This window comes from Gobio gobio (assembly GCF_949357685.1).
Source record: "Gobio gobio genome assembly, chromosome: 8".
In the NCBI taxonomy this organism is placed as follows: Eukaryota; Metazoa; Chordata; class Actinopteri; order Cypriniformes; family Gobionidae; genus Gobio; species Gobio gobio.
This window is the reverse complement of record NC_137114.1, coordinates 26,437,296-26,725,653: the sequence shown is the minus strand read 5'-3', so window position 1 is coordinate 26,725,653 and position 288,358 is coordinate 26,437,296. Positions and strand designations below refer to the sequence as shown.

General features: G+C 39.6%; 8 protein-coding genes across 10 annotated transcripts; 6 read left to right on the top strand and 2 right to left on the bottom strand.

Moving 5' to 3' along the window:
• Window positions 1-471: 471 nt before the first annotated feature.
• or30bw1 (odorant receptor, family 30, subfamily BW, member 1) lies at window positions 472-1,470 on the top strand (the record flags this gene model as incomplete). The annotated part of the gene is made up of 1 exon (XM_079823316.1): window positions 472-1,470. The coding sequence occupies one exon, from the start codon at window positions 472-474 to the stop codon at window positions 1,468-1,470; it is 999 nt and encodes a 332-aa protein (XP_079679442.1).
• A 21,245-nt stretch (window positions 1,471-22,715) lies between these two features.
• On the top strand, window positions 22,716-23,705 carry LOC307130350 (olfactory receptor 1500-like; the record flags this gene model as incomplete). Its single annotated transcript, XM_079823315.1, has 1 exon — window positions 22,716-23,705. The coding sequence occupies one exon, from the start codon at window positions 22,716-22,718 to the stop codon at window positions 23,703-23,705; it is 990 nt and encodes a 329-aa protein (XP_079679441.1).
• A 37,773-nt stretch (window positions 23,706-61,478) lies between these two features.
• hmgb1b (high mobility group box 1b) lies at window positions 61,479-65,431 on the bottom strand. Its single transcript, XM_079822933.1, has 5 exons — window positions 65,287-65,431; window positions 62,940-63,095; window positions 62,652-62,797; window positions 62,392-62,566; window positions 61,479-62,295 (listed from the first exon to the last, which is right to left on the bottom strand). The coding sequence occupies exons 2-5, from the start codon at window positions 63,084-63,086 to the stop codon at window positions 62,170-62,172; spliced, it is 594 nt and encodes a 197-aa protein (XP_079679059.1). The 5' UTR covers window positions 63,087-63,095; window positions 65,287-65,431; the 3' UTR covers window positions 61,479-62,169.
• Window positions 65,432-67,167: 1,736 nt separating this feature from the next.
• tex26 (testis expressed 26) lies at window positions 67,168-71,762 on the top strand. 2 transcript variants are annotated; one of them, XM_079822932.1, is made up of 7 exons: window positions 67,168-67,417; window positions 67,499-67,586; window positions 67,670-67,835; window positions 68,181-68,334; window positions 69,448-69,624; window positions 71,039-71,200; window positions 71,463-71,762. In XM_079822932.1, the coding sequence occupies exons 1-7, from the start codon at window positions 67,405-67,407 to the stop codon at window positions 71,585-71,587; spliced, it is 885 nt and encodes a 294-aa protein (XP_079679058.1). In that variant the 5' UTR covers window positions 67,168-67,404; the 3' UTR covers window positions 71,588-71,762. The 2 variants fall into 2 exon arrangements, with proteins under 2 accessions (XP_079679058.1, XP_079679057.1); XM_079822931.1 differs by having other exon boundaries at window positions 67,412-67,586.
• Window positions 71,763-73,301: 1,539 nt separating this feature from the next.
• wdr95 (WD40 repeat domain 95) lies at window positions 73,302-93,903 on the top strand (the record flags this gene model as incomplete). The annotated part of the gene is made up of 28 exons (XM_079823312.1): window positions 73,302-73,577; window positions 77,183-77,236; window positions 77,331-77,414; window positions 78,122-78,352; window positions 78,470-78,555; window positions 78,888-78,980; window positions 79,285-79,330; window positions 79,415-79,461; window positions 79,772-79,889; window positions 80,107-80,176; window positions 80,838-81,048; window positions 81,249-81,354; window positions 82,265-82,416; window positions 83,715-83,817; window positions 85,155-85,261; window positions 85,340-85,419; window positions 85,529-85,583; window positions 85,675-85,720; window positions 87,201-87,260; window positions 87,364-87,532; window positions 87,667-87,750; window positions 87,832-87,890; window positions 88,008-88,146; window positions 88,215-88,254; window positions 88,389-88,477; window positions 93,250-93,428; window positions 93,563-93,660; window positions 93,753-93,903. Coding segments are annotated over 28 exons (3,033 nt in total), but the record flags the coding sequence as incomplete, so codon positions are not given.
• hsph1 (heat shock 105/110 protein 1) lies at window positions 93,749-121,380 on the bottom strand. Of its 2 annotated transcripts, XM_079823193.1 has the most exons (19): window positions 121,355-121,380; window positions 121,058-121,114; window positions 115,070-115,127; window positions 114,843-114,983; window positions 114,619-114,741; window positions 114,206-114,305; window positions 113,987-114,120; window positions 113,657-113,901; window positions 111,878-112,106; window positions 108,267-108,373; window positions 107,975-108,108; window positions 107,656-107,855; window positions 106,036-106,143; window positions 105,711-105,848; window positions 101,937-102,062; window positions 101,541-101,648; window positions 101,074-101,193; window positions 96,143-96,304; window positions 93,749-95,846 (listed from the first exon to the last, which is right to left on the bottom strand). In XM_079823193.1, exons 4-19 carry the CDS (start codon window positions 114,981-114,983, stop codon window positions 95,670-95,672), a joined length of 2,352 nt encoding a protein of 783 aa, XP_079679319.1. In that variant the 5' UTR covers window positions 115,070-115,127; window positions 121,058-121,114; window positions 121,355-121,380; the 3' UTR covers window positions 93,749-95,669. The 2 variants fall into 2 exon arrangements, with proteins under 2 accessions (XP_079679319.1, XP_079679318.1); XM_079823192.1 differs by lacking the exons at window positions 121,058-121,114; window positions 121,355-121,380 and adding an exon at window positions 117,231-117,580.
• b3glcta (beta 3-glucosyltransferase a) lies at window positions 117,531-244,672 on the top strand. The gene is made up of 15 exons (XM_079823194.1): window positions 117,531-118,458; window positions 147,541-147,587; window positions 168,889-168,928; window positions 193,657-193,766; window positions 200,311-200,387; window positions 209,315-209,426; window positions 210,672-210,808; window positions 211,797-211,860; window positions 213,833-213,964; window positions 228,695-228,764; window positions 229,345-229,458; window positions 234,579-234,678; window positions 234,793-234,912; window positions 237,109-237,253; window positions 243,480-244,672. The coding sequence occupies exons 1-15, from the start codon at window positions 118,395-118,397 to the stop codon at window positions 243,636-243,638; spliced, it is 1,491 nt and encodes a 496-aa protein (XP_079679320.1). The 5' UTR covers window positions 117,531-118,394; the 3' UTR covers window positions 243,639-244,672.
• Window positions 244,673-257,701: 13,029 nt separating this feature from the next.
• rxfp2b (relaxin family peptide receptor 2b) lies at window positions 257,702-282,677 on the top strand (the record flags this gene model as incomplete). Its single annotated transcript, XM_079823311.1, has 18 exons — window positions 257,702-257,747; window positions 259,375-259,515; window positions 263,086-263,163; window positions 264,433-264,538; window positions 266,006-266,077; window positions 267,882-267,953; window positions 268,237-268,308; window positions 269,882-269,953; window positions 270,229-270,303; window positions 272,021-272,092; window positions 272,593-272,664; window positions 272,783-272,854; window positions 274,479-274,550; window positions 274,856-274,927; window positions 278,061-278,290; window positions 279,939-280,349; window positions 282,074-282,292; window positions 282,433-282,677. The coding sequence occupies 18 exons, from the start codon at window positions 257,702-257,704 to the stop codon at window positions 282,675-282,677; spliced, it is 2,199 nt and encodes a 732-aa protein (XP_079679437.1).
• Between the last annotated feature and the right edge of the window lie 5,681 nt (window positions 282,678-288,358).

The window sequence follows — 288,358 nt, the reverse complement described above, 5'->3', positions numbered from 1 at the left end:
AACACAATACATTTGATGTTCTACAGGGCCCTCAGGGGGCTTTTGTACATGTGAGAGTTATACATTACGTCAAAGAGTTTAAGAGTATCTCAAGTGTGAGCATTTAAAACCCAAAGCCAAAGCAAACTTGTACCCATAAACTAACTGAGGACACTCTGATCTGTGCTGTAAGTATATTTATGTGGAGTATCATTGTCTAGAAAAAGATCCTTTGCCTCACCCTGTGCTCTTTCTCACCTCACTCATTTGTAAATATTGTGTTTGTAGATACCACACTGTAAAAATATTATCAATGCTAAAGGTATTAATGTCTATGCTAAAATCATAGAGCAATGTTCTTCAAAATTCTTCAAAACACAGAATAATTATTTTAAACTCTCTGTTTATTATCTTCAAGTATATATTGCATGCATGCAAGAGTCTGTGTATATAAAGAGTTGTATTGCGCTATTTCACTTTTTATTTCACCAGATGGGGTCGGGCAGCAATGATGGAACCTACCAAAATACAAACAGCACAACAATGATCACTGAGTTTGTTCTTCGAGGTTTTCCTAGCCTCCCTCCTGAATATTACGGATGTGTAGGAGCTTTGTTTTTCATCATATACCTTGTTCTTGCTACTGGGAATATTTTCATCATTGTATTTGTGATGTGCGAGAAAAGCATTCAGAAACCAACATACCTAATCTTCTGTAACTTTGCAATAGCAGATCTTGCACTTGGAACGACAACCTACCCAAGAGTCATTGCAATGTACTGGATGTCTGACAAAATCATATCGTTCAACGCCTGCTTCGTACAGATGTATTTTGTTCATTTTCTTGGGGCTACAAATTCATTTCTCATGGCACTGATGGCTCTTGATCGATTCATAGCTATTTGCAATCCTCTCAGATACCATACCCTGATTAAAAATTCAACTATTGCCATTATGTGTGCATGTGTTTGGATTGCAAACATGCTGCAGTTAGTTGGAATCACTCTCCTGGCCCTCAGTGTGAATTACTGTGGGTCAAATGTCATGCCCCATTGCTACTGTGATCATGTCGCTTTAAGCAAACTGGCATGTGGAGATGTAACTACCATGAAAGTCACTTCTGCAGCCATTGCCATGTTTGTTCTGTGGGGCCCTTTAAGTTTCATCTTATTTTCTTACATCTCTATCATCATCGCTGTGTTCAGAATTTCAAATTCAGAAGGACGTTATAAAGCATTTTCCACGTGCACTCCACAGTTGATGGTCATATGTCTGTATTATCTACCCAGAACTTTTGTGTATATGACACACGTTGCTGGCTATGAATTTAGTACTGACATCCGCATTATGATTTCCATGATGTATAGTCTCTTCCCTGCTGTTATTAACCCCTTTATATATTGTTTCAGGACTAAAGAGATCAAAGAGGCAATAATTAAAAAATTTCAAATAAAACAGGTTGGAGTCAACGGAAAGGTCGGTCTTGGTTAAAGAGAATCTGTTTCAGTATTCTTGCTTACTAATATATATATCAAAACCATTTATGAACCCTTATGCATATAAATAATTATTCAGATACATTGGTTTGACAATGAAACTGAAACACTGGCCAATATAGTGTTGGAGGTCTCACGCCTAGTGATTTTACAAATACAAAAGCAATTTAATTTGACCATTACACTCTGTTCACCTCTTTATTAAGATATTTGTATCAATGTAAAGCACTTTGATCAACTTTCAGTTGTTTTAAACTGTGCTCTAGGAATACATTTGAGAGACAGACATTTGTTAAATGTACAATTAATTGTTTTTATTAAAATGTAAAACTCTGTGATTGCACAAGTCTGTCTTTGGTCCTCAATATTTTTCTGTTTGTGCTTTAAAAACTTATTTAAGAGAAGTAAGCTTTGAATTAAGTGTTTTGTATCCTGTTCCCTTTCAGTCGGTCACGTTCGACGTACGTCGGAACTGACCGACGAATTGGGATCTGTCTTCAGAGACCAGTCTACTTCGAGTGTATTAGAAACGAGCCAATTGTATTGGCATGCGGTCCACGCACCGCCCCGTACCGCGGGTATAAACACGGAAGTGGAGTACCGCATATTGCTTTTAACTTCGGAGCCGAACGGTTTGCTGTATCAAGCTGTTTCTGCGAAGAGTGTTTAAACGAGTCTCGAGGAGGATCGCTCTCTTACCTGGGTGCTGGTGTGACGGCGCAAGTCAGCGAGCGGCCGCTGCAACATACACTTGTTCCTGTGTTGGTTGGCTGGGCGTTTCCGTTCTTGAGTGCTCACATGCAGGCTTGCAATCGGACTGCTGTGAGCCGCGGTCATCTCCCTGAGCGCTTCAGCACTTCTAAAAGAGCATTTCCTTCTAAAAAGAGCAACACGGTTTGACCCTGCGTCTTTTTCAAGATGTCATTCAAACCGTGTGTTTCTGGATGCGGTTGTTTCCTGTCCTCATTTGACGGCCACGATCTCTCTCGCATATAAACATGTGAGATTGCGTTCGTGGGTGATCCGCATTCTCCCAGGAGAACGTGGTCACGTCGGCGCGTTGTTCGGGCTCGAGCGTTCAGCGCGCCGTGTGCCGTCTGGCGCCGGCTGACAGCGGGGGTTGCCACGGCAACCCAGCGCGTCACTCGGTCCTCTGGTGCGCGGTCGAGACTGTGATACCTCAAACGGGGTTGAGTCCCATTGCTTATTCCCCAATCTAGTTCCTTTTCTGGTGCACCGGAAAAGGTCTACTTTGGCTAATAAGTCTTGGTGGCCTGAGGATTATAGTGGGGCTTCCCCGCCGGGTACATTCCCCGTGGGCCCCCACTCCTCTATCGCATCACAAGCATGCTGAGACTTTGTTCGTGGGTGGTTCATGTTCCCTTATGAGAACATGACCACGTCGGCGCTTTGTTCACCGTGCCTTTTCTTGGAGGCTTGAGTGTTCAGCGCGCCGTGTGCCGTCAAGTCGGACGGCCACGCTCATTGTCTCACATGCCTGCTGGTAGCTTACGGATGGGATTGCTGGTCCTTTTTTGAAAAAAGGGGGGACCTAGCGTTTCATTTGGGGCTCTGGCGGAGGACAGATGTCAATTGCTGCATCGGAGAGAGGGCTGTTATGCGCTGGAAATGATGATGCTGAGTTTCCCACTATAATAGTGTGCTCATGCTGAATCAGATTCAGAGTTGACAGCCATGCTTTCTGGGGTGGCTGCCCGGATGTGCATTGGAAAAACTTAGCAGTGTGGAACTATTTGGTGCCAAAATATGGAACGCCAAAAGGGCCATAATGTTTAAGTTTTTTCCCTCTCTCACTGCCCTCTGTCCTGCATGCACGAGGGTGGTCCCGACCCAGGGGTTATGCAGGAACTGCGTGTTGTGATGGACCTCGCCCTCCGGGTGACGGAAGTCACTGCACGCTCCCTGGGTCAGGCGATGTCCACACTAGTGGTCCAGAAAGCTGGGGCTAACCTGGCAGATATGCGTGAGCCCGACAAAGTTCGGTTCCTCAACGCCCCTGTCTGTCAGGCTGGCCTCTTCGGCGACGTCATCGAGAACTGTGCCCAGCAGTTCTTGGTGGCCCAGAAGCAGGTGGAGGTAAAAAATAATAATTAAAATAAAAAAAAATAAAAAAATAAAAACTTCCTGCCACGACGACCAGCTGCTGCCTCCACCCAGTCGTTGTCCACAGCACCTCCATCTGCTTGTCGCCGAGGGTGTCTCCCTGCGTCCGCCTCCGCCCCTACTAAGCCAAGCAGCAGCCTCCACCCAGGCAGCAGGTGGCCGGGCGCAAGGGAGGCGCCCAGCCCGTCCAGGGTCCCGCAAAGTCCGCTGGCAAGCACAAGGGCAAGCGGCCCTGAAACGGGCAGCCCAGCAAGAGGGGAACTGCTCAGGGAGTCGGTGTCCGTACCCCTCCCTCCCCCGGAGGAGGACCGGGGGGAGAATATATTTTTCAGTTTCGGTCCTGCCGCTGGCTCTCCGGAGTCCAGCGGTACCCACGTTCTCAGAGCAGTTTCCTTTGTCCCTGGGCCCAGAGAGGCTCAAGCCGGCTGTGTGCGACGCCCCCGGGCCTTGCCACTCCTGGCTTCCCCTCTCTTCTTCGCCAGGGGGTGGTGTGAGGCTAGAGGACGCCCCCGGGCCTTCTCTCCCACACACTGCCCCACCCTGGAACGATCAGACCCACTCCGGGTCGCCTCCGGGCCGTCCGGGTTGGGTCTGAGCGTTCCACCTCGCTGCCCCACCCCGGGTACCAGTGATGCGCGGGTTTATCCAAAATGAGCGGGTGCCCGCGGCCACCCGCGGTTACCCGCGGTTACGAGTCATCCAAAAATATTTTTAATGATATTCGGGTCACGGTCGGTCGGATCGTCAATAAATCCTTATTTACCTTATGAATGTTGAGCGTTATTAACTTTTGAATAAATGCTGACGCGGGACAAAATGCCCGATTTCCCAAAACGTTGAACTGAGCAATGCCATTGTACCATTTTAATAGGCTACTTTTAAACGCATTTAAAGTCAGTTTTATGTATTTTCTGAGAGGGGGCGGGATTTTTGTTTGGAAAGTCGGGGGAGAGACGCACACTTCGATTAGACTGGATAAACACATGCAGCATCTTAATTGTTAAGAAAATTAAACGAAATAAATGAATAAATCAAGCCTGTATTACATAACACTAGGCTATATCATACAGCATTCAGAAAAATAACAGTTTGCGCTCCTAAGGGCTTTCACACTTTTCCAAATGTTTTCCAAATGTGGGCTGATGAATTCTTCAAGCCGGGTCGAAACATAAACAATCAATAATTCATCAATAAAAACGATTGTTTTTATTGTTCATCAATAGTTCATCAATAATATGCATCTGGAGCTGAAATGGAAAATGATGGGCCGCCTCAAGAACTTCCTGCTCTCGCTGCTGCACCTCTGAGCGCACCACGCCAGGGCCTGAAACATTTTCTCAATGGCCCAATGAGCTACGATGAGCATTTACTACTTTTAAAAAATGCGGGTCAGGAAGCGGGTCGGGTACAATATTTTCTTCTTTTTTTTTGCGGTCCGAGTTGCGGGCGGGTTAGTTGAAAACGTCGGTCGGGTGCGGGTTGTTTATACATTGACCCGCGCATCACTGCCGGGTACGTCTGTGGTGCCATTGGTCCCGCTTGCACGGCTTCTGGGGGCCTGGCTAAGAGAGCCCCCAGACCGTCTCGCTGGCTCATCCGTACTATCAGACTCGGCTACGCGACTCAGTTCGCGTACCGGCCTCCCAAGCACAAGGGCATCCTCTTCACCTCCGTGAGGAGCAGTGATGCCCATGTCTTGCGTTCAGAGATCGATGTCCTACTGGCGAAGGACGCGGTCGAGCCGGTTCCTCCAGCCGATATGAAGTCGGGGTTCTACAGCCCCTACTTCATTGTACCCAAGAAAGGCGGTGGGTTACGGCCAATCTTGGACCTGCGTGTTCTGAAACGGGCCCTGCACAAGCTTCCGTTCAGAATGCTAACGCAGAAATGCATTTTCGAATGCATCCGTCCCCAAGATTGGTTTGCAGCGATCGACCTGAAGGACGCGTACTTTCATGTCTCTATTCTCCCTCGACAAAGACCGTTCTTATGCTTTGCGTTCGAGGGGAAGGCATATCAGTACAAAGTCTTGCCCTTCGGGCTGTCCCTGTCGCCCCGCGTCTTTACGAAAGTCGTGGAGGCAGCCATTGTTCCACTCCGAGAACGCAGCGTTCGCATTCTCAACTATCTCGACGACTGGCTTATACTCGTCCAGTCTCGGGAGCAGTTGTGCGAACACAGGGACCTGGTGCTCCGTCACCTCAGCCTGTTGGGCCTTCGGGTCAACCGAGAGAAGAGCAAACTCTGTCCCACGCAGAGGATGTCTTATCTCGGCATGGAGCTGGATTCGGTCAATCGGACTGCGCGCCTCACAGAGGAACGAGTCCAGTCAGTGTTGAACTGCTTGAATACATTCAAGAGCAGGACGACGGTCCCACTGAAATTCTTTCAGAGGCTCCTGGGGCATATGGCATCTGCAGCCGCGGTAACGCCGCTCGGATTGCTTCATATGAGACCGCTTCATCGCTGGCTACACGACGAGTCCCGAGGTGGGCGTGGCAGAGCGGCCAGTATCGGGTCCCAGTTACCCCGTACTGTCGCCAAACCTTCAACCCTTGGTCCGACCCCTCGTTCTTACGGGCCGGAGTGCCCTTAAGACAGGTGTCCAGGCATGTTGTGGTATTCACAGATGCCTCAGCCTTGGGTTGGGGGGCCACGTACAACGGGCATGCAGTCTCGGGTCTGTGGACGGGGCCCCAGCTGCATTGGCATATCAATTGCCTGGAGTTAATGGCAGTACGTCTTGCGCTAAGTCGCTTCAAGAAGCTGCTTCAGCACAAACACGTACTGGTCCGCACGGACAGCACTCCGGCCGTTGCGTAAATCAACCGTCAGGGTGGTCTGCGCTCCCGTCGCATGCTCCAACTCGCCCGCCACCTCCTCCTGTGGAGTCAGAAGCATCTGAGGTCGCTTCGTGCCATTCACATCCCAGGTGTGCTGAACCAGACAGCCGACAAGCTCTCTCGTCAGTGTCCACTTCCGGGAGAGTGGCGACTCCACCCCCGGAGCGTCCAGCTGATATGGGACCTTTTCGGAGCCGAACAGGTAGACCTGTTTGCCACTCCGGACTCGTCCCATTGCCAGTGGTACTATTCCCTGAACGGGGGTACCCTCGGCACAGATGCACTGGCACACAGCTGGCCCTGGGACCTACGCAAATATGCGTTTCCCCCAGTGAGCCTTCTAGCACAGACTCTGTGCAAGGTCAGGGAGGACGAGGAGCAGGTCTTGCTAGTTGCGCCCTACTGGCCCAACCGGACCTGGTTCCCCGAACTTACACTCCTCGCGACAGCCCCACCCTGGCCGATTCCCCTGAGGTAGGACCTTCTTTCTCAGGGAGGGGGCACTCTATGGCACCTGCGTCCAGACCTCTGGAAACTCCATGTCTGGTCCCTGGACGGGACGCGGAGGTTCTAGGTGGCCTGCCACAGGCAGTGGTAGACACCATCACTTCAGCTAGAGCCCCCTCTACGAGGCGCCTCTATGCTCTGAAGTGGAACCTGTTCGTTGAGTGGTGTTCTTCTCGCCAGAAGACCCCCGGAAGTGTTCGATTAATGTTGTGCTTTCTTTCCTACAAGATGGGTTGGAGCGAAGGCTGTCTCCCTCCACCCTGAAAGTGTACGTCGCAGCAATAGCGGCGTATCACGATGTAGTTGAAGGTAAAACCTTAGGGAAGCACGACTTAATCGTCAGGTTCCTCAGAGGTGCGAGGAGACTAAATCCTCCTCGTTCTATCTCGCTACCCTCTTGGGACTTAGCCCTGGTGCTCAGAGCACTTCAGGGCCCTCCTTTTGAGCCTTTGCAGTCCGTTGAATTAAAAATCCTGTCTATGAAGACGGTACTCCTGACTGCATTGGCCTCAATCAAGAGGGTGGGGGACCTGCATGCGCTTCGGTCTACGAATCGTGCCTAGAATTCGGACCCGGTAACTCTCACGTCATCCTGAGACCCCGGCCCGGATACGTGCCCAAGGTTCCTACCACTCCCTTTCGGGACCAGGTGGTGAACCTGCAAGCGCTGCCCTCGGAGGAGGCAGACCCAGCCCTGGCTTTGTTATGTCCTGTCCGCGCTCTTCGCGCTTACGTTGACCGGACACAAAGCTTTAGGACCTCAGAGCAGCTCTTTGTCTGTTATGGAGGCAGCAGAAGGGAAAGGCTGTCTCCAAGCAGAGGTTAGCCATAGTGGATAGTGGATGCTATTGTCTTTAGCGTACCAATCGCAAGACGTGCCTTGCCCGTTCAGGTTGCGAGCGCACTCCACAAGGAGTGTTGCCTCCTCCTGGGCGCTGGCTCAAGGCGCCTCGCTGACAGACATCTGTAGAGCTGCGGGCTGGGCGACACCTAACACGTTCGCTAGATTCTATAGCCTCCGTGTGGAGCCGGTTTCTTCCCGTGTACTCGCCTCCAACGGCCGGTAGACGTGAAGTGCCCGTTCCTGTGTCGGCTTGCTACGCCACTCCCGCCTATGGCCGGATTCGTGCGTTTATCTTCTCCAGTTGTGTTCCCCAAAAATGGTGAACCCTGTCGAGCTCCTCCGTCACCCCTTCGGTGTCAGACGTTGCGGCCGTCTGACGCCAGGCCTGCACCCGTATGCTTGTGGAACGTGTGTGTAGGCTGGGTTCCATATGTGTTGGTCCCCTCACGGCGACCCCATATGTGTATTTCCACGGTACCTGCTACCCTACTCGGCTAGCCCCGTGTCTTTCCCTTGACAGAGCCCCGCTCTGTCATCTCTGGGTGTGTTCTTTCCCCCCTGGGACCAGGTTGGATCCACCCCAGAGACTGCCATATGTTGCACTACCCTGATAGGTTAGTCCTTATGAGTATTCCACCTCTCCTCCCTTGGAGGACGTGGCTCCGCAGCGTTCCATCTCCCTGAGACTGGCACGCTTCCCAGCGTTATCCAGTAGTCACGCAGAGTGGGTCTTGCAGGAACAGCAGTGACTGACCTTCCCTGCCGGGAGCCCTGACTCCCACTCCAACATAGGAGTGGTCCAGTGAGCTCAGGCAGGGCGCTGGAAGGGCCAGCATCTCTGGCGTGTTGGTAGGGATCCCAATTCGTTGGTCAGTTCCGACGTACGTCGAACGTGACCGACTGAAAGGGAACGTCTCGGTTACGTATGTAACCCTCGTTCCCTGAAGGAGGGAACGGAGACGTACGTCCCGTCGCCAGGTGCTGTGCTTCCGCTGAAGGGCCGAGTCACTTATTCGGCTCCTCAGTTGGAAAAGCAATATGCGGTACTCCACTTCCGTGTTTATACCCGCGGTGCGGGGCGGTGCGTGGACCGCATGCCAATACAATTGGCTCGTTTCTAATACACTCGAAGTAGACTGGTCTCTGAAGACAGATCCCAATTCGTCGGTCAGTTCCGACGTACGTCTCCGTTCCCTCCTTCAGGGAACGAGGGTTACATACGTAACCGAGACGTTTTTAGTTAAATCTGTCCCTATATACAGTATACCGTACATAGATCACAAACACTCCACAACAAGACTAACAAACTATCTTTATTTATGGCTATTACTATACTGATATTTGTACTGATATAAATGTATATGGGTCAAAGGCTTAGGTGTCCGCATCAAATTATGTTTACAAAAGTCATTTTATATACATAAAAAACATGTTAAATGCAAATAAACTGTCTACTTTACCATTTCAAATAACTTTTGCCAAAATAAAATGTCAACATTTAGGGGAAATAATGTTCCAAAGTGTAAAATTGTCATTCAGCGTAATGGTCCGGACTTTGATTTTGCCATTACATCTTTAAATAAATGTATAAAATAACAAGTAAAAAAATATATTTGTTTTCTTGGCATTTTCAAATATGTGTTGGCTGTGTTATATTAAAAGGACTATGTCTTACTTATTTTTTTTAAGTATTTAAATAACCAGGGGACTTTTGTCCCGAAAATCCAGTTTGTAAGAGATCATTCAGTGTAACAGTATCAAGAAGCCATTCTGAAATCATATAATAAACAGATAGTCATTCAACAGTCTGTGACATCATCAAAAGACCCCCTGAAGACCATGTGGTGCAGCAGAAAAGTGAATTCATTGCTCTTAAATATTTGATAATTCCACATTTTCATGGTGTGGTATCCTAAGTTACAAAACCGCACGTCATCCAGTGAAATGCCAAAACATTTTTATATTGTTAGATTTTTTGTAAAAATAAGTAGATGTTTTAAATAGATAAGTAGATGCCTAATAAGATTTTCTGATACATAAATATTGTTACACTGAATGACATTTTAGTGGGTGTCTTCTGTAAATCATGGTAAAAAATGTGTGATAGTCATTATTTTTTGCTAAGAAAATATAAAATTAAACAGGACACATTCTAATGTACAGGAAAAAAACTAAATTTAAAGCTGTATTACACATTTATTTTTTGATGCTTGAAAACCCCTGTTCCCTTTCAGTCGGTCACGTTCGACGTACGTCGGAACTGACCGACGAATTGGGATCTGTTTCAGAGACCAATCTACTTCGAGTGTATTAAAAACGAGCCAATGGACATTGGCATGCGGTGCACGCATTCCACGCACCGCCCCGCATTGCGGGTATAAATACGGAAGTGGAAGTACCGCATATTGCTTTCAACTTCGGAGCCGAGCATTACATGTTCCTACGAAGAGTGTGTTTACACAAACTAAACGAGTCTCTACGAGAAGATCAGCTTACCTGTTCCAGTGTCGGTGTGACGGCGCTTTACAGCGGTGGTCGCGAGCAGAAGAAATCTGTCGGTTCGCTGGGCGTTTCCTCTGAGTGCTTACAGTGGGCTTGCACCTTTAAACCACTGTGAGCCGCGGCTATTCCCCTGTGTGCCTCGGCACTTGTTGGAGCGGTTCTCTCTTCTCTCTATCACTAAAAGAGCAACACGGTTTGACCCTGCGTCTTTTTCAAGATGTCATTCAAACCGTGTGTTTCTGGATGCGGTTGTTTCCTGTCCTCATTTGACGGCCACGATCTCTCTCACATATAAACATGTGAGATTGCTTTCGTGGGTGATTCATGCTCTCTCAGGAGAGCATGGTCACGTCGGCGCGTTGTTCGTCTCCCCTTTCTCGTAAGGGCTTGAGCGTTCAGCGCGCCGTGTGCCGTCGAGCGCCGGCTGACAGCGGGGGTTGCCACGGCAACCCAGCGCGTCACTCGGCGCTCTCTAGATGCGCGGTCCAGACTATGAAACCTCAAACGGGGTTGAGTCCCTTTGCTTATTCCCTGATCTAGTTTCTTTTCTGGTGCTCCAGAAAAGGATTATTTTGGTTAATAAGCCTTGGTGACCTGAGGATTACAGTGGGGCATCCCCGCCGGGTACATCTCTTCGGGCCCCCACTCCTCTATCGCATCATGAGCATGTTGAGACTTTGTTCGTGGGTGGTTCATGTTCTCTCATGGGGACATGGCCACGTCGGCGCGTTGTTCGTCCTGCCCCTTTAATAGGGGCTTGAGCGTTCAGCGTGCCGTGTGCCGTCGAGTCTGGCGGCCACGCCCACTGTCTCTCATGCCTGCTGGTAGCCCAGATGGGATTGCTGGTCCTTTTTAAAAAAAAAAAAAAAAAAAAAGGGGGACCCAGCATTTCATTTGTGGCTCTGGCAGAGGACAGATGTCAATTGCTGCATCGGAGAGAGGGCTGTTATGCGCTGGAGATGATGACGCTGAGTTTCCCACTATAATAGTGTGTGCTCATGCTGAATCAGATTCAGTGTTGACAGCCATGCCTTCCAGGGTGGCTGCCTGGATGTGCATTGGAAGAATTTAGCAGTGTGGAGCTTTTGGTGTCAAAATATGGAACGCCAAAAGGGCCATAATCTGTATGAATTTTTTCGCTCTCTCACTACCCTCTTTCCTGCATGCACGAGGGTAGTCTTGACTCAGGGGTTATGCAGGAACTGCGTGCAGTGATGGACCTCGCTCTCCGGGTGACAGAAGTCACTGCACGCTCCCTGGGTCAGGCGATGTCCACGTTAGTGGTCCAGGAAGCTGGGGCTAGACCTGGCAGATATGCGTGAGCCTGACAGAGTTCGGTTCCTCAACGCCCCTGTCTGTCAGGCTAGCCTCTTCGGCGACGCTGTCGAGAACTCGCCCAGCAGTTCTCGGTGGCCCAGAAGTGGATGGAGGTTTAAAAAAAAAAAAAAAACATCCTGCCCCGACGACTAGCTGCTGCCTCCACCCAGTCGTCGGCTGCAGCACCTCCATCTGCTTGTCGCCGAGGGTGCCCCCCCTGCGTCCGCCTCCGCCCCTGCTAAGCCAAGCAGCAGCCTCCACCCGGGCAGCAGGTGGCCGGGCGCAGGGGATGTGCCCAACCCGTCCAGGATACCGCGAGTCCGCTAGCAAGCACATGGGCGAGCGGCCCTGGAACGGGCAGCCCAGCGAGATGGCAAGCTGCTCGGGGAGAAGGTGTCCGCACCCCTCCCTCCCCCGGAGGAGGACCGGGGGGAGAATATTTTTTCGGTTCGGTCCTGCCGCTGGCTCTCCGGAGTCCAGCGGTACCCACATTCTCAGAGCAGTTTCCTCCCTCCCTGGGCTCTGAGAGGGTCAGGTTGGCAGTGTGCGACGCCCCCGGGCCTTGCCACTCCTTTCCTCCCCTCTCCCCCTTCGCCAGGGGGCAGCAGTGTGGGCACCGAGGACGCCCCCGGGCCTTCTCACCCACACTCTGCCCCACCTGGAGTACTCAGACAACACTCCGGGCCGCCTCCGGGCCTCCCGAGTCGGGTCTGAGTGCTCCACCTCGCTGCCTCACCCCGGGTACGTCTGTGGTGCCGATGATCCCGCTTGTTCGGTCTCTGGGGGCCTGGCTAAAAGGCCTCCCCGGACCGTCATGCTGGCTCATCTGTACCATCAGACTCGGCTATGCGATTCGTCGCACGCCGGCCTCCCAAGTACAGGGGCATCCTCTTCACCTCAGTGTGGAGCTCGGATGCCCATGTCTTGCGGTCAGAGATCGATGTCCTGCTGGCGAAGGGCGCGATCGAGCCGGTTCCTCCAGCCGATATGAGGTCGGGGTTCTACAGCCCCTACTTCATTGTACCCAAGAAAGGTGGTGGGTTAAGACCAATCTTGGACCTGCGCATTTTGAATCGGGCCCTGCACAAGCTCCCGTTCAAGATGTTAATGCAGAAACGCAATTTTCAGTGCATCCGTCCCCAAGATTGGTTCGCAGCGATCGACCTGAAGCCCTTCGGGCTGTCCCTGTCGCCTCGCGTCTCCACGAAAGGCGTAGAGGCAGCCATTGTTCCGCTCAGAGAACGCGGCGTTCGCTTACTCAACTATCTTGACGACTGGCTTATTCTCGCCCAGTCTCGGGAGCAGGTGCTCAGACATGGTGCTCAGTCACCTCAGCCTGTTGGGACTTCGGGTCAACCGAGAGAAGAGCAAACTCTGTCCCACGCAGAGGATCTCTTGTCTCGGTATGGAGCTGGATTCGGTCAGCCGGACGGCGCGCCTCACTCCGGAGCGCGTCCGGTCAGTGTTGAACTGCTTGAATACGTTCAATGGCAGGACAGCGGCCCCACTGAAACTTTTTCAGAGGCTCCTGGGGCATATGGCATCCGCAGCCGCGGTAACGGCGCTCGGATGGCTTCATATGAGGCCGCTTCAACGCTGGTTACACGACCGAGTCCCGAGATGGGCGTGGCACAGCGGTCAGTACCGGGTCCCAGTGACTCCTTACTGTCGCCAAACCTTCAACCCGTGGTCTGACCCCTCGTTTCTCCGGGCCGGTGTGTCCTTAGAACAGGTGTCGAGGCATGCTGTGGTTTTCACGGATGCCTCTTCCACAGGTTGGGGGGCCACGTACAACGGGCACGTAGGTTCGGGACTGTGGACGGGACCCCAACTACGTTGGCATATCAATTGCCTAGAGCTTCTGGCGGTACGTCTTGCCCTGGCCCGGTTCAAGAAACCGCTCCAGGGCACACACGTACTGGTCCGTTCGGACAGCACTGCGGCCGTTGCGTACATCAACCGTCAGGGTGGTCTACGCTCCCGTTGCATGCTCCGGCTCGCCCGCCATCTCCTCCTGTAGAGTCAGAAGTTTGTGAGGTCACTTCGTGCTATTCACTTTCCAGGTGCGCTGAACCAGACAGCCGACGAGCTCTCTGGCCAGTCGACACCTCCGGACGAATGGCGACTCCACCCCCGGAGCGTCCAGCTGATATGGGACCACTTTGGGGTTGCGCAGGTAGTCCTGTTTGCTTCCCCGGAGTCGACCCATTGCCAGTGGTACTACTCCCTGACCGGAGGTACCTTAGGCATAGATGCACTGGCGCACAGCTGGCCCCGGGACCTACGCAAATATGCGTTTCCCCCAGTGAGCCTTCTTGCACAGACCCTGTGCAAGGTCAGGGAGGACGAGGAGCAGGTCTTGTTAGTTGCGCCCTATTGGCCCAACCGGACCTGGTTCCCCGAACTCACTCCTCGCGACAGCCCCTCCCTGGCCGATTCCCCTGAGGAAGGACCTTCTTTCTCAGGGACGGGGCACTCTATGGCACCCGCGTCCAGACCTCTGGAAACTCCATGTCTGGTCCCTGGACAGGACGCGGAGGTTCTAGATGGCCTACCGCAAGCTGTGGTAGACATCATCGCTTCAGCTAGAGCCCCCTCTACGAGGCGCCTCTATGCTCTGAAGTGGAACCTGTTCGTCGTTGGTGCTCTTCCCGCCAGGAAGACCCCCGGAAGTGTTCGATTACGTCGTGCTTTCCTTCCTGCAGGATGAGTTGGAGCGGCGGCTGTCTCCCTCCACCCTCAAAGTGTACGTCGCTGCAATAGCGGCGTATCACGATGCAGTAGACGGTAAATCCGTAGGTGGGCACGACTTAATCGTCAGGTTCCTCAGAGGTGCGAGGAGACTAAAATCCTCCTCGTTCTACCTCGTTACCCTCTTGGGACTTAGCCCTGGTGCTTAGAGCACTCCAGGGTCCTCCATTTGAGCCTTTGCAGTCAGTCGAGCTAAAAATCCTGTCCGTGAAGACAGTCCTCCTGACCGCATTGGCCTCAATCAAGAGGGTAGGGGACCTGCATGCGCTTTCGGTCGACGAATCGTGCCTAGAATTCGGGCCGGCCAACTCTCACGTTGTCCTGAGACCCCGGCCTGGATATGTGCCCAAGGTTCCTACCACTCCCTTCCGGGACCAGGTAGTGAACCTGCAAGCGCTGCCTTCGGAGGAGGCAGACCCAGCCCTAGCTTTATGTCCCGTCCGTGCTCTTCGCGCTTACGTTGACCGGACACAAAGCTTCAGATCCTCACAGCAGCTCTTCGTCTGTTACGGAGGTCAGCAGAAGGGAAAGGCTGTCTCCAAGCAGAGGTTGGCCCACTGGATAGTGGATGCCATTGTCTTGGCTTACCAGTCCCAAGACGTACCTTGCCCGTTCGGGGTGCGGGCTCACTCAACAAGGAGTGTTGCTTCATCCTGGGCGCTGGCTCAAGGTGCCTCGCTGACAGACATTTGTAGAGCTGCGGGCTGGGCGACACCTAACACGTTCGCTAGATTTTATAGCCTCCGTGTAGAGCCGGTATCTTCCCGCATCCTCGCCCCCCAGGGCCAGTAGCGCTAAGTACCCGTTCTAGTGTCGGCTTGCAACGCCACTCCCGCCTCCGGGCCGGATACGTGCGTCTATTCTTGCTCCAGTTGTGTTCCCCGGAAACGGCTAACCCTGTGAGTTCCTCCGTCACCCCTGCGGTGCCAGACGTTGCGGCCGTCTGGCGCCAGGCCTGCACCCGTATGCTTGTGGAACGTGTGTGTAGGCTGGGTTCCATATGTTGCGGTCCCCTCACGGCTACCCCATATGTGTATTCTCCACGGTATCTGCTACCCTGCTCGGTTAGCCCCGTGTCTTTCCCTCGACAGAGCCCGCTCTGTCATCTCTGGGATGTGTTCTTCCCCCCCTGGGATCAGGTTGGGTCCACCCCAGAGATTTTCCATAGTTGCACTACCCTAGGTTAGGTTAGTCCTGATGCGTATTTCCACCTCTCCTTCCATTGAAGGATGTGGCTCCGCAGCGTACCATCTCCCGAGACGGGCACGCTTTCCCAGCGTTATCCAATAGTCACGCTGAGTGGGTCTTGCAGGAACAGCAGTGACTGTCCTTCCCTGCCGGGAGCCCTGACTCCCACTCCAACTTAGGAGTGGTCCAGCGAGCTCAGGCAGGGCGCTGGAAGGGCCAGCATCCCTGGCGTTTTGGTAGGGATCCCAATTCGTCGGTCAGTTCCGACGTACGTCGAACGTGACCGACTGAAAGGGAACGTCTCGGTTACGTATGTAACCCTCGTTCCCTGAAGGAGGGAACGGAGACGTACGTCCCGTCGCCAGGTGCTGTGCTTCAGCTGAAGGCCCGAGCCACTCTTCTCGGCTCCTCAGTTGAAAACAATATCCACTTCCGTATTTATACCCGCAATGCGGGGCGGTGCGTGGAATGCGTGCACCGCATGCCAATGTCCATTGGCTCGTTTTTAATACACTCGAAGTAGATTGGTCTCTGAAACAGATCCCAATTCGTCGGTCAGTTCCGACGTACGTCTCCGTTCCCTCCTTCAGGGAACGAGGGTTACATACGTAACCGAGACGTTTCGTCTTTGACCCATATAAGTCGAAGTAATAAAGGTAATTAATGGTATTATTATATATATATATATATATATATATACAGAGTATGTATATATATATATATATATATATATATATATATATATATATATATATATATATATATATATTCCTGAGCCATACTGAGAATATTTCTCGAATATATATTACTTTTTTAAACTTAGCAAAATCTGCAATTTTTTATGCAGCCTGTTAGACTTGTGCACAATTCTGAATTGAATTGAGAATGACTCCTAAATTCCAATTAAATTCTTGAATTTTCATTGAATTTTAATTGATGTCAAAAACAGGATCTAGACTTACAATTCGAATTTGAATTAAAGGAACATAATTGAAATTCAATAAAAATTCAAAGAAATTCATATACATGTCCATCTTGCCATAGCAGCTTCCTCTGCTCCTCTTGAGAATATTTAGTGTTGCAGGAATGATCTTCAGACCGGTGCAGACCCATTTGAGGAGCTATTGAGAATTAGATGCAACAGTGTTGCTCAGTGAGTTTTGCTTTGGAATAAATGATAACTGCATTTACGGCGACTTTGTGTTTTTTGATTACTTTGAAATGAAAATAACATTGGAACAAAACTAATTAAACAACATTGAGGGGGTAATTTATTCCAATTTATCATTATTTTAGAACAAAATGTATGCAGGGTTGAGGAGTGACTACACTATAAAAATGAATCATGGGTCTTGTAATTTTCACTAAAACAATTAAGGTGATAATTAAAAATAGAGTGTATATTTTCTTAATAAAATTGTGGTTCAGTGTTGTATAGAAAATATTGAGAACATTTCACTAATAAAACCAAGAGATACATTTTCCAAATTTTTTTTTTAAGAAAATGTGAGCAATTTTGAGGCTTCAATGGAAGAACCGATTAAGCTGATAAAATTAAGGAAAATAAGGTTACCTATTAATTTTAAGAGAATTATCTCAATTATGCAGTTTTAGTTAGAGACACCATTGTTAGTTCCCAGCATGCTTTGCATATGGCTGGAAAGGGAGAGTTAATATTGAAATGAAGTGTTATTTGATGTGTTTTTGAGTGAAGGGAAACATCTGTTAATGTTCAATGTTCAGTTATGTTAGACATTTGAAAGAGTTTCTGTTATGTTGAAGTTTTGACCGTTACCATTGTGCAGAAGAGTAGAGCTTATGGTTAGGTTGTGATGTGAATAACTACAAGTATTATTATTATTAGGCATGTTGCTTTGTTCAATGAACAATAACTCTGCTAGTGCAATAACAGTTTGTTTCTACTTGTGCTGGCAGCAAACAGTCTATTAATTGTATAACATAACTCAAAGTCAAATATAAACAGGTAATTTCCATTTACTCTAATTTATACCCTTTTTTAATGTCAATTAAGTTAAAAAAAAAAAAAAGCACATTCCACTAATAATATTAAATTCATCATGTGCTATAGACTAAATAGACTAATTTAGGAAATGTTACTTAATTTATTCAGGTAGAGTCCAAAAAAACAAACAACAAAAAAAACATAAAAAACTACTTAAATATTGTGTTTTTAAATAGATAGTGTGTAATTTTTTTAAAAAGCGCAGTTACGTGTAATGAAATTATGTTATTGAATTACAAAATCAATGTAATTGTATTTAGTTGTATTACTGAGGTAAACTGTGTAATTCAATTAGTTACTAATCAAATTAAAAGGAAATTGCTTTTAAACACATTCTTTCTGTTGTGTGACTGTGGAATTTCTTTGAATTGTCATGAATTTAATTCCTCTTCCTATCATTCCAATTCCAATTCCAATTCAACTTCCTGTGGGGCGGAGTCAGTTCAATTCAAATTCCAGTTCATGTATTGAATGGAGGACAATTCTGAAATTCTGAATTTTGCACAAGCCTGCAGCCTGTCACCTGTTATAGGTCCAAGGATGATGAAGACAGATAATTAAAGTTCAATTTTAATAAAGTAAACTAAATCAATAAGCCCCAAGAAGCCGTGATTTACAGTGAATTTGTATCAATGCAACTTTCATGAAGTAAAATCACTAAAAGCTTTCCTTCCGCTGAAAAAAAAAAATAGCCCCTGACCGTGAACAGCAACAGAAGTTAAATTTTTCTAGGAAAAAAAATTCAAGGTACGGCTGTGTTTAAGGGGGGAAAAAGTCTAAGAAAAAAGTTAACAGAAAGAAAACATATTAAGCCAGAACATATTTTGAAGGCTTGAAACATATTTTAAGTAAAGATATTTGTTTTACTAAGTTCAGGATTAAGTTTGAGGATGATTCTCACAAAACTGTATTTTCAGAGTCGATACCCCACCCCACCCCACTGATCTGAGTCTCTCAGTGTGTTTCACTCTCAGTCATAGTAATTGACAATAATAAATTTAGCTTGAACAATTGAGGATGTTATTCTTGTTCCTTTCCACTGCGGTATTCTCTTGGAAGTTCACCTGATCCCTTCTCTTCTAACATCTTCCAAGACCTACTGAAAATCAAATAAAACATATACAAATTCAACAACATTTTCTTGGGGTAGATTATAACGTTTCATTGTTTTTCAACTAACCCCGAGTTTTGTTGTCACAACTAACCCAGAGTCATGTAGCTATTAACATCATGTAGCCATCACCTTACAGCTACCAGCTAAAACATTAGCACTAACAACTTGCATGAAAAATATCTACACTGACACACAATAAACATAATTTAACTTTGATAAGTTTAACCACAAAGCAGAAATTCCCATAACAAAAATAAACAAAGTTTAAAAAAGTCACTTTCTGTCACAGTCACGTCAGGCTCCCACGTCACACAATCACAGCGCACGCCTTCCCCTGAGTATTAATCACACACACCTACATCCCATCAGCACGGCAATCACCCACAGTACAAGAGACGCACACACTCACAATCACTGTCCGGTCTCATTTGTAAAACGTACTTACCTTGATGCTTACTTCAAGGAGTTCCTCTACAATACTTACCTTCATCCCTTGTTACCTCCAAGTCTCCATCGTGTTCCATCGTCGTGTGTGTGTGTGTGTCTTCAGTGTCTCCATCGCTCCCAGCCTGGAAGGGGATAGCGGAATTTCGCAGTGATTTTGTTGAGATGCAGGGCCGCAAGCCTCCGTCCTTCTTGGCCACAAAGAAGAAGCTGGAAGTAGCAGGGGAAGTAGGCGGGCGGATGTATCCCTGGTCGAGCGCCTCCTGGATGTATTCTTCCATGGCCTTCTCCTCCGGAAGTGACAGAGGACAGATTTTACCACGGGGCACTGACTCACCCTGAAGCAGATCGATGGACTCGATGAGAAATCGGAAGTGTTACACCTGACCCGTGTGTTACGTCCCTAGTCAGTCTAGGGTTAAAAGGAACTTATAACAGAATAGGATTTGGTGTGATGTGATGTGTGGAAGCAGCAAGGTTCAGTTCTCAACCCTAATGCTTCAACAGAACAACTGCAAACAACTCACTGTAACAATTAAAGGTCCCATGGCATGAAATTTTCATTTTATGAGGTATTTCAACATTAATATGAGTTCCCCTAGCCTGAATATTGTCCCCAAGTGGATAGAAATGTTGATCGGTGTAAACCCCGAGTTCTGGCTGTCTTTCTCTGCCTTTGAGAAAATGACAGGCCAGACGAGCCAATCCTGAAGTCTCCTGGTTTGACGTCCAAGCAGGAACGGTTTCCTCCCTTTCCTCCGCCCAGAGAATCTGGCACGCCCATTGCAAACGCTCAAGAGATCTTGGGTTGTGAATGAGTGAACGCTGGCAGTTTCTCAGTGTTTGGATGTACAAATGAAAATAGTCTTTTTTCAGTTCCTTCTGATCTGTGATCAGTGATTTCTTATGTGTAGCTAATTATTTATTATTCGCGCACACACTGCGGCTTCTCTCTCTCCCGACAGAACGGTGTTTTCGTGTTTTCTATCTTGTGAGTCAGTGTTTTTGTACGTCCTCGTCGCGTCTATCTGTTCTTAAATGTGCATACAGTCGGGAGTTTCTGCTTAACATCGGCAGAGCCACATCTTTAGAGATAAACCTCACGCACGCCGAAGCTTGGCCTTCAACATCCCCGACCCCCAGTACTGCATCTGGCCCACAGCGGAGGCACCAAACGCGGCGTGAGATTAAGCAGAAGGGGGGTAAGCGTGAGGGTCTCCGGCTAGGCTAGCCAGCTTTCCCCACAATAAACTGGATTACATTCGATTACTGCTGTTGTGTCTTTGTTTGGGCTGTGTAAGTTACTCAATGCGCGTCACTGACGCTTTTCATATGATTGCAACATATCTAGAAATAATGCTTTAATCAAACTTACTAACTCGTTCATCTCGCTGTAATGGTACATTGCATGTGTTACAAAGTTGGTAGAATAATGATGAAGATGGACTCGGCGTGACTGGGACTCTCAGATACAAACACAATAAACTCGCGCTGACAGACAGCGCTCTCACAACTCAGTAGTTACTATAAATAACTTTGTTAGCAATCGCTCCGTCTCCGTGATGTCCGGTTCGCGAACGAATCATTCTTTTGAATCGGTTCTTTTTAGTGAACCGAACCAGTTCACCAAATCGGACTGAATCGTTCTGAACGGTTCGCGTCTCGAGTCAGCGCTGATCCATAATTTACTAAAGTTACTAACTTTCTGACATGAGTGACAGCCCCTCCGACTAGAAATAAACTAATAACCTGAAGTATATTCTAGTAACTACAACGGTTCACCCTGAACTGAGACATGCTAAGAGAACTGATGAGAAGTGAACTCAGGTCCATCCGTCTCTCTGGCAGCAGCTCGTGCGTCGTAGACCTCGTTAAACCACGCCCCCTCCGCTCATTTCAAATGCAAAGATGTCAGCCAATCACAACAGTGGGCGTTTTTACTGAAGTCTCACAGTGACAGCAGACACGCCTCTTGAAACAGGGCAGTCAGCCACAGGGCAAACAGCAGTATAGACAAAATGCCTTTTATTTCTAAATTATGACATTTTATGATGTAAAAATCATACTAACAATATAAGTACACCTCAGGAAACACTGTAAAATAATAGAAAAATGCCATGCCATGGGACCTTTAAGATCTTTTATTGTAGTATGGGAGGATTGAGGCTTCAAGAGGGGGCAAGGCCAAAACAACAAACATAAAACCTCTAACTACTATTAGGGAGAAACTAACTAAACTACCAAAGAAAAGAAAAACAAATACAATACAAATACACTAACTCCCTAGCTAGCCTAACCAGGAGAAAACAGAATACAAAGAAAATGGCACCCACCTCTCTACTAATCCTTTCCCCAAATAGTTAACAATATAAACGTAATAGATAACAAACCATAACAAAAGTAGGTACAAACAGAATAACTTGCAAAAAAACAAAAGGGTTCTCTTGTCGTAGGCGCCAGTTACCACAAGAACATTAACACAATGGAAAACTCAATCAACAAGGGTTCTCTTTAAAGAAAATAAAGAAACTAATAACATTAAAGTTGAGAAGCGAAGCCTCACAGAGCAGCCCTCCACACACACACACACTGCTCAGTGGAAAGGTGCTGCTTAAATCCCCACAGTCTCCTCTCCTCCTCCAATCACAGCAGATCAATCACTTATTGGAGTCAGCTGGCAGCCATTACTTCCTGCTTACAGGAAATAGAGAGAAAATAGGAGAAGGGGAAGAAAACACAAAAACAAATACAAATACGTCCTTGGACGTAACACGTGTTACAACCATCCCCGGTGTCCCCTACACGCCATAAAGTGCTTAGCATATGCACGCCAATATGCACTTGTATTATTTATACGCATTCTCATTTGATCGTGTTGATTTTCAGCAGGCATTTTTTCAAGGTAGCTAAATTAAAAACACTTCACTTCACTTCATTTTCATAGTTAACAATGTATGCATGCAGTGCAAACATTTTTACATTTGTTTATAGAAATGCGTAGTTACTATGTATACCTGTGTAGTTATTCATTAATGACGGAACAGTATTCTAAAGTGTTGTTTTATAGTCAGGGGACCCCAAACAGAATATAAGGGTTAACATTGTTGCAGAGATAATTTCAGGTGTCTTGTTTATGAAAAAAACTTTTCCAGGTAAAAATTGTCAAAAGGTCACATGATCAGGTCAAGATCTCTAGGGTAGGGTTTGTTGTGTCTCATCCCCTCAAAATGTCAACCATGGAAGGTCCCTTTGGTCTTGCAAGAGATGATAAAGCATGATTTTGTCATATCATCATCAGATACTTATTCAGCGTGAAGAAGATTACACTAACGACAGGATGTATGTATCCATGGCAGGTCTTTAGCGTCTTTGCCTAAATTAGCAATGTCTTATGAAAATAATAAGTCCGAAATATACTAATAATATGTTTCTAACACTATTATAATATTTAAAATTTTGCATTACTAGCCAAATTTGTTGCGCTATTTTGATGCCACTTTCAGATTCAGCTTTGTTTTCTTTTTCTTTTTCTAATTGGTAATACAATACATTTTTTATCAGGTAATTGTGAAGCCATATAGTCATGATCTACACTAATGACACTGTCTTTACTGAATTCTACCTGATGGGATTTCCAGGACTCCATCCACAGTATTATGGAGCTGTAGGAACCCTTTTGTTCTTTGTCTACTTGACACTGGCAGGAGGAAATATCTTTATTATTGCATTCATTGCTTATGAGAGAAGCCTTCAGAAACCCACCTATTTAATCTTCTGTAATCTTGCTGTGAGTGATCTTGCTTTTGGAACTGTCACTTTGCCTAAAGCCATTGCAAAATACTTTTCCAATAGCAGTGAGATATCATTTTATAGTTGCTTTGTGCAAATGTTTTTTATTCACTACTTAGGGAGTATTAACTCTTTCCTAATGCTATTAATGGCAATTGACCGGTTTGTTGCTGTACGTAACCCACTCAGATACTGCATCCTTATTACAAACAAAGGTATTTTTATGGCATGTGCTGTGATTTGGACAATGTTAATACCTTTGATTGCGATCATTGTTTACCATGGTTTCGATGAGCACTATTGTTCTTCTAATGTAATAACCCACAATTATTGTGACCGAAATACAGTAATTAAACTCTCTTGTCGAGATATAAATCAGAAAAAGCTTTTTGCTTTTGGATGGGCCATGTTTGTTCTTTTGGGGCCTTTGACTTTTATTATATTTTCTTTTATTGCCATCTTCACAACTGTTTTCAAAATTTCTGACACTCAGGCTCGATATAAAACATTCTCAACTTGCTCTCCTCAGCTTCTTATCATTTTTCTGTATTATCTCCCCAGATGTGTTGTCTATATATTTGATGTGACGGCTGCATTGACTCCTGTCATTCGGGTAATGTTAACTATGTGGTACAGTCTGCTTCCACCTGTTGTCAATCCGATGATATATTGTTTCAGAACCAAAGAGATCAAAGATGCATTAAGGAGGAAAATGAGACACAGAGAAGTTAGCATGCAGCTGACCATGCTGTTGGGCAGGGCTAAAGATATTTCAATAACTTAATCAGTAGTGTGTATTGTTTCATTTGCAGGCTTTTCCTATTTCCTTGCTATTCTGTCTGTGAAACTACTGATCAGACTAATAACACATTTCTGACATAGTTTAATTTTATTTGTAGAAAAGATAATGATTTTTTATAATTTTCTCAATTTTCCTCTAAGCAATGCAAGTGCTCTGAATAAACCATTAATTTTAAAATGGCATATATTATAAAGTTTAAGGTTTTTTTTTGTTATTGTTTTTTTTATGCCTGTGGTGAAGTATCTCTGAAAACACATAAACTGAGATTTATACTTTACGTATTTAATCCAAAAATCACTATTTTTATTTCCTTTGTAAAATATTGTTCTTTATAGTATAAATGTTCACCATGTAATCCTTTTCCTGGCTAGTTTCTAGCCATTTATTTGAACTTTTTTATTTTTTTAGTATTAATTAATTGTCTTGTTTTTAAAAAAAAATATTATTGTTATGAATCAGTTTTATTTTTATGTGGCAGATAAATTAATATTTATTAGTAGTTTTAGTCAGTGGACTGTGATATAGTTATCAGTCCACATAGTACTTTAGGACCAAAATTCAAATGTTGGAAATGTATACAGTTGATTAACAATGTGATTTCTTTGTGCTATTTTCATTGGGGTTTTTATTAATTTTTTTCAGAAATGTTTTACTGTAAAATTTTTGCTGAAGTCACTATTAAAGGTGCTGTGAGTAATATTTATGAGGAACTATTGACAGAAATGCAATATAATATTTAGCTACATAACTATGTTTTCAGTGGTGTATAAAGACCTTACATAATGAACTGTTATGTTTTTTATTATCTTAGAACGAGCCATTTCTATCAACATACACCACAGGTCCCCTTACAGTGAAGTCACCATTTTACGCTGTCATATTTCCTCAATACATTTTCAACAGTTCAGAATATCCCTTTTATATATAATAGTATTTTTCTAAAAATGTTAAATAAGTGTCAAGAAACAGCAGTTTGCCATTGTGACAACTTACCCCCTGAATCATGTTGTTTTTTACAGCAAATACTTCATATTTTGAGCCTGTACAGCTATTGATTTAAAAAGAAATGTTCACTGGAGTGAAAAGTGTGACAGTTAGGCCAGCTTTTTTACATTAGCATGTAAATAAAATGCATAGCAAACAAATACCCGGCTGCAACATGCAGTTATTTCACTGACATTTTTTAATAATAGTTACAAAATTCATAGTTCAGCTCCATAAAAAAGTGGAGAATCAGTCATGAACTGACCTCTAGCATTGAAACCAGCAGATGTAATGTTAGAGATATGACAACAGATGGAGCTAATGTAACAAGATTATTATGCTCCTCAAACACTGTTATACACAGGGATGACACTAGATTCATGTTTAATGTTATTTTTGGCCAAGTTTGGCTAAAAGTAAAGCCCCCCTAAAATAAGCTCAGTGACATACATGGCTATAAACAGAGATAAAAGCGATATTAATGATTCAGTCACTATTGATAAGTTACAATACGTTTAAAATAATATATTTACAGTTTTATTAACGCTTTTAATGAACAAATGATTCACCAGTATTTCACTGGTCAAGCATATAAAGTACATGTAAAAGTATATAGACTAAATAATAAAGGAGTTTTAAATAAAATGTGAACTTTGAAACATACTTTCAAATGATTTCCTCTTGATCACTTTGAAAATCACAATCATTTGGCTGATTGGTCGGCAAACTGGCTATGTCCTCAAACACGTCTGCATAGGTGTTAAAGTGAACTCCTAGATTTAGGAGATTCTCTAGCTGCTGGATCCCGCCAGAGACAGAGGTGTTGGGGAGACTGTGGATGGATGGGGATGTGACCATGTCTCTGAAGGGTGAAGGGGCCGTTAGTATAAACTGTCCTCTGGACCAGTCTGCAGCTGAAACAGAGTCAAATTAGAGTCAAATAAAAGTGGTTCAATAATTGTCATAATCAAACACAATGCTGTGCATTCACATTTGATATTTAACTAATTAAATTAGTGTCTTAATATTCATTTGAATAGTCAACCATATTAAACAGTAAAAAATAAGATCTCTCTTGTTCCTAAAGCACAGTGTGAAATGTAGAAGAATGGTGGTGAACGATTGTTACATGACCACTAGATAGCACCAAATCTCCAGAAGTTGTTTAAAAAATAATGCATAATATGCAGATTAATTATTCAAATTAAAATAGTATGATCAGAGGGCATGATTAAATGTGTTTTTATATATATATATATATATATATATATATATATATATATATATATATATATATATATATATATATATATATATATTATATATATTATTATTATTATTATTATTATTATTATTATTATTATTATTATTATTAGAAAACTTTAATTGGATTTTTTTTATTTAGGTTTTTTTATTCAAGCAACAATTCTTTTTGTACCAAGACACAAATGTCTCTTTTTTTTCTGGTTCGTGTCACACACGTGTATATTATTTTATTTCTGAATATTATAACTAAAGGGCCAAACCATATTCACCCCATTTTTATGAGCCTTTGTAATTTAGGTGTCATTATTGAAAGTGTGTCCTTGCCTTCAGGTGGATGTTCATCTTTGTCATGTGAGCTGACAAGGGACAGTTCTCTCTCACAGTCAAACTCTGAGCCGGTGAAGGAGCAGTGACTTTCACTCTCCGATGACGTCTCTGTCGCCCCGCTTCTGCATGGCTTTATGGCACACTCTCTGAAATTTTGATGAGGGTATCCCTTGGGGTCCCGTGGGGCGTTTAGCTTCTCAACTTCAGCTGCTGAGAGATGCTGTGGAGGGCCTGTCAGATCAGGAGCCAGTTTTCTCTTGAAGAACAGGTGGGATTGACGTTGCCACTGGTGAAAATCGCCTCTAGATGTTTTCTGATGAAATTTAGGAGATGGATAATGATTAGTTTGAGGTTGCATGATGGATTGAGAAAATTTTGGATTGCTATTTACCTCATCTCCACATTCATCCTCCTTCTTCAGCTGTGGGGTCTTCACATCTAAGTATGTGCTGTCAATCTCGTAGTATTCCAGTTCACTCCCTCCAAAACCGGAGACATGACAAGAAGGCCCACTTTCAGTACAACTTACCACTCCTTGCATTGAATCCCTTGATTTGATCAAATCCGGTTGCTTGCTGGCCTCATTTGAGACGCTTCGATGAGACTCATCAGCAGGACCTAAACTAAATGCCAGGTTATCCGTTCCATGCTGTTTGCTTGGTGGCATGAGATAGACAAGACTCCTCTTTTCGCCCTCACAGAGTTTGCCTTGTCTCCTGAGGACAATACATAGAACCAGAATCAGCAGAATGAGGATGATGGGAAGAACGATGGCCACAATCCATAAGGGAACGCTGTTTTGTGTTTGAGAACAGGCCTCGCTGTGGACGACGTCAGATGAGCAGGATCCACACGAAGACCCAGACACGTTGTGTAGACAAATGCACCAGTAGTCATCTTTGGAAGAAGATCCACAGACACTATCATTCCAGCAGGGCTCAGATAGACAGGAATCCTTGAGGCATGGAGTCAGAACACAGCGGTTTGGAGAAACGCAGAAGGTTTGGAAGACAGATGGGCTGGAGCTGGCCTGGACTATCTCATTGTAGCCGCTGAAGGATAGGAGGTGGCCGTTGAATTTGATGTATTCCACACACCCTCTAAAACCTGGAAAAACAAGAAAAGCAACATAAGCAGCAAAATACAGGGATTGGACAAAACAATGTGAACACCCATATTATAGGGGTTGATATCATTTGTTTAGGCTACAGTGAAAAAACCAAACACTGCGATTGTTTCATTGATCTTTTTGTTGTTTATATTCTCTAGTTTATGTATATAGTTGTATAGTTTAGTACAAGCTGTGTGTGAAATGGGCAACTTGTCAGACGTCCAAAAAGGGCAAACAATCAGAGACTGTTTAACAAGAGCATTTGTACATTTGAGCATTTGTTAAGAACAACAGTCTGTATGATTATGACTATGCACACATGCTAGCATGGCAAGACTTTATCAGCGAAGAAGAATAGAGGGCAAAAGCCGAAAGTAAATGATAAGTCTGACACTAAAAACAATTGTGTCCGAACAACTGCAGCAAAGAGACAGCAAGCCTCGATATTGCCCCTGAAGACCATGTTTCCACAAATGCGGACCACAGAAAACTTCACAAAGCCAACATCAATGAAAGAGCTAAAATTGCTAAACATTTAATCTCAGACCCCACTGATAAAAAAGATTGTTAAAATTTTAAAACCTGGGCTGTGTTTCTTAAAAACATTGTAGGCCTAACTAAATGGTAGAACCATTGTCATCAGTGGTTTCTACAATCATCTTAGCCCTGAAAAAAGGAGAACAATAGAAGAGGATACATTTTTGTTCAAAATATATACTTTGTTATCTAAAAGAGTAAGATTTATAAGAATTCGATAAAGCAGAATTTACTTAACAGAAACTTAAACTTTGAGGAAATTTACAAACAAAAGGCAGAAGGAGCTTTCATAAGGTATAAAATCATTGCTCTGGTTTATCAAAAAGATGTGTTTTGAATAACTTAATTGATGAATGAAAATCTAGATTCCTACAAAAAAGGCATATTTTTAATAACATACGTCTGGTTTTAGACATTCTAGATTATTTTGACTTTTCCCCTAATGATAATTGTATTCTCTTCTTAGATTATAATAAAGCCTTTGATTCCCTGGAGCATTCATTTTTGTTACAGACTCTTCAGGATTGGGTGACTTCTTTTGTAGACCTAGACCTGAACATACCTCAGTCGGCTGTATCTGTTTCTCTGGGTTAAAACCTAATAATTATAAAATTAGATCCTTGTTACTTAAAAAAAAAAAAAAAAAAAAAAAAATATATATATATATATATATATATATATATATATATATATATATATATATATATATATATATATATATATATATATATATATATATATATATATATATATATATATATATTTCTCCACCTTCTGTTGTTTTCTACTGGAACAATATCTTTATTAATGTAGATTGGTCTCAAGTTTGGTCATTCCCTCAAAAATCCCTCCTTACAAATAAGGTTATGGAAATGTCATTTAAATTAATTCATAGAGTTTATCCTACAAAATAATTTGTACAAAACATTTAAATTGATATTGATTTAAAACTCCTCTTTTCGTGAAGGCTACACTGAAACAATTTCTCATTTGTATTGGTCCTGTCAATATACCCAGCATTTTTGGAATAATGTGAAGGTTTTCATTGCTGATAATCTTTTAAGAACATTTTCTTTATCTTATAAACATGTGATTTTGAGTTATTATATTAAAGAACGCTCTTTAAAGGATGTTTACAAAAGGCAAACCTCCTTTTATAGTCCTTGAAAAAGTCCTTGATGTCAAAATCAAAAAATAGTAAAGCAGTTAAAACCATTAATATATGCTTCTCCTTAAACATTTTCACATAAAATAAAATTATATAATGGTGTGGTTGGATATTCTAGCGCCATCTATTAGGCCCAAATTACATTCAGAGAGGGGGAGCTGGACTTCCACCCATGGCTGGGCTGCTCAATCAAGTCGGATGTGAAGAAAACAAAAAGAGAAAAGCGTGTGTGCATTAAATTCCTAAAAAGAGAGGCACTGTCAGAACCAAGTAAATTAACATTTGTGGAGATCGCTTTTCCATTGCTCAAGGAGGCAGCGCTGACATTACAAAGCATATGCACAGAAGAATCATGTGAAAGCTGCTAAGTGTGCTACACCAAGGATCAGCGAATCTGATGAACTGTATTCAAATGAAGGACATCATTCTGTTATTTATGACCATAGTTCCCTTTCGAAAGGGAACTCGCGCTGCGTCAGTTTGACGCTACGGGGAACGCCTCCAGCGTGACTGGTGCCTGAAATCACAATCAAAAAACGTCAATCCTATTGACCGGCGACAGCCTATGATGTCATCAAGGTGCGACCAGGAAGTATATAAGGGCACCTTGCCAACATGACAGTATCTCTTCGTCTTCAGGGACTGTTTTGCCTGTCTTCATGTGAAACGTCTACAAAGAGGATAGCAATGAAGTGTGCTGAGAAGCAACGCCACTTCTGCAGGTGTGTTTTGAATGTGTACCAGGTAGCTTTCGCTTTGGATACACACACACTTTGCTTTTACTGTCTGGGAGAAGAGCATGCACGAGAGGTTCGCGAACCTCTTGTGGAAAACAAAGTTTTGCGAGCGTTTTCCTCTGGAACGCTCTGCTCTCGTCTGGACCTCTTCTCGAGGGGAGAGGTTTCAGTATATGGGAACGACCCTGCTCGAGCTGAGGCTGAGCGGCGTCTAAACATAAGCATGTGGTTCCTAGATGGATCTGGCTCGTCGCTTGGAGACAGACGTGGTTCTCGAGGACGATCAAGATCGCGAGAGGCGGACTTCGGAGGAGGAAAAATAGGATTTATGTGTCTCCTCCTCATCTGCTGCTCTTCCACGCGAGCAGAGGATGGGTGAGTCAGTTTAAGATGCTGAAGCTTCTCAAACCATCCTGTCCCATGTACGGGGAGTTGCTGGAGGTCATGGAATGCGCGGCGGGTAGACTGCAGCTGCCTTGGCGGCGCGTAGGAGAGAGGCTAAGCGTCCAAACAGTTTGGACGACCGGTTTCTCTCCGCCCATGTCCTCCCAACTCCTGGGAGTTTTCCATTCCTTCCGGATCTCCGTCTGCAGATCTCGAGGGGATGGAAGAAACCATACTCGGCCCCGCATCTGTCGACATCATCTAGCGAAGTTTCGCTGATGTCGGGGGACTGCCTAGGCTGAGTATGTGTCGGTGCCGCCCGTGGGCGAGATGTTATTTTTATCTCGCCTCTTGGCGGCCGGCGGCACTGAGAGCTCCCACCCTGCCGGTCTCTGATTGACACGGCGTACATGTCAATGGGTCACGCTGCAGCGGCTTCGCACACCACAGCGGTGTTGCAGGCTTACTAGGCGGACCTGTTGAAGGACCTCGATCAGGGGGAGGGACCCCCTGAGGCGGTAGTCGAGTCACGCCGGACCGCGGTTTTTCTCTCTCCGGGCCACCGTACAGTATAGCGCCGATGGCGGCGACGGTGGCCACGGAGAGACATCTGTGGTTTAACCGTTTGGGCATCGGGGAGAAAAATAAGTCCTTTCTCCTTGATGCCCCGGTTTCGCCATCTGAACTTTTCGGCACCTCCGTGGAGGTGGTGATGGGAAAGTTCGGAGAGGTGGAGGCGCGCTCGGCGGCATTCAATGCATCCCGCTGAGGTCCGGGACCATGCACAGGCAGTCGGGTGTCCCCAGCCCGTCCCAGTCTGAGGGCTGGAGACGGGAATAGCGAGCCAGCGTCGCCTCTCGAGCGCCCCCCGCGGAGGACTGGGGTGCAGGGGAGGCGGGACACCCGCAACAGGAAGAGGAAGGAAGCCGGGGCTGGTAACCGGAACCAGCGCAGGCAGCGGACTCCACCCCCTGAGGAGCGCGGAGATGAATGCTGCCTTTTTTCCCTTCCTCGGGTTTTTCCCCCGGGCGCTTTACATCAGGCCGGTGGACCTCTGCCGGCCCGCCTGGCTTGTTTTGTTGAGAGCGCCCCCCTCAGGGTGGCGGGCGGATACTAGCCCTATGGCTGGCTTGAAGCACCGCGAGGAGCGATTGGTGAGTCCCCCTCTATGAGGGCGAAACATTTTCAAAACTATGTTTTTCAGAACTCTTATACCTTCGCTCGCCTGGGAGGTTTTTTGGGGAAATTTGGATCGCCGCTGGATCTTCGCAGGGCCTGAAGCTCCCCGTGAGTAAGCTAAGAACGATCTTCTTTGCAACATTATGTGGTTGTATGTGTGAACACTTCGCTTTCTGCTAGTAGAGTTTGCTGCCTCTCCGTGCTATGTTTTCCCCACTATGTGGGTAACGGAATCGCGCTCTCGCCCGAGGGCTTGTAGCGTAGGGGGCGAGCTGTGTTTTTCCTAGCGTAAAGTGAAAAGTAGCTGAAGACCGGGTACGCACTAATACACGAGCTGTAGTGAGATCTGCGCCCAGCTCTGCGGGGCTTTGGGAAAAGGGTTTTGGGTTCTCATTGTGTAATATTAGAGGTGATAATATTTCTCTCCCGGGCCCTGAGTAGATCTAGTGCGGACTAATGTCGCACCACTTGGCCTAGGCTTTGTCAAGGATGGGGGCGTTCCCTTCTATTGAAGTTGGTCGCCTCTAGCCTGTCCTTTTATATAAGAACATGGCGTTGTTGGTGCATCCTTGTTTCAGCCTCCTCTGTTACAGAGTCGTCCGGCCAAGGCCCGCCCCCTTCTCTGCGTTCTGGGGAAAGAGAAAAAAGAAAAATGGGAAGGGCCGCCATCTGCTGGTGGCCCCCGGCCTCTTCCTGGAGGACATTTCACATTTCTGTGATATTGTTCCCTTGCTTTATGTCTCTGCTTCACCTCCTTTAGGGCCCGGGTCGAGCGGGACATCGGGTAACCTTCTGCTAATGCGGTTCCGGTTCCAATGGCTGACGCCCTCGCACTTATGGTTGGCCGCTGCGTGGAAAGTAGGCAGCCGCCCCGATGCAGGTGACGTAAGTTGTACTCCCCTCGCTTTAGAGGGTCTTTGTCTAAGCACTTCCGCTGAGTACACTGCTGTTGGCAATGTGATTAGGTCCATGTTTGTAGGCACTGCCCAAGAGACTGCGCCGTCCTGGGGGCCCTAGGACACGGCGAAGCAGGTTGTCCCTAGCTGCCTCTGGGATGGAGCCAGCCCCAGGTGCGGGCATAGGAGCCAGCTGGCTTTGAGTGGCCAGCTTGGACGGTCTGGGCAGTAGGACTTCAGGACAGGTAGTAGGCGCTAACCGGCCTCCTTGCAGGAAAGTCCCGACACCGTGGCCCACGAGTGGGCCTCGGAGGCTTTTCTCCACTGGTGTCGACGTCAGCAGTGACCCGTCATTTGGCCCTGGGGATGAGTCCCCAGGTGTTAACTGGATTTCCAGGCCTTCGTCAGCAGCAGACAGCTGCCGTCAGCCCAGGTAGCAGCAGCCAGCCTTCTTAAAGTCTCGGCAGGACCCTTGGAATCTGCAGACCCCCTATTCGGGGGGGGGTAGGTCCTGCCAGGCCTCCCTGAGGGGTAGGCTCCCGGTCTGGGTTACCTTCGCTCAGGAGCTAGGCCCTGTTTGGCCTCCCTGAGAGCCTGCTGTGGTCAGCAGGCGCTGCCTGGTCTCCCCCGAGGGGGCACCATAGGCATCAAGTCCCTCGACGGCTGGTACGAGCTGCTAAATAGGTGGTAGGCCCGACCGGGCCTCCCTATGGGCCTGCTGTGGGGAAGCAGGCTCACTCGACCTCCTCTGCGGATGGCGTTCCTGGGCCCCAGTCACTGGATGACTAGCACGAGTGCTAGTGGGTAGTAGGCCTCATCCGGCCTCCCTGAGTGACCTCCCTGGAGGCAAACTCCCGGTGCCCAGCCACTGTGGCAGTGAGCACGAAGTGCTATGAGTAGCACCTTCTGCTATCAGGTGGTAGGCACGGATGGCCTCCCTGACGACGAGCTCACGGTTCCCGGTCGCTGTGGCAATGAGCGTGAAGTGCTACGAGTAGCACGTTCTGCTTTCAGTTGGTAGGCACTGTCGCCTCCCTGAGGGCGAGCTCCCGGTTCCCAGTCGCTGTGGTAATGAGCGCGAAGTGCTACGAGTAGCACGTTCTGCTTTCAGTTGGTAGGCACTGTCGCCTCCCTGAGGGCGAGCTCCCGATTCCCAGTCGCTGTGGTAATGAGCGTGAAGTGCTACGAGTAGCACGTTCTGCTTTCAGTCGGTAGGCATGATTGCCTCCCTGGAAGCGAGCTCCCGATCCTCAGGCGCTGAGAAAGTGGGTGAGATAGCGAAGCGCTACGGACGGCATGTTCTGCTACTAGGTAGAGGCATTGCGCCTCCCTGGAATCGTTCCCTGGTCCCCAGTTTCGGTAACGGAGCATAGCATGGGCTGCGATCAGGCAAAGCTGCACGGGCTTCCCTGAGGGGATTCGCTTGGAGTAGTAGGCCCACGTGGCCTCCTCTAAGGGCACGCTCTGGTCTCGTGGTTTTCTGGAGGGTTCCAGTCACTGAGCAGAGGCCGGCTCCCCGGCCGCTGTGGTGAGCATGAAGTGCCGTGAGCGTCACGTTCTGCTGTCAGAGGGTAGGCATGGTACCTCCCTGAGAGCGAGCTTCCGGTCCCCAGCCGCTGTGGTGAGCCTGAAGTGCTACGAGTAGCACGTTCAGCTAGGCTGTGAGTGCCCGATATCCTTGCAGTTGGTAGGCCCGCTTGGCCTCCCTGATGAAGCGAGTCCCTGGTCTTCCCAGCTACCTCGAGGGCTAGCACGACTGCGATCAGGTATCAGGCCCGTATGGCCTTCCTGAGGACGAGCGCTGCTATTGGATGCGCAAGCGGTCTATACAGGTTACCAGGTGGAGGCCTCTCTCGGCCTCCCTGGGGGACGAGTTCCCCAGGCGGGAACACACAACTGGCTTTACGCTGACAGCTAGTGGCCACCCGCTATCAGGCGCCGGTCTCTGGCCGTTTGCGAGACCTGAAGGCGGTGTTCTTACCCTAGCATGACGAGGTGTCACTGCGGCTATGCGGTCCCGACAGGACGGGACCTTCATAGTTGGCCTACGGCATGGTTACCTACCGGGTAGGCTTATGAGCTCTTCTCAAACGAGGGTCTGTTATGAGCTTACGGCCGCTTGGCGCTGATCTGTTGGTGGTAGGTCCCGAGGGGCCCTCCCGATACGTTCAGCCTATAAGGCCTTTGGCCTCCTGAGTACGTTTTAAAGTAAGTGCTTGGTAGATCCGAGGATCGAGCGGCTTGACTCCCCTCACTAGCAAGGGTTTGAAAGCACTTCGCTGAGCGCTGCTCTCCGGGATAACCCGTCTCTGAGGTCCGGCTAGTCGGTGACGCTGCCTTTTCTTGCAGCACCCTAGCGGGATGTCTCTTCGGAGGAGAGTACCAGAGGCTCTGTACTGTACAGACAGGGTTGACCGTATTACGTGTCCCATACTAGACTGGGTCACCTGGTCAGGTCTCCCTGGTGGCATTCGGTGATAATCTCCCGAATAGTGACTGGCATAGGGTTCCCTCGTAGTTCCCTTGCCACGCTCCCTTAAAGGAACCCCTTCTAAGTCGAATGGGTTGGTTCCAGGCCTTTGAGCAGGACCTGGGGAGGAACTCATGTGTGTGAAGGTTTCCTTCTCAGGTGAGAAGCTTGGGCTTTGACCGTAGGAAGCGCTGTCACTGACAGCCTAACGTGACCAGAAGGGGAGTGGTTCAGGCTTTTCAGCAGAATTTGCTTGTCTTGACAGTTGTCACTGCCAGTAGGCATGCACTCCCATCGGCATGGCGGCGTGGGTATATCGTTCCCCGTAGCGTCAAACTGACGCAGCGCGAGTTCCCTTTCGAAAGGGAACGTCTCAGGTTACGAATGTAACCATTGTTCCCTGAGAACAGGGAACGAGACGCTGCGTCGCTTTGCCATGCCGCAGGGCCCGCCTGCCGAAACAGTCCCTTCAGACGATGAGATACTGTCATGTTGGCAAGGTGCCCTTATACTTCCTGGTCGCACCTTGATGACATCATAGGCTGTCGCCGGTCAATAGGATTGACGTTTTTTGATTGTGATTTCAGGCACCAGTCACGCTGGAGGCGTTCCCCGTAGCGTCACACTGACGCAGCGTCTCGTTCCCTGTTCTCAGGGAACAATGGTTACATTCGTAACCTGAGACGTTTTCCATCAGCTGACTGCGCTGTGAAATTTATCAAGAAATTAGGCTATGACACAAAATGTCCTTTTGCTCGCACACCAAATCTGCTATATAATGTTATTATCATATAGATGTGGGGTGGGGAGGAGGGTGTCTGTCCTTCCTAAATTCCAATTTGAAAAGCAGAATTCCTCCTTCAATATCTCTGAGAAAACTGGCAGATGTTCTGATAGACAGCATTCAACCGGAGACATTCAACTGAAAAGTTATATTAATCTATTCTAATAAGGCTGGAAGCTGTATTAAACGTCAGATTTTAGCAAAACACCTTAATAAAGAAATATTGCATGTTTCCCAGGTGTTCACATTATTTTGTCCAAACCCTGTACAAGGACTTCATTATCTAATTGGCAGTTTTAATTAATGGTTAAATTGGAAATGAAACCTAAATTAAAACAATTATAGAAAAATGTATAATTAAAAAAGTTTTTAATTAATTTAATAAATCATTTTAAATTCAGTATTTGAGACACATAATATATTGTAAATTTCCATGATCCACTTCATTTATCATGAAAATACCACTAGATAACATGAGTGTATTGCTAAACACACGCAATTTGGCAACACAAAAATACTTAAGTATTGCAAATAAACAAAAAAACTATTAAAAAGAAAATACTATAAAGAAAAATTACAAAATTTAAAATACAACTGAAAATGCAATAGAAATAAAAACTAAACTATGTCTATGTTTAAATTATATACTACAACCCCAAATCAGAAAAAGTTGGGACAGTATGGAAAACGCAAATAAAAAAAAAAGAAGTGATTTCTAAATTTACTTTGACTTGTATTTCATTGCAGACAATATGAACACAAAATATTTAATGTTTTGTCTGGTCAACTTCATGTCATTTGTAAATATGCATCCTTTCCTGTCATTCAGACCTGCAACACATTTCAAAAAAAGTTGGGACAGTAAAGCATTTACCACTTTGTAATGTTGCCATTCCTTTTCACAACACTTAAAATACGTTTAGGGACTGAAGACACCAAGTGATGAAGTGTTTCAGGTGTAATTTTGTCCCATTCTTCCTGCAAACAAGTCTTAAGGTGGGCAACAGTACGGGGTCTTCGTTGTCGCATTTTGCACTTCAAAATGTGCCACACATTCTCTATTGGAGACAGGTCGGGACTGCAGGCAGGCCAGTCAAGTACCCGTACCCTCTTCCTCCGCAGCCAGGACTTTGTAATGTGTGCAGAATGTGGTTTTGCATTGTCTTGTTGAAATATGCATGGACGTCCCTGGAAAAGATGTCTTCTTGAAGGCAGCATATTATGCTCCAAAATCTCTATGTACTTTTCAGCATTAATGGTGCCTTCACAGAAGTGCAAGTTACCTTTGCCAAGGGCACTGACACAACCCCATACCATGACAGACCCTGGCTTTTGGACTTGTTGCTGGTAACAGTCTGGATGATCCTTTTCTTCTTTGGTCCGGAGCACACGGCGTCCATTCCTCCCAAAAAATATCTGAAATACTGATTCATCTGACCACAGTACACGTTTCCACTGTGTGATGGTCCATCCCAGATGCCTCCGAGCCCAGAAGTCGACGGCGCTTCTGGACACTGTTAACATAGGGCTTCCTTTTGGCACAGTACAGTTTTAACTGGCATTTGTGGATGTAACTACGTATTGTGGTACTTGACAAAGGTTTGCCAAAGTAGTCCTGAGCCCATGTGGTGATATCGCTTATAGATGAATGACGATTCTTGATGCAGTGCCGCCTGAGGGATCGGAGATCACGGTTGTTCAGCTTAGGCTTGCGCCCTTGTCCTTTACGCACTGAAATTCCTCCAGATTCCTTGAAACTTTTAATTGTGTTATGCACTGTTGAATGTGAAATATCCAAATCTCTTCCTATCTTTCTTTGAGGAACATTGTTTTTAAACATTTCAATAATTTTCTCACGTATTTGTTGGCAAACTGGCGATCCTCATCTTTGCTCCTAAAGGATTAGACCTTTCTTGGATGCTGCTTTTGTACCAAATCATAATTACAATCACCTGTTGACATCACCGGTTTCAAATCACATCATTATTTAACCATTTTACCTCATTACTAGCCCTAAATTGCTCCTGTCCCAACTTTTTTTGAAATGTGTTGCAGGTCTGAATGACAGGAAAGGATGCATATTTACAAATGACATGAAGTTGACCAGACAAAACATGAAATATTTTGTGTTCATATTGTCTGCAATGAAATACAAGTCAAAGTAAATTTAGAAATCACTTCTTTTTTTTTTTTCTGTCCCAACTTTTTCTGATTTGGGGTTGTATAAAAATAAAGAAATAAACAAATAATAATAAAATTAAAAATAAGCAGTAAAACAGATAGAAAATCATAGAAAAATATTAACCTTTATAAGCATTTTTCAGTACTGTACTTTAAAACTAACAAATCAGGAGCAGTCTAACCTATGTCCTGGATCATCTCTGGGAAACCACTGGATTCTCTCAGCGAAGAACTGCCCAGGAAAATGGTCTCCACTAAGAATGCAGAGTGAGTTATGGTGCCATTGGTGGTGCCCACAACAGGCCGTTCATCCAGAAACAGAGAGATGTTTGCACCCCTTCTGCGTAGCTGAAGAACATGCCACTGTCCATCTGACACATCTCCCTCCGTTGAGAGCTCCAGCTGCTGACCAGATGTGACATTGGTGAACACATACAGAGGTTTTCCATCTGATATCTGAGGAGGAAAGAGAAAACTTGTTATTAACTGAATTAAGCGATATAGTTACATAGATATAGATACAGCAGATTCAAGTTTAGTGTTTACTGTTAAACACTAACAAATGTAACACAGAAGAACAGCGATATTAATTTATATTAAAATAAATTATTAAAGTTCAATAAAAGTTAGGCACACTCAACAATATGTGTAATAATATGGATTACCACACACCAAAAAGTAGTTCCTCATTTTCTTTATAGGCTGAAAAATGCAATTACAATGGAAGTGAATGAGGCCAATCCTTAATGTGTTGTATTTAAGACAATTTGTGTTAACATTATTAACAAAGAACAAAACAAAAAAAAGAACAAAACAAAAACCGCGTACTAACCTGTTTTTCTGTTCTGTTTTTTAAATGTACATTTTGTATCTTTTTTACTTCTTATGCATAAATAAAAAGATTTAAAAAACGAACTAATATCAGTCATAAAGTGAAAACTAACAAAAAAATTACTAAATTTACAGGACAACTGAAAATAAAATAGAAATAAAAATGATGTTAACCTACCATGTGTTCTGTTTTTCGTAAAAATGTTGTATCCATTTTTATTTCTTATCTTCACTTTTTTATGATTATTTTATGATTGTGCTAGACTTGCCTTGCCTACATTTATATCCAATTATACAACTTAACTAAAATGGCTAAAAAAGGTAATTAAAAAAGATTTGAAAGAAGAATTAATATAAGTGCTGTGCTTTTATAAAATTATATGCTTCAAATTTCTGCTTTTAAAACCTCCCAAAACTGCCCTCTTTTACTTCCATTGTGAGGAACTCATTGTACCCTTGATACTGTTTTTTGAAGAAGACATTAGCTGCAAATGCTATCAGCTTAACTTTGAACATTCCCTTAAAAATCTTTCAGAGCTCACCTTAAGTTTTAGATGTGCAGTTTGACACCAGCACACAAGCAAAACACAATTTTTTCTGACAGTCCTCATCTTGATCTCAACACTGTCAAACCCCTGAGAGTCTCCTTCCTTCCCATCCAGAATGGCTTGTAGAAGCTGATTTCTTCTGTAGCTTTCCTTGATGTCAAACTCAATGTAGGCCTCTCCGTTGAGAAACAATACATGCTGCTCAGCCAAATCTATCAGAAAGACAATTACATTCACTTTAAGGCTTTACACTTTGAACCATCACAGTAAAAACCAGACAAACAACAGATATGTATGAATGAAATTACTCATGGCACAGTTGGGTCCTGTGAAATGGTCTCTGCACTGGCAGTGGTGGTGAGACCATCGGTCTTGACAAACTCCTTCATTCAAACACTCTGCGGTTTCACAGGGAGGAATATCTGCTCGCAGACATCTGATCATCAAAAAGAAATACACTATAACGTGGTATTTGTAATAGAAATGTTACAGTGACAACGTTTCTTTTGAAACTGACCGATCAAGAACATTCTGGGATGCCAGAGATTTTAAGGAATCTGGACCAATGTTGTTCACTTGCACGTTTCTCATACAGCCAACAAAGTCATGAGTCCTGATTTGCCTCTTCAAAATGACATCAATGGACTTTACGCCACCAAACGTCATGTTATTTGAGCTCACTTCCAGAGTCCTGTGGGTAAACATGATTTAGAGTTCAGATAAACAAACCAGTAATGAGAGGATGTAAAAGAGTGAATCATAAGCATGAAGAGAAGAAAGAATAGCAGTTTGAAATGATTATATGTACAAGTATGTTTAATCTTGAACAAAATTACAAGATTAAATGTAATATACCTTTGGGTTCCAGTGCCACCATTCTGCGATAAGCAAAACCCTTGCGGTTCATTGGCAGAGCAGTTGTCTATTTCTAGAGAGGCTATCTGAGAGACACAAAGAGAAGTATACCTGCAGAATATCTGACAAATCTTTCACAAAAGCGGCTTGGTTGTTTCTTAAGATTGAAAATGGCCATGTAAGGGAATCACATACATTTCCAGTTCTTCTTACGGTGATGTTGTGAAAACTTCCATCAGCCACCATCTTTCCTGTTTCCAATCTTATCACTCCAGATCCAAGATCATAAGACAGCCACAGCCTTCCACTTACAATTTCAAGGGCCATGAATTCTGAAGTTGATGGCTCACCATGGTTGTACAAAAGCAAAGCATTTTGCTGCACAGTCGCAAATTCCAGGTAAATTAAGTTATATTGTGGATCCAATGGAGGAAATTCTACATAAGAAAGTTCCTGAAAGCCAAAACTGTGTTCTTCACAATTGATTCCGCTCACACCTAATAATAAATAGGAATGTCAGAAATATATATATATTCAGAAATATATATCTATAGCTAATCAGAAATGTATCTACTCAAATTAATGTTATAATTCATATATTGAATTCAATGATGAATAATACACTATTCATACTTTTATAATTATTATATTGTATAAAATAACAATATAATGTATTAATCACATCAAAAAATATACAACAAATAATATATTTAGTTTAATAATACAATAATAATTTTATCATTAAAATAATCACATTTTTAACATAATAAACAATACATTTTATTTATTTTAAACATTTATAGTTATTATAGGTAATACATTGAACTTAATACATAGTTCATTTTACAATGAAAAAAATAAGTTAAAATAATTTAATAATTAAAAAATATATTTTTTTATGAATAAATTGAATTGAATTATAAATAACACATTCAACCAAAAAAATAATAAAATATTTCGGTAACACTTTACAATAAATTTGCATTAGTTAACATTAGTTAATGCATTAGTTAACACGAACTAACCATGAACAACACCTTTGTTCAGCATTAGTTAATCTTTGTTAATGTTAGATAATAAAAATACAGCTGTTCATGGTTTGCTAATGTTAGTTCACAGTGCATTAACTAATGTTAACAAGATTTTAATAATGCATTAGTAAGTGTTGAAGTTAACATTAACAAAGATGAATAAATGCTTTATTAATGCAATTCATTATTAGTTCAATGTTAACTAACGAACCTTATTGTAAAGTGTTACCAATATTTCAAATATGTGCCTATGAGCAAAATCATAAAAGGAGGTCAGATATTGAATCATAATATACAGATACATGCAGACTGAAGATTTCCTCTTACCAAATGGACACTGGCAAGAGTAACCAGTTAAAAAACTGAAGCAGTTGCCAAACACACAAGGGGAGGAAGCACAGTGGTCAACAATACGATCACAAAATCGTCCTGCAACAAAAATAAGTGGTTCATTAATGTACAACAAATAATTTAAAATGAGATAGACAAAAAAATAAATCAGTGCATAAGTTCCATACCTTCATACCCTGGGCTGCAATCGCAGATAAACCCTCCCTGCCTGTTCCAACACGTTCCTCCATTTAAACATATTACCGTTTGGCATTCATTATCAACTGTATTGCAGTGCGGTCCTGAGAACCCCTCTTTGCATTGACAATAATAAGTTCCTGGATTGTTATAGCAGTTTCCCCCATTTTCACAAGGTTCCTTGGTGCATTCATCAAAGTCTTGTTCACATGCATCACCTGTAAAGCCTGTTGGGCAGGAGCAGTTAAAAATCTCCACAAAATAGGGAGATACAAATATAAGACTAGAACTTTCCAACACAGCAACTTCCTGGCTTATGTGAATGTTTCTGTTGCAGGTGGCACCATTATGGCAAGGACGGAGCATACAGGGGTCGCTGATTATTTGGGATATAGTCACATTGCTTTGCACTTCCAGTAACTTTTTATGCATGTTTGATATTCCGCTTGCCGCCTCTCCAGTTAGATACTGACCATTGTAGCTTTTCACTGCAGCCAGAAGCAGCATTTTATCTCCTTGCAACTTCATTCCAAACACATGCGTTTTGGATGCTTGTAGATTAAAGAGGCTATCCAATGCTTTGACAAATTTTAAGTACTTCAAAGACAGAAATTCCTCAAGTGTAGATATAGACATGTAGAACAACACACAGTTGTCCAGAGAAACGTTGGTAAAGCCTTTGTAATTTACATAGATGCTGTTGTTGACTGAAGGGTGGAGCTGGTCACTCGCGTCAATGGAAATATTATACGTTGCCTCTCCTTGGTATGGGGAGGACCACAAATTACACATCCCAAATGGGAAACTAAACATCCTAAGTGGCCCGTTTCTGATTGTACAATTGAACACATCCAGTTCGTCCTGATCGGTCGGTCTAACATTTCCGATTAGTCCTCCTGGGAAAGAACTTCCATAATATTTCACCAATATATTGATGTTTCTCTGGAGTGGTGCATTGTCATTTTCATCAAGAACTTTAATATGAAACAAAGTGGTGGAGGACATAGGCAGCTTACCAGCATCTTGAACAACAATATGTATGTGAAAAAAAGGGTTGCGCTCCCGATCAAAGGGTCTAGAGGTAAGGAGAACTCCATCAGATGCAAGCGAAAAACCCTCAGCAGGTCTCATCATCCAAAATGTGAAAGGACCCTGATTTGGAGGAAGATCACCATCTGTGGCAGTTAAAGTAGAGACGAGAGTCCCAGCAGGTTGATTTTCTCGGACAAACCCTTCTGTGCTCAACAATTTGGGAGGATTGTCATTGACATCAGTGATGGTGATAGCTACCTTTGTGCTTCCGGTTACAGCAGGTGAGCCCTCATCAATAGCAATGACTGTCAGGTTATAGATGGCCCACATCTCTCTATCCAGGTGACTGTTAACTGAAATGATGCCACTGGCGGGATCTATAATGAAGGAACTATTGATATTTCCATGTTCAATGCTATAAGAGAACCTGCTCCATTCTGGGATCACATCCTGGTCCACCGCTTTGACTTTAGTTATGGAGGTCCCAATCGAGATGTCCTCCGGCACTGCTACGGTGTAGAGCATTGAATCAAACTCAGGAGGATCATTTTCATCTAATATGTGTAGATGTATCAATGCCTCATCAACATTAAATCCAGTAATGGCTCCTCTGTTTTTTGCCAACACCCGTAGGATGTCATCATTTTGAAGTCGATTTTTCAAATCTTTGCAGATATATATAATTCCTGTATGCTCGTCCACCACAAAACTAGCTTTTTTACTTTGCCCTGCAAGTACATAAAACACTTTACCATCAGGCCCTAGGTCATGGTCTATGGCGATGACCCTTCCTATTTCAGTTTGTGGCAGCAAAGCCTCTGACACAGAGAAGTTGTATAGATGTCTTTGAAAAGCAGGGATGAATTCATTGAGGCCAGTGACCTGGATGTGTATATGGGCAATATTAAACAAATATGGAAAGCCGATGTTGGTGGCCTTGACTGTAAGTTCAAAATGCTGATTTTGCTCATAATCAAATATCTCTGAAGTGGTGATAGTGCCATTTTTGGTGTCCAAATAGAAGAGATGGATGTCTCCTGCAATAAATGAATAAGCGATTTGAGAGTGAATTCCTGTGTCAGCATCCTTCGCAAAAACTTGCAAAACTGAGGTACCAATTAAAGCATTTTCTGAAATAGTGGCAATGTAATCTGTAGATGTAAATAAAGGAGGGTTATCGTTTAAATCTGTAACATATACTGTGATATTGAGTCGCCCCATCTTAGGATCCCAGCCTCCATCCTTGGCAATGACGTTTAGATGGTAAGTTTCTGATTCCTCAAAGTCAAGTGCTTTAACCAGCATGATCAGTCCTGAAGAGTGTCCAATGGAAAACAATTCATTCCCACCATCAAAAGAATAGGAAATAACACCATTGATGCCCAAATCTTTATCTTTGCCTTGGATCTTTCCAATAACTGAACCAATGCGCAAATCTTCTGGAACAAAAAACTCAACTCTGCTGTCAAGAAAATGTGGTGCAAACAGGTTCTCTTGTGTGACTTCAAAATGGATTTCAGTTTGTGCAGAAAGAGAAGGAAGGCCTTTATCTTTCACAGTGATTTGAAGTGTTAAGATGACGTTAAGTCTATTTGCTAAAGTTTTATTCAACAGCACTTTTCCGCTGTTACGTTCCACCTCAAAATAAAGAGATCCATTACCACCACTATTAAAATACTCAACACTGTTGTTCATTGCAAGAGAGTCTTGATCTATTGCAGATATCTGGATCACTTCTGTTCCCACAATCAGGGTTAAAGGGACTGGTACCAAAAGTCTGAAGGGTAAAAACGAGGGTGGGAAATTATTATATTTTACTAATGTCACTAAAACAATGCTAGAGCTGTTCAAAGGAACACTGCCGCAGTCAGACGCCACAACTGTGAAAGCAAAATGTACAGATTCAGATTCACTGAGAACAATGGGCTGTTTGTTTGAAATTTCCCCAGTTGATGCATTTACCAAAAAAAGTTCATTTGGTGGGTCAATGAAGTAGAGGATGTGGGCATTCTCACCAAGATCTCTGTCAGTAGCACTAACTTGAAGAAGGGAAACTTCTTGCATCCTCATCTCAGGGACAGTGACAGTGAACAGTGGTTGATAGAAGATCGGTGTATTGTCGTTGATATCTGTTATGTCTATGGTGATGTCAGTGCTAATGCTCCAAGCAGAATCATTGGCGTTAACCATCACTATGTAATGATCTTGATCTTCTCTGTCCAAAGGAAACAGTACCAGTAAAGTGCCAGTGGTTTTATCAATACTGAATGGGAACTCACTATTTTGGCCGATGATTGTATATTCAATGACAGCATTTAAACCAACATCTTCATCTGTAGCAGTTATCTGAATGACTGAAAAGCCAACAGGGGCATCCTCGGGAACCTCTGTGATGAAAATCTGTGAGAAACGGGGTGCATTATCATTTGTGTCGAGAACTACAATGATAACTGTAGCAATGGCCGAAAGACTGTTGTTTTCTTTATCAATGGCCTTGACGGTGAGATTATAATAAGCCAATTTTTCTCGATCTAAACGCTTTGTTGTGGAAAGACTGCCATGATTTTTGTCTATTTTAAACGTGCCCCCAATATTACCAGCTAAAATTAAGTACTTCACCTCTGCAAACACTCCAGAGTCTTCATCGGTTGCTAACACATTACACACCCTACTTGAAGCCAAGTTCTCATACACGTCACATCTGTAGATGCTTTGCGAGAACACCGGTGGGTTATCATTCACGTCACTTATATTCAAATGAAGTTCGGCATATGATGAAAATGGAGGTATCCCTGAATCCCTGGCTTCAACTACGAGATGAAAATGCATGTTGGTTTCAAAATCTAAGGGATTCTTGACAGTCAGCTCGCCAGTGCTATGGTGAAGCTCAAAAACTTCCCCAAAGTTTCCAGAGGCCAGATAGAAAGACACTGATACGTTTCTCCATGTTTCTGCAGTCACAGTAGCCACAAGGGTCCCAGTAGCTGAATCCTCAGAGAGAGCGTCTTTATATACTTGGACTGTATTTCGAGGAAAGTATGAGTCATTATGGAATCTGACAGTAAAGGTTGTTGTGTCCATTTTTGGCATATCTGCTCCATCCTGCACATAAACATCAACTGTGATGTCATTTCTTCTCTTCACAGAATCTGTAGTGAACACTGTTCCTGTGCTAGGGTTAATTGAGAAGAGATTGGCCTGTTGGCCATGTAGAGAAAATTTTAGTTTTGCATTCAATCCAGCGTCTGCATCGTCTGCCATCACTGTGCAGACAATTGATCCTGTAAAATACACAATGAAAACAGTTTTTTTAATCTAAAAGGCAGTTGTTTAAGAACACTGGATTATAATTTTAGGGTCACTATGATAGCATGTACATTCACCTTTGGTTATCCCGGCAGGAACATTGGCTACATATGGTCCATAAAGAAAGGACGGAAAGTTATCATTCACATCCTCAACTTTCACTGAAACATCAGCTGAGCTGGAAAGAGGCTTCGTGGGATGTCCATCAGTGACGGTCACAAAAAATCTGTACAAAGCCACTGCCTCTCTGTCCAAGGCACTTATGGTAAATAAATCTCCAGATGTTTCATTGATGGAAAAAGGAACATCTAGGCCTTCTAAAGAGTACCTGCAAGTGAAATAAGTTAAATAGCTAAATAGTCAATTATATTATTCTACACAGGCACATATCAGTGTTGTTGTTGCTTACTAAAACTAAAACAATTAAAACTGTGCTTTTGGTAATTGAAATTAAGCTGAAATAAACTAAACTAAAATATAAATAAATATTAAATAAAAAACTTTGTTGCCTTGACAACTAACTGAAATAAATAAGTTAATTAAAGCTGAAATAAAAATTAAAGCTATATGGAAATATGTAAAAATAAATACAAAATTACAAACGCATAACACAATTATTACATCTAAAATTAAAAATTAAAACTAAAAATATAAAAAACAAACGCTAATACAAAATATTAATACATTCTATAACAGTATATAAATAATACTAAAATAACACTGGCACATACTGTATAAGACAACACATAAGTGATTTTCTTTACCAAGAATGCTAATATTATGACCACATTATAGTGTGCTTATCAAATTACCTTAGTTGTCCATTTGTCCCCTCGTCTAAGTCTGAAGCTGTAATTCTCCAAAAAAATGTCCCAACAGGAGAATCCTCCGATATGTGAGTATTGAACGTGTCATTGTCAAATATTGGAACATTGTCATTGACATCATCAACAACAATAACTAAGGTGCCAGTGCTTGTCAGTGATGGGAATCCTAGAAAGCAGGGACAAAGAAATTATAATAATAATACATTGAATATTAATAAATTAGGGATGCACCCATTAAAATGTTGGCTGATACCAATAAATAAAAAAATATTTACATTATGGCTGATACGTTTAAATTAAAAATAAAACACTAACAACATAAAATAAAAAGTATTAATGCTACTAGTGGATTTAGGAATCACAACATCAGAATGTACACTATGAAAAATGGATATTCATTTTAAGATTTTCACTAAAGACTACATTTAACTGTTAATAAATTATTAGTGTTTATTTAAGATTAACATTATGAATATTAAATGTGAAAACAAAGGAAATAAACATGCACAATTAAATATCCAATACCAACCGATACTTGTTTTTAATGAAAACAAATCTCAAATATTGACTAATAACCAATACAGCACAGATACATCGTGCATCCCTAGAATAGCAAACTAACCGATAAACTAGCAAATAAGTGGCTATACCTGTTGAGCCATTAAGGTGAATGAAGCAATTGATTACCTGAATCAACAGCAATAACCTTCAACAAGTATTGGCTTTTCACTTCTCTATCAAGATCTTCTAAGATTTGGAGCGTTCCATTGGAATGAAGTGAGAAGAGACTTTCATCATTTCCAGATTCTATAGAATATGTCAGCTGACCGTTAACTCCCAAGTCCTCATCAGAGGCATATATCTATAAAATACATATTTCATATCTTCAGGAATCTTTGAACAATAAATGAAAAAGTAAAGATGAAAAAGTGAAGTGAATGTATCATTTCCATAGTACCTGGTGGGTGTGCTGAGAAGAGTCTTCCCCATTTTCGAAGACATGAAATATCAGTGATTCGGATGAAAAAATAGGCACGCAGTCATTAACGTCTAGGACTGTGATGATGATGGTTGCTGTGGCAGACCTTTGAACATCTCCCTGGTCTTCTGCTAGGACTGAAAACCTGTAGAAAGGCTTCTTCTCACGGTCCATCTTGTCTATCACTGAGACCACACCTAGAACAGAGTCTACAATGAACCCACTCTCGGAGACAGAGAACCGCACCTGCCCATTCAACCCAATGTCTTGATCACTTGCGTTAACTCTGAGCAGGCTTGTTCCACGAGGTACATCCTCGTGTACTGAAAGGTTGTAAGAGCTTTGAATGAACTCTGGACTGTGGTCATTCACATCCTCAATGAGCACTGTGAGAATCATTGAGCTGAACAACGGAGGTACACCTTTGTCTTTGACTTTCAATGTGACTGTGATGACATCCTCGGTTTCCCTGTCCAATGGCTTCTGCAGGTACATAACCCCAGTTGAACTATTTATACTGAATGATTCTTCTTCTGCACTCTCAAAAATAAAAACCACTTCACCATTGGATCCAGCATCATCATCTGTGGCCTGTATGACTGTAACAACAGAATGAAGAGGAGCGTTCTCTGGAAAACGAACTGTACTGGGTGTTGTGATGACCGGGGAGTTGTCATTGACATCAAGAAGATAGATGGTAATATGCACTGAGGTTGTGAGTCGAGTCTCTGTGGGTTGAGCACGATCACTGGCCTGAACAATGAGACTATACGTTGCGTTTGTCTCTCTGTCTAACTCCCCTTGCAGACACAGAGCTCTCTCCTGGTTTATAGAGAACTTACTCTCTAGATTTCCAGATGTCAACACCAAATCCACTTCACCATTTATACCTGTTGGATGCAAGAAAAAGAAAATCTGAATAACACTAGCCAACATAAAACATGGTTTTGATTCAATGCAGCAGGTTATAGTAATAATCACCAAATTTACATAAAAAGCTTAGTGATTAATAAAAAGTAACAGTAATATATGACAATTATAGGACATAAACATCAATCCATGAGGCTGAAAACAATTGTTTTAAAGTGGTCGTTGATCAGCTTTTTTCGAAGGCTTGATTGTGTTTATGGGGTGCAGTCTAACATGTGTTCATGCTTCGTTTTACTTCTCGTAAAAACAGTCTGATGAATTCCTGGATCTATGAAGCCCCTCCCTTAGAAATACTACGCAATGGGTTCAGATTAGCTGGCCCAGTAAACATGTCGTCAATATTGCCTTATCAATTTGAGCCAGAATCAGACCCGGAGAATTTTAGTGAAGAGGATCGAGCAGGACCTGTGCAAGAACAGCTGTTACAGGACGTTTCTGAATGATGTTTTTTTTTTTTTTTTTGTAGTTGTCTAATACTTTTAGATACACTGCTACTTGTAAATGCTTAAAGGGATTATTACAGACTGTGGATATAGTGATCACTACTGATTGTAGAGCACCATTAGTTTTGTCTTTATAGAATGAGTGTAGCCAAATATCTGTTGCCAGAACTATGAGCACATTTCGAAGACTAATCCATGGCTTTACTACAGTAAAGAACCAAAGTTTACACAGAACCATGTTTAGCATGCCTGTTGGCAAACGAGCACAATTCTCACTTTTAACTAACTAACTAACTAACTAACTAACTATTAAATACTACTATTAACTTACTGCTTATTAATAGTAAGGGTCGTTGTTAAGTTTAGGTATTGGGTAGGATAAAGGGATGTAAAATATGTTCATGCAAAATAAGGCATTAATATGTATTTTATAAGTACTAATAAACAGCCAATATCAATATGCATGCTAATAAGCTACTTTAAACTAAACTAATTAATAGTGAGAATTGAAACTAGTTTGTTTGAATAAATTAAAAATAAAACACTAAAAAATAAAATCATTTTGAATACTAAAAGTGAATTTAGGCATCAAATCATTATATGGAAAATTAGTATTCATTTTAAGATTTAACAGCGTTAATAAATTATTAACCCTTTCATGCATGGTGTCCACATTTGTTGTATGACAGTTAATTTAACTCCATTTAGGGTTAATTTATCTTGGTAATTCTCTCCAAACCACTTGAGGGCAGTGTCCGTAGATTGACAGCAATATTTTAACAATGGCTACTGTCTTGTAACCCAAATATTCATTGCTTGATGACATCATTAATCCAAGATGGCTGACAGCGATAGCCATGTGCCAAATGCCCCAGGCATATCTGTGAAAAACTTTTACATAAGGAGGTCAATTGAGCTAAAAAAAAATATTAGTATGTACAGTAAAGTATGATGAATATGTTAGTATTTTAAAAAACTAAAATTTAGAGTAAAATGACGTTTTTATACACCAAAAACGAACTGTCCACGTATGTGGACGTCATGCAACAGTGGAGTCAGATTGCATAAAGTCTGATTTCTGTAACCTGCTAGTATATGTGTTCTGTTTTTGCAAATATGTTTTGAATTGTCTTATATTGTAATAAAACTTAATAAAAAAATAAAAATAAAAAAATATTATATTATATATAATAAAAAAAATTTAACAAATATATCAACATAAATAACTATTAAAAGTGACATATTATGGCATTAAATGGCAACTTTACACATACATACTGAGATAAAATTGCATTTTGCCTACCAAACAGGGACAGCACAGGTCAAGCACTCAGTCCAGAATAACAGAGAATATCCCAGAGGACAGTGTGTGTGTGCGTGTGTGTGTGTGTGTGTGTGTGTGTGTGTGTGTGTGTGTGTGTGTGTGTGTGTGTGTGTGTGTGTGTGTGTGTGTGTGTGTGTGTGTGTGTGTGTGTGTGTGTGTGTGTGTGTGTGTGTGTGTGTGTGTGTGTGTGTGTGTGTGTGTGTGTGTGTGTGTGTGTGTGTGTGTGTGTGACAGTGACTGCACTGATGAGGAGTGTGTGCCAGCAAAGCCAAGCCCATATTGCTATTAGGTTTCCACATATATGTAACTAGCATTATAGTTCCTACACTCTGTGTTTTATAGTTGTTATATTGTAATATTAATGTTTTAAATATATGAGCTGTTATGCATAGCATAAAATGACATAATAAAAGCACAATATTCCATATTGTCATCTGTGGCTTTTTGTCCCATTTTACGCCTTTGTTGCATGGTGTACACATACGTGGACAGTTAAATAATTTTTAAATAAAACTGAATTTTGTAAAAATTAAAATGGATTTCAATTTTAGCATCATATTACAGTAATAAAAAGAATTTAAAAAAAATCTAGATAAGGTTTTCCATAATGCATGCATGTTTCTAAATATTAACTTTGAATGTTAGATGATGGAAAAGGTGACGTTAATAATCATCAGATATGCATATAAAAAGGTTAGTAATTTAGTAAAAGGCTTGTTAAAAGGACAGAACTTCAATCCCTGAGGCTGAAAGCAACTGTTTTGGTGTAACATCTTCAATAAAGAGCATGTCTTTCTCTTTCCAGAACAAATGTCTGCCTCCAACCTGTCATTTCAAACACATCTCATTAATCTTGGTCACTCTTGTTGCTGATAAAGCTTGTGTCTAATCCTGAACAACTTCCTAAATGGGTTTAAAGGAACAAAAATGTGAATTTCATTGTGCACTTGTATGTGGAATACATAATATGCTTCAACCTGAACCTGAAATAAGAGAAGTCGAGACAGGGTTTTCTTAGCAGTTGCCAGCATCCCCGAGAGAGCACCCTATTCATTCGTCTCAGGACACTTACAAAGGAGAAATGACGTAAGATTTAATGAGACCACTTTAGCATGTTCGGTGTTTCCCAAAGCTTTTCAAACGTGTGAACCTGGGGGTTTTGAGCTTAAAGGAAAATAAAAGCTGAGCGGTATCCATTGTGCTAATTCTGTAAGTATTTATGTATTGTAAAACATCATAATTTTGCTTGAATGTCTCAATTTGGGTAAGGATATGTAAAAATCAAAAAGAAAAGATTTTTTTATTTTTCAAAGACTAGACCTAAACAAGAATCTTATGAACATGTGATCAATATAGTTCAGAAGTTTGTGGTCAGTGAGATTTTTTAAAGTTTTTGAAAAAAGTCTCTTAATATGCTCTCCAAGGATGCTTTTATTTGATCAAAAAATATAGTAAAAACATTACATTTGTTTGTGAAATATTTGTAATGGTTTTGGGATTTGTTTGTGTTCATGTCTTTGTATTTATACTCCTGGTTTTGTCATGTGTTCTTGTTTGTCATGTGCTGCTCCATTGTCATGCGATTCCCTTGTCCTCATGTGTTATGTTATCATTGGTTGTTTTAGTCATGTGGGTTCTCAGTTCAGTTTTGTCATTGGTTCATTGTTTTGATTGTTCACAGGTGTGTCTTGTTAGTCGTTAGTCTCTTTGTATTTCAGCCCTCATGTTTACCATGCATTTGCCAGCCCGTGACCTGAGTCCAACGAGGGCTCCAGCCCGTAACCAGCGTCCAGTGAGGGCTCCAATCCGTGGCCTGAGTCCAGCGAGGGCTCCAGCCCGTGACCAGCGTCCAGCGAGGGCTCTGGCCCGTGACCAGCGTCCAGCGAGGGCTCTGGCCCGTGACCAGTGTCCAGCGAGGGTTCTGGCCCGTGACCAGCGATGGCTCCAGCCCATGGCCAGAGTCAAACGAGGGCTCCAGCCCGTGACCAGCGTCCAGCGAGGGCTCCAGCCCATGACCAGCATCCAGCGAGGGCTCCAGCCCGTGACCAGCATCCAGCGAGGGCTCCAGCCCGTGACCAGCATCCAGCGAGGGCTCCAGCCCGTGACCAGCGATGGCTCCAGGCCATGACCAGAGTCAAGCGAGGGCTCCAACCCGTGACCAGCATCCAACGAGGGCTCCAGCCCATACAGCGTCCAGCGAGGGCTCCAGCCAGTGACCAGAGTCCAGCAAGGGCTCTAGCCACTGACCAGCATCCGGCGATGGCTCCAGCCACTGACCAGCGTCCAGAGACGGCTGAACTTCCTGCACAACCATGGTCCCTTGAACTTCCTGCACCTCCATGTTCCCTTGAACTTCCTGCACTACCACGGTCCCTTAAACTTCCTGCACTGCCATGGTCCCTTGAACTTCCTGCACTGTCATGGTCCCTTGAACTTCCTGCACCTCCATGGTCCCTTGAACTTCCTGCACTACCACGGTCCCTTGTACTTTCTGCACCACCATGGTCCCTTGAACTTTCTGCACCGCCATGGTCCCTTAAACTTCCTGCACTACCACGGTCCCTTGTACTTTCTGCACCACCATGGTCCCTTGAACTTTCTGCACCGCCATGGTCCCTTAAACTTCCTGCACTACCACGGTCCCTTGAACTTCCTGGACCACCATGGCTTTCTGAACTGCCTGCACCGCCATGGTCCTTTGAACTTCCTACACCGCCATGGCTTCCTGAATTACCTGGTCCGCCCATGCTCCCAGGCCCGTCAATGCCTTGCCAGGGTCCAGGGCAGTAGGTACCTGGCTAAGGCCATGGAGGCCGTGCCTCTCTGGCCTCCTGAACTTCCTGCACCACCATGGTCCCCTGAACTTCCTGCACCACCATGGTCCCCTGAACTTCCTGCACCTCCATGGTGCCTTGAACTTCCTGCATCGCCATGGTCCCTTGAACTTCCTGTACTGCTATTGTCCCTTGAACTTCCTGCACCACCATGACTTTCTGAACTGCCTGCACCACCATGGTCCCTTGAACTTCCTGTACCGCCATGGTCCTTTGAACTTCCTGCACCGCTTGGCTTCCTGAATTACCAGGTCCGCCAATGCTCCATGGCCCAGGTCCGCCCTTGCGCCACGGCCCAGGTCCGCCCATGCCCCATCAATGCCTTGCCAGGGTCCATGTCCTGTCCCCCTACATGGGCCTGGCCCTCCATCCCTCCCTCAATCCCACCTCCGTTCCACCACCCTCCTAGACTGTTTTGGATATTTTTGTTTTTGTTGGGTGTCGGGAGCCGCCCATAGAGGGGGGATATGTAATGGTTTTGGGTTTTGTTTGTGTTCATGTCTTTGTATTTATGCTCCTTGTCCTGTTCCTGGTTTTTGTCATGTGTTCCTGTTTGTCATGTGATCCTGCCATGTGCTCCATTGTCATGTGATTCCCATGTCCTCATGTGTTATGTTCTCATTGGTTGTTTTAGTCATGTGGGTACTCAGTTCAGTTTTGTCATTAGGTGTGTTCGACATCGGCTGCGGCTGGAAGCAACTGATCGGCGAGAGTAGCCGCGTGCAGGCGGGGAGGAGCTGCAAACGGAGACATGAAGTCGGACACTTTCTGCTTCCCGCAGTGACGCTCGCGCTGTGTCTGCACACTTTATCAGCTGAAGTGAAATAAATGCAATATTTGGCAATACACAGATGTTTCAGAGACATTATTGTCATGTAATACTTTATGCACTGCTTAATACAGCGTGTGTTTGTACAAGAATAAAGTTCAACATATAAGCCTACACTATCAATGAAGTGGGGTCTATGTTTTTAATTAGTTATATTTTGATAAACATGACAATATAACATCGCGACTACATGAAATGAGGTTTTACTGTTATAAAAAACAGATTTGTGCGCATTAGTGGAGCTGAAGGTTTTAGAATAAACACGAAACACACGTCATCGCTGTCATGCGGTGAATCTGGCCAATCCTGGAACAGCTGTGTCGTCATCAGAGTCCGTGCAGCCTTGTGCAGCTGCTCTGGAGAAACTGCACGGCTGTAATCGCCGGCTGCTCTCGAATCGCTCTCGCGGCACTTTGTTGACATACGTCACTGTCACGTGGCGTCGGCGCTGCCTCAAGTCGGACAAAATTTCTAACCGGCATGCACTGCTTCAAGTCAGCCGCCGATCGGTCTGCGCATCGCTGGGTGAAGTCGAACAAGCCTAACGGTTCATTGTCTTGATTGTTCACAGGTGTGTCTTGTTAGTCATTAGTCTCGTGTATTTAAGCCCTCATGTTTGCCGTGTGTCTTTGTCTAGTATTGAATGTTTGTGTATACTGCTGTTGGTAAGTTTCAAGTCTTTGTTTGTTCACTGTCTGTTTTGTATATAATCTGCATTTGGGTTCTGCAACTCGCCTCCAGTGGATATCATATTACAATTTATAATAACTGTTTTCTATTTTAATGTATTTTTAAAATACTTTTCATTTTAAAGTACTTAATTTCTGTGATGTCAAAGCTGGATGTTCAATGATTTTCAGCAGTCTTCAGTGTCACAATATCTTTCAGAAATCATTCTAATATGCTGATTTGGTGCTCACATAACCATAATCGATGTTGACCATGTACTTTTCTTGAAATCGCAATTCGTTGTTTTCAGGATTCTTTGGTGAATAGAAAGTTCAAAAGAACAGCATCTATTGTAAATAAAATAGTTTTAACATTATACATGTTTTACTGTCACGTTTGACCAGTTTAATGCATCCCTCTTGAATAAAAGTATTCTGTTCTATAAACAGTAGTGTAGTGCAATGTTACCCTCATCTGGATCTGAAACATTCAGACTTAGGAAGCACATTCCAACAGGTGAGTCTTCTGGTACGGAGACAGGAAATGCATTCTGGTTGAACACCGGTGGGTTGTCATTGACATCTATCACATTGAAGTACACCCTGACCCTGGTGAGCTCACTGCCCCCATGCTGAGCTGCTGCAGTCAGGATGTAGTAGCGTTCCATCTCAAAATCCAGAGCACGGGACAGGAGGAATTCACCGGAATGTGGATTGAGAAGAAAGAGGCCATCGCCATCATCCTCCTGAACAGAGTACACTGAGGTTTCATTCTCTTCACTATATACTGCCTCCACATGTCCCACAATTGTCCCTATGAAGGTGATAGACAAGGCTGAATTTAAGTAATATTAAATAAATATTTGGATTCTTGATTAGTAGAAAAAATTATGTTTGAATATATATATAAGCAATGCTCACCAGGGGGTGTGTCTTCCCTCACTTCAAATGAATATACCGATTTGGAAAAGGATAGCTGTGTGAACCTTCTACTACGAACTGGAGCTAAGCCTGACTTACTCATAGATGGCCGTGCTGAGATGTTGAACCACTTCTTCTCATTACTATTATCCAACTGTGTTCTTGGTAAACTGGTGCAGCAAGTACCATAAACCGTAAACCTGAAGAAAATCTGCGGGAGATCAAAAGAAGGAAACGTTAACTTATAAATTAACCACTACTGAGAAAATACATCAAAGCAAAGGTGTGGAGCAAGAAACTTGAAACATTTTGATCCATTAAATCCCATGACATACAGGAAAAGACTCTTTGTAAGAGACCTTTTCTAAAAGCGGCAACAGTACACCTTGATTTGTGTAAGGTCTGTGCTTTGAGAGCTCTTGTGGTTCTCCCCTTACCACAGTATCCCACGACAACCTCAATATGTTTCTTTATTTGGGTTCCCCAGGTACCTGCCTTTGTTAAGCTCTAAAATGTCAACTTAGATCTGGACAATCTGGTATCCAATGAGAGGCTCTGAATAAAACGGAATGTTCTAATCCTGTTTAGCTTCAAGCATCACTTCATTAGTCTATTCGTTTTTAAATAAAAAATAAAAGTTTTTTTATTTTATATTTCAAGTAACTCACACTTATTTATTCATATTTGTATTAGCCTATAGATACATTAAATTATAGACATTAGGGCTGCAAAATTAATCAAATGTGTTATCGTGATTACAATTACAGATGCCACAATTATGTAATCGTTCAAAGGCACAATTGCACACAAAAAAAGAAAAAAAGATGTTTTTCTTTTTTCTGTTTATATTAAAGATTTTTTCCATTGTTTTAATTTTAGTTTTAGTATAACATTATGATAATATGCATATTTTTACTTTTTCTTTTATTTAAAGAAATCAAACCAATGTATATTTGACATTTGAGGGTTAATGCTATAGAAAAGCAATAAAAGTTTTCCAGGAAGAGTGTTTTCAGCTTGTTCATTTTGATATAACAATATGGCATGCAGTTGTTCAAACAATGGCATGCCATATTGTCCCACAAAATTAGCTCCTATTCAAAACATCATTCAATGTAAATTGTGATTAATCATAATTAATTATTGCAATTATCATGGGAATAATTGACAATTATGATTTTTGTCATAATCGTGCAGCTCTAATAGACATTATAATTAATTATTATATATATATATATATATATATATATATATATATATATATATATATATATATATATATATATATATATATATATATATAAATAAATGATTTAGTATGCAATTGTCTTTTGTATCATATAAATACATGATAAAAAATATTTAAATACATGCATAATATATCAACATATGTCGTAGGCCTGCATGTATGTACATATATAATTATTCATATGTTTAATTACATTTTAAAATTATGTATCTAATATGTGTATCTAATTAAATATTGCATAGCCTACTTAATGTGTTCACAAATTGTATCGGACATTCAGACCATGATATTCAGGAAACTACATATTTTGAGCCCTTTCGCAATTAAACTTTTCACTAAAACAATCAAAGTTTTTTTTAATTGTAGGCTACAAAAAATAAATAAATAAATACTCACCGTCGCGTGCATGAGAAATATACAGAGATGTATTGACCCAAACTTGATCATCTTTGCTCGTATCCATTTACCTTTCTACCAAAATATGAACATTTCTCGGACATAATATATATTTGAATAACTTTGTGTGCACCATCTCTCTGTCCAGCGTCCTGTGCAGTGGTGTGGTGTAGTGTGCACTGCAGTGTGTGGGTGGGTGGTAGATGTCCTGTGCTGTGACGATTTTACTGGCGCCTCCATTCCAGATACACCGCCTTTCCAGCTGTAACGCCAAAAAGCGCAGGTAACGTCACTAAAGCCCGGGGTATACTTCACTTTCCGCGTCTTTTTTCCCGTCTTTCAAAGTATACTACACCACGGTGGCCTACTTAAGTTATATCAAACAAAAAGCACTAACGTTATAAATAAGTTTCCCTGGTATGAGTTATTTTATAGGTGAATAATGTCTCTATTATCTAACTTGAGTATTAAAAAAAGATTAAAAGGGACTTTGGTAGCTGTGACGCCATTTGTGTTTACAAGTCGGTTGGTCTTCCATTGGCTTGGTGCCATATCTGTCTGTTCACTTTTAATGTGAACTGATCTATTTAAATGTTTCCCCCTCTCATATGGCAGCCAAGAGATCTTATGTCCTGTTTCTGTCTCCGTTTGAATTTAGAGGATGCCAACATTCGCACAAAAGGTGAATCCAGACAACCGTTAAACAGGCTACAATACAATACAACTACTTGGGGAATATTAATCTTAGAGCAGCTCTCAATGAACACTTCCAGACTAGTGATGAGCGCTTTAAAAACACGCTTCGTGAAGCTGCGAATAATTTGTTTCGAACCAGTGATTCGGAATAAGAACTGATATTCTGCTAATTGTCTGAATTGTGCATGCGCGTTGCCGGTGTCACTGCCCAAACTGCCGTGAGTTGCCTGTCATGTGTAGCTGGTTCGTTCCTGTTGTACAGTGACTTTTCTGTCTTTATGATTTACTTAGGCTACTCATATTTTCTATAAAACGAGTCATATATTTATAAGAAATGGTTTAAATTATAAATGTAGGCTAGGTCTTCTTTATCACTTAAACAGATATAAAAGACATTAAAAATATACTATTTTGTATTTTACACACCTTTTTATTGATATTTGCAATAATTTTTATCATGTCCTCAGTGCAAAGTAATCAACTTCCACAAGAACTATAAACTATGAAATGATAAAAATCTCTAAATATTTTTAGATTATGTTATAGAATAGGATAAACTACCTCTAGTTATACATATAATTCATGTGAAACCTATAGTTATTTTTTTTTTACAATTGTCTTCATTTACTGTGTCCCTGAAGTCATCTTCCACCCTGTTAGTATGTATTTCTTGACTTCCAAAAAAAATTAAAAAGCTTCAAAATTAAGTAGCTTCAACTCTCACCTCTACTTTTTTTTAGTTTTTGAAATGTTATCCTGCTTGTCCCACTCTTAAAGTTCCACCCTGTTAGGCTCTGTTATGAAGAATGTTTGTCCAGTCAAAAAAATGTAAAAACATATATTATCTGTAGAAGGTTTGCTAGCTAAATGTTGATCACTCAAAGAGCTACGGCTAACTTAGCTTAAAATGTTCGACCCTGTTAGAATCATATTTAGTGATCATTGCAAATATTGCAAATTCTATATACACATATATGTATATATACATTTTATATATATAAAACAATATTATATAGGTGCAGTTCCACACAATACTAATGGCAATGCAGGACAATGACGGGAAACTCATCCACTGTTATGCTCCGTTCCACCCTGTTAGGCGAGTCATTTTTTAATAATAATTTGACAGCAACGTTAAATGTTTTGCATACTTATGTTTTATTTTGGGAGGTGAGGATCATTAACAGCATATACAATATATGTTTTTGTTGGCAAAAATGGGTACTAAAAGTACCTGTTCTTAATAATCAAGACATTCTATTCATCAATAATAGTTTTGTTATTGGTTAAAGAATAAAAAAAAAAATACCACGATGGCATAAGTGACATATACTATCCAAGAAAAACGTATTAACATTTACATAATTAGCATTTTGTGATAACTATGTATATATCCCTAACAGGGTGGAACACCTTCCCGGCCAGTGTCTGAAGGTCTGAACAATGAATCTACTCATAATTATTATTTTTTTAGTCCCTGAGCTTGACCAATATGTATTCCTACTAGTTAAACATCTCACTATTTTTGGTAGAAAACATGCTAAAAACATGAAAATCATGTACTTTTCCCCCCAACATTTATGAAGCCAAAATGTTACCGCATACCAGGAATGACCCAGCTACGGCAAGACTCTAGTCTAGTTGAAGCAGCTCAGCTGGTCATTTGATGTAAACAGTGTGATCAAATGAAAAGGCGACCCGCTCCATGTGGATCAAATCGTCTTGAGTCCTCATAACATTATAACATCTATATAACAATATACTCATAACATCCTCAACAGTTTGGTTTTAGATGCAAATACAGCACCGAAACAGCTAATTGTTACTTGCTAGAGAAGATCAAAGGGCCTCTAGACAAAGGGCAAGTAGTTGGTGCTGTATTTCTAGACCTAAAAAATGCCTTTGATACTGTGGATCACAGTGTGCTAATTAACAAACTCCAGCTCTTCAAAATGTCACCTAGTTCTCTAGCATGGTTACAGTCATATTTGGAGGGAAGGCAACAGTGCGTTAAGGTTAATGGGGTGATGTCAGATCTTTGCCCTAACAACATGGGAGTTCCTCAAGGATCAGTACTGGGGCCATTGTTGTTCACAATGTACATCAATGACTTCCCAGATAGCTGCCAAGGAGCCAACTGCCAGCTGTATGCAGATGATACAGTCATCCATCTATCTGCTAAAACTCCAGCTCTGGCAGCGCAGCGGTTGACACTTGCCCTAGTAGACATCTCTAAATGGCTTGAGTCGTCTCATCTAACCTTAAACGTGAAGAAAACCGTTGCTGTTTGTTTCTCAATTAAAACACGACCTTCTGACAGTACCTTTAAAGTAAGCATAAACAATGAAATTATTCAAGAAGTAAAAGAGACCAAATATCTTGGAATTATTCTTGACAACAATCTTAAATTTCAAAGTCAAGTTGTGTTTGTAAAAAATGTTTGTAAAAAGGTCAAAAACATATGAGTGTACATTATTAATGATATTTGTCTGTCAATTCCTTTGTGAAGCATGCAGGTGGCTTTCTGTAAATATACAGAAAATGAGGCCATTGTGTTTAGTGTGGTAATTTACAGGCTTATTGTTAGTGATGCCATATTTCATGCAGGCCTACTTGTCTTTTTAGCCACACACAAAAAGCTACTTTTTTTCCCTGAAAACTTCTTGATTTGTACTGTTAGCCTACCACAAGAGCCCCTTACGTTTAGGGTTCGGGTTTCTTTAAAGTAGTTCCGTTTTTATTGTTTGCTTCACTGCTTTGTCAACTGCAATCAAAAGGCTCCATTAACCACATTATTTAAACTGATAAGGGTTGCAATTACATATCAACGGCACCCCTAAAGCGCCATCTAGCGGAACTAAATAGAGTCTGCGTTATATTTATAGCCTTGTTGTTTGTTACCTTCCATCTTCCAGATAATTGCCTTCAAGTGTCAAGTACCGTTTGTTTCACAAAAATATAGTGATTTTCTCTTGTGGACCTTCCCATTATCTTGAGTAATCATTATCACAACAGGTAAATTCACTTACGAGCAGAAATATCAGACTTCATTTAACCCCAAAACTGTAGTTACAATGCTTTGAATAGGTGCTTTAGTTTAGAATAATGTTAAATTGTCCCTGCAGAAGACATCAAGGTGAAACCTGAATAGGATGACATCATCTGCAGTATAATAGTCAAAGCAGTTACACATCACGGCCACGGGGCGTCACTGTATTTACGTATTCCTTAACATACGTTCAATGCTCTTGTTCAGTCACATTGCTTATTTCAAAACATTTTGATTTTTAGGTTACCTTTATGCTGTCTGATCAGTGAGAATGTATCTAACTTTCCATTTCCGCGTACAGTCTTCTCTTAATTTTTGATGGCATGCTCCAATACACTGCATTAATTCATATGCCTGAGCACGACTTCATGCAACACTGGGGAAAGGCTTTGTGTGAAGCAACATTCTGAAATTCATCTATATTGCACATAATAATTGGATAATTCAAAAACGTTTAGAGTCTTAAATGTGCTGCAATGTTTAATTGGCTGATGCAGATCATTTCTTTGTTGATTTTGCAATATTAATTAACCAGTTTATAGTACAACGCATACATGAACCGATAACACTTCTTAGATGAGGGAGAAATTACTCATAGTTGATACAATCACTTCACATATTAAGTATAATATGCTTAATCTGTCACTACAGTAGCTACAGAAGAAAAAAAAACAGGACAGTTTTCTAAAAAAAAGAAATGTTTACTTCAGACACATTCTTGAATGTCAAACAAAGCTGCATTCTTGTAATTAGAGTGGTATTCAAAGTACAGTTAAAGGACCTTATGACAGCAAATACGAAAAATATTTTTAAAAACTAATATGATAGTGCACTACAGATCTACATGAACCAGATAATTGTGCTATGCACCTTCAGAGAAACAGTTCAAATCATATCATTCAACCTTAAGCTGTTCCTGGCAAGAACTACCACTAACGAAAAAACAAAGATAAAAAATGAACATTTTAAAGACTGAAGACACATAGTGTTAACTTTACAAAAGGAGAATAACACTGTACATCTTAAAAACGTCGCATATACACAGCCTAACAATTCTTGTTTCTGCTGTATTACGTTTGAAGATGTGAATCGTGTACAATTGGGTTTATGGCATGAACAAGAACTTAGGCTACATCAGTAGCTAATCTACTCATCATCATCCTCATCTTCGTCCTCCTCCTCCTCCTCTTCATCTTCGTTCTCATCGTCATCCTCCCCACCATCTTTTTTGGACAAGCCTGCAATTCCCTTTGTGCGGTATAGGGCAATATCCTACATAAAATAAAATAAAAATTAAAATAACAAATAGGGCAGGTGCTTCTAAAAGGTTGAACTCAGGGAGGAAAGAAAAAAGAAACTATACACTACCTTGTCATACTTCTCCTTAAGCTTTGCAGCTTTCTTCTCATAGGGTTGCTTCACCTCAGCCGATGAGCTGTTCCACATTTCTCCAAGCTTCTTGGCAATGTCTCCGATGGTAAGACCTGGGTGCTCACCCTTAATCTTAGGGCGGTAGTCACCACAGAAAATAAAGAACGCCGACCTTGAGGGGGGAGGAAACATGCATTCAAACCGAACCATCTTGAAAAATGCTATATATTTAATAGTAGTGCAAAGCTTGAACGTACGGTGGTCTCTTGGGCGCGTTGGGATCCTTAAATCGCCTCTTCTTCTCTCCCTTCGGTGGGATGTAGTTCTTCATTTCCCTCTCATAGCGGACCTTATCTTGCTTGGCCATATCCTCAAACTTACCCTTCTCTTTGGCAGACATTGTCTGTTCAGAACGAGAAAACGCTGTATCAAAAAGTGCAAGTTACATTACAAAAGATTTTTCTGAGTAAGCCCAAAAGCACAACAAATCTAATATTTATATATTATATCAACATAATATGTATACACGTTTTTCAGAACAGTACCTTCCATCGCTCTGAACACTTCTTGGAGAATTCAGAGAAGTTTACGGAGGCTTCAGGGTGCTTCTTTTTGTGTTCTTCACGACAGGTTTGCACAAAGTAGGCATAAGAGGACATCTTTCCCCTCGGCTTCCTTGGATCTTTACCCATCTTTACACTCTAGAAGAAAAAAAAGATTCTTAACCAAGGTGACATGCTATACTCATTTTATCATTTGTATTCTTGTACAATTATTACGCAAATGCTTCCTACATGTATTTACTGCTTTTTTTCCACAGCAATTTAATAGGAATTAATGAAGGCTGTGTATATATATATATATAGGGTTAGGGTAGATACTGACCACTGCAGACCGGGAACACCCCACAAGAGCTGCAGTTTTGGAGATGCTCTGACCCAGTCGTCTAGCCATCACAATTTGGCCCTTGTCAAACTCGCTCAAATCCTTACGCTTGCCCATTTGTCCTGTTTCTAACACAGCAACTTTGAGAACAAAATGTTCACTTGCTGCCTAATATATCCCACCCACTAACAGGTGCCGTGATGAAGAGATAATCAGTGTTATTCACTTCACCGGTCATAATGTTCACCGGTCATAATGTTATGCCTGATCGGTGTATGTGTATGTATGTATGTATGCATGTATATATATATATATATATATATATATATATATATATATATATATATATATATATATATATATATATATATATAAATATAATTATATTTGTTTATAATGTAGTTGTTTATATTATATATATATATATACACACACACACACACACACACACATACACTGATCAGGCATAACCATTATGAAGCCTTATTATTTTTTTATTTAGAACAAATAAGTCCCTCAGACTATATATATATATTTATATATGCACACAAAATTATATATATATATATATGAACAACTATATTATAAACAAATATAATATATATATATATATAAATCATTTTGTGTGCATATATAACTATATATAGTCATTATGCACTGTGAGGGACATATTTGTTCTAAATAAAATAATAATAAGGCTAATGATGAAATGTGCAGTGAAATCACGTTTGAGATGGACGGTGAGATGCACAAAGACCGCCTCAGGTTCACGGTGAAAGACAAGGACATCCTCCATTTCGTGAATAAAATCGCATATTTAATGACTTCATATTTATTCCCACTATTTTATTTCCCTTTATGTGTATTTCACATCAACGGGACACTGATAGCAGCATCGACCATGAGCGGGCAGATTGATTACATTGGGCCCGCCTTAAAATGCCTAAACGGTTCAACAATAATATTTCTTCTTCCATTTTGAAAAAGCCGTCTTCATGAGAGAAAGTCCCCTTCAATTGTCTCCTCCCACATTCCTGGGTAATTTCTAGGACCTAAAATCACCGCACTTTGTCCGTTTTTCGCCCCTGTCCCGCCGCTTTCCGATACTATCGCCTCCCCTATGGAAGAAGTCGGTCTGTATGGACACAGTGTCTGTAACTATAAGCGCTATGCAATGGGAGTTTCGCTCTCGTAAGGCCGCCGTTCAACTGGAGCCACATGAGCACAGCTAGCAGAGCCAACATGGCTTCCACTCTCTCTCCCTTTATGTCTGCCAGCCAGAGCCGCATACACACACAACACTGGCGGAGGGAAACAATATAAATATAATTAGACCCCCCAAGTTCGCTTGGAAAACACCGTCGTTCCCTGAAATAGACCCTTGGGGTGTTGTACGAGTGAAAAAGCAATGCAAACGAGCTTGAATTAATTTTATTCTATTAGTTAAGTTGAATGGCGCTTACACCCCGTCCGTCTTCATCCCCCGCCACTCACAGGCAAAACGCACTGAGTCTCCTCCGCGAGCCAGCCATATTATATTACAGAACACGGCCGCACACGTCCCGTTGAGAGAGGAAAATGCACAAAATGACGAGTACATTCCCTCAGGACTGGTAAATATATCGGAGGTTTTATTGTATTGTGCATGTGAGAATGCAAAGCGGCTCACACAATAACACCTCAAAAAGACCTCAAAAAGCTAACGGCTTTAGCTGGGATGGCTACCTGACAAACATTACAACCCATCCTATTAAAGACTATAAGAAAACTGTCATTTCACAAGAAAAAAGCAATAATGTTTTATCTTCAAAAGGTTTTTTTTCTTCATTCAGGACATTTCACTACGTGCGCACTGACTGGCGAATAGATTCTGACAAAGATCGGTAACGTTACCTCTGCGTTCACAAAATTACCGCGCAACTACCAAGGGAAATGTGTAGTAATATACGACGCTATTTGAAAAACAGTTCATTAAGGCCTTGACAAGCATATTTTGACAAAACTCACCAGCCTTCTCTATTTGCAGCTTCAGTGGATGCCTAGATAATGGGGCTTTGAAGTACAATAACACCGATGCGCGCTCTTCCAAGTGCGTGCAGAACCCTCCGCTCAGGAGAGACACGGTATACAGTCACGAATCCTATTGGCTACCGCCAAGTTCTGGGCGCCTGCGATTGGCTGTCGGCGCACTATAGCCCCTACGAGAGCTGAGGTGTGGTTGGCTGTTCGTCGACGAAACGTCATATTTTTTCAACGGCGCGTGAATATGAAAACCCACCCATTGGTAAAAGTGTAGTTTTTCAGACAGCGTTTTGTACTGCTGTGAACTTACTGTAGTACATGTGAGCACAGCGTTGTCGTTGAAGTAAAGGTTTCAAATTGTATAATGAATATTTGCTTTAAAATACATGGTATTTCAAAGATTTCACAGCACTACTGCACGCTGATAACTGTCGGAAGAAAAAAAGAAGAAAAGTATGTCCTACTAGGGTGCCAATTATGGGGTGGGTGGTGGGGGGTTCTGGTCCACTAATGAAGGCTTTAACCCCCTAAATAATCAAAACAAATTGTTTTACAAAGTAAATTAAACACACTTATCATATATATATATATATATATATATAAATATATATATATATATAAATATATATATAAATATATATATATATATATATATATATATATATATATATATATAAATATATATATAAATATATATATATATATATATATATATATATATATATATATATATATATATATATATATATATATATATATATATATATATATATATATATATATATATATATATATATATATATATATATATAGTAACGATTCAATAGGATTTCAAATAATTTCCCCCACAAACTAAATGTATTGCGTTCACAACCATAGCAACAGTAGCTACGCTCCTCTTCTGATGAGAACGCAAAGCACACATAACTCATTTAGCACTTCATTGCATATTCATATATGCATTAATTGTTCGTGCAAATGCAAAAGCTGATTTTTTATCCTTGTACGAATACATAGTGAACTAGAATTATTTTTTTATATATATATATATGATTAAAAAACGTGACATATAGGAAGAAACACGTGGCCGTGTTTAGGACTTTATATGATGTCATCGTTGACAGGGACATCTGGCATGGTTCTGCTTTTGTAACGATAAGCCTTTAAAGTTTCTATAAAACTATTCTATAGTAATTTATTATTAAACTTGTATTGCTCCTTGACAACCCACACATTCATCGTAGTAAATTTTCCAATAATTCTCGGAGTTGCTGCAGCACGATTTTTTAATTTATTTTGTTAAAGGACGCAATATATTTTGTCGAGATAAAATTGTAGGCCTATGTTATTATTGTTGCTGTTATTATTATTTATAATTTGTGCTTTTTATTCCTTATATGTACTGTAAGTCTGTACATAAGCGTTCCTTATTCATGTATGTTTTTGTGATCCCTTGACAATAAAAAAATGGAAATCTTGAAATGCACCATGTTTTCCACTAAGCGGCGCTACGCCATAATAAAATCACACTGACTGAATCCTGTAGGTTGGAAAAGATTCTGGGATTGGGATTCACTGATTCTATTTCTTTAACTATAACGATTTTTTAGTAGGCCTATTAAGAAAGTGACAAAAGAAATACAGCTCGTGGACTATATGCGTGTTTTAAATCTTTTGCATGTTTTAATGTTTTGTTTTGCATAGTATAGGGCAATTATATCAGTCAAAATGTAATCATAAACGTGGAACCTGGTTTCAGTCCTGTCTACAACATTTTTGGATGCTCGACATTGTCAGCTGCTTGCGTGCGTTCACGTGCGGCCTTGCACACGGAGAAAGACCCCCGTGGAGCGTCAGTTTGCTCTTGCGCGCACGTTGTTGTGCGTTTCCTAAACAACGCCATTTTACAGATAACATCCTATGGACATTTGCAATTCACTCCAACAGGCTAAAAGTTTCCAAAAACAGGTGCATCAATATTAAAAGTCAGGACAGGACACCGCACTGACCTGTAAAACGACGGAGATACTGTTGGACAACACGGAAACCACATATGGTCGTTTGGACAACAGAGTCGGATATTTAATATCTGTCAAGACAACCATGGCAAATTGTGGTTAGACGCGTTTATTGTGATTGTATTGTATAGTTCATTTTCAATGCATAATTCGTGTTTTTTCTATGTGCATTTTAATAGATGTTAACAAAAAATGGGATGTGTATACAACTTCTCATAAAAGAGATTTCATCTATAGACCCATCTCATCTATTCCAACTCTAATATGGTGAGTTTCCTGTTAACAGAAGGGATGCAAATGTCTAAGTTGAGAATCATCTCTCTTTTTGTTCAATCTGTTTCAAATACAAGGCCAAAAACATCTGGTAAGATCTATAGAAATGCATATGCACTGGATGATCCAATGGGTGCGACTGCATACAGTGAAGACTTCTGCTGGAAGCCTCTGTCAAAGACAGCCTGTATAAGGTCTGCCACAGCATCAGGAAACAGAAGGAACAACCCACACCCAAACCAGGTAAATTACACATTTTTGTGTTTGCTGTGTTTGTCGCTGTGTTTATTTGGTATTGTAATGTATAATTATGAAAGCATCTGCTTGTATGAATGTGTGTACTGATTGTTAAACTTCAAAAAAGCACACCAGTAGCGTAACATAGAGATCATCAGAATGTAATCTTAAAATAAAGGTTCTACCAAAGATTCCATAGGAGAACCATCTTTGGTTCCACAAAGAACCCTTTCGTGACCAGTTCTTAAAAGAACCATTTTTATTTCATAGTGTGAAGAACATTTTAATCTTTCCACTTTACTTTTGTACGTGGAAAGAGTGTATCATACTTTTTCTTTTTTTAACACATAGGCATTCATGGTATGGAGGCATAATGCAGATCAAATGAAACACTTTGATGGTAGTTCCTCTCTTCAGCTTCTTTTGACTGAGAAGGATATCCAAAAGGCTCTGAGTGCCCAGTACAGGTCGACCTACAGGACTGACTTTATTGGATTACCTCAAGGTGAGTTCTAAGAATGACTACACATCAAGGCCGTAACCATGTCTTGAACATTGGGGGGGACCAAATTTTTTTATTTTTTATAAAGCATAAAGAAACAGAACTGTGAACGAGATTCTAGGTCTAATTCTAGTTGTGAAATAATAATTTTGGGACTATTTGCATTAATTTGCGTCAAATATATTGTTAGTCTCGAGATTCTTCACTTTAGTGAATAAATACATAGATCCGCTGTTAACATCCGAATTCCGTAATGGTCTGGTAGTAGAATTTTTGTAAACCCCTTCAAAGGTTACAGGTTCTAATCCGCCCTCATATAGTTTTTTTTCTTCATTAAATTCAAAGATGTTTAATTCCGCCCTCCTATAGTTTTTGTCTTCATTAAATTCAAAGATGTTCAATGATTGTATATTAAGAGCATGGACACGTTTGTGTGCCATTTTTTTCTGATTTCACACGAGTCCCCGTAATGGCATTTAAGTGATAGATTGATGTGGGTGTCTGTGTAAAGACTGTGAACGAGTCAAAAGAGAACGTAAGAGAGCAGAGGGGGTACAATTTGGCCATTGCTAATTATTGAGGAGGACTTGTCTCCAGCTAGCCTACTGCTCAATAAGTGACAAAATAACGCCAACATTTTCCTATTTACATGTTGTGATGTGTTTAGTTACATCGTGTACTAAGACCAACAGAAAATGAAAAGTTGTGCTTTTCTAGACTGATATGGCTGGGAACTATACTCTCATTCCTGTGTAATAATCAAGGAACTTTGCTGCCGTACCATGGGTGCAGTGGCACAATTACATTATGCAGCTGACAAAATGTTGGCGTTATTTTGTCACTTATTGAGCAGTAGGCTAGCTGGAGCCGTTTACCTCCAGTCTTTGTGCTAAACTAGGCTTGCGGTGGGAGCGTCAGACAGAGTTATGGCACGCACGGAGATGAGAATGGTATGTTTGGATGGACTTCTCTAACTCTGGGGGATACGGTGAATAACCTAAAGTCCCAAAAAGTCAGCGTGTTCCTTTAATGCCAAGGCCTCTTGGTTCCAAAGATTGTCTATCTTATTATGACTGAAACATCTCAATTTCTTGTTATATTCTGTCCGAATCACAGGGATTGTGAAGAACCATGCAACCTTTGCTCCTTTTGACCACAGTCATGCTGTCCACTACTATACCCAGACTGAAATGAGACACAACTATCGCCCACCCAAATCGAAACATGAGCTTCTGGGGAACAACTCTCGCTATGGGTGCAATAAGCTGCATGGTATAGCAGCAAGGGGCATTGGTAAGCTTCCGCAAACCTGCAACGTTTCTGTTTCAACTAGGGCTAAAATACCTAACTACATTGTTTGAAATTGAAGATGACCAACCCAGTCAGTAGCCTAGACACAATGCAAACACAAACGGGTAGACTAGACATGCAGTGAATTACAAATTGAATTGTAAGTTAATTATAAGAGTTATAAGAGTTAATCGGTCAGTTAGTTCAGGGGTTTTCAAACTTTATGATGGCAAGGACCCCCAAATATGATTATGTTAGATAGTAAGTGTGACATTATAAATACAACATATTGTTTCCAAACTTAAATTGGCTATACTTACTGTTGGATGTATAAATATTTGTATTAGCAACTTTCACAATAAAGGTATATAAGCATCTTCCATACTGCGTTAAGAATACTGTCTGACATTCCCAGTGAGCGAGATAAAGGGGACTATAGTGAGAAAAACTCGCTAGAAAGATACAAAAAAACGTATACAAATCTGGAGTATGTATACAGCAAGAAAGGAGAGAAACATTTAGAAATGAAACGTTCGGTATAGACTTTACCTATTTTTGCTTTGTCTTTTTATTCTCTGAAATTTTCTGGGCACCCCTTAGAACAGGGGTGTCAAATCCTGATACTGGAGGGCCATTGTCCTGCAAAGTTTGGCTAAACTCTGCTGGACAGTGGCCCTCCAGGAAAGAGTTTGGACTTCCTGCCTTAGAACCTAGGACCCCAATTTGAAAACCCCTGAGTTAGTTGACAATTACAAGGTACACTTTATAATTATTCAATTATTGTTAAAGAGGCCATATTATGCCCTTTTACAAAGTCTTGATTTAGTTTTTGGGGTCTACTAGAATAGATTTTCATGTTCAAAAAACGTATATAACATATTTTACATTGTTGCAGCCCCATTCTTCCCAGTCTGTCAGTAACGACAGAAATTATTTGGTAACGCTCTATTTACTTCTTGTCTCTATGAAGCCCCTCATTCAGAAAAGCGCAATGTGCTCTGATTGTACAGCTGGACCAGTGTGTTGAGATAGGTCAACTGCTTCGAGCATGATTCAGAAATTTCACGCCCCTTACCATAACTGTGTGTTTTTCAACAGACTACTAATGCAACCAGTCCTCGTCCCTTTATTTTACATATAGCCTACCTTTGGTAGGAACTATTTTAATGAGAAACATTGTGATGTGGACGTTTCTGGAAGAAAACTCTAAGTGTATAATCGAGGCATTTCAGGGAGTTCCTATGAGGACTTTGTGTATTTTAGCTTTGCAGACCGTTTTCCCATCAAACAGCAACATTTATACACTAAATAAAGCTGAAAATGAAAAAAAAGCATAATATTAGTATAACAAAACACTACTATACCAATATGGCACATATATTAGAGATGAATGAGACACTTTTCTTTTTCATTTTAGTACCTTCAGTGATTCACAGCCACATCAATAATCCAGAAAACAGTAAACTGCAGACCACCTACAATAAACATTTTGGAAACGGGCACATAGATGTCTCCTCAGTGCTCAAATCAACCCCACCTCAGACGTTTCAACAGATTCGTAAGAAATTATCTGATAAAGGTGAGAAAGAGTAATGCTGTGTGTTCTTACTGAAATTTTAGAATACTAAAGTTCAATTAAATTATTCAATACAATTTTTATTGTTGGAAAGGTAGTCATTTTTTCCTGATTTTAAGATTTCTGTGATTTTATAACTTCAAACTAAAATCAAACAAATTAGATTGTTAAAAGATCTAGTAGAGATTTGCTTGAGAAACAGACACCTACAGTGTAGCATGTTACTGTGTTTAGTGTTCTATTTTTTTATATTGTCTTTTACCAGAAAAGAAGGATGTGAAGACATTGCACATACGCAGCTCCTCTTCTCATGGATCCTCTTCTAATGGTGTATTTATGCAAACCCCTTCCACACTGGAGAGGATGTCTGCCTGGCCTGGCCCTTTATAAACATGGCATTTTGAACCATGAAATGCTATATGAAAATGTTTGCAGTGTTTTTCAGTGGGTTTCTTCCAGGACACAGAACACCCCCAATATAATGATATGGCTTTATGCATATTTGATGGTGTGCTTAATAAAACACTGAAGGCAAAACTGATAACATAAATAATTTCTCTCTCTTGCTCTCTCTCTAGATTTGTCCAAGCTTAAATTGATATAAAAAAATATCATTAATCATTTGTCACTTGAGAATAATAAATCTCTTGAGATTTTGTACTGGCAAATACATATTTTGACTTTGATAAAATCATAGTAAATGTATAAATCAATAATATCAGGTGCTGAATCATTATGCAGAGCCCAATAAAGAGGTAGAGATATGCACAGCAAGGTGTAGAAAATAAAAAATAAATTTAATCTAAATACCACAGATATATTTCTCCTTAAGTTTAAATTTACTGAAAATATCTGTCCAGAATTTTTTTTTCTTCAGTTTTCTTCTCCCCGAAAAATGAAGAAAATCAGTTTATGGCAAACGTTTCTGCTTAAAAGGCATTTTTAACATGATCAAATTTAAATGTGGCTGTCGTCACAATGTATGCGTAGTCACCCCACTCTACACGAGGTAACCTGAGACTCAGGTGTGCTGTGTCTCTAAGCTCCTTGCAAAACAAGCAAGCAGTCTCTAAAGAGAGCGAAAGCCAAGCCGAAAAAGAAGAGATACTCTCAAATCTCTTCAGTTATGCCGCCAGGCAGGAAAATTCGTGCCTCGTCTGCTGGAGCACAACTTGAGACACATAACAAGCCCAGGTATTCTGCTTTATGCTTTTTATTTATATATTTACATGGCTTCCAGTTCCCATATTTAAGTATTTAATTTGCTCAGCACTACTTTGAAAAAGCTCCTGATACAGAGACTAATTTGTTCTGCTTCATGACTTTCATCTCAGTATGATGACTAGGTTTCGTACCACATTGGTATTCAGTTATTTTCAAGCTCCTGACCTTGAGTGTCGCTCCTCCTGTTGTTCATAGTGTTTACTGTTGCCAGGGAATGTGGATAATTCTGGTGCCATGCTGGAACACCGGGCCAATTTGTGTCCTTGAAGATTAATTTATTTATGTTTTGACAGACAGATATGAAGATATTGCTTGACTCTAATTTGATTTGACTTGACTTAACACACTCTTGGCTTTGTTTGCAAAATGAAATTTAGGCGGTGTAAAGTTCTCCCTTAAAAATAAAAGCCTGTCCTACAGAAAAAACTCATCTGTGGTTGCCAAAGTAATTCTATAAAATCGTTTCCATGTTTTATGGGGACATTCCATAGACAATGATTTTTATAGCCTACTGTACAAACTACAATCTATCCCCAAACCCATTAAGAAAAACTGCATTTGCATTTTTACATTTTCATAAAACATCACTTAGTATGATTTATAAGTGGTTATCCTCAAAAATATGGATTTTGGATATTGCAATCTTTGTGGGGACATTTTGTCTCCATAACATACGGTATATCTGAACCACACACGTTTTTTTTTTGTGTTTGTGGTTACTCATGACACATAGCAACACAGCTAAAATATTGCTAATATTTTAGACCTTTTTTTAAAGTAGCCTTCTTTTAACTGTTGAGACATGTTGTCACAAGCACCTGTAAGAAGTTGCTTAATATCTTTAAAGAAATGATAAACAATATTCAATGCAACACTCTTATGCAGTATTTCGACGGATTTTGGACCAGTGTATGGAGCTGCTGGACTGAACCAGAAGCAGGGCATGCGGTACAGACAGCAGACTGATGGGGTTCTGCATTCTACTGGGTCCATATTAGACCCTACTGAGAGGAGCCAACCGCTTCCTGCTTGGCTCGAGAGAGAACTTTTGAGGCAAGAACCCAGACGACACTCTCTTGCTCTGGGAGACAATGTTAAACTCCGCATGCGAAAACGCTACAGAGCTGACCCTGCTGGCACCCTCTATGAGCTTAAGGTAAGTCAAATGGCCACACTTGTGCAGCATCTGCTGCTTGGCTGCCTTTCCCAACAATTCTATTCTACCTAGATTGAATGGCAACTTGCCCCAGCATCATCTCTCACTGGTCAAGGTATGCAAATGCAAATGTTATAATGATAAATGAGGAGGCTGGACTGAGGCACTTTGTAGATCCATAATATTGCATATGAAATTAGAGTCTAATGTATTTTACTATTTAATATTTTACTTGTACTAAAGGGCTGTTGAATGCTGGAATCTGATTGGCTGATGCCAAATTATTTCAGCGATTTCAAATGTCTAAGCAAAATATCCAAAACCCACAACAACACTGACCAAGCATATAAATATAGTAAACAATAGAATAAAAACGAGTAATTATTGCCATGTTTTTGCCACCTTATTATGGAAAGCAAACAACTGCAATTCATTGACTGGCCGCTAGGGACAAAAGGGAGCAGAATCTCATTGAGCCCCATGTTAAAGCTACACTGTGTAACTTTTTTAGTTTATTCTTAGCTAAAAACACTTAGTTCTTTCAAAAATATATGTGCTCATTAATGTATATTTACTTCTTTCAAGTAATAAAGTATTCTCGAAGTTTATAATATGCCATTGAAAATACATACGGGTAATGGGTTCGAATGCGGGTCGCTATGTTGCCCCTCCATCTTGAAAGTACATCAGCCAAAGAGGGACATACCCGTGAATTCAAGGTTCGCCTTTCGCGTTTTAACACTCGATGGCACCGTGTCGAATGTGGACGAGGTCGAACTGGAAGCCATATTAATCTTGGACTAAATCGGCTACCGTAGGAGTTAAAACGAAATCGGAATTGACCTATCGGTAAGCCCCGCTCCCCTTAGTTACTGTTGCTAACTCGGACAAACAAACGGAGTTGCTATATCTTACAATGTACAGCTGTCAGTGTGAAAACCTTATCCCAAGATGTTTTTGGACACAGATTGTAGCGTATATCCTGTCCGAATGATGGCCAAACTTAACTGATGGTTTATCGAGCTCTTTCTTTCGTTACCCGGAGACTATAATACCCATCAAAATAGGAGTCCTCCTTAGTAGGACAGATAATGTAGACCTTAAACATATCTAAAATGAAATTAATTTACATATAACCAGTTTAATATGGAAAAGCACTCAAATGTAGACCTTCGTGTTTTTGACCTACAGTGTTACATGACGTGAGAACAGTTAGTTAGTAGGTTTGTATGTTAGCAGGGACTTTAATCGTAACTTAACGAGAGTATAACAAACAGAAAATTCGCTCAGGACACCTGGAATCAGTGTTACAGTACCTCAGGCACGACGTTTTAGCATTTTTGTAGCATAAACACCATCAAACTGATGAGAGCTTCGGATTTTCCAATGCAGCTCTATGGCGCTAACACCTAAAGATGTCCGAGTTCCGGTCCCAGCGCAACTGATACTCAACTGCTATTGGCTCATCTGCGCTCGAGGGGAGGGGCTTACCGATAGGTCAATTGAGAGGAAGAGAAACTAATATTCACTGGATGGTCATATACCTTTTAACCGCTAGATGGGGGAAAATATCACACAGTGTAGCTTTTATCATATCATAATTAATTCTTCAAAAAACTAATTATTATGTCCCAGGTTTTGTTGTAACGTTATAGGCTAACCAACTATATTGTAACTGCCATTTTAGCCGAAGTTACCATCGTTTAATCTCATAACCTAAAGTTGTCACAGCCAGGTTTTTCACACATTGCAGGTTTTTGCAAATGTCGACACAATCTTTTTTTCGTTTAACGTAGCGTTGGCTACAAATCCAAAAAGCTCTAACGTTAAACGAATTTTAGAATGAGTAACGTAAACAGGCATCAGTTAAGATAGACCATTTAAAAAGTGAAATATAATTTACACAAATAAAAAGTTACACGCAGTCCTGTCTGTCAGACAAACCCACTTCTCCGTGATCTTCTGATTATTTCCTAATTTAGTAATATGTCTGTTATTCGTGAAAATAGTAAGCAGGACATTTCAATCTTCTTATCACTCTGCATTTTACAAATATCTGGGACGCGAAAGATATAGTTTACGATATAATTTGCGTGAAATTATATTTGTATTAAATTTTATATTTTTTTTAACACATTCACGTTGTCGATTTGAAATTTGGCTATTAAAGTAGGCTATATTGGTCACTCTTCTCACCAAAGCTTCATTAAATATGCCAAATCCAAATCATTATCTTTCTGCAGGACAAAACTGCAGTCTTTTCCTAAAATGACATTTTGAATCAAGTACAGAATCCATTAATTCATTAGCAGGATAACCTTTGGATGGGCAACCATTGCAGGGTAATCTGTCATGACTAAAAATGACACAGACATGTATTATTTATTTCAACAGAGTGCTTGAACTTGCACCCCAGTAAGCAAATCAATTATTTTTCCCTTATCAAGCCCAAATTTGTTTGTGCTGGAGGTAATTTGCCATCTGACTGCACACTGAAAAAGGCATGAAAATTATAATCTGTATTTATCAGTAGGAGAGCAAATTAAGTAGGGACTACAAGTAGGGACACTGCTAACTACATTTTTCAGTAGTGTAAAGCTCAGCTGTTTTCAGTAATGTATATGTTCATTTTGCTGTTTAATGCTGTCAGCCTAATTCAAATCCTTATTGTTTATGTGGCAAATGCAGCACTTATCCATTATAGGCCATCGGGGAAGGCTAATTTACCCTGGGTTCTCTCTGCAATGTCCTATGGATTTTTAGAATAGAGTAAATTGAGGTTGTTGTTATAGAGACTTTCACGTTTGTTGTTTCAAACATTAATTTCGAAAACAACAAATTGCACAGATTGTATTTATAAATCAAAAAACAAAAACGCTAATCTAAAAACCTATAAAAAAATTCCAGAAGGAACCCCTATATTTATCTTATATCTTTCATCATATAATTTCTTTGCATGGAAGATGGTTTGACTGATTTGACTGGCATGCAATATCTTGATTTTCTGCAGATTGATGAAGCATTCGGCTTTTTGATCCACAACATAATTAAAGGGCATCATCACGTTGCAACGAAGCCATTTCAATTTCAAGTGAATTCATTATTGCAAGGAGGAGCAGAACATGTGACAGCAACCTGTCGAAAACCAGCAGCTGTTTCATTTTTTGACATGCTGGAAGGTGCTGTTTGATCATCCAACAAATGTCAAACAACACTTGTCGATTTGAATAAGCATCCGCCACAGTGACTATGCAATGTCGATCTCTGTTAATCTTCATTCTTACAAACCTCTCTGCGGAGACTTTCACATTTAACACATGCTAGCACTCTAAAAAATGCTGAGTTTGGTTGAAAATTGACAAATTCAGCAATTGGGTTGTTTTAATCCAGCGATTGGGTTGTTTTAATCCAGCGATTTTGTTGTTTTAATCCAGCGATTGGTTGTTTTAAGCAAACATTTAACCCAACTGCTGGGTTAAAACAACCCAATTGCTGGGTTTGTCCATTTTCAACCCATCTTGGGTTGTTTTTAACCCAGCATTTTTTAGAGTGGCTCCTTCAGCACATTTTTGCCTTGTTTCATTTATTTGTGCTGTCCAACACAGATTGAGAAGATGGTGTCCATTGATGATCTAAAGCAAATTAAACTGGCCTATGATGTAAGTATTCAAAATATTTAGATAATTTGGAAATACAATTTTAAATGATTAAATAAACAAAATGTGATTTTCCTAATTCTGTTCTCTTGAGCAGGAGTTTGCAAAGGCTGGCATCCATCAGTTGGATTTTTCCGAATTCAAATCTGTTGTGAAAAACTGCCCAGGTTTGAAAGGAGTTGTAAGTACAATTAACATACTGTAAAAGTACTGTACTGAGAGGTTTATGTTTTCATTTATAAAACCTCTATATATGATTGTACAATATTTTCTCTCTCACTGTCTTCCCATCCATTACTTTTGCAATGTCACAGAAAGAATCTCACATTCAACAGCTATTCATGAAGATCGATTACACTTGTGATGGCAAAATCGGATGGGTATGAATCCTCTTTAAATCTCAAACTTCCTCTCTCAGATGAACTGACAATTTGTTAAATGCACAGTTGCATACATTTTTTGCGTCAAGTTTTTTGCATATGAAAAACCTTTGTTGGCAAATGGGTCTCATTCAGTAACATTGAATACACACGTATTTGTGCAGAAAATTGTTTGCAAACATTTTCAAATAGAAGTCATGATTGAAATCAAGTTAGCATATTCCTAATTTCCAAATTTATGCAAAAATTGTACTCTTGATGGCCTTGATGTTATACCAATATTATATTATGTTATTGCACCAATTTTAATGTTTCATAATATTGTAATATTAATATCAAATTATTACATACACAATTTATATTAATACATACACAATTATTACATGCACAAATATGTGTACTTGCATGGTTAGTGAATGAGACTCATAACCTTTGCCATGAAATATTGTACAAACTTCCATAACAAAATCTGTTAAAGTCTATTTAAGTCTTCCTCTCTTTCTTTTAGCGTGAGTTCTGCACATACATATGCCTGGAGTATGAAGCGAAGGAAAAGACTATACGTTGCAGTAAAATGGCAGCCTTTGTTCTGCCGGCTAACGTTAAGTCTCTAAAATGTAGGAAGCCTATTATGAGAATCCACTTGCCTTCTAATGGCTCCCTTGTGACTCTAAGAGAAGATGGGGTTGTTAACCTCTGGACCCCCAAGCTTCATTTGAAGAGCAAGAAGAGTGTGTTTGTGGGTTACATTTTATTTTACTTTTAGTTTACTTCTCCTGCATTCCTGTTCCTGCTCTCCTCCATTTTTTAACTATCCCATATATAATTTGAATCATTTCTCTGTTTGTATATCCAGCTTGAAAAATCCGCCATTCGAAAACCAAAATGGGCTACGGATTTTGTGCCAATGCCAGAATACAACAAACTGATTATTGGAACTGGGTAAACTGCTCTTAAAATGCATTTGTTTTTACAGTCTTTATAATACACTGTAATGTACAAAACCTTCTAAGGAAGATTTTTGCCCATGGCATGCTGTTTCAAATGAAGATGAAGTAGTCAATTTGCAGATGCTTTTATCCAAAGCAATTTACATTTATTAAAGTGACGATTCCCTTGGAGCAGCCTGGAGACTGCTCTGCTATTCTGCTCGAGTATACCATGTAACTTTGTAGTGTTCTAAGGAAAAATCTATATTTTTTATATAACAGCCACATCTGATTTCAGCCTTTCCCTCAATCAATCCAAACAACATCTTTTCTCCCACTTTACAGATCCGGAGAGATCCAGTTTTATGAGCTTTCCTCTTTGGAGCCTTGCTGTCAGTTGAGTGCGCTAGAAACTGTGCCTTTACACCTGGATTACTGGTGAGCAGACCAGATCAATGTCAGACATTGTTTTGTGATGTTTTGGAGTTGTTGATAATGTTCAATTCATGTTCAATGTTTTCAGATGTGATTTTAGTTACAAAAAATTTAATTTACTCTGCATTTACAATGTAACATGATATTAGAAAACACATCAAATACAATAATTAGGGTATGTTATGTTAGCTCATGCATTTTTCTTTTTTGTGCTGAAATATTTAAAAACAAGAACACACTATGCTCTTTGATGATATGTCAATGTTTGCATTTCTTGTAACTAAAAAATATTCTCTGGTTTTGTTAGCTCTACTAGCCCGGATGAATGTATCATTGTATATGGCGATACTCAGGTAAGTAAACAAAGGCAGTGCTACACATATGAATTTCATGAAATACAACGTGTTTAACTAATCACAAAGCTTTGGGAACTCTAGGGCTGTGTGAACATCCTGCTAATAACATCAATCAGGGAGAAACTGAGGTAAACAAGGTTTCTCAATAGTACAAATTGTCCGTGTGCAGTTTTGTAAAATAAAATTACAACAGCATGTCAAGCAGGCATGTTCTAATTTTCATAAATTGAATAAATTAATTACGAAACTTTGAGACTGTTCTCTGGAGAGATAACTGACATGTTAAGAATATTATATTACCTTGCTCATTGTGTATGCTATTCATCTTATTTACAATCACATGTGTATTCTAATAACATAGGAAAGTAACAGTCCTTTTTATAGTATGTTTTGTGCATGGTTTGTAAGCTTTAAAAAGAAAATGCATTTATGCCCTAGATTGTGGAAAAGATTGCCGCTGGTTGATCGCATGCCAAACATAAGCCTTGACCATGCAGTTCAGTCTCCAGAAGTAATATTTATCAGATGGAAAGTCCACCAAGACTGCGTGTCAAAGGTTTAATATTTGTTATTATTAATTTAAGAATTTTATTGTCTTCTCATCCTAGTGTGGTTCTATCGCTGCAATGCACATGGATATACATTGAAATCAGTGCGTTAGTGTAAGATACCGGCAGTGAAATATTTTAATAAATTACTTTTTTTATAATCATCTTTTTTGCGAAAGAAAAAATACGCTTCAAATATATAACAATATTTTATTATCAATTCAGGTGAAATATTTTCAAAGCATGCCGGCCATTGTATCCTCATCTGGCCATGACGACTCTGCCATTGTGATAGGTAACATTTAACAATTAAATGACTTCTATTGTTTTTGCAGGACAGTGGGATAATGTGAAAATTTCTTTTCTCTAATTTAATAAGATTATATTTCACCCTAAAATCAAAAGGAAACATTAGAAATTAAGCCTATTTTCAGTTTTTTACATTATTTCTTGGCAGTTAAGCACATTGTCCTCCTTATTATTGTATTACAGTAATGAGAATCATAATTCAAAATAATGAGAAATACAAGCGAAACATACAGACACAATATGATAATGAGAATAGGGGTCGAAATGAAGATAATAGCGTTCATTTTATTTGTGCAAAATATAATTTGAGTTATTTTTACTATTGATTTTAGGGTGAAATGTAACCTAAAAATTCAAATTCACCCAAGAGAGTGCAGAAAAAATTTGTCTCCCTTTCTCACTTTATTCTCAGAAGTGATGTCTGTTTAATATGGCAGAAGGAAGAAAATAGCAACTCTGGCGTCTTGCATGTTTAATGCCAGAAGAGAGATCTGTCAAAACTCTCAATGTAATGAAGCTCCGGTTAAACTCATTTGAATAACACACCGTGACTCAGAAAGAGGGGAAAGGGGCTCTGAATCTGTCAGCTGTGATCTGTTTGAGTGAATATGCGTGTATGAATGTTTAACAATCTGTTTTTTAATTAGGATACATTCATCCATCCTACATGCAAGAGCAGATGAGAGAGGTGAACAAAAAGGGAAAGTCTACGAAAGTCAAACAGAGGGCAACCAGCAACCAAACAATCTTCACCGTCCCTAAAGGAGTCAAGACATTTGATTTCTGTGAGAAGGGAAATCTTTTGGTCACCGGCGGGCTGGACTGGCTGTTGCGCATATGGAATCCTTATGTCCCTGAGTATGCATTATATATTCAGGATGTCTTCTTCATAAAGTGGCATCACTCTGATTTCAATTCTTTTAAACATCTAAGACAGTTTTTATTCTTTTGGACAATTTCCTCTCTGATCTATATAGGCCTCAGAAAATAAACAATACTGTGTTATCGAATACTGATGTTCAATTCCTGGCTAGTAATTTTACATTTTAAAATTGCAGAAGACCAACGGGGATTTTGAAAGGTCACAATGCCCCTGTTTCGTACCTCTGTATCTCCTCAGAAGAAGGGCACATTTACTCAGTCTCTACCAACAATACTGCTAAGGTGAGGAATTCATTAATTACTACAATCCAGAGTCAAATTCAGGATTTATTAAATAAAAAAGTCAATATGAGAAAGCCAAACATTAAACTGAGCTAAAGTTAAACTGAATGTTCATAATTAGTCAAATCAAATGCAACATTTATAGACACCATTTGTTTATTAAAAGGATAGTTCACCCAAAGATTACAATTCATTTACTCACCCTCAAGTTGTTGTAAACCTGAATGACTTTCTTTCATCTTTATCCTGAACACAGGTGGGGAATTTCTAAAGCATATCTTTGTCACTCTTGGCAGTATAATGAAGGTGAATAAGGGCACAAAAAACCACCACAAAAAAGATCCATATGACTCATGCACTGTATTCAAAGTCTTCTAAATTCAGAAATCGTTAAATCCACCCAATCTCTCCATGTCGCATTTATGAAAAGAAAAGAAAAAAGTCCAGTTTGTGAAGGAATCGTTCTTTTCTATGAATCAGTTGATCCAGTCCACAAAACCGGTCTGAATGATTCGTTCATGAATTGAACTGATCTGGTTCTCGAGTGTAACTCACCGACTCGATGATGCCCACTAAAGAGAAGATTAGCATGGGATAACAACTTAAATTTCAGTCGTTTAGAAAACAAAGCTATTTAGAAGACTTGCTTTTATGATACTATTACTTTTGAATCCTTTTTGAAGCTTGACAGCCCAAGCCCTCATGTACTTTCATTATTTTGAAAACAGTGGGCAGAATATTGTTTAAAATTCTCCTTTTGTGTTTCACGTTAGAAAGAAGTTTATATGGGCTTGGAACAACATGAGAGTGAGTAAATGATGATAGAATTGTCATTTTCTGTGAAATATTCCTAGAGCCGTGCAACATGAAAGTGTATATTTTTTTTATGGTCACATTTTATTTATTTTAGATATGGCACATTAAGGATGAGACGTGTCTGTTTACTGCCGATCCATGGGCAAGTAAAATCCAGGGAGAACTGTCTGCATGCCTCTACTCTTCAGCTGTGAAGGGGCTCTACATTGCCACAGATTCTCTCGCCTTACTATCCCTTCAGACAAAGTATGTATCATGGATGTTATATGATTTCAAAGCCTATAGGCCTTTATCACAGCGGAATTGAATACCAGTGCGCGTCGAAGCAGTGTGGCGATTCTTCCGGTTATGTATATTTTCAATGTGCTAGTAACACCCAATTGAACAAACGAATCTGAAAATAAGCATCTGGAGGATAATTTTAAAATCCGGACATTTTCAGTGAAAGGAGATAAACTGATAATTATTGTGTACAGGATTTTCCAAACTCAAAGGAATCATAGTTTTTTTTTTTTAACTTAACATAAGCCGATGCTTGTAAATATACATGATTATTTATTTCACCACAAGTCCTCAGTGCTCGTCTAAATAGTGACCGCAACGCTGAAGTGAGACCTGATGAATAAGATCAGAATGGACATATTTTATTTAATTTTATTAAATATTTTAGTCATTATTCATTGACAATCATTTCACTGTATGTAATTCACACATTTATGCCAAAATTCTGACAATGCATTACTGTATAAGAGGAATTCAATGTTTAACATCATGAAATTTCTTTAAGGCAGTTACTGCGCATTCATTCATCCATTTTAATGCTGCTCTCTTGAAAATTAACCATGGTTTTACTACAAAAAAAACAAAAAAAAAACATGGTTATTTTAGTTTAACCATGGTATTTGTAGTAAAACTGTGGTAATACAAATGGCAATCAATCCACGAAAAAAACATGGTTACTACATTATTACTATAATAAATCCATGGTTAATTTTCATAAGGGTGTTTATCAGTCAAATTCATTTAAAAATGTAAATTCAACAGGGATGAACTATGATCAGTAAGAGAAAACACTGTTAATGAGAAGACAAGCACTGGACTGCGGCAGGTTAGTTGGGAAATACATGTATTTATTATTCAGAATGCACATTTGGATATGAGATATAAACATCCTCTGTTTGGAAATGCACAGGTCTACACACGAACATACTCCTGCATATTATTAAAGGAAAGACCTTGATCCCGCCGTTACAGTCTCACCCATGCTTTCCTCTATACCTTTAGTGTCAGGAAATCATGAAATCTGAGGTAAGGCTGTCGTTGTTTAGAATTAGAGCAGCCGGATTACATTAGTTTTGATTGCGTTGCAGTAGTACCGGAAGTAGCGATACACTGCTTCACTTACCGGAAATAGGAAGTGTGATAAAGGTCTATTATGATTATCAGTTGGCATTAGGTTATATGTGTATTTAGTTAGAATTATCACGTCATTCAGTTGTCATGCATTTTGCTTCCTTTCTCCTTTCAAATGCCATCTGTTGTAGACCACAGCCTATGGGCAATCAGATTATGTCCCATGAAGAGCCAGTGTTGTGCTGCGGATACAGTGAGGAGTTTAAGCAGGTGGTGAGCTGCTCTGAGGGCTCGGTGAGTGGTTTTGAGGAGTATCTGTAGGACATACATCGAGGATGCAGATGCTCTGTTCCTCATGCTCATAGGTTGAGCTTTGAAACCTGATCTTTTGGTGATTATATGAAGCTAAGTTTGCCATGAAGAGGTGTATCAGCTATAAGCAACCCACAAATCAGTGATCCAGAGCAAATCACTTAACTCAGTTAATAATTATTATCAACACAATTAGTTTCAAGGCGATTAAACATTAAAAACTAGTGCTGAGCAATCGATTAATCGCAACTTATGTAAAGTTTGTGTTTACATAATATATGTGTGTGTACTGTGTATAATTATTATGTATATAAATAATATTCACACATTCATGTATATATTTAATAAAAATGTTATATTTATATATACTGTACATAATATTTGTACACAACACACACATATATACGGTATTATTTTTATATTATTATTAAATAACTTTATTTTTTAATGCGATTAATCGATTGCCCAGCACTAAAAAACCCCATAAAAAGTAGCTTTTAAAATCATAGTTTCTTATAAAACATGTTATGAAGCTATGATAAAGACAACATTTGATAAAGATATTTTATTTTTTTAATTTTTGTGTTTGGAAGTCTCTTCTGCTCACCAGGGCTGCATTTATTTGATCAAAATACAGTAATTTTGTGAAATATTATTGCAATTGAAAATAACTGTTTTCTCTTTTAATATATTTTAAAATGTAAAAAATTTTCAGAAATCATTCTAATATATTGATTTGCTGCTCATGAAACATTTCTTATTATTATCAATGTTGAAAATAGTTGTGCTGCTTAATATTTTTGTGGAAAACATGACACATTGTTTTATAATTTTTTATTATAAAGTTCAAAAGAGAACCATTTATTAGAAATAGAAAGATCTCATAACAGTGTTAAAGATTTGACTGTCACTTTTGATCAATTGCTGGATAAAAGTATTAATTAAAAAAAAAAAAAAAAAAAGCTTACCAACTTAAAACACACAAGTACTTCATACGACTTATGTGCTATATTCCAGGTCTTGTATTCCAGTCATATGATAGCTTTGTGTGAGTAACAACTCGAAATGTATGGGTACAGGTTTGTTTGACTTTAGTAGGGTTTTTGGTTGAAGTTAGCAAAATTGTGACTAAAATCCCTTGCTTATTGTGAATAGTCAAGTTTCCTTCATTTTTAGTTAGACCCAAATAATAGATATACATTTATCCAGAAGTGTTTTAATGGTAATTCTATCATTTAAACTCAGCTGACCTGTTTTTAGTCCCTCTTTTCTAAATGTAGTACTTTACTTAAATATGTAACATATTTCATTGAATTCAGGTTGTCAAAATCTGGGATGTGGAAACTGGAGCTCAAACGTTTGAGTTTGGAGGTGCTCACGGATCGTCTGCAATTAACTGCATGGCTTTTGACTCTAACGGAAGGAGGTTATTAAAGCTAATTTAAATATATGACATTGCAAAATATTACTTTTTTTGTTTTCTTTATTTTTGTTTTTTCACCAGGCTAGTGACTGGTGGAAGAGATGGCTGCCTTAAGTTGTGGAACTTCAACAATGGCCAGTGCGTGAAGATACTCAAGAAAGGTCAATAATTCCTTATAGTTCTTAATGTGCATTTGATCGATTTGCTTTGTTCCCCACATTCCCTATAAAGCTGTTGTGAAGCAAAGCCCTGCATTATGTTTTCCACCAGATGGAAAATGTGCAGCAATTTGTGACTGCCTCTATCTGACACTGCACAGGAACGCGTGAGTCTCTGCTGACTGTGAGCACCATAATCTTCATGGATATTATCCTCCTCATTTTTGGGCTGATTCACTTTTTTATTTCTTTTGGCAGATTTGTGATTTCTGTTGGTTGGGACCGCAGGATTGACATTTACTCGGTGAGTATAAAGTGACCAGCCTGCTTCCCTCACGACCTTATTTTATATCAGCGTTGTTCCCCAGATGGCTCTCATAAAATGGTTGACTGCCATGACCTGTTTCTTCCCCTTGGTACTCTTGCCTTTATTGCTGTTCACTCCATTTCCATATTTCATTTACTTCAGAGTTCCTCCCTCCTCAAAAGTGCTGGAGAGCTGTTTGGTGTGGTTTATTCCTCCATTCCCTTTTGACAGTCCGTTATTCTATCTATTACAAGAGCTTTTGTTCACTTAGGAAAAGAGAATCAGAGCTTTGAAAAAAGATGCGTATATGTATAAAAATTCTCTCCCATCTATTGTCAATTCTGTATTAAGTGTTCAGGGTACCTTGATTTAGTAATTCTTTCAGTGGTAGAGGAAGATTTAATATGAAATACTATAAAAATATTACATTAATACTTATTCTACTAGTTTAGGTTTACAACCTTCAAATGACATACACTCCCCACTTGCTTGTTGAACACTGCAGTAAGCTAGATCGATATTAGAATATCATATTATGCTATGATAGCCACTTGACAGAATGGTGTTGTCTCTGATGCATGGTACAAACATGTTACTCGCGGTAAATCAAGAAAACGAGACTCAAACAGTAAGCCTAACTGTGTTGAGCTATAACAATGATTCGCTTTCTGTCGATAAATGTATCAAACAGTTGCTCACCTGTCTAATAAAACACAATATATTAAAAAGTCTTTGATGTTTCCATGGTTTATAAGGAAGTAAAACTGGTTCATGATGTCACTGACAGGCGGCGCATTGACTCGGGCCGTTCCTCTGCCAGTAAATTGCAGATATTTTAATCTAAAAATCGTACATACTGTGCCTTTAAATGAAGTCAAGTCACCTTTATTTATATAGCGCTTTTTACAATACAGATTGTTTCAAAGCAGCTTTACAGTGATAACAGGAAAATAATGTAACAAAGTTTGTTTCAGCTGTACAGCAGCTCTGGAGAAAACAGTGATGTCATTGTCCAGCTCAGTTCAATTCTCATACAATGGTGTCAATGCAGGCAGATCAGTAATATTGTTGAATATTTAGAGAAATTAATGAAGTAAAATCAACTTATCCATGAATGAAAAATGAATTAGATTAATTCCATAACCAACAAAATACACGTATTTACCTGCTGAGGGACACGGCTGTCCAGTTTATAAAACATTTTTTTATGTATTTTTTTTAAATACAAATATTCAAACCTTTGCTATCTTTTCTCGCCACTAAATGTTACATAAAATCAAAGATGTGTAATTAGTACTTTAACTTTTTGGTCAGGTTGCCTCTGCATATCTGAATAGACCATTCTTGGCCAGATTAACCCAGAATATGCACCACATTTAATTCCAGAAATTTAATTGAAGTGAACCGAATAGTGAGAATTGCTGGTGATTTACATTTTAAAACTAAACATGGTATTCATTTTTGGTTCTTTTGACAGGACTCCAAAGAGGAAACTATCAGAAATCAGAAACCAAAACCTTCCTGGCAGGACGATGTGGTATTAGCATCCTCCATAACTCACACACATGTACTTTGAATCCCCTTCAATATGCAGGGGCACTTGTTAAGTTGGGGAAATGTGTTAAATGTTTCACACACAGAGGAGTGGGCACAAAGCGGATATCCTGTGCATTGCTCAATGCACACCACACCTCCTGGCCACTGGCAGCTACGATGGGGAGATCATCATCTGGAATGTAGTGTCTCAACGCATACTGTGTCGCTTCCAGACCCCTCAACCGACCCCTCAGCAGAGCAGCCGTTATCGTGGTATGCCAATATTTCTATGAATGTTCAGCGAATAATGATTTTCGATTTGCTGATCCTCAATCAAATCTGTAATATGAAAACTTGGTATATTATGCACAACTCATATGGACTGCTTTTAATACTTTTATTGATAGTGCTGAGCCTCATCTTCTTAAATACTCGGGCGTTTGTTCCTGAATTGTCCTCTTCTGCTTGGCTTGCATCTTCAGATTCTGAAGGTAAACTGGTCTTTGTGATGAATAAAATGATAGAAATCAGTTCATATACAATTTGCAGGACATAGTTCATCTCTTTCAAAGGTTATGTTCATTTCTGGAGTGTTCTGAATGGCGGAAACTTCATCACATCTTTTCAGGCCGTAAGTATCGTAACCTATATTGGTACATCTTATATATCATATCTTTTCCCAAGTTTGATTATAAATTCAGTGTCAACAGAATGAGGCAAAAGTTCTAATCTAAATCTTATTTTTAAGTCTCAGCATCAGCAGGCAATCATGAAACTGGCTTTAACGCAAGATGACAGCATGCTTTTTACAGCCGATCATGTCGGCTTCATCTACGTATACGATGTCAAGCAATATGCCCTGGAGCCTGAACAAAACCCTCCTGAGAGTAAGGACAGACCAATTTTTTTTTTTTATGTTTATTTTGAGTCTTGATGTGGTGTTATTCATTTCTAGAGGTGAACTTCTGGCGTGCACACATCAGCAGCATCACTAGGTAGGTTCAATAAGTGAAAAAACAAACAAGTCTCTAAGCTATTATTTACTATTATTTCATGTATTACATTTTTTGTTAATGTTTTATATTTGTTATTTACATCTCATTAACATTATTACCATATTCTCTGCAAGCTTGAAGATCATTGACAATGACCAGTTTCTGCTTACCTCCTCAATGGACTTCTCAGTGCGGTTGTGGAGTATCCATGGGGAGTTTATAGGTACATCTACAAGTTTTTCTGGAAGTAACGGTTGTGGAATGTGCGTTCTTTTGCTAATAAGCATCGTTTTCTGCAATACTTAGTCAACAGATCCATAATGCCACTACTAAATCTACGTAACCAGTGTAGTCTGATTCCGGAATAATGACTTTTTAGTGAATCAAAAACTTTCAGCACAGCACCTGAACGAATGATGCTAATGAACTGGCTCTATCAAAGGCACCCCAAGGGCAACTGCATGTCTGTTCACCTACCCCTAGCCGATAAACACTTTATTATTCAACACAAGTTAGATACTTTATTTTCTTCATTTTTATTGAAAATAAATGCCTTTCCGATCTTCCGTGTGATGGGAAAAGGGAGTAGAGCGAGTTCTGCAAAAAGCGAATTCGAACCTCAGGTCGATTTGAGTCAACTTTGAACCATATACTTTATCCCTACGCTATTGTCGCAGTAAATAACTTGGTGTCTTCCTTAATTTTGGCTGGCTCAATCAGACCTTTAGTGAACAAGGTGGGCTATTTGCACTTAATGTAAACGACAACATTACTGTAGTAAAAATATGTTTTACTACGTTTATACATGTTGTAAGGCCCACTAAAATAGTCCCAATTGAGGCTAACGATCACGGGTCTCTGCACGCTCTGTATTTTCAGCTGGGCAAAAGGATTTTATTCCAATTCCTCTTTATCTGACTCCATTTATCATAATCTCGAATTTAGGTTAGCATGCCAATTGGTTATTTGGTCATTTATATTTAATGGTTAATCACACATTTAATTATTCTGTTTAACCCTTTGTTTAAATTATACTCATTCATAATCTACTAGAGATAGTTAATCATTCCAGAGTCAGAATAGTCCGAATAAATCAAAATGTAACAATTTATTAACAGCCAGGTAAATGTATAATGGCAATGACATAATCAATTCAAAGATAATCCATACATAACATCAAATACTTCTGAAGTAAAGAATAAAATATGGATACCTGACTTCTGGAAATTACATAACGCTGAACATCTAGTAGACATTCAGCGTTATGGGCTGAACGATGTAAAAGTTCACGCCCTGACCCTTTTTCACATCTCCTTATAAACTCAGACCAAGACAGAAACCTCTTTCAAATGGAAACGTGTTAAAAATGGGAATTTACATTAATCACCATTTGTCCGAAGCCACACCCAATATAATAATCAAAATATCTCTAAACTCTTAACTTTTATCTTCTTGTTTACTTCTGTGGGGATGAGATCTTTGTACCAGTCGCACTGAGACATTTCAAACGATATCAAACATGTATAACACTGTATAGTGAGAATTCACATTAAATCATATAGATTTTTGGGTGAATTCTGGGGGAAGATTGAGGTGAAAGGAAAGGCATGTAGATTAAAGTCGTTCTAAGATGATTCACTCAGCGTGACCTCGTCTCGGATGGGGATGCTAAATGCATGAGTGAGTTCAGATGCTAATTTCCTTTATTTTCTCAGAGAGTGCTCATTCCTCAACCAGACATTCTGGCATTTTGCTAGCTTTTCCCAGTCTTACGATGTGAAGACGAGCGGAGAGTATAGAATATTAACAGTGTAAACATTAATTAAACATGCCACCATAATATGATTAAATGTTAATAAATTAAGTGTATCAGCAATCATAAATCAAAGAACACATTTCTTAGAAATATATTTTACCTAGGTGACGAGGATCACTCGCTTTGTGTAAGTTCCAGTACGAAATTTATGATTTTCAGATGGTAAAAACAAGTGATATGTTGTTGTATTACCCATCAATATATTATTAACATTTGACAAAAGTCAAACTCAAATGCAGTTACGGGGGTTTTGACCAGCGAATGTGTGCAAATCTGCATTTTGTCTGTCATAAAACGCCGGCATCACATTTGTGGGTTACAAAGTTTGTTGTAGCTATATGGGTGCTCAGTTTTTCCTGTTGTAAAATACATTTGGCCAAAATCTAATTTTATAAAAGAAATGCTACTGTATGCACAGGCTTTTTAAGTGTAGGCCACTGCCTATGACTAGATGGCAAATGCTAGCCCTCTCTCTCTGGTCTCAGACCTCAAAATGAGCCTTCATAGACAGTGTTTCTTGCGTAAAGAATACGCTGTATTGATTCAAACAACAATATCTCTATTTACCCTTGCAAGACTTCGTTCGGCTGCTGCCTGCTGTGCCGCTGCTTCGGAACTTCAGTCAAGATAGAGGTTATGTAGCCTGTCGTCATCATACTCAGATTCTAGTCAGAATATGAGTCTGATACTGCTCCATTGGGCTGTGATTATGGGGCATGTTTCAACCGAACCAGAAAAAAGAAAATGGCTCTGAACTCAATTGGATAGACCAACAACCAATCAGAGCAACAGAGTAAGTGACGTATGACGAGCGACGCATCGTTTTCAACAGAACTCAATTGGACGCACGACGGAAGAAGTAGAAGAAGAAGATGAGTGTAAACGATCTTTGCCGGTGTTGTAAAAAGAATTTAAGGATACACAGAGTACTTGCCAACACGATCATCATTTTTGAGAGAAATAGTAAAGGTGAATGCATATACGAACAAGTTCTCCGTTTAGTAAACAAATTCAACCCAATTGCTCTTTGGTGACGTGAATGTTCATCATCGTATAAAGCCCGCCCTGACAATTTGATTGGTCCGAACAGCTCTGGTTCGAGCATAGTTGCTCCACAACGGATCAAGTCCAGACCGAACTTCCAGCTAAATTCGGCTGGCATCCAGGCTAGAGGATATGAGGTTTACTGACAAATCCAACAAGATTTAGTTACAAGCTCTTTTTAATACCTTTCATTGGCAAAATGTTTGTAAACATACAGACGTAAAGGGTGACCAATAGCAATGATTTATTGAAGAAGAAGAAAAACACTACCACCAAAAAAAGGGCACTTCGGAGAGTAAAGGCCTTTGCACACTGAGTCCGAAATTCGCATGCGAAAAAAAATAAATTCGACCTCTCGTTATGTCAATCACGCTTGTACACTGCATCCGAAACTTTAGTCCGTCAAAAAAAAATCGGGACAGGTTCGATTTTCTGCGTTTTTCGCATCCGTTTTTTTTCCCATCTACAGTGTTGATGCCCAACTTAAAACTGCTGGCAATGGTGGTGAATGAATCGCCAGTGCTCAGATACCTACAATTATATATACAAATATTATTGTATCAAAAATACTAAAAGATATTATTATATCACAGCTATTATAGCACACCAAGTCCCTGTAAACCGTGTGTGTGTGTGTGTGTGTGCGCGCGGGGATCCATACCAAGACATAGTGCAGTCTCTGTTCAGGATCAATTGATTCACGGAAATTGGTGGTCTTCTTTTTAATATATGGCTCCAGTATCGCTAGCAAAGCATCAAACTGAGCCACTGACAGTCTAAAGTAAACTTTGAATCGGTCTGGATAATCCCGCAGCTCCTTGATAAGGAGGTGGAACTCTCCTTCCTCTTTACGCGATCGCAGGAGTGGATGGACCCAATATTTCCTTTTTCTTTTTCTCTTTTTAAGAAGAGAGAGGACAAAAAAATCATCCTCACTACTTGAAGACGGCATTTTGTATTGTTTTGTTTCGTAACGCATTCATTAATACGCATCAGACTCAGTGTGCAAGGTCTCTGTGCGTGACGAATTTTTCGGATCACGAATACGAAAAAATGCATGCGAAAATTTCAGACTCAGTGTGCAAAGGCCTTTAGGGCAAAATGGCATGTGCTCTGCACAGGTTGAGCCCTACCCGTACACGTGCCTGCTACTAAAGGTACGTCGTTAAAATCAGTGGTGGACAAAGTACAGACATCAAGTACTTGATAAAAGTACAGATATCCTAATATAATATTACTCCAGTAAAAGTACTCAGTTTAAAAGTTAATTTTGAATGTACTTCCCTTTTAAAAGCACATGCTTATTTATTCTAGCTAGTTCTAGTCATTATCAGCAGAAATAAGAAATATTATTACAAACATGTAATATGGATTGGTCTGGAAATAAGCAAACTTAATTTATTACTTAAACTTATTGTATATAAGGATATACGTATTATTATTATTATACTTATTGTACACAAATAACTGACAAGTCATGGCCTAAATATGATTTTCATTTACAATAATCAATGCAAAAATTCAGAATTAGTGACTTTTTGCACGATTAAAGCTACAACGATACAACATTTTGACCGGATCACTGAATCAGTGAGTTGTTGACTCAAGAGCAGCTGCAATCAGATGAATCAGATTCATCAATGAATAGTTCAGTGCAATTTGTGAGCCAATTCAACAGGTTCATTGGAAAGAATTGCCTTTTTCATGAATCAATCTATCGTGTCTCAAATCGGGTGGCGATTTCTCCCGTTCAAAATAACGAGGAACGATATGTTTTTATGAAATGAAGTAGAGTAAAAAGGATGATATTTTGAAATAAACATTTCCCAAAAGAAAGAAAAAAATACTCAAAGTACAGATACTTAAAAAAATTTTAAAGTTACAAAATGTGTCACATTGACCATTGCTACAATTCTGACAATAGATATTTTTTGTCCCCAAGATTTTGCTAATGTGACGGCACCATTAGTAGACCTAGAGACAACTACTTGAAATTATAAAATCTAAACTTTCAATTTGTAGGTTCACAAGACATAAGCTATACGTGTTTGATTCAATGAAAAGAACCCCATTAATTGGAGTCATTTGTTCAGGAATCAAATGAATGACAACCTAAACTACATTGAACTCCACAGGTACATTTGGACAAAACGAGATTTGGAGCATCGACACACCATCTTCTTGGAAGCACCCCGCTGTTCCCTCTGAAATTCTCACAGATCCTTTAAGCATGCCTTCTCAACCCAAACTGGATAGAGAGACCAATCTGTCAGATGTCTTGGACTCTGAGGAAACTAAAAATAAAAAGAGTGAGGTAAGCTATTTGGACAGAGCCATGTGTGGTTGGGGGTTGTTTTATAAAGCTGTTTTTCCCCACGAATGGCTCAGGTGGTGTTTCTGAGATTAAATTCTGGCTTCTAAAACAATCCTAATGTGCTTTAATTGCAGTTGGATGTCCTCATCGATGAGAATGACCCTCCATCAATCCTCAAAGATATTGAAGCTGCACCGAGTACTTCCTGTTGTCTGTCTGAGTCTTGCAAGAGGTTAGTGTATATTTTCAAGCAGACCAAACACACATCTAATAGTAAACCAAGTCAAAGAGTAACAAATTAGATTTTTTTTTTTTTTTTTATAGGAGGAGGGCAAGATCCAAATGTAACAGAACTTCAGGCAGAATGGATCTCATGGACTACCACACTTCTGAGGACTTCGACACTATTTTTAACTTTCCAGCAATTAAAAAACCAGATCTAATCAAATTCCTATCCAATGATGCAGATGACTAGTCACATCAAAATCAGCACGCCAAGATAAAGAAACTAGGATGAGGACAAATAAATGACAGTGCTATCAAAGCAATGAGTTGTCTTTTACCTTAAATATCATCTCATGATTTAAAGGGGTCTAATGCCATTTGATGCATTCTGACTTATTTACACTGTTAAAGAGTTGGATTCTCATGCTAAACATGGCCAAAAAATAAATAAATAAATTTGGACGTATTTCTGTGCCAAATAGGAACAAGTTTCTGAAAGTTTATTTCTAGTAGGGCCCTGTATGACGTCATAAAGGGCAGAATTCCTTGTATGGCCATATGGCGCGTAAGTGTATATAAATGTAAAAAACATGAATGTTTAGTGAATCGAAAGTTATCCAGGGATAATGCCATGATGTATTGTGTGTGTGCTCGTGACTCTTTAGCTCCGCCCACGGCAAGCCTCCAAGACCTTGACTGTTTTCGGAAAGAATCGGTATAGCAGAGAAAAAGCAGCTTGTCGCATTTTTTGTACCTTTTTTACTCATAAAAGGTGCATAGTAGTACCTTAGAGTACAACGTACCTTAAGGTACTACTATGAACCTTTTTGTGGTAAAAAAAGAAGAAGGTACAAATATGTCCTTTTAAGGGTACTGCCCCAGCGACAAGCTGCTGTACCCCTAAAGGTACAATTTTGACACCCTTTTTCTCTGTTTGTACAGCTGTATCTGTCTTTTATAAATATGATAAAACTAAAGACTCTTTGGAGATATGAAGGATGCAATACTACTCTATATGTACTCATTAACATGAGATTTAAAGCCTTAAAGGGATAGTTCACCCAAAAAGGAAAATTCTGTCATCATTTACTTACCATCATGTCATTCCAAACCTACAGAATATCGTTCTAATTCTGAAGAATGTTTAAACTGTTTTTTACATACAATGGATGTCAATGGGGTCCAAAATAACATTTTACAACATATCATTTGTTCCAAAGATAAAATTCATAAAGGTTTGGAACGACATGAGGGTGAGTAAAAGATGACACAATTAAAATGTTTTGGGTAACCTATACCTTTACAGAGATTTGTAGAAAAACGTGGAAAATAACGTTTTAGTAGGATTTATTTTATTGTGATTTCAAACTTACAGAAAGTTCCAGGCACAACACAAAGGAACAAACAACAATTCACTGTAGCGACAAATTTCACAAGGACAGCTGGTGTATTTCCACCTGCACAGATTGTCTGTCAGTATGCGCTATAAATTTAACATGACATACCCTATTGAATGCACAGCGAAAATAAGGCAAAACACTCAAGCGTATAGCAGCAGCCCTTGTACATCCATTTCTGAAATTGCAAGCTTTCACTTTAGAGCCATAGTTTCTTTCAGCGTTAGCTTTCTTTCAGTCACTGCTAGGCAATGACAGTTTCAGTTCCATTTGCTGTTATCTAAATGTTGTTGACTGCTATTACATCTATATCTATTCATTTCTTAATCCAAAACAGCAATTGAAATATTTTTATATAGTTTTTGAGTCAGTGGAACTGCATTGGTTTAAGACGGTTTTGAGAGACCAGACAAAAATGTGGAGAAAAACAGTGGGAGCTTTAAAGATTTCAAGCTAGAGATGCTAAATGAAGATGAACTAAAAGTTATATCATTTTCAAAATAAGAAAACAAGGTTCAAATGTGCCTCTAAACATCAAATATAAGAAACAAAAAAGCTTCATTTACCTCTGTTTGCAACACCGAATGACCAGCAACCACATTTCCAATATAATAAGCTGCTAAATATTGACATGGTTGTTTTTTGCGTCGTTTTGAACAAAATCAGTGTATTCCATTGTCACATCCTCTGGGCTTTTCTTGTTGTGTGGGGGCTCTGGTTGAATGCTGTCGTCCATAGGGGAGTCAACCCTGGGCTTGGGTTTGGAAACTATCTCCTCACAAACATTGTTGAGTGCCTGGAGAATTATAAACAGAAATGTTTAACACTATTGAAAACAAATGCACAAATATTTAGGTTTAATAACCTGCTCACTAATTTTGTAACATGCTCACTACGACTTCTGATATCCTGAAAATAAATAAACATAAAAGTAAAACTAAAGTGCTAAATTCCTGATGAAATGCTTTAGTAAAAAAAGGCTTAAAGTTTGGCTGCTCGGACATAGAAATCAACACTTATTATTTATAAGGTTATTCTTAGATCGGTCTCCCCCAATGAAATGCTTTCATTATGCTTTTAGTCTTGCCTCACCTGTAATTTCTCCTGGATTTGAGTGCTGTGTATGGCAGGTTCCTGATCAGGTGTGAGTTTTTCCTGAGAATCTTGTACGTTTGTCATCCACACCTGAGTATCTTCAACACACACTCTGACCTTGTCCATGTCTATGGCGTCAATATGACAGTAACTGTCACTCTGAGAGACAAAAGTTAGCATTATATTAAAATGCACTTATAGAGTTGTTAAACTGGTTTTAAAACTACTTTAAATTTTAAGGTGGGTTAAATGTGCAGTAAGCGATTTCTGGAGAAACACTGTTGATATTTGAAAAAACAACCCAAACAGACACACCCCTGCCCTTTATTGCTCCGCCCCCAAATGGACAAACACGCAATGCAAGAGTGCATGTCTCTTTATCATAGATAAAGCAAAGCAAAATAATGCTTCACGAAAAATAGATGAGGAACAAACGACAAGGAAGAACAAAAAAATAACATGCAGCACACAAGAGTATATACAGGTAGAAAGAGTTTGTTGCAGCTTCAGACTTCAGACAAACAATGACACTCAAAAATGTTACTTGCGTATGGAGCAGAAACAACACGGCCTCAGCGTCCGTTTTCAGGCCTTCCCAGCGCTGGAAAGCTTTTCTAATATTAACGTGGGTCATAGCTCTTGCTCTTTCCAGTGATATTCCTTTGACCTTTTCTCTTATGTAATGTCTCTCAGTCATCTCTCTTTCTACAGTCTTTCTTCAAATATCCCTCTCGCTCACTCTCCTCCTCCATCATGAGTGTTTACGCCCCCTACTGCTGATTGGCAACAAGTGTGTTGTGGTGCTCGGTCCAATCCACTTTTAACAGCGTTCCTCAGAAATCGCTTACTGCACCTTTAAAACAGTGCATTACTAAAGAACACAATGTTTTTTGATAGGGATGTACTGATTTTAAAATTAAGATATTAAATGAAACATTAAAAACTAAAATCAGTAGATTTAAATGCTACAAGTAAATTTAGGCATCACAATATAATATACAGTAAGAAAAATGGATATACATTTTGAGATTCACTAAAGTTTCTAAATATCTCTTTAAATATTAACTGTGAGCATTAAATGATGGCAAAAAATAGAGGAAATAAGCATATTCGGTTAAATATGGTTTAAAAACCCTCTAATATTGGCCGATAACATTGATTGACACTTTTAAAATATTAGTAAATATTTTAGGAAAATAATAGTATTATAATATAGTATATAAATACTTTTTTTATTGAATATCAAATAAAAAACATATAACTGTTGTTATTATTATTATTATCGGTATCATTATTTTTATTTGTTTGTAGAGATAATACGTAAGGGATAATCCACGGCTAGCTGTACATTGAACGATTTTAATGCACGACGTGGAGGCAAAGAACCGCCAGACATATAAAGCAGAAGGTTGTTGCCTTCGCGAAGTGCATTAAAATTATAACAAAAGTCCCGGTACAGCGTTTATGAGTTTCTATTCTCCTGAATGTTTCTGTGTGTTCGCAGCAAGATCTCCACTCTCTGTGTGCAAAAGACGCATTATTATTATCCTTTATTTTACCTGAGGCCTGTACCATGATGGTAGTGTAACAAACTCAGGGTTACAGGATTAGTTTCGAGTTGACAAAACCAAACCAATCTATTCAGGTTTTGTTGGTCCCATGATGATGATCATCAGCTTTCACTGTCAACTCAGGCTTTGATCCTGAGTTAAGGATTTTAGCTGTGACATCAGTAGTGAACAGCCAATCACACGATGTGGATCAGTGAAACTGACATCTACTTGATTTCTCTCTTCTGCAGAATATTACATGATTGACAATATTAAGAATTTAAACAAATTTTCACAGGAAGAAGAAAAGAGCTGTCTATGAAAGTGGACAACTTTAAGAAAAATCTTACTTAGTGCAAGTAAAAGTTATGAAGTTAGTTTAGTTGATATATAGAGAGAATTGAACATTTAAACTCACATGTAGTAATTTTTATAGCTTTATTTATTGATTTTAAAGGGTTAGTTCACCCAAAAATGAAAATTCTGTCATTAATTACTTACCCTCATGTCGTTCGACACCCGTCAGACCTCCGTTCATCTTCGGAACAGAAATGAAGATATTTTAGTAGAAATCTGATGGCTCTGAAAGGCCTCCATTGGCACAATGGCACGTTACACTCTCAAGACCCTTAAAAGGTACTAAAGACGTCGTTACAAAGTCCATCTCACTACAGTGGTTCTAAAATAACTTTATGAATCGGCGACAATAGTTTTTGTGCGCAAAAAAACCCTAAATAACGACTTACATAGTGATGACGATTTCAAAACAAGGCATCATGAAGCTTCGAAGCGTTATGAATCAGCGAGTCGAATCAGCGGTTTGAATCGCCAAATTTCATCAGTTTGGCGGTTTGACACGCGATCCGAATCATGATTCTGCTCACTGATTCATAACGCTTCGAAGCTTCATGAGGCCGTGTTTTGAAATTGTCATCACTATGTAAGTCGTTATTTAGGGTTTTTTTGCGCACAAAAACTATTCTCGCCGATTCATAAAGTTATTTTAGAACCACTGTAGTGAGATGGACTTTGTAACGACGTCTTTAGTACCTTTTAAGGGTCTTGAGAGTGTAAAGTGCCATTGTGCCAATGGAGGCCTTTCAGAGCCATCAGATTTCAACTAAAATATCTTCATTTCTGTTCCGAAGATGAACGGAGGTCTTACGGGTGTCGAACGACATGAGGGTAAGTAATTAATGACAGAATTTTCATTTTTGGGTGAACTAACCCTTTAAAGCTTAGTTGTAATACCTTTATATAGGCTATTTATATTAATTTTAACTATGTGTCTATTAATGATTGATTAACTAAAATTATACATGTATAATTGATTAAGGGTATAATAATTACATAAATGATATCTAAGTGATTCAAAATTATTATTATAATAAATAAGCATTGTTAAAAGCCAGACGCTTTAGTCTTTAAAAACCATTTGCTATGTAGTGAACTTTAATTTGGAGTAGAAACTTCATTGCATCAGAGGTGTGCCACTTTGCTCACAGCTGATTGGTCTAATTCTGCCCTGGAGCAGGTTAGCCGTGGAGCGCAAGTTACTATGGAGATGAACACTGCTAAAAGCCAAACCACTTTAATGGTACCTAAAACCCAGGATTGGCACAAACTAAGCTTAAACATATCTGGCTAGCCAGCTAAACCGGCTTCATGGTATAGGCCCCAGGATAGTCCCATTAAGATTTTCTCCATGGAGTCCTGGCCTAAATGGCAGCACCAAAAGTTTCACATAAAACTATTTACAAACACATAAAGCTGACCCACTTTATATTAGGTGGCCTTAACTACTATGTACTAACATTTTAATTAATCATTTGATACAATGCACTTATTGTGTACATACATGTTTTTACATTGTACTTACATTTTAAAAAATACCTGCATGTAATTACATCTGTAATTAATTTCTGTAGTTACATTTGTAATTACACAGTTGACACTTCCCTTACACCTAACCCTACCCTTAAACTTACCCATACCACCACACCTGTCCCTAACCTTACCCGTATCACACCTTTTTGATGCAAGTACATAGTACTTAAGGCCACCTAATATAAAGTGGGGCCCATAAAGCTAATAATGCATACATAAAATTATATCCAACACTCATATGACCACAGTTCAAAAGTTATTTAAAACATGCACATGTTTCCTTTAGGTTGGTGTGTAAGAGATTTCAAATATTTAAAGACAGGAGTGTTTCCACCATTATAGTACTCTGTAACTCGTTCCATAACCAGGGATCATAAAACGAGAAGACAGTTTTGCCAAGCTCCAAATGTACGCTAGGAACATATAAAGAAGTCTAGCAGTAGATCTAGTGCTATAATTACAGGTGTAATAAGATGAAATACTGCAGATATAAGTGGGTAATTTACCTAACAATGTCTTGGCAAAAAACAACATGTGTATTTTTCTTCTTTGAAACAAGGAGGACCAGCCAACTAATTCATACAAAGTACAATGATGAGTGTGTGAAGAGGCACTGGTCACAAAGTGTAAGGCAGCTTTTTTAGTGAAGATAAACTTGCATGCTTATAAATCATATCGCTGTAATCCAACACTGAGAAGAAACATATTTTGTCTAATTCACTTTCTTGCTTCTAAAGGAAAACATTTCTTTAAACGAAAAAGAAAACCCAATTTTGGTTTAAAGATTTTCAATATGTACATTAAAACCAAGCAGCCTAATGCATGTGTGCGATTCAATGAAAACATTGTATTAATATAGAACGGTGATCAAACTGACTTGGAACTACCTGTGCAGTTTTATTGCACACCTTCCAACTAATCAGAATTGAGTATTCAGACAGACCATGGTATAAAATTAATGGAAATATTATTAGTATTATTTTAAATTGTATTACTCTTGAGTTTGCGCCTTTTAATGCTGATATGGCGTTAAATTATGAATACATATCATGCATCCCTTGTTATTGGCAATAATTTTTTTAATTTACTATAGTATTTTGTTAACTATAAGACAACCATTGATGCCTAACTATACTTACAAACTAGTGTTTCACTAGCTCATACTTTTCTAGTCAGGTAGGAACTTAAAAGTATTGCAGCATTTCAGATATTACGGTCTCATTAGGATAAATTGCAGTGTTGTCGCATTGCTCATTTGTAAGGTGCTTTGGATAAAAGCGTCTGCTAAATGAATAAATGTAAAAGCAGACACTATTTATAGTGTCATAAGAGACGGATGACTAAAATCTGACTGCAGAACTGCATGGGATCCATTATAATGTATAAAACTATTTAACATAATGCCTCCCTGTGTTGTAATGTGCCTTGCAGAGCATGATTGTTTTAAATAAGATATAATATATGACAAAGGAAATGAGAGAGAAAACTTACTTCATTCTTATACTCCTCCACAATAGTCATATAACTCTGTATTTTGGCTGACAGCTCTTCAAACATTTTGGGTCTCCGAATGGACTCCTGGTATCTGTTTTGCACAGGCAAACCCAGTTTCTGTTGAATAAAACAAAAGGCTTTAATACATCGCTGTTAGTAAGCATGAATGCTTTTGTTTGGTTTGCAGCACACAGCGGCCAATTAGTGCTCTTCCTAAAAGTGCATGAGAGGGGTTTTGAAAGCTACACAAACGACTCTCCCATCCTTTAAGCGAAGCACATGCCATTGCGAAGTCAATTAAAACACAAAACTGTGGCCACCTATCAAACAGAGCGTAATGTTAAACCTATCGCATCGTACGAGTTCGGCTATCTCTGAGAGAACACAAAATCAATTTGTCATGGCACACAAAGGCTAACCCATGATCAAGTGTGTTTGTTCATCAAAAAGGACAAACGACTCACATGTATTTCTGCCAGCTTTTTAATGTAAGTCTGCTTATCTTGGTCTGCTCCCTCATCGTACAGCCAGTTCTCTGTGCCATTTAAAAGCTCCGAGAATGTCTGATGGTCCTGGAGAAAAGCAAAAGCAAAAACAAGCGTTTGTTTGGCAATATTTTATGCTGCTCGTATGAACTACTAACTAATTTGAATGAGAGTTTGTTTCATTTATGCATGAGCTGAAATGGCCTTTAGAGATTTAGCAATCAGGAACAGGCTTCTGGAACATGAAAACATTAAATGAGCGCTATGAATAAATCACAATCTGTTGATAACAGTTCCTCTGAGCTAAATAGATTACATGTCACTCTACAGGTAATGGCGTGTTATCTGGGAAAAGCTGCACGGAAGATACATTACTTGAGCATTTAGAAACGTCTGAAAGGGGCCCTCCAGGTTGTGTCTGTAGTAATAGACATTCTCCTCGACTGCGTTCTTCGCATTGTGACGCTCTTTCTCCTGGCAGTCTTGCTGTATCATTTTGTTCTGTCAGGAAAAAAGAAGGGGAATTTAAGCGAGCGCCAGATGGTGAGAACGACTGATGGATTTTTGAAAAGATTCAAAAATCTACCAGAATGTCTTTATTCATGTTTATGGCTTCATAAATTGTCAAGATACACTTCTTAGGCTAACAAAATATCTATCACAGCTTTTGAATCGTCTTTTGAGCTTTACTGAAACAATCTCATGCAAAAAGACAGCTATATTTGTTTTGCTTTCATCACAAAACTGTTACATTTACAGTGGGGTCTAAAAAACACTTTACAATAAGGTTCATTAGTTAACTACATTATTTAACATTAACTAATAATGAACTGCACTTATAAAGCATTTATCTTTGTTAATATTAATTTCAACATTTACTCATGAAAATCTTGTTAACATTAGTTAATGCACTGTGAACTAACATGAACAAACCATGAACACTGAACAGCTGTATTTTTATTAACAAACATTAACAAAGATTAACAAATACAGTAACAAATGTACTGCTCATGGTTAGTTAATACATTAACTAATGTTAATAAATGAGACCTTATTGTAAAGTGTTACCGAAAATGTTTTTGTTTCGAATTTTTCTCTTTACCCACCATTATTTATGAGACAACGCTACCCTGCCATTGACTGGCTTTCCGTTATATCACTGTTATACAGTGGGGGGCGCTATGACATATTCAGAAAGAGTACGGAATCTCCGAATCAAAACACAGGAAAGGATGAAGCAGAAACAAGCGATAACATATGTAAAATAATGCAAACATCAACATTAAACCACATATAAATCAAAACTGCCTATACTGCCTAACATTACTGAATGAAATGTCGACCCATGGCGAGCTATTGGACTGTGCACGCTTTGGGGTATTGAAGGACTCAATCTACTCCATCTGTGTTTGATCAAAGTATCCTAAAAAAAAGTATCACAGTTTTGCACAAAAATATTAAGCAGCACAACTGTTTTCAACATGGATTGTATTTCATCAAATAAATGCAGCATTTTTTTTTTGATGGATTTGCGACCTAGAATCATAAATATTTCTTACTAATTTTTAAAGGTCCCGTTTTTCGTGTTTTTTTGAAGCTTTGATTGTGTTTACAGTGTGCAATATAACATGTGTTCATGTTTCGCGTGTAAAAAAACAGTATTTTTCACACAATGTACTTATCTGTATACCGCTGTTTTCACTGTCCTCAAAACGGCTTGAAAGATTTCCCTGTTCTATGAAGTCCCTCCTTCAGAAACACATAACGAGTTCTGATTGTGCCAGCGGTTCCCGTGTTGTGATTCGACAGCAGCTTAGCGCACACAGAGCGCACGTTACCGGAAAAGTCACGCCTCTTACCAAAACGGGGATGCATGTGCTCAATGATCTCTAAGTACAGCGTCCCTGGGAAAGCCAAACAAAGGTGAATTGACTCCGGGATGAAAATAACAGCGTCTCGACGACATGGCAACAAACAAACTATACAAACCCAACCGAACGCAACACTTCCTATTCTCCACGCGGGAGCAACAAGACCACGCCCCCTTTTTCGCGTACTCTTGTGGGCGGAGGTTAGTCGACAAACTGTTCTACTGACGTAATTAAAGCAGGAAATACCAGGATGTAGTCCTAACCAGCCGTTCGCTGTAGGCTTTGAAAGGGAACTTCTGTTAAATAAAATATCTCGCTTGGCATTGAACTTTGAGCTTTATAATTTTACAGGTATTATATATGCTCTAACAGCAACATTACACACTAACTAAAGTTTGAAAAATGGACCTTTAAGTCCTAAAATGATTTATGTTTTAAGTGTTTCAACATCCTAAAACTTTATTGTCGCATGTAGCAGGGCAAGGCCATGCACCGGTTTCAACTCCCTCGGAGAAGCCCCGAAAGGATAAAAGGAGGAGCGATGAGAAAGGACCAAATTTACCTTGATGATTTATTATTTTTAGATGTGGCATCCATGTCATCCGTGAGGGGCTATTGCTCAAGGCCAAAGTATACTTCACTTTTTATGCGCATGTGATGGTTAGCATACAGTGCGCGTGACGTTAATTTAATTAGAGATCCAGCACCTGGCCACATGGTGCACCGAAAATAACCTGCTCCTCAACACCACCAAAACGAAGGAGCTCATCGTGGACTTCAGGAAGGAGTCAAGAGGCACACACGACACCATCCACATCAATGGAATGGCTGTTGAACGTGTCTCCAGTTTCAAGTTCCTGGGGATCCACATCTCGGCGGACATGTCGTGGACGACCAACACCTCCAGCCTGGTCAAGAAGGCTCACCAGCGCCTCTTCTTCCTGAGGACACTGAGGAAGAATCAGCTCTCCTCGGCTATCCTGGTGAACTTCTATCGCTGCGCAATAGAAAGCATCCTGACCAACTGTGTGGCAGTGTGGTATGGGAGCTGCTCTGTTGCGGAGCGCAAGGCACTGCAGCGGGTGGTGAAAACTGCCCAGCGCATCACAGGGACTCCACTGCCTGCCATCCAGCACATCCAGAGGAAACGCTGTCTGCATCGAGCTCGCAGCATCCTCAAGGACTCCTCTCACCCAGCCCACAGACTGTTTTCTCTCCTGCCCTCCGGCAGGCGTTTCAGGATCCACCGGACCAGGACCAGCAGACTAAAGAACAGTTTTTTCCCCAGAGCTGTCTCTTTACTGAACTCAAACCCCCACTGATCCACTTCCCTCATAAACTGATAACTCTCCTACCTCACATCTTCCTTCACTTTGTTATTTGCACTACCGACTGTTTATCACAGTAACAACTGTTTACATATGCATCTTGCACTGCCATATCTTAACTGGATTATGCTCATTTGCACTGCCGACTGTATTTATAGTACCAATGTTTACATTTGCATTTTGCACTGTACTTCTAACTGTAATATGCAACCACTTTCCACTGCACTTTACACTTTTTTTTTTTCCGGATAGGTCTGTCCATAATTTATTGCACTACCCTAATCCACTGCTATTCCTCATATTAGCCTAGCATATTATTGTATACCTCTATCTGTAAAATTCTGTTTATAGTAATAGCCATCTGTATATTTATTCACTGTACATATTCACCTGTAAATTCAGTTCTGTTTATAGTAATAACGTCTCTCTATTTATACATATTTATACATATTCAGTACATATCCATGTCCTGCACTTACGCATCCATTGTATATCCTGCACTTGCTGCTATTGCACTTCTGGTTAGACCTAAACTGCATTTCGTTGCCTTGTACTTGTACTTGTGTAATGACAATAAAGTTGAATCTAATCTAATCTAATCTAATTTCATCATCAGTAGTGTACGCACACTGCCGGATTAAAATTTGAAATTAAAAATAGTTTTTTTTCACCATTTACATGGGTTGTAACTCGTGGTGAGAGATTGCTCAAAACTGTGCATGCGTCAAACACATTTGTATGCGTACGAGTCAAAAAAAGTATACTTTGGCTGTGTGTTCCACTGTGCGCATACACTCATGTACATGTGAAAAAAAAAAAACGAAGTATACTTTTGACTTTACTTTCGTTTGGTTGTTTATTTATTCTGCTCCTGCCTCCTTCCCTTATTAACAAGCTTTGTTACTTTTTGTCACATGTATTACATCTAACAAACATTTAGTCAACAGTACCTCCTTCTCTATGTAAGTGCTGAGGCGATCCTTTGGCAACAGTTGGGTAAACGTCTCCTCAATTGGCAGAACAACATGCTTGACCTTCATCTTGGCTTTTTTAGCATCAGGGGGGTGATTGTTTACTTCTCCATTCAACTGTAAAGAACAGACAATGTCTATTGGCATTATGGTACGAAATGTACATATTAGGATATTTTCCAAGGCATGCCGTGAATAACGATTTTAATATAAACTACACATCAACATGTCCATTTGATATGCACATACAGTATAAAGCTAAATGTACTGGCCAAGCAGTAAGTGAGAGATGTAGCTCACTTACGCTCAGTGCATCTCTTTGATTCTGTGCTTTTTCCATGGGGGGACACTGTGGTGTTGGCAGGTTTTCTTTGTCTACCAAGAGCTGAATATTTGGCTCCAGTATCTTGTCCTAGAAATCACAGTACCAGGGAGCTGATACAGTAGTTACGTTTCTACACAACAATGCTACTGCATCACAACAAGGAGCCAATCTCTCACTGTCACCCTCATAGAAACCAGTTAACGTTATTGATCATATAAATCATAACTAACTAAGCTATATTTTTTTAATTCAGACCCTCACCACTGAGCGTGTGTGTGTGTGTATTTCATCACTAAAAGCTTGAGCTGTTCAGTCATGATGTCAATTTGTAGACCATCCTGGAAGGCTAATTTGCGTGGGTTCCCTCTGGAATTTTTAATGGGATTTAGAATAGCAATTTTTAAGTAAATTAAAGTATGTGGTTAAATTCCTTGAAAAGACTTTCCTGGTTTGCAACGTATATTACAGAGTCTTGCCTTTAACTCAACCAGGGGGCGTCAACAAACTTCCAAAGGGGCCTCAAGGTGACTTAAAATTATTTAAAACGACAAAACATGAATGAAAATAAGCTAAAACATCTAAGAATCAATATATTTCTTATTATTTGGTTAGTTTTATGACAAATATACATATTTTTAGTTATAACAAGCTCTAACATATTTAATCAGGTAGGAAGTTGTGAGTGAGGAAGGGCTTTCAAATATTGTTGTTGTGGACAATGGGGGGCCTTGAAGTCAAAAAGGTCTAACTAGCACACAGCTCCAAACTCATAATAGTCCTTTTATAGTCTTTATAGTTTAAAAATTAAAAACATTTTTACAAAAAAACATCTACAGAAGACATTTTATAACCTCTGAGAAAGAAAAGCATCAATAGAGAGTGTTGCTTTAATTTGGAACTGTTGAGTGCTTGTTATAGTGCTTATGATGCAGTACTTATTTTTTTCATTAGGTATGAATGTGTGTAAAACTAAGCACTATTGGCTGTTTTTCTTGACATTAACTTGTACAACAATAGCCGCTTTTCCACCGTCAGGCCGAATGGTTCTCATTGCATAACCGTTCAATTCCGTGCCAATCGGTATGGTTACAGTTTCAGTTTTCATTATATAGCATCCCCTTGTTTAAAGGGATATTTTATTCTAATATGAAAATTAAGTAATCATTTATTCACCCTGGTGTTGTTCTAATGTTGTACGCCTTTCTGTATTTTTGAGACCATAAAAGGAGAATTTTTTAAAAATGTCCCGCTCATGCTCATCCATATAATGCCAGTGAATAGCGACTGGAAATGAAACTATCATAGATTGATCCCATGTGACCCGTGTCATATATTCCAAGTGTTCTGGGGTATACGACAGGGTTTGGTGAAAAACAAAATGTAATATATAATATAGCGTACGGCATTAGAACAACACCAGGGTGAGTAAATGTATTTGTTTTCATTTTAGGGTGAACTACCCCTTTAATGATTGAATAACATCTGAGTAAGAAAACAATATCTATAACATAAAGATGACAAGAATTATATGGCAAATCAATTAGTTTTTGCTGTTAGTACACCCATGGTTATGGAACACAAGCCCAATGTGGCACCCACCTCTATTTCAAGGTCATCAGAGCCGCCATGACCGTAAATCTCATTTATTTCTGTGGTTTCAGATTTGTCTGAGCTGACCCTCAGGACCATAGTAGCTGAGCTCACACTGACTATACCACTGGTGTTTGCTTGAACTTTTACTTTCACCTTTGCCTTTTCTCCATTCTTCTGAGGTTGAATGTTTTGCACTTTATATTCCCCTGTGGAAGCATTGCACACATGAATAGCATTAATTCACTTTCAAAATATGATTTCAGTTTCATCTGTATGCTGCAAATAAACACTATTATAGCCTGAAGGAAAATCCCTTGATTCTCACCAATCTTTGCCTCAGGAAAAGGCAGTGATGTCAGATCCGAATAAAAAGCTTCCAGAATGAAAGGCTTGTTTCTGTAAAACGTAATCATTTTGGCTGCTGGACAGGGATGATTCCTGCCAAATATCTCATGACAACTGGAAGGTAAGGACAAACCACACACAAACCACACACAAGGTTACTATGTGAGATGCACAGTACAGCCTGTCCATGTCCAAGCACATGTGTAGTGTGTTACACTAATTCGAGTATTAAAACAGAATGTTTGGTTCTAATAGCTAACTGAGAGGCTTACGATTTGCCTTCATCAGCTTCACTTGTCCAGGAAAGAGAAACAGGGAATGGGATTACATCTGTGATGGAGAACTCTCTCACTCTGAAAGCAGGAGAGAGCATGGCGCACTATGGAAAAACCATTATACAACACATTAACTTTCCATTCAATCGATATCATTTTATTTTTTGTATAGATTCACATTGTTTTCAAATGTATGAAATATACTGTGCAACGTGCCTCAAAATACACTACCATTAATAAGTTTAGGGTCAATAGGATTTTTTTTTTTTAAATAAATTGTTACAAAATCTTTTTATTTGACATAATGCTTTTTTTTTCACTTTCTATTCACCAAAGAATCCTAAAAAAAAAATGAATCACGGTTTCCATGAAAAAGCCACACATCTGGTTTCAATGTTGATTAGAATAAGACATTTTTGAAATAAGCATATTACAATGATTTCTGAAGGATCAAGTGACTAAAGACTGGAGTAATGATGCTGAAAATTCAGCTTTGCGGTCACAGGAATAGATTAACATATATTAAAATAGTGATTTCCAATATTAAAACTTAAAGTGCCCCCTATTATGGTTTTTGAACATTCCCTTCCATGCAGTTTAATATAGCTGTTTGTGAATGTAAACGTTCCTCCTTTTTTAATTTGAATCTCACTGCGTGATGGTTCTATGTCACTAGAAAAGACACTTGCATGCCTGCATATGTTGTACGTTGTAGACCGCTTGCTCTTGAAAGATTTGAGTAAAGATAAAGGATGGAGCAAGATTTGTTTTGCAAACTTTAATGTTACATCAGTCCTTCACTTTAGTGCTGGGCTAACGTATTCACTGTTATTGATACAGTTCCCGCATGTGCACTGCAATAAATTAGAAATGCACATCGGTTTGTTGATACACATTGTCAATGCTGATGGTGAGGAATTACAGTTGCAACATCTCATAATGTACCTCAAAATGAGTAGCGTATCACTGAAAAGTGTCCTGCTCGCGCTTGGATTGATATGGTAAAATCAACCCCATCGTTACGGACTATACAATGAGTCGTTTGAGAATCATTGAAAAAATGTGGTGATGTGCATTAATGTATATTATGTGAAAATTGAAATGTTTTTTAACCTTTGATGGATGTAAACCTGTTGTAGGATACCTCCAAAACAAATCAGGAGCCTTTAAAATAGCATAATTGGGGCACTTTCACTATTTTTACAGTAAATTGTAATCAAATAAATGCAGTAAATACAAATAAATGCAGTAAATACAGTAAATTGTAATTGTAAAAAAAGTAAAAAAAAAAAAGTACTTACTGACGCCAACATTTTAAATGGTAATGTACAACATTCTTGCTGGTTTTCTAAATCTTTTCCATTTTAGGATTCTTATTCATCTACTTTTTAAGAATTTCTGGTTCTTAAAGCTGAAGTGTGTAATCTTTGTGCTACTAGCATCATCAAATTATAAAATATATATTTTTTCCCTCTCCAAGTTCTATCTGCCTGTCATTGGTCAATCAACAGATAGCCCTGCCCTAAATCCATGCCATTGGTAGAGTCAATTTTGCCATTTAGTGTAGAGATATTTAGGGCCAGATTTACTAAACAGGCCAGGGCAAATTAGCGAGAGCGCAATTCCACAAAAGCGCAGATGGGAGTGATCGGCGACGCGCAAATTAAAGAACACAGATGCAGCCGGATCATTTCTATAATGATTAAAAAAATCTATCACGAGCAGTGCAAATTAGCATTTGGTTTAACCCTTTAAGACCTAAGGGTATTTTTACAATACATTTTCCGCCTGGTGTTATTTACTAAAAAAGCTTGTAAAACATCAACCCTGTTGTGCAGACAATTGACACACCTCTTTTTTTTCAAGACAAGTTGCACTGTCAGTATATTTGTGTTGCATTGATGTCACCTGAATGTAAAATAAGTTATGGGACCATAAAGACAAATGAAAACATAAAACGTAAATTGAATCACTCAAATATTTATTGAAAACACACACAAATAAATAAAAGCTCAGTCACGTGACTCACTTCACCCCCGCACACGCATAAACATACAGTCTTTCAACATTAACATCCACATACTGCAATTGCACTGCACTTTACTTTACGTCCCTATTGTTACTGCGTAACAACCTGTAATAAACCTTGCACATTATACTTCTTTATATATACATATTATATATTTTATGTTAACCACTTATTTTTAAGTCTACAGTTTATCTCACTTATCATCCACATATTTTTTTATATTTTTATTTTTATCTTATTTCCTATTTTTATCTTTTACTTGATTTATTTATAATTCTACTTATGTTAATACTTTTTATTCTAACTTTATTCTATTTCTATTTAATTTCTTGTAACTGTTATTTGCACTGTCCATGGAGCGGACCTGTTTACATTTCACTGCCAGTTGTATATTGTGTATATAACTGTGTATGTGACAAATAAAACTCTTGAATCTTGAGCTAAGCATATTTCCTCTGGAAAACAGTTTGTTCAAGTCTTTAGAGTCCTGGAACTCAGGAATAAACATGATAACTTATACAGAACCAAAACTATTTACATTTTTCCAAAAAAAGTCCAGGCGCTTTTGGCCTCTTTGGATTTTGGATATTTACTGGTGCCAAGCCTCAAAACAGTTCCTATCAGGAACTTCTCCTCAAACTTTCTCCTCAAACTTTCTCCACAAAACTACTAAAAACTGCAGCGCGTCTCTCTCTCTCTCTCTCTCTCTCCTCAACACTGGCCGTGCGTCTCTCTCTCTCCACAATAAAAGAGCTGTGGTTCATGCGTAATGACGCACACCAACGTGGATGACGGATCAGCCTGTCATTGGCCAAACCCTCATCCAAAATGGCAGCTAGCATCGCGCTAGCGGCAAAAATGACGGAAAATGTATAAATTATGGACATCAAGTGGATATATCTTGGATGTAAGCGTTTTGATTTATTGCTGAACAACTCCAAAAAGATGCACATGTTCCAGGCTGGATAGAAAACCTTCTGTAAAGGCTACAAAGACACCAAAGACACCCCCGTGATGGCTAGCTCGTGAGCTTTCTGCTGGAAAAAACGGTAAGAAAATCGATAAAAGTTTCATGAAATAATATAGATATTTATCGGAGGTGCCGTGTGACGTCGTGGGCGATGCCATCGGGCTCTGAGGGTTAAGACATTGACTAGCACAAACCTTAGTAAATCACCTTGCATGATTCATTTAAATACTCTTCTCCCATACATTTTGCATCTGAAAGATAAATTCCTACAAATGCATATGCAATAAGGTCAGCCGCAAAAATAACTCTATCCATGCCTTTTCAGCGCTAATTTCTCATTTCTCACTGCGAGTCTTTAATAAATCCTGACTGGAAGCTGTTAGTAAGCATAGCTGGAAGTATTTGTATGTTACTTGTCCCCCATAATAGCTATTTAAGACACAGCTCTTAAATAGCTATTATGGGGGACAAGTAACATACAAATGATTTACTTATAGTTGTCTCTGCATATTCAACGAGGCAAGGAGAAATCATTTTAACATAATATTATATGCTTCAGCTTCAAATGAACCACATTATGATATGTTATGTAGAATAAAACCCACTTACCTGTAATGCACAGCCTCTGGCCACTGCTTCATCTGCATTTAATGTAGTGCTCGCATCTCTCTTGAAGAACTTACTGATCTGGGCCTTTACAGCAGGGATCCGTGTGGCTCCCCCTACAATCTCCACAGAACTGATGTCCTGAATCCGCACTTGAGCCTGTTCTAGAGCCGCCATCAAAGGAACCACAATCCTCTCGATCATGTCAGCACACAACTCCTCAAATTTTGCCCTGTGTGGAAGAGGAAGGCATTTACTTCTCTTCGCTTCTCAATCGTAACCCAATTGCAGTTCTGCAATAACATCATTGGTGCTTTATAGACATGCGCTTAGTTGCAAATAATCACAGTTAAATATGACAAGTGTAGACAGATACCCAATTAAAATGTGAATTTAAGCATGTTACAAAACACAAGGAGGGGAGACTGAAATGACAGGATTAGGGGGTTGGGGAAACCATACAGTCTATTAGAATACAAGCCTGTGTTGATGTGCATCACTTATGCAGATACGACTGCTCCCAATATGACATGAATCTTATGCAATATGTATTTAATTATTTATGAAGTAATAAATGGATGTACTTTCAAAGTAAGGGTACCAATAAGCAGATACATATTTTATTCTTTATATATTATGCCTGATAACTGATGAACAGCTGATACCAATAAGCAGATAAATATTTTCATGTTATGCCTGGTAACCAATACATAGCTGATATTAAAATTCTGGTAACACTTTATTTTACAGTGTCCTTGTTACATATGTTACATGTACTACTTACCATAGTAATAACAGTAAATTATGCATAATTACATGCAACTAACCCTCAACCAAATCCTACCATAACCCTATAGTAACTACAAGTAGTTAATTAATATTACTCAGTTCTTAAATATATAATTACACTGTAACAATGACACCTTCAAATAAAGTGTGATTATATATTATTTTGGGTTACACTTTATTATTTTAGGTCTTTGTTACACTGTAATTATACATTTAAGTACTGAGTATTATTAAGTAACTACATGTACTTACTATAGGGTTAGGATTAGGGTTTGGTTTAGGGTTAGATGCATGCAATTTTGCATAATTTATGGTTATTACTGTAGTAACTGCATGTAACCTATGTAACAATGATACTGTAAAATAAAGTGTTACCTTATTTTGTTTAAATAAGTTAAAATAAAAAATACAATTAATCATTCAAAATGCTAAAAGTAATTTAAGTGTCACAACATTATAATGTACAGTGCAAAAAAAAAATATTTATTTTGAAATCTGATAAAGATTACATTTAAAAATTCACTGATACCGATAAACTGATAAATATTTTAGTTGTTATTTTAGTTGTATGTTATGCCTGGTAACCAGTAAATAGCTGATATTAAAATTCTATACCATTTTGTTTAAATAAATTACAAATAAAACTCTAAAAACTCAATCAATAGTTTAAAATGCTACAAGTGAATTTAAGCATCAAAACATTATAATGTACAGTATAAAAAATGAACTTTGCTAAAGATTGCATATAAAAGTGTTAATAAATTGTTAGTGTTTATAAAAATAAACTAAGTGAGTGTTAGATGACAGTGAAGGAAATCTAAATGTAAAATTTGAGAAAACTGAGCATACGCAATTAAATATCAGTTATCGACCAATAACACTGAAAAAAAACATCTCTAATCTCAGACAATATGGAATGGATATACAGTGCATATCCCTATTTTAAAGGCATAACAGATCTGATCTCTTAAGTGATCCTAAACAGTCATGTACCTGTTCATTTTCCCACATACGTCTTTATCATCCATAAAGCACTCGATGTTGAGGGAAATGTCCGTAGAGTTGCTGCTCATCAGTTTCTTGAGTTTCTCACACTCTTGTGTCAGTCGCAACAAAGCTCGAGCCTTGGACTTTACATCCATCTTGTACTTGGACTTAAATTCAGCGCAGAAATATTCCACCAGCCTCTGATCAAAGTCTCTCCCTCCCAAATAAGGATCAAAGGCGGTGGACAGCACCTGCAAAATACAGAGCATGCACGGATGTGCATGAAAATGCAAAGTCGGGGATCTACACAAGTGTCTTACTTTGACTGAGACTCACCTTAAGTTTGCCTTTGTTGAATGCACAAACAGAGACCTGGAGGGCTGAGTGGCCCATGTCCACAAATGCCACAATATTTGGTTTCTCCTCACAGCTTGGAAGATCTTCCTTATATATGCCATAGTTTAAAGCCACTGGAATGATAAACGATACTGTGAACATTGCTTTAGACATAGCAAAGGCAGTTGTTGTGAGTTTCATTCACTCAAAAGCAAATACCTGCAGTGTTGTCATTCATTAGCTTCAGGCAGTTCAAGCCAACAATCTTGGCAGCATCCAGAACAGACCTCCTTTCTGAATCAGTGAAGAATGAGGGGATCTATACGTGACAAAATCATTTGTATGGCCAAAGAAATAACACAAAACAAACAAACCATCGGATTGGTGGCTCGCACATTTGTGGTTTACATACAAATAAAAAAAAGGCCTGGTTAAAATTTACACCTGTATGAAAGCGAAGCAAGGCCTTTTATTTAAAATATCATGACGTCAAGCCTAAAAATGACTTATAATTTGGGAGAATTCCTAATGAACTAAATCCTCTATTTCTGGTACATGCCTCTGGTATCTATTAAATATCAAGGAAATAAATTATTCTGTGCACTATTCACGGCTCCAGAGCAAAAACGCACAGAGATGACACACTCCACCACTTTCTTCTGCAGATTTGCCTCTGCAATGTCTTTCAATTTGGTCAGCAACATAGCTGTGATCTGCTCGATGCTGAAATGGTGCTCCTGGTCGAGGTACGTGACCTAATCAAGACATAAAAAGCCAATATTTTACTCTTTCCTCCAAAAATAAGAAATGACAACCTGTCCCCACTACTTGTGGGGCTAATAAACACAGTGTTCACCTCGACTCCAACCGCCCCATCATTTAGTGGTACCAGCTGATACGCTAATCTGGCCTTCTCTGATTGCACTGCACGATCCTGAAACAATCTGCCATGTAGTCTCTTAAAATGAGAGACAGTGCTTGTGGGATTGGTTATCATCTAGAACAAGTGAAAAAAGAAGAATGGTGTTACATCACTAGATCACTTTCAATTCATAATCATCAGATGAGAACAGGAACGCCTACCTGGTTTCTTGCAGCATTACCAATGGTCCTGTTCTTTGAACTAAATGATACAACAGCTCTAAAAGAAAAAGTTAAAATTTAACAACAATTTCAATGTCGAGGGGCCTAAATTGAGATAATAGCTCATATGTACAGGTTTCTAATGTTTTGGAAGGTCTATAATAATAATAATAATAATTTGTTACATTTATATAGCGCTTTTCTAGGCACTCAAAGCGCTTTACATAGAAGGGGGGAATCTCCTCAACCACCACCAATGTGCAGCCATATTGCGCCAGAACGCCCACCACACACCAGTTTATTGGTAGAGAGGAGACAGAGTGATTATACCAATCGTATATATATATATGGGGGTGATTAGGAGGCCATGATGGAAAGGGGCCAATTGGCAAATTTGGCCAGGATGCCGGGGTTACACCCCTACTCTTTATCGAAAGACATCCAGGGATTTTTTATGACCACAGAGAGTCAGGACCTCGGTTTAACGTCTTCATCTGAAGGACGGTGGTTTTTACAGTATAGTACAGTATAGATCCCCATCACTATACTGGGGTGTTAGGACCCACACAGACCACAGGGTGAGCACCCCCTGCTGGACTCACTAAAGCCCCGTTCACACCACCAGCGACACGCAGCGACAAAGCGACACGATCCCATTCATTTCAATGGAGCGCTGGCGACTTCCGGCGACACGGGCGACAGTGACCGTTGGCGACAGAATGTGGGCGTGTCAAGCGACACTAGAGACAAGCGACAAAAGTTCAGAAATTTCAACTTTATGCAAATGAGAAGCGATTTTCGCGAGCGACAACCTATAGGAGTGAAGTCAGTGGAGTGCACGTGATCCGTCTGCTGTACTGCTACTGCGGTGTCGTGTTAAGATGGAGATGTTGATTTTAGATGTTAGCAATTTCCCTGTTCTTTACTATATGTCTCTGTGTACATACAGAGACACATTTTTAAAAAAAAGATGCATGGAAAGACGAGGGTGATCTGCTAATGACGTTTATAGGCAACCCGTAGTGGGAACGCCCACTAGCGACATGATTCTCTGGCGCTGGCGACATGCAGCGACATCATCGCTGGCGGTGTGAACGGGGCTTAACACCTCTACCAGCAGCAACCTAGTTTTCCCAGTTGGTCTCCCATCCAGGTACTGACCAGGCTCAGCCCTGCTTAGCTTCAGTGGGTAACCAGTCTTGGGCTACAGGGTGATATGGCTGCTGGCAATGTCCATAACAGTGACAGGTGTAAGCTATGAAATGACGAACCATGAAATGAGTTTTGACATTTTTGTTATTTATAAAAGACAATAATAACAGCTTATCAATCAGATTTTCAGTCCTAAAGTTTGACTTATGCTTGACTAGAAACCTTTCAGCCTGGATGGATACCAAATGGGTAGTTGACAAATAAGCAGTAAAAAAAAAAAATGAAGGAAAATGCATATTGTTATGTAGTGTGAAGTCGGATGTTTGAGAAAATATAAGGGGTCACTAACTTTGTCAGTTCTGTCACTGTTTTTTAAACATTTTTACTGAAATGTGTCATATGGTGTGACATAGAAAGAATTAAGAATATAGGGGTGTCCCACCAAAGAACAACAGAAATGAACGCTTTTATAGTGGTTCCAAAAAGGTTAAATATTTGAACAATTCTGAGACAAATTTTGAGACAAAACATGACCTTGAATGGGGTCCTTCAACTAATTAAACTTGTCAGTTGAATTGCCCAATTTAAAATCAGGATATTGTGTCACACCAGAGGACATGGTTTTCAATGACAAAATGTATCAATTTCCTATGCTTTTAGAAATATGGATGAAAAAAAAGATTGTCATTTACTAAAACAGACACTTGTAAAATTATGCTTGAGGTTTTTTTTACTAACACTATGCTTTTATTTTTAATGTAATAAAGTTGTAATTTACTGAACCATACTTGAGACAGTAGCACCATAGGACAATTTTGAGATGGCTCAAAAATGTAAAACAACTTTTAAGACAAAGTCTATCAACAGGCCCATGTAAGACAAATACAGTGAAGACTGAAGTGATGGGTCAACAACCCAAATATAGAGTCAACATTCATCTGATAATGCAAGAAGAAATGCAAGAAGCTCTGTGTGTTTTATGCATTTGATAAGCACAGCATCCACTTACGGCGTGCATCTGTCTGAAAATTCATTGGATACGGTCTCGATGCCCCCGCTTTTGACCACCGTAACACAGCAGTTTTGAAATCCCACATCAAAGCCCACGACAGCCATCCCGGACCCTCCTCTGTACGCGAACGGTGTGTTAAGATCAGATAAACAAACACACTACCACGCCTGTGCCTGTCAGTGTCCAGTAATCCAAGTACCACGCCTGTCAGTGTCCAATAATCCAGAGCGCGTGCACTATTTTAGTACGCCCCATTTATATCTCTTTTCGGCGAACTTTCCAGAAACTTCCGAGCCCAGTGTCGGAAGCGGCGGCGCTGCTCGGTCCATTGACAGCCCGCGCAGTGTGATTGCGTTGACATTTCTAGAGCTTTCTGCGCAGGCTGAGCGGCGCGGAGCGTCCAAAGGGTTGCTGTGGTAACCATAGATAGATGCTTCGCTACAGCGATAAATAGCATAAATCTATGATTTCTTGTCGTTATTTTAATGTCAACGAGCGGTTTGTTATTGGTTGGGGGTGGGGGTGTTATTACTCCTGTGTTTTAAATGGACCATATCCTATTATATAACATTTGTTCTTAAATGGGCCGGTTAATTCAGTTAGCATATTACGCGTGACAAAAGACTAGTGGGGGTGATAGTCTTGACAGTTTGCTAAACAGCTGTTAAACCGAAATGTTATAAAACAGTCACTATTTTCGTAAGACTGAAAGCTCTGTGTGTTTTTATACAATTTGGGGCTGTAATCAAAAGTTGGATGCTGCCAGGTTAACATTTTATAGACTAGAAAGACTGAGATTTTATAACGGAAGCTATAAAGATTGTTCGCCTGTTCTGCCATAATTTACCATCGTTCAATGAACGTGAATGGTAGTTGGAAGTTACATTTAGCAATTCTCATTTTTGTTTGTCCAACTGTCCCTATATTGATCGCACTTGTTATGTTAGTGATAAGCACTGCCCCTTTTGCGGTAGTTAGCGATGCGGCCACTAGAGGGCGCAGCCGAGACGCTCGTTCAACAGGAAATGTCCTCGCAAAACAAAGCTGGGTAATGATCGGCACGCACAGGAGTGAGTGTTGGATACAAGACCAGGACAAACATTCTGCTACAGCACAATTACAGCAAGCTGGCTGCGTGCGCTACCCGCGCTTCTTCTTACTATGCTTCCCATAAACTCTCAACACGGATGCAGTGCTGCCCACTATTTATTGCTTTTCTCGCTTGGTAAGTATTTCTCTAACGTTACTCATATACCAAAAGGAAGTTTTTTTCAGCTAGAGAATCTTACATTTATTTCTGTTGCCGTTTGTTTGCTCGAGAAAGGCAGCAGTCTAAAATGATGTTCACTTATTTTACTTATGGAAAAGCATATGCTGAGTATAAACAGTTGTCATTAGTAACAAGGGTGTATAGCTATTTTTAAAAAAGCTGCCACAAATGACACTTCCTTTTTTTGTAACAGCTTTGCTGCTCTCCGTCAAGTTATGAGGAATGCTTGAGACTGGTATTAATGACTCAGTTTGACAGTTGAATGAATGAAACCCTTAATTATTTGAAGCATACGTGCCTTTCCAAACTCATTTGTCTAGTATATTGAATGAATGGCTGAGCTGCCTACCTAGGGAACATTTTGGGCATCATAGGTGTGATTGACCGTTTCAAAACCTAGTGAGCTGCTTGTCTAGACAGCGTTTTTGTGTGTTGTAGGTTTCATTGATTGTCTCTTGAAAACCTGATGAGATGCCAATTTGTTTGGGCATCATGTATGATATTCTGTCTCAAAGCCTGGTGTGCTGCATGCTTGACTTGACATTATTTTTGGGTAACATGATTGTAATTTACTGTGAGTAAGCCACCTCAACCAGAGTATCTGGTCGTCACTGTTAATAATTAATTGAACAGACTGATGTGCTGCAGTCTTTGAAGCACAACAGTTTGGAGTGGATGTGTGGAAATCTGAAGTATTGTTTGTTAACCGAAACCTTTTCTCCCCCTCTTTCTAGTTGAGCTCTGTGCCAGGCAAATGAGTGTGTTTACACGTTTCAAACAGAGCACCAATGCAGATAGAGATATTTTTACGTATTGATCAATGCCTGTTAAGATAGTTTAATATGGACATTCGTGGATATCAGGGTCATAAATCAAGCGTACAACCACCCGATTGCATGAATTGTGTGTTTTTCGATGCAGTTCATGTAAGACTGCATGCCTACTACATGCCAGTCACGTAAATGCAATTCAGGTTGTTGGGCTGAGCATGTCATCCATTTGTTTTGTATAGAGCTTGTGGATCCTATAATGTGTCTTAACACCTGAACCACAGGCAAATGTGCGCTGTCTGATAAGAAGAAATATTATCCTTGCCCCTTATTTTGTCTCAGTTTCGCCACTGAGGCATAATTCGCTACTTCTCAAAGTGCCTCAATTTGTTGAGATGTGAAGAGAAAATAAACTCCTATTGAGGGCTTCTGTTAAATTCAAGAAGTTGGCTATGCTGAAAGATCTCATATAACTGTTCATGGAATTATTGATGTGCTCTTAAGATATACCTCGTTGTTCAAGAATGAGACTTGTGGTTGCTAATATCTGGAGGAACTGACCTAGTTTTAGTAGTACTAGCACCTGCAGAGTTCAGCATTTAGGACGACCTGCTGGTCTGGGGCACATGTGAGAGAGTTTCAGGTCAGTTGACAGAACCGCCACCTGCTATTTTGGCCAAGTGCTGCATTATCACTACATCTTACATTTTCAGATCTTGTCCATGTTTTACGACTCATTTGTGGTTTTGTCAAAATTGCAAGAATTATTATGATGGTCTTGAAAGCATCATTAAGTATGTTCATTAAAAAAAAAAAAAAAAAAAAATACAAACCCATCAGTATTTTATTATTATTATAATTTTTTTTTTTTTTTTTTTTTTTTCCCCAGCAAAAGTTTGTTTATCAACATGGCCATCATGGAGTTATATAATAGCTCTATTATTCCTGTAAAAAAAAAATTAAAGGAAAAAATTTCACTGTAAGATCTTTTATGGAAAAATTTTATAAATATAGAATACAAATAAAATCATTTAAAAAAATTTTCATATTTTTTTTGGGTGACGAAAATGTAACATTTAAAGGAAACAAAAATACTATCAAGGGATGCACCGAAATGAAAATTTTGGCCGATAACCGATAATTCTTTATATTTGAAAGCCGATAACCGATATGTTGGCTGATAAATCTAAATCCAAATTTGTATGTAATTTTTGAGAGCCTGATAACAAACTCACCATTAAAAGCCATGTCCCAAGCACACAATTATAATGTTCTCTTTTATGTAGCCTATATGACAGACTTGCGCTTGCACTTAACTGTATTTTCCTTTTTTTAAGGTGATTCCGATCAAGTGTCTCAGCTGAAGGAAAAATCTGTTATTTATTGGCTTTAATATATTGGCAAATTTTCTTATTGGGCCGATAATGATAACATCAAAAATGAGCATATCAGCCGATACTGATATCTCAGTGCATCCCTAATACTATCTCTTTAATATTATGAAAAAAAAATGTGCAAGGAGCGATTTTTAAAAATATAATAGAGTATATATTTCTTCAGCCAAATTAAAACATGGCAAGTGCATATACTGTCCCAACCAGGCCCAATTGGGATGGTGGAGGAAAATAAAATACTGTTTGGCCCTCATCTTAAAATATGCTGTATTTTCCCAGTAAAGAACTTTTTGTGTGAGGGTCTTATGAAGATATATGTCAAGATCTCAGCGCTGTCCTGTTGTATTATTTATGATGTACAGAATAAAACTTTAAGAGGCAACAACATACCTTTTGTGTGTACCTGCAGGCAGAAGGAATGATCAGTCAAAGGCCACTGCAGTTTTGCTGTCAGGCACAGATAAAAACAAAGCCTTTTAAAATGCGCATCAAAGATGTTTTGATAGTTGATGAGGTATACTGCAAGATTTAAAATAACCAGCAGGCATTTTTAGTCTTTCCCACAGATGTTATTCTGCTCTCATAGAAGTTATTTCGTTGCTCGAGTCAGGAGGCAGTTTAGGCTAGCAGTTTTGAAAGATAAAAGTGCTGTTTACACCTGACAGTTAAAAAGATAAACATACTCACCGTCTGAAAAAGTGACTGTCAAATAGATATCTCAAGTTATGCAGGGAGCGCAGGAATCCATGGATGGCATGAAATCACCTTGGCGGCGTGAATACTTGCGCTCTGTTCTGCTTATCAGTGCGAGGCAGTTTTAGGATTTGGCTTGGGATTGAAAGCCATGGGAGATGGAGACAAACTAGGCATTATTATGAGCAAAGAAATGCCAGTGTATGCTCGTTTTCTTTTCTCCCAACTCTTCTCTTGCAGTGACTTCTCGTCTGTTCTCTGATGACGTGTTTACTGCCGTGAGGGCGGGACAACCTGTCACTCACTCACATGAGGTCATGGACAAAATTAAGTCTTGCCATATGTTTTTTCTCATTCGAGAATCTGTTTTACTCAGATATGTCACAACAATGAAGAAAAGACTAGTTTCATGCCGACTTTAATACTTGTAAAATATTAAAACACTGTCTTTAATGCTTCTATTTAAAGTTTAAATATTTTGTCATTCTGACTAATTAAATGTTTTTCATAATTATGCTTGTGTATTCAATGGTTCATAAAATGAAAGTATGGTGTGTGTATATATATATTATATTACAATATATATATGTATATATAATTATAATATAATATAATATAATATACTATGGCCTAGATTCACAGACAGAGCTTAGATTAAACCAGGATTAGGCCTTAGTTCAATTAGGACATTTAAGTAGCTTTTATAAATGCTTTAGTAAAAAAATGGTGTGCATCTTGAGACAAAACAATGGCACTGACTTATTTTAAGAAATGCCAATTTAAGTTGTTTTCAGTTAAACAAGCTCAAACATGCATTTAGTCTGGGACTTGGCTTAAGCCTTGTCTGTGGAACCGGCATATAATATGTAAATAACACATTTTAAACACATTTTTATTAATATTATACTTAAAAATGCTACATAATTTTGCTTTCTTTTAAGGGTTAGTTCACCCAAAAATGAAAATTCTGTCATTTACTGACGTACCATCATGTTGTTCCAAACCTGTAAGACTTTAGTTCATCTTCGGAACACAAATGAAGATATTTTTGATTAAATCTGATGCGTAACATGAGAATGAACCTCATTGGTTCTTGCTAAAGCTCAAACGTGCTGCGTATCATGAGAATGAACCTCATTGGTTCTTGCTGAAGCTCAAACGTGCTGCGTTACACATGAGACTGAACCTCATTGGTTCTTGCATGTCAAGTGAAAATGCTTCCGTTACCACAGCTGTGTGAGTTGATGAATATTTATTAATAAAAGCCTACATTTAAATTTCTTCAACATATAAAGTGAACGAGTCTCAGAGAAGTTTCAGTTGCGTAGCTCTCAATGGAGGGACAGAAATCTCTCATATTTTATCAAAAAGATCTTCAATTGTGTTCAGAAGAGGAACGAAAGTCTTACAGGTTTGGAACGAAATGAGGGTGAGTAATTGATGACTAAGCACCCTCAAACGCAAGCAAAAGCACCCTCAGTTGATACTGTAATAATATTGGCGAAACAGATTTGCAAATTTGTGTCCGAGCTCTGGAGAGCATCACATACATCTATTTACTGCGTGTTTTTGCAGCGGTGAGTAATGTAGCCAATCACAGATAGTTGTTGCTCTCTCGAACGCGATCAGAATCTCACCGCTCAAAACAGCAGTTCCCATTCAGTCGGTCACGTTCGACGTACGCCGGACGTACCGACGAATTGGGATCACTTCAGGGAGCCCCTATCAGCTTCGAGATATAGAGAACAGGCCAATGGGCCATTGGCGTGCGAGATTTGCATCTCGCGCTCCGCCCCGCGCCGCGGGTATAAACAGGAAGCGAGAGCGAATGCACGCTGTCATTCACTTCGGAGCCGAACGGCGTTGATGAAGCAAGACTGCTTTTCTAAAAGAGAGCCTATCTGCAAGAGAGATGCTCCAGAGAACGAGAAGGACGCTCTGTGTTGGCGAAAAGGCACAATCAGCGCGACCGCATGTTCACCGCTGCATCAGCATAACAAACTGCTGTTCTCACAGCAACTGTCGGTTTGGTGAGGGCGTTTGTTTCAGTGAGTGCACCACAGGACTGCACTTACCACCTGTGTGTTGCCGCGGTCTTCCCCTGGGTGCTTCAGCACTGTTTAAAGAGCGTTTCCTCACAAAAGAGCAACACGGGTGTGACACTGCGTCTTTTTCAAGACGTCATTCCACTCGTGCGTTTCTGGATGCGGTTGTTTCCTGTCCTGACGGCCACGATCCCTCTCGCATAAACATGTTGAGACTGTGTCGTGGGTGATCCGTGTTCTCTCAGGGGAACGGGATCACGTCAACGCGCTGGTCATCTCACCTTCCGCGTGAGGGTTTGAGTGTTCAGCGCGCCGTGTGCCGTCTGGCTGCCGGGTGACAGCGCGGGTTGCCACGGCAACTCTGCGCGCGTCACTCGGCGCCTCCGATGCGCGGTCGAGACTATGATGCCTCAAACGGGGTTGAGTCCCTTCGCTTATACCCTGATCTAGTCTCTTTTCTGGTGCACCAGAGGGGGGACTATTTTGGCTGATAAGCCTGGATGGCCTGAGGATTACAGTGAGGCTTCCCCGCCGCGTACATCTCTGTGGGCCCCTCACTCCTCTATCGCATCGCAAGCATGTTGAGACTGTGTTCGTGGGTGGTCTATGCTCTCTCATGAGAGCATAGCCACGTCGGCGCGCTGTTCGTCTTGCCTTTTTCATAAGGGCTTGAGTGTCTCACGGCCACGCCCACTGTCTCACGTGTCTGCTGGTAGCTTACAGATGGGATTGGTGGTCCTTGAAAGGGGACCTAGCGTTTCATTTGGGGCTCTAGCAGAGGACAGATGTCAATCGCTGCATCGGAGAGAGGGCTGTTATGTGTTGAAAATGAAGATGATGCTGAGATTCCCACCGTAATAGTGGGCGCTCGTGCTGAATCAGATTCATACTTGACAGCCATGCTTTCCCGGATGGCTGAGGCATAGTGCAACGCGTAAATCGCCTTGCCTGCCCCTTGCCTTTTTTCGGATGTGCATTGGAAGGCTTTGGCATTGTGGAACTATTGGTGCCAAAATATGGAACACCAATAGGGCCATAATCTGTATAAAGTTTTCCTCTCTCTCACAACCCTCATCGGTGGGGTGGCAGTGCCACTGGCAGGCCACCTCCGCCCTGCTTAGTGCACGAGGGTAGTTCTGAGCCGAGGTTGAGCTGCGCACAGCGCTGGCCCTTGGCTAGACAATGTCCACCCTGGTCCAGAAACACAATTGACCCGGATTTGGTCTGGAACTGTTCTTCCCCGGAGGAGGGCCGGGTGGAAAACCATTAGTAATTCTGTTCTGCCACTGATGTTAAAAACAGCCAGTGGTACCCAAAAAAAAAAAAAAAAAGAGCAGTTCCAATACCTCTGGGTCTCGGGAGTTCAGGAATGGCAGCGTGTGACGCTACAGAGCCTCGCCGCTTTCATTCCCCTCCCCACAAGAGGGTGAGAATGGCAGTGTGTGACGCTACAAAGCCTCGCCACTCTCATTCCCCTCTTCTCAGCGGTGCGTGGACAACAGTGCGCGACGCTATGCCTCGCCACTCTTGTTCCCCGCTGAGGAAGGAGGTGAGGCAGACCGTGCGCAACGCCACAAAGCCTTGCCACGCTCAGCCCCTCCTTCATTTGGGAGCACGCTTGGCGGTGGTCGACGCTCCCATGCCTCGCCACCCTCAGACACCTCTCCTTTCGCCAGCAGGGGGCGCCGGCTGTGGGAACGCACTCAAGGGCCTCCCCACACTCGCACGCCCCCTCCGCGGACGCAGGTAAGTGTTGCACAGCACACTCAGATCCCACTTCGGGCCGCTCCATGCCGTCCGAGTCGGATCCCTGCATTCCGCGTCGCTGCCCCGCTGCGGGTACGTCTGTGGTTAATCCCCTTGCTCGGTGTCTGAAAGCCTGGCTAGAGCTTCCCAGCCCGTCTCGGGGCCGTACCATCAGACTCGGCTATGTGATTCAGTTCGCCAGGCGTCCCCCTAAGTTTGGGGGCGTTCACTTCCCAGTAGCGAAGGAGAACGCCCCCGTGCTCTGGGCGGAGATCGCAGTCCTACTGGCGAAGGACGCGATGGAGCCGGTCCCTCCAGCCGATATGAGGTCCGGGTTCTACAGCCCGTACTTCATTGTACCCAAGAAAGGCGGCGGGTTATGGCCGGTCTTGGACCTGCGATTCTTGAACCGGTCCCTTCACAGGCTGCCGTTCAGAATGCTAACGCAGAAGCACATCTTCAGGTGCGTCCGTCCCCAAGATTGGTTTGCAGCGATTGACCTGAAGGACGCGTACTTCATTCTCGTTTCCCCTCGACCGGCCCTTTCTGCGCTTCGCGTTCGAGGGACGGGCATGTCAGTACCGCGTCTTGCCCTTCGGCCTGTCCCTGTCGCCCGCGTCTTTACGAAGGTTGCGGAGGTGGCCATTGCCCCCATGAGAGAGCATGGTGTTCGCCATTCCGGGAGAATGGCGACTCCATCCCCAGGCGGTCCAGCTAATCTGGATTCATTTCGGGGCCGCACAGGTAGACCTGTTTGCCTCCCCAGAGACGACCCACTGTCAGTGGTTTTATTCCTTGACCGAGGGAACCCTCGGGTCGGATGCCCTGGCCCACAGCTGGCCCCGGGAAGAACGCAAGTATGCGTTTCCCCCAGTGAGCCTTCTTGCGCAGACACTGTGCAAAGTCAGGGAGGACGAGGAGCAAGTACTGTTGGTCACTCTATATTGGCCCAACCGGACTTGGTTCCCGGAACTAGTGCTCCTTGCGACAGCACCTCCCTGGCCCATTCCTCTGAGGAAGGACCTCCTGACTCAGAGATGGGGCACCCTATGGCACCTGCGTCCAGACCTCTGGAAATTCCATGTCTGGTCCCTGGACGGGACGCAGAGGTTCTAGGTGACCTACCGCAAGCGGTAGTTGACACCATCACTTCCGCTAGAGCCCCCTCTACGAGGCGCCTCTATGCGTTGAAGTGGAACCTGTTCGTCGATTGGTGCTCTTCTCGCCGAGAAGACCCCCGAAGATGTTCGATCGGTTCTGTGCTTGCCTTTCTACAAGATGGGTTGGAGCGAAGGCTGTCTCCCTCCACCCTCAAAGTCTATGTTGCCGCTATCGCCGCTAATCATGAGCTAGTAGATGGAAAATCTCTAGGTAAGCACGATCTGGTCGACAGGTTCCTTAGGGGGGCGAGGAGGTTAAATCCGCCTCGTCCTCCCTCTATACCCTCTTGGGACTTAACTCTGGTGCTAACTGCACTACAGAGAGAACCCTTTGAGCCTCTGCAGTCAGCTGAGTTGAAAATTCTGTCGTTAAAGACAATACTCCTGACTGCGTTGGCCTCCATCAAGAGGGTAGGGGACCTGCAGGCATTTTCGGTTGACGAATCGTGCCTGGAATTCGGGCCCGGTACCTCTCATGTGATCATGAGACCCAAGGTATGTGCCCAAGGTTCCCACTACTCCCTTCCGGGACCAAGTGGTGAGCCTGCAAGCGCTGCCTTCGGAGGAGGCAGACCCAGCCCTAGCTTTTCTCTGTCCCGTCCGTGCTCTCCGGACTTACGTGGATAGAACGCAAAGCTTCAGGACCTCAGAGCAGCTCTTCGTCTGTTACGGAGGACAGCAGAAGGGAAAGGCTGTCTCCAAGCAGAGGATGGCCCACTGGATAGTGGATGCCATCGTCTTGGCTTATCAGTCCCAAGACGTGCCCTGCCCGCTCGGGTTAAGAGCCCACTCCACTAGGGGTGTTGCCTCTTCCTGGGCGCTGGCTCGTGGCGCCTCGCTGACAGATATTTGTAGAGCTGCGGGCTGGGCGACACCTAACACGTTCGCTAGATTCTATAGCCTCCGTGTAGAGCCGGTTTCTTCCTGTGTGCTCACTTCCCATAGTCAGTAACACCGAAGTGCCCGTTCTAGTGTCGGCTTGCTGCGCCATTCCCTCCCCTATGGTAGACGGATGCGTGCGCTTATTCTGCTCCAGTCGAGTTCCCCGGATCGGCGAACCCTGTTGAGTCCTCCGCAACCCGCGGCAGTCGGCAGACGGCAGACGGTACGGCTCCCTACGGCGAGCCCGTGTCTTTCCCTCGGCAGAGTCTCCTCTGCCGTCCCAGGTACGTGTTGTCCCCCTCCACGAATTGGCCGGGGCCACCCCTGGGACTTCCGTATGTTGTGCTGCCCACGGCCAGCCCATACGTGTATTCTCCACATGTTAACTCCCTCTGGGCATGATGTGGCTTCCGCAGCTGCCTTCACAGGCACGCTTTCCCAGCGTTATCCAATACAGTCAGCTGAATGGGTCTTGCGGAACAGCAGCTTGGACTCTCCCTGCGTGAACTTTCCCGCCCGCATCAGATCGGGGTCTGAGGGGCTCATCGCTGGGCGCTGGAAGTGGTAGTAACTGTGGCGTTTTCCATAGGGGATCCCAATTCGTCGGTACGTCCGACGTACGTCGAACGTGACCGACTAAATGGGAACGTCTCGGTTACGTATGGTAACCCTCGTTCCCTGAAGGAGGGAACGGAGACGTACGTCCCGTCGCCACAGTTTCTGTACCATCACTGCAGGTTGAGCCACTAAGTTCGGCTCCTCAGTGAAAAACAGCGTGCATTCGCTCTCGCTTCCTGTTTATACCCGCGGCGCGGGGCGGAGCGCGAGATGCAAATCTCGCACGCCAATGGCCCATTGGCCTGTTCTCTATATATCGAAGCTGATAGGGGCTCCCTGAAGTGATCCCAATTCGTCGGTACGTCCGACGTACGTCTCCGTTCCCTCCTTCAGGGAACGAGGGTTACCATACGTAACCGAGACGTTTCTGCGAAACCTCTCATTAACAAAGTCAAGGGATGTAAGTAAGAGATTTATTGTTGACAACTTCATTTTTATAACAGAACTTTGTGAGATCGCGATGAACTAACAAAGCAACAGCATTTTAGTGATCGTAGCGATCTTGGCTCGCTTTCGAGGCTAAAGTCTATAACATTCATTGAATAAAACTATTATTGCTAAGACGACCAACGGCCAATTGCATGCAGCAAAGTTTCGGAAGTGACATCTAAATATAAATGCCACTCTGCACGAGACAAAAATATCCTCCTGAGAGCCAGAATAGAGGTTTTGCCTCTGTAGAGGACACTATATTTTAAGGAATTTCTCTGACAACATACACAGTTTTAAGGTTGGATATTAAGACATTCTTATGAAAATATTATTATTATCCATTAGTAAAGTATTGTTACCCAAAAATCCCATTTTTTGTCTATTCATGTCTTTTAATTTTCTCAATAAATGGGTTCTGGTGTCCTCTACAGAGCAGAGGATATAGCATATAACATAGGAATTAAAAAAAAAAAAAAAAAAGTTTTTTATGCTCCAAACAATGTAATGGCCGGGGAAGGAATCTAAATTCACAAAACCTTTTTTTTTGGTTCTCAGGAAGATGACAAAATACCAGTAACGCATTAAAGCAATGTAAAGGCAGACTAATAGATTAAAAGACAATTTGTTGCAAAATATTTTTGAAATTCAAATTATTGATAAAAGTGATGACTTGTAAATAAATAATCATACATTTCTCACTTTACACTGCTATGGTGTAAATATAACCCTTTAAATTTCAATTCTGCACGCTGTTTTGTACCTCAGATGAAGTTTAATTCTGATTCAGGAATTGAAATGGAAAGAGCAGGCTAACTGCAGCAGCATTTTAATTGAAAATGACGAGCCCAAAAACCTTTAAAAAAAGAATGAAATATGTATAGATGAATCGATCACAATAAGATAGAAAAATGATAAATTTTTATTTCATGCCCACTTTAAAAGCCTTTCTTAGTTTAGTTTTGAAGAGTGCATAACACAGTGGGAGATCACAGATTGTAGTCTGCTCACAACTTGTTGTCATCGAACTGCACTTTCATCCTGTTTCAATCTATTGAGGGATCAATATTTGTCTATTTAGAGAACAGAAGACCTGTCATATACATTTAACAACAAGCTCTTGATGTGATTATCAGGCCAGGCATGCCGATTTTGACATCTTCTTTTCTAAAGTTTTCCTTTTTTCCTTAGACTGACAGGTCATCAGAAAATCCTTTTCTCTAGCAACCCGCTTCCAAAGTGAGATTGTGAAGTGATGTGAAAGATGAGGAGAAGTACTTTTTATTCAAGAGATGTGTCATGCTCCTTTCAGGTCGTATTAGTTTCATAGTGCCATGAAATGTTCTGTTTTAAAAGCATCCACTCGTCCACTTTGAATGAAATGTCAAGAGAGTAGTTTAGGTTTAATACAACTTACAAGCAATAATTTAAAAGGGATCTCCGGTTGACTCAAATTTTAGATTGGATTTTGTGTAGTGTCCCTACTGTTTGTGGTCCTAATCATCATCATCACAGCGGGGTCTAGTACTCAGCAAGAGGGAATTAATGCACACCAACTGAATACAGAAGCAGCGATCCGTCTATATAGCATTCATTGTTATCATTTAATGGCAGTAACACCATTCAAGTGGCAGTGGTTTGCAAGTCTCTCATAACTAATGCATGTCATTTATATAATTCTCTCAGAACAGCTTTGAGGTCTCCTCTGAGTGCCTATTTGATACCAGTGCACTTTTGTGATTTATGGAACAAAGTATTGACTAATAACTTGCTTTGTTTGCTTCACACTTGTGAATTGCTGACTCTTTTTATACATTCCCTCTTTTGATTAACTCTTGTAGGTTCATTATTGAGTATACGGAGTACAACAAATGACTTCTTGTACACTCTGAAAATTGTAATGTATGAAAAATGTAATTAATTAAAAAAATATTATTAATATTATCATATAATCTGTGCAGCTTACTACTTACTGAGGCAGTGAGCATAATGCGCAGGAAATGTGGAGACCTGGCAATGAAAAGACCTTCAGGCACAAAACGGCACGCATGCATGAACAATAAATTTGGCTTCCGGAACCAAACCAAAGTGACTGCTCTCATTGTGACTGGAATCCCATTTCCTCTATATAAAAGCCAATGCTGAAGATAATAGTTTAGTTTCAAATAAGTGCCAGTTACAATTCTGGTTCAGGCGAACAGTGGCTAAATTTGGGAAATTGGAAATGTTTGGAGTTGAGGGAATGAGGCAAATTAATGCATTCTTGATGAAATTCAAAACGCCTTGTTCACCATCCAGAGCCAAGTAATGCAAATCCCTGTACTTTCAAAGTACAAATTAAGTTTGAGGGAGAATTTTTTCTCTACTGTTGTTGAAGAAGTATGTTATGTAGGTATGCAGGTTTGTAGTGTGAATACATTCCTGGCTGTACTGTATCCGACATGTTGCCATTGTCCTATCACCCTTGTGTTCTTTGATCTAAACTAACTAGGGATGCACAATATCATCATCATCAGCTGGTTATTAAAGGAACACTCCACTTTTTTTTGAAAATAGGCTCATTTTACAAGTCCCCTAGAGTTAAATAGTTGAGTTTTACCGTTTTTGAATTTCCATTCAGCCGATCTTTGTATCTGGCGGTAGCACTTTTAGCATAGCTTAGCATACATCATTGATTCTGATCAGTCCATTAGCATGTCATTCAAAAAATGACCAAAGACACTTTCAATATTTTTCCTATTTAAAACTTGACTCTTCTACAGTTACATCGTGTGCTAAGACAAACTGAAAATGAAAAGTTGCAATTTTCTACACCTATATGGCTAGGAACTACATTCTCATTCCTGCGTAATAGTCGCGGATCATCGCGGCAGTACCATGGCTGCAGCGGCGCAATGATTCGTTGGTATTCTGTGAAACATGGTGGTAGTATACACCTTCGACTTATTATCAGGGCTCTACGCAAACATTTTTCTTGAGGAGCACTTGTGCTCCTAATTAAAAAAAAATAGGAGCACAGTCAAATATTTAGGAGCACTTTCTGATCAATAACACGCATTCCAATTATAACTTTCCCATTACAGGACTATCTTTGTCCCTTTAAATTAATGTCCAGGGGCATTTTTACCATTATAAGAGCAATTTTTTTCTAATCTTATTAAATATATGGATCATCTTATCAATTTCTTCAATTAAAATAAAAAAAGTTGTTTTTAAAATGTTAATTTAAACAATAAATTCAGTTAGAGCAATAAGACACAATCAGACTGTTACCAATCTAATTACATCAGCATCAAAAGATCCATCTTTGCAGTGTAGAAGTGGCACAGCAGCTCCATCTGAAGTGCTGTTTAGACTGTTTAAGATGACGGGACGTGCCCAGCTCATGGGTAAATAATGTTGTATGAATGTTTTAAATATAAGTTTTTGAATTTAGAAATGAGTTAAACTTTAAAAGTTTTATATTTTAAATAAAAAGTTCATGCAAAGTATAAATATGAAAATAAAACCGTCAATAGGGGGCGCGTCAAGTCTATGCGTGAGTCATTCATTCAATCGTTCAAACGCAGATTCATTCGAATCGAACCGCTTGGAGATGCGCAACAGTTCTGGTGTAGTTTTGATTTTCACGAAATAAACAGTATTGTGGCTAAAACGTTGTTACTTAACATCAGCTTGTCTATTGGACTTTTGTACAAGGTCAGTATAACATTTGCATAATGGAGCAGTCCGTAACTTTAGGCGCTCTGGCGCTTAGTAAACAGAACTGCACGCGTCTCGCGGAAGAACATTGCAGCCAGATCTACTTCTCTCTGTGTGTGTCTATGGCGAGTCACACAGGGACTGTGCTCCTCCGCAGCGCTGCGAACCAAACTGAAATAAAATAGTCAGAATATAAACACGTATTATATGTGTACCGTAGTGATTCAGGGTAAGATAAAAACACAGTTTGGAAAATGGATTCATGATGTACTCACTCATATATACATCTAGTATTTTTTAAACACGAGAGAAGTTGTGGACTGAAGCTGATAGCCTAGAGGCCTGTTCACACCGGGACGATTTTCGCACGCGTTTATCGCCGACGTTTAACGCCTCGGGACTAAACAATGGGCGCCAATGTGAGTGTTCACACCGACGCGCAAAACGCCAGGCGTAAAAGCGTCATTTTTAAAAAAACGCCTTGGGTTCGTTTTTTTATTTTGACGCGGCGCGTAAAAAACTGGCCGACCAATGAGATCAGCGCTTTTGTTCACGTGCCTGGAGCTGCTGAAGTGACAGTAAAACACGACTTGGTGCCGCTCAAGCACAAAACGCTCTTGCCGAGCACACATTGATACGACGAAGAAGTAGTAAGTAGACAAAGAAGAAGATGAACTGCTAATGCTGCTTGCCAGTTAGCAAAAAGTGTGTGAATGGTTTTGTCCATATACATAATATGTCTATGGTTTTGGCAAGCACGTAAATACTGTCTCTCTTCTCCTTCTGTGTGACAAGCGAGTGTCAGAGGCTTAAAGTGCCGCAGCACCATCTTGTGTACCGGGAGCGCATCGACTGAATGTGCACGTTCACTCGGCGCAGCGCCAGTGAAAATCGCTTGGGTGTGAACACTCAAGACGCGCCGAAAAACGGCACGAAAAACGCTGGCGATAAGCGCGCGCGATATTCGTCCCGGTGTGTACAGGCCTTAAGATTAAATCAAGAACTGATACAGGGGATTTTTTTAATTATTATTTAGTAATTAATTTTTGGTGGCATTTTTGCCCCAAGACTTTCCGAATTTCCGACCTTGTTTATGATAATCCAAATGTGGTATTTCTAGTTAATTTGTATTTGGCTGCAAATAAACATCAGCGCGAGGCGTCTGGTAAGTGCGCATGGCCGCGTCTCACCCGTTTCACCTGGTAAACTATCAATGAAGTTTAGTCCGTCGCACAAATTTTTTGCACATGCTCTGTTGACAGAAGGCATGACAAGCAGTCGATCGCAGAACGGCAGTTGTAGTTTTTGTTCCGATTGTATTATAGGCTACATTTATTCATGAGAATTGATCGGGTCACGCAGTAATTTTCAGGCGCAAATGCGCGCAAAATGGTCGCTATGTAGAGCCCTGATTATCACAGCCCTTTACAACACACAGAACTATGGCTAATCACACAGGTTTGTCGGCTGCAAGCCTGAAACTTTCTCTGCAACTACACAAACTTAGTGCCGGTCACCTTGAAAGTTACCTAGCTGGGGGCTACTTTCAGGCGCTGTAATATCATTGCGCTGCTGCAGCCATGGTACGGCCGCGAAGATCCGCGACTATTACGCAGGAATGAGAAGGCAGTTCCTAGCCATATAGGTGTAGAAAATCGCAACTTTTAATTTTCAGTTGGTCTTAGCACACGATGTAACTGTAGAAGAGTCAAGTTTTATATAGGAAAAATATTGAAAGTGTCTTTGGTCATTTTTTGAATGAGATGCTAATGGACTGATTAGAATCAATGATGTATGCTAAGCTATGCTAAAAGTGCTACCGCCAGATACAAAGATTGGCTGAATGGATTCAAAATTTAACTCTAGGGGACTTGTAAAATTAGCCTATTTTCACAAAAATTGGAGTGTTCCTTTAAAATAAATTGTAAAGGTGCTTTATGTACGTTTTTGACTGTCCTAAAACATTAAATACGATGATATGTTTGCAGATATTTAGTAAACATGCTAAGTTCAACTTTTTTCTCTGAAAAACAATCCTACAGCCAGTTATTGTTCTTTGGAATGTCTGTTTTTGTTTTGGTCTGTGCCAAACCGCACGCCGCCAGTTTACCCAATAGTATTTCGACACAACAGGTTGCCAGTTGGCGGAAAACGATGTACTGCAGCCATGAAAGCCAGCAAATAAACTAGGTCAGAGATCGCAGATTCTACCCGACACGGATAAATAAACTCATCAACTTACAATGTGTAAGTCTCCTTGCCTTCCATTGTAAATTCACCCTTCGCCATGAGTTTGATTGACAGGAGATCTGACCAATCACATCGCAGAATCTGCCGGTTTGATACGGAATTTGGGATTTTCCTTAGTTGTCAGTTATAATCATCAAAATTAAAAGAAATAAACATTTGAAATATATCAGTCTGTGTGTAATGAATGAATATAATATACAAGTTTCACTTTTTGAATGGAATTAGTGAAATAAATCAACTTTTTGATTATATTCTAATTATATGACCAGCACCTGTACAAGAGACGGAATGTGATTCAAGGCCCTGATATACTCACGGCGAAGTTCTTTTCCGTTCTTTGCTTAGAAGTAAAAAGTTGTGAATATCTTTGCAGCGATATACTGTTAAAGAACATCTAGACACCGTCTTATGCTGCTGAGAGACACCTTAAGATGAATATATGTACTGCGTTTCCTCTCAATAACAAAATAAACAGACAACAAAAATTACAGCGGTGAGAAGGTGGCAGTTAAGAAAGCATCTGATCACAGCTCTGCAATTTATTGACATCATGTCGACAGATGAGGTAATTCAAATTACACTGTTATGATAGTTTAAATATAAAGTATGAGACTATATAGAACTATGTGAGACTCTAGTTTGAGTTCATCTCTTTTCTTAGCATGACAATACAGTACAGAATTTTTTGTAGTAAAAAAATTCAGTTTTCTGAAGACAAAGTTCTCCTCTTTTCCTAAGGAAAATTAGCCTGACAAGCCAGACCCACATCAAGATGTTGGGTCTGGAAACTCACCATTGACAGGGCTCAATCTGAGGGGTGGGATAAATGGTTGTCTTTCAAATTCCCTCTGCACGCAATTGGATAGCGCCATGAACGCCACAACCAACCAGAGCAAAGAAGAAGATGAAGCCGAGCTAACATTAGTTGATAGACTTTCGCCATATCTGGTCAGCAGAACTCCGAACATATCTTCTTTTCTTAAGAATGACTTCAGTGCCGTTCTTTTCTCAAAGAAAAGCTTAACTCCAAGTCTTCCAGAGTCGCGGCCAAAGCTGATTCAAAAGACTGCCGTTCGCCAGCTTCTTTGTTTACGAGTAGCACGCAGAACCTCCGCAACTCTGCGTGCCGTCATTATGTTAAGCCCGCCCACCGACTCTACACACGCTGTGATTGGCCTGACCAGAGTTTGGTTTTTCCAGCTCTCAGGTCTACCGAGAGTTGCTAGACTACACTCGCGGCAAAATACATTTTCTGCCGCTAGGGTGCGTCTAGATTTCTAGGCTAAAAACAAATAGGAGTTCAGATAGATTGATAGACAGACAGTCAGTCAGTCAGTCAGACAGTCAGACAGTCAGACAGAGATAGACGGACGGACTGAGGCAGACAGACACAGATGGATAGATAGATACGGATGGACGGACGGAAAGATAGATAGATAGAATAGTAAGAACAGATGTAGAAATCCATTTATTATTATTAATTATGTTATTTCATTCATTCCTCTATAGTAGCTAGTGTTTTTTTTATAACCTTCAGAAGCTCAACAGATGCAAATCACTCCGTTATTGTTTTCTTTTGTGTATATGATGAATACTGTGTATTCAGGCATGCTGCTGCTTCGACATACAACTTTTTGCATACCAGGTAACAGGGAAATATGCATATTTGTTCGTAGGGACTGTGCATCCATCCTTCCTAACAGACTCTAAGTAAAAACCCTTTGATTACCCAAGTAGCTTTCATCCAACGCTTCTAATTTCCCTCATTTTTCTATGTTCTTCTTTATCTGAAGGAGCATCTGTTCTTTGCATTTTTCTAGAAGACATCTGAAAAAATTGTGCACAGATGTCGTCAGTTCAGGCAAATAATTTATTCGCAGTATTTTATCAAGAATATAGCCAGCAGTTGTCAAAAGCAACACTGGCAATAAAGAAGGGCACTATATAGTGGTGTAGTCTCAGCAGCCACGTGCAAGTAGAGCTTACAAAGCTGGTAAATGGCCCTCGTGTGTGTCTCTCCCGCCCTATAACATCCTCAGGGGACCAGCATGAAAAGATTGAAAGTTTGCGACAGATGTCAGAGAACAAGGAGTGAACTTGGATGCGTTCCTGCAGAAGCCAAGGTTTTCAAGCCAAATGTTGCATATTTAATCCACCCTGACAGACTCCGAGTCCATGTAAGAATGTAGCCTGTCTTTCTGCTGAGAGAACCGCTCTTTTCTTTGTTGAAACCCATTTTCTCACTCAAGAGTGGATCTTATTTATGTGGAATGAATTATTTAGAATTCAAGATGGATCTATTTAATGCTTCATTTTTAAACGCATATTTATTGCATTTTGATTTTACAATCACATATATGGCTCGCTCGGGGAGATGTAGTATTATGAGTCTCCCCTATTGCTTTTCTTTTGTGATCCTGTCAGAGGACTAATACAAAATATTAGATTTGAGGTGAAATTGTGATCTAGCTTTTGCCGCTATGAAAGTAGAGCACATTGGGGAAGCTATCCTGATGATAGGCAGAGCCAATGTGCATTTTTCAACCGTAAACAACCCAATGCTTGAGTGTAACTGTTGGGGGAATTATCTGACAGCAACAGCAGAATTATATATCTGGCCTCGGCTCATTCTGCCCACTGATATGCTGAAAATGCCACGGCCCTTTTATGATTCAGCCACAGTGGAAAAAGAGCAGCAATAGTGTTCAGGGAAGAGCAAATCCATCCACCCATGGGTTATTTATTTTTAATGGTTTACATTTTGTTAGAAAGGGGAAAAGGGATGGCTTAAATTGTTTCGGAAGATCATCTTAAACATTTGAAAATGTGTTTTAGAAGTTGTTTAACATGAATGCAGTTGTGCGACCGTGGTGGTAAAGACGCACACCTTTACTTGAATCTTAGACAGATGCGTAGGTTAGTTTATTAGTGGTCCACTGAAATGTTTGTCATTGGCCAATGTGGATATCTAGAGATCATAGGGCCAGATTAAACATACTATATGGGCATTTGGCCACATGCCTGTGGGCACTAGTAGATTACTAGTTGGTAGACACTATTGGTAGATGCTGTGCAATTGCAAAAAAAATCTGATTTCTGATAAAATACTATGTATTATTATATATAGGGTACAACAGGGCTAACGGCTCCACGGGGTAAAAGGCACCTTTTGATTTTATTTTCCTCTAACCCACTAGATGGCACAACAACTTGCCACAGCACTTTCCATAGTCTCAGCCTCAGACATCATGGCTGAACGTCTGATGCATATGGCGCACTTTTCTGGAAACATTTCAGGAGTTTCGAAGTTGTCATCTGATTGGTTGAATTCTACTGCATGTTCGCAAGATGAGTGTGTTGCGTTCTTTAACGGTCCGCCTGGAAACTTGGTGCGGAACAAAACAAACTGTGATTGGATGAGTTGCATATCAGTCAGACGGCCTCTTGGGCGGTCCTTGACCAATGAAAGCTGCGATGGAGTATGCGAGACTACAAATCCGCTTTTCAAGATGCTCGTGAAAAGTTGGCTGATCCTTGAGGCAATCGCGGGCAGCAGTGCAAAGTTGTTTCTGTGCTAATTTGATCAAATAATCGATGATTTTTATAATGTTGTAGATTTAAGTAACAAATGAATTGAATATATTTTGAGACAAAGGACTTCTTAATGATTTTCAGTTTTGTTCAAAGCAACAGTTTTTCAATAATGTAAAAGTATGGTATTTGGAGTAAAAGGTACCCCTGCTCTACCCCCTGGTGTAAAGGCACAATAATTAACATGATAAACGACCGACTGACTTTTCCATTTATTGACATGACATGGTTAGATTCAGATAGTAAATATCATATATTAAGTTAGGTGTCCACCTTTGAGATAATCACCATATTTATAATGAAACCATCATATTTAAAGGGGTCATGAACTGCATTGTTTTGTTGTTTCATAATGTTCCATGGGGTGCACTTACAGGGAGTACAGAATTATTAGGCACGTTGATTTTCTGATCATATTTTTTTTCCAGGCACATTTGACCAATTCCAAACCACAGTAATCCTAATAACTACTATTGATTTAGTATTTAATAATGTATAAGTGATATATAATTGTTCATGAAGGCTGGAAATGAAAATCCCCTTATATTCAGGTGTGCAGAATTATTAGGCATGTTTTCTTTTACAGATAAATTGAGCCAAAAAAGAGATTTAACTCAGACTGAAAAGTCAAAAAGTATTAAATGCCCATGAGAAGGATGCAATACTAATGCAATACTAGACATTGCAGTTAAGGCATGACCATTGGACAGTGAAATGCTCGTTGGGTCAGCAGGGTCAGACAAAAACATGTGGCAGAGAAAAGACACCTATTAACCGCAAAAGAATTAAGAATTAAGGTGAAGAATTAAGTGTGAAACCATCAGGAACCCTTTAGTCTCCAGCGCCACCATTTTCCAAAGCTGCAACCTACCTGGAGTCTCCAGAAGTGCAAGGTGTCAGGATCTCAGAGACTTCAGTTAGGTAAAGAATCCTAAAAAATGACCCCCACTAGATAAGAATCACAAGCTGAAGTGTTGTAAAATACATGAAGAAGGTTTTTTTATAGGCTTTATGGACAGATAGGTTGAGAGTGACTCTTGAAGGACCAGCACCACATCCTCTAGTACCACTGTTTGAAGAATTCATCTTCCAGAATCTGGCAGTACGTTTTGGGAGTTCATTTTTTGTCCATCTCTGCAAAACGGACTTCAGGATGGACTAAAATGAACTCCCAAAACGTACTGCCAGATTCTGGAAGATGAATTCTTCAAACAGTGGTACTAGAGGATGTGGTGCTGGTCCTTCAAGAGTCATTCTCAACCTATCTGTCCATAAAGCCTATAAAAAAACCTTCTTCATGTATTTTACAACACTTCAGCTTGTGATTCTTATCTAGTGGGGGTCATTTTTTAGGATTCTTTCCTAACTGAAGTCTCTGAGATCCTGACACCTTGCACTTCTGGAGACTCCAGGTAGGTTGCAGCTTTGGAAAATGGTGGCGCTGGAGACTAAAGGGTTCCTGATGGTTTCACCCTTAATTCTTCACCTTAATTCTTAATTCTTTTGCGGTTAATAGGTGTCTTTTCTTCACCACCTGTTTTTGTCTGACCCTGCTGACCCAACGAGCATTTCACTGTCCAATGGTCATGCCTTAACTGCAATGTCTAGTATTACATTAGTATTGCATCCTTCTCATGGGCATTTAATACTTTTTGACTTTTCAGTCTGAGTTAAATCTCTTTTTTGGCTCAATTTATCTGTAAAAGAAAACATGCCTAATAATTCTGCACACCTGAATATAAGGTGATTTTCATTTCCAGCCTTCATGAACAATTATATATCACTTATACATTATTAAATACTAAATCAATAGTAGTTATTAGGATTACTGTGGTTTGGAATTGGTCAAATGTGCCTGGAAAAAAAATATGATCAGAAAATCAACGTGCCTAATAATTCTGCACTCCCTGTATAATGTTAGTATGATTTTGTAGACAAAAAATGGTCATAATTTAGAAATAAAAGGCATTTTTCCTTCCCTAATTTTAGCCCTCTGCTCTGAACGCTCTGTTTTAAGGGGCGTGTCTGCTGTGAGACTTCAGTGTAAATGCCCGCTGCTATGATTGGCTAACATATTTGCATATGAAATGGCCAAGTATTACATGTGGAACTCTCTCGAAAACTTTTAGCATGTTTTTACTATCTTTTTACAGAACTTCGCTCACAATTACAATAAAGTCAGCGGCAGCGCACTCGTTCATTATACAACACAATAGGCTTGCTGCGATAGTCGGTATTGCTGGAGTTACCGGTGTTCAGCCGCAACACCGGTAACATCACTTGCGTGTACCGCAGGACCGCCCCCGCCATTCATAGTAGGGATGCACCGAAATGAAAATTCTTGGCCGAAACCGAAAACCGAAAAAGAGGAAACCAAGGCCGAAAGCCGAAAACCGAAACACCGAAATAAATTATGCCAAATATTAGTACCATAGCATTTATGGCTATGACTGTGTACTAACTTTACTAAAATCAAGGCATTGCAATTGCATACATTAATATTAACGTTTCAAAGAATAAATCAATAACAAATTATGCCAATATTTATTTAGCACATTGCAACAATGCACAGTATAAAATAAAATTCAAACTAAAATGTTTAACTTGACCCCACTCATTTGTACATTAAATAATAATGTACAGGCCTACAGAAAGGTTTTTAAATTAAATGTTCTCTCATAAAAACAAAGTGCATTTAGGTCTAGTGCATTTAAAAATTTTCTCTGTAGGACTACTACAAGAAAGTGCATTCAGAACAAGTGCAACTGCTTAAAGATAAGACTATTTTCTCTGTAGGCCTTCAACATAATAGTGTATCAAAGCAAAGACTGCCATAGCCCATATGTTAACTGTAGAATAGGGGTGTAACGGTACACAAAACTAACGGTTCGGTACAGCAGTTTTACAAAATGGCTTTTTATTTATTTTTATTGGTTTACTGAAGAAAAAAAAGTCTGTCCTTAAATGAATTAAATTATAACTAAAAGTTTATTGAATATATTGCTCTAAACTATATAGGGAGCCCTTACTTGCACATTAAGGTTAAAAACAGAGCCCAAACTATTTGCCTAAATTCAGTTGCTATGTATTTTTAGGTCTAATAATCAACACTCAAATAACATCGTACACAAACATGTACACTTCACATCAGGCAGTTTTTGCAATAACTTCTAAATCTAATTATAAAATAGTTTATCCAATTCGTTGTTGAAATATAATCATTTATACACAGTGTCTGTCATTTTATTTAAACATACATTAAATAATCAAGACATCATTAACAGGTTAAGTAGAATATAATGAATATAACGGCTAATATAGGTCATATATTTAGTGAAAGAGTTGATTTCTCTAGTGAACTAACAGATGTGGACACTGAATGACTGCCTGAGGTAAATGATGCTACATGACTGTTTAGTTTACAGCAGTTATTGAGGGTCTTTCTGCCGTTGAAACACTGACTGAGCGATTACACCACATATGATACGTGACAGTAAGTTGTAATGTATCCTCAACACACCTTAGATGTTCATTCATGTTTATTCTTAAGGAATAGATGATCGATCGCGCTCACAGATGATCGCGTTCACGCGCGCGCGCTGCCGCCAGATTGAAGTGTGTTCCGCGCTTAAAACATGCCCACATGTTAAAGATTGCGTTCGGTTTCACAGTGAAGTCTGGTCCTCTTCTCATCATGAGCTCTTCTCAACATGAGCTCTCGCTGTCAGTGCCTGTGCGTGGAGCAGACGTGGGTGTTTCTCAGATATACTGAAATACGTCCACACCGCAGACATGTTGCTTCAGACAAGCACGTGCAGGTCGCGGTTTCTGTTTGCGTCATCACAACATTTCGGCCATGTTGTTTCGGTGATAAAAGTCTTTCGGCCGAAAACCGAAAATGCACTTTTGGGGCATTTTCGGCCGAAAATTTTCGGTGGGCGAATATTCGGTGCATCCCTAATTCATAGTGCCCATGTTAATATGTTATTGCAATACTCAGCATATCAAAAATCGCGATAATATCGTATCTTGGGGCCCCTGGTGATTTCCACCCCTACTATTTACTTTGCGGCTGAGACACAAATAGACTATTAACTTAAAGCTTTTACTCTTAATCACAAAAGGCATGTCCACTTTAATAAAAAAGGAATATTTATTAAACAAGCCAGATTAAGAGCAGAAAAAACGCTCTCTCAATTAAATAAATAATATACAGAAAACTAGCCTTCTTCAATCTGTCTCTCTTCTCCAGTGGTTTGGGCTAATCCAAAAGAAGTGAAAACAATGGGGGTGTTCTGAAGACAGACTGTTACCTGTGAAACAGGGGTGCTCTGAAAACACCCCCATTAGCAATTAGTGCTTTCCACCTGATGAAATGAACGCGGCGCGGCAAAACTGATGAAATGAACGCGGCAAAAAATCGACTAATCGACTGAGAGATTACAGCCCTAAAAATAATGTTATTTATTACTCACCCTCATGCTGTTCCACACCCGTAAGACCTCCGTTCATCTTCGGAACACAGTTGAAGATATTTTTGTTGAAATCTGATGGCTCAGTGAGGCCTGCGTAGGCATCAATGTAATTTACCCTGTCAAGAACCATTAATGTACTAAAAACATATTTAAATCAGTTCATGTGAGTACAGTGGTTCAGTATTAATATTATAAAGCGACGAGAATATTTTTTGTGCGCCAAAAAAACTAAATAACGACTTGTATAGTAATAACCGATTTAAAAACACTGCTTCATGAAGCTTCGGAGCGGAAACGAATCAACGAGTTGATTCAGTGGTTCGGAGCGCCAAAGTGATGTGATTTCAGCAGTTTGGCGGTCTGACACGCAATCCAAATCGGGATCGTTTCTTTCCGAAGCAGTGTTTTGAAATCAGTTATCACTATATAAGTCGTTATTTAGTTTTTTTGGCACACAAAAAATATTCTCGTCACTTTATAATATTAATACTATACCACTGTACTCACATGGACTGATTTAAATATGTTTTTAGTACATTAATGGATCTTGAGAGGGTCAATTACGTTGATGCCTAAGCATGCCTCACTGTTGCCTTCGGATTTCAACAAAAATATCTTCATTTGTGTTCCGAAGATGAACGGAGGTCTTACGGGGTGTGGAGCGGCATGAGGGTGAGTAATAAATTACATTATTTTCATTTTTGGGAGAACCAACCCTTTAATGCTTCTCCAGAGAGGAATCCTTTTATTTTTTTATATTTAAAAATGTTTGTGTGCTGCTGCACGTCTCTGTGTGTGAAATAAGCAGAGTGTACACCCCATGGGTGATAGATGGGCACGAGTACATTTGCTATTTAAACAATGTGGCGCTAGACGTGAAAATGATAACTGCATGAAACTATCAAAAAACACTAGCGTCGCATTGTGCCGGCCTGCCGGGTGTATGATAGGGGCCTTTATCTCCGTTGTACCCTACACTACCAAAGGTTCAAAGGTTTGGGGTCTGCAAGATCTTAATTGAAGTCCCTTATGCTCACCATGGATGCATTTATTTGATCAAAAATGCAATAAAATATTGCAATTCTAAAATACTTTAATACATTTTTTTTTAACATTTTAAAATGCAATTTATTTATGTGATGGCAAAGCTGAATTTTCAGTAGCCATTACTCCAGTATTCAGTATTACATGATATAGCAATTGAAACATACATAAAATTGCTAATATTATAATATACAAGATAGAGAGAGTAGCATTTAACGACATATTTTGTTATAAAAAAAGATGCACAGGGACTTATTTTTTAAGCTCTTTTCATTCATATTAAGCATCCAAACAAACAAACTACATAAATTTGTCCTTTCCAATGATCCATGAAAAGGAGAAAAGCTAGTGAGCATGTTGGATTATTCCCTGAACCCTGCCAAGCTGTGTGGGCAAACAGCATGACATTAAAAATAAAAAGACAAATACGCACATATATACATTTTTATTTATATATTTTTTCCAGCAACAGTATTAATTAGATCCACAGAGCCACTCGTGCTGTTTAGGTCTAATGAGCTCACATAATCAGGTTACATTTACACATGACCTTTTGGTTCCCCTCATTTGTGTGATATTGCTCAATATTTCCTAATTTCAAAGTTAACTTTTAATGTTGTCTAGATTTCTTTCCTCTTTTCTCTACGGCTAAGTTTACCAGTCATGATCTTTTTAACAAGTGTTAGATGTTATTTGTCATCGCTGTCTACATTAATAAATGTAAAGATGTTTTTGTTTAAAGGGGTCATGAACTGGCTTTTTATTTTTTTATACTGTTGTCTGAGGTGGTAATATAAGAATATCCTGTAAGTTTCAGAGCTGAAAACTTCCTTGTTAATCAAAGAAAAGCTTTTATTGACACCAGGCCCAGCAAGCGATCGATCTCAGAATGTGCCCGGCTATGACATGAGAGCGTAGGGAAGCACCGCCTCAACAGAAGAAGAACAACGCCTGATTCTGTAGCCCTGCCCACCGACTCGTGCCACTAACATGACATAGGCCTACATAGAGCTAAACCGCATCGAATTTCTAAGCAATAAACATACCACATACGCTTCATTCGGATTCCAATATTATGAATGCATGGATGAACTTTATCTTTAATGAATATCCAGCTCACGTGGGGAAGACATTGCACGTATGTTCATTTAACCACAAAGTCGTTTGTAAACAAGAGACTGGATTTGCAGACAGGATGAGAATACATGAACGAATGAAGCAACACACTAATGTGAGTAAAAAATGTGTTTTATATGTGATAGTATTGCATTGTTACAGATCGTTTGATATCTATGGATTATGTGTACGTGTCTAACAGAACATACCTTACAGGGCTCGACATTAAGCCTGTTCACACGCTTGTCCTTTGGACAAGTAAATCTGTCATTCACTTGTCCAAGTAAAAAATTTGCTTGTCCGGGTTTTTTTTGTAAATATAATCTATTCTGAAGTAATATTCTCACCAGTGTTTAATCAGCTTTGACATATTTAAATATGCATAGCCTATTTGTCATATTTGTACCTTTTTATAAAGGGCATTTTTCCATAATCGTATTAAATATAGGATATGCTTCAGCTTTCCTTTTATATTCTTAAATTTGATCTACATTAAATTAGAATAAGACACTATAGGGTGTTACAATCAAATTAAATCATTTACACTGAAAAATTACAATTGCATTAAATAATGTTATGAGATTATTTTAAATATTTTTGAATAAATAAGAAATGTTGGAAAGATGAAACTAAACCACCAGTAGGTGGCAGCATGTGACCGTCTTAATGAGCGAGTCATTGAGTCGATTCAGTGAAACGGCTGATTCATTCAAGAATTTGGCGGTCGCTAAATTTGTTTGGAACTATTTTGGCTGCTGAAATAGAACAAAAACAGTCCATATTCCTTCTAAAATGTAAGTGACTTAATGTTAAATAATTGTTTATGGAACTGGCGTATGAAATCAGTGTCATTTTCAGTCGTGATGGTATTCAGGAAAACAACACTCTTGTTAGTGTAATGTTGCTTAACTGTATCATATGTTATAAATATAAAAACTGCACAATTTTAACTGTGTATGTTAACTGAGTTTCTGTGTGTGAGCGGCGCTCATTTGTTTTCGATTTTCTCCTCGAGAGGCTGCGCGAGCCTCAACAGCACAACCTTGTTAACATCAGTTCGTTTTTTATTATCCACTATCGATCGCCACTTACACTAACTGAATGCAGAATCATTCTTGCACTTTGGTGATTCCCTAGTTATTTTTTGTTTTGACGTTTTACTCAGGATACTTGTCCGTCGGGCAAGTAAAATTGTTTTTCACTTGCCCCTTCAAAAAATCCACTTGTCCCGGACAAGCGGAGAAGCGTTAATGTCGAGCCCTGCCTTAGCATGCTGTCACAGGCTGGAAAATACTTTATTTGTGGTGTGGTTCATTATTGAACATTAGTGAACGTTGTTCACTCTCTTGACTCGATATTTGAAGGGCGTGTGTGTGTGTGTACGGTTCGCGGTTATATTCATAGATCGGACGGGCCAAGTAACATAAAAAAAAAATATAATTCCAATCAATCGCAGGTGGATGAGAGATGAATCATTGTGTTTGTTTGATAAAGACATTTTGCGAGCCCTGGCTGTGGGCTGGGCGATTCATACCAGTTGCCGTTTGCCACACGCTGTCACTGACAGGGGAGCAGAAGCTCATTAAATATGCAAATCTTATCCAATCCTAGCCGTTGTCTTCAGTGCGGCACGCCCATCAAAACTGAACGTTTTTCAGAGAGCCTCAAAACCAGGTCAGAAAATAGCCTATTACTTATTCATTATGATGTTTTTTAATATAAAACCCATGCGAACGGAATAAGTTGACCTCACACAACAGAATAAAAAAATGAAAAAGCCAGTTCATGACACCTTTAAAAAGAAAGTTCATCCAAGCATTCATAATATTGGAATCCGAATGAAGCTTATGTGGTATGTTTACTGCTTAGAAATTCGGTTTAGCTCTATGCTGCTCTTCATGTTAGTGGCACGAGATGGTGGGCGAGGCTACAGAATCAGGCCTTGTTATTTTTCTTTTGAGGCGGTGCGTCACCACACGATGACGTCAAGGTGTGGCACATTCTGAGATTGATCGTTTGCTGGGCCTGGTGTCTATAAAAGCTTTTCTTTGACTAACAAGGAAGTTTTCAGCTCTGAAACTTACAGAATATAATTATTATATTACCATGACCTTTTATATATCAAAAGCTCAAGGGAAAGTTGATTTCACAATTCATGACCCCTTTAAGCAGCCAGCAGATATTTCTAGAGCCATTCATTTATGCATATTTAATTTATTCAGCATAACACTAAGCCAAGAAACGGAACTTATTTTCGCCTGTTACTTTTGGATTTTGCCACCATTTGTATGTTTGTGAAATACTCAGAACCTAGCTAGTTCATAATACTTGAATTTTTCTGCAGGCTTCTCAACTGTTTTTTTGGACATCTACAGAGAACTGGACTCCATAAATAATTTAGTTACAAGCATGCAGGGCCAGGGATAAAGAAGCAATATAAAATTCAAACCAACTATTGGCCCAGAGGTGTAAACATCAGCCTCATTAAAGAGTTATATAAAATATTTCACAGGTTGCAAGTGGACTTGTGAAATAGCGAGAAGCAAATGCCTTTTAACCTTCATATGAGTTAATCTGGAGTTTTAATGCACACCTTCATGGCTCTGCTCTGATAATGTCACCTGAGGAGCGGATAAGTAAAAGGAGCAATTATGAACTGTTCCAAGGACAGCTTAATGGCCAGAAACCTGTCGTATTCTCAGAAGCCGAAGCTTACTCGCAATGATTTCACTGGCACGAAAAGTCATCTCTGCAACTGCCGTTTTGACGCTCGATATCGATTTTGAGGCTACTCTCAAAGCGACTCTCTTCTTGGGATCAATGGAAATGTAATTTGAGAAAAGCTTCTCCTGCTCTAATGAAAAACTTAGCAAAATACATGTGGTGCAGACAGAAGTCCCTAACGGCTGGTACAGATTAAAGGGGAAAAGATTCTCTTCTAATCAGCTGGCTTTTAACTCCCTCTTCTAGATCTTAAAGGAGCAGCTCTTAACATTAACGTTAGAAAGTCATGGGCTTTTAGGCCATTGACTGTGTGTCGCAGTTTTGTCAACATGTGAAATGGATTGATGATGGACCCCTCATTGTTGTGGCCTGATGTTTTCTGTTTGATTTAATTCCAGTGCCCCTTATCACTGCAAAAGGAGATGCTGTGGAGAGTCCTGGAAAGGTAAGGGTTGAAGCATGTTTACTCTTGTGTAAAAGAATATGCCAGCAATTTGATTTTTAAATTGTAGGTCTGTAATATCTACTGTTATTTTGTGTGTGCGTTTCTCATGTATGGCTCAAGACCTATCACCCTTTGCACAAGTTTTGTGTCTTCAGCACCATAAATGCAAGCTTCAGCAATATATATATTTGTGAGTTCTATATGGATCAGCTTTCCAAAGCATGCCTGATTATAATTTTTTTAATGTTCTTTATGAGCTTTATTTTGAAGTGGCATTTCAAAATAAAAGTAGTGTTTTCTCATAAATAATTGCATTTTGCGCTGCACAATAATGAAAAAAACGGACAGTGCAATATTGTGTTTTTCTGCGAAATGAAAAAATACAAGAAGTTTCACCAGATCAATTGAATAACTCAATTTGAAAAGAATTCATTCTAAAATGAACCAACAAGAACAAGAACCAACTGAAACAATACTTTTTTTTTTCTTCGTTTTAAAAAAAAAAATCGCTTTCCACTTAAATATTTTTAAAGGCCACAATTATGCTGTTTTTGACCAATTCAATATAGTCTCGCGGAGCCAGACCTTCAGACTGAAGGCAGAAGGTCTGGACTCCATCGCAGCTTTCATTGGTCGAGGACCACCCAAGAGGACATTTGACTGACATGTAACGCAACCAATCACAGTTTGTTTTGTTCCGTGTCATGTTTAGGGGCGTGAAAATGTAAAGTCGATGTCCCTGCAATAACAGACCAGCGTGCATCTATAAATGATTCATTCAAGAACGTTGTTCAAATTTACTGCAGCAATGGAGCCGCAAACTTCACATACTTATGAGGTCGTTGATCCTGGTAAATGCTCATTGTCACGGTTGTAAACACGACGGCGTTCTTCTTCCACAAGGAAGTTTGGCGTCACGGCATTTGTTTCTAGGCAGACCGTTAAAGAACGCAACACACTCGTCTTGTGGACATCCTGTAGATTTCAACCAATAAGATACGACTTTGGCACACTTTTCTGAAAACACTTCAGGAGCCCGTTTCAGAAAGGAGGTTAAGTGAAAACTCTGAGTATGTTAACCCTGAAATAAGGGAAACTCTGGGTTTTCTGTTTCTGAATGGGAGGTATATGTCAAACCCGAGAAAGCAGGGTAAGTCAAGCCTGTTTCTAAAAGAGAGGTAACTTATACTGAGAGTACTCTGTGAACCTAACCTGGTCAGGAGCAGGTTTTCTTTGGTAAACCCAGAGTTTCTTTCAGTCTCCTCCCCTTTTTTAAAGCGCCAGCTCTGTTTAAATACTTTATTCATTCATTCAAACTGCACAAATGCTTTTTTTTACTGAGTATTTTGGTCGTATTTCAAGTACAAATATCAACAAATTATAAATGTAATCTAAATCTAAAGTAAGCGAAGTTTACTTAAAGGGGTGGTAAACCACGATTTCACTATTCTAACTTTAACTAACGTGTAATGTTGCTGCTTGAGCATAAACAACATCTGCAAAGTTTCAACGTTCAAAGTTTAGAGCAAAGGGAGATATCTGCTTTTAAAGAAATCAGTTTCTAAGAACTACAGCAAACGGCCAGTAGGCGACTACAGACATTCCTCCAGGGTTGGTGACATCACAAGGCTCAATATTTACATAAACCCCTCCTCCGAGAATATTAAATAAGGGGGGGGTGAGGCCATTTTGTATCGCGGCGCTGTTGTGGTATAGTTAGGCTGGAGTGTTGTTGCCGCGATGCCGAGGAAACGCTGTTATTTTCATCCGGATTGCAGGTCTGGGGCACTTGCTCTGTTCAGCAGTCCTTGGGACGGGGGTGCGTTGCAGAGCGTTTAACATACAGCATGTTATATGCACGTGTGTTTGAGTCAGCGGGGAATCAGGCGCGCGCGGGGCTTCCTGCAGCACATCTAACAGAGGAAAACATCCACCGTCTTCGCGATTTCAATGCCAGATTTGCACAACGTCAGCTGCGTGAAAAAAACACTGCCGGTGCGTGGATGCATGACGCGCGCGCTGCACATTTCACGGAAGACAACACAAACTTCCACAAACTTCGCGAGTTCAATACAGGATATGCACAACGGCTTGTCCTGAAAGCTGGATTTACAAACAGAAGCTGTTCACGGGCCACAACCTGTAAGTCTGATTTATTTTTCATCGATGTGTTTTCCTGTAATAGGTTGTAGCAAGGAAGTAAACAGATGACAACGCTGTTCTGCAAACCAGTCTGTTAAAAGCTCATTCATACTTAACGTTATCCGACGAACACCTAACGTTACAAACACTAACGTTAAAATCTCAACAGCGAACCTGGCATTAGTGTAAATGATTCTTTGATTAGAGTTTTTATGTATTGTTTATCTACAGGCATGCTAAACATGGTTCTGTGTGTGATTTGGCTAACTTACTAGTTAAAGCCTGTGCTTAGTGTTCGTTTTGGGTTAGTTCTTGCGACAGATATTTGGCTATAATCGTTCTAAAAATACAAAAGTTAAAGTGCCATTCAGTAGCGATCACTATAGATCCGCAGTCTTTACTCTTGAGGACTGAACAGGTTCTGCTCGATCATCTTCATTCAAATGTTCTGGGTCTGATTCGGGCTCAGATTGGTGTGGTTTTATTGACGGCGTTGTTTCTAATGCTGCTTTCACGTGCTCTCGGAATTATCGTAAATACGAGTTTCCTAGGTAAACATTGCACATGAACGCCCTCACATTTTGAAATTTGAATGCTATGAGCTCGTAATCACGACTTCAGAAATCGGAATTATCAAATTTCCGATAGCACGTGGAGGCAGCATAATACTGAACAGCCTCCGGTAAGGGGCGTGACGTTTCCGACGTGCACTGCGGTTAGCAAATCACAACACACTGGGCCAGATAACCAATCTGAGCCCACTGCGTATTTTTGAGGGACTGGCTTCATACAACCCGGAAAGCATCAGACCGTTTTACAAGGAGGGACAGAGCAGTGTAGAATAAAGGTCAAATATATGAAAAATAAGGCAATTTTTTTTTAAACGAAGCATGAACACATGTTACAATGCACCCCACAAACACAGTCAAGCCTTCAAAAGAATGTGTTTTACCACCCCTTTAAAACAAATTAAATGATCTGCCACTTGACAAAAATACATAGTGAGAAAAGCATTCTTTGCAGTGGAGGTACATTCATTCATTGCTTATATTTTCATCATGGGGACACTGTCAAACTGACAAAAATGGCATGTCCTTTTATAGAGGAAGGATCCTGACGTTCACTTGATAAACCTCTAGAAGTAACCTGATAACTAGAATTTCCTTTAGGATTTCCAGTGGTTGGATGCATTGATGACACTCATATTCCCATCATCACACTTTCTGAAAACGGATTACTGTATGGAATGGAAGGATGCTGCCAGATGGTAGTACAAGATATATGGCATAACCACCACCACAGCTGTTAAATACATTTATTTACAATTTTTATGGTCATCTTTATTTCCTACAAATACTTTATTCTTTTTCCTGTTGGATGTTAATATTCTTCCTCCATCTCCTCTTCATCTGTCAGTGGTGCTGGTGTTTGGCTGGCCTGAGTAGAAGTAAAATGTTTAATGTCATTACCCTAATTAATAAATGTAACAAGTGGGATCAGAGAACATTTCATTATGTGAAAAGAGCATAGACCCTTTTCACATTTCTGGGTTTCTCAGAGCGGAAGTCGTCATAGGGTTAACTTTTATAGCGGTGAATGAAAGAATAAATTAAAAATATATTTTTTGTGTCCCCATTTGCTCAAATAGCAAAAGAAAACTCCACAATAGTGATTAAACAACTTTCAAAAAGAGGGAAAAAATAGAGTGAGTTTCATAACGGAAGTGGAAAGAGAGAAAGATGTTAATTTTCACCTTCACTCCCATAGACACTGTATAAGAAACACTCTCACAGCAGCGGTAACTTGTTTTTTGTAATTTGATGCAAAAGTAATATAATACAAAGTATTAGTGTTATAAATGTGCATACATTTAAAAAAAAAAGAAATACAAAAAACGTTGCAGGATTTACGATATTGATGACTATTAAAACACATCATCACTGTGGAAAGGGTCTATGTGGGAAAAGCTGCTGCACATTGGACACTGAATGATATTTAATTAATATGTCAAATGTTTGTAAAGTCATTAAACCAACACCCATGAACACTTTATGCTTAAAGCTTTGCCTGATTGAATTATGTTTTTATTTTTCATTTTTAGCTGCTGCCACATTCTTTTTTTGCCTTTTGGATACCATGAAAATTAAACTTAATTAAAATAATTAAGAATTAAACTTACATATTGACCCGGAAGTATGCAAACATATTTTTGTTGGGTGCTGTTGCCATGGTGAATCGTAATTTCGGAGCTCCATTGATCGTGGCTTTTCATAGTTGGAGTGCATGAGCTTAACTCAGAGTCAGTCTACTCAGAGTTGATTGAACTACCTCAATTCAGCTGTTCTGAAACCCAAAACTCAGAGTTTCCCATCTCAGAGTAGGTCAACTCAGAGTTCAGGTTTAAACTCAGAGTTGGTTGAACCTCCTTACTGAAACGGGCCCCAGGAGTTTCATATACATCAGATGTTAAGCCAACGGTCCGTGGGCGTGACGTCTGAGGCTGAGACTAAATTCAATATGACTATAAAATATTATGATTGTAGTGTAAGAAAGTTTTTAAATGTGGTTTCAGAGTGAAGGCACTATATCATAAACTACATGTGCAAATGATTTACTTGATTCATATTTACTGCAGCCTGTGCAATTTGCTGACAATGACACTTAGCCATATCACAATATTGATTTTTTTTTAAATATATATTGTGCAGCCCTATTGTGCATGACTTTTAATTCCCTATGATGTTTTTACAGATTTCAATTTTAATTATATACATATTTCATAAATCACATTTACATTTATGCATTGGTTATTCAAAGCGACTTACATTGCATTCAAGTTATGTATTTTATCAGTAAATGAACTTGGTGTTGCTACTGTAGCTCTTTTCTCTACTGGAACAGTCAGAAGCAAATTATGAAACATACCACCAAGATGTCAGTAAATTAAAAAGCATTAGTTATGCATTGGTCAAATCACATTGGAATGTCCATATTCTGGAGTTGAAAGGGTTGCAAACTGCAGAAAGCAAAAAGTCAATGTATCGGTTATCTGCCATGCTGATGCTGTTTATTATCAGTTATTCTTATAGTGGTCAAGAGGTGCATCCCGAAGTTAATTTAATCTCTGCATTTTAATCAATACTTGTTTCTTATTTGGTACCAGACCCATCTTCAGTTTGCTAGGCTGTGTCGTTGTCTTGCAATAAGCATTACTCAAAGTTTGTCTAACTCTAAGGGACTTTGACAGGGGCCTTCACAGCTGAAAAGCTGAGAGCATGATCCTCGCCGCAAGTAACGTTCTTCTCTTTTATTGCGTCAGCCGTTTCTGCTTTCCCCTGATAGGTTTCACGGTTAATGCATTCATTTTCCGGTGTAGCTTTTGTTGAGTTTTAAGCAGAAATACCACTGACATGCTGGGTCGGGAGAGGGAACGAAGAACAGAGAGAAGGTGAAAGAGGAAGTGAGTACATTAGAACTCATGGATGGGAAGATTTCATTTGCTTGTGTTTAGATGCTGGCCAGGGTTCAGATGTGCTTGTACATCTTGGGTTTTTAGCAATTTTCCTTTGCTTTGTTGATATTTCCTTTTTTTTCTTTTTCTTTTCAAGTGATGGAATTAAAAAGTGAAATAGTACAGTTACCCTCACTATGGTTGAAGGTTCACATGGTTGATTGAGTGTAAAGGAAAAGCACTTTTTTTTATCAATACCATGGTGGACATTTTAATGAATTGATCCCTAGGTCCTTTCAGACGCAAGGAGAGGAATAGAAATTGACATGAAATAGTCGAGATGCCTCTTTTGATTTGCACAGCAGGATGACACGATGGCCAATTGTTCAGGCCCTCCTACTGTTAAATCAATGCTCTTCAAAGACAGCACATGGGGTGAGAGGATTGACTGGTTGCAATCAAGAATCCAAATGAATGTTGCTTTTGCTGGCATTGAAGTTTCTCTTTCTCTGCCATTTCTTTTTGTGCGTTTTGTAGGGCTGTCAACTGACTATATCGAATCGAATATGGTCAAATCAACATGATGTTGTAATTTTTATTTAATTTGTGTATATCAATATTTGCTAAGAAATAATTAAATGACATTCAAAGCATTAATAAGATTAACATTAAAAATAAGAATAACATTAAAAATCAGTTTTAGAGGTCAGGATATCTTGTTTTATTTCCATTTCATGGAAATTTCCATTTTTTTCTTCCATGCAGTGGAGGTCAGTGGGGACCAATGTTCTAAATTTGTACCCCAGTTCTTCTTCAGAATGCTGTCTTTTATGTTTCGCAAAGGAAAGAACGTAGCATTAAAAATAAGAATAACATTAAAAAAAAGAGTTTTAAAGGTCAATATATTGTGTTTTATTTCCATAGCGGCCTATCATGATGTTGACGATGAGCATTTATTCTGTAGCATCTTGCACCAAAGTGCTGAGTATTTAAAAAAAATATGTTTTTTGGGCTATTTGTCAAGCTAAAAACCACTTAATCCTGTTGTTTCATTCTTTTGCAGACATAACAGCTGTTTTTGAAAACAAGAGTGTGTTATGTATGTAACCGGCTCTGTAATCTCATTCTGTGCTGAATGTTCTCAGTCAGGAGAAAGGCTTAAATACATAATTTCATTTTTCCACCTATACACTGTGTGCAGAATTATTAGTAAATTAGTAAATCATGGGGTAATTTTCATTGTAAAGTGAACTAATCCTTTAATTTAGTAGAATTAATTATATTATATTATATTTATTATATTATATTATATTATATTATATTATATTATATTATATTATATTATATTATATTATATTATATTATATTATATATTACACTGTGTGCAGAATTATTAGGCACGTTCATTTTCTGATCATATTTTTTTTGTCCAGGCACATTTGACCAATTCCAAACCACAGTAATCCTAATAACTACTATTAATTATATTTTTTTAATAATGTATAAGTGATTATATAATTGTTCATGAAGGCTGGGAATGAAAAACACCTTATATTCAGGTGTGCAGAATTATTAGGCATGTTTTCTTTTACAGATAAATTACAGATAATTTAACTCAGACTGAAAAGTCAAAAATTATTAAAAGCCCATGAGAAGGATGCAATACTAATGCAATACTAGACATTGCAGTTAAGGCATGACCATTGGACAGTGAAATGCTCGTTGGGTCAGCAGGATCTGACAAAAACAGGTGGTGAAGAAAAGACACCTGTTAACTGCAAAAGAATGAAGAATTAAGGGTGAAACCATCAGGAACCCTTTAGTCTCCAGCGCCACCATTTTCCAAAGCTGCAACCTACCTGGAGTCTCCAGAAGTGCAAGGTGTCAGGATCTCAGAGACTTAAATTAAGTAAAGAATTCATCTTCCAGAATCTGGCAGTACATTTTGGGAGTTCATTTTAGTCCATCCTGAAGTCCGTTTTGCAGAGATGGACTAAAAATGAAATCATTTTAATAATTTTTGACTTTTCAGTCTGAGTTAAATCTTTTTTTGGGCTCAATTTATCCGTAAAAGAAAACATGCCTAATAATTCTGCACACCTGAATATAAGGTGTTTTTCATTTCCAGCCTTCATGAACAATTATATATCACTTAAATACTAAATTAATAGTAGTTATTAGGATTACTGTGGTTTGGAATTGGTCAAATGTGCCTGGAAAAAAAATATGATCAGAAAATCAACGTGCCTAATAATTCTGCACACAGTGTAATATATAATATAATATAATATAATATAATATAATATAATTAATTCTACTAAATTAAAGGATTAGTTCACTTTACAATGAAAATTACCCCATGATTTACTAATTTACTAATTATTTTTAATATAACCCTTTGGTATTCATCAGAAAGAAGAAATTTAAGTAAATCTTGAGGTAATTTTCATTTTAAAGTGTTAAACATGTTAAAGGACATCCCTAGTATTTTTTTTTTACAAAAAATTGTCACATTTGTTAATTAATACAATAATATGTTAATTTGTTACTATTATTGTATTCATTTTTCGTTTGTTTAAAAAAACTGTGACATTAAGCACCACATAGTTGTTTTTAAGTCTGAATTTGATTTGAAGTGCCTGCAACAGAAAGTTGCATCTGGGCTTGTTGAGGTTCCAACTGCAGCTAATGACTTTCCCTGATAAATGATTGATGATGGCATTATAGCAGAATGAGATATTTGGCATGTCATCACAATAGCACTGTTGCAAAGTAAGTTAATATGTTGTACAAGAACATGAGAAGTCGGGCTAAAAGAGAAGTTGCAGTCTTGTACAGCTTCTTGCAAGGTGTTAGGAGGCTTTTATTATAAAGATATCCTAGTTACAGTTAAAGTGCTTTGTGAAATCAGATTATTTTACAATCTTTTGTACCTAAAGGGTGCGTATTGGAACAAAAGTATACATTTTGAAAAGGTACCGCCCCAGTGACGGCTTTTGTACCTTTTTTTCTGAGAGTGAATGGAAGTTTTCTCCCTAATATTAGAAATTAGATAATTAAGAATTAGACATTTTGAAAATGCTTTTTTTCCTTCCATACAGTGGAAGTCAGTGAGGACCAATGGTCTAAATTTGTACCCCAGTTCTTATTGTATTGTGGTATTCTTCAGAATGTCATCTTTTGTGTTCCGCAAAGGAAAGAATTGTATTTATTTTTTATAAACTATCCCTTTAAAGACCCAAAACTCTTGGGAGACCCTAAAGACTACATACATTTTCATTTAATTACTAGCAAGGTCACATAGGCCTATCCGTTGCACATGACACCATGTTTGTACAGGACAGTGGTTTGCATGCAAATTCTGTTGTTGGGCTGTACACTTATCCTTGCTCTTGGATACAGGTCAGGGATTACAGTTTGGCTTAAATTATGGAGAAGAATCCACAACCTGCAAGTCATGTGATTTACAACACATCCAACAACTCATAAAAGATATACCAAGGTGCAGTTTTCATCTTCAGCTTTTCAGTCTTGCATGACCTTTGCTGTCAACCTTTTTCTCAATAACCGGCCACATTGGTCATGCAGCTCGAGGAGAGGCGCTGGACTCTGAATCTCAATGGCTCGGGGAACAGAGGGCAAATGAGACTCAACAGGTCACTGGTGTGTGCTGGAATACTCTCCCATATATCACGAGAACCGAGAGCGTGAACCATCCTTAGCCTGCGTATGGAAAAAAATGAAAGACGGGTACAATCAAGGATGTTCCTGAAGATTTCCTTGATTGAATTGCTCTTGGCGAGCGCACACATTAAACCCAACTCCAATTAAGCTCGGCCCTGTAATTTCAGGCAGCCTTGGCCATGTGAAACGACTGGTGACTCATTTTTACCTCTTCAAACAGGTTCAGTCCTGTCAGTGTTAGTTTAGCTGAAGGATATCGAAAGCCAGCTGGCAAATGTCACTCAAGCTACTTGCTGCTGCTTGCAGTCTCGGCGTGCTTGGATTGGCAGTTCTAGGCTTCGCCATCTGTGCTGAACTGTCCTTTCTGATGATCTCACAAAATCCTGCTGAAGAGTGTTTTTGACGCACTTGGAAGCATTGAAAATGGTATAGGAACATCACTTTCCCGGGCTTACATGGTTCCTTCCCTGCAGGAAGTTGACACAGCCATAATGAGGGATTATCATTAGACTCGTTCCCCAGATCAGGGACAAACTGCCTCCTCCAATGAGCTTTGTGACAACTATTCCTTAAACTAGGATGTATATGGGACAGGACGGAAAGTTAATTCTTTCTCTGCCATTGGCCATTGAATAGTAATTGGTTCACTGACAGTTGTTCCAATGGCGAAAGAGGCTCCCGGCAGCCCTGATGTGCCACAGTGTGTAGAATTTATTATGTTCTCGTATGACCTTGTGAAGCAAGAAAAAAGATTTTATGAGTCCCACATGTGTCTTGTGCTTTTTATTTGACATTCTTAACAATGCCCACATGCAGCCATTCTCTTCTGGTTTCTGGGAATGTTTTGTTGTTGTTCTTTTTTTAAATTCTTAATTCTTGATGCAATGTAATTTATGAATTTGTAGTTTTTAGAATTGTTGGTAAAAAAAAATGGGGGGGGGGGGGGGGGTTGGTATTTATATACTGATATGTAGTATTATTTATTCATATTTTGAATTAGCTTTTATTTTTATATTTTCAGCTTTCATTTAAATTTAGTTTTAGTGCTTTCATGTGCTTTTGTAATTTCTATTTTTTTTAATATTTAACTTTATATTAACTTTAAGTTTCAGTTTTAGTCTTTTCGGTGCACAAAGTAATTAAAATTTAAATTAAACCTGTATTACTTTTATTTACTCCATTTTATAATGTCCTTGAATTTAGGTTAGCATGTCAATGGATTATTTATATAATTATCTAGATATTTGATTGTATTTAGGTCTTTTTTTAGATTGTACTTGTTTATTTGGATTCCAGAGTCTCACACCGGCCGTTCACATTTTTTTCACGGTCACAACCTCGGCAGTCTGATCATTGGCCAAAGGTTATGACTAATACTATTTAATAGGCCTCCCATACTTGCCATTATTTAATAGTACTTCCATTTAGCCCCCTACAGTTGCCTTAGTAAAAACTCAAGAGGTTATGGCTAGTACTATGAAGGAATACCAATAGAAAAGAATAAAATACAATAAAAAACACCAAAGTCTCAGAAATAAAAATTAAAAGATCCATACATGACATCTGAAAGATACATAATGCTGAGTGTATAGAATAAACTCTTTAACTTATATTACCTTTTGGCCTATTTCTCTGTACAAGAGCCATTATATCAGTTGCACTGAGACATTTTAAATGATCCCCAACATGACTGTTAATTCACTTGAATTGACATAACATTATATTTGAAATATAATCATTCTTAGTGAACTGAGTGAGAGAATAATGGGCAAAGGAAAGGAGGTGGGGGAGAAAGAACAAATGTGAAGGAAGGAAGGACAGGAGGGAAAGAAGCTTTCCCACATCTTCACTCTGGGCTTTGGAGTGGAGACAGATGCCTGTATTGTCTGATATCTCAGGATATCAAAGTATCTGAGGTTCTTTCAGCCTTACAGTCCACTGGGAAGGAACAGCACCTCGGATTCAGATTATAACTAATTATAAAGGCCCTGATATACTTCAAGCGGAATGAAAGAACTAATTGATGTGACGTCATTTCGAACAAAATCAGGCCAAAACTAAGTTCATTTGGAGTTCGTTTTTCAGAGTTCAAAACAGCTTGCCAAAGCAAACTGGAAAAGAAACACCTTCGTTCTACCATTGGTCCGTGGTGATAACGTACTAGGTGTGCACTGAGGCTCTGCCTTCTTTGATGTGGAAATCTTCTCTGGTTCATTTCTTCTGTTCTGTTCTGTTGAGGTCGGACGTCCGCGAGTGAAAACATAAACACATACTGGAGAGCCGCTTTAAAATAAAGTTGTAATTCAGATTAAATGAGACACTTGCACAGTTTAAAAAAAAAAATTTAATACAGTAAAGCTGCTTGCTTTTAAGCAATCTATTATATAAAGTGCTATATAAATAAACATAAAGTGACGTGATTTTACTAGAGTATCCACATTGTTATGATCAGGTTCTTATGCTTTATTGTAAGAAATTCTTGCTGTTTTCTGATTTTTGTTGTTTTTAGTTTGTTATGGAGGGGAAAGCGCTCGGCACATATTTACATATTCCTCTAAACTCCGCTCTCTGCAGTTGTGGGCGGTTTCGAGATGTTCACTAACAAACAATAAATAACTGCACATGTATTTCCAACTTCTTTTTACTCCTAAGCGAAGAACAAAAAAGAACTTCACTGTGAGTATATCAGGGCCTTATCTATACCAATAACGATATAAATTAAATCCACAATATGTAATTTTTCGCTGCTAGAGGTCGCTTATTCAAAACAAAGGCGTAGCTTGATGATGCTTTGATTTCGCAGAGCTTTTATTATGCCGCAGACAACCGCTTCTGCTTCTTCCGGTCATGCGTATGTGTGGTAACGCAGCACCGTTTTATCACATTAGATACATTTGAGTGTGTTGAAAGTTGTTATAATGCTACTCTGTGCGTTCACTCAGCGGCTACTATGAGACACTTGTTGCACACTGCAGTAAGCTAGATCGATATTAGGCATGGGAAAACATTAGGGGTGTAACGATTCATCTGCTACATCAATGTATCGATTTATATTCCTATGATCTAACTACATCGTTCTGTGCTCGGCAAGTTGGTCTTCCGGACGACATATATCGATCTAACATCGTTTTAAAAGGTAATCAATCGATTGTATCGATAATAGGAAGTAAAGCATTTGATTTAAGCACGTCAGACTTTATATGGATGTTTTTCTTAGCACTTTTAATGATAAAGGCGTTAAACGTTACTCGATTCAGTCTGCCTATCTGTTACATCATCGCCACGCGCAAGCAGCAGCGCTAAGAAAAGAAAAGAAAACATAGCATGGCGGATGGCAGAGGAGAAGCCAACGAGCGAGAAATTATCAAGCCACCAGGAGAAAGAGCTAACGTTACCTGTACTTTCAACCCTTGCTAAATGTTACCTGTGCAGAGCGAGTTTTTAGTACTGCTGGCGACATAGTGAACGCACAGAGAAGTGTTCTGCGGTCAGATCATGTTGATCAGTTGATATTTTTGAAAAAAAATATATGTAGAGTCAGTGAAGAGTAGTTGGTTACATTTTATCTTTTGTTAAATATTGTTTGTTTATTAAACTGAGAGTAGTAGCAGGTTCAGCCAGTTTATTCAACCTGAAGAAATGTTGGTTGCACTTTATTTTTGATAATAATATTGTATTTGTATTATTTTAATGTTGAAAAACAACATCAAAAGTAGCAGGTAAACCTACTATTAATTAAACCTGAAGAGAAGTTAGTTGCACTTTATTTTTGATATTAATATTGTAATATTTTTATGTTGGAAAACAAAAGCAGAAGTAGCAGGTTAACCTACTGTTGAAATGTTGGTTGCACTTACTGTGCTTTTATTGAAAATGTATTGAATATTGAAATTGAGAGCAGAAAAGGTTAACTTCCTGTTAATTCAACCTAAACTGTTGGTTGCACTTTATTCAAATAAAAATGTGAATGCATTTTCCATAAATTTTTGTTTACTTGTTTGTTTATATCCATAATTAATTGATACCTGATTCCCTTACAAGAAACAACAGGAATCTAGGGAACTTCACCTGCACTGACCAGTATCCAGATATTTATTTCAGTCACACAATTTTTGGCTAAAAAGTTACTGAATCGATTTCAAGTCACTGAATCGTTTCGGATCGTATCGTTCTAAGTTAACCAATATCGTCCTTGAATCGTATCGACAACCTCAAATCGTGATACGAATCGAATCGTTGTTAAAACGAATCATTACACCCCTAGAAAACATGGTACTCGCGGTAAATCAAGAAAACGAGATTTAAACAATAAGACTAACTGTGTTGAGCTATAACAATGATTAGTGTTCTGTCGATGAATGTATCCGAACAGTCGCTCACCTGTCTAATAAAACACACACTATATTAAAGTGTGTGGTGTTTCCATGGTTTCTACAAAATAAAACCGGAAATCGAGGGTAACGTGGATATGTGAGTGTAGAAAATAGAGATTGCTAGTAGATTAGATAGTGGGAATGTGAACATTATGATTTTCCAGCAGTAGACTTAGGATAGAATAAATATCTCATGCCCACAAAAAACACGCTCTCTGCTGGTTTTGGGGTTTTAGAGAAGAGCAGGTAGTGTAATTTTAAAGTGGCGACAATACAAGATCATGGTTGTTTAAACCACAAGTAGTATGACAAAACCAACTCCTCTTGATTTGTATTTAATCTCTAATCCAGACAACAACTGTTGCAATGGCCCAATTTTAGTCCGCTTCAGTAAGTATGTGACGAGGAGAAACCCTTGAGCTTGATAAACCACAGAGCCTAATTAAGTCAGTGCCTTCTACCCACCCCTGGCACTGATTTAAATCACTTCTGATATGGTCCTTTCTACCCATGCATAAATTTTCCTCTCATTGAAATCAGATCAAAAATCTGACTAACCATGCAGACATTTCGCCTGGCATCCTGTTATCCACTTTCTTCAAACAGATTTATATTAGTCCCTTGTTGATTATATGATGAAAATGGGAAAGGATGTGTGTAATTCAGAACTTTCTGTGTGGATATATTGGTTCTGTGTGGGGCTGTATATAAAGTGATCTATGTCTATGGTGGGGGGCAGAAGATGTGTACAGTTCGATCAGTGGTGACATGCCTCATGACACACTTTCATTTTAAATGAATATACAACAAGAGTAAATTGAGATGTGTTTTTTTTTTGTGGTGGTTCTCTATGGGGGTTGAATTTCGACATGCAACCTCTCATAAAGGCTTTTAGCATGCTGACAGCCAGTTAACCCTCTATGAGAAGTTGCGTGACTAAATAGTACATACCCATTAAACCACCACCTCTAGAGCCATCAAAGCAGTGTTTTTTTCCACCGGCTCAACAGTTCATTTCAAGACAATTACTGTCGAATTTCAAATCGCCTAGTGTGAGCAGAACTCTTATTATTATGCATGGTCTTTAGGTTGTTTTGTTTTTTTGTGAGGACTATGGTTATATTTAATAATAGTTAATAACATGTTATAGTTATTATTTTCTTACTTATTTGTTCAAAATCTGTCAGTTAACCTATTTGAAGTCTGCACTTAGCATCCACTTATCCACATCTGATGGTGTCTGCTGGACATAAACCAGCCTAATTATACAGGGATTTCTAACCAACTAGTCATTCAGAAAGCCCACTTACTAATCGATTTTGAAAATATGTCCATTTGAATGGAAGTCTTTTGTGAGGAAGGAAGCAGTTTTTTTTTCTGGCCAGAACCTACTTACTTAAAGGTGTCATGAACTTAATTTTTCAAGGTCAACTTATAATGTTATCAAGATTTTTACATCAAAAAACATTCTAATTTAGAAGTAATAAGCTGTTTTCTGTCCTGACCCTCTCTTTGATACACTCCGTTTTGATGGGCATGCCGCATTCAAGACTTGGAAGTAAACCCCCATTGCTATGATTGGGTAACAGTTTTGCATATTAAAATATTTTTCAACGGGCCCGCCATTACATCTTGAAAAATTCTGGTGTTGAAAAATATTTCGTTACATAGTTGAAACATTTGGCAACCATGTGAAACATTTATGCATATTACATATGCTTTACAAGTCTTGGTTGTGGCTATTAAAGTTTAAGTACTTGGAGCTACCACAGTTATAATAAGCAAAGACCTACGGTGTTTTGTGTAAACGGAATTATGAATGAATGTGTCATTGTTTATCACACTGTCGTTCTTATAGGCTATTCATCAATCACGGAATTTCTCTAATTCTAGAGGGTTGGTTTGACTGTGGTGCTACAGTATAAATACCTAGTATATATCAAACAACCTGTAACAGACAAAGCAATTGTGGCACATGGTAAAAACATTGTTACTCACACTTGTGTGTTGTGACATTGCTGTCGGACCCAATATAGTCAACACTGATTCATCTTTTATTTTCAGTCTCTCTGAAAAAGCCTGCGTTGAACTTTGTATTCTCAGTAAAATTAAGCAAACAAATGAACAGTGTTTTACTGACCCAATCTGACTGGAACTTAGTTTAAAATAAAGTTAATCCATGCTTTCTTAATGTTAGGATCATAATAAAGTCAAAGACTGTTTTTTTCCACAACTTTGAAGTCTCTTATATATACTTATACATGATATGTGCGAATCAGTGGGCGGGGCTAAAGAGGCAATGATGTAGAAGTAGGCGATCTGATTCTGCAGAGGCGGTCTTTCGTCGCAGTCGCACTATGACGTAATAATGTGACAAAATCTGTAAGCTTGGATCTGAGCTTGGTTTTAATTAAAGCCGTTTTTGGACTAACAAGGAAGTTTTGAGTTCTGAAACTTACAGGATATGTGTAAAGTAGAAAGACCTTTATATGTCAAAAGATCAAGGACATTTTCATTTCTCAATAAAAAAAAAAGACTGATTGACATTTAAAGCTCCAGCTTTAGTTGGTCTCAATTAGGAGCATGTTTATGTTAAATAGATCAGATCAGTGTAAAAAAATCAGTTAAATCAGTATAAAACATACTGAAAAATAAAGTAATATGTGTTTAGACAGTGTTATTTGAATTTCTAGTCATCTATAAGTGATAATTTCTGATCTGCTTGTGGTTATCTAGTTAACTTGCTAGTTTAGCATCTCAGACAAAACTATGAATGTCTTTTCAAAGATTTGATGTGACTAACATTTGCAGATTAGACATACTAATAAAAATACCTGGAAGTACATTTCAAAATTTTGGAGTCTCTTACGCTCACCAAGGTTGCATTTATTTGATTAAAAAAATACATTACAAAAGTAATATTGTCAAACATTATTACATTTAAAAAAAAAATTGTTGTTGTTGTTGTATTTAATAAATTCTAAAACGTGTTTTATTTATCCAGTCTTAAGTTCAGTTTCACATGATCCTTCAGAAATCATTCTAATATGCTGATTTGATGCTCAGGGTACATTTGTTATTATCAATTATGTACAGAAATGTCAGTTAGCCTACCAGTGACCAAAACAGACGTTGAATTAACGCTTCTCCGCATATGGCATATTTTGACTGCGTTCAGCGTCTATTTCGTGCCCACAACATGGATAAGCTACAATAGTTCAACACGTCAGCTGTGTGGAAATTAGCTCTGGATTGACAATATTAAAGGTAGGGTAATATTCAGAGAGACTAGCAGTAGCGAGCTTGCTTTGAAAGCATACGATCCCACCCTCCCTTCAGAGCATCTCCAAAGCCACGCCTCCTTCAAAACACATGAACGCGTACAGCAGGGAGCAAACAAAAGCGTACTAGAGATGATGTTAAACTACCTCATGTCTCAAAGCACGCGACATTACAATTATTATGAACATAAACAACTTAAAGAGCACTGACCTGTACCACCTGACTGCTGTAGATTCATTTCGGCATTAATATCGTTGCCATCGAAACATACATTTAAATCACAAACCACTCCAAGTATAATGTCACAGGTTTCCATCTCTTCCAAATTACAGTTATGGCGTGAACACAGCCTAAGCTTGTTGTTTTGGTTCAGGAGGAACTGTAAAATGTGGCTGCTGTTTAGGTTGCGGTGATCAGTGACCGACGCCTGTATAACTCTGCAATTCTGCATAGCATGAAATGCACTGATGTCGTGTGATGTCTGCGTGAGCAGGGTACGCGGAGGTATGGAAATGCATACGTTGACAGACAGGTAGGACATGTCATTGCATTCAGACCGAATTCAATGATTGGACGAACAATTTATGGTCCTACGCCTTCCACAGAAAGCTGTCACTGGGGTGGTACCTTTTCAAAAGGTACACTTTTATGCCTAAAGGGTATATATAGGTAATATAATATAATATAATAGTACCTAAAGTGGACATATTAGTACCGAAAAGGAACAAAAGTGTATTAAATGACTTAATATACAACCCCAAATCAGAAAAAGTTGGGACAGTATGGAAAACGCAAAAAAAAAAAAAAGAAGTGATTTCTAAATTTACTTTGACTTGTATTTCATTGCAGACAATATGAACACAAAATATTTCATGTTTTGTCTGGTCAACTTCATGTCATTTGTAAATATGCATCCTTTCCTGTCATTCAGACCTGCAACACATTTAAAAAAAAGTTGGGACAGGAGCAATTTAGGGCTAGTAATGAGGTAAAATGGTTAAATAATGATGTGATTTGAAACAGGTGATATCAAAACTGTAAATCTGTACTGTGCCAAAAGGAAGCCCTATGTTAACAGTGTCCAGAAGCGCCGTCGACTTCTCTGGGCTCGGAGGCATCTGGGATCGACCATCACACAGTGGAAACGTGTACTTTGGTCAGAAGAATCAGTATTTGAGGTATTTTTTGGGAGGAATGGACGCCGTGTGCTCCGGACCAAAGAAGAAAAGGATCATCCAGACTGTTACCAGCAACAAGTCCAAAAGCCAGGGTCTGTCATGGTATGGGGTTGTGTCAGTGCCCTTGGCAAAGGTAACTTGCACTTCTGTGAAGGTACCATTAATGCTGAAAAGTACATAGAGATTTTGGAGCATAATATGCTGCCTTCAAGAAGACATCTTTTCCAGGGACGTCCATGCATATTTCAACAAGACAATGCAAAACCACATTCTGCACATATTACAAAGTCCTGGCTGCGGAGGAAGAGGGTACGGGTACTTGACTGGCCTGCCTGCAGTCGAGTCCCGACCTGTCTCCAATAGAGAATGTGTGACAACGAAGACCCCGTACTGTTGCCCACCTTAAGACTTGTTTGCAGGAAGAATGGGACAAAATTACACCTGAAACACTTCATCACTTGGTGACTTCAGTCCCTAAACGTCTTTTAAGTGTTGTGAAAATGAATGGCAACATTACAAAGTGGTAAATGCTTTACTGTCCCAACTTGTTTTTAAATGTGTTGCAGGTCTGAATGACAGGAAAGGATGCATATTTACAAATGACTTGAAGTTGACCAGACAAAACATGAAATATTTTGTGTTCATATTGTCTGCAATGAAATACAAGTCAAAGTAAATTTAGAAATCACTTCCTTTTTTTTTATTTGCGTTTTCCATACTGTCCCAACTTTTTCTGATTTGGGGTTGTATAAGTGAAATAAGCCATATTGTCAATTTCTGTGTGACTTGCAAAGGCATGTCCGCACACCTGCATTTCGTTTGGTCACTCCACAAGGAGTCACTGTGGCCGCAAAGCTTTGCCCTTGCCACATCTGAGCTTGATTGCTATGTCTGAGGTGAAACACGCCTCATCATTACCATACAGACAAAGAAATGTAGAAATAAATAAATATAGCCATAAATACATATACAAGTGTGGAAATAAATGCAGAAAATGTTTAAAGGTGGAAAAATACAATTCTACATAAAAAAGAAAATTAAATAAAAATATTCTAGTTTTTTACATTTCTGTTTATATTTATGTATGTATGCATTTATTTTATTGCCGTCAACGTTAACGCATGCGCTTTTTTAAAAATCCGGTTTAACGCGTTAAAAATATTTAACGCAATTAATGCTGCATCCGTTTTTTTCTGTCATCCTTTGGCTAGTGTTACATTATATGATCAAACGCTCTTATTCATGCAAATGCTTTTAAACCATCCAAGCTTGAAAAGTCAAAAGAGAACGCGCTGTCGCGACTACATAAATAGTCTGCACTACATAAATTATATTCAATTTCTGTATATTTCACAGGGCACAGGTAAACATTTATTATGTGTTTATGTGAGGATTATTTAAGTTCACTTAAATTAAAATTTATATTTTTTTGAAGCCTAATAAATGTAAAGAAACTGATAGCTTTCAATCACACTGTAATGTTGAATGGCTATAATTCATATTCAAAATTGAAAAAAATAATAATAATAATTTGCAGCTTTGGAATTTCATATCACCAGACCTCAGTAACCTCAGCAGTCAGCACTTTTTTTAGTAGCACCCTTCCATTGTGTATTTTCTCCAGAATCAATGTTTTTCTCCTCTTTGGGTTGCCATGGATTGAACCGTGCCATGATTCACAACGTCACCTTGATGATTCAGCCTCTCCCTCTCACTGTAATGATGTGCCACGCTCTGCCCTGCAAAGATATATGGCTTGTTTAAACTGTGCTCTCGAAGGGCTGCTTGGAGCTCAGGACTAGAGTAATTGTTAGCAGAGTGGTAGCAATAAATCAAAAGCCGTCTCCTTTTTTCCTCGTTATCCTCTAATATACCACAATATGACTAGTGAGAACACCGAATATTGCTCAAATTTGCGCGCTTTTCTCCTCGTGTCCCTAAGGACGTGAGATTTGGTTTGAGCGGGGAAGGCTGGTCAAAGTTTGCAACAGGAAGTGTGATCGATTCGCTCTTTCCTCCACAGTTGGCTGGTAGCGCTTGACAGCTTTGGTGGCAGAATGAGCTTCCTAATACCCTAATTGAGCTGAGCGCTCAGGGTTAGAACAGCATCAGCTCCGGGCACCGAAACCACACAATTTGCAGGGAACTAAGGACATGGTGAATCATGATTTATTAGTTCAAATTACCCAAAGGATCCTCTCCACATTTTGTTGTTCTTTTAGAAATTTAATTGAACGCCAAATTTATGCATACAGGGAGACTTATTCTGGCTTCATGTCGGAACGATCGAGTTTTGGAGATTTGCATACTTGATCGAAACCACAGTGTCATAATTACCTTTGGGGAAACTTGAGACATTCTTTTATCCGTGGTTGATGGTATTTTGTATTACATAATATGAATTCTAAACAGAAAAAAAAAATTAACATATAAAAACAGAAGAAATATAATAAATGGTGTATAGGGTAATTCCATGTCAAATCAACCAAATTTCAGAAACTTCCCTGGCTCAAATTTGTTTTTCTGAAGAAAGACAAACATAAATAGTGATGAAAGCCAAAATATTAAAAGTAATGGCTGTATATTTACTGGGTAATCCACTATTTTGTTGAAAGGGTTCACTTCAAAATGACTATCACATTTGGAGCCAAATTACCCCAGGGGGTCAGAGCCAGAATAAGTCTCCCTGTATGCATAAATTTGCTGTTCAATTAAATTTCTGTTAAAATTTTAAGTCCCAGGTTTTCAATGTAATGTCAGACTTTTTGGCCCCACTATATGTCAGTATGCACTTTTTGTGTTGCCTACAAAGTTGAAAACTGATAAATAATAAATTTAACTTGCCCTAGAAGTCAATTTTTCCTGATTAAAATCGCTTAAATGGACATTGCATTGTAACTTAGATATCGGATCTTGTCTGTACGAACTTCCCAGGAGGACACCATTTCGAATAACCATTAGTTTGCAGTTTATTTAGTCGTGGGAAAGGTTGTGGCTGGTATCTCTCTCTCTCTCTCTCTCTTAGTGTTTCGGTTGAACTTATTGATATGCTTTAACAGTGCTGGATTTTCTTGACAAAACGAATGATGTATTGAGTGCCTCTAGGTTGGACTTTTATTTACTTCCTAGTTCATTTGTAAACACTCCTTCCATGCCTCTAATGTTGTCTTTCTCTCAACTTCTCTTCTCAGATTCATGACGCTGACAAACATCCCTCTGAGAGTGAACTCGGTGAGTATCCAAGCAGCTTCTGTTTCTTTTCACATCCTGCAAAAGTCACCAGGATTGTGAGGAGCTTTCAAAAGACACCAAAATCCAATGGAAATAATTCCTGTCAGAGCCTTCAAGTTGTATTTTAGTACCTTTTCAGGCAGGTAACCCTATGTTTTTGTTATATTTCATTTTTCGCTTCTTCAGACCAGCTGTAAATATCACTGATGCCTCATCTAAATGGAAAGCGATAAGGTTTATTTTGGATGGCTTTAGTTGACGTGGCTCACCGTGCCGCAGGATTGGATTTTAGTGCACGGCTAATTGATTTGGGTCATCGTTTGCAGTGTGTTTGATATTTCAGTGTAGCGAGGCAAATGAGAGTAATCCGGCATGGCGTGGTGGAATGAGCAGATCGTAGGGGTTTATTACAATACTCATAATTTTGGTCCTTTTGCAATTGCCACAATAAAACATCTGAACAGAAGGTGCGAAACGTTTTGGATGAAAAGAACGCCATTATTTGAACTCTTTATCCAGTAACCATTACAGCTAAATTGATTCTCATGTTTTGCTTTTCTTTTGTCTTTAACAAGCCTATGCTGGAGCACTCAGCATACAAATTACTCTAAAGGTGTAAAGGTCAATTATGATTGGCTGTCGCTGCGTAACAAAGGAAATCTCGGTGGATGAGGCAGAGGACGAGAGAAATGAATCAGGACATGTTAAAAGATGAAAGTAGATCAACAGTTTGAGCAGACACTAGGGTTTCAATTATGTACAGGCATGAAATTAGCCTTTATAAAAAGCAGAATAGAGTTAAACATCGTCTGTTTGAAATTATTCTTTGTCTGACTCAAAAGTAGGCGAGTACGGCAATTAATCAACTTCATGAAGTGGATGTGGAGTCTGTCGAAATGTAATGACTTTCATACATCAAACAGTTGAAGGAAGCCCGAAGTGCAAAGATGGTTATATAATTTCACAGAAGTCTCACTTTCAAAAACGTACTTCATATGCTTCAGCCTATGGTATGATTAAGAATATTCTCAGAGCCTCTATTTGCACCTAGTGCGTGACGCAGAACAATAACCTTTATGGTTTTGAAGTTCTTTTCCTTAGTCTCCCAGAAGTGGTTGGTTGCCTGAAGCGCTTTAGGCGTGTGTTGTCAGAGAGAAATTCTTTTTAGCTTTGTTTTCTCTTGTAATGCACTCTACAGATAGCGAAAAGTCAAGCGCACTAGCATAATCTCTAAATTATTTCTGGATATTGTCTGCGCAGCTAAAAATACTGTACTTCAGACCAAAGTCGACCTCATATGGGAATGTTGAGGAGTTAGAAGGAGTTTGAAATGCATCATTCCTCCCAGAATAAGCTCATGTGGAGTATTTGAGTGTGCTTAACCTCAGATATTGTTTCTGAGGATGGTTTGAAAGCCTGCATGAACTTGATTGCCATTGAACTGTAGTACCCGATGCCTCTTCGTCCCTGTGCATATTAACAGTCACTTAACACAGTTACACGGTTGCCATGGTTGTGACTTGATATCTTTTAGAAAGTCAGGAGCCTAATGTAATGAAGCGTGAGGAAAAGTTGGATGGAGTGGTTCGGGAAAAAATGGGTGATTTGAACATTTCGGAAAGGGATAAAAGCATTCGTTTTTTCTGTTGTTTAGCGACGCGTCAAACTGTAAAATTGAAAAGTGACACTCTGAGGTGTCCTTGAGAATTTTCTTTTTTTTACGTGCCATTGAAAATCATCTCAGAACTCTCCAATGGAGATATCAGAGTCTTTCAAGAGCCTCAGGAAGGGCGAGATAACAGTTCCTCTGAGTTTCATTTTCAAATTGGAGATTTTTCAAGGGTTTTTAAATAAGGCTTTCGGTTTGACTACTGCTCATGAGAGTGTGTAAAAAGAAAAGGATATCAATCAAAATGACAGCAATTGGTGACTTTGCTTTATTAATGATGGCACAATAACTGATAATCATAGCACATTTTAAAGGACTAGCTAGATATAATACCCAATAATGAATTATGTCATTATTTAAGCACATTGCTTTAGCCAAACCCTGTATGATGTTATTTCTTCTATAGAACTCAAAAGGAGATGTTTTTCATAATGTCCAAGCTGCTCGTTTCCATGCATTGAAAATAAACAGAGATTCATACTGTTGCTCCAAATTCACATGATATATTCAGATTAGCTTGAAAAAGGATAAAATGCAACAGAAGAAAGCAATTATATAGTTTTCTCTCCTGTATTGCTTTTGTCTTTTAACATTAAAAACTGACACAGCTTGGACATTCTGCCTAACATCTCCTTGGATCAACATGGTTCAACAAGGTGAGTAAATGATGGCAGAATTTTTTTCTTTTATCCTTTTAATAAATTTGGGTTGAAAAACACTACACTCTAAAAATGCTGGGTTGTTTTAACCCACATTTGGGTCAAATATGGACAAACCCAACTGTTAATGTAACCCAACGGCCGGGGTTGTCCATATTTGACCCAAATTTGGGTTAAAACAACCCAGCTTTTTTTAGAGTGTAAGTACATCTATAAGTCTAGAATGAAATGCTTGTTTTACCTAAATAAAGGAACCTTGGCTCTCAGTATCAGCGACTCATTTTTATTAGATGTCCCTGATGTCTCCTCTCTGGACCTTCTCCTAAAGGATCAATCACTTGAAAAATAGCTTATGTAGAAACAAGGCAAACTGTAATGCTGAATTAACCCAGCTTTCCTTTTGTTTTATCCAGTACTGAACTGATGGCACTTAGGTTTCATAACACAACACCTTTGATGTGCCGTGTTTGTGTTGGCGTTTCTGATTTCTAATGTGATTAAGTCTATAAATATGATTAAGACCTGAGTCATTGTTCATGCCGCAGTTATGTCAGGTTTATTACTTGGGCATGTGCCAAGATATTAGGAGTCTTTGGAGTTTCTGCGTTGGTTATTACCAATATTATGCTGTCAGAAGGCATGCAGGGCATAGCTAAAACTCTGTAGTCCAGTTTAATGATTGGTTTGCGAAGATATATGGGGAGATTGGGGTAAAATGTGTCAGTGTGTGAGCTATATCACCACTTTAATCTATCAAAGTGCATCGTTTTTGTCACCCGAGCCTGCCTGTCTGTCTATCTGTCTCTCTCTCTGTCTATCTATCTATCTATCTATCTATCTATCTATCTATCTATCTATCTATCTATCTATCTATCTATCTATCTATCTATCTATCTATCTATCTATCTATCTATCTATCTATCTATCTATCTATCTATCTATCTATCTATCTATCTATCTATCTATCTATCTATCTATCTATCTATCTATCTATCATCTATCTATCTATCTATCTATCTATCTATCTATCTATCTATCTATCTATCTATCTATCTATCTATCTCGCTGTCATCTCTTTATCTATCTATCTCTCTATCTCTCTCTCTGTCTCGCTATCTCCCTAACTAACCCTCTCTCTAACTAACTGTCCCTCCGCATATATCACTAACTAACTAACTAACTAACTAAGGCTACGTTCACACTGTCACTCCAAATCTGATTATTTGCGGATCCGATTGGAAACTTTTCACAATCGCATTATATGTCTCGTTTAAAACAAGAGGCGGGATTTATCGCACAAACTAATCATATCTAACCATAACTGATCATATCGAATCATAGCGAGATGGAGACATTGCCTCCTCTCACATGACTTTCCCCATTCTTTCTGTATTACCAGGGCTCTACGCTAACATTTTTCTTGTGGAGCACTTGTGCTCCTAATTTTAAAAAAATTAGAAGCACAGTCAAAAATGTAGGAGCGGGTCTGTTTTAAGCATAGACTGTAAAATAATATGGACGTAGTGTCCGTGACGTCACCCATAGGATTCTGAAGAGCCGTTTTGATGCGCAAAGTAGGGACGAGCTGGCCGTTGCCATCTTGTCAGCGGGTCACTCCCGGATAATAGAAAATGGGCAAAGAGACGGGACGCGGCTGGAGCTGAGGTGACGCGATGACTTACAGACAGCAGATAAATGGCTATCCACCTGTCACTCAAAGTGGCCACGCCACTAATTATGCAGGACTGAAAGCTTTATATAATGTAAACGAATGAGTTATAAAAAAATTCACCCCCCTCACAGTTGTCATGAAGGGCAAAATTAGCCGTATAGACCAAAATTACAATTTGTACCAGGCTGTAAACATGTTTTTTTTTCTGCTGTAAAGTTGGGCATTTTAACATGGAGCTCAATGAGATTCTGCTCCCTGTCTCTAGTGGCCAGTCGATGAATTGCAGTTTAAGTCTCTTCCGTATTGGCTTCAAGAGAAACTGCGGGAGGTTGCCGCTTGCTTAAAACGCAGTTTCTCTTGAAGCCAATACGGAAGTGCCTCAAACTGCAATTCATCGACTGGCCACTAGGGACAGGCTCTAGAAGGGAGCAGAATCTCATTGAGCCCCATGTTAAAATGGCCAACTTTACAGCAGAATAAAACATGTTTACAGCCTGGAACAAATTGTGCTTTTGGTCTATATGGCTCATTTTGCCCTTCATGACAACTGTGAGGGGGGTGAATTTTTTTATAACTCATTCGTTTACATTAAATAAAGCCTTAAAGTTCTGCATAATTAAGGGCGTGGCCACTTTGAGTGACAGGTGGATAGCCATTTATCTGCTGTCTGTTAGTCATCCCGTCACTTAAGCTCCGCCCACGTCCCACCTTTATGCCCATTTTCTGTTATCCGGGAGTGACGCACGATGACGCACTGCCAAGATGTCAACGGCCATCTCGTCCATACTTTGCGCTTCAGAACGGCACATCAGAATCCTATGGGTGACGTCATGGACACTACGTCCATATTTTTTTACAGTCTATGGTTTTAAGTCAATGGGGACAGAGGAGGCACAAGAGACACCTGTGGGTGTTGCTGTTGGACACTGTTACTTTATAAAAACGAGTGACTTTTACACTTTTAATGTCACGCACTGCCTCCCTTGCTTCCTTGGAGGAAACGGCAAAAACAACCGCAACATAAAGGGATTTGCAATACAGATGTTTTCTTATTTACAACATGACATTGTGCAGCCGCTGCGCGCTGGACTACTGCATCTTCTGAGGCAGCGGCAGAACCGTAGGAGGCCGGTCTCCTTTCCGTTGTCATTTTCTGCTCGACCGGCCTTTTGCAACAACACAACATTGTTTCTTCAGCAACTTGCAGCATGTTTCGTAAAAACAACGTCTGACGTTTTACATCCACGCAAAATCCAATTGGAGCGGTCAGACTGAAACAGATTTCCAGAAAAGCGACAGAATGTAAACACTATGATTGTAGCTTGAAACGTATTTGTAAAAATCACAATTTCAATGTGATTTTTTTTTTGTTGCATTTTACACTTTCTAAATCTGATTGGATTTCAATCGGATATGCACAAAAATCGGGTCTGGACTGACAGTGTGAACCTAGCCCAACTAACTAAATCTGTATAATCTGACAGTTGAGTGCCACAGATTTGATCATTCCTGTGACATCATGAGGCATAAAAAGAAGCTCATCCACTTCATATCTCTCTTCCTCCTCATCCCACATTTGTTTTCTTACATCTCTCTGAACTCAAGTGACCCGCATTCTTTTCTGGGATCTGCTCGGAAAAGCTCACGGTGTTGCCTCTTCTGAGCGGCTTGTCGCCTAGATATGCGAAAACTCTGAGTAATTAAAGCGCAACTCTGCCTTTTTAAAAGTGGCGGAGATCATGTTTACTCAATCCACTTCCTTGGAGCGGCGCACAGTTTAAGACCTGATAATGAGGCTCACGGATTTGGAATCTTTTAAAGTGGAGCTGCCTCCAGGCCTTGAATTATTGATGCAAAGTAGGAGGTTTAAAACTGCCTTCAACGCTCATTAGTTTTCGGGTGAGATGCACACAGGGACAGGGACTGCAGCTTTATAATGAGCATGATTACGCTAGCTCGATCTCTCTTGCCTAAGTTCAGGTGTTGGAGTCCAGGCGGTTTTGTGAGGTCCAACCCTTGCTGAGAATCATAATGAGTGTTATTCTTTTTCCTGTTCTGCCAAAAACTGTCTACCTCTCTCTGCTTCCTTCCCTCCAGCTAACACTCTTTTTTAAAAATTGTATTTACGTCATTGACCTTTCCATCTGTGAGTTAAATCCTGTGTTTATTATATTGACCTATTAAACAATTAAACAGAAATTCACAGTTATAAAATGATGAATTAATAAATGACCTGTAGACACTTTGTGATTTATATTATTAATACAAATAATAATATTGTATATGCATAAAGGTTAAATTGACTAGTCACTTAGTAGAGGCAACTAGTTAATAGTTTCTAGATTTTTTTTCCCACTAATATATTTAGCATCAAATCTTTAATATGCATGCTGTTCTTTAGCGGTTTGCGTGTTAAAACCCTTTTGTATTAAAGTTCATTCCTTGCAAAGAGAAATTAATACTCTTATTAAGAAAGTATGCATTCAATTGATCTAAAGTGACAGATGTAAAGACCTTTTCTATTCATCAAAGGACTTAAGTATTTAGTAGAAGTGTTGTCAACATTAATAATACTTGAGCACCAATTCAGCTTATTAGAATGATTTCTGAATGATCATGTGACATTGAAGACTGGAGTAATGGCTTTTGTATGGTAATGTACACACAGATGGATGTCTATAGCCATTGCATTGAGCCTCACCACAAATTATGGGTGTGTCAAGGTAAAAATTAAAATTTATTCTGGACATGAGAACATTTCTTATGAAAATGCAGTCAGGTGAGCCAAAAGTCAGCCTAATTTTACAGTGTTTTCTTAAGAGTTTCCTTAAGAATTAACCCACAGACCAGCCGTTTTTAAAAACATATGTAGATGCTCATCCCTAAGTCATATTTTCCTTGGAAAAGCTTTTCATCTTAAACCTTATATGGTTGAATTTTTCATTTTTGCATTAATGTCTTTTTTTAAGCACCTGAGGGGGCCTTAAATCTGAAGGGCTATTTTTGCTCCGGCTGATATAGGCAGCCTTTTATTTTTGGTGTGAAAACACAAGTTCGCTTTTCTTTGCTCCCTCTTTCATTCCACCTCTCCTGTCTTATCTTGTTTTTCATCTTTTTCTACCATATCATCCTTTGATCCCTTTCATTCACTCCCTTCTCTCTTTCCCTCCCTTTCGTTTCTCGTCTTTGAACAACATATAACCCAATGAGTTGAAAAGGATTGGGTATAGCTTTACATGCAAACTTGGATCACTCCGAATCGTTACATCTACAGCAGCACAATGATCCAAGTCACTGAAGCACAGCCAGTTCTACATTGAAACAATCAGCTCTGGGCCAGGATGCACAACGCCACCGCTCATGGAAATGAGCCATCGACAGCCTTTCTTGTCTCCCATCACCTGCCACTGAGCGTGCAAAATCCACTCTTGACATTCTCATTGTTCCTCCGTACGGCTTAATGGCCCCTCTTGTGTGGTTCTGTCATTTAGAAAGATGATGTCTGTTATTGTTAAAGCAACATTCAAGTCAGGAGTAGGCGAAAAAATTGTGCCATTATTCTTCACATTGCTTTTAGCTTTCCATCTGGTACTCATTGTCATGCGTGACTGACTTGATTGACGGAACAAACTCTCACTCCAGTTTTTTGGGGGGGCTTTTACCCCAAGTTATTCCAATTATCATTGTTGGTAGACTTCTGCTTATTTGTACATTTGCCAAGTCTCAGAGGAATAGTTCATCCAAAAATGAACATTTTGTCATTACTCATGTTGTTCCAAATCTGCACGACTTTCTTTCCTCTGAGGAGGAAATTAAATTATGAAGACTGGTTGCTGGTTGCTCTTTTCCATTCAATTACAATACAGTTACTGAAGCTTTCAAGCTTAAAATAAAAAACTAAACAAAAAAACAATGCAAAAGCACCCTTAGGGCCCTATCATACACCTGGCGCAATGCGGTGCCAGGCGCGACGCTAGTGTTTTTTGCTAGTTTAATCCTGACGCAGTTATCGTTTCCACGTCTTGCGCCACGTTGTTTAACCTGTTAACTCTCAACCCTTTTTCAACCCTATAGAAATGAGGCTGGTCTTGTTTTAAAGAAGACAAGTGGCAGATTATTGTAGAAGTCAAATGATATTAGTGAAATAGAAAAAAAAGTTATAGAAGTTTTAGTTTATAAAAATGTAAAATGTAAAAATATATTTTATATAAAATATATATTTTACAAATCATGGTTTATTCTAAAACTGCAATAAAATCAAATCCATAAATCTCAACAAGTTGTGTTCCAAATTTCATATTAATATCTCAAAAAATGAGCTTTCAGTAAGATTTTGTTTGGGCGCAGTAGCAAACTTTTTCACTAGATGACATCCAAGTTCCATTACTGACCATAGAAGGGCGCCTCCATTTCCATATGGTTTGAGTGATATGAACCATATATTTCCATAATTTTCATACAATTTATAAATTAGACATCGTATTCAGAAGTAGTATGGCAGTTTGGCAGTATTTGATTTGTATTCAACATCTAGAAACATGTATGTGCTTTATAGCTCGCTGCTTTTCTTTATATTTAAAACATTTTCAGACCCTTCTCAAAATATTTAATGGATGTTATCTTTTGAACTCTTGGCATGAAAAGAAACTGAGAAACTTTCTACCGATCTTTCATGATTTTTCCTGTTCATTGCTTTTTCAAAATAAAGGTCTGTACTAGGGATGCCACAATTCTCAATATAATGAACCGTTCGGTAGGGCCTTCACGGTTCAATACGCGCCTGTGAATTGCGTTGTTTTGGTTTTGCATTTAATTAAGTATTTTTCTACAAATTCTATCATTTGCCTCCATCCCAATACTGAACAACGCGACATACATTCACATCACACGTTAGTGGTAGAGTTATACTCACAGAACACTATAGTTATTCACAATCATGAAAGTTCATTATTTGCATGCGTTTTAAAGCCTTGCCGGCGTGTGCGCGGTTTTAACATGCGCTTTTTCCGAGCGTGCGCACTAAACGCTTGTCAAACACGTGATTACTGGACTAAGTCGTCTTACTGCGCTAATACTGTCAAATACACACAATGTTTACATAAACACAGTCGGTTATGTCTAAAGTGAAAGTAAAATCGGCGCGTGTCTGTGATGCACGCAAGTCTTACATTGACAGCAGCAGCCTAGTGAATACGCTGTCCTTAAAGGGACAGTTCACCTCTAAAATTATGTCATTATTTACTCACTCTAATATTGTTCAAAACTTGTATTCATTTCTCATTTTTGAGTGAACTATCCATTTAATGTTAATACAACAACAAAAGACAAAGAGAAAATCACTCACTGCTCTTGACTGAAAAACTTTAATACAGTAGCTTTAATAAGAATCATTTTATAGTGAATGTTTTATTTTTACATTTATTCATTCAATTTCATACTTAAATTCTGCTGTACAGCTCTGAGCTGCCAGTGTAAATCTTTATATAAATATATTTTATATTATACAATACACTAGGAATGTGTACAAGGTTTTTTTTTAAAGTAAAGTTTTAAGTTTAAGTAAGGTTTTTAAATTCTTTTAAGTAAAATAAAGAAAGAGTTTTGCAATTAAAAAATAGTCTTTTTTTTCCTTAACCTCTTGCTGTTCCTGTCGCTTAAGAATAGAATAACAAAAAACTGATGTGACAAGCCATCAGAACCGAACCGAAAACCGTGGTTAAAAATCGAGGTATGTATTGAACCGTGGACTAACTGTATTATTGCATCCCTAGTCTGTACACACCTTATGAGTATGAAAATATAATTTTTTTCAAATTGATAAATTACTGCTCCTCTGTAATGAATTTTGTAAATCATTCAAAAGATATATAGTTTGTCAAGATTAGGTTAGGTTGAGTATAGGATATTACTGTTTTAAAAATGTAATGGATTTGGGCCCACCGGTGGGTCAGTGACACTTAACAGGTATGGCAAAGCAGCACAAATGTTTGTGTGCTGCTGCGACCATTTTTCCCGTCGTTAAACTAGCAAAAGTGGATTCGGACATACCCTAAGTGCACTTGCGCCGTGGGCCATGCGCTTACATCGTTAAAATAGGGCCCTTAATGTATCAAATGTAGTAAATGAGACATGCTCTATATACCCATTTTTCTGAAGCCACAAATTAACTTTTAAGTTATTATTTTTTAAGTAAGTTTTATTTACTGCAGCCAAAATGTAATTGTTGAACAACTCTTTTAGACCGAATCAACTGATTTATTGAAAAGATAATAAAAAATGCTTTATAAAATGGATTTTATTATCCTTTATTGAATCATAAAAGCTTCAGTTCCCATTCATTGCAATGAATGAGGTTGATTCAAAACTGACATCATTTTCTTTTTGGGGGGAACTATTCCTTTAAGGGTGCTGGATTGAGTTCTTTTTGCTGATGTTCATAGATTTGACAAACCTCCAGCGGGGGCACGAGGTGACTGTCCTTTACGATTCCCCCGGCCACCTCAGGCAATGAAAACTGTCAGCTGAGGTTTGTGCCAGGTGAATGGACTGTACCACCACACGGACGGCACATTTGTTTCTCTGCATTCGATCAGGCATGTGCACAGGCTCTTTCAGTGTCTTTGTTGCTAAATCTGTCTCTGTAACCTTCCATCTAAGTTGAGACTCTTTGGGTCTGCTTGACTCCAGTTAATGATGTAAAAGGCTTGTCTCTGGACTTCTAAAAAAAAAAAAAAAAAAACGATAAACCTGAAATGGTAGATACTGTTGGTTGGTTGCACATGCTGTGCTCTCTACTGTTGCGCCCACAAACATCATCTCTAATTACTGTACTTCAGTGCCAATGACCTGCGGTAGATGCTCTGATGGAACTTGTGAACACCCTAATCGCTGGAAAACTTTTTTTTTTAAAGTCTTTTTCACACTTCAGCAACTGCCATATGTCTTCACTGCTCAGTCTCACAGAATTTTTCTGTTCGATTTAAGGCAGTATGAGTGCACAATAAAGACTTTTATCTTTTTTAGCTGATCCAAGCACAGCGCACAGCGAAAGTCTTGATTGCCTATGGGTTGGTTGTGCACAATATTTTTTAAATGTCCTCAACCCCTTCGTCTACAAAGATTATGCCACCAACTGTTAAACAGTCTTCTGGAAAATTGCTTTTTTTATGTATGCATTCTGGGTCTTTCTCTTTAGAGGTAAAATTGGCATTTGGAGTCAATTAAATAGTCGGAGTCTGAGATTTATTCCTCAGTAATCAGTCTGTTTTGTCAATACTCTGTATTCAATCTCACATTTGATTCACCTCAGACTTGTGCTTTCTTATTCACCAGCCTCTGGTTATAAATGTGCTTTGCTCTTCAACTATTTAGTGCTCTCTCTCACTTCCTTCCCACTTTTCTGTCACCCTTTTTCTGTTATCATACATAAGCAAACAAAATCATGTCTGACTTTGTTCTGGGTTGCTGTAGAACTAATTTGAGTTTTTGCTGTCATGTGGTTCCATCTTGTGTCACTGTGAGACAGAATCTGATTGGTTTTGGTTGCGGGGTAGATGCAATACCGTCTGAGGTTGTTCATTTTTAGTGGGTTGTCGCAGTGTGACTATAATGATACACTTGCATCAGATGCCTCTTCCTAGTCCTAATATCTTGGCTCATTGTTGATTGGCACACTGGAAAAAGAAAATCCATTTTGGTAAAAAGAAAAGAAAACACATCTGTGGTTGCCAGAACCTCAGTGTAAAATTATGGTGAGTGTTTTTGGAAGTTTTGTGCCTATAAAGTTCATAACCATATTGACAGTAAATCGGTACATCAAAAAACAAACCCACTTAAAGTACTTGCATGCAGTGTTGTTTTAGTATTATTTATAAATGATTAATCCAATATTATAGAACAAAACAAAGCATATGAAAACCGAAAGAAAATATTTAATTGAATTAAATAGGCTACACTGAATATGCCTTCTTCATTGTTTTACCATGGCATGTTCACCTTTTCTGGCGTAGAGTAACAACACTACCCGCTGTGCTGAACATATGTTCAGATGGAGCACTGGTAGCTCACATGCACAAATGTTGGCCATGAGATGGAACCGTCCTTGGTTAGCTTTCCACCAAGCCATTCGGTTGTAGGTACATCGAAATCTTTGCTTCACCTTTTTGATCAACGGTGAGCATGGCCGCTGTAGCTGCTCTTTTACCAAGAAGGCTGCCCAGTGAACCCTTTTTCTTCATAGACGTGGTGCCAGCACATGATTTCTCTTCTTCTTCTCTCACTTGTGTGGGACCAGGTGTATGACTTAGGTGTGTTGCTGCCACCACCTCTGCTACCAGTTCAGTTTTTGTGGCACTTTGCCTACGCATCTATACTCCATACCAGAGTCCCGTGGAAAAAAAAGAAGTGATTGGCAGGTGGTATTTTGTCAACGTTATTTACTGGTTTGGTTCTGGGTAAAATAAAAAACATGTGAGTCGGATCGTGGGTGTTGGATAATAAATATATTATAATAAAATTAGAATAACCTAATAATAATTCAATTTAATGTTTTAATCCTTTGATGTCTCGTTAGTGGTCAGCTGCTGCAGAGCGTGCTAAAATCGGAATTGCTGATGAGATGAAGACAACAATATCTAGTTGAAAATGATAATGTTACGTTTTAATGCTATAATTGTTTTCCGTTATATGTTTTGGCAAATGGCCATCTTTTGAGCTTATATTCATAACCCCCCCACATTATTTATACCATCGGCATATCGGCTATAGCATGCAAAAAGGCATATGTAACAAACCGATTGTTTAATAATGAACTGCGTGAAGGCACTGAGTTGTATAATGTCTGCTCTATAATCCAAGATTATAATGTAATATTCCTGATGCGCTGCTGTCTGCGTTTTAATGTTAATCAAACAACAAAACCCCAACAAAAAAAGTCGCTCACCACTCTTGACTAAATAACTTTTGTAACTTTCATAAGGATTAATTTCCGTGATGCTGAAAACGCAGACAGAATCCAGTCGGATTTTACTGCATAACACGGAATGGCATGGAATTTGTCAAAGTTTTGATGAATAAATAAAACGTAGGTCAGTACACTTCAATCAAATCATGATATATACTAGTGTCAGTGAATATTAAGCCGCAAAAAGACTGTTTAAATATGAATCCTGCATGTTTCTCTGTCTCTTTGTGAATGAATGGCGCAGATGCGCGGTTTCATTTACCTCACACACGCACACACACACACACACTGAAGCTCGCAGTGTTTTTCAGCCTCTGCCACCTCAATTAGGACATGAATGCATCTCCAGTCACTTTATGAGCATTTACCGCTTCATTTGATAAAATCTATTGTCATATCATAAACGCGGACACAGAAACTCAAAGGTCTTCACGGCAACCCGTCAAAATAAAAGTTCAACAAAGTGATTGTGACAAGATTAATGTTGTACACACTCAAAAAAATTATTTGTTGAATTTACTTAAAAAAGCTGCGTCAAGTGGTTCCACACAACTATATTGAGTCATTTTTACAAATAACAATTTAGTAGGGCTGCCACTAACGACTATTTTTATATCGATTAATCTATCGGCTAATTTATCGATTAATCTATCGACTAATTTATCGCAATAATTTTCAACAATTTTACTTAAAAACCTTTAATTTAACTTGCAACTTTGGCATTCAGTAGTGTACTTTAAAAAAGTATAAATGTAAACAAGCCTTTGACAAAATGTAAAACTAAGAGTAAAATTGTAAAAAGGTTCAAATTGTGTAAACCAACATAGCAAAAAAAGAGAATATCAGCTAATACTTTTTATATAGAATAGTGTTGTCACGATACCAAAATTATGACTTGATACCAGACTAAAATACCTCAATACCGATACTGAATCAATACCATGGCAAAAAACTGTAAAAGTAATTTAATAATATGACAGAACTTACTATTCATTGTTTTCATTGTTTAAAAAACCCTTAAAACTCACTGTTCCTGCCCTGCCCTGCTTCACACAGAATATCAGGTCCGGCCCTGCACGGACTGCACTGACCAAATTCATTGTAACACCCTATTTCTCATTCAACACATACGTTCACTTAAGACATATCCGACTGCGTTTACCAGAATACTCGCCAGGACGTGCATTTTTACATATTTTTTACCATACAAACCTAATAATCCGCAAAACTGCAGGCGTCGCGATCTGTCCGAGTGAAAGGCGTCTGCGCGCTTCAGGTCAGATTCCGACAGCACGCGCGAGCACATCCCGGCCGCGTCGCACTTTTCTGTTGCCTTCTTTTTCCTGAACTGCGCGTATATATTTGACTGTTCTGCCTCCATTGCTCATACACACGTCCTCACTCCTGCTGTCACACATCGACGCAGATTAAGAAATACTGCTCTTATTAGACAAGTGCTGTCATTTTTAAAGTACCGGTACTAATACAATTTCATATCATACCCAACTTACCCAGTCGACTAAAAATATTGACGTCGACTAATTAACAACGTCGACGCAGTCGATTGTATCGACCAATCGCGTCAGGCCTACAATTTAGTTATATGAACACAAGAAAGTCAAGTAAAGCTGACAATTTCTTTAAGTAAATACAAACCATTTGATTTTGTCACTGTTACATAATATTTATATGTGCAGTTTACATAATAATGTTATGTTACATTTATAAAAGTTGATTATGTTAGATGAACACATTTATTGATTTAATTTACCTTATTAAATTAACTACTTGCTCTACAAGTGTAAGTGGAAAACTATTAAATATAACAAAAAGCTAATTTTTAGAAACAAAATTCAAAAATTACTTAATTGAGAACAGGAAGTCCATCCAATAAGTGAGTATATGAGTGTCCACAGCCTAAACACAGGCACCACTCTTCTGTAATGGTAACCACAAAATTACAGAAACTGCTCTTAATGTCAACATAACTGCACATAACACTAACATAAACTAACAACTGTCAACTGTTTATTTCATATGTATCTTATGTTGTATTTATAAAATTATGTTGGCCTGCTGAATGTTAAATGGATCCAGTCTATGTTCATAATACAGCAATAAACTAGTTGGCTATAAGTTAATTTTATTTATTTTTATTAACTTTGCTGATTTAAAACATTATCAAAACACTTCTTTTAAAAATATTTTACATTTCAAAAAAGAGGGCAAGCGACAGTGTCTGTATCGGAATTGGCCAATAATTGTTTGTTAAAATCGGTAGTTTTTCTCTGCATATGGTAAGGTTATTTCACAGGTTGTTAGTTGTAAAATTTTTACAGTATTTTTACATTGCATCTTATTAGATACTGGTGTGTCTGCAAATCAAGTCCCCTGGAGAGCAACCAAAGCCTAGAGAGCATGATAAAAAAAACAACAACAAAAAAAACAAGCACAGGGCATAGCTTTGAAGGTGATACTTTATATGGGGAAAACAATTCAGGTGACTGAAGCTCAATTCTCCTGTGTCTCATTCAATACATCTCCCTTATCCAGAAGATTCAGTCGCTTTATCTTTGGAGTCACCCCTCCAGTAGAATACAGATTGAGCAGAGAGAGAAGTGAGAGAGGAAGGAAGAATCACATGCTTCTAAGCCCCGTAATCAAACGATACCTCACTAAATAAATCATAGAACTAACTGTCAAGTCCCCTACTACTTTCTCTTCACATCAGCCACCTCTGTCTCCTCTTCATGTCACAGTTTGATTGGCCTTCTTATCCAAACATATGCTGCACTGACAGTTTGAAGAACCATTCTCTGTATTTGCATTATTCAGTGGTGGTCTGTATTGAATATATTGCCGTTTTAAATCCAAGTGTAATAATTCAATACATTTCCTAATTGCTTACTTAGCTCCATCATGCATAGTCCTCTTCTGGAAATTTGGTGTGTGCAGAGGTGACGGTGACCAAGCTTCGAGAGAGCAGGGCTGATGTAAGGTCAAAAGGAAAGACAAAATGTCAAGACTTCTTCCCTCTGCTGTTCCATTGTTTAATGATTAATCGAACGCTATTAGTGTGGAGGCCACACCAGTTAAATTCAGCTTTAATTAGTTTCTTTTTTTACACACGGCTCTGTGCTTTCATTCTGACATCCCACAGGCATAGAGACGCAATGAAAGATTGACAAGCACCTTATCACTGGTGCTCGCCGGGACCGGATAACTGTTATTACTGTGGCACCCCACAATGCCAGGAAGGAAATATTGTAAAATGTTCTCAGGATTTTAATACACCCGCACAAAGCCTGTCAGACACATACACTTAACGCACACAATCACTCCATTACAAAACCTTGTTAGCTGGCTACGTGTTTGACTCCAGATTCATTATTTTACCCCTCGGTCAGAAATAATAATATATTACAGGGCTCCAGACTAACTTTTTTCACTAGGAGCACAGTGGCCCCCAACTGAAAATTTTAGGGGCACAACCAGAAATTTTAGGGGCGCACACTGTAAATCAACATGCTAACCAAATCTACTAATGTCCACTGTATTAGGGATCGGTATCGTTAAGGTTTTAATGGTATTACTACTCTTACCGATACTGCTTATCGATCCGGTACTTTAACAGTATTCTTACCGGTTCTTTTTATTATACTTTATATATTTTTTTTTATAAAAATAAAAAAAACATAATTAAGAACATAATTAACATGGCTTTATAATCTGAAAAGTAAAATATCTATAGCAAAAGAAACCGCAAAGTTTGAACAAAAATATAAAACATCTATTTGTAAATGGACCAGTGTGCAGGCATTCGGAAGGTCTGCTAACATTAATATTACTTAGAAAGATCAAACCTACAAAGAAATCTAATAAAGCAATGAAATGTAAAATAACACTGCATAGTTTTCACTGTATAAATTGATAGATTAATGCTTATAAAAGCTAAAGTTATTAATTCAAGAGATGTGAATATTTTCTATTTGCCTTTTGTTCGATTCGAATTAATGGCTCAATCGTCAGCAGGTTTATTAGACGCTGCCCCTTTAAGACCGATCGAATGTAGAACTAATAATATCATATTCTCCTATTTCTCCAAACTATTTACGCCCATTTAAGATATAAACTGTTAAAATAACTACTCTCCAATCCGGTCATTTTGACACCGGCTATTTGTTGTTTATTTGATGGTTTAGACGCGCACACGAAGCCTACAATAATGTGCAAATCGGTCAATTTCGCAGCACACACACATAAGCCGCCTTGAAGTTGGAAACAGCGTCTCTTGCGCGGATTATTGTGCATTTAATAGCTCTTTATGATCAAACACATCCCGCAGTTTAGCAATAGTAGAGACTGCAGTTTACAACAATCACTGAATCTGACGTTTAGTTTAGGTTTAAGGAGAAATGACAGCGCAGCTGAGAAGGGAAGGATGAGCTCGACGGAACACGGCTATAGGAATAGTTTTACCTCATATCATCTTTTTATAATTCTTGAAAGCCAAAATCGAAAATAAAATTAGATTAATATCACAGCACATCCCTAAAGTTTAAGAAGACTAAACTTTTGTGTAGTTCTCTTGGCCATCGCATCCTCACTCATTAAAGCTGACGGTGGTGTTGTGTTCGCTGGAGCTTCACGTGACAGAGCTCGCTCGCTCTCTCTCTTCTGGATTGCGAATGGCAAAAATGCATCACGGACAAATGGTTTAATATTATCTCATAAAGAAACGGCTGGCAAAGATAGAATTTGCCAAACATAACGTCTATCAATTATAATTAGTAAGTGTATTTTCTTAATTTCTCCAGTACCGACAGCAGGCAAATTTACTGGTCGCACATGTGCGACTGGATGTAAAATTCAGTCGCACTCTCTCAAATTTTAGTCGCAAAATGCGACCATTTAGTCGCACTCTGGAGCCCTGTATTATTTACAAATACTATGTGCGTTGGTTGATATAATTTTTTTAAATGTATTTCAATAACTTATGACCCTTAAAAGATTTAACTTTTTTTGCCATAAGAGGGTAATATTCTTCTCATGCCGTGGAGAAGGGAATCCCATAATGCATTGTGACAAGTATAATAAAAAAAATTTGTAAGATGGCAGTTGAATTGGGAGAAAATATAATTTTACGTTTATACATTTGATTCATTCAAAGTATCAAAAAAGGAATAGTTAAATCTGATTCAATATATTATATTTTACCTAGTATTTGCATTTGCGTGTGTTTTTGTGCATAGGCTATTAGAGGATACTTTTGCTAGTTTAGCAATCTAACAGCAAACTATACTAAAGAGAAATGTGAATCACGTCTTTTTGATGCACTATTTTAGTGAATTTTAGGCTTAATCTATAGTGTGAAGTTATGTTGTAGTGTAGTATAGAACCTATGTAGAGTGTTCCAAATCAGGTTCCATGACTGTAAGCATTCTGCCTTGAGGTTTTGCCACTATTTTCTGTGCAAAAAAATAGGTCCACTTGGTAATAGTGCACTGATATATTGAAGCACAGCTCACACAGAAGTCACTTTCAAACCAAGCAGGTTTCTGTTGGTCAACAAAGCCAATCCACCTCACCAACTTTAAACTGTTGCGAAATCTGTGTGAGGGATATCGTGAAATTGCCAATTGACCGTTCGCAAAGACCCGCTCCCTTTGGTTACTGTTGCCATGTCCGACAAGGCGTTCTCACACTACACAAGTTCTCACGTAGAGAAAATACATCGTGGGGCAAAGAGGATACTGACAACACGCCGACAGACAGGAGAGATCAAGTTACTTTTGATATGAAACAAAGTCTCAACTTTTTTTAAGAAATGTAAACCACAAATAGCGTTTTGTGGCTCTTTAATGTGTTGTGATCGCTGTAGCTCGTGAACCGATCATCTCTCTTCCTTCTAGTTCATTGATAAGCATAAAATTAACATGAACACTAAAATAAATATTGTTTCAACCGCGGAAAGACGTCACTAAACACCGTCTTTCAAGTTCAAGTCCACCGACGTTAATCTACTTACTCTCCTGACTGCTTTGTCGGACAAACCGGCAGATTCGGCAATGTGATTGGTCAGATCGCCTGTCAATCAAACTCGTGGCGAAGGGTGAATTGCATGGATTCCTACTGAAGTGTCTGAATTGCGCAACAAAAATTCACCAAACAACATTTAAATGTGACCGCCCATTTTGAAGGCATCTTCCTATAGTTATGCAGCTCACTAGGTTTTAGACCATAGGATAAAGTACTTTCTTTTGCTGAGACGCTACATTTTGTTACCATGGGTAAACCTAGTTCACCAAAACTCATTTATACTATAATAAAATTGAAAAGATCCTATCTCACATCCGTATGCAGACTCATACATGTACATGCGCACAAACTTGCAAGCAGACTTAGCACAAAGGCTTTTAAAAGGGGTTTTGTGCCAATGAAAGCTCAAGGATGCGGATGTGGAGCTGGAGTGAACGGCGGGTACATTTTCTTTATAAGCGTCTATCCCTGAGGCAGGCAGATCTGTAAGAGATGGGCACGCCACGGTTTAGGAGGTAAATCCCCTTCCCATCAGAGCCGGCAGATCAATAGCAGCTTTGAGGTGGAGAAGGACAGAGCAGAGATGGCAGGCAGCAACACTAAATTAACAGCATGACACTACATAACAGATCCTGCCCATAGCCCTGGGCTCTCTCGACCCTTAGCTTTGTGTGGACAGAGGGTTCAAGCAAAACAACTGCTTAACGACTTTCAATCTACACAGACTTAGGCCCTGTATTGAGATGCGTTTTGGTTGATTGCATCACAAGTGGATAATGCCAAATGTCCATGTCCACTTCTAGAGGTAGTTGAAAACGCATTTGACCGGATTGCTTTTGCAGTGTAGACACCATGAGGTCGAATGTGTTCAAACAGCCATAAAAGGCCGCCTACTTACTTAAAGGGATAGTTCACCCAAAAAATGATCCCATCATTTACTCACCCTCAAGCCATCCTATGTGTATATGAGTATGACATTCTTCTTTCAGACAAATACAATGAGAGCTATATTAAAAAATGTCCTGGCTCTTCCAAGCTTTATAATAGCAGTGAATGGCAGCCCAAAATTGGAAGCCCAAAAAAAGTGCCTCAATCCATTATAAAAGGGCTCCACACGGCTCCAGGGGGTTAATAAAGGCCTTCTGAAGCGAATCGATGGGTTTGTCTAAGAAAAATATCCATATTTAAAACTTTATAAAGCCTTCCGTTTTCAACTTATGAAGAAAGTGTAACACCTCTCCCAGTCCAAAACGCTTACGCTACGTCCTACATCATGCGTTGCGCCAGTTGCGCTATTTCCGTAAATTGAATACGGAAGGCGGTCTGGCGGCAGCTAGATATTTTTCTTTATAACGTGTTAAATATGGATATTTTTCTTACACAAACGTATTGATTCACTTCAGAAGGCCTTTATTAACCCCCTGGAGCCATGTGGATTACTTTTATAATGGATGGATGCCTTTTTTGTGCTTCAAATTTTGGGCTCCCATTCACTGCTTGGATTAAAAGCTTGGATTAAGCTTGGATTAACCAGGACATTTTTAATATAACTCCGATTGTATTTGTCTGAAAGAAGAATGTCATACACCTAGGATGGCTTGAGGGTGAGTAAATCATGGGGTAATTTTCTTTTTTGTGTGAACTATCCCTTTAATTCATAACGTACCAACACAATGTTCTCAAACTATTCCTGATTTCTAACACACACTCTTGTGACTGTTGCAGAAACAAAAGCTGATGCTCTCTGTAAGTTTTTCCATCGTCTCCTGGAGTGTTCTTATGTAAATTGTGTTATTTCTTCCATTAGGTCGAAAGATTTGAAGAAACGCATACATGCTAACATTTACTATATTTTAGTAAATGATGAGATAAACAATAACCAAGATATAATATATGCTGTTGAACTATCTCAGTTCATGTTAACTAATGTAGTTATACATATATTAATATTGTTTACATTTTTATCATCAAAAAGTATACAGAATATTTATTTGTATTATTAGATTTTTATTCGATAGTTCTAAATATCTGGTGAAGTGAATATAGCAAGTAGCTGATGCTCACTAGTTTGTACGGTGTATTTTGGGAATTTTTAGCGAGTGCATATATTTTTGCACTGGAACAACTTGGACAATGGGACAGCCCTAGAAATGGCTGACACCGTGGGAAGAGGCTTACTACAGTACATAACTAGGGAGCAGATTGAGGCATACACAGATTGTTTGCTCATGTCAGCTGTTTTCCACATTCACTCACTCTTTCACAGCCTGTCTCGGAGGAAGATTACGAAGCTGTGGCTTTACTCAGTCCATGTCTCATTTGTGTTGACAAATGAGCCTCATTTTTCAGAACTGCTTAAAAACGTCATGAAGGAGAAAACTCTGTGTCTAATCATAATTCATGATGTGCAATATTCACTGTATGGCCACATTTTGTAACACATGTTTGAAAGAAACCTAATAAAGAGATCCAGAGAGCTGTGGCTGGGAGAGAGCCTTGTACATGAGCTTGAGCTGGAGCTAACAGGAACAGAGCTCATGACGAAGTGACTGCAAGTCTTATTAAAGAAGTGACGCTTCTCATTGGTGTTTGGGTTTTATTACATGTCAGAGCTTTCTCACTTGGGAGAACGTTTGAAAGCAAAGTTAATTCTCTTACCCAGCCTACAGATTTAGAGTTTGTTTTCAGTGTGTGGGTGTTGTAGTGTAATGAAGTGCAATATGAGTGCATCACTTAAATAAACCCACTGGATTTAGCTGGTTGTTCTTTATAGTTAAACTATATGATTTACAATGCACCTGCATCGAGTGTTAATACCTCCTACTATTATGATACTTAATGCTGTATGGTTTTTATATGATTAATGTGTGTAGATATCAAATATATCTATGCTTCCTGTGACTATGCTTCTTAGAAACAAATATTCTTTTTAAGTTTTTCTTTCATCATTTACATACTCTCATGCTGTTTTAAACCTGTCTTACTTCCTTGTTTTGTTGAATCAAAAAATAGGTTGAGCAGAATGTTTACATTTTTCCCATAGAGTGAACACAGTGGGGAGAACAAGTATTTGATACACTGCCGATTTTGCAGGTTTTCCTACTTACAAACTATGTAGAGGTCTAATTTTTTTTATCATAAGTACACTTCAACTGTAAGAGACAGAATCTAAATCACATTGTATGATTTTAAAATAATTAATTTGCATTTTATTGAATGGCATAAGTAGTTGATATACCTGTTATTTTTTCTTTTAAGAAGCCCTCCTGTTCTCCAATCATTACCTGTATTAACTGCACCTGTTTGAGCTCGTTACCTGTATAAAAGACACCTGTCCACACACTCAATCAAACAGACTCCAACCTCTCCACAATGGCCAAAACCAGAGAGCTGTGTAAGGATATCAGGGATAAAATTGTAGACCTGCACAAGACTGGGATCGGCTACAGTACAATAGGCAAGCAGCTTGGTGAGAAGGCAACAACTGTTGGTGCAATTATTAGAAAATGGAAGAAGTTCAAGATGACGGTCAATCTCCCTCGGACTGGGGCACCATACAAGATCTCACCTCGTGGGGCATCAATGATCATGAGAAAGGTGAGGGATCAGCCCAGAATTACACGGCAGGACCTGGTCAATGACCTGAAGAGAGCTGGGACCACAGTCTCAAAGAAAACCATTAGTAAGACACTACGCCGTCATGGATTAAAATTCTGCAGCGCACACAAGGTCCCTCTGCTCAAGCCAGCGCATGTCCAGGCCTGTCTGAAGTTTGCCAATGACCATCTGGATGATCCAGAGGAGGAATGGGAGAAGGTCATGTGGTCTGATGAGACAAAAATAGAGCTTTTTGGTCTAAACTCCACTCGCCGTGTTTGGAGGAAGAAGAAGGATGAGTACAACCCCAAGAACACCATCCAATCGTGAAGCATGGAGGTGGAAACATCATTCTTTGGGGATGCTTTTCTGCAAAGGAAATTTTTCATTACTATTCATCCAATCATCCATCCATCTTTCATAACTATTCATCCAATCATCCATCCCATCCATCCATCTTTCATAACCATTCATCCATCCCATCCGTCCATCCATCCATAATGCTAATATTATGATGTTTCCCGGCTGGTTTGATTAATAAAGTTCACATAAAGGTTACAGTGACTGTGGTGACATTAGACAAATGCCACAGATTGTACTCGGTGAGATCAATGTCTCAGCATGTTAAATCCAAGTCCAATTATACCACTCACAGGCCTTCAAACGAGTCATTTTCATCAGGCCCACACTCATGACTCAATGCCTCTTAAGCCTGGGACACACCGAGCCACCTTCAAAGAACTAGCGGCAATGAAAACCGACGGTGTTGTTGGCTGCGTCTGAACCAAAAAGCTGCGCTTGGAACACACAGCTCAGACTACAGCCGACTGCAAACTAGCACTTGCGTTCTGCGCCTGTCTATTTCAACAGGCATCAATAGTCTATATTCGTCATTCAAAAGGAGAAACCAAAACAAGGATATATGAGATATACGCAGATATATGAAACGTAAACATAGCAGTGCTTGCTTACCATTTTAAATATCAGTTATGTTGATAACTTTCTTCTTTTTAAGTGGCTCATGTTATGAAAATATTCACGTTTTGGAATGCTCAGGTGGGATAACAACATTAGACCAGCCTTCTGTCTGTATCGTCTTGACTTACTTGCTCTTTTTCATCATGTTCATCTGAATTCTCATGCACTGACTCGTTTGCTAAACTGAACATGCAGTCAGTTCCCCCTCTCACCGACGACCCTGATTCGGGCAAACTTCCGACGATGTGTGGAACACACCGCAAAAAACTCGGCTGGGTGTGTGAAACCTTTATCATTGAGGACATTTTAAAACTCATTATAAATGGATGCTTTGTGTATTATTCAAGCGACCGTGCCGTTACATTTTTATATAGTAATAGCTATTTTAGATCTAGAAGCATTCTCCATCTCGAATCCAGTCTTACCTGTTTAGTGACCATGGTGATTTCAGTTCCCATTTGGAACATTGAACTTGACAGATCTTAACTTGAGGCTTAAGATAGGAAGTTTCTGTAATACGGCGGCAGCCCCAGAAGCATAACTGTACAGACATGACCTTAAGCCCAGAGAGTTCTGCTCTTTGAAAACTGTTTACTTTTTAGATTTCCATCTTGTTCATTCAAAAATTGACAGGTGCGCCACGCTAAGCCCTTTCTCTTTCTGGGGCAAAAACCCTCCAAATGTTATCTGTTTGGAAAAAAGGATGATTATCTTCAGGGCTTTTAGATTTATTGAACAGAGATAGCAGATAGAGACAGAAATACACCGGAGAGAGAGCAGGAATTCAAGCATGTTGCAGATTGGACTCAAACCTGCATCTTCTGTTTTGGCGCCAAGGTTCAACACTAACTAAGGAGCATATGCTAACCATAGTGCAATGTTTTAATTCCCTCTTTAAATATTGTAATCCTCTAATTTCTTTTTAAAAACATTAGTTGATGTTTAAAATCTGGAATTTGGTGTTATATGATGAAAAATCTGCATGTCCTACCTGTGCTAGAATGAATACTTCCCATAGATATGCTTGCCTTTGCAACAAAATTATTCTCACCCAGCCTTTGTCATCACTCCTAATGGGAAGTTGTTGTATGCCCTGCAGAAAGCAAATTAACGGGCATGACATGGTGTGTGTTTTTTCTCTGTTTGTTTTAGACTTGAGAGAAGTGGTGTTTGTCATCCAGAGCCAGAGGAACTCTTTCCATGTGCAGCAGGCTGAGAAACTCAGAAAAGACCTTCTTCAACAGACACAAGCTCTTCAAGAGGTATTGATATTTATGATTTATTTTTATAATTAAAATTTTCACTTCTGTTTTTCATGACCATTTGACACGCCTGGCATGTGTTCACATAATTTACTTGCATCAGTTCAATCCAAAGAGAAATTATTTGTGCAATTATGCTCCAATTTTGTCCATGACTTTCTGGACAATTACACCCATCTGTTATGAAACTTTTGCCAAGCCAGATTTACAATACCAGTCAAAAGTTTGAACACTACTTATTCTTCCTGTATATATCACCAAATGTTTACAATTATAGTAATACATAAAAAAATGATGTATACTGTTATTTATTCTTTCTTTTTTTAAATATTTTTTTGTATTTATATTGTTGTTTGCAGTCTTAGAATTGAATGGATAGTTTGGCTTTCATAAAAGTTTTCTCGCACCTAATCTTTTGATTCCTCGTCTTACTGAAACTTCTCATTTTAGGAAAGGCAAGGACAGATCATAGTGACATTTTCAGTAAGTGAAGTAGTGGGATTGACATTTCAAATGTTAAAAGCTTTATTTCAATGAGAGAAACTGTTGGGTTCATCCTCAATATTCCACCCTTGATAGTGTGTTCCATTTATTTCTCAGCATGGAGACCATCCTCTGAGAGTGAAAATTTAATGCAATCTATTTTTTCCTCCCCTCTCATCCTCAGCTGATAGTTTACCACTTTTGTTGGCAAACTCTTTCTGACTCTGTGTTCTGAAAATCTGGAGTGCCAAACCACAATAACCTCCGAGCTCTGCACCAGTTCACTGAGCTGTCACCCTCCGATCCAATCAAAACCAGATTAAGAGACCGCTCTTATCCTGCACTGTATCCCTTCTGCTTGCTTTCTTTCATTCTCAGGCTCTTCTTTTTGCAGAATGTCTTAGCTTAATTTTTCAAAGGATTCATCGACAGTGTTTTTGTATTGCAACAAACAAGTTGTTTTGATTTCTTTCATCGTGCTCATCTTATTATCAGATTAGATGCTTTTTAGCAGCATTTTATGAACACAAATGAAGGGAGGAGGGGGGGGGGTGCAGTGCAAATTACTTGTTTAAGCTCTGTAATGTGAAAATAATGTAATGTGAAATAAAATGTGTGATACAACATGAAAATTCACTCTGAGTGAAGTGCAACTTTTTAAGAAATTCACTGAAACGTACTGCCTTTGTCTTTAGTCAAGAACACACAAAATAAAAACAATGTAACCGAATTCCACTTTTAAAGGTAGGGTAGACAATTTCGGACTAGCAACTAGCTAGGCTAACAATAGCAAGCTAGCTTTGAAAGTATAAAATCCCACCCTCCCTTTAGAGCATCTCCAAAGCCACGCCTCCTTAAATACACAACACACACAGCTTAGTCTGCAAAGCGTCACAAGACTAGAGAGCGTTAAATGACCTCATGTCTCAAAGCACATATCTACAATAAGTATGAGCGTAAACAACGTAATACTTCTTTAGAGCCACCTTTTGTTTTAATTACAGTCATAAAACTTTTTGGATATGTCTTTACTAGCTTTGCACACCAAGATTGGGTAATATTTGCCCATTCTTCCTTGCAGAATTGCTCGAGGTCTGTCAAATTCTGTGGTGAGTGGCAATGGACTGCTCTCTTCAAGTCCATCCACAGATTTTCTATCAGACTTAAGTCAGGGCTCTGACTTGGCCACTCAAGGACGTTCACCTTTCTGTCCTTAAGCCAATGGGTCCCATTTTAACAATCTAAGCGCATGGTCTAAATCGCACAGCGCAAGTAAACTTAGGGCGCGTCCGAATCCACTTTTGCTAATTTAACGGCGGGAAAAAATGGCTGGCGCATGGTCTAAAAGGGTTGACCCTATTCTCTTAATGAGTAATGTGTGTGTTTTTGGCGTAACGTACAATAAACCATGGCGGAATTTGCGAGTGGAAAGACTGAACACTTCTCCAGAGAGGAATCCTTTTATTTTTAATATTTAAAAATGTTTGTGTGCTGCTGCGCATCCCTGTGTGTGTAATAAGCAGAGTGTACGCGCTTTGTGGACCTGCCTATAGGCGCATATTACTAACCCGCTCTTTAAATAACAAAAACATTTTGTGGCATTGACTTTAGACCAGGTTTTTGTTGGTCAATGGCGCAGTCTATTTCAGTTGCCGCAAAATAGCAACGCGCCAAAAATGCGCCTGAACACACCTCGTTTTCGAGGTGCATTTGCTATTTAAACAACGTGGCACAGGACGTGAAAATGATAACTGCGTCGGGCTGAAACTAGCAAAAAACACTTGCATTGCACCGGGTGTATGATAGGGCCCATTGTGTTGTTCCTTTGGCGGTATGTTTAGGATTACAGTCGTGTTGGAAGGTGTCATTTGAGTTATGCTCGTTTTTCACGCCTCTTGTGGTCTGGTTGGTTGAAGGACTATCCAATTGCATACAGTCATTTAATTTATGCTTGTTTATCACGCCTCTTGTGCAGTAGAAAACACATAGCAGACTCCCCAGACCAATGTTCAATCTTAAATTGAGCTTGGTCTGGTGATGGCCAGAAAAAAAGAGGGACGCATGGATGTACTTGGGAGCATCCATATTCCCATCAATCCAAACCAATCGCCCAGTCCCCATTGAAGAGAAACCCCCCCACAACATCATGCTGCCACCGCCATCCTTCAAAGTAGGTATGGTGTGTTTTGGCTGGTGGCTGTGTTTGCTTTTCGCCAAAAATTTTGCTTGGAGTTCAGTCCAAAAAGGTCAATTTTGGTCTCATCAGACCATAGCACCTTTTGCCAGATGGCATCAGAGTCTTCCAGGTGTGTTTTTGCATAGCGCAAATGAGACTTTTTCAGGAAAGGCTTCTTTCTTTCAACCCTATGTTTGGCGAAAAGCAAACATGGCACACCATCCAAAACACAGCATACCTATAGTGAAGCGTGGTGGTGGCAGCATTTGGTGGCCCGAATGCAATGATTGGTTGCAATCAATGTTCGGTAACACTTTACAATAAGGTTCATTAGTTAACTACATTAGTTAACACAAACTAATAATGGACTGCAGTTATAAAGCATTTATTCATCTTTGTTAATGTTAATTTCGACATTTACTAATGCCTTATTAAAATCTTGTTAACATTATTGAATGCACTGTGAACTAACATGAACAGCTGTATTTTTATGAACTAACGTTGACAAAGATTAACTAATGCTGAACAGAGGTGTTGTTCATGTTAACTAATGCATTAACTAATGTTAACTAATACAACCTTATTGTAAAGTGTTACCGAAGTTACAGCCCTAAGACCGTTGTAGGAAAATGGAGTTCCCATTCTCAAAACTGGTGCTCGACTTCATGCTGCTTTATGCATTGCCACAAGATGTCAGCACTAGTCTGAGACATGAGACGGTTGATTTCTCATGCTTAATCCTCGTTTCAGTAGAGCAATTTGTTTCTCTTTAGTTGGACTCATGAGGCCTAACATTTATTTGTTACAGTGAAATGCTCATGCAACATGCTCTACATGGATGTGCACATCCATTCTTTCCCTCTCTGTCGGTCTGTGAAGCCTGACAGCTTCAGTATTGTCAGTGTAAATTAGACTTCAGATTTATCACTCTTGCCCTGTGTGACTGTACAGCGCTCCTAAACATTACACGCTTGCTCATATTCACACCCAATTGTGCAGCCAGCAATAAATGTTACGTCGTAAAAGCTGTGGGATGTTTGTTCCTCCACTGGGGGGCTGAAGCAGCAGAACAGTGGGAGCGCATACAGCAGGCAACAAATTCAATAAGACCAGCAGTCTGTAAACACTGAGGTATTTGTTTCTAAAGCCCTGAGAGGGCACAGAAGTCTGCAAACTTAGTATGGCAGCAACTGGTATGTTTAAGGAAACATGCCCTGAGGATTGGTCTTCTTCATATTGCTTGCCATCTTTTTCACTTATTCTGTCCTTATTGTCTTCATTTTCAGCATTCAAAACAACTTTAATTACAGCCTTAATTCAACCTTGTTTTAATTTTGTATAATTGTAAGAAATGCAAGATTAAAGTTTGAAAATTATGACTTCATTGTAATATCTAAAGAGATATAAATAATAGTATTTATTATACATATATAATATAATTATATGTAATTATATAAACCAATCAGGCATAACATTATGACAGGTGAAGTGAATAACACCGATTATCTCTTCATCACGGCACCTGTTAGTGGGTGGGATATATTAGGCAGTAAGTGAACATTTTGTCCTCAAAGTTGATGTGTTAGAAGCAGGAAAAATGGGCAATCGTAAGGATTTGAGCGAGTTTGACAAGGGCCAAATTGTGATGGCTAGACGACTGGGTCAGAGTATCCCCAAAACTGCTGCTCTTGTGGGGTGTTCCCGGTCTGCAGTGGTCAGTATCTATCAAAAGTGGTTAATGGAAGGAACAGTGGTGAACTGGCAAAAGGGTCATGGGCGGCCAAAGCTTATTGTTCCTCGTTAATGCTGGTTCTGATAGAAAGGTGTCAGAATTCACAGTGCATCGCAGTTTGTTGAGTAAGGGGCTGCATAGCCGCAGACCAGTCAGGGTGCCCATGCTGACCCCTGTCCACCACCAAAAGCGCCAACAGTGAGTATCAGAACTGGACCATGGTGAAATAGAAGGAGGTGGCCTGGTCTGATGAATCACGTTTTCTTTTACATCATGTGGATGGCCAGGTGCGTGTGCGTCGCTTACTTGGGGAACACATGGCACCAGGATGCACTATGGGAAGAAGGCAAGCCGGTGGAGGCAGTGTGATGCTTTGGGCAATGTTCTGCTGGGAAACCTTGGGTCATGCCATCCATGTGGATGTTCCCTTGACACATACCTAAACATTGTTGCAGACCATGTACACCCTTTCATGGAAACGGTATTCCCTGGTGGCTGTGGCCTCTTTCAGCAGATAATGCCCCTGCCACAAAGCAAAAATGGTTCAGGAATGGTTTGAGGAGCACAACAACGAGTTTGAGGTGTTGACTTGGCCTCCAAATTCCCCAGATCTCAATCAAATCGAGCATCTGTGGGATGTTCTGAACAAACAAGTTCGATCCATGGAGGTCCAACCTCGCAACTTACAGGACGTAAAGGATCTGCTGCTAACATCTTGGTGCCAGATACCACAGCACACCTTCAGGGGTCTAGTGGAGTTCATGCCTTGACGGGTCAGCGCTGTTTTGGCAGCAAAAGTGGGACCAACACAATCAGATTCAGTCATAGTATAAAGCTTTCTGATTTATACAAATAGTAGTGGAAGGAGTTCAATAATTGCAAATGACTTGGAAAAGGCCACTGGGAAATTAATTACAGACAGTGGGGAAGCTGTAATTAGTTTCATCCATTAGCTCAAATTTGTCCTAATTAATTACACTGATACACAGACATGGTTAAACCAAGCACTCCTTAGCCGGGCATTGCAATATAATATGTTTGTCCCGGTCTCTATGGTAATCAGGCCGACTTGGCAGAGAACATTAGCTAAATTAACATGACCTCACATCTGAAATGCATCCTCGTAATGATTTGTATTACTTTGACCTGACATGCAGCTTTTTTAAAATACTGTTTAGATGCTACCTGCTGGCTTGTATATTTTATGACATTATACAATCAAAATCTCTGCTGTAAGTTTTTTTGTTGTTGTTGCATGTTTAGATTAAAAGACAATTTCCACAAAGAAAATGTCACCCTAAGAATATTGTAAAGGTTAATTATTTAACAGGTAAATCAAAAGGGAAGGGTTTTTTTGGTGGTAAAATCCATTTCTTTACCAATGAGTTTAAACTCATGCTGTGGACAAACTGAAAGGCCACTGAACTCGCTATATTCCAGCTTTAGTCTCTTTTTTCTTTTGTCTTTTCCTATGACATAGGACAGACAGATCAGAAACATCTAAGATTAGAGTGCTAATTTCTCACCATTCTGGTCTCTGGCCGCCATGGGATTGAGTCAGGGTGATCATCTGAGGTTACATACGGTATCAAGGTCACGCCGACCCCCATTTTCAACATCTCCTTTAGTCACAGCATGAGCACAAACCCTTTTTTCTCTTGTCACATCCTAATGAGCTGTTTCAAGACACACAGTGGGTGTTACAAAGTCCTCAAAGTCTCTTTTTGGATATAAGAATACATTTAGGGAGCACATTTGTGAACATATGAAGGGGTAGTTTTGAACTGAAAATTCAGCTTTGCCACCACAGGAATAAATATTTAAAAAATATTAAACATTTATTTTAAGTTGTAATAATATTTCACAATATAACTGTTTTATGGCTTTTTTTGATCAAACACATGCAGCCTTGCTGAGCATAAGATACTTCTTTGTTTTTTTGTTTTTTTTAAACATTACAAGGTAATGTCATAAACTGATTGCTCCTCTGTTCTCTCTTTTGAAGTCCATTCATGATTTTGCTGGCTGTTGTCCTGACAGTAAACTACTGTCTCAAATCGGATAAATTGACTTGATAGCTGGGAGTTCTCATGGTATCTTTCCATTTTCTCTTCTTCTGACAGTAGCTGTAATAGAGTGTTTGTCTCTTTCAGAGTCCCCCTGTCATCCTGCTCCTGCACACACTGTCAGACAACGAGGGAGACTGGAGCATTCTCCCACTGCTGCCTTAGTAAGTGCTGTAAATACTAGACATTGCAGACGTTCAGCATGGTGAAATCTCAGTGTTAAAAGTTGAAGTGAGGTTCACTTGGATTATTCCAAGTTATATCACATGAACAAGAGTGCTATTGTACTGAAGATCAATACAGCTGTGATTTTGCAATAAGCATTAATTATTAATTTGATGTATTTTAAAATAATGATAATAGTTATTATCATTAGTACTAGTAGTATTGCTAGTATTAAAATAAAATATGAATATTATTATTTAGTTATAATATAAATATGTCATAAGGAGTTGCATTTTACACACACTACTTTTTTTGACAGTTACTTTATGTATATTTACTCTGCAAAAGAAAATAGTTTCAAAAGCCATAGCAGAATCAACTGTTGTGCGTCTCATAACAACACACACTAGTTGTTCCTGACTGAATCTGTAATTTGATTCAACTGAGTGAATGATTCAATGACTCGCTTGCAAGGACATAGTCCTATCATACTCTGCCCCTGGACAGCATGTCCGGACCCAAATTCAGAATGCCTGGCACGTGAGTCGCTCTCAGCGAGCTCAGATTGTGCTCTGCCCATATTAGGGCTTCCTCCGCCATTGAGTGCAGATCGATAGATCTCAGACCGCCTTGGCGATTTATATAGGCTACCACCGACCTGCTGTCCGTTCGGATCAGGACATGGTGGTGTTTTATGTACGGAAGGAAAGCTCTTAGCGATATCGTGACCGCTTTCATCTCTAGACAGTTTATATGAAGGCTCTTCTCCGAGTCTGACCAGAGACCGGAGATAGGCCTGCCCTCGTGAAGGTCTCCCCAACCTAGGTTGGATGCATCTGTCGAGATAACTTTCCACTTCGTAACAGTGCCCACACTCACGCCCGTCTTGTACCAGACGGGATTTTTCCAAGGAGCCAGAGCTAACACACAGCTGTGGTCTACCTTGATTCGTAATCGGCCCGAAAGCCATGCGTGAGCTGGAACGCGCGATTCAGCCAGCGCTGTAGGGGGCGCATGTGCAACAGACCCAGTCTGAGAACTGGCGCCGCCGAGGCCATGAGACCCAACATCCTGTGTAAGAGTCCCACTTTTTAATCCAAAACAACGAAAAAATAGGGAAAAAACTAAAAATCCTCCGTTGTTTGCAAGAGAGTTTTGAGTTAGCGTAATCAATCATGTCCATTTTCAATGAAATATCGATTCTAATCCGTTTCTGGCAAACTCCCCCTGCAAGAATAGTCTCTCCCACGTGAAATGGATCAACCCTCGTCTCTCTCCTTCAATCAGAGTCTCTCCTGTGATGCATCATATAGAGGAAGCGCCTTACAGGCTTGGTGAGCTGTCAATCATTGCGCCCATGGTTTTCGTTGGATAAAGGCACTCGGTGCCCAGCCAATGCCTTTCCAACAAAGGTTTGATTGATGGACTTAGTAACCAATCAAAAGGCATTATCTTGCACAGTTTACGTAAGTAGGCTTTGGTGAATACTGTTTGTGCGCTGGCTGCGCGCTCTCTATGGCAGAAACTGCAGTGGAGCGCGCAGACTCTTACTGACACTTATTATCAGCTAAATGAGTTCCCTTACGAGAGTACTCTCGTATTGCGTTTTGCTAAAACGCAAGGGGGAATTCCTTTCCTCGAGATATTGAAGCAAATTTGTATCCAAAAATACCTTTTATACGCAGTGCAGCTGCACAACTCTCAGCAGGAAGCAGCTGCGTGCTGATTGGCTGTGCCGCTGCAACTGCAGCAACCTATAGCGAGACCGTGGGGCGGGACGGACCAATCAGGTCCTTCCAAATTCCCGCCACAAGGGGCAACAGAATTTGCATAGCCAAGGGTATATAAGACCCACTCTCGCAAGGTTAGTCAGATTAATTCTTCTACAGCGACTTGCAATCGTTGAGCTCTGGATCGAAGCCTGCCGTCGACACGCACCCAGCGGAACACTGCAGCCTGAGGACGTCGGATTCTCCGCCTTCAGCCTGCCTTCCAGCTGCGCCATCCGGCACTATATCCTTTTCATACCTTACTGTGTTTTACACATTCAAAAAGAGCCGAGACATTGTTTCAAATGTCTCGTTCCTGCGCCTCGTGCAGAGGTTTTATCGCGGACGAGGATCGGCACATCATCTGCGTGTCATGTCTCGGACGAGACCACACGCAGGCTGCACTCAACCAGGGCGGCTGCCCGGAGTGCGACGAGCTGACGCTGCAGACCCTTCGGGCTCGGCTCGCCAGTTTCGACTCGGATCCCGTCCCTTGCTCCCAGCCTCTCGAGCCACGGAAGAAAAAACGTCGCGACCAGAAGCCACCGGAGCGCTCTGACGAGCAAACGCCGGGCATGTACCCGCGTGCCTCGCCATCGCCCGTGTTGTTCGTCGAGGAACAGCACAGCTCCCCTCGCATGGCGGCTGCTGCTGTTTCCTTCAGCGGACCGGAGGAGGAAGAGGATGACAGCTTTTCCCTTGCTGCATCCGGAAGCGGGTGGTCGGATGCCGCCTCGGAGCACGCCACTTCGACGCGGACGGCTAGCGGCGTTATAACCTCAGTCGACGCTGAGCTTATGCGCTTGCTCACCAAGGCCGTGGACGACCTCGGCATTGACTGGTCTCAGCCCGAGGAGCCCACGAGAAGCCGACTGGATGAGTGGTGGTTTGCCCGCCCTCCGCCAGAGGATGGCAGTCAAAGGCTGTGCACCCTTCAAAGGCCTGCCGCACTACGTCCAGCCTCGCCGGTCGAGCATTCGCCTCCGCCGGCCGGCGTCAGTGCTACACTCTTATGGCGGTGCTTCAAGTCTTCCAGCCAAACTCCTCCGTTCCCTGGATGAGTCTGTTCCTGACAACGAGGCTCTGAAGGATCTGCGCGGCGCCACTGACTTTGCCCTGCGCGCCACCAAGGCCAATGCTCAGGCGATCGGCAGATGTATGGCCAGCCTGACGGTGTTGGAGCGCCATTTATGGCTTAACTTAACCGAGATGAAGGATGCGGACAAGACCGCTTTCCTGGACGCGCCCATTTCGCCTTCAGGATTATTTGGTCCCGCCGTGGTTGGGTTCACGGAGCGCTTCACTGAAGCACAGAAGGCTTCGCAGGCAATGCGACATTTCCTGCCTAAGCGTTCCAGCTCCTCCGCTAGCCGTCACGCTAAAGCTGGACCAGCCCAGCCCGCCAAGGCGCCGCCTTCAGCTCGCCAGCCTCACGCGGCTTCCAAGCCCGGACAGCGTTCCCGCTCTACGAGCCGCAGCAGACCGCCGGAGCGTCGAGGTCCACGACCCAGCAATGTTTCGAAACCTGAGCCTCCGAAGCCGTCCTAGCCAGAAGGCGGATAGTGCCCGCTTCGGCCGGTGCACCGCCTCTCTCTCTTCTAAAACGTTCCCCAGCTCCCTTCAAGGCGGCTGGGAACGCCATATTCACAGCCAACGAGCCCGCAAGCAAGCGCGCTCGCCTGTACACAAACGCCGTTTTCACGGCGACCCATATGAGTCCCAAAAAGAGCTTTTTCTCTGTAGGCAGTGTGCCAGCATTAAAGCATGTATCCCTACACTCAAGCACTCCCCCATGTTCCCCAGCCCCCTGCACTCAGGTGGCTGGAAACATTATTCTCACAGTCAACGAGCCCGCACTCAAACGCGCTTGCCTGTACACAAGCACCAATACTCTATGTTCCCCGGCCCCCTGCACTCAGGCGGCGGGAAACATTTCCCTCATAAGCGCCAACTTGGCGCAAGGTTATCGGGCCACCGAGTCCCTGTCACTCAGCGACTCGCCCCACAGATTAATTCAGCCCCTGGCTTCGAAGGCCGAGGCCTGGCGGGCCATTCCCGGCATTTCGAAATGGATGTTGAACATAATAGAACGAGGTTACTCGCTACAGTTTGCTCGCAGACCACCGCGCTTTTGCGCCGTGGAAGAGACAACGGTGAGAAGCGACAAAAGTCACGTGCTTCGAACCGAGATATCAAAACTGTTAATAAAGGGAGTGGTAGAAGCCGTACACCCCTCACAGAGCGAGTCGGGCTTTTACAGCCGTTACTTCCTTGTACCAAAAAAAGGACGGTGGTCTAAGACCCATCCTAGACCTCAGACATTTGAACAAAGCCCTTATGAAGCGCCCGTTCAGAATGTTGAGAATGAAACAAATCCTCGCGCACATTCGCCCGGGAGATTGGTTTTTCACTGTGGATCTAGAGGATGCCTATTTCCACATACAAATAGCCCCCCATCTCAGGCCATTCTTGAGATTCGCCTTCGAGGGGAAAGCTTACCAATACAAGGTGCTACCTTTTGGTCTATCTCTAGCCCCTTGCACGTTTACAAAGTGCATGGAAGCGGCGCTAACCCCTCTGAGGCTTCGGGGAATGAGAATTCTCAACAATCTCGACGACTGGCTCATAATAGCTCATTCAGAGATACAGTTATTAAACCACAGATCTTGGCTTCTCAACCATTTACAATGCTTGCAAAACGCTTATCCATTAAAGATGGGACAGTGCCCACTTTATTTGGACCAAATTGCTCCTCTGAATCACAACCTGTAAGTATGATTGATTATTGATGTATATATTTTCAAATCTACCAGGTGTTCAAAATATGTAGTTAGGGTTAGCGTTTTTATTTTGTGCAGGTCTCCAGCAAACCCACGTTATTACTGAAATACTTTTGCTAAGCTGTGGGCCACTATTACCTAAAACTGTGTCTATTAAGATTGTCTGTCATTCTTACTACTTTAAGTAAATAAAGGATGGAGCAAGATTTGATTTCAACGTGGCAAAGAGTTTATTGTCTCCCACACAGAAAGTTTCGTTTCTGGGAACAGTATTGGACTCACTGCAGATGAGCGCGCGGCTGACGTCACAGCGCGCGCTCTCTGTTCGGAACCGAGTGGTTTCCCTCAGGTCCAGTGCACGCATTCCTCTCAAACACTTTCAGAGGATGTTGGGTCTCATGGCCTCGGCGGCGCCAGTTCTCAGACTGGGTCTGTTGCACATGCGCCCCCTACAGCGCTGGCTGAATCGCCGCGTTCCAGCTCACGCATGGCTTTCGGGCCGATTACGAATCAAGGTAGACCACAGCTGTGTGTTAGCTCTGGCTCCTTGGAAAAATCCCGTCTGGTACAAGACGGGCGTGAGTGTGGGCACTGTTACGAAGTGGAAAGTTATCTCGACAGATGCATCCAACCTAGGTTGGGGAGCCCTTCACGAGGGCAGGCCTATCTCCGGTCTCTGGTCAGACTCGGAGAAGAGCCTTCATATAAACTGTCTAGAGATGAAAGCGGTCACGATATCGCTAAGAGCTTTCCTTCCGTACATAAAACACCACCATGTCCTGATCCGAACGGACAGCAGGTCGGTGGTAGCCTATATAAATCGCCAAGGCGGTCTGAGATCTATCGATCTGCACTCAATGGCGGAGGAAGCCCTAATATGGGCAGAGCACAATCTGAGCTCGCTGAGAGTGACTCCCGTGCCAGGCATTCTGAATTTGGGTCCGGACATGCTGTCCAGGGGCAGAGTGTCCCCTGCAGAGTGGTCTCTTCACCCAAATATAATTCAGACAATTTGGGGCAAGTTTGGAGAGGCAAAAGTGGATCTTTTCGCCTCACAAGACAATGCTCAATGCCGAATATATTTCTCCAAGCACGAAGATGCGTTGGCCCACGAATGGCCCAACCTTCCTCTTTATGCTTTTCCCCCAATCTCAATATTACCTCAGGTCATAGAGAGGATCAGGGAGAGCAATTGCGCTGTGCTTTTAATAGCCCCGCTTTGGAGAAATCAACCTTGGTTCTCACTGCTGAGTCAGATGTCAGATGCAGCTCCGTGGCCGATCCCGCTGAGGAGAGACCTCCTCATGCAGGCGGAACGGCAGATCTGGCATCCCCGTTCCGATCTATGGGCGCTTCATGTTTGGCCCATCAACGGGTACATGAGAACCTTTCTGAAAGCGTAATGAATACTATTACTTAAGCTAGAGCCCCCACGACTAGGCGGCTCTATTCAGGCAAATGGTCAGTCTTTTCAGACTGGTGTAAAGCGCGAAGTCTGACCACACATGATTGTGCAATGTCAGAGGTGCTTACATTTTTACAAGAGCTTCTGGACGCGGGTCGCTCCCCCTCCACGCTCAAAGTTTATGTGGCTGCTATAGCAGCGAATCACATTCAAGTGAACGGACTGTCACTAGGTAAGAACGATCTCATTGTTCGCTTCCTTAAAGGGGCTAGAAGGCTTCACCCACCTCGCCCCCCTTCAGTCCCTAAATGGGACCTGTCCACGGTCCTGGATGCCATGAAGAGCTCTGCATTTGAGCCTCTGCATTCAGTGAGCTTAAAGCTTCTGTCACTAAAGACCGCTTTTCTGCTAGCGATCGCATCAGTTAAGCGAGTGGGTGATCTGCATGCGCTCTCTGTGAGCGCCTCGTGTCTGGAATTTGGGCCAAACGACTCCAAAGTCGTCCTCATACCAAGACATGGTTACGTACCTAAAGTGCTTTCAACTCCGTTCAGAGCACAGGTCATTTCACTTTCGGCACTTTCATCACCGTTAGATGAAATAGATGCTAATTTGCTCTGTCCTGTCAGAGCGCTGAGAATATACATAGAGCGTTCCGCTGCTTACAGGCAAACTGAACAGCTCTTTGTATGCTTTGGCGGCCGCACCTGAGGGTGCGCGGTTACAAAGCAGACCTTGTCACGTTGGATAGTGGATGCTATCTCACTGGCCTATGAGTCTAAAGATCTCAGCTGCCCCTTAGGCATTAAAGCCCATTCTACTAGAGGCATGGCCTCTTCGTGGGCTTGGTCTACTGGCATTTCTCTGAATGATATCTGTGCGGCGGCAGGCTGGGCCTCCCCGTCCACTTTTATCAGATTCTATAATTTAGATGTTCCGGCTTTACAAGCTGGGCTTCTTGCTGTGTAAACAGATTTAAAGTGACCCTATTCATAGTTTTCACGTGACGTCACACCATTAGGAACGGCCACCTTTAGGGCAAAACAAGGCTATCCTCCGTTGACCGCAAGTCATTTAAGTAAGACAGTGATATTAAAAGACCAAATTCAATATTATACAGGAAAGCAGATGAACACAGAATAGTAATGCAACACGAGGTTTCTCGTTGTGTTTTTCCCATGGAAACCCATTATAAAGAAAACGCATTGCATTCATATTCTTTGCTTATCTGCTCGCCTGTATATAGTATGCGTTATCGAAAAGTAAAACTGAATTTGATCTTTTAATATCACTTTTTTAGTACATTAAGGCATTTTAAGGGTGGGTTGCACTAATGCAGATTCTTTAGCCTGTCGTCAGTTCACCCTCCGTCTGCTGCTTGATCAGCTCTATAATTCGGTTTTACTGCATAATTAATCTGTGTTTAAAATTAAGAGGTGCAACAACTCGATTTAAAATAAAACCCATATCAGCAAATCTTTGATTAGACTTTGCTTAATTGAATCCTTATTGGTGCAACTCACCCTTTAGTGTTTTTCACGTTAAGTAATTTAAAAACGTCCTGCTGTTTTTAGTGATTGAAATACTGCAGCAGGTGCTGTATATGGATCATAAGTGCCCAAAACGTACATCTTGTTTACATATTTTTGTTTTGTAATGTAAATTTTGTAAATTTGACATGCTTGTGGTGCAGTTCTATGGAGTTCTGTGGCGGTTTTGCCCTCCAAGGCTCCACGACAGTCACGTGACTGAAAACTATGAATTATGTATGTATTCATATGAATTATGAATATATTTTTAAGGTTCCTTACATCAAAGGTCAAAAAACACTTTCATTTTTTCATAATATGCATTGCACATCACCTTATTTCTCAAAGACTCGTAAACGTCCAAAGATTCAGTCTCTCTAAACCCCTCCTTTCCGAGAGCCTACTCTGCTCTTATGGTCAGATGGCCCAGTCTGTTGTGATTGGTCTACCGCTTACAGCGTGTGCCGGAAACAAAACGCATGACTGAAACACGGCTGAACTTCAGTTTCGGTAGCTTTCTCAGTCGATTGTACACACAGTAAAGACCGTAATGATGGCGTCGATTTTACCATATCAATCCGAGCGAGGTTGATGATGAAACGTTGCAAAGAACTAGCTTTTAAACCTGAACCGGACGATTTGACAAGGACGTTTCTCAGTCTGTTGTGAATTATGCTGTAATTCCAGCATTAACAAGTGTATGTCCATCAACAAACCGATGTATATATTTCTAATTTATTGAAGTGCACATGTGGGAACTGTATTATTAACTGTATCAGTAATGGTCCATATTAGCTCAGAACTAACATGAATCACTGATGTAACATCAAAGTTTGTAAAACAAATCTTGCTCCATCCTTTATTTACTTAAAGTAGTAAGAATGACAGACAATCTTAATAGACACAGTTTTAGGTAATAGTGGCCCACAGCTGATTAGCAAAAGTATTTCAGTAATAACGTGGGTTTGCTGGAGACCTGCACAAAATAAAAACGCTAACCCTAACTACATATTTTGAACACCTGGTAGATTTGAAAATATATACATCAATAATCAATCATACTTACAGGTTGTGATTCAGAGGAGCAATTTGGTCCAAATAAAGTGGGCACTGTCCCATCTTTAATGGATAAGCGTTTTGCAAATCCCGCGTTGACCTCGCTGAGATTTGCAGTCGGAAAAAGGTTATTGCTGTTGTATCGCTGTGTTAATTTTAACCACTGTCTCTTTACATCCTCATCCTTGTACACAACATGAACCAGCTAAAGTGTTTGAGGGCGGGTCACTTTGATCTTTAAAACTTTGCAGACCTTTTACATTTACAAACAACTACTGTATATTACACATTTCATGAAAGGTAATATCTGAAAAAGCATTATACAGGTACTTTAACTGGTTTGTTTCTATCAAATTTTTGATCATGCAGAATTTTTTTCCCCTTCAGCTTGTCATCACAGTTTGGCAAGAACTCTTCTTGGATCATGTTTCTGGAGGAGGATACCAGAGTGAAACTCCAAAAACTTCATGAAGTCCTCAAAAAATTTGACCGCAAAAAAGTAAGAACTTTTCATAATGTGCCAATTGTCAATTAAATTCATGTTTAGAGACTAACTTGATGTACTCACAGTCACCAAGAGTGTAAATAGGCTGACATAGTGTTTTCATGCAGTTCAATAAAGACTTGTAGATATTCATGTTCATCATGAATTTAAGCTGTAGTGAATATAATGAAAAGGGTTCCACACATTTTCAATCATTAAAATACTGTATGCCTTAGCACTGCCGTAAAATCCCAAATGACCAATGGATTTTGAATTGCGCACCACCAGATTCTATTATAAATGAAAGCTTAATGCTTTTTAGACAACGTGAATTATTTTAAATGCCACACTCAAGGGTACAAGCACTTAATGGTGAAAGCTGTTCTGAAAAATTGATTTGCAGTCTGAATTACATTGATTGTGTCATGGAAAAGTGAAAGATGTATTGTGTACGCACTAAAAGACTCTCCAAGACGCTATTTTATGAATGATAAAAACCCTCCTAACAGAAATAACATTAAATTGCAAAATGAGTCATAACCCAGAAGTGATATTAATGTAACTTGCAGTTGTTATTCTAAAAATGGGCACTGTAATTTGTGTATAAAAATACAATACCAAGCCCATGTGTTCAAAGGCAGCAAAAACTCAACTACTTCAACCTATTTATTTATTTATTTTTCATATATAAGAGTAATGAAGGGGACAAAATCCCTCACTGAATCTTTTTCACCTGCCATTTGCCACCTGCAATTTTCCACAATATAAGTTATATATAGATACACGCACATATATTCTGATAATTTCTCTCCTCTCTCCATAATTTCAGTCGCCTGTGTTGTTGGCATATTAATGAAATTTGACAGTGCAATGTCATTTACAGCTGCCTGCCATGCTGAATGTACTAAACAAGTGACTTGTTTAGTTTCCATTTCATCAAAATCTATTCACCTAAGCCTTTTCAAAATAAAACCATAATGTAAACTGCATTATGATGAGTCACTTGTACAGTGCATTCAACGTGACAGGCAGCTGTTGAGCACAGTAATGGGAGTAAGAACTTTTTATAGAATAAAGTTAGTTTTTTCATTATTATTTGTACAGAGGAGTGTTGACTCCTGAGTGTTGAAAAGTTAGTTGAAAATCAAGTTGCAATGGCCCACCCCCACACAGTGTCATATGAACGGATGGCAGCTATTAAGGTGTTAATTAGCCTGAGATGACCATCACATGTCATTAATCTCCACATTTTGCCCTCAGGAGTGGTTTCTTGGAAAGCCACTGCATGATGAAGAGTCCACCATCATCCACCATTATGCCTTTTCTGAGAACCCAGCAGCTTTCAAGTACCCAGACTTCTCTGCAGGATGGGCGCTTAGCATCCCTCTTGTCAAAAGGTTTGAATGCTGCCCTCAGCTGAACTGACTAGCAGTCACAAAGCAGATCCAAGGATCAAGTCTTCCAGTATGATGATTTTATATATAAGGTTTAAGTAAAATGAATTAAAACTATTCCATTTTATTCTTCATGCAATTTTTCTGTAAGGATTTTCAAAGCTGGAATATTTGCATTGTGAAAGTGATTATATCTGAGATTATGGGCCCTATCATACACCCTGTGCAATGTTACGCCAGGCGTGACGCAAGTGTTTTTTACTAGTTTCAGCCTGACGTAGTTATCATTTTCACGTCCTGCGCAATGTTGTTTAAATAGCAAATGCATTTGCGCCCATTTGTATGCGCTGGTCTGAAAATGAGGTATGTTCAGGGGCATTGTTGGTGCATTGCTATTTTGAGGCAACTGAAATCGACTGCGCCATTGACTTAATACCAGGTTTTTGTTGGTCAATGGCACAGTCGATTTCAGTTGCCTAAAAATTGCAACGCGCCAACAATGCCCCTTAGAGCGCGTTAGTAATATGTGCCTGTAAGCGGGTCCACAACGCGCGTACACTTTGCTTATTACACGCACGCATGCACACACAACACACACACAGGGACGAGCAGCAGCACACAAACATTTTTAAACATGAAAAATGAAAGGATTCCTCTCTGGAGAAGCGTTCAGTCTTTCTGCTCGCAAATTCTGCCACGTAAATGGCGAAATATGCCATTTTAAAGGGAATGTTCAGACACGCCCAAAGTGTACTTGCGCTGTGCACTTTAGACCATGCGCTTACATCGTTAAAATAGGGCCCTATATCATCAGGTAGTTTGATTTATACCATGGTACTGAAACATTTGCATTGTCATATTCTGCGCTATTTACATGGTATTACCATTTTTACATTAGAAATGTAATCTTTGAGAAGGTATTTTCTGTTGTTTTTCAAATTTTTCATTTTCCTTGTAGTACACTAATTATTTCAGTGATTTCACATTTTAGGTTGACAAGCAAAATTGAAGAAGAGCCTTTAAAATCGGACTTCACCATAGATCTAAAACATGAGGTAAGAATTTTTAAGGTATATATAATATATTTTGAGATGATGATGGCTTACTGCATATTATTGTTTAGATTTTTTTATCATATACATTTTTTTGATTTGATTAAAGTGTCCATTTAATGTTGCTGTTCGAGCTTAAACAATATCTGCAAAGTTACAACGTTCAAAGTTCAAAAAAAGGGAGATACTGTATTTTACTCTAAAGAAATTGCTTTTTAAGGACTGCAAAAACGGCTGGTAGGGACTACAACAAGCTTATTCATGGGTTGGTGACATCACTAACCCTAACATTTACATAAACACAGAACTAAGGGGGTGAGGCCATGTTAAGAAGAGGAAGAGTTGTTGTAATATAGCACATTTGGGAGTCTGCTCAAGCTATCCAGCATCAAGCAACCATCTTTTCACATTTATTGCAATACAGTATGTAATGTATTGCAATACAGATATGGCCAGCAGCCAGTAGCCCAAGACTGGTTCCCACAGAAGCTAGGCAGGGTTGAGCCTGGTCATTAACCTAGTTTTCCCAGGAGGTCTCCCATCCAGGTACTGATGGAAGAGGTCCCTCACGAAAATGAACCATGGTTTTACTACAAATAAAACCATGGTTGATTTTCGTAAGGGGTGTAAGTGAGGCCAGCAGGGGGTGCTCACCCTGTGGTCTGTGTGGTTCCTAGCGCCCCAGTGTAGTGATGGATACACTATACTGTAACAAAAACCGAGGTTCTGACTCTCTGTGGTCATTAAAAATCCCAAGATGTCTTTCGGAAAAAGAGTAGGAGTGTAACCCTCGGCATCCTGGCCAAATTTGGCCATTGTTCTCTGTCCATCATGACCTCCTAATCATCCACATACTGATTGGCTTCATCACTCTGTCTTTTCTCACCAATAAGCTGGTGTGTGGTGGGCGTTCGGGCGCAATATGGCTGCCGTTGCATCATCCAGGCAATATGGCTGCACATTGGTGGTGGTTGAGGAGATTCCCCCCTTCTATATCTAAAGCGCATTGAGTACCCAGAAAAGCACTATATACATGTAACAAATTGTAACACATATGCAATAGCATGTCATAAAAGAAAGATGACAACATAAGTTATAACCGTAATTGAACTAAACTATACCTGTTCTATCTTCATGCAGCATATATTCTCTGGCTCTGAAGGCATTTTACAACAATAGATTATCATGACAGAATATGCTAATCAATGACCCGAAGATAGTTAACTCCTCATCAGCAACATAAATTGTCCAGTTTGAACATAAAAGGTTGAACAGTTTCTGACCTTTTCAGTGCATGTCTGAGGTAATCAGAGTTGCTAACATGAGCTCTTGATGCTCCGCCCTCTTCTTGAAAGTGGGCCGGGAGCAGCAGCTCATTTGCATTTAAAGCTGCACACACATAAACTGCATTTTTTGCTCCACCCTCACAAAATGACCATTTTCACACACTATAAAAAATTATCTGTGGGGTATTTTGAGCTAAAATTTCGCATAAACACTCTGGGACATCAGAGACTTATTTTACATCTGGTAGGGGCATTATAGGACCCCTTTAATTCATGCGCCCTCATAATGACACGGCAATAGCACCACAGATGGACAAAATCAAATCCTGCCCTACATTTTTTTCTTGTTCAAGAAGCTGTTTCACTCAGATAAACATCACAATAGGGAAGAAAAGACTATCGCAACTTATGGTTCATGCCAACTTTAAACGGTTTCAGTGTTTCAATGGAGACAAATACTGTTTTGTACCTCACTGACTTTCATTGTATGAACAAAAACAGTTGAAATTGTTCAAAATATCTTCTTTTGTGTCCTGCAGAAGAATGAAATTCATTCAGGTTTGGAGCAAATGATAACATAATATAAATCTTCGGCTCAACTTTTGCTTTAAGTGTACAATCTCCAAAGCAGTAAGCATTGCTTTGTATTTAAAAGCATTGCATTGAACTAAATTATTATTCTCCTACAGGTGGCGCTGTACATCTGGGAGGACGGAAAGGGACCTCGACTGACAGGGGTTCCAGAACTTTGCACGCTGCCAGAGCACAGTCCAAGTGCGCAATACTGTGCCACCACTGTCAGCAGCCATTCACCTCTTTGTGTAGGTAACCTCCACATCGTGCACTTAAAGGGGTCATGAATTGAGAACTAAACTTTCCCATGAGCTTTTGATATATAAAAGTTTCATGGTAATATAAGAATATCCTGTAAGTTTCAGAGCTGACAACTCCCTTGTTAGTTAGCTAGCTTTTATTGACAGCTGGCTCAGCAAACGATCGATCTGTGAATATTCTTCCCTGTGACTTCAGAGTGCAGTGAAATGCCACCTTAACCGAAGAAGATGAATGCCTAATTCTGTCGCCCCACCCACTGACTCAAGCATGTAATGACATGTTAGATTAATAACATAGGCCTACGTGGAGCTAAACTGGATCGAACTTCCAAGCAATAAAGCATATGTTGAAATAACATTCCTTTCTTGATGTGCGTTGTTCACTCTCTTGACTTGATATTTGAAGGAAAAATACAATCACGGAAGTTTTGAACATGCTGATTTGTCTGCAGTGAAGTTTTGCAGATGCTTGTGTGTGTGTGTTAGTGATGCGGTTTGCGGTTATATCCACCGATCGGGCGGGCCAAGTAATAAAAAATAACATTCCAATTAATTGCGGGTGGATGAGAGATATATCTTTGTGTTTGTTTGATAAAGAAATTTTGTAAGCCCTGTGGGCGGATCATTCTGGTTGCCGTTTCTCCACATTGGAAGTTTTCAAAAAAATTCCTTACGTTTAAGGGAGCTGAAGCTCATTATAATATGCAAAACTTTTATCCAATCATAGCAGTGAGCATTTACTTCCAAGTCTTCAATGCGACACACCCATAAAAACTGAGTGTTTCAGGAGCTAGGCTCAAAACCAGGGTAGAAAATAGCCTATTATTATTCATTATGATGTTTTTAAATGTAAAAGACACGCAAACGTCATAAGTTGACCTCAGACAACAGTATAAAAAAATTCATGACCCCTTTAACACACCTGCCACACACACCTAATCAGTATGTGTCAAAGGCTAATGGGAGAAAGTGCAAACCTTCAGTTACGATTTGAGTTGAGACTGGACACTGCTAGAAGGGATTCATTCGATTTGTGCAGGATATGTGTGCTTCTATGTGGTGTTTTTAATATGCTTTCAGACAAACCATATGCAAAGTCATAAGTCAACACCATTGCTGAGTATTTTTTCCTTAAAACTGCAGTGAACCAAAGACAGTCTCCAAAAACGCGGTTCGAAATCACTGGTGTTTCTGCCGTCACAAACTACCTTGTAACCAGTCATGTCAACATGCAAGCGAGCTTTAGCATTTCATCAACTATCAAAATCTCTGTGGTAAAGCTGCATGATGCACTGGACAGTACAGAGCGGAGTGAATGTATTTAGGCTACACTGAAGCACAGACCAGAATCGATTCAAGTGTACACTTTGAAATAACACTGAACAATAAAGCCAGAGTTGAAGAGTGTTTTTCTATTTATTGCCATCTACCACTGTCCAAAATTAACTTACCCATAAGGGGAAATATTTGCCCCTCAAATTGCTCAGTGGGCAGTACATGCATGCACATCAATAATGAGATTAATGTCTTAAACAAAATTTTGAATACAGAAATATGAAATTAATGACAAAATGAAACGATACTTGTTGGATTATGAAATAGTGACAGTAGGTGGCGGCAAGTCACTGTGTTAATGGACGAGTCATTTATTCAACCAATTCGCTCAAACACGCTGATTCATTCAGGACTTAAAATCTAGTGGCTGTCTATATGGGCTGTCTATTGAATCACTCACTTAACTGATTCATTCAAAGACTCAGATTCATTCGGGATTGAAACACCACTCTGTGGGCCTATGCTGTGGCAGTCGCACAACGGTTCTGTTACTTTGCTTTGCAAGTTTAGCTGGCAGAGAAAATAAAACACACCGTTGTGTGACATCAATTAATACTATTAATGAAATAAACTCTGCGTAATACCTGCAAACTAAAGTTGTGACTGCTGGATTGACACTTAAAAAGTTCTTCACTACATAGTAAATGCATTTGCTGTCCAGTGCATCATTTGCCCCACAGAATTTGGGAGTTGGCCAACTAAATAAAACAGGTGGTGTGCCATATTATTAGGCTAATGGGTAATGTGGGAGCAGATGCAAGGTACATTCATAGAATTGTGGGGGGCAGTTGTGGCCAAATGGTTAGAGAGTCAGACTTGTAAACCGCAGCAATAAAATGGGTGTGTGTTCATGGTGTGTGTGTGTGTGTGTGTGTGTGTGTGTGTGTGTGTGTGTGTGTGTGTGTGTGTGTGTGTGTGTGTGTGTGTGTGTGTGTGTGTGTGTGTGTGTGTGTGTGTGTGTGTGTGTGTGTGTGTGTGTGTGTGTGTGTGTGTGTGTGTGTGTGTGTGTGTGTGTGTGTGTGTGTGTGTGTGTGTGTGTTAAGTACTCACTCCTGTGTGTGTGCGCTTGGATGGGTGAAATGCAGAGCACAAATTCTGAGTATGGTAGACCATACTTGGCTAAAGGTCACGTCACTTTCATTACTTTTAATTTTCAAAAGCCTTCTCTAGGCTCTTTCCTGGTACAGTTTGTGTCAAGTCACTGGTTGTTTGAGAAATTGTATATGCCCCCAAATTAAAATAAAAAATCCATTTATCCTAATCCATTCCTGGTCATTTCATCCTGTTGCAGTCTAAATACGGTGAACATGTATTCACTGCATAGTTGTTATGCTTCAAACTTTATGCAAAGGACTATGAATATGTGAGGTTGGGCTGTTTGCAGACATCACCATCAAGTGCATTAAAACATCTGTCACCTGTTTCTATAATGAACCATTCCAATCTCACTGATTTTAAGTGTCACTTTGTGGTTTCTTGTTGAAACATTCTATTACATAATTCATAAGCTGCTGGGCTTGAGGCTCTTATTTCCATTTTTTGTAACTCTCTTTTGCAGATACAGACAGTTGTGAGTGTGTTACACTGCATTTAAACATTACAAACAATTATTTAAAAGAAAATAATAATAATGCAAACATGAACATTTTTTATATTTTTTATATTTATATGTCTTTATATTAAAATCACTTTATTTTGTCATTTCAGTTAGGACCAGCTCTTCTCTCCTGCCCCGATGCTTTGTCAACATCCAGAAAGTCCTGGTGTTTAATATTCACAGCGGGTTCAGATCAAAGCGATATCTCCCTGAAGCAGCTCTCAGCGCTCTTATCTCAGAGTTACAGTTATCAGGCCTTTGCGTACTCTCCACAGATCCAGAACCAATTCCTCAACCAGAAATACACAAAAACACACCCTAGAATAATACAAAAAGAAGTCGGACTGCTGTTTCTGTTGAAAGAGTGAAAATCACAAGTTAGATTTAGAAGGGCAGATGTTTTCCGTTGCCTTTATTCCAGTCTGAGACTCTTAAAGCATGTATAGAAATGACAAGTATAAAATGCAAGTAAAAATGACTTAAGTGAGTAAATAGACTTGGCCAATTACTTAATCACGTTGTAAGTATGAGACTATTGTGGTTTAAATGGTTCATAAACACCGGTTTGTGATTCACGGTGGCAAATGAAGCATTAATTAAGCACTAATGCGCAATATCTTTCACATTAAGCCTCCAAAAGGAAAATTGTGACTGTCTTCACAGCTGCAGTTTTACCAGTAGACACTGACTCATCTGATGCTGCGAGTTACAGTGACCTGAGCTGTTGTCACAAATATAAAAATAACAAGCAGCTAAATAATGTCCTAGTTACAAAAAAAATATTCTGGAATAAAAAGTGTGTTATATACAGTTTCATGGCCTGTAAGAAATAATTCACCCATTACATTTAGATATTATAGAATTAGGTGTTCTCTATGTGTGGTTACTTTAAGAGTAGGGCTAATTTAACTGTCTGCAACCTTCTCCATTTTTAGATTATTTTATTCTCACCCATAATGATGGATGTTAAATTACTTGGACTTAAAAGTATCAACAACTGTACATATCAGGGGCTCTGGTGGGGGTTTTTTTTATGTAGCATCCGTGTCATTTATATACTATTAAAACATGTATTCATATTTTGAATAACTAACATGAACTTACCGTGAACAATACATTTGTTACTGTTTTTGTTAATTAATACAAATCCAGCTGTTCATTGTTTGTTCATGTTAGTTCACATTACTTTAACTAAAGTTAACAAATACAACCTTTGATTTTAATAATGTATTAGTAAATGTTGAAATGAACAAAGATTAATAAATGCTGTAGAAGTGCAGTTCATTATTAGTTCATGTTAACTTATGTAGTTAACTAATAAAACCTTATTGTAAAGTGTTAAGTTTTAGTATGCTTTTGTCATTTTTTTTTACGTTCTGTTTAGCTTTGTTGTTCAGTCGCCCAGTCGTGCCCAACTCTTTGCAACCCCATGAATTACAACATGCCAGGCCTCCCTGTCTTCCACTATCTCCTTGAGTCTGCCCAATTTCATGTTCATTGATGACATTATCTAACCATCTCATCCTCTGCCTTCCCCTTCTCCTTTTGCCTTCAATCAATCCCAGCATCAGGGTCTTTTCTAATGAGCCCTCTCTTGTCATTTAGATGGCTGACATATTTGAGCTTTAGCTTCAGTATCTGTCCTTCCAATGATCAGTCAAGGTTTATTTCCTTTAGGACTGACTGATTTTATCTCTTGCAGTCCAGGGGACTTTCAATAGTCTTCTCCAACACCACAGTTCGAAAGCATCAATTTGTTCGGCCTTCCTTATAATCCAGCTCTCACAGCCATACGTTACTACTGGGAAAACCGTAGATTTGACCATACTAACCTTTGTCGGCAAGGGGATGTCTCTGCTTTTTAATGTGTTATCTAGATTTGTCATAGCTTTTCTTCCAAGTAGCAAGCATCTTCTAATTTCATAGCTACAGTCACCATCTGCAGTGATCTTGGAGCCCAAATCTGTCACTACTTCAATTTCCTCCCCTTCAATTTGCCAGAAAGTAATTGGACCGGATGCCAGGATCTTTTTTTTATTTTTTTATGTTGAGTTTCAAGCCAATTTTTGCACTCTCCTCTTTCACCCTCATCAAGAGGCTCTGTTTAGCTTTAATTTAGTTTTATTTCAGTTTTAGTCATTTTTTAGACTTTTTAATAGTTTTATTCTTGACAGTATCAACACTGCTTTGCATGCTGATACTGTGTATTTCGATGCTTATGATCAAACCCATTCAGTTTATTGAGGTCCATACAGGGAGTGCAGAATTATTAGGCACGTTGATTTTCTGATCATATTTTTTTTCCAGGCACATTTGACCAATTCCAAACCACAGTAATCCTAATAACTACTATTGATTTAGTATTTAATAATGTATAAGTGATATATAATTGTTCATGAAGGCTGGAAATGAAAATCACCTTATATTCAGGTGTGCAGAATTATTAGGCATGTTTTCTTTTACAGATAAATTGAGCCAAAAAAGAGATTTAACTCAGACTGAAAAGTCAAAAAGTATTAAATGCCCATGAGAAGGATGCAATACTAATGCAATACTAGACATTGCAGTTAAGGCATGACCATTGGACAGTGAAATGCTCGTTGGGTCAGCAGGATCTGACAAAAACAGGTGGTGAAGAAAAGACGCCTGTTAACTGCAAAAGAATTAAGAATTAAGGTGAAGAATTAAGGGTGAAACCATCAGGAACCCTTTAGTCTCCAGCGCCACCATTTTCAAAATGTAACCGGGGGGAAAAAAAAGAAAAGACACGCAAAATTGCTTTTGAAAAATTGGGGTTTGTTTAATCTGACTACTGTTCTTAAATGACAGCGGTCGAAAGGAGCAAAAATTCAATAAGCAAGCTTACAGAAAACAAACTTTGGATGGTGGAAGATTTCACAAATCAGACCATACAAAAAGGAGAAAAGAACTCTTATTCACCATTCAGGGAAATCACAATTTGAAAAAAATGTATTTTTTTGGAAAATTATTACTGTCACTTCCAACCAAATCGGTTATAATACAGATAAACGCGTAACCCAGTGTACAGTAATACACAAAGAAATATAATAACAAGAAAAACACACCGGAGTCCACCGGAGCTAATTGAAGAAAATAAAGTAAAATACTTAGACGTTAAAACAAACTGAGATACGGCAGTGGCTGAGGTACAAATAAAAAAGAGAAAAGCACATTAGTACAGCCACATTTCTTCAGTCTCGCATATTAACCATCAGAGAAATATGTCAATATATCACAAAACAGTTTTCCACCTCTGTAACAGATGATAAAATAAACACTGTATTGAAACACTTAATAACAATTTGTGAAATTGGCATACCCAATCCTTCATAAATCCCCACGAGGTTCACTCGTCACATGCACAGTCCAAATACATCTACCAGAAAACATACACATCAAATGCTATTTCAGACATCGTTTCAGAAGAACATTTGTGCATTTTAAAAGGCATTTGAGTAATATTTACCCTCCAAGATGTCCTCACACAGTAAATTAAATCACTGCGAGCACTGCAATAGAGCTCTCACACGCAGTGAAAATGGCTTCTCCGACTGTGTTTGCACGCATTCAAAACTCGCAGTTCAGTAACGCGAGAAGAGGAATGAAATCTCTTAAAGGGGCCACAACCGTTTTAATACCAAACAGAAACTTGGTCTATTTATACCACTTGGCCACACTCTCCCCTGCTAAGAAGTCATTGTCCTCGATGACATTAATACATATTCTTAACTTCTTTCACAGCCTCTCTGAAGAACACACTACCAAGACTTGTCAAAACCTGTGAAAAGACTTCAGGACTGAATGAGACAGCATTACAGGCCGATCTTGGCTCATTGAATGGGTTCGAATGCATGCCAGCATTTGCTCGACTGGTTCTTCTGGGTGCGGGAACAGGCTTTCTGGGCACAGGTTTGTTGTTGACGGTAAGGACAGGGTCATGTTCATGCTCCACTGACGGCTCAGACTCCACTGGCTGTTCCACAAAATCCAGAACGGAAATAGGTCCAACATCTAAAGCTTCCTCAGTTGACCCAGAGACTCCAAAATTCACATTCCTTGTCTCTTCGAGCTGAGGTAATGCAACCTCTTCTAAAACCACATACTCTGGGTCACTATTTCCAAATTCCATCTGCTCAACCGTAGTCGTAGATGATGGCAAACTATTTTCTGTTACCATTGGCTCCACAACAGGATTCTCACAAGGGCGTAAGTCGACTCTGTGGACTCTTTTACGGGGACCACCCTCCAGAGGCTCAACTGCATATGTGGTGCCCTGAACCTCTACGACTCGAAACACAGTAGGAGCCCAAGCATCCTGTATCTTGTTTCTGCCAGCTGGTCGGTGACGCAAATATACTGTCTGACCAACACCAACGGTAGGACAGTAGACCTTGTCGTTTAACGGAGCGAGTCTCTCAGCAGCCTTGTGCTCTGCGTACTCTCTCGCTTTTTCGTGAGCTTCACGGAGTCGTTTCTGGTGAATTACTAACCAATCCTGCCTCCTATCTACAGCTTGTTCCTGACCAAGAAGAGCATCGACAGGAAGACGTGGTTCTACGCCAAACAGCAAGAAATAGGGTGAGTAGCCAGTTGTTGCATGTGGTGTTGCATTGTATGCATAGGTTAGTTCTGGAAGGTGTTCTGGCCATCGCCTTTTCTTCTCAGGAGGTAGCGTTCTTAACAACTCATGGAGCGTCCTGTTAAATCGCTCACACTGAGCATTACCTTGTGGACGGTAAGGAGTCGTGCGTGTTTTCTTCACTCCATACAATCGACACAACTCCGCTATCACCTCGCTTTCGAAGTTCCTTCCCTGATCGGAATGCAACCTCTCTGGTACTCCATACTTCATGAACCACTCTTTGAGTAAAATCTTAGCTGTAGTATCAGCTCGCTGGTCTCTGGTGGGGAATGCCTGTGTAAATTTGGTAAACACATCAGTTACAATCAACACATTCTCGCGACCATCTGAGGCAGGTTCGAGCACTGTGTAATCCACTGCCACCACTTCCAAAGGCCTTGAAGCTAAGAAAGGCTTCATAGGGGGACGGATCCTGGGCTGTGGCATCTTGGTTAATATACACCGTTGACACTTTTTGACCCACCTCTCAACATCTTCATACATGCCAACCCAGAAACATCTCTGCCTTAACAGGTTGAGGGTACGTTCAATACCCTGGTGTCCCATCTTATTATGGACACTTTCCAGGACTTGATCCTTTAAACAGGCTGGCAGGAGCAGTTGCTGGCATTCACCAAGGCGAAGATCATCCACGAGACGATAGAGCAACCCATCAGACTCTCTAATATATTTCCACTGCTTTAACAGCGACAATAAAGGCTTAGGTAGGCTTTGCCGCTCCTGACCATTGGGCTTCCGCTTCTGATCCCAAAACTCCCTGAAGGAGCAGAGAATCACATCCTTTAGCTGGAAATCCTTTAACTGAGCTTTGGTATAGCCTGGAAGAGTAAATGTACCTCCCGGAGTATCAGTTCCTTCCAATCTGGCTCCACACTCCAAAGCACGGATCCGATTCACTTTACAGCACTGATCACCAGCTGTCAACAATTCCACGTCTAAGGGTGTACCCTTGTTGATGACATTACAAATGGCAACACAATCATCGTATTCCATGTCCTCAGGATTAACAGGCTCCCCTGCTAATGGCTGCCTAGAGAGAGCGTCAGCAGCAGCATTATGCCGTCCGGGTCGGTACTTGACTTCAAAATCGAAAACTGCTAATTGGGCCACCCATCTTTGCTCAATAGCACCCAGTTTCGCGGTCTTCAGATGGCATAATGGGTTGTTATCAGTGATGACTACACATTTTGAGCCTAACAGATACCCCCGGAATTTCTCGGAAACAGCCCATTTGAGAGCTAGTAGTTCAAGCTTCATACTACTATAGTTCCGGTCATTCTTTTCTGCATTGCGTAGCCTTCTACTAGCATAGGCGATCACTCTCTTACGGTCATCTTGTTGCTGGAAAAGGACTGCACCCAGTCCTTCATTACTAGCGTCCGTCTCCACTATAAACGGAAGAGAAAAGTCTGCATAGCCTAATATGGGAGCAGATGTGAGCTTCTCCTTTAATAGCTCGAAGGCTGCCTGACACTCCGTTGACCACAGTGAACAAAACTCAGGCTCTCTCACAATTCTGTGCTGTTTTAGGCACAAGTTTACCAGGTCATGAAGAGGGCCAGCGATTCTGGAAAAACCTTCAATAAACTTTCTGTAATAACTACAGAAGCCTAGAAACGATCTTAACTCCTTTACTGTACCAGGCGTTTTCCATTTTCTCACAGCCTCGATTTTTCCCGGGTCAGTACCAATGCCGTGAGCAGATATTTGATGGCCCAAGAATTTTACTTCTTCTTGGAGAAAATGGCATTTTTCAAGCTTAACCTTGAGCCCTGCTTCCTTCAATCTCCTGAAAACAACATCTAGTCTCTGGAGGTGTTCCTGAAAGGTAGATGAATATATAAGGATATCATCCAGATAAACTAGCATGATCTGGAAGATCAAATCTCCCATTGTAGATTGCATTAGACGCTGAAACGTAGATGGCCCATTACAAACCCCAAAAGGCATACGAGAGTACTCAAATATACCAAACGGGGTAGTGAATGCTGTCTTCGGTTGATCTTGTTCACGCACAGCCACCTGATGATACCCGCTAGCCAAGTCAATGGTGGAGAAGAACTTTGCACCTTGTAATGCATCAAAACTCTCGTCAATGCGGGGCAAAGGAAAGGCATCTCGTTTTGTCTTGGAGTTCAATTGTCTGTAGTCGACACATAATCTAAGACTACCATCTGTCTTCCTTACAAGTACTATGGGTGACGCATAAGCACCATTGCTCGGTTTGATAACCCCCTTCTTAAGAAGCTTGGTGATGTGTTCCCTAGCCTCACCATACTGATTTGGTGGAATGCGCCGATAGGGCTGGGAAATCGGAACATCATCTTTCAGATGGATCTCATGCTGCACTTTGTCAGAATATCCTAGTTCTTCATCGTCCAACGCAAACACATCCACATACCTCAATAGCAAAGCTTTAAGCTCAGTCTGTTGCTCAGCGGTACCACCTAACTGTAGCTTGTTGAGAAAGTCGGTTAAGGTATTCGCCAATACCTGTCTCTCTTCTGTGTTTACTGTTATCTCTTCCACTCCAGCTGAGATTCTGTGGAACTTCACTTCACATCCTTCAGTTGGATTTAAGGATTCAACAGGACAGAGAGTCCCCAGCCGGGTGCGGGGCTGCAACCATATATCCTCTGTGGAGAGATTCACCACTTGCACCGGAAACAATGGTTTTACAGTGGACACCATGGAAGGTACCACGATCAAGCCCTCAGGTAAAGGTGAATTTCCAGGCTCCAACAACAGTTTTGAACCCTCAGGTGATAAATTCTTTATCCCCCTGACCATTTGGGTTGCCACTGATGAAGCAGGTATATGCACAGTCTCTTTCCCAGCTACCCGCGCAACAAACCGTCTCTCACATTGACTGGCACTTTGCATTTGCTGGAAAACCTCTCTCCAGTCAGACTGCAACTCCCCTCCTAAGGTGGTATCGAACTCAGCATGAACTAACTGTCTGCATCTGCCTATAATATTCATGCCAATGAGAGCTGGTACGGCTGAAGAGCTTTGCACATCCCGGACTACAAGAAAACCACACTCTGGCAGAGTTATACTCATGGTTTCAACTGGTAGTTCAAGATAGCCAAGATACGGGATGTCTAAGCCGTTGGCGGCAGTGATTTTGAGCCAACCGGATGTGGAAAGCATATCATCTACTTTACCTGCCAAGTGCTCTTTAAAGAAATGTTCTGTAATTGTACTGACTTGGCTCCCTGTGTCAAGTAAACACGAAACACTCACTCCCCCGATTTTCAAGTCAACTACAGGACATCTTCCCACAGCATGCTGGAGTAATCGACCACGATCTGAATCCTTGGGAGTCGAGCCAACAGATTGCCCTCGCATCGCCTGGCTCACAGCGACCGAGGGTGTGCATTTCCCTGTGGCATGGCCGATGATGCACCCTCATTGACTGTCGGTTTGTTTCTTCTCACACAGTTCCTGGCTATGTGCCCCACCCCATTACACTTAAAGCAGATCGGCTGGCCATCATCCGTAAACTTAGGCTGTGTCTTAGATTTAGTACGGTTCACGGGTTCAGGGTTAGTGCAGTGTAAAGTCAATTTCTGAACAGCTTGAGTCAACTCTCCTATAGCTTTGCCTTGTTCCGCCACTACTTTTAGAACTTCATCAAGTGTAACAGAGCTTGTTGCAGGCATGACCATAGCTGCACACTGGGCTTCTGTAGCTTCAGAGCTTACATTACGATTAAGGGCTACTTTACTAGCACGCAGTTTGGGATCTTCAAGACACCACATCAAAGCTTCATCTCTTACTTCAATCAAGTTGGACTGTGGCTTGTCCCTCACTAACTTACGAAGTTCTCTTCGGAGCGCAGCATCTCTTACTCCCTCAATGAACTGGTCGCGTAAAGTGACATTCTCATTAGCAACAGCATGTGGCGACTGCTTTAAGACAGAGTTCAATATTTGCGACAAGGCATGAGAGTATGCACGAAGATCTTCACCTTCCAACTGTTTGCGGGTATAAAAAGTCTGCAATAGTTGGGCAAGACTACGCTTTTCCCTAAAGGCCTCCCTAAGGTAGGAAAATATGTCTTCTACTCGCTGAGGATGATCCCCCCCCCGTAACCTAACCTCTTCCAAAGCGGCCCCTTTCAATAGGGAGATAACATAGTCAGTTTGGTCTTCGGGAGTCTGGTTTCTTACAAGCAATACCCTTTCTACTTCTTCAATGAATTCATCCACATTTCTACCATCTTTGCAAAAATCGGCACTGTAAGGCTGAATGTGGCGTTCCCTTGGCACATATATGTAAGACCTAGTTGGCTCTCTACTTAGGTTGGCAATAGCTGCCATAGCTTCAGCATGCTTTCTGCTGAGCTCTTGGATTTGTCCCTGCACATCACCCATGTCAAGGTTTAAACCCAGTCCGCCAGCAGCACCCTGTACTGGATCCTCGCCATCAGACTGTGACATGTTGGATTAAATTCAAATGTCTTTTCAGCAGTACAAAGTCTGTTTTAATGTTCCTTGTTTTGTTTTTCTGTTCAAAGGATATGTGAGCAAGGATGTCTTTACAACTCTGCTTCCTCTTCTTGCCGGACACACAAAACAGTCTTCAAGTCGACAGCACGCTCTTGAGCTTCATCCACGGATGGCGATGTCCCCTCCTTGTCCAGCGATCCAGTCCCTTGGCCACGAACCCTCAGCCGACCTCGTCACACTGGACACTCACAGCACGGTTGACCGCCTCCACTCCTTGGTCCCTGTAGCTCACGTACCCACCACCACCGTATTTCAGAAAAATAAAAAAAACGCACTAAACGCCTATAAGCTCCCAACTGTCAGATACCCCACTCCTGGTACCAAAATGTAACCGGGGGAAAAAAAAAGAAAAGACACGCAAAATTGCTTTTGAAAAATTGGGGTTTGTTTAATCTGACTACTGTTCTTAAATGACAGCGGTCGAAAGGAGCAAAAATTCAATAAGCAAGCTTACAGAAAACAAACTTTGGATGGTGGAAGATTTCACAAATCAGACCATACAAAAAGGAGAAAAGAACTCTTATTCACCATTCAGGGAAATCACAATTTGAAAAAAATGTATTTTTTTGGAAAATTATTACTGTCACTTCCAACCAAATCGGTTATAATACAGATAAACGCGTAACCCAGTGTACAGTAATACACAAAGAAATATAATAACAAGAAAAACACACCGGAGTCCACCGGAGCTAATTGAAGAAAATAAAGTAAAATACTTAGACGTTAAAACAAACTGAGATACGGCAGTGGCTGAGGTACAAATAAAAAAGAGAAAAGCACATTAGTACAGCCACATTTCTTCAGTCTCACATATTAACCATCAGAGAAATATGTCAATATATCACAAAACAGTTTTCCACCTCTGTAACAGATGATAAAATAAACACTGTATTGAAACACTTAATAACAATTTGTGAAATTGGCATACCCAATCCTTCATAAATCCCCACGAGGTTCACTCGTCACATGCACAGTCCAAATACATCTACCAGAAAACATACACATCAAATGCTATTTCAGACATCGTTTCAGAAGAACATTTGTGCATTTTAAAAGGCATTTGAGTAATATTTACCCTCCAAGATGTCCTCACACAGTAAATTAAATCACTGCGAGCACTGCAATAGAGCTCTCACACGCAGTGAAAATGGCTTCTCCGACTGTGTTTGCACGCATTCAAAACTCGCAGTTCAGTAACGCGAGAAGAGGAATGAAATCTCTTAAAGGGGCCACAACCGTTTTAATACCAAACAGAAACTTGGTCTATTTATACCACTTGGCCACACAAAGCTGCAACCTACCTGGAGTCTCCAGAAGTGCAAGGTGTCAGGATCTCAGAGACTTCAGTTAGGTAAAGAATCCTAAAAAATGACCCCCACTAGATAAGAATCACAAGCTGAAGTGTTGTAAAATACATGAATAAGGTTTTTTTATAGGCTTTATGGACAGATATGTTGAGAGTGATTCTTGAAGGACCAGCACCACATCCTCTAGTACCACTGTTTGAAGAATTCATCTTCCAGAATCTGGCAGTACATTTTGGGAGTTCATTTTTAGTCCATCTCTGCAAAACGGACTTCAGGATGGACTAAAATGAACTCCCAAAACGTACTGCATTCGTTTCCAGCCTTCATGAACAATTATATATCACTTATACATTATTAAATACTAAATCAATAGTAGTTATTAGGATTACTGTGGTTTGGAATTGGTCAAATGTGCCTGGAAAAAAAATATGATCAGAAAATCAAAGTGCCTAATAATTCTGCACTCCCTGTATTTATGTTAAAGGGATAGTTCACCCAAAAATGAAAACTCTGAACATTTACTCACCCTCAAGTTGTTCCAAACCTGTACGAATTTCTTTCTACTGCTCAACACAAAGGAAGATATTTGGAAGAATATTTGTAAACAAGCAGATCTCGGCAGCCATTGACTACCGTAGTATTTTTTTCCCACTATTGTAGTCAATGGCTGCCGAGATCTGTTTGGTTGCCAAGATCATTTTTGGATGAAACTACTTTAAACTAATCTGAACACAATACTAATTTTAGGCACCTGATAAAGTGGTAAATGTAGAGGTGTACTAGCCTTTCTAGGTGTACTTAGGGGTATTTTCAACCCAATCTCACGGCAATTCATACATATTTTACCAGGTGGCTAATTCATACGAATTTGTACGACCTCACTCGTACGAATTCGTACGTTTTTTGCTAAATCGTACGTATTTGACGAGTTGCCAAATTCGTATGAATTCGTACGAATGACCTACCTCAAACCCCGCCCCTAAACCTACCCGTCACTGGGGTTTAGACAAAACATACAAATTCGTACGAGTGAGGTCATACAAATTCGTGTGAATTAGCCTCCTCGTAAAATACGTACAAATTGGTCATGAGATAGCGTTGGGTATTTTTGTATATATAAGAACAATTATTGCATAATTATTAATTCGGTGCCTGTGTCCAATTATGTTGGGGGGAAAACGCTTTACATGAGGTGTTCTTGCTTTTCACAGCACTGCACAGTATGTACTGCTGAGCACTTTCAACATATCGTTGAGCATTATGCAATCTGTCAAAACTTTCTCTTTACCTGTGTGTCCCCAGGGCCAGCCTGTTAAGACTGAAAACATCTTCGTCGCAGTGAAAACTTGTAAGAAATTCCATTCCGACAGAGGTGAGTGGTACATAATTGATAATCAGCCCTCTTATCATCTATGTCGAAAAGTTGCTCATGGTGCCCTGAACCCTGCCCATTCCCACTTCACACCACTCAAGTCGCTGCTGATGAAGTCTGTCGTTTTCTTTCGCTTTAACAGTTCAGCAAGCGTCACTGTTTGACCTCCGAAACGATTTGGTATTGAGAGATTTTTGGCTGAGTGCCACGGTGGGCATCACTCCAGTCTTTCTCCAATATTAGAGCCCTTCATGGCAACTCTGTACCAGGCATCAATTTAAACGTAACGAGACAGTTAAAGTGTTGCAGTTTGAATCCAGAGAACCATCTGACACATCAGTTGCATCTAATTGCACTGATTATCATAATTGCATCTTGCAAGTCACTTTGAAGAGTTTTAAAGATGGTGTTTGCAGTTTGGAATAGCTAGTTACAAATTTGTGGCTCTCTTACCTGAATCTTTAATGTTAAATGTTGATCACTGTCAGTTCTAGGAGATAAAGCAGCGGTCTGAGGACTGTCGTAGTTATCTCTAATGTGTTGAAGAAGTATTGATTGATTCTATATTCCCACTCAACAGTCCCTGTGGTGAAGAAAACATGGAGTAAACAAGCCTCACTGCTGGAGTATTACAGCGATTACGCCGATCCCTCTATACCGACCATCAATCTGGGGGTGCCGAACACAGAAAGGGGTGAGCGCTCAGATCTGTTCTTCATACTTGATATATTCGTGATGTGAGATCCGTGTCTAGGTCTATTATTGGACAGAAATATATTTCACTGTTGCAGAAAAATGATGAGGTGTTTCAATCTTGGGTACTGCACTTATAGCCAAGCAGAAATTGAAAACTGGCACTTTCCAAAATATGGTTTCAAAGTCTCTTATGCTCATCAAGGATGCATTTATTTGACAAAAAATACAGTAAAAAGTAATATTTTCAAGTGTTTTCTATTTTATTATTTTATTTATCCATCCTTCGGATGAGACGTTTAACCGAGGTCCTGAATCTCTGTGGTCATTAAAAATCCCAGGATGTCCTTTGGAAAAAGAGTAGGGGTGTAAAGCCTTGTTTATACTTGACGCATCCGCGCAGCAAAAATGACGTCATCGCGGAGTGGGCGGTACAAATGAGTTGCTTATATTTACAAAATGAGCCTACAAAAGCATAAATAAGCCCTTTTATTGAAAATAAAGATTCATGTTTAATAAAAAAAAATTCACGAAACTAAATGAAAATGTGTAGTGAAATAAGGAAATATTTAAGAGATCGTTAATTTAGTTGTATACATGTGTACATACATTTTGTTCTCATGTCACAAGTAATAATATCAAGGTTTACTGAGTTTTACATGATTATTTTGTAGTGTGGTTTTTGGTGAAGTATACTAAAATAAATATCGTCACCTGTGTACATTCTTCTACTTCTTCTCACCGCTGTTTCCTGATGGTTTATAGAACAATTACTCAGAGTCACCCTCTGTCATTTCAAAGAATATTACAACGGCGAGCGCATCAATTATAAATGCCTCATCTGTTTGGGGAGGAGCATGCGCAGTCAGCGGAGGCTCGCGCTATGGAGCCAGGCGAAGGTATAAACAAGACTTAACCCCGGCATCCTGGCCATTGGTCTCTGTCCATAATGACTTCCTAATCATCCACACATACACACTTCATCACTCTATCTACCAATAAACTGGTGTTTGGTGGGCCTTCTGGTGCAATATGGCTGCCGTCACATCATCCAGGTGGATGCTGCACATTGGTGGTGGTTGAGGAGATTGCCCCCCTTCTATTATGTAAAATTAAAATGTATTCATGTGATGGTAAAGCATCATCACTCCAGTCTTCAGTGTCACATGATCCTTTAGAAAATCATTCTAATGTGCTGATTTGGTGCTCAAGTAACATTTATTATTATTATCAATGTTGAAAACAGCTTAATATTTTTCAATGATTCTTTGATGTATAGAAAGATCAAAAGAACAGCATTTATTTAAAATAGACATCTTTTATAACATTATAAATGCCTTTACTGTTAATTTTGATAAATTTAATGCATCCATCAATTTCTTTCAAATTTCTTTCAAATCTTACCGACCCCAAATGTTTGAACAATGTGTAAAATAGTCATATTATTATTATTATATATATTTTTTTATAATAATAACAACCAGAATGGCTAATATGGTTTTAACCTTGCGATGCTGTTCCTTGGGAGTCACAATTTTAATTAATTTTACAGTACTTTTTACAGCACATAATGCATGCAGAAGGTGAGATGTGGATCGCCATTAAAATGACTAAAATATCTGTTACCACAATAAATTAAAATATAAATTTAACAGATTATGTCAAAAATGGTATTGTACTGTATTATTATTTTAATTGTTAGATACAGTTGAGTGAAGGTCAAAACCTCTGATATGTATAGAAAATGTATAGCTGGATCCAGTATTGTGTGTTGAATTTTTGGGACTTTTTGAGTCTAAGGATGGGTTGAATAGAGGTGTAATATGGATGTGAATGCATACATCTTCTGTCCTGGAGAATCATGTGTTTGTTGTTGACCTCAGATGTTATAACACTAACTGGAGCGATAAAAAATGTCTGATCAGATTCTTTTCTGGGAAATTCTGATTTTATCAGAAATGTAGGTCTGTTTTCTGATGGCTCAAATGGAAGTGAAATTATTTCTTGAGGCGATACAAGTTAATGTAAGAAGCGGTCAGTAAACACTGTGTGCTCTAGGGTCAATTTTCAGTATCTCTTTCGAGCGCTACCAACCCATAAGCTGATAAGCTGAACTTCCATGGCAGTCTGTCACTGGTGATCTATGCGAATGTAATCATAATACTGAAGTGAAATTGGTGCTTTTCTTCAGATTAAAACAGGAAGTCCAATGAGAGCCACATCAGGCACCTTTATATTCTGTACTGGATACTTTCAATTTGCCAATTTGTCCATGCTAGTGTGCACTTTATTTCAATATAAACCCTCCAACACTCTTGCATTCATGCTGTACCTCTTTCCTGCAGGTTTTTTTCCTAACACGCAAACTTTATTTGAAGTACCGCCGATGGGTCAATCTTTCGTTTGATCACCTTCTCCCTTTTGTTTGATGTTCTAAAAAAGCTCTTAGCACATTCTGTTCCTCTGTTCTTCCTACTTGTTTATTCATAATGATATTAATTTGACATGATGCCTGTGACTAAGAACCCTCTTCAATGGATTCAATTAATTTCCTCTCTTAATCTCAATTGATGTCAAAGCCAATTCAAATGAGGATGCTTGCTTTTATCATTGGCAGATGAGTGAGGCTGTACAGTCAAACCTAAATTTTTTCAGACACCTTCAACATTTTCTTACATTATCACAGTTTATTCGCTATAGTTTAGAAAATGGTAATACAATATGACAAGAACTCTGAGTTAAACTGTGTCAGAACAAATTCATCTTTATTATGTCAGATAACTTTGATAGAAAGGTATGTAATGGATTACAAATAACCAATAAGCTGTCAGCTGTTAAATTTAAGTACACAATTTAAGATAATACCAATTTAGGTCAACCAATGACCAAGCAATGCTTCATTTTGTTCAGTCTGTGGTGGAAAGGGTCGCATTAGCAATTAAAGAAAAAACATGGTCAGGTCAAAGTGTCTGAATAATTTGGTCCCAAACTTTTTATCAATTTTACTGGTAGTCCACTGTATGAAGAATTTTTGGGTATAATGTCAGTTTACTTTATTTTGCTATCCTCATTTACATAAATCAACTATAGTGTCCTGCACCCACTAGTAAAATGTTTTTTCGGGTGTCTGAATTTTTGGTTTGAATGTACATCACCGTGTTTAAAGCTAAGAGGGTTGAAATAGTCACTGTGACGCTATCTTTCGATCCATATATTATATATGCATGCTTTAATTAATATTTATTTAATTAATATTTAATCAAATAACTTTTGTGGACCTGGTTGGAAGAACCCTTAAAGGGTTAGTTCACCCAAAAATTGAAATTGCCCCAGGATTTACTCACCCTCAAGTCATCCGAGGTGTATATGACATTGTTCTTTCAGACGAATACACAGTTATATTAAAAAAGTCCTGGCTAATCCAAGCATTATAATAGCAGTAATAGTTGCTCTGTTTTTGAAGTCCATAAAAAATGCATCTGTCCGTCAAATAACGTGCTCCACGCGGCTCCGGGGTGTTAATAAAGGCCTTCTGAAGCGAATCGATGCATTTGTGTAAGAAAAATATCCATATTTAAAACGTTATAAAGTAAAGTTTCGGCAGACCGCCTTCCATATTCAATTTATGGAAGAAGTGTTGAAAGTTCCCCTGCCGACCGAAAGACTAACGCGACCAGGTACGCTCGTCATGACGTCACGTACGCAGCTTGAGTTTCACTTTCAACTTTCAACACTTTTCCACGGAAGGCGATCGGCTGGAACTTTACTTGATCAAGTTTTAAATATGGATATTTTTCTTACACAAACGCATCGATTCGCTTCAGAAGGCCTTTATTAACACCCCAGAGCCACGTGGAGCACGTTATTCGACAGACAGCTGCATTTTTATGGACTTCAAAAACACTTATAATGCTTGGATTTGCCAGAACTTTTGTAATATAACTCGGATTTTATTCGTCGGAAAGAAGAATGTCATGTACACCTAGGATGACTTGAGGGTGAGTAAATCATGGGCTAATTTTCATTTTTGGGTGAACTATCCCTTTAATTTCCCAGAATGAGTTGAATTTGACTTGCAGTTCAGCAAATTCCTCTTCCAAATCAAACTCAACTTCCAAATGGTATGGCCAATTTAATTAAAAGTCACACTCATGAATTGAAAGGCAGCCAATTCTGAATTTTGCCCGACTCTGGTTGACACGTTCCTGTCTAATACTCTTTTCTAGAATGTGTTCCATATTTCAAACATATGCACACTGTCACTCTTGTTCCCATTATTGCTGTCTTGAGGGTGGATTTAACTGGTTGCTGCAGGCTATCCGTTGGTCGGCACACTACATGGGCCTCTGATATTTGTTGAGAAGAGTGTCCTGGTTCTCCCTGTGAAGTCTGACAGCAGCACATCCTGTTCTGCTCTTTTCCCTTAGCCTTCATTGTCGCTGTCGAGTTCGTGCTTTTCTCGCATTATTGTCACCAGTGCAGTTTCTTCGGGCTCTTTCCTATTACGGTGCACATTCTCTATTCAATATCTGATTCTTTGCTTAGGAAAGCATTACCAGCTGATATCACATCATGTCTGCAGTACTTATCCAAAGGGTACATAACGGAGAGATAGCGTTCCGTTCTCGTTACATTTCCCATTCAGGTTGTGGACGGACAGAGTGCATTCATTTGCAGTTCCTTCTGACAGCTGAATGACAGCGTTGAGGTGAAACGCCGAGTTGTAAATGTCTCAGCAAAGTCAACTGACCTCTGGGTGTTGGAAAGAAAACACGAGGCACAGTAGCTGAATACGGAAGATATTGTTTTGAACAAATGTTTAGGAAGGTGCTCGCTGACATTTCTTGTACTTTCCGATGGAAATTATGTACTTTTATTTATGGAAGCTTGTTTCCGCCACAGGATAAAAAATAAAAAAGATCTCACAATTTTTTAAATATTATTTTATATTTTGTTTATATTTCTTAATTCTGAGAAGAAAAGGTCTGAATTGTAAGTTATGAACCTAATTATGAGGGGGGGGGAAATGCGAGAAATAAAGTCAGAATTGTGAGATAAAAAGTCACAATTACCTTTTTTGGTAAAGCTTTATTTAAACAAGCCATATTTATCCATTTACAGGTCACTGTGGGAAAACATTCGCCATCTTAAGGAGATTTTTGAGCAGTCACGTGCCCAACACCGATTGGCTGTTGGTTGTAGATGATGATACTCTTATAAGGTAAGGCTGTCTGTTCATCCAGGCGACTTATGGTTGTTGTCTGGGAAATTGCATGTGTTTACGAGGAATTAATTTACACGTTAGTGGGTGGCATAATGTGTTTGGTTCTCACAGCTTGCCCAGACTGCAGGACTTGCTGAGCTGCTATGACTCCAGAATGCCCGTGTGTCTGGGAGAGCGCTATGGGTACGGACTGGGTCAGGGAGGATACAGTTACATCACTGGTGGTGGGGGGTGAGTGTCTGCTTCACAATGAAAACGACCCTTTTGACATTATTTCAATACTTAACATGGTGTCCTCCTAACCAGATGTGAAGCCAATTAGCAACATGGTGAGTTTTATTGAACACATTTGTAGGAAAAAAATTGTTATTCTATATTCAGCCGTTATTAGAGATGTTTTAATTGATTGATATCAGATATTTTTTAAATTTAGGGGCCGTTTACATGACACCGTTTTCAACTAAAAGCATAAAACTTATGCGTTTTGGTTGTTCATTTACACGACAATGATATTTTGGGGAAAATGCCTACTTTTTGAAAACTGGTTTCCATCTCCATGTATACCACAGAAATGCTAATTTGTGAAACCGGTGATGTCATGTGCATGCATGTTGCGTGTTCATTCTATAGGCATGTAGTGACATCGTCAACTACTGACCTGGCATGCATAATGCAGCTTTTTTAGTCTTTTTCGTGGATCTGTGTGAGCTGCAATCGTTTTGACAAGTCTGTATGCGAAAAACACAAAGGAAAAAAGACAAAATAGAATTTTTAAATCGGCCATTTATTATTACTTATTAAATAATTATTGGCTTAATGGTATTGTCCACAATTTTAATATCTTATATTCAAAGGGGTCATATGATGCTATTTTCAAAAATCATTATTTTGTGTATTGGGTATTATAGAATATGTTAACATGCTTTAATGTTCAAAAAATACAGTATTTTTCACATATAACATTATTATAGCCACTCTTTGCCCAGACTTTCTAAAACGTAACAAAGCCCCTTCTTCTGAAAAGGGTACTGATTGACCAGCTGACCCAGTGCATTGTGATTGGCCGAACACCTCAAGCGTGTGTCAGAAATGTTCACACCCAAAGCAATTATAAAGACAGTTAATCAGTCCATATCAGTTTGAGCCTGAAAATCCAGATGACCAAGCCGATCGATCAGAACCTATACTCCTATGTATTTACAGTACAAAGCAGCTGCACGTAACAAACGCCGCCAGTTTGAAAGTACAATGGGCACGTGTTGCTTCAGCTCTGCTTGAGCTGCCAGTGTGAAACCGAACACTCATCCAACATAAACATAAATGGAGCATAAATCCATTTCTGCACTTTTGATCATAAGAACGACAAACAGTGTGTTACTCTACACTGCACAAAACTCACTGTCAAAAACATTTGAACAGTCAATAGCAAATAATACTTTAACAATAATAAAACATACTTACAGTCTCAGATTTTTTTTAGTACTCTTTTTTTTTTTTTTGTCTTGTACTCTCCCAGGTTCACATCAGGAAGCTGTCCTCAGTAAAACACACTGCACACACATGAACATTTGGGCTGTACTGTTCTGGAACAGTGTTGTAAATAAATCTTACCCACTGATTCCTAATTGCATCCACTTTCGGAAGGCCAAATAAAGTGCTGCTTTTGCCTTCGCAAAGAAACACAGCATCTCACGACATGGCGGCAACAACACTACGACAACTGAAGCTGCGCCTTCTTTCTCGCGTATGCATTTGGGACGGCATTATGCAAATATTTCCACTCAGTGACGTAGGTCGGTGACGCATTTTAGCTAGGTCTGGATCTGCCTTCTCTTAGAATAAATCTCTTTGAGCTTTGTAGATCTTATACATGCACAAACATACTAAAGAAAAAGGAAAACGTGAAAACGCATCATATGACCCCTTTAAAGTCCAAGACAACTGACATAAACAAAATACAGAAAAATGACTAAGAGCTTTGCCTCAGTAAACTTCCAAAGGGCCCACAGAATGATTTAATTATACATATTTTTTTTAAATGAATAACACTTCATTAAAATGCACAAAACACCAAAAAACAAGATGCGCAACAAAGTTTTATGTGTATTCATAATTGGATGTAAATACAAACAATTATCACAGGCATTTTACAATTCACAATCATGAGAGCTCTCTAATTTAGCCCCCGCAGATAAATGGCCACATGCTGTGCAATTTTCTAGCCTATTTTGGAAACAGTTCCGTCAGAAATGAGCTTACCGTAAGTGACTGTGTGGTTAGTGCACATGCAAACACCTGGTATTCACAAACCTTACAATGGCAAATCAATATACCATGCCACAGCGCCCGATAAAGATGCATTCAGTCTATAAATGTTTTTTAAATGTCGTGCACTGACGAAGTGTTGTTGTGTTGTGTATTGAATAGGATGGTGTTCAGTCGAGAGGCTGTGGTCCAGCTGTTGGCCAGCGGCTGTAAGTGCTACAGTAACGATGCTCCAGATGACATGGTTTTGGGCATGTGTCTCAATGCTCTACGAGTTCCTGTCACACACAGTCCCCTGTTCCACCAGGTACACATACACATTGTTACCCTATACTATATTATTTTTATTTTATTTTTTTTCAGATTTTTTTCAGCATTTTTGTCTCCAGAATTATGTTTTTCCTACTCCCACAGTGTTGCCTAGCTATCAAAAGTATTATTGCTAGAATAAATATTAGTACTAGTATTTATTTATTTATTTCCAGATCTTCCCAACTTCTCTGGATATTTTTTTTAAATATTTTTGTCATCAAAAGTCAGTGGTGGACTGATCGTTATATTTGAATGGTGGTATTTTTATGATCGTTACTGTACTTGAGTACATTTTTCTATTATCTGTACTTTACTTGAGTATCTTTATTTTGATACACTTTTACTTTTACTTCACTGTATTCTAAAGCATAATTCATACTTTTTACTCCACTACATTTCCTAAAAACTCATTATTTTGAACTGAAGAAATTGCCACGTACTCCAAGGCGCGACAGCAGTGTCTGATTTGTTAAATCAGTTCGCAAATCGCACCAAGCGATTTATTCACAAATTGGACTGATCCGATTGTAGCTGTTCTCGAGTCAACAACTCACTGATTCAAATTATCTGATCAGAGCGTGTCTCCAAATAACAATTCACTTAATTCGCTAGTCTGATTCAAACAGAAGATCATCGAAGCTCTAGTGCGCGTGCGACTGATGGCGTGAAAAGTATGTTACAAATCGCAATTAATTTTAGGATTGATTATTCCAAATGAAAATCATACTGTAGGTCACGACTCTCAGTTCTTTGTGAAACAAAATCTGTTTAAGTCCATTGTAATGCTTGAATGCGGACCACATCACCCTCTCAATGGGGTAACATTAAAATAACACAAATTGATGCCCATATATATTCCCTGATAGCCTGACGTCGTCATACTCAATTCTAGTCAGAATATGAGTCTGATTCTGCTCCGTTGGGCTGTGATTATGGGGCGTGTTTCAACCGAACCAGGAAAGACCTCAATTGGATAGACCTACAACCAATCAGAGCAACGGAGCGACGCATAACGTTAGTTGTCAAATGTCAACAGAACTCAACTGCACTGTGTTGCCAAGTCCGCGGGTTGAAGCGACCCCAATTATGTGATATACAGACCCAGGAATGCGAATTTTTATTTACATATTTTACCCCCCAAATTACATTTTTTTCTGGAGAACCCCCCCGGAAAGCTATTGGGCTTGTTTTTGGCTAGTTTTGAGTAGCAATGGGAAGGGTTTTGTTGTAAAAACTTGGCAACCCTGTCTGACCACACGCTGGAATAAGTAACGTTAGAGAAAAAGATGAGTGTAAACGATCTTTGCTGGTGTTGTAAAAAAATAATTTAAGGATACGCAGAGTACTTACCAACACGATCATCATTTCTGAGAGAAATAGTAAAGGTGAATGCATATACGAACAAGTTCTCCGTTTAGGATTAGAACAAATTCAACCCAAGCGCCTTTGATGATGTGGATGATTACGTTACTGTTGATCATCTGTCCATCATCGTCTAAAGCCCGTCCTGACAATTTCATTGGTCTGAACAGTTTCTGTTCGGGCATAATTACTCCTCTATGGATCAAGTCCAGACCAAACTGGCCGAGCTCAAATGTTGTGGGGGGGGGGCTAAGTTCGGCTGGCATCTAGGCTATTTCCCCGCTGCTATAGCAGTCCAATTAATATAAAAACTAGTATGTTTGCAAAGAGTTCTTCTTAAAATGTTATGCATTTAGCCCTCTGTTTTTATATTATTTGTCAACATGCATTTTGTTTTTCCTAATTTATAAATATATGGGGTTTTCCCCCCATTTGTTTGCACACATTAAGGACTCTATCAGTAACCTATTTATATTTTAATATATTTAACTCTCATCAGTCCTTCGGGTCATTTTGACCTGAAATTTAAAAAAATTAAATTTGAGTGTTCATCGCAGTGGTCCAAGACCTAAGGACTTTTGTTGCACTTGAACCATGAATACACAAAAAATGTACTGGATCTGAGGAGTTTATGTGGTTGAAATGAAAAAAGTAACAAGTCAGTCCCTTGCGGGTCAATTTGACCCCCTTAGGAATGAATGGAATGTGAGGAATGCTTCAGTATACATAGAAAAATGCTCAAAATGAAAACTAAACTTTACCAAAAAAATATAATGTGTACATGTGTATCTAAATGCATTCTGAAGTGATCAACTCAAGAACTAACTTTAGGACCCAGCGGAACAGCTCATTTGCTCAATATATAAGCCCATCTAGTGGCAAGAGTCATGAAATAGGCCTATCATGTTGTATTTTTTTTTCCCACAAGAGGTCGGCAGAGACACCCAATGTGAGATACTCTGAGCTGAATTAACAGGGTTATGCATGAAATGTTATAAAAAGTTGAAAGAATGTGCTTAAATTATAAAATCTAATAATTTAAAGATAAATCATCTCAACAAAAAAATTAAAAAAATTAAAAATTAAATGATATAAGCTTTCTGGACAAAAAAAAAAAGGTATAATTTTAGGGCTTCAAGTCATTTTGTCCCACTAGGGACTGCTTTGTTACAGAGTGCGAGAGACGGATGAGGGCTAATGTTTTCATAGTGTATGACGAGTTTTGGTAATAAAATAAAACATAAATGTTCTTACTTGCCGATAAATACATATGTATCTGCATTCACTAATCTTTCATACTTACTAGTGCTGGCTAGTGGCTACTGACAATTCATAATGATGTCTGACCCAGCAACCCCCTCCCCCAGATATTTTGAACAGGAGGATTATATAAAACATGTAATATAAAATGTATATAAAAGTATATATAAACATTCATCGAGCATTACTTTTTACCTTAAGTATACAAAAAATCAAGTACTTTTGTGCTTTTACTTGAGTAAAATTGAAAACGAATACTTAAAACTTAATATTTAGTATTTTAATAGAGGATCTGTACTTTTACTCAAGTACTTGATTTGTGTACTTCGTCCACCACTGTCCCAAGTATAACTAGGTCAAGGCACATACAACACATACACAGACTCCTTCGGAACGTGATGAAGTGTCCTGTCCTATTGTCAGCACACAGTGTTGTCCTGCAATGTTTTGTCTAGTAATCAAAAAGCACAAAAAGGGTAGGCACTTGGCAGCACAGCAAGTGTCCCAAATTGTTTTCCTGTTGGTCTTCATTTTTCAATGCACTAGATGTCTCAGATAGGGTTTAAACCTCAACTGTGTGAACAATAATTTTGTACAACTTTTACATCAGATAATACAGGTACCGTTAATTAAAAGCACATTCTTTTTTTGCAGATGGAAAGAAAGTTGTTCAGCCACAGAGTTATTTCGGAGTTATTTCCAGAAAAGAAATAATTGCTAGTAATATTGCCTTTTCTGCCATTTCTAAACTCATTTTCCTCACTGTCCTGCAAGCAGTCCTGATATGCTCTGTAAATTAAATGTTTTTCTTTCTAAGTAATTTATGCTAGCGGAATGGTTGTCACCAAAGGTCTCAACTAGCATTGCTAATATGTAACTAAACTTTTATTTAGCACCGACATGAAATTTTCGTATGCTTTTCGTATTTGTCATCCTAAAAATTTAATTGTCAAAACACCTCTCAAAATGCTTGCTACGGATGTGAAAAATGCTGGGAATTCAACCTGATCTGATTTTTTTATTTTATGATGGACTAAAGTTTAGGAGGCAGTGTGTAAACGTGATTGACACAACATAAGGGTTTTTTTATTTATTTTTGTGCGCGACAATTTCGGGCTAGAAAAAAGTATTTCTCATTGTCTGACAGGGTTGGTACAAATTCCATCATAATCTATTATTAGCCTTCATTTTAATGTACATATTTTAAAGGAACACGCCACTATTTTTGAAAATAGGCAAATTTTCCCCCTAGAGTTAAACAGTTGAATTCTACCGTTTTCGAATCCATTCACTTTTAGCATAGCTTAGCATACATCATTGAATCTGATTAGACCGTTAGCATCTCGCTCAAAAATGACCTGAGACTTTCGATATTTTTCCTATTTAAAACTTGACTCTTTTGTAGTTACATTGTGTACTAAGACCGACGGAAAATGAAAAGTTGTGATTTTCTAGGCCGATATTAGTCTGGTTAAAACCAGACCATTCTCAGTAGTAACTGAGTTATGGTCTGGCAAAGCTTCATAGACAAATCATTTCCAAAGGGGCGTCACCAACGGGCGTCGCTCAAATGCCTCTCAGCGCAATTGGATAGACCTAAAACCAATCAGAGCGATGAGGGAGATGACGTATGCAGAGCGACGGAGAAACATCTGAGACTCTGGCCGTTTCTCATTATGCGTACTTGTCTGTACTTGTGTTCTCAAATAGGAAATGTCCCCGGTTTCCATTTCAGAAATCTGGTCACCTTACCTAAACCACATATTAATGTTTAATTATTTTTAAAATGTAAACGAAAAAGGCAGGGTGTTTTATACTTCGTTTTATTATAAATATATAAGATAATGAATGTAGGCCTAACTACGCGTTGCCTGAACCACATGTGTGTGGCTAATATGTTTAAGTTTTTTTTTTTTTTTTATGAAATGAGGCAGTGGTGTTTTATGACATTTTTTGTTCGCGAACTTCTAACTTGCGTCCGTGACTTACCAAGTTTGACTCCGGAGAATGAACTCCCGATGACGGTAATAGTTAATAAACATATTATAGCCACACAAATGTAGTGAAGGCAATGCATATTATCTTCAATGCATGTATATAACAAAACGAAATATTTAAAAAACCCGGCCTCTTTTCGTTTACATTAAAAAATAAAAACATGTAATATGTGTGCATAATATAGGCAATGATTATCACTGTAATACAATGAGATATGACATAAAGCAAAACCCAGTCTCTTTTTGTTAAATGTTAGTTTAATGCGTGATCAATATCCATTTTAAAAGTATAAGTAAAAGGTATAAGAAGCTATACAATACATAAAGCAATTCAGTCCAAGAAAGTCAGCGCTAGGAGACTACAACGGTAAAGTTTAATAGCTTACAAATATAAAGTTATGAAACTTCACTTTGCCCTCAGACAAAACGATCTGTCAGGGAACAAATTATAGATTAATGAGAGCAAAGATCAGCCGTTAGATCTACACAAGACGAATCATATATTCACATCAGAGCCAGCGGCAGAAGAACTGGCCGAGGAAAGGCGCCTCTCGGTGGGGTTGAGCAATTGAGCGCCGCTGGTCCACTGGAGCTCACAACTCCAAAAACGGCAGATCAAATTTTCAAAAAGGCGCTCTCTTTATAAATAAACCACAGATTTTGGCTTTAAAAACAACTACATTCTCGCCTGAAAAGGACTTAAAACTATATTTTGTGAAACATTAACACTACCAGAGGGCTCTCGCTAAGACAAGCAAGCTGGTATATCAGACTTTTGCCGAATCCAGTCGGTAAGACAGCGATAACATCTTTTTTAGATATGAAGGCTTCTTGTGTTGTTCTTTGCTCTGGTTTTAACGGAATGGAAAAGTTTAAATCGCTTAAAACAGCCGCGATAGCTGATAGTGATGTTCCACTGCTGCATCCATCTTTGTAGTCAGTGTACAGAATCTGCTTCACTGTCGCTGCGCTGTCGTCATCGTGTAAAGCCCGCCTCAACGTTTCTGATTGGTGCCTCGATTTCTGGGGCTTAGAAATGGGTTTGAATGCTCTTTGCCAGACTACTTGCAGTGCAAATCTAAATTTGCCGGAAGTTGTCTGGGTTTTCCCAGGCTAGGCCGATATGGCTAGGAAGTATTCTATCATTCCTGCGTAAAATAAATAAATGTGGTTTCTTATGCTCAAATAGCGTTTAAAAAAGCGTATTAATGAGTGCATCGTCTTTCAATGTATAAAGTCTTTGCTAAAGCCACAGGCTGGACAAATACATCATGCACTGAGATCAAAGATGAGACTAGCCACCAATCTGTCAAAATGATAGCCGACCTTCATTGCAAAAAAAAAAAAAAAAACACTTCAGTCAATGACGGAAAAATATTTGGTTATTGCCACCACTGCTTCCAATAGATTTATATAAGCCATTTGGGTTCAATCAAACATCACATCATGTTTTTTTTAAAGGAAAATGTCACTTTATGGGAGATGTTCTTTCTGAAACATTCTTTTAATGTACCAAATAACAGGAAGTTAGTAACAGTATTATTTTAACTCTGTAACACTAATCATATCTGCGCATGTGTTTTCTTTTGTATTCTGTCTCAGGCTCGTCCAGAAGATTACGCTAGGGAGCTTTTGGCCCACCAGACCCCCATTTCCTTCCACAAACACTGGAACATAGACCCTATTGCGGTGTTTAACAAGTGGTTGAAGAACGACAAACACATAGAAGGCCTACAGAAAAGCACTAAAGAAGAATTATAGTGTTCGTGTGTGTGTGCGTGCGTGTGTGTGTGTGTGTGTGTGTGTGTGTGTGTGTGTGTGTGTGTGTGTGTGTGTGTGTGTGTGTGTGTGTGTGTGTGTGTGTGTGTGTGTGTGTGTGTGTGTGTGTGTGTGTGTGTGTGCACGTGCGTGCGTGCGTGTGCGAGAGAGTAGTAGTAAGAGTGCGTATGTCATCCTTCATTGTTATATGTTTTCAATTTTGTGAATTTTGCACAAACATGAATGGAAGGATGCCTTCTGGTCTGTATGAATGTCTTTAATTGGGAGTTGCATGTCTCAAATGTCTGAAATATTTATATATTTCACTATCATCCAAAACCTGTTCAAGGTTATTTGTAGGTTTATTTTTAAACACCTTTGTTTTCTAAACGATTTGAATTATGTGTGAATTATAATATTGAACTGTATGATAAACTTCAAATCCTGTTGCCTTAAATTAATGTGCGCAGTGTCCTGATTTCAGTATTAAATGCAGAATCAACTGCCTCTCTTAACTAATGAGACTGCATTGAAGCTGTTGTCGTGAGTTTATTTTAGGCCCATAGAAAAAGAAAAAAAGACATATTATGAATTACTGAGAAAGACTATTATCTAGAAGTTCATAATGTTGTTCTTGGCTGTTTTGAAGTTAATAGGATGTGGATCTCAGAGAATGTTTCCATGGTAATTAATATCTAAGCTATTCACAGAGATAAAACATTACATTTAAAGGTCAAGGGTGACAGTTTTTCCCGAACATTTGCTTGGTCTGACAGGTGGTTCAGCCTAAAATCAACTTGCAGTTATGCTCATTTGGATTTAAGAAACTTTCAAATCTTATTTAATGAAATGCTGATTACAATTTTTACTCCAGCAAAAAGCTTTGGGAGAAAATGTTTGTTTTTTTACACTGATATACAACAACACAGTGTTCTAATCAGTGTCACTTCTAAATGTAAATTGAAACTAAACTCAGGAGGGTCTTAATTAAAATGAATAATTCCGTTTTTTTTTTTTTGTACATTTTGTTTATGATGAATAAAACATAACAAGATAAATATCCTGTCCCGGCTCGTCTGCTCAGCAATTTATCTGGGCTCTGCACACTCCTCAAAAAGGACCTACTGAATTTTAATCCACACCAAATGGATGGATTTGCACCACTATTGCAATGTGAAATTGATCTTTCCATTTGCTTCAAGGAAAGTTATGTGTCTGATGAGAGAGAGAGAGAGAGAGAGAGAGAGAGAGAGAGAGAGAGAGAGAGAGAGAGAGAGAGAGAGAGATGGATGGATGGACAGATAGAGAGAACGATGGACACGATAGATAGATAAATAGATAGACAGACAGACAAACAAACGGATGGGCAGATAGAAAAACAGATGGACTAAGATAGATAGATACAGTAGATGGAGAGAGAGATGGATGATGGACGGACAGATGGAGAGAACGATGAACTAAGATGGATAGATAGATACAGTAGATAGAGAGAGAGAGATGGATGGACAGATAGAGAGAACAATGGACTAGATAGATAGATAGATAGATAGATAGATAGATAGATAGATAGATAGATAGATAGATAGATAGATAGATAGATAGATAGATAGATAGATAGATAGATAGATAGATAGATAGATAGATAGATAGATAGATAGATAGATAGATAGATAGATAGATAGATGGTGAGCGATAGAGATGGATGGACAAACAGATGGACAGATAGAGAATGAAGGACTAGATAGATACAGTAGATGGAGAGAGAGAGAAGGGGATGGATGGACAGATAGAGAGAATGATGGACTAGATAGATAGATAGATAGATACAGTAGATGGAGAGAGATAAGGGGATGGATGGACAAACAGATGGACAGAGAGAAAGATGGACTAAGATAGATACAGTTGATGGAGAGAGAGATGGATGGACAAATGGAGAGAACGATGAACTAAGATGGATAGATAGATACAGTAGAGAGAGAGATGAATGGACAGATAGAACGATGGACTAGATAGATAGATACAGTAGATAGTGAGAGAGAGAGAGAGAGAGAGAGAGAGAGAGAGAGAGATGGATGGATGGACAAACGGATGGACAGATAGATAGAATGAAGGACTAGATAGATAGATAGATAGATAGATAGATAGATAGATAGATAGATAGATAGATAGATAGATAGATAGATAGATAGATAGATAGATAGATAGATAGATAGATAGATAGATAGATAGATAGATAGATAGATAGATAGATAGATAGATAGATAGATAGATACAGTAGAGAGAGAGAGAGATTGATGGACAGATAGAGAGAACGATGGATTAGATAGATAGATACAGTAGATAGTGAGAGAGAGATGGATGGACAAACGGATGGACAGATAGAGAGAATGAAGGACTAGATAGATAGATAGATAGATAGATAGATAGATAGATAGATAGATAGATAGATAGATAGATAGATAGATAGATAGATAGATAGATAGATAGATAGATAGATAGATAGATAGATAGATAGATAGATGGACAGATGGACAGATAGAACGATGGACTAGATAGATAGATAGTGAGCGAAAGAGATGGATGGATGGACAAACAGATGGACAGATAGAGAGAATGAAGGACTAGATAGATAGATTGATTGATTGATAGATATATAGATAGAGTAGATGAGAGATGTATGGACAGATAGAGAGAATGATGGACTAGATAGATAGATACAGTAGATAGTGAGAGAGATGGATGGATGGATGGATGGATGGATGGATGGATGGATGGATGGATGGAAAAACGGATGGACAGATAGAGAGAACGATGGACTAGATAGATAGATAAAGTAGATGTAGAGAGAGAGAAGGGGATGGAAGGACAAACGGATGGACAGATAGAGAAAATGAAGGACTAGATAGATACAGTAGATGGAGAGAGAGAAGGGGATGGATGGACATACAGATGGACAGAGAGATCGATGGACTAAGATAGATACAGTAGATGGCGAGAGAGATGGATGGATGGACAGATGGAGAGAATGATGAACTAAGATGGATAGATACAGTAGAGAGAGAGAGAGAGAGAGAGATGGATGGACAGAAAGAGAGAACAATGGATTAGATAGATAGATACAGTAGATAGTGTGAGAGAGAGAGAGAGAGAGAGAGAGAGAGAGAGAGAGAGAGAGAGAGAGAGAGAGAGAGAGAGAGAGAGAGAGAGAGAGAGAGAGAGATGGATGGACAAACGGATGGACAGATAGAGAGAATGAAGGACTAGATAGAGAGAGCGAGAGAGAAGGGGGGATGGACGGACGGACAGAGAGAGAGAGAGAGAGAGAGAGAGAGAGAGAGAGAGAGAGAGAGAGAGATAGATAGAGAGATAGAGAGATAGAGAGATAGAGAGATAGAGAGATAGATAGATAGATAGATAGATAGATAGATAGATAGATAGATAGATAGATAGATAGATAGATAGATAGATAGATAGATAGATAGATAGATAGATAGATAGATAGATAGATAGATAGATATCAGTAGGACACAAACATTCACATTTTAGTTTATCAAAGAAAGTGTTTGTTTTATTTGTTTTTAGATCTGGTATCAATCTCAGACATGTTGAAGTAGTTTGCCAGGTCTTAGGTAAATGGAAAACCTATTTAAAAAGTTTTTTCCACATTAAGCAAGTCAGTTCACATGTAGAGATATAGTAGAGATTATCAAACTATCAAGTAGTTTGGCTCACGCCAGCGGTCCCGGATACAGCCGTGACGCCGTCCGAGAACTTCTCTGTTTTTCGGATGGACAGAACAGCCGAGGCCGGGAAATCTAAAGGCGGTGGAGTGTGTTTCATGATAAACAAGAAATGGTGCGATCCTAGGAACATCTCCATTCTTTCGCGATCCTGCTCGCCTCACTTGGAACATTTATCTCTCATGTGCCGGCCTTTCTACCTGCCGAGGGAGTTTTCCTCGGTCATCTGCACTGCCGTTTATATTCCACCACAAGCAGACACGGGGCTGGCTTTATCTGCCCTCCATGATGTGACCAGCGGCTTCATAAACAAACACCCCGACGCTGCTTTCATCGTCGCGGGTGATTTTAACAAAGCAAACCTAAAGAAAGTATTGCCAAACTTTCACCAGCATGTCTCCTGTCCCACACGAGGAGCAAACACACTGGATCATTGCTACTCTCCGTTTAAGAACGCCTACAAAGCTCGTTCACAGCCAGCTTTTGGCAAATCGGACCATGCCGCCATTTTCCTCACACCGGAATACAAACAAAGGCTCGTTCAAGAGCCCCCGGTGAGGAGGGAAGTCAAACGCTGGTCATCCCATTCAGAGATCACGCTACAGGCAGCTCTTGATGACGTCGACTGGGACATGTTCCGCGCGAGTTCTGAAGACGTCAGCGAGTTCACAGAAGTGGCGCTCTGCTTTATTAACACACTGACAGAGCAAGCCACACAAACATTAACTATAACGTCCTTCCCTAATCAGAAACCGTGGGTGGACAGTTCAATTCGCACTGCAGTAAACTCGCGCACCACCGCTTACAATGCCGGTCTCCTAACGGGGGATATGAGGGAGTACAAAGCTTCATGTTACGCTCTCCGGCGCGCCGTTAAAGCCGCAAAACTCCGCTATAAAGACCGAGTGGAATCTCATTTCCAACTCAACGACTCCCGGCGGATGTGGCAGGGACTGAGGACCATCTGTGCTTTTGGAACTAAATCCTCTGCAGAGGTGAGAGCTGATCCGTTGCTGGTGAACGAGTTAAACTCTTTCTACGCTCGCTTTGATGGTAATCGCGGCAGCGCGACTCCGGCGAGTGACGCGTCAGAGAGAGTCCCTCAGAGCAGCAACGGTCACGTGATCTCTGTCACGGAGGACGAGGTTCGGAGGGCACTCAAACGTGTGGATGTCAGGAAAGCTGCTGGGCCGGATGGTATTTCAGGTCGTGTTCTGCGGTCCTGTGCTGATCAGCTCGCAGGGCTCTTTACATCCATATTTAACGAGTCCCTTGCTACATCTGTTGTCCCCACCTCCTTCAAACGATCCTCCATCATCCCTGTACCTAAGATCAGTAAACCCTCTTGCCTAAATGACTATCGTCCAGTGGCTCTCACATCTTTAGTCATGAAGGTCTTTGAGAGACTCATTAAAAACAACATTTGCTCCTCCATTCCTGACACTTTGGACCCTCTTCAGTTTGCCTATCGTCCCAATAGATCGACTGAAGATGCCATTTCTCACGTCCTTCACTCCTGCCTCACTCACATCGACAGCAAAAGTGGGAACTATGTCAGGTTGCTATTTATCGACTATAGCTCAGCCTTTAACACCATAGTTCCCATTAAGCTAACACACAAACTCCTGGATCTAGGCCTGAATTCTTCTCTCTGCCTCTGGATTGAAGATTTCCTCACTGGCAGACCCCAGGCGGTGAGAGTAGGCCAGTTCACCTCCACCTCCATCACCCTGAGTGTTGGAGCTCCACAGGGCTGTGTGCTGAGTCCCCTGCTCTACTCTCTCTACACCCATGACTGTTTGTCCACACACAGCTCCACCTCTATCATCAAGTTTGCTGATGATACTGTTGTCCTGGGTCTCATCTCCAACAACAATGAGACGGCATACTTGGACGAAGTGGAGCAACTGACATCATGGTGCCAGGACAACTGTCTCTCTCTGAATGTTAACAAGACCAAAGAACTGATTGTGGACTTCAGGAAGAGACAGCATCGGTCATACTCCCCTCTCATGATCAGCGGGACACCGGTAGAGAGAGTGAGCAGCTTCAAATACCTGGGTGTGAACATCTCCGAGGATCTGACCTGGACTACACACATCCAGACACAGGTGAAAAAAGCCAGGCAAAGACTGTACCACCTGCGCCAGCTGAGGAAATTCAGGGTTTCACCAGCCATCCTGAAAACTTTCTATCGAGGGGCGATAGAAAGTGTCCTGACTCAGTGCATCACAGCGTGGTACGGGAACAGCACCAGTCACGATTCCAAAGCCCTGCAAAGAGTGGTGCGCTTATCCGAGCGCATCTCAGGCTCAGCTCTCCCGTCTCTGCAGGACATCTACACCAAACGCTGCAGAGGTAGAGCTACTAAAATCATCAGAGACATTAATCACCCTGCAAACTCTCACTTCACCCTGCTGCCATCTGGTAAGCGCTTCCGTAGCCTGATGGCAAAGACTGAAAGACTCAGGAGGAGTTTCTTCCCCCAGGCCATCAGACTCCTGAACTCAGTCACGTGACTTCACTTCACCCCGCACACGCATAAACATCCAGTTTAAACATTAACATCCATATACTGCCATTGCACTGCACTTTACGTTCCTATTGTTACTGTGTAACAACCTGTAATAAACCTTGCACATTATACTTCTTTATATATACATATATATATATTTTATGTTAACCACTTATTTTTAAGTCTACAGTTTATCTCACTTATCATATCCACATATTTTTTATATTTTTTATATTTTTATTTTATCTTATTTCCTATTTTTATCTTTACTTGATTTATTTATAATCCTACTTATGTTAATACTTTTATTCTAATTTTATTCTATTTCTATTTTAATTTCTTGTAACTGTTATTTGCACTGTCCATGGAGCGGACCTGTTTACATTTCACTGCCAGTTGTATATTGTGTATATAACTGTGTATGTGACAAATAAAACTCTTGAATCTTGAATCTTGAGTTTTCTTAGTAATTTTGAGCACAGAACAACTCGGTCAGATAAAGGGCTCTATTTTAACTGGTCTAAAGCGCACGGCGCAAGTGCACTTACGGTGTGTGTCTGAATCCAAAATGGTTTCCCCTGTCCTCTTAATGAGTCATGGGTGTGTTTTGGGGGCGTAACGTGCAATAAACCAATCAGAGTCTCATCTCCCATTCCCTTTAAAAGCCAGTAGACCCTTTTCACATGTCCAGGTTTCTGAAAAGAGAGAAAGATGTTATTTTTACCATCACTCCTATAGACGCTGTGTTAGAAACACCCTCAAAGGGTGGAGAGATGCAGGCTTCTCCTCTGTGTGGTAGCGGTGTTTTTGAGTAGGCTAGTTAACTGAGAAAAATAAGTTGAATGTCTTAACTCTGAACGAGGTGGAGCTGTTTTCCCGGGGCAGAATCAAACTCCTTCATGGCTCCCTTACGGTCCAGCTGGAGTGTTAGGTGCTGTGGGCACACACACAGTTCATGCTCTGCTCTTATTCACCCTCCTTCCAAGGACAGTATGGTGTAGGCTTCCCCCTGTATGGGCAGCTATAATGAGGTTGTAGCTTGGAGGCTAATTGCTCCTTTCCCCGCTCCTCTGCGCCCTCTTTGGGGTCAGAGCCTGGACATTGAGATCCATTTGAAAAATACGATGCATTGGTCCCATGTTCCTCCTTCCCTTACTAGGGGTAAGGATTGTCTCCCCCTTGGAAGAGTGGCACCCAACTATTTGTATGGTTGTAGCATCCTTAAGATACGCTCCTGTTATGATGTTGCTCTGGTGTTACCTTAGGGGTAAAGCAGGGTAACGGGACTGTGTATTCGGTCCTGAGGTAGTGCTTCATGCTACAATTTTAGTAGGTATTGCTCATGACTCTAGTTGACCTATGCTCAGAGGATCTGGCAAGCATGGAAGTTGGTCTAAATATCCTCCTGTTTTCTTTCAGCAGCACTCGATCGATTAGTGCTTAAGGTTTCTGAGTGGGTTCCTGAGACACAGGGTTGAGCCCTCTCCCCTATGGCTAGAGTAAGTAGAGTTTAAGCTCCCCTACAATCCTTAGGGGTTGAGTTCAAATGGCAAGGAAACTGTTTCTCCAGGTCCTTCGTGCTTTTCATACCTTTGTGATGAAAACTAGGGCTAATTTCTCCCCCTGAGATGTAGTGGTTGATCAAAGGTAGTCTAGGGCTCCCTTTGAATAGCTACTCCCTGAAAGGCTGTGCCAAGCTTTTGCTAATACTGTGCAATGCTCTTATAGGGCACTTGGGTATATTTACCTGCCCTGCAAGGGAGGGAGGAAGGTTTTTCGACACTTGCGATTTGGAATTTAAGCTTTTTCTCTTGCTATAGTGGAATTTAGCTTAAGTTTAAGCTCCACTAAAGCAGTCTGTGGCTCACATTTCGCGTCGAGGGCGACGTGTCTTGACTCTTACATTTATTTCTTGAGTCAGATTATTCATGCCCACAGGCACTCCCTTAACCCTTAGCATGGCAGAGTGGGTATTTGTGCATCACCTCCAGACGCCACATCGAAGTTCCACTTCGAAAGGGACTGTCTCAGGTTACGACTGTAATTTTGGTTCCCTGAGAAGGGGAATGAGATGCGACATCTCGTTGCCATGCATAGGGTTTGCCTGCATGTCTCCTTCAGACAAAAGAGTTGATGTCGTATACTCATGGGCGCTCAGTTCATGATGATATAGACTACCGTAGCCCAATAGATTGGTGTGTTTGGTACACGTGTTCAGATACCAGTCACGCTGAGGGCGTTCCCCATAGCATCATCTCCAGATGCCACATCTCGTTCCCCTTTTCAGTCGTAACCTGAGACGTTCTTGAGACTCCAGCAGCTTTTACCTATTTGCTGATCAATAGTGGCTTTTTATAGTTGCCCCTTTAATAAAATTGATTTGTTCGACAGAAACTTCCCTTAATAATCCTTTATCTGACCAGGGTTTTCTGTTCTCTAAATCACTCACAAATCTTTTGATAATTTGATAATCTTCAGTTTTCACAAAATATAGTTGTTTTTCTGCCTTTGCAAGACACAGCACCATTTCATGCTTTTCATCTTCAGAAAGATCTTTCTTCCTCCCCATAATGTGTGAGAATTGTGAGGTTTTTCTCAGGTGCTTTGGTGCATTTCTCAAATCATCCTTAAAATCAAGTTAATTTCTCGAAACAATTCATACAAACAGCACCACACATTGGCTAATACCTACAAAAGTGTGTAACTTGCTTAAAATCCTTAGTTCATCTCTCAAAAGCAAATATTTATGTCAATGAGCAGTGCCATCAAAATGGCAAGTCCTTGTGTCATTGTTCACAAATAAGATAGTCTTTTCACTTTTTGTTAACTTTTTCTGTACACATAGACACATTACTGTATATGGGATATTGATCACAAGAGACTGGACAGGATTCACAGTTATTCCTTTACTTGTTGGTCTGTCAACAAATTACTGTAAAATGTCATTGCCATATATAAATAAATGAAAAACACAAGACTATATATACAGCAGGGAGAACAAGTATTTGATACACTGCCGATTTTGCAGGTTTTCTTACTTACAAAGCATGTAGAGGTCTGTAATTTTTATCATAAGTACTCTTCAACTGTGAGTGACGGAATCTAAAAATCCAGAAAATCACATTGTATGATTTTTAAATAATTAATTTGCATTTTATTGCATGACATAAGTATTTGATCACCTACCAACCAGTAAGAAATCCGGCTCTCACAGACCTGTTAGTTATTCTTTAAGAAGCCCTCCTGTTCTCCACTCATTACCTGTATTTACTGCACCTGTTTGAGCTCGTTACCTGTATAAAAGACACTTGTCCACACACACAATCAAACAGACTCCAACCTCTCCACAATGGCCAAGACCAGAGAACTGTGTAAGGACATCAGGGACAAAATTGTAGACCTGCACAAGGTTGGGATCGGCTACAGGACAATAGGCAAGCAGCTTGGTGAGAAGGTAACAACTGTTTGCGCAATTATTAGAAAATGGAAGAAGTTCAAGATGAAGGTCAATCTCCCTCGGTCTGGGGCATCATACAATATCTCACCTTTGGAGATGCTCTGACCTTGTCGTCTAGCCATCATTTGGCCCTTGTCAAAATCGTTCAAATCCTTACGCTTGCCCATTTTTCCTGCTTCTAACATCAACTTTGAGGACAAAATGTTCACTTGCTGCCTAATATATCCCACCCACTAACAGGTGCCGTGATGAAGAGATAATCAGTGTTATTCACTTCACCTGTCAGTGGTCATAATGTGGTGTGTGTGTGTGTGTGTGTGTGTGTGTGTGTGTGTGTGTGTGTGTGTGTGTGTGTGTGTGTGTGTGTGTGTGTGTGTGTGTGTGTGTGTGTGTGTGTGTGTGTGTGTGTGTGTGTGTGTGTGTGTGTGTGTGTGTGTGTGTGTGTGTGTGTGTGTGTGTGTGTGTGTGTGTGTGTGTGTGTGTGTGTGTGTGTGTGTGTGTGTGTATGTATGTATATATATATATATGAAATGCATACCTGTTCTGTCTGAAATGCGTGAATGATTGAGGAAAAGGTTGTTCAACCAATGTTCGCACCTTTAGACCCGCCCCAGCCATTATAAGGTCATGATTCAGGACATGGTCCACGATAGTTGTCCTTATTTCATCAGAAATATGACTACATGATTTGCCTCTTTTACCTCTTCCTCTGTTTTGCCTCCCTACTCTTTCCAGCATACAATCTTCCTTACTCCTCTCCTTCCCCAGCTGTTGGTCCTGTTTGTTTCCTTGATGTTCTTCCATTATCAGAAATTGTAACACTGTGTTGTGCTCTGTCTATAAATGCTTTCCAATTGAACATTCATGACATGCATCTCTGAGCTATTTTAGAGAACTGGTTGATCACTGATCTAATGCTTTACATTCCCCTTCATTAGTGAAATTCAAGATTCACCTGCACAATTCATCAATTCAGGGCACAAAAACGTAATAGAAATATATAGAAACTATACTTGACATGTCATGATAACTAGCTCAAACATTTTGCAATGAATGGCTTAGGCGATGAACTAATGAGGTTCTGAGGGGTAAGACTATTCAACAGAGAACCGTTTAATGCCTTTTAAGCAACATGATAGCAATTGATAATGTAGGAAGCATTATAATTGTACATAATCAATTGCATGAATGTACTAAAGCATTTGCAACTTGTTCAAAAGAATGAGTAACTGCTTTTATGGTGTGCACAAGTGACTTGATTATGTGGAGGTTGAACAAGTTTTGAGAATTTCATTTCTGATCTGCCACTGAGAAAAACTGTAATAATGTGGGAAAAAAAACCTCTTTAGGTAGATTTTCCATTTACCTCAGAAGACCTGGCAAACTACTTAAAACTGAATGATAGCAGATCTAAAAATATGAGAAATAAAACAAACACTTTCTTTGAAAAACTAAAATCTGAATGTTTATTGTAGCTACTGAAATATTACTAATATGTCACTTGCTTAATAATTTGGAGCACAGGATAGATAGATAGATAGATAGATAGATAGATAGATAGATAGATAGATAGATAGATAGATAGATAGATAGATAGATAGATAGATAGATAGATAGATAGATAGATAGATAGATAGATAGATAGATAGATAGATAGATAGATAGATAGATAGATAGATAGATAGATAGATAGATAGATAGATAGAATTCAGTTCATGCAACCAACCACAGGTTTCATAGCAACCACACAAGATGAGGCTGACGCGCAGCAGAGTCTCTCTCTCTCTCTCTCTCTCTCTCTCTCTCTCTCTCTCTCTCTCTCTCTCTCTCTCTCTCTCTCTCTCTCTCTCTCTCTCTCTCTCTCTCTCTCTCTCTCAAACTTTTGCACTGGTTGTAAAATGTGACAGGTTTCCACCTGTATTGCCGTACTCACTCTATGGTGAGAGAAGCTTTGAATTGCCCGTGAGACTCGTGGTTGCTCGTTCATTCAAACAAACAATAACGCGCTCTATTTTTTTCTTCTTACTATTAACACAGTGACAACGCGTATTTCAAGGAAGCTGTCTTGACAGATATCGGTTTTTTTTTCTTCCTAGTTCAATGTTTGGATAAATGTAATTGGACTAATGTGGGCATGTACGACTGGCACAACGCCACAATGAGATCGGTTCAGTCTGCTGTTGTGAGCGTTTTTACATTGGATTTATGTTTGATATGGATATTGTTCTACATATCGATAACAACAATCAAAGGTAAGAAATTATAAATGAAAGTTAATCAGAGCTGGGTTATCTTACATTTTTAAAAAGATATTTGTTGGTGTCCTTAGTTTCATAAAAATCCATGTTTCTCTGTGAATTTAGGTGTAGCCCATTTCTAGGAATAGATTTGAATTACCTCAACATCAATAAATGATGAAAACGCTTTATTATATAGACTATTAGGCCTATTCATATTAAATATTAAATAATTCATATTATTGGATCATAAATATCTTTTTCTATGTTTATAAATAGTTTTCATAACTATTCTTGGTCCCTTGAACCAAATTAAACATGACATTACTTGTAGCACATTATTTTACAGTCCTGTTCCCCATGGACATAATACTTAGCCTATTACATTAATCACAATAACTGGGTAATAACTAGGTACTAACCCTGAACCTACCCCTAAAGCTAACATTAACCCCTGTATATTACCAATCATTTTCTTAGATAAGCACACATACTGTAAAATAAAGTGCAACCGCATTACCTTTTCATATTCACTCATTATTTGTAAGTGGTGCCAAATTTGCTTGCAATAAGTTCATTGCACTTTTTCAACCACTTTCTAATTCATTAGAGGTGAATAATGTAAAGTTGAAACTTAAGTTAAATTACTGGAAACAAAAATAACATGATTATGGAACTTTTTTTACGGTGAAAATATTTCTTCAATATAAGGAAACATTGAAAATTGTGTGGTACCACACTGCAAGAGACATGTCAAGGGCTTTGGTTGTGACTTGATTGCATCAAAAAGCCAGTGAATAAGATTTAAAATACCAAATTGATTTGAATGAAATTACATTTCTATGAATAGTCCCTATCAGTCACTAATATGATATACAGTAGGCCTATTGCATATGTGTTTAGATGTATCGTATAACTCTTTATCACTAATCTTGGCAATACTGCTAAATTAGGCCAGTGTTCCCGTTTGCTCTTGAGGAACAGGTAGTTATCCAACTACAGTCTTAAAGACAAAAGGGACTTTATTGCAACGAAGAACCTTTTACATCCATGGGATGTTTCCAATGCTCAAGTGGAAAAACGTTCTCATTATGATTCAAATGTTCTTAACACTAATAATAAAAAAGGTGATTATTTTAAGAACAGTTCACTGAAAGGGTCTTTGTGGAACCATGGTGGCATCACTGAGAAAAACCCCTTTTGAACTCTTTACCCGCCAATGTTTTTTATTTTAAGTTGCCAGCCTCCGCCAGCGTTCAAAGCGAAAAAATAATTTTCACAAAAAATTATGGCCCCCTGAATATTTTGTTGTATTAATATCGGAACATGCAATGTATCAAAATTGATCCTTTTTATTCCATCTTCATGCATTATTTTTTTTTATCAACACTTGAATATAGGAAAGTTTCATTTGAAAAAAGCTACATTTGAAGCAAAAACCTGAGGAAATCAAGTTTTTGACTACATCTGGATGGGATTCAGAACGCTGATCAAAACACAGATGGGGTAAATCGAGTCCATCAACACCCCTAATGCTTGCAATGTTCTATACCACTTCCTGGGTCGACAATTCATTCAGTAACATTAGGCAGTTTTGATTTATATGCGGTTTAATGATGATTACATAAGATTCTTCGCATGTGTTTTGATCAGGAGATTCAGTACTCTTTCAGAAGATGTGTCATAGCGCTCCCTTATGTTATAACAGTGAAAACGTTGGTGGGGAAGCGTTTTCTCACAGATAACGGAAAAATCTGTGTTTGAATCTGTGCAGATGCAAATTTCATCAAATATTGAGACGTATTGAGAGCAGAAGTCAGTTCAATGTTGATGCAGTTCAGTTCAATAATTGTAAAGTTCATTAATAATGAAATTAGTTCAATTCAGCTAAGCAGCTCTACAGAAGACAGTACTCACATTAAGTCAGTTCAGTGTTGATTCAGTTACGTTCAATAACAGGAAACAGTGGTGGCATCATCCAGCTCAGTTCAGTTTAATTTTGTTCCCATCCAATAGTGTCAGTCAAACTGATAATATTAATGATTATTATGTTTCTTATAAACCTCAACCAAGCAAGCCAGTGGCGACAGTGGCATAAACTCCATCAGGTGACAGAAATGGAGGGAGAGAGAAACAGAAACAAAATTCCAGGTTCCAACAAAAGTCAGATTGTAGACTGATATTGTTCATAAAATTGAATGTCAAGCTGCCATCGGGCATTATAGTACAAGATCCCTGAACAGACCGCAAGCTGTTTTCTTTTCCCTGTGTTTTTCACAGATGGCTAAGTCTTGTCTAAAACTCGAACACTGAGTTCTCATTGAAGACATTCCAAGACACATACTGAACAGAGAGTTACTACAAGACACTTTACAGTGTTCAAAGAAAATTCACCCTGACTAAATTAATCAAATTCTCTCAGATTTGCTTTTGCCTTTAACAATCATGATTAAATATTATCTGTTTAAGAAATCTATAAGATAATGGATCCGTTTGTTGTTTGATATCTCTCTCTTCACCGCTCTATTTTCTTCTCCCTTGCAAAGATGCCACCTCAGTATCACATTCAAAAATAGATTTGCATAACAGATTTGTGCAAATATGAATATTCCAACCTGTTATTGTCTCTGACGTATGTGCCACCATAGATAGGAGTATGAGTCTTCAACAATCAAAGAAAATATATTTATTTTTTTAAAACAATCTACACAGTTTGTCCCTTTTCTCAAGGCATTTGGAAAGCATTTGGAAGCATATTAGTAGGTGCTCATTGTCTGTTTAACCCTCTGGTGCTCATTTTTAACAACAAAAAAAAATTAAAATACGAAAATAAGTTTTCACTTAATCGGAATGGCACGAAACTTAATAATAATGAACATGATTCGAATAGGCTAAATGGTCCATTTGTACTTCTCGCATTCATAAATGACCACATTGGAAATGAATGGGAAACAAATTTCATCAAGTGGAGACTTTTGGTTCTGCACCCAAACAAAATCTTACTGAAACCTAATTTTTTTTAAATTTGGAACACAACTTGTTTAGATTTTCTCACAGTTTTAGAGTAAAATGTGTTTTGGAAATTAGATATTTCATATAAAAATTTAAAATAATATTTCTGTGCAGTTTCCATAACAATAAATGTAAAATTCTAGAACTTTTTTTAAGTTCACTGTTTTCCCCTTCAGCAATAATCTGTGTCATCTTTAAAAAGAGACTAAACTTAAGGCTGTGCTCCAAATCATTCAATATTTATGATAGTTTAAGTTGGAAATTTAATTTTCAGGTCTATACTCAAAAAGTGAATAAATGGATTATAACGACTGTATAAATATAATTTAGTACCATAAAATTCCCTAAAAATACCAAAAAATGAAATAAAACATTATCAAACTAAAAATATAGTACATTAATTTCTTTGAAAACATAACTTTTGACTGCCACGCGAAGAGCACCAGAGGGTTAAACAAAGATCACTTCATAGGGCAACTCATAATTGTCACAGAGAGCTTATCATTTGTGTTTTTACTAAAGCCTTAAAAGCCCCAGTATCCTCAATAAACTATAATATCATTATAGTTCAGTATTGACTTATGTAAAGCTGGATGTAATAATCACATACAAACACAAAGGTCTTGGAATAAAAACAAGAAAGACAGTATTATGGCTGCATTTATACCACCCAACTGGGTTTTTACATTATTAAATTGCATATATTCTGAACATAAGCAAGCATAAGCTTCTGAAGTGTTTGAAGTCATTTCTTAAGTGTGCTCTTATATTGTTCCAGCAGCAGGGCTGGAGCGCAGGCCTTCCGAAGACTGTCCTCTGGGTTACTTTCCATGTGGCAATATGAGTATTTGTCTGCCACAGGTTCTGCACTGCAATGGCCAAAATGACTGTCTCAATGGAGCTGATGAGGACAATTGTGGTAAGAGCTTTTTACAGATACAAACATCTCACAGATATAGCTTATCTGTATATTTTATACAGTTGCAATATAAAATTATTCAACCCCCCCTCCAAAGACTAATAATTTACAGATGTAAGCTTTTTCTAAAGATATGAGGTTTTTAAAAAATGCATCTTTAACAGTTTAGTGGCAAATTAAAAGTGATAATGTCAATATACATTGATCAGGCATAACATTATGACATAATATTGTGTTGGTCTAGCCTGGCTTCGCCCTCTTACGTACTTACGCTAAATTGTCATGCTGTATATTCCAAATTTTAAGCCAAATTTTAACCGGTCCAATCAGCGAACATAGGGAGTGACTGAGAACGAAGACACTGATGCCGTGCGCTAGTTTGAGTTGTAGTTCAGTAATGGCGGCGGAGAAAGATGCGAGCGAAGCCATTCGGTCCGTTGTGGCAACGCTGCCAAATATCCAGAAGTTAAAATCTTTGCTGAGTTTTGTTGGTGGCCATGATGTTGTGGCCCTCCTCCCCACGGGGTTCGGGAAACGTTTGATTTTCCAGCTCGCTCTGTTAGTGGTGAAGGAGTTGGCTAAGGCGAACGGCGCATGACATACGTCACGACCAAACGTTAGTGATTGGTTAGGGCAGATCCAGAGTGGCTCTGGGCAATAGTTTTATACTTCAACAGAGTACCCGCCTTCAGGGAAGTAAACGCTTGTCAATGGAGAGTGGCCAGACTCTGGATGAAATGTACGAGGGTCTGGTAAGACCAGGCTAGTGTTGGTCACCCTTTGGCTGCCAAAACAGCCCTGACGCGTCGAGGCATGGACTCCACTAGACCCCTGGAGGTGTGCTGTGGTATCTGGCACCAAGATGTTAGCAGCAGATCCTTTAAGTCCTCTAAGTTGCGAGGTGGGGCCTCCATGGACGGACTTGTTTGTTCAGCACACTGTTGGCACTTTCGGCGGTGGACAGGGGTCAGCATGGGCACCCTGACTGCAGCTATGCAGCCCCATATGCAACAAAAAAGTGTATTCTGACACCTTTCTATCAGAACCAGCATTGACTTCTTGAGCAGTTTGAGCTACCGTAGCTTGTCTGTTTGATCGGACCACACAGGCCAGCCTTTGCTCCCCATGTGCATCACTGAGCCTTGGCCGTCCATGACCCAGTTGCCGATTCACCACTGTTCCTTCCTTGGACCACTTTTGATAGATAACCTCTTCATCACGCTTCTTCAACCTCTTGACCACTGACGACCGGGAACTCCCCACAAGAGCTGGATTTTTTTGTAATACAGCTATGTCATAATTATTCAACACTTTTAAGTCACTTATTTTGTATGGTACAAAATTGTGTTAAAACACAATTAAGCCTTTGGAAACTCTATAACAAAACTGAATTAGCTTGTGCTGCTACACATACTTTCATTTAGCCCATGCGTGTGCTGAAGTCAAAAGAGCTCTCACAAAAGTTGTAGAGAACAAATTGTTTTATTACATTAGAAACTCTATGGCCACAAGAAGATTTCCAAAACACTACAAGTTCCTAGAGACATAGCTGGCAGCCTTATTCATACGTTTAAAAATTGTTTGTACCAAAAAATCTTTGAGGGTTTTAAAAGAAAAAGCACAATATCATTAAGGAGAATAAAATGTTTGATCGAGGAAAACCTTCAATTTACTGCCAAAGATTTGCAAGATAACCTGATGAAAGGAGGAAAAACGTTCCAATTATAAGAAGAATACATGGCCTTCATGTTGGGACATATTGCTGAATGCCACTCTTGACCAAGAAGAACATAAAAGGCAGACTTGAATATGCTAAAAATAATTTGGATAGACCTGTGGTGTTCTGGAAGAATGTTTTATGGACCAAACTGGACTTTTTGGACCCATGGATCAGCGGTATGTCTGGTGCAAAAAAAGGCAAAGTTTATAAGCAAAAGAACACCATCTCTATGGTCAAACACAGAGGTGCTCCAGTCTTGTTATGGGAGTGCTTTGCTGTTGCAGGAAGTGGAAATCTTGACTGTATGAAGGACATCATCAATTCTTTAAAGTATCAAGCCATTTTGACAAAGATGGTGGTGCCTTCGGTGCAGTGACTGAAGCTTGATGATCAATGGACTTTCCTACAGGACAGCTGTCCCAAAGTACACATCCAAAATTTACTTAAGCTCGTTTCAGTGATCAGACGTAGGATGTTTTTGAGGCTTCAGATTTAAATCTCATTGAAAATATTTGGTGGAATTTGAAGAAAGCAGTGGTAATCTGAAAACCAAAGATTATCAGTGATCTGGAAGCTTCAAGCAAGGGAAGGGTCAAGATTGCAGTAGAGAGGTGACAGAAGCTTCTAAGCACTTACATGCAGTGTTTATTGGAGGTTATAAAGAATAAAAGATTCTACACAAAATGTGACACTTGGAGGTCAAATTTGACCCCCATAAAAAAATATTTGTACATGAATGTTCAGAGCCCTTTATTTAACGTTCTCAGAATCACTCAAATGTGTAAACTTTCTATAATTAATATTAATTATTAAAAAAACTTTCTATATCATTGAATGGTTTCAAAAAATGCTGTTCTTAGCAGCAAAATGTCTTGCAGGTTAAGGGGGTTGAATAATTTTGATTAATATATAGATAGACCGGGGCTAGTTGTCACACAGGGATCCCTGTGTATCTCAATAACTAGAATGTTTTGAGTCAACATGTGTTTTCTGTAGCAGTGGCTCTGTGTATTGATTTTTAAATTTAAATGTGATGTTCAAACTGTTAAATTGCTATTTTTTGTGAATTTTATCTTCCAAACTAATAAATTATACTAAATAAATAAATTAGATTGTTTTCTCAGGATAAATGTAGGACAGGTTGGGAAAATATGTCATACAAATTAATTTTTTTTTTGAAAACATTTACAATTTAATGACAATTAAATTACAATTAAATTCCTGGTTAATGGCAGTTTCCCCTATATAATGTAACAACATGCCCCAGTAGTGGGACAAAAGGTCAGCGTGTTTTTAACTGACTGTTTTTTTTATTTATTTATCCTGGGTCATAATGGTGGAAATGATCAGTAGCATGTTTTGTAGCCAAGAAGAAGTCTGTGGCTGAATCCGAAATCTCCCCCTAAACCCTCAATCACTATTCCTTAGTCCACTAATACAGTTCTCTTGAAGGAGTGAATGAAAACGGGTGAGCGAATTCGGACAGCCGTTGGGTATACATCGGCTGTACACTCGTCATTGCGGTGCATTGTGGGATTGAATGAGTGCACTCAATAACGTACATGGTTTGGACACCACTACAAAGGGCTGTCCTCTCAAATAATGCCCTATTTGAGGGTAGGGGGCGGTTTCGGATTCAGCCTCTGTCTTTTCCTAAGATAAACTGGCCTTAAATAAAAGTGTAAAAAGAGTGACAACTAGCCCTGACCTATATATATTTAGCATTGTTAAAATATCGTGTCATTGTTTACATTTGTTAACTTATGCCTGTCTGTATGTGTTTTGTGTGCATGTGTGTGTGTGCTTGTCTCATGTCGACTTCTATCTCATCGCTGTCCATCTCTCTGAAGGGGATAACAGTGGCTGGGCAGACATCTTCGACCAGACATTTAAAAGGGTTTATCCACAAGAGCTTTCTACAGAATGCCGTAAAAATACACTTAATTCTATCATTAACCTCTTGAGTTTGCTGTCTCAGAAATACAATTTAGACTGCATGTATTAGCATGTAAACCATGCCTAAACTAGGCCTATGTCAAATATATAGTGCCATTTTTAATGTCACTTTCAATAGAAATGTATTATCCACCTTTTTCCTAACGATGCTGTGTTTTAGATTATAGGCGGCACTTCTGGTTTGGGGAAGTTCAACTCAAAAAGACTGAAAAAAATCCTTTAAAATCATAAGGTTGCTCTACAAATAATCCTTATCCGTCTGACTGAATGAGCTCTAAAATCTTCTATTTTCTGATGTCAGGAGAATAATGTAACACTCGGTAGCCTATTTTAATGTGATATGGCACAACAAGAATGCCTATAGCAAGAACTCTTTCAGTCTTTCACTCTTTTCCTTTATACTCACTGTAACAGTATGGAAAAAGACATACACATACTGCGCATTTGTGGTCTGCTCACCTGATTTAATTTAGGATATATACATCTCATGATTAATTCACTGGAATGCTCAAAGAATCTTTTGTTTTTCTCCCCAAATCCTCACCGGTTTGTTTTCACACGGATGCTTAAAAATGTAAATGTCTTCCCCTTATCCCTACTAGTGTTTACTGGAATGTTTCTTAGTTAATAGCTACAATATTTGTCTATCAAAATGACGGAAATCACTTTGAAATATTATCACTCAATGTTCCAGTCAATAAACATTTTTGATTTTGAAAAAGGCAACATATGTTACATACAACATAAATATTACTACAGTGATAGTTAACATTTTCATCATATTGCATGCGGAAATAATCAAGCTTTTGGGTCATTGTCTGTTAATAGTAATTTGTTAATGATTTTACACTTTACACTAAATTTCCTTTTAACATTTGATGGTTGAAGGGCGAGTAGAAAAATGTCATCTCATTGTACACATTTTTTGAAAATAATTATTAATGCATTCATAGAGCGAACCTTTTGCTAATTGGCAGTTTACCAGAGGTTACTCCCATAATTCGGCACAGGAAAAAGGTGGATAAGGTCAACTCATATTTAAACTTTGAAACATAGGCCTATTTGAATGTAACCTTTATTTAAAATGTATTTTAATATAGGCTAGGCCTACTTTCAACAATGTAAATCAGTAATTTTTAACTATGTTTTGGTTGTCACTGCACAGAACATTAATATTGCCAAAACTGTGGAATTTGAACGTGTTGAATTTGTGTGTATATCTTTCCTGTCCTGCCTTGCAGAAGTGGAGCAGTATCCTGATCGTTGCCAGTGCATTAACAATGAGATCCACTGTGTGCATGTCGGCTTGAGATCCGTTCCGCAGGTGTCAGCGAATGTTACCTTCCTGTACGTAGCATTTTTATTGCAAATATGTGAATTCAAAAGGCAGTTCTTAAATTTAAAATATGGTGGACATTGGTTTTCTAACTGTTGAAAGGTTAATCCTGCTTTCACGTGCTATCGGAAATTACACTCTAAAAAAAAAGGTTCTATATGGCACCAAAAGTGGTTCTTGGCTCGTAATCATAGGGGATCCTTTTTTAGTGCTATATTGCACCAATTTTGGTGCTTCAGTGGTTCTTCAGCGGTTCTTCAGAGGTGCTATATAGCACCTTAGTCAAAGAACCGGTGAAGAACCTCTGAAGAACCGCTGAAGAACCTCTGAAGAACCGCTGAAGAACCACTGAAGCTGAAGCACCAAAATTGGTGCTATATAGCACTAAAAAAGGTTCCCCTATGATTACGAGCCAAGAACCATTTTTGGTGCCATATAGAACCTTTTTTTTTTTAGAGTGTACCTACTTCCCATTTCTGAAGTCGTGATTACAAATTTGTTGCATTCAAGTGCTTTTTTCGGAAAGAATAGGAATCATGGAGGACACCTATTTCTTTGGAAAATCTTATTATAGCTAAAATGTATTGAATTTATTTAATTCACAAGAAAGCGTGGACTTGGCAACACCGTGGTTTTCGTCCAATCAATGATATTGACGCTGCAAACATGACATGGCTCAACAATTTGAAGTGTGAAAAGAGCTTTAGGGCTCTATTTTAATGATCTGAGCTTATGGTCTAAAACGCATGCCACAGGTGCATTTAGGGCGTGTCCGAATCCACTTTTGCTAGTTTAACGACGGGAAAAAACGGTCAGCGCACCAGGCGCATGGTCTAAAAGGGGTTGTACCTAGTCTCTTAATGAGTCTTAATGGATGTGTTTTGGGCGTAACGTGCAATAAACAAATTCGAGTCTCATCTAACATTCCCAGCTGCACTTGTACCATGGCAGATTCGCTATTTACATGGCAAGCTTCTCCAGAGAGGAATCCTTTTACTTTTAATATTTAAAAATATTTGTGTGCTGCTGCGCGTCCCTGTGTGTGTAGTAAGAAGAGTGTACGTGCGTCGTGCACCCGCCTATACTACTAACGCGCCCTTTAAATAACACAAAAAATACTGCGTCAATGGCGCAATCAATTTCAGCAGCCTCAAAATAGCAACGATGCGCCAAAAATGCACCAGAACACACCTTGTTTTCAGACCAGCACACCCATGGGTAAACAGATGAGCACAGATTATGTTGGCGTCGCATTGCACCGGCCACCGGGTGTATGATAGAGCCCAGAGTGTGCAAAAGGCATTGGATTAAATGATTACACAATTAAACACAAAAGAATGTATCCGTATAGGCTAAAAACAAACAGTCCAACACCGTCTTTGCATCTTATCAGTTTTTGAGGCAGATTTCCTTCAACTCAATACACAAATGAAACACTACTGAGTGTTTAATCGGCTGTTTGTGTTTCTTTTGTACAGATCATTGAAGAGCAACGAGATTCGCATATTACCGGATAAAGCCTTCATCAAATACACAAAACTACAGAGGCTGTAAGTATGAATAAGCATTTCCTGATCCTTTCTTCTGATCCAAAAAAGCTCCTCTTTCTAATTTCTTAAACATGCATAGGGATTGATTTTCATAAGACCTGCTCAAGACAGCTTTGGTATGCTTTGACTTTAAGGAGATGCTCTGACTTTAAGGAGATGCTTTGCTAAGCCGCAAATCAACACAGAGGCTTGTATAATGGAGCTGTCAATCTGTACAGCCAATGCCTGGTTATGTGGTTCAAAACAATTGGTTCCTGCATGGAACTGATTAACGTTTATGATCAGCTTTCTGCTGAATCCACTGAAGCTTTTATGATAAGGCCATGGTCACCTTCCTTTAAATTGAGCTTGCTGCTGCTTGTAAATCTCAGTATTGGCAGGGTTCTGTATAGCATGCCATTAAACCTTGGATTATAAGTGTTGCTGTCTGGTTATTAATGCTTTCTAGTAGAACTCACTGTTATGGACAGGAGTGAGGACAGTACTGTAGTTATTTATTTTCGAAAGACATCAGCGTTACACCAATAGAGACCTAGTATTGTCTTTTTACAAATAGTTTCATAAAAGAATTTTTAAATATTTATCCAGTCATTTTGGCAATCTTTTTGGTTTTTGAAATGTGTAATGCTCACACAACTGCATTTATTTGACCAGAAATACAGTAAAAATATATTTTTTTTATATATATAGTGAAATGTTATTTATTCCTGTGATGGAAAAGCTGGATTTTCAGTGGCCATTACTCCTTCCGAAATCATTATAATATTCTGATTTATGCTGATTATCTTTATTGAAATTGTGCTGCTTTATATGTTTGTGGAAACTGTGATAATTTTTTCAGAGCTTTTGATGAATAAACGTTCAAAAGAATTTATACATTAAAAATCTAAAAGTCTCTGCTGTTACTTTTGATAATGTAAATGCATCCTTGCTAAATAAAGGTCTTTATTTCTTTAAAAAAACAACAACAACTTTCTAACCACACATTTTTAACGATAGTGTAATTTAATACAATGTTATTTAACATAATATTTTTTTTTAATATTAGATAAAATATAAAAGATAAAACTTCAGTGTTTAGGTTCTGTGCCATGTAGATTCATCTTTTTTTTTATCCTTATGTAAATCACTTTCATGAATAATTATCAATGGCTCATTCCCTATTTCATAATTCAAGCCCTTAATAAATATTTATTTAATATGGTAGGTGACCCACAAATCACTATATTTTCATTTTAGAGCCACAGCAGAAAAACACTGTGAGCTTAAAAATACAACGGACTGTATTGATGCAGAACAATGTGATGACGCTCACGTGACAGACGCAGAAACTGCCCTGAGGCATTCATTTTGAAAATATTCAAATATTTATTCATTCTTAGATGAATGTTTGGTTGGGTACATTTATTTTGGGATACAGTACTTCAGTAGACACGGATGGCATGACTAGAATGTGAGTTGAAGTATTCTGTGACATAATGGAGGTGAGAGGTGGAGTAGAATACATTTTGGAGATTTATTAAATATAAACATAGAATATACAGGATCCAAGAGACAGGCTGATATTATGGTCAAGGAACAGGCGTTGGTCAGAAACACAGTGAGGCAGTCTATCGTCATATAAGTGCAAATCAGCAATCCAAAAACCTTTGTTGTAAAAGCAGGCAGAATAAATCAGTAACATGAGATCAGAAAAATACCCCCCATCTATACAGTATATATTTATTTTTTTATCAGTTTGGTAACCCTGTTAAAAACAACCACCTGTTGACCAAATTGCTTATTGTTTTGTTGTCTTCCTCAGGTTTCTCCAGGATAATTGCATTGACACGGTTTCCATTAACGCTTTTAGTGGACTGTATAAGCTGCAAAAACTGTAAGTGCATGATTTTTCCCTATTTTTTAAGCGTAATATTAATTTTCCAAATTAAACATGTATAGTCAAGTCAAGAGCGTCACAATAATAAACAGGAGAGTAACAGAATTAATGATGCGAACTTCATCAAATCCAGCTGTAAAGCAGCTGTAGCAAGATAATGCTGTTATTATTCAGCGATGATTCAGTTATGATTTAGTTCAGTTCAACAACTGTGTAAACCAATTTTTTCTCTTTGTTAAAACTTCCCTCATTAATATAATTTCTCGCTCTTTTGTTACAGATCTTTGAGCCAGAACTGCATCTCCTTGCTTCCACCTGGAGTGTTCAGTGATCTTCATAAGCTCAAGTGGTTGTGAGTACAACCATCAACAAGCTGTACATTTTGTTGTTATATACACCGATCAAGCATAACATTATGAAGTGAATAACACTGTGGTAATTAGCTAGACTAGGTAGATTCATATGTAGACAGATGAGCAAAACAATGCAAAATGAAATACAATTTTATTTAAATGTATCTAATATTATTAAAAATAAATGTATTCATATTATCAATATAAATACACATCAGTGTTTCATAATTTTACAATAAACATTTTGGCTATACTGATTTGGAACCAACATTAATTCATTGACAACACTAATTTAACAAACATAAATCAAATAATCAGCTTATTAGCAGAGTCTTCAATATCTGAACTGGGTAGATACACTGATCAGGCATAACATTATGACAGGTGAAGTGAATAACACTGATTATCTCTTCATCACTGCACCTGTTAGTGGGTGGGACATATCAGGCTGGCAGCAAGTGAACATTTTGTCCTCAAAGTTGATGTTTTAGAAGCAGGGAAATTGGGCAAGCATAAGGATTTGATCGAGTTTGACAAGGGCCAAATTGTGATGGCTAGACGACTGGGTCAGAGCATCTCCAAAACTGCAGCTCTTGTGGGGTGTTCCCGGTCTACAGTGGTCAGTATCTATCAAAAGTGCTCCAAGGAAGGAACCGTGGTGAACCAGCAACAGAGTCATGGGCGGCCACGTGGGGAGCGAAGGCTGGCCCTTGTGATCTGATCAAACAGACGAGCTACTGTAGCTCATATTGCTCAAGAAGTTAATGCTGGTTCTGATAGAAATATATTAATAGAGGAGTCCATGCCTCGATGGGTCAAGGCTGTTTTGGCAGCAAAAGGGGGACCAACACAACATTCGGAAGGTGGTCACAATTTTATGCCTGATCGGTGTGTAAATATATATATATATATATATATATATATATATATATATATATATATATATATATATATATATATATATATATATAGTAAATCTGTATAAACATACATACAAATATATACATCCAAAGTCAAGATGATTCTGTTGTTTACAATCATATTCTACATAAAATGTTTTGAAACAGCAGTAGATGCCTGTGCAAGTACACAATACATATTGAATATTTTGAGCAAAAATAAAATCTGTATTAATACATTGAAATAAACATTTATTGTTGTAGTATATTAAAATAGATTAAAAATTAATAGCATACGGTACCATTTAGGGTTGTTATGATTTTTTTTATGATTTTAAAAGTCTCTTAAGGCCCGTTCATTCCAACAGCAATAACTATAAAGATAACTATAAAAATGACTTAGCGTCCACACCAGCGGACGATATTGTTCTGTTTATTCAAGTTTTTTTTTATATTAAATTCTTTTAGATTAGATTCTTTTATTGTCATTATACAAAATGAAGTGTGTACTTGTCTGTCATTACAGCAGGATGAATTCTGATTGGCTGTCAATGTTTATTTGAAACAAATCTTTTGAATCTATTAATTTATTAAATAAATTAGTCCATTAGCTTGGCTGGTATAGTTTAGGAACATTTTTGCAGGTTTTGAAGTGTTATTTCATCTTATTTAGGATTTTGGACGACAATCCCATAACAACAATCACCGCCAACACATTTACTGGCCTGAGTTCCCTCTTCTTCCTGTGAGTCTTCATCCATTCTCTTTTATGAAGTGCTGCACTTGTTAATTTACTTCTTTTGTGTAACTAAATCCCATTATTTGTGTGTAAGAACTGTTCTTCAGAATCAATGCATTTTATATTTCTAACAAGTTGCTTCAGTCACAAAAAATATTGCTCTGAAAAATATAATATTTGCAATTTAAATTATTTAAGTCTGTGTGCTGCAGTTTTAAATGTTTGTATGAGGTGTCTTCTGACAGATTATGATGGCTCACCTCATCTAAACATCTGTACAGGTCAATGGTGAATACCTCTCTAGAACAGCTCCCCCCCGCTAGACTCTGCACCCATATGCCCTTACTCAGCTGGCTGTAAGTATGTGCTTCTCTTTTACTTACTAAAACTTTCTGACTTACAGGAGTTTAAATTAAATTCCATTAGGAAGATGCTGGCAGTAAGACGGTGAGGCAGCTCAGGTTTAGAAACAGCTGGGTCATTCTGAGACAACTCAACCAGAGATCTCTGGTTCAAATTTTAAATTTTGTTAATTGTTTTTTTCTGAAGAAGAAAGGCAAACTGAAATAGTAATGAAAGTCAAAATATCAAAGTCCATGGATACATATTTACTGAGTAATCCACTATTTGGTGGAGGGGGTTAAAAAATTTTCACCAGAGTTAGGAATTTGGATCCAAATTACAGGGGAGAGAAAATGACTTTAGAAAGATGGCAGCATCATTATTATTATTATAATTTTTTTTACATAGATAGGTAGATCTATTGGTGACACTTTACAATAAGGTTCCATTTGTTAACATTAGTTAATGTATTAATTAACATTAACTAACCGTGAGCAATACATTTGTTACTGTATCTGTTAATCTTTGTTAACGTTAGTTAATAAAAATACATTTGTTCATTTTTTTTGTTCATGTCAGTTCACAGTGCATTAACTAATGTTAACAAATTCAACTTTTGATTTGAATAATGTATTAGTAAATGTTGAAATACATTTTTATTAACATTTACATTACTACAGTACTAATAATATTTAACTGATGTGTCGATGTATTATTGTCTATATACACTATATTGCCAAAAGTTTTGGGATGCCTTTAAATGCACATTAACTTTAATGACATCCCATTCTAATCCGTGGGGTTTAATATGGAGTTGGCCTCTTCAGGGAGGGCTTTCCACAAGGTTTAGGAGTGTGTTTATGGGAATTTTTGACCATTCTTCTAGAAGCGCATTTGTGAGGTCAGACACTGATGTTGGACGAGAAGGACAAAGCAGTCTCCGCTCTAATTCATCCCAAAGGTGTTAGTTCCTTTCACTGGAACTAAGGGACCAAGCCCAACCCCTGAAAAACAACCCCACACCATAATCCCCCCTCCATCAAACTTTACATTTGGCACAATGCAGTCAGGCAAGTACCGTTCTCCTGGCAACCACCAAACCCAGACTCGTCCATCAGATTTGCCAGACAGAGAAGCGTGATTCGTCACTCCAGAGAACACGTCTCCACTGCTCTAGAGTCCAGTGACTGCGTGCTTTACACCACTGCATCTGATGCTTTGCATTGCACTTGGTGATGTAAGGCTTGGATGCAGCTGTTCGGCCATGGAAACCCATTCCATGAAGCTCTCTACACGCTGTTCTTGAGCAAATCTGAAGGCCACACGAAGTCTGCACACTGTGCACCTCAGCATGCGCTGACTCCGCTCTGTGATTTTACATGCCTACCACTTCATGGCTGAGCTGCTGTGGTTCCCAATTTGCTTCCACTTTGTTATAATACCACTAACAGTTGACCATGGAATATTTAGTAGTGAGGAAATTTCATGAATGGACTATCACGGTACCATGCTTGAACTCACTGACCTCCTGAGAGCCACCCATTCAAAGCAGTCCGAATGCCTAGGTGCTTGATTTTATACACCTGTGGCCATGGAAGTGATTATAACACCTGAATTCAATGATTTGGAGGGGTGTCCCAATACTTTTGGCATTTACTGAAATGTTGTATGTCCAGCATTTTTATTTGCATAATGAATTTTTTAATCAATATATGACATGCTCTCTTAAAGGGATTTTGAGGGGAATCGTATTAAGACGTTGGGCTTGACAACTCTACTCGCTTGTGAACATCTTACTGTGCTGTAAGTATTAACAAATACGGTTTCCTTACTGAGCTGAAGAGAAGTGAAAAGCAAATTATACCATTTGTATGATAGGCTTTAAAGCTAGAAGACATTAGTCATTAAATTTCATTAGAATGAAACTTAAATGTTTAGTTAGGATTACTACGTAGTTTAAATTATATTTTGCAATACATTCTTTTAAAATGTAATACATCATTTTTCTGTATATGATATTATCAGCATAACAACATGAATAGCTTTATCTCAGATTTTTGGAGCCACTGTATGTTTATGTTCTCTGATCCAAATAATTCTGAAGTCAGTCATAGAGAATGCAATTGAAGTAAGGAAAACAAAAATATGTAAACAAATATGATCTTCCTCTGTACCCTTGGAGGTCAGTTTCTCTATTTTAAGCTTTAGCTGATAAAAGTTTAGCTGACAAGTTCCAAATCAGGACCCTTTCAATGAGGTTTATGATCTTCTCGTGTGGTCTTCTCATCCTTGGTGCTTTTTAGGTCACTGAGAGCCAATCTTATCAAGAGTTTGCTGGAGAATACCTTCCAGTCCCTGCGCATCATGGGAGACCTGTGAGTGACAATAAAACAATTGTTGTGAATGAGTGTGTGCATGGAAATAAGGAACAAGAGAAGGCACTAATGAGTTATTAATGATTTCATCTTTGACATGTTCTTGTTACTTTTGCAGGGATCTGTCCAGTAATTTGATAAAGGAACTGCCAATCGGTATTTTCAAGGATTTATCCTCTTTGCAAATTCTGTGAGTAATAGCAGTTGGATGAATACATTTCATTTCAAATGTTAAAAAAAGAATATACTGTATATATATATATATATATATATATATATATATATATATATATATATATATATATATATATATATATATATATATATATATATATATATATATATATATATATATATATATATATATATATATATATATATATATATATATATATATATATATAAAGGATCAGCCAAATTTTCACGAGCATCTTGAAAAGCGTCTCTTTTGGAGAGTGCAGTGGCAAGTTTTTGTGCCAAAATCTAGTGGTTTAGAGAAAGATACAATTAAAGAAGCCGTTTACCCCGTGAGGCCTTTAGCCCAGTTGTACCCAGTATATATATATATATATATTTTAAAAAGCAAAAAATATTAGATCAAATTAGCACAGAATCAACTTTGCGATGCTGCCCGCGATCGCATCAAGGATCAGCCAAATTTTCACGAGCATATATATATATATATATATATATATATATATATATATATATATATATATATATATACTGGGTACAACTGGGCTAAAGGCCTCACAGGGTAAACGGCTTCTTTAATTGTATCTTTCTCTAAACCACTAGATTTTGGCACAAAAACTTGCCACAGCACTCTCCAAAAGAGACGCTTTTCAAGATGCTCGTGAAAATTTGGCTGATCCTTGATGTGATCGCGGGCAGCATCGCAAAGTTGATTCTGTGCTAATTTGATCTAATATTTTTTGCTTTTTAAAATGTGGTAGATTTAAGTAGCAAATGACAATCGCTAAAATTATTGAATATATTTTGAGACAAAGGACTTCTTAATGATTTTCAGTTTTGTCCAAGCTAATTAAAGCAACAGTTTTTCAATAATGTAAAAATAGGTAAAAGTATGGTATTTGGGGTAAAAGGCACCCCTGCTGTTGGGGCTAAAGGCACAATAATTAACATGATGATAAATATCTGGCTGACTTTTCCATTTGTTGACATGACATGGTTAGATTCAGATGTTAAATATCCTATATTAAGTTGTCTGTCTACCTTAGTGATAATCACAATATTTATAACGAAACCATCATATTTAAAAATATATTAATAATACTATATAATAACATATAATTTAATGTTACTACTGTACTTATTTTAATGACAGTGTATTTATTGAACAAAAATGAATACTTTTATTTATCAAAATAAACAGAAAATAGTGCAAACTTTGCTAAAGTGATTATTTTGAACAAATATTAACTTAGACATTATCAAAAACATAAAATTTTAGCTATAAATACTTTGTATAAATACTGTGTGCCTTTGTTGGGTAAAAGGGCCCATCTTGCCACATCATACATTCATAATATGTATTTGTAATTTGATATTTAAACAAAATAAAACAACTTTCAGTGTTGGCAAGTAACTAGTTACATGTAACAGCAATATTTTTCTTAAGGTGTGCTTTTAGCCCCATTGTACTCTGTATATGAATGAAAATCTGGTGCAGATTATCTTTATATACAGTATACATACATACTTATGAGCTTGCGTTGCTGTCTGTAAATAGACTTCATTATAAGTGTTCATTATAACAGCTGCATTGGTTTGCTGTGTTTTCTCATTTGTAGGAATCTGTCTCAAAACCCACTGGACCATATCCACCCAGGCCAATTTAACCACCTAATTCAGCTTCAGTCTCTGTAAGTGACAGCTTTATCTAAGATTTGAATATATGTTACTCAGTTTTTAACATATGTATGTAATTAAATGTGTCTAATTAAATTAGTCTCACATGGAGTCGAGTTAATGTTTGTGGGCCCATTTTTGGGCAGCAGTGCAGATTGGCGATAAAACCAGCAAACAAACAAACAGCAGACCAGGCTATGTGCCAGATTTGCAAATTCTAGTATTCACTGAGGCTTAGAGCTTGCAGGTGACTGGATGATGGTCAACGGAATAACCAAAGGCTCTTGAACACTAAAACGTCAATATTCTGTTTCTGTAGTGGCCTGGAGGGAGTGGAGATCCCAAATATCCAGACAAGCATGTTCCGGCCCATGGATAATCTCTCCTACATGTGAGTATCTCATTCTGCTTTCAATTAGTTTAAATCAGACCTGCAAACTCACAAGAGGTGAAAAGGTGACATGTTTACAAATTAAATGGTGAAAGGCTGTGAGGAGGGTTGGATCCAAGATGTCATCCCTAGGAACCCAGGATCTTTCCTCGGGTTCGTACCCTTCTCAGTCGAGAGGTATGCAGGTATATCCGTCTTATGGTGGTAAGTCCATAATAAAAAACAATCCTACATGTTATCAGGGCCAATGAGGACCGGGCAGCGGGAGGAGCTTGCCAGATGGAAGATGGCGTGAACTTTTGGACATTGCACATTTCTTGCATCCTTGGACGAACCTTCTCACATTCTGCGCCATGCTGGGCCACCAGAAGCGATCTTGTAGCAGTGAGAGGGTTTGATTGGTCCCAGGGTGGCCAATAATGAACTGATTCCATCTGAGGGATGCATTGAGTTCTTGAAACGTAGGTGTGACCGAGTGGGCTCAGAGGCATTGGCTTCAGAGATCCTTACATCCAGGGATCACTGGATCAGGCTGCCTATAAGACTGGAGGGGATTACAGGCTCAGGATACTCAGGAGCTCTGTCGGGATTGTGGAGATGAAAGAGGGCATTGGCTTTCTTGGTCCCTGGACAAAAGGAAATAGAAAAATCAAAATGGTTTGGGTGGGGTTGTCATGAGGGCTGCCCTTGCAGCTGTGATTGTTGGGATCTGGATGAAATAGGAGCAGTGCACCAGTGAAGGCTTCCTTGAGGGACTGTAGGGCTTTAGCGGGCCTCTGGTGTCTAGGACAGAGACTTGGGCCTGCCTTTCAGGAGATTGGTGAGTGGAGCCATGATGGATTTGTAATTCTTGATAAACCGATGATATGGGAAAACCCTAGGAAACGTTGCAATTCTTTGTTAGTTGAGGGATTTGGCCAGGAACATACTGCTTCCACCTTCCCCTTGTCCATAATGATACCGTCTTTTCTGATGGCGGAAGGTGCAATTTTCTGCCATGGTCTGGGAGTACACTAAAATGTCGAGAAAAACCAGCACAAAGTGGTGAAGGTACTCCCAGGGCACCTCATTAATTTATCCCTGGAATATGGAGGGTGCGTTGACCAGCCCATACAGTATAATGCAATAGGTTTCAGTAGGTGTCACAAATGCAGTCTTCCCCTCGTCCCCATCATGTATCCGGATGAGGTTATTGGCACTTCAGTGGTCCAGCTTTGTGAAGACTATTGCACATTGGAGCTGTTCCAAAGTAGCTGGAATGAGGGGAAGGTGATACCAGAACTTTATGGTAATCTTGTTGAGATCCAGGGAATCAATGCAAGGCCGCAAGCTTCTGTCCTTCTTGGTCACAAAGAAAAAAATGAGAACAGCAAGGGATGGTTGGATATAGCCTTGCTCAAGAGCCTCTTCTACATACTCCTCCATGGCCTTCTCTGCTGTCTCTCAGCTGGCCAAGCAGGCCAGGCTGGCAGGCCTACACACACACCAAGCCATGTGCGTGTGTCAGGGTTTCCGTTGTCCGGTAATTACCGGACATTGGCCGGGAAAAAAATTAAATGTCCGAAAAAATTAAATCTTTTCGGTCAAATTGTCAGATTAAAATTTCAGATTAAAATCTGACAAATAGCTCTCCAAATCTGACAAATAGCTCTCCAAGAATATGCAGAACCAGCGATCAGAAGGATTGTTTGCCATTTCACAAGCCTTGAGTCTGCGGACACCGCTCCTCTTATCGATACCGTAAGCCTGCGACGTGATGCCCACGCTGTCATGACAGCGCTCCGTGGCTATGGAGGATTGCATTTCTCCACAGCCTGCGAAGTCCTCATATGTGATTTCAGCGAAATGTATCCAGAGTGGACCAAGCTCGCCAAGATATCCTGTGTAATCCCTGTCTCGAGTGTTCCTGCAGAGAGGGGGTTCTCACTGCAGAATCGGATCAAGACGAAGCAGCGAAGTCGCCTTGCGGAGAACAAGGTTACGCGGCTTATGCGCATTGCAAGTTGTGGAGAGACACTGGGAACTTTTGATTTTAAGTCGGCAGCTGCACAATTCAGCACTGCAAAAAAGCGTAAAAAGTAGCCAAAAATGACGCGAGACAATGTTATAGGCCTAGTCATTTGTTCAAGTTCATTTGACAAGGAGTCTACACGGTGGCCAATTTAAATGTTACCAACTAAACGAGACATACTGAGTTTATAATTAAATTTGCTTGAGTAAAAACAATGCTATATTCGGATATTTTATGTGGGGAAGGGGGGTTGGTTTGTTAAACTATGAAATGTGAAACCATAGTAAAAAAAATTGGTTGATTGACGCCAATCGGACGTTCATGTTTTTTTCCCCGTCTATTTGAAAGTTAGGCTAATAAACATGTTGCATATACGGCCTGATTATGTCATTTTTTTAAGTTACATAAACTGCTTTCAGTTTTCCTCAACTTGAATAATTAAGAGGCGATATATGACCGGCATATCATCAAAATGTCCGGAAAACGAAACCTCTGCCGGTCACTTTGACCAGCACCATTTTTTTCTTGCGGAAACTCTGGCGTGTGTGGGACCAGAAACCCGATCCAACCACACGGTCGCGGGCCAGCAGGCCCAACACCTCAAGTCATGTGCAACTTCCTCGACCTCTACGGAGTCTAAATAACTGTGCAAGTTCATCATATCTTCTTCAGTCAACACAGAAGAAATTGATTGCAACTTCAACACCATCAGACCGAACTATCAAGAATTTCTCCTGTGATTGTACATCGGACGCTCTTCAACCGCTCAGGCAAATGCAAGTAACGTACAATATACAAAATCATACAAAGGAGCTTGTAGTCACTGATGGTCCATTCCTCTGTTCTGATCCGGTTCTTCAACCAATTTAACTTTACATCTTACCCATGTATGTGTGATCTGTATGTATGCCTTTTCTGTTAGTTTAGTTTTGTTCGTGATTTAGTTAATACAAATTGTGCACAATACATGTCTGGTTCTGACTTCCTGCCTGCAAACAAATTGTCACTTAAATTATTGATTTTGTTACACGCTCTAAGCGCTGTAAATGCTAAGGAAGAATAATTTTTCTGTTTTTAATATTTTTAAATATTAATTAAATAATCATATGAATTTTTTCTCAGATATTTCAAGAAGTTCCAGTACTGCTCTTACGCCCCTCACGTCCGGAAGTGTAAACCAAACTCAGATGGTCTCTCATCTTTTGAGGATTTGCTTGCTAACACGGTGCTCCGTGTGTCTGTGTGGGTCATGGCTTTTATCACCTGCTTCGGGAACCTCTTTGTTATCGGGATGCGGACCGTCCTGCGGGCTGAGAACAACCTGCATGCCCTCTGCATCAAGGTTTTGTGCTGTGAGTACCAGAGGTATACATTTTAGCACTGTCCACATTATATTAAACACAAAATTTGCTTTATGATATGGTTTGAGTTAAATGCGTGTATTCTTAAAATAACAACAACATTTATTTACAGAGCACATTTAAACATAAAATAAATTGATCCAAAGTGCTGTACAGTGTACAAAGCAGGTCTACACAATACAAAAAAAAACAATTACAGGTTTTCAAAAGCTAAAGAATAAAAATGCAATTTAAGAGTAGATTTAAAAATGGCCAATGAAGGAGCAGACGTCACATGATTTCAAATGCTTGGGCCCAGCCACAGAAAAGGCCAGATCACCCTTTGATTTGTAGCGGCACAGTTAAAAGCAAGTGATTAGAAGATCTTAGTGCCGCAGTGCCTTAGCAGGACTGTATGGTACAAGAAGATCACTAATATACCTTGGTGCACTGCTGGACAACGCCTTAGGCTATATACAAACATAAAGATTTTTAAATCAACTCTGAATTGAAGCCAGTAGCTGGGTAGCCAGTGAAGGGATGCTAAAATAGGGGAGATATGGTACCTCTTTTTAGACCCAGTCAAAAGTCTTACAGCCACATCTTGAACAACTTGCAATTTATGATGATGAAGATTGAAGGAGACCAGAATAAAGACAGTTACCGTTATCTAATCGAGATGTTACAAGTGCATGAATCACAACCTCTAAATCTTTACTTGAAAGAAGATGTTTTAAAAAAAGGCCTAGTGAAAAGGCCAAGTCTATTTAGAGACCGGCATTGATGTCACCAGAGGGCACATACATCTGTTTTCAGGGCTTATTTCTGCTATAATTGGCTGACTGTTATGAAAAAAATGTGAAGCAAGCTGAAGCAGCTGGCACTCCTGGAAGAAAGGTTTTCTAGGGCACCAAGCTCTCAAATTATAAGTGTTCCTGCACCCATAATGTCTTCTCAATTACATCAAAGCATATTACTTATCGCCAGCTATCTCTTAATTTCTCTATTTACCTCCAAAATGATTTGGGCTTTGTCTGCTGAAGAACTCTGTCCAATTATGCTTTCCACAACCAGAAAGGGTTTTGTTTTTCTTGTATTTCTGGAAGAGCACTGCCTAAGGTGTTTGAAAACCCTTTTCTCCAGGTCCTCTTGCTGTCTGTCTCCTTTAACCAAAGTGTCCCACTGTTGACAATCTCCCGCCTGACATTTAGCTGGAAAGGCTGTCATTATTGGACAGGAAATCTATAACCCTGTAACAATTCTATTCACACAGGATTCACTCTCTATTACAATCACCTTCAGTAATCAATTCTAGCTCTTCCTGGAGTCCCCGGACTGATACCAATGCATCAATGCATCCTATTTGGCATGGGAAAGGCTTCTATTTTAGCCTGCAATGTCATTACCATGTGCTTCGGTCACTCACCTGTGCTATGCCTCGTAAAAAAAAAAAAAAAAAAGATTTCTGGCCTGCTGGTGTTGTGATTTGTCTTTTAAAGATAACATTTTATATGTGCAGGAAATGCTCCAACATTCTGGCACAAGACCAAATTGTAAATCCGGGCTTTTAGAAAGCTACTTGTTCATTAATGAGTTCTTCTTCTGGCCTCAAATGAGTAATTGCTAAACCTGTTTACCACAATGCTTCATTTATCCCTAGGTGCAGATTGCCTGATGGGGGTCTACCTGTTTTTTGTGGGGGTCTTTGATCTGAAGTTCCGTGGCGAGTACAACAAGAATGCTAAGCTGTGGATGGAGAGCCTGGAGTGTCGTACTATTGGCTTCCTGGCTATGCTGTCCTCTGAGGTTTCCGTCATGCTGCTCACTTACTTGACCATGGAGAAATTCCTAGTCATTGTTTTCCCTTTCAGCCACCTGCGACCAAGCAAGTGCCAAACATTTGTAGTCTTGACTTCTATATGGCTGCTGGGTATCTCTATAGCTGCAGTGCCTCTGCTTAATGAGGACATGTTTGGGAATTATTACGGACACAATGGAGTTTGTTTCCCCCTTCACTCTGAGCGTCTGGAAAAGCCCATCGCAAGAGGATATTCCACTGGAATTTTTCTTGGTGAGTTCTGGCAATGGTAAAACATATTTGATTTAGTTATGAATATTAAAGGAGATTTGTTTTGTTTTCCTTGCTCTTTTGAAAGGAAGAATTAATCCAATCCGATACTCCAATCGCCTTCCCACAGAAATCATTTATTGAAAACAAGCTCTTTCCGGCATAATTAACATATGACCACCCACATTTATTGGACAGATTTTTTTCTTCTTCTTCAAGAATACACTACCATTCAAAAGTTTGGGGTCGGCAAGATTTTTTGTAATATTTTTGAAAGTCTCACATGTTAAAAAAGGCTGTTTATATTTGATAAGTACAGTAAAATAAAATTGTGTAATATTATCAGTTTTATTAAAGTGTTTATTATTAATGTATTCATGTGATGCAAAGTGCTTAAGAAACATTTCATATTATATCAATGTTGTAATACATTTTAAGGAGGATTCTTTGAATATGGAGTCCAAAATTACAACTGAAGGGCACTGCGTAAAATATCATTGCGCCGCTGCACCCATGGGACGACAGCAAAGTTCCATGATCATTACGCAGGATTGAGATTATAGTTCCTAGCCATATTGGTCTAGAAAATCACAACTTTTCATTTTGTCTTATTACACGGTGTAACTATAAACATCACAACATGTAAATAGGAAAATGTTGGCGTTATTTTGTCACTTATTGAACTGTAGGCTAGCTGGAGCCGTTTACCTCCAGTCTTTGTGCTAAGCTAGGCTAGCGGTGGGTGGGTCAGACAGAGTTATGGCACACAGGGAGATGAGAATGGTATGGATGGACTTATCTAATGCTGCGTTCCAGGCAGGTTTTTGAGCCCGTAAGTTGCAACTTCAAACCACGACTCACGACTTTGTAGCGTTCCAGGCAAAGTCACGCCAAACTGCCTGAGTGCAAGGAATCGTGTGGTAGCTAGATGTAAACAAAGCATGGCGGACCGGATGAGGCTTATGCTAAATTTACAATAATTTATATCGCCAAAGGTGCTTACTTGCTTATTTGAGGGAAACGGAGGGGAAAAAACGGTGCATTCGGCAAGAGAAGCTGAGAACCTTTTATTTAACGTTAATTGTATTTGTTTCATAAACACCGCATCCGTACGGGGCTGTCATTGTTGTTTTGCGAGCAATGTGACGTCAGATCTCTTAACTGTGAGTACATCGATCTAGTACGAGTTCACGGGTAGAAGGTTGGAAAAACTTGGGTTAAGGGTTGCCGGGAACGCAGCATAACTCTGGGGGATACGGTGAATAAGCTAAAGTCCCAAAAAGTCGGCGTGTTCCTTTAAGGATAAAGTAGGCTATGCAAAAACCGCATGTTTAATTCTAAGGGTCAGAAACGGCAGGGCTATGTCATGTAAAATTTATTTTTAGCTTGTTTTGATATAGGTAACCTTGATTAACAAATGCGGACAAAAAACTTTATACAAAATGTGGAATATGGCCTCTTTAAAACAGACATTTCTCAACCAAAATATTCTGAAGAATATCTGTCTTGTTTTGTGCCACATTCTCTTAACTGCTGCTGATGGCATTCTTTTATTAATGACACCAACAACCATACTAAATTGATGAAAGCTATTTTCCTGCGCATTGAACAGTATGCTCAGCGGCACACTTAAACCTCTTCACAGTACAAAGATGGCCATGGCCTTGACCTGTTTTCATTATGTTTTGTCCTGTTGTTCAATCGGAGTTTTGTGTTTATACTTGTAGGACTTAACCTGGTGGCCTTCCTCATCATTGTCGTCTCCTACTCCACCATGTTTTACTCCATCTACAAAACAGGCATTAATGCCACAGAGCTGCGTGGACGGCTGCACAAGGATGTGGCTATGGCACATCGCTTTTTCTTCATCGTGTTCTCTGACGCCCTCTGCTGGATTCCCATATTCCTGGTCAAAATCCTTTCCCTGCTGGAAGTTGAGATTCCAGGTTAGTTGGTCCTTAAAAAAATGTATTTAAGAAAAGGTGTGGGTGCATAAATATTGACATGAGTAATTTATAAGTGCCACTTAGATTTAGATTTTACTCCATTTTGAGATAATTTATGTTATCTTTTGTGTCTCTCTCAGGAACAATCACGTCATGGGTGGTGATCTTCATCCTTCCCATCAACAGTGCCTTGAATCCCATCCTGTACACGCTGACCACCAGCTTCTTCAGAGAGCAGGTGGAACTTTTATGGTGCCATTGGCAGAGACAACCAAGACTCAAACAGGACCGCAAGAGCTTCACCAGCTCTGTTATTATTGACCCCTCAAAGTCTTCTTACTACCACTGCAGCTACAACCTACAGACATCTAACTATCATAGATGACAGTTATAGATGAAAATATTGGACATTGCATTTCTCTGTAGTGGATCTACATAGTTTTTGGAGAGCCGGAGCACTTAAAGACCATTTCCTGGTTGAGCCTCTTTACGGTGATCAGACATAATCACATAATCATGGACTGATAGTAATCAGATGCTATATTGAAGGCCTACATTAAATCATATATCTACGGATGTTATGATTGGACACTAATGGTGAAACAAAGGGCTAGATATTCTGACACTGCTCTTGCAGTAGGCCTATATATATAGGGAGAGAGAATTTTCTTGTGGTGCCCCCCTCAGCATTTGGTGCCCTACGCGCAGCGTGTGGTGGGAGCGGCGGCACTGCCTGTTATAACCTTGGTAGTCAATAGGTTTTCAGACCATAAACTGATCTTGTGAGATGTACTTTGACAGAGGGCTTTGACTTTTAAAATGTGCAACAGTGGGCACATAGGCTATTTGTATTTTTCATATTATATATGATGTACAGTACAATTCCCTGTTTTTATAGGGTATTTGTGTATTGGGTGTCAAAAAATATAAAATCCCGCTTTACCCGCTAGTTTGTAAATGGAGCTACCTACAACCTGGACAAGTCAGATCATCTGTCCACGCCCCCGGAAGATATTCTATGTTACATAACATTTAAAATCAGGAATGAATTGTGACAACAATTGTGTCCTAAAATATACTTATTTGGTTAAATTTACGCAAAAATAGCTATTATACATGCACATTCAAGATAAACAAACCGGTGCTCTACGTTAAAAAACATAGTATAAAAAAATATTGTTGTGAAGTATTTTTGTATAATGGCCTCTAATTTCACAGTTGTTAATGGCAACAAGCCTTTCGTTTTTTTCATACCAACGGTTAATTGCCGCCACCTTGTGACTCAAAACGGTTATAACTTAGGCTACCAACTGCAGCAAAGCCTTGGATTTTGTTAATTTATATAACGTTAGTCATAGTCATCATAAACTTTCGATGTATTCTCCAATTTAATCAAGAAAACTGAAACATCACTCAGGAGAACAAACCGGTAAGAGACACTAAAAAGATGGATGAGAATGTAAAATGGAGGAAAACATGTCAAATTGTAATGAATATCTAACCAGTCATATGATGACATGCGTTAATATTAGATATTAATTAGTGTTTGTCTTGTTGCTATTCATTGTGATAAACTATTTTAGAGGAAACTTTAAGCTAAAAGCATGATAATAAAGATAAATGTAGTCTATAGCCGGTCACTATCAAAACAAACCCATTCAAGGTGGAAAAGTGTTTATTTTTCTACAATGAACGACTAAATGGACATAATTAATATATTATTTAACATAATAACTCATACCTATATCGTTTTGGAGTAAGTTATGTCTGGGAAGTAAAGATACATACTGTCAAATAGAAAATACATAAAATCGTTTCAACACGCTAGATTCAGAGCTACCGGTGGGAGTGGCTTAAAAATGGGAGGAGCTTACGACTTCACACTACTTGTTTGATTGACAGTCGTAACGAGGCAGAGGCTCCGCATACCTCGAGGCAAGTGCGAGAATTCACCGCAGCCACAGCAACTTTAGGATGGAGCAGTAGTCGAGAAAAGTCGTCTCCTCACAGGTACGTCTATTCACTTACATTGGCGACTGTCATTAGGAGCGGTTTATCCTTCACCTCTGTGAAACCATACTTTGTATAAAATATTCATCACGTGAACCCTATCCTTCACGTTTCCTGAACTACATTCCCTGAAATAGTTCTGTATCCGTATGAATACTTGTAACAGAAGTTTACTAAGGTCGTGGGAAATGGTGCGTGATGAGGTTTGCAACATGTTGCGCATGTATTTATTTTTAGATAAAACTGGGGCGCATCAAACTGACCGGGTCTCCATTAACCGGGCCATTATTTAATACTTCTGAGATAAAATGCAGATATTCAGATTTTATTTGGTATTTGGCTAAAGTTCGCAGATTTCTTTGACTACAGCTGTTCTACCAAAGAAATGTACTGAATTACATCCTTTAGGAATACCTCAGAATTAAGAATATGGACATACTTTGATGCTTTTGGATACATGCACTTATTCCTGTTAAATAAAGAATAAAATAGCACTCATTCTGTATGTACTATAGGCATGCATTTATGTAAATGATCCCATGCTGCTAGAGGGACTGCCAAACGATGTAAAAGCTAAACTTTTTTTTGGTAGCAGTTTACAATAAGGTCCCATTAGGGAACATTAGTCAATGTACTAATACATTATTACAATCAAAAGTTGTATTTATTATTTAATGGAGCTGATATAAAACGAACTAATGAGCAGTGCTTTTGTTACACTATTTATTAAGCTTAACTAATTAACATTAGTTAATAAAAAATACAAATGTCCAAAGTTCAAATGGTTTCCGTTTTTTGTAAGGTATAGATATACATATAAAAGAGTTTGATTGTGCTGATTGTGAAATAGTATTAATAATTTAGATTTTAGCCTTGAATAATCTAAAAGCTGAGTTGACTAATACATTTTATATCTTGGTGAAGTTGCATGTAGCTGCTTGTGGAACTGCAGCGTTGTAAAATAAATATTATAATAGGAATATGCAACCGTTCTGTATGTAGGCGTGCTGTTATGTAAATGAGTCCGTGCTGCTGGAGAGACTGCCAAACCTTATTATATAAACGGTAAACATTATTTTGCTGTTTTAATATGATAAAGCTAAGTGCAATCGACTGTGTGAACCATACAAATGGTTTTTGCTGATAATTACAACAATTTGTGTTGCTTTAGAGCAGCAAATAGAAGCGAAGCTACACAAAGTTGACCTTTATGACAAAGTGCAACATTTGTTGTATTTCACTCTTTTTAGCTGTCATTCCCGAGTTTACTGAATCATTCTGACAAGAACATTCCCAGACATCTCTTTGAAGAGCATCCCACAGAAGCTTGTTTCTCAGGCAACCGTTCTGGTTTTAGTACGATACTATAAATATGTGAGTAGGTGGGCAGGAAGCTTTATGATCAGCTTTCATTTACACAGTCATGTTCCTTCTCTATATATGTTTTTCATGCTCATCTGCCAACACATGCGTTTCATCCAAAGGCACATGAAAACCCTGTCTAATCAGGCTGAATCCTGTTCGCTTGCATTTCAATTATGACTTGGCATGAACGTTGCCATTCAGATAACGGCCGAGGCCCAGGTACATTCAAACACCAACGTCTTCATGTGTCACTTGAGACAGAGGGCGTCTTTTGTGAGTGTCAAACGCTTGATTGTTGAACCTGAGCCAACGGCTGATTTCCTTTTCCCATCTTGAAGGCTGAACAATGAGCGTTTGTGTACGTATCGATGCCGGGAACAAAAAAAAAGAACAGAATCACCTGGCCGTAACCAGATATGAGCAGCGCACCGGTGTCAGTGGCACCCGTTTTCCTGCGAGGCCATAGGGTGACAAGATGTAAGCTCCGCCCATTAGCAGTTTCTGATCTGTCTGATTGGATGTAAGAAATTAGCTGTGCCTCTGTTTGCTAACAGACAAGCAGTTAGAAGGACAGGTGCAGGGTGAGGACCCAGATGCCCTGAAAGACCCCATTATCTGTGGAGCGGAAAGAACCGGTACTTTCATACACCAGCCTCAACCCTAAGAATGCTGCATTCATTGGCACCTTTGCTTCATTTGCTATATTTTAAAATAAAGTAATATTATTGTATTTTAAATATATTTAAACAAATATTTAAATAAATGTATTTAGATTATTATTAAAAAAATATATTTAATTTGATTAAATGAATATTTATTATTAAATCAAGTATTTTTATAGTGCTTTATACAATACAGGTTGTTTCAACAGTGATCAACGTGAAAATAATGATTCAATGACAGAGTTCATTTCTACTGTACAACAGCTCTAAAAAAGAAAATAGTGTCATTGTTCGGCTGAAGTCAGTTCAGTGTTGATTCAGTTCCGTTGTAAAGATCATGAATTATTTAATTACTTAAATTTGTCTATAAAACAGCTCTGTAGAAACAGTAATGCCATCGTCCAGCCCAGTTCATTTCTCATACAAGCTGTGTCAGTACAGTCAGATCAATAATATTGTTGAATATAAATGTCCAAAACTAAGCAAGCCAGAGGCGACAGTGGCAAGGAACCCAAACTCCGTCAGGCGACAGAATGGAGGAGAAAAAAACATATTGTATTATTTAACAAACCCCTAACCCTTATTAGTTTTAAAGTCATTCGGCTTGTTGCACTGAGGAGTGCTATTCCTTTTTTAACAATCTAACTTATGATTTTTGCTTGGTGGATGATTAAAATTATACGTTTGATAAGACTGAGCCATATTTAAGAACCAGTATATCATGGGGGCTTGGGGATAGACTTTTTTGACACCTAGCAGCAACCCAGAACAGCACAGAAGCCAGTGTTGTTATTCTTAAAGGGATAGTTCACCCAAAAACGAAAATTTGATGTTTTTCTGCTTACCCCCAAGGCATCCAAGATGTAGGTGTCTTTGTTTCTTCGGTAGAACACAAATTAAGATTTTTAACTCCAACCGTTGCCGTCTGTCAGTCATATAATGCATGTGAATGGGGTCTAATTCTCTTAGAGTAAAAAAAAACATGCACAGACAACTTCAAATTAAACCCTGCGGCTCGTGGGGACACATTGATGTCTTAAGACACGAAGCGATCGGTTTCTGCGAGAAACCGAGCGATATTAATGCTATTATTTCACCTATTATCAGACGAATGTCATCAGCTCTCCAGACCGCCATAACTTCCTGCGAGTAAGGTCAAAATTCCGGCGCGGTCATAGATATATCCATAGATGCCTCATTAGTGCCTGCGCGGATCGGTCGAATGAGGAATCTACGTATATATTTCTATGATCGCGCTGGTATTTTGACCTTACTCACAGGAAGTTATGGCAGTCTGGAGAGCTGATGACATTCGTCTGATATGAGGTGAAATAATAGCATTAATATCGCTCAGTTTCGTGTCTTAAGACATCAATGTGTCGTCACGAGGCGCAGGGTTTAATTTGAAGTTGTCTGTGCATGTTGTATGTACGTAATATATATATATATATATATGTTATTTGAAATAAATATAGACTAAAATAAAATGTAAATATTCAAGGAAAAATATATAAAAAATTTTAATATATTAGATAAAAGCCAACTGAAATGTTTGAGTTGAATGTAGTAACTGCATAGCAATGCATAATATCAAGTAAACACAATATCTGTTAAAGAGCGACTTTTACTTCAGACTATTTGGTCTGTAAGGCATTAGGGCTAGTTATTAATTCTTATCCTTTTAATGAATCATTAATCCCAGTATGAGCTCCTAAAATATCTCCATGGCATCCTAAAACACCCATGTGCTCAAGGCAAGGTTTCTAAGTGTAAAACATGGGTTAAATGTACCGTTGAGCTTGATGTTTGGCTTTGTGTGTTGCGATGGGGAGCAGAAAGAGATGTCTCTCGATGTGGTCGGGAGTCTCAGAGCCCCAGATGGCAGCTGAAGCACTTGTACGGACGGATATACATGAGATCAGGTTGAAAGAGCTGCTTTGATGAGTCACATGATACGTTCCCACCATCTCCAGGCATTAAACTATTGGCTGGTACAATGCATTTAACATGTTTCCAGCAATTTCCCCTT

What these genes read in the sequence shown, in the direction of transcription:
- hmgb1b (XM_079822933.1), bottom strand. Translation starts at nt 63,086, where the DNA reads ATGGGTAAAGATCCAAGGAAGCCGAGGGGAAAGATGTCCTCTTATGCC. An exon ending in AGTGTTCAGAGCGATGGAAG is followed by an intron (nt 62,798 to 62,939) that starts GTACTGTTCTGA and finishes CGTTCTGAACAG; the next exon opens with ACAATGTCTGCCAAAGAGAA. An exon ending in AACGCGCCCAAGAGACCACC is followed by an intron (nt 62,567 to 62,651) that starts GTACGTTCAAGC and finishes TCCCCCCTCAAG; the next exon opens with GTCGGCGTTCTTTATTTTCT.
- tex26 (XM_079822931.1), top strand. Translation starts at nt 67,483, where the DNA reads ATGTGCATTTTAATAGATGTTAACAAAAAATGGGATGTGTATACAACT. An exon ending in TATAGCAGCAAGGGGCATTG is followed by an intron (nt 69,625 to 71,038) that starts GTAAGCTTCCGC and finishes TTTTCATTTTAG; the next exon opens with TACCTTCAGTGATTCACAGC. An exon ending in TAAGAAATTATCTGATAAAG is followed by an intron (nt 71,201 to 71,462) that starts GTGAGAAAGAGT and finishes GTCTTTTACCAG; the next exon opens with AAAAGAAGGATGTGAAGACA.
- hsph1 (XM_079823192.1), bottom strand. Translation starts at nt 117,337, where the DNA reads ATGGCTGTCGTGGGCTTTGATGTGGGATTTCAAAACTGCTGTGTTACG. An exon ending in CCAGAGGCTGTGCATTACAG is followed by an intron (nt 108,374 to 111,877) that starts GTAAGTGGGTTT and finishes GTTTTTCCATAG; the next exon opens with TGCGCCATGCTCTCTCCTGC. An exon ending in TGGAGGAGTATAAGAATGAA is followed by an intron (nt 96,305 to 101,073) that starts GTAAGTTTTCTC and finishes TTTGTCTCTCAG; the next exon opens with AGTGACAGTTACTGTCATAT.
- b3glcta (XM_079823194.1), top strand. Translation starts at nt 118,395, where the DNA reads ATGCTTCCCATAAACTCTCAACACGGATGCAGTGCTGCCCACTATTTA. An exon ending in TCCCTCTGAGAGTGAACTCG is followed by an intron (nt 168,929 to 193,656) that starts GTGAGTATCCAA and finishes TGTTTGTTTTAG; the next exon opens with ACTTGAGAGAAGTGGTGTTT. An exon ending in GCAGCCATTCACCTCTTTGT is followed by an intron (nt 213,965 to 228,694) that starts GTAGGTAACCTC and finishes GTGTGTCCCCAG; the next exon opens with GGCCAGCCTGTTAAGACTGA.